General features: G+C 55.8%; 4 protein-coding genes and 1 long non-coding RNA gene across 6 annotated transcripts; 3 read left to right on the top strand and 2 right to left on the bottom strand.

The window, feature by feature from the left end:
• The first annotated feature begins 15,941 nt into the window (after window positions 1-15,941).
• LOC137477521 (maestro heat-like repeat-containing protein family member 7) lies at window positions 15,942-201,675 on the top strand. 2 transcript variants are annotated; one of them, XM_068196735.1, is made up of 8 exons: window positions 15,942-16,111; window positions 16,357-16,544; window positions 16,634-16,771; window positions 17,041-17,155; window positions 17,327-17,464; window positions 17,646-17,822; window positions 201,275-201,430; window positions 201,584-201,675. In XM_068196735.1, the coding sequence occupies exons 1-5, from the start codon at window positions 15,971-15,973 to the stop codon at window positions 17,393-17,395; spliced, it is 651 nt and encodes a 216-aa protein (XP_068052836.1). In that variant the 5' UTR covers window positions 15,942-15,970; the 3' UTR covers window positions 17,396-17,464; window positions 17,646-17,822; window positions 201,275-201,430; window positions 201,584-201,675. The 2 variants fall into 2 exon arrangements, with proteins under 2 accessions (XP_068052836.1, XP_068052835.1); XM_068196734.1 differs by lacking the exons at window positions 201,275-201,430; window positions 201,584-201,675 and adding exons at window positions 17,956-18,108; window positions 18,262-18,356.
• Window positions 118,671-120,061, bottom strand: LOC137477664 (maestro heat-like repeat-containing protein family member 7). The gene is made up of 5 exons (XM_068196820.1): window positions 119,928-120,061; window positions 119,619-119,756; window positions 119,261-119,437; window positions 118,974-119,126; window positions 118,671-118,820 (listed from the first exon to the last, which is right to left on the bottom strand). Exons 1-5 carry the CDS (start codon window positions 120,036-120,038, stop codon window positions 118,671-118,673), a joined length of 729 nt encoding a protein of 242 aa, XP_068052921.1. The 5' UTR covers window positions 120,039-120,061.
• LOC137477665 (AF4/FMR2 family member 1-like) lies at window positions 153,088-156,572 on the top strand. Its single transcript, XM_068196821.1, has 7 exons — window positions 153,088-153,445; window positions 153,659-153,695; window positions 154,067-154,118; window positions 155,071-155,236; window positions 155,628-155,821; window positions 155,855-156,110; window positions 156,468-156,572. Exons 1-7 carry the CDS (start codon window positions 153,374-153,376, stop codon window positions 156,570-156,572), a joined length of 882 nt encoding a protein of 293 aa, XP_068052922.1. The 5' UTR covers window positions 153,088-153,373.
• Window positions 181,316-188,862, bottom strand: LOC137477524 (uncharacterized). Its single transcript, XR_011001046.1, has 2 exons — window positions 188,733-188,862; window positions 181,316-181,735 (listed from the first exon to the last, which is right to left on the bottom strand). It is a non-coding gene; the product is annotated as an uncharacterized lncRNA (long non-coding RNA).
• LOC137477666 (maestro heat-like repeat-containing protein family member 7) lies at window positions 199,222-202,295 on the top strand. Its single transcript, XM_068196823.1, has 8 exons — window positions 199,222-199,391; window positions 199,638-199,825; window positions 199,915-200,052; window positions 200,329-200,443; window positions 200,615-200,755; window positions 200,964-201,140; window positions 201,584-201,685; window positions 202,047-202,295. The coding sequence occupies exons 1-8, from the start codon at window positions 199,251-199,253 to the stop codon at window positions 202,293-202,295; spliced, it is 1,251 nt and encodes a 416-aa protein (XP_068052924.1). The 5' UTR covers window positions 199,222-199,250.
• The last annotated feature ends 21,895 nt before the right edge of the window (window positions 202,296-224,190 follow it).

A 224,190-nucleotide genomic window follows, 5' to 3' on the forward strand; every position in this document is an offset into this window, starting at 1 on the left:
GCCCCGGTCCATGCGGGCGGAGCCAAGATCCCAAACCCGGCCGTGGGGGGCGCGGGGCCCTCCGGCCGGGGGGCTGCACCAATCGGCCCCAGCCCGGCCGGCGAGGCGGGATCTTCATCTTCACAGCCCGCCCCCACCACGCGGCCAGCATCACGGCAATTCCTGCAGCATTTTGTTCATCCCGCACCTCAAACGAGAGCAGGACACAAGAACTGCCCCCGGGCTCAGCAGAGAAGGTGCTTTCCCCAGAGAAATGTTGATTCTCAGGACTTGCGGCACGGCTGGGCCGGCACGCAGCTCCCTGACCCCTGGCAGCAGCACCCCCACGCTCTCCGGGCACAAGACCAGCGGCAGCATTCCCAGAACTCATCCCCCCCGCCCCCCAAACGGGAGCGGGAGGGGCGAGGGGCCTCGAGCTCCCGCGGGAATCCCCCACCCAAGCAAGAATTGGACCAAGAAAAACTCTGTTCCCCAGAAAGGCACTAGACTTCATAACCTCCACTTTCGCGGCAGCTGCAAGGAGCTGCCGAGGAGCGCCAGCACCAGGGAACAGGCCGGGAGGGGACCCCGGGCTGACTGGAGGCGGCGGGGTCCGCTCCAGCGCGGCCCCCGGCTGCTGCTGCTCGCTGCTGCTGCTGCTGGCAGCGCCTGGGGACCCGGCGAAAGCCGCGGGAGGCGACGGGGCAGCCGGGACCGGCGGGGCCGGCGCGGGCGTCAGGGCTGATGTCGGCGGCGGAGCTGACGCGGGGAGGTTCTCGGCCTCGGCTGCCGATGGCTCCATCGCCGGCTGCGGCGCCGGGGGGCTGGCTTCCAGCGCGGGAGGACCGGCTGCCGGTGCGGGGAGCGCGGCCGCCGCCGCGGGAGCGATGACGGGCGGTGCCGGAGGCGCGGCCGCCGACTCCGAGGCAGGGGCGGGCGCGGCGAGCGGCGCCGGCGCGGGAGCCGGCGGGGGAGCCGGCGCGGGCGGTGTCTCCGCCCCTGCCGAAGTGGCTTCAGGCGGGCTCTCAGCGGCGGGTGTGTCTCCCAGCTCCGAATGGGCGGGAGGAGGAGGAGGAGGCACGGCTGCGGGCGGGCGGACCGGCGAGGGAGGCGGTGTCTCCGCGTCCGCCGGGGTCGGGAGCGGGCCCGCCCCCTCCGAGGGGAGGAGCGGGGGCTCACACGCTGCCGGAGCAGGAGGTGGAGGAGGCGGTGAAAAAACCTCCCTCTGCGCAGAAGCAGAAGAAAACTTCCGAGCCACGGACAAAGGCTCTGCCCCCCTCCTTTCGCGGGGGGGCACCTGCCGCAAAGACTGGACTGTCGAAAAAGGGGTCCATTTCTGGACTGTCGGAAGAAGCTCGAAATAAACTCTCATGTATCGAAACGCTCGGAGATCTCGCATGGCGCTTTGCCTGATGAGGAAATACAGGGATCTCCAAGCTTCTGGATTCAGGGAAAAACCCAGATCCCTGAAAAAAACACGAGTGTCTGCATATTCAAGAAACTCCAATAGATCATCCTCAGGGATATAAATTCCATAGACCTTAGCCAAATCTCTCCAGACGGCAAATATACGGCCATGGACACAATACAAACCAGTGTCTATATCTTCAGACATTTCTTCCCAAAGTTAAAGTCCACCCCAGGTCAGGGCAGTATTATAATCAAAAATCAGTACCTTTTCAAAGGCAGGCAGAGGCGTCCGGTTACAGCAACTGCTCGGGGCTGCACCTGGTCCCTTAGAGAGGGTTCCCACGGCGTCTTACTTCCCCTATCCCTCGCAGGGACGTCGGGCATGCCTTTTCAAGAGGGTTCACCTCCTTTCCCGTGTAAAATCACGGTTGTGGACCGATCCAGGGCCTGGTTCTTCATTCAGCGTTCGGGGTCACCACTTGTTGTAGATGTCGGCGAACCCAATGGGAAGAATGATGATGTCTGACTTATTTCAGAAGGCTGAATGATTTCTTTATTATAATTATGCTATGATACATTAATATACTATATAAAAGAGGATACTAAAAGCTACATGCTACTCTCTCTAACTATCATATCTAACTCCCTCACAAGTCGTGACCCTGTTCTCCAGAGTCCAGTCACAGGTGGATCCGATTGGCCATCAGGCCCAAACAATCCACTGTGATCCAACCAGGCATTCGCTCTAGGTAAACAATCTCCAAACGCATTCCACAAGAGAAAAACAAGGAGCAGAAATAGAAATTGTTTTCACTTTCACTTCTCTCTGTGCACCTTTATCAAAATCCTGAGAGAGAGAGAGAAATGTGCTTGCCACAGGGATGTACCAAAATTATGAATATGTATTTGTATTTTGGGTGTTCAATACTTGTATGGATAAAAGGACTCTGTAATCATTTGAAAGGTGCAGTGTGTATTTGGGAGCTATCCCGCACGCTGCCCGGTGTCGCAATAAACATACACTTTCTAACTTTAAACTGTTAGAGAGTTTTTGTCCATCACAGTTGGGTATCGGTACTAGATCAATATCCATATTTCTTTAATAAATCAGGAATAGCATTAAAACCATTGGCAGGTAACTGGACTGGCCAATGTACCATGGGATCCCTTATCCCTTGGCTACACTTACAAATCAGACTCATGAAATGACAGGTATTAATTATTTGAAGACTGTGGATGAACAGACTCACTAAGAGAACACTCAGTAACCCAGTGGTGTGATACAGCAACAGTTTTCACAGTTTTGTTAGGGTGTTGCTCCCAAATTTAGGAATCGCACAACTGCAAAAGGCAATTTCAAACATCTCAGCCGAAAGAGAACTGATTGCTAATTCAACAGCAGATGCCTTAAGAAGACTACAAACTGAAATAGACTCACCAAAAGAAGCAGTCTTTCAAAACCGCGGGGTGTTAGCTATGCTAACAGCCAAATGGGAGGAGTTTTCATTCTAATGAATACCAGTTGTTGCACTTATATAGATCAATCAGGGCAAATAGCAATGGATATCCAGACCATTTGGCAACACGCATGTCCTAAGGTGACGTTATGATGCTTGTATCCCCAGTCGCCTGTCCTGTTTATGCTGGATATTATGTTCTGTGCCCTCAAGGCTGGCTCTGAAAAGTGAAGTTTTGTTTTGTTATCAGCCTGCTCACTCCCCCATGGTCTTCTGGACACAGATGGCGCAGTACATAGTGCTGCTTTTGTTTTTGCTTTTGCTCCTGCTTTTGCTCTTGCTTTTGCTCTTGCTCCTGCTCTTGCTCCTGCTTTTGCTCTTGCTTTTGCTCATCAGTTAGCTTAGCTAGGCAGTCCAAATTTTCCCTGGACTGTTTTTCTTTCCCTTTTCTTGGAACCATTCGAACCTGCTCCAGACTGGGACCTGGAAAACACCGAGAGTTTGCACTTTGTGGCCTGCAGCAGCCATTCCCAGTGTCGGAGGGATTGATAACAGAGTGACCACTCCCAGGAGAAACTTTCTGAATTTGTCATCTCTTCAGAGCAGTGAAAGAGTTTTGTCATCTGGTGGGCAGTTTTTCTTTTTTTTTTTTTTTTTTTTTTTTTTTTTGTGCTGGGGAGTGCATTGCCTGTTAAATAAACAGGGTTTTTTCACTTCTGAGAAAATCCTTCCTGAACCAGGTGGGGGGAGGGGCCATGGGGGTTTGCTTTCTAGGGTGGCTCTTTCTGGAGGTTTTCTCCCAATTTTGCCCTAAACCAGGACAATGCAAAAGTACTCCCTGAAGTAACCGAAGACATTACATCTTGGAGTAAACGTTTGAGGGAAACTCTGACATCTTGGCTACCTAATCTGAACTGGCCTACACAACTTTTTGTAGGAATTTTAGGAATTGGAACACCAATCTTAGGAAGCTGCATGATGAGCCAATGCTTCATATGGTATTGTGAACAAACTGCCACCACATATCAGGAATGGAAGCCAAATAAAATGAGATACAGGATGGAAAGAGGTAAATATTTTGAGACCACAACAAGACTATAGTTGCAAAAACAATTTGCAAAGGATAAAAGAAAGGGCGGACTTGATGCCTAGGTGTCACAGCGCGCCGTTGTATCGTGCTGGGCAGCGACAGCAGGGGCGCGACCTTCCTCCCGTGAGCTCTGCTATGCCCAGTTATCGCTTGGTCCAGCGCAGGAGCAGATAACGATGACACAGGACTTGGGGTAGAACTGGGTAGATTTATTAGGTCCAAGACCTGGGACCCCAAGACAAAACTTAGGGGGTCTGCAGAGGTTTTTATAGGGAGGAGTGGTATAGGGCAACCAACCAAGGAGGGCATGGCAGGGGAGGAATCTAGGGCAGGATTAACATTCTATAAACTTATCAGCGAGAGCTGGGGAGGGGGATAATACAAAGAAACAAATGGGGTGTCAAATACTACAAGATAGACAAGGAACCCTCTGGAAAAAGGGGTAGGGATAGGGAGGATTGACAACTTGGGAGGGAGGAAGTTAGGGAAGGGCTTGGGGAGATTGGCCACTGGGGAGGGGAGGAAATTAGGGAGGAGAATAGTGGGCAAACACAAACTTAAAGCAAAAACCACACCACAACACCTAGGCAATGAGCTAATGCTTGAGCTACACAAAAAGCTGCAGATGTGCAGAAAGAAGTAGTTACTTTGTAACAGGGCATGTGAATGAAGCACCTTTTAGAAATCAGCAAATTTAGCAGAACAAGCTAACTGCAAAAGCTAACCACTGGCTATTTGAGCAGACAATCCTATAGAGCATACACAAGAAGCAGGAGTGGAGAGTTCAAGCCCGAGGAAGACTTATGAGCCTTCATTCAAAACAACCAGCAGGAGGCTGACGACCACCTTGTGCAGAAACTGTGCATGTGCTACAAGGGCTTGCATTATCACGTGATTAGAAAATATGTTGCAATATGAAGGTGGGGAAAGTATAAAGTGCGCATGAAGTAAAAAACATAAAGGCTAGTGCTGCGCAAAGAATGGACGGGTGAGTTTGTGGTTGGAGCAATGGCCCTCACTCCTGGCATTGAATAAACAAATACTTCCTCCATAGGCCTTATACTGTTTTCTTGCCTAGTTTTCGGGCATCAGCACCCTAATCAGAGACACAGAACAGCGTCTCCTCCCAGAGTTATCACTACACGCTGCACATCCCCAAGAGTCTGCCTTGATGTTCGCTGGGGAATCTTGCCATTTGTGACCATCCGTTGCCACACTCAGCAGGGATGCAGTTTTGCTTGGACAAGATCTGCCACAGCCAGAGACACAGTGAATGGAGCCCAGAATATAACAGGCCAGCCAGATTCCTTTTTTCCAGAATACAGGAAAAAGAGTCAGAAAAGCACAGTGTTCTGTTCAAATCCAATTGTCCTTGGAAACTTAGAAACTGATGGTGTTGTGGTGGGACTGCCAAACCCCTCCATGAAAAACATTCATTTCAGGAAGGAGCAATGTCATCTGACAGAGACCAAGTGTTGCCACCACTTGCTCCAGGTGCTCCTGCCAACAGCCCCTGCAGGGAGGAGCACAGCCCCCGATGCACGTGGGCTTTGGCTCCCTCTGGCACAGAAGCCCCCGGGGGCACAGGTCTCTGGGGCAGGAGACGGGCACCAGAGCTGCCAGGGCTAGGGGGGTGGCAGGTCTGCTTGGGTGGGGAGTCTGCCACACCTGCTGGTGTCAGCGCTCCCCAGGCCCCAGGGCTCAGAGCAGCCCAGTTCGTGCCAACCCTTCCCTCCTGCTGCTCTCTCCAGCTGGAAGAGGACAGGAGCCGAGCGGCTGAGATCCTGCTCCGGGCCCTGCCCTACCTGGAGAGCCAACAGGAGCCCCTGCGAGAGGCGGCCGTCAGGTTCATGGGTGAGCTACGAGCCCGGGCTCCCTCCCCGCCCCGCCGCAGCTCGGCCCCAGCCCCGGCTGCTGCCCCGGCAGCGCCATCCGGGCCCGGCGCCGTGGAGCCCCGCCTGGCCTCGGCGCTGCTGCCGCCCTCCGGCAGCCGTGCCCTGGGGCGGCAGCGTGCGGCAAGGGCCCGGGCTGAGCCCTGCCGGGCCACCAGGGCGTGTGGCCACAGGGCTGGCAGTGCCGCTGGCAGGGAGCTGTGCCGCTGGGGCCGTGACAGCCTCTGTGTTCACAGGGATCGCCGGGCGGAGCTTGAGGGGGCAGCAGGCAGAGCTCCAGCTGGTCTACAAAGGTGAGTGAGGGCAGCGGACTGACAGCGGGGGCTAGCGGGAGGAGCTGCCATCCCTGCCCCGGCTGCAGAGGGCTCTGGTCCCAGTGCGGACCAGGGCTGGCCTGGGCAGAGCACACAGAGATTTCAGGGACACATGGGGGATTCTTGGCCCGCAGCTTCGTGCTGACCCCGTTGGTCCATACTCCATCCTGACCATGGCAAGAGCAGGCAGGGATGGCCCTGGCAGGGGCCTCTCCTCGGCTCCCTGCAGATCCAGGATCTAACCGTGGCTCTGATCCTCTCTCTTTCAGGCCTTGAAGAAATGGCAAATGACATCAGCCTCACCGTCGGACGCCTGGCAATTGAAACATTGTGCATTCTCAAGGCAGTAGAGCAGACTCCCATCCCAATGTTCCAGAGGCTGCGGGATCAGCTGCGCAGGGCATGGCAGACACAGCCTCGTCTGTCGCGGCTTGGCTGGCTGAGCTGCTGGAGCTCTGTGGAGGGCTGATCCAGGAGGCTGTCTTTGCTGGGGCCACCTGAGTTAGCAGAGATTTTATTTTTCTTCAAAATTGCTCTTTTCTTCATTTTGTTTTCCTTTAGTATGTAAATATAGAATGTATTATAATAGACAGACTCCCAGGATCTTTCTTTTGCTGCCCAGAGTGTGCAGGGCATAGGGAAGGAGGGGGAAATTTTGCTTGGGCTCAGCCAGGTGCCCAGGCATGCAATGTTGCAGGGAAAATGGCCAGAGGCCCCTTGGCCTTTGGCGGTTCTTCTGAAGCCTTTGTGCCGCCCACAGAGCGGGTGGGCAGGGCCGGAGCTGCGGGGATCCCTGCGGGAGCGGTGCCTGGAGATGGCCACAAGCCCTGTCCCAGGCAGGAAGCGCCATCCGTGTGCTCCTGCCCGTGTGTTGCTGGCTGGATTGCTGAGGGCTCCGAGGTGCCTCTTGATGGGGCTCCTCCGGAGCTCCTGCGGGGCTGTGGCGCTGCTGCCGGGCAGGTTGGCCGGGCTGGGGGAGACCCTGAGAGGCTGGGGCAGTGGGCAGGCCTGAGCAAGTGGGTGTCAGAGGCCACCAGCAGCCCCCAGGCAGCCGCCTTGTTCCCAGCACCCGGCTGCTCTGGCGATTCCCCAGATCGTCTCCCAGGCCTGCGGCAGAAGCCCTCGATGCTGGGACACCACCCCAGCAGGAGGGAGGGGACACCCCAAGGTGCCCAGGCTGAGCTGGCTGGGGACACGGAGGGCAGGGGGCGGTTGCCTGGGCATGGCCACTGGCTGCTGCCAATAAGGGGCAGGCGGCAGAGGCAGGGCTGGCGGCCGGCCCCGGCTCTCGCGGCTGCCCAGGCCACGGTGCTGTGACCGAGGTCCCCCTGACACAGAGCTCTGGGGCCGCAGAGCTGCTGTCACCATGGGGAAGGCGGCCGTGTCTCCTTGAGCAGGGCTGCGGAGGCGCTGCTGCCCCGGCACCTCTGGACCCCACAGGAACAGCACTGGAGCGTGCTCAGGCGCAGCAGCACCCTGAACGCTGGCACCTGCTCAACGAGGCTCCCGCACCCGCCGGGATGCCAGACGGGGGGAGACTGTGGGCGCAATTGCCCGTGCTTTGGCAAAAGGCTCCATCAGCGTTCACCACAATGGCTTTCTCTTGACTTGCCAGCCTCACAGCAACGCTTGGCTTCCATGGCCGTTGTCTTGGTTTGAAAAGACAGGAGTCTGTGAAGGAAGGCAAAAGCCTCCTGTAAAATGGAAAAGGTAAACCCCCTCCTTCCGAATTATCACAATTTCAGAATTAAAAGGGCTCTCAGGCAAAGATATGAGAATGGGAATAACAGGTTTTTTTACTAGGAAGGAAAAAAAAACTAAATAACAATGCAATTTAGCACAAGCAAAAAAAAAACCACTGGCAGATTGAGAAAAACCTGACACCCTGAGAAGTCAGGGTGTTGATAGTAGTCCAGCCAGATGGTGGCTGCTCCTCCTGGAGCGGCAATCTGCAGAAGGGTGTAGGTCCTTTCTGAAGATGCGGCGAACGAGCAGCTGGGCCTGGTTCCTGATTCCTCTGGGAAATCCGGCGAAGAAGGCTTTCTGTTGTCTCAGAAATGCTTGTTTTATGGTGGCAGGGATGCTTGGCTCCTCCCTCTGGGTGGAGCATCTCACAATGGGATGATGTAACTAGTCTTACCAGCCACAGTGAGTAATTCAATAGCCCATTAACAGGAGATTATCTTCATGGCAGTGTCATTGTTCTTGAAAGAGATAAGAAAAACTGCCTAACTCCCAACAGATGGCAAAAATAGAATACATGCTTATTTTACAAGCCAGGATATTATCCACCCCTTATTCTATTTCCATCTGTGTCACAATGAAATCTTATACTCAGTTCTCACTTAAGACCAGGTTTCCCTGTGGTACACAACGGGTTTCCCCATCTTTCTGCATTACCCACCAACTGTAACCAGGTCCTTGAGCAAAAACAATCCCACGGATGGGTTTGTCTCTGCCTGAGGTGGGATTAATCCAAACAGTTTTCCCTAAAATACCCTTCATATGTACCACAGGGACTTTATCTCCATCTACTGTGTGCAAGGGTTCAGGCTGGGCAGGGCCAGCTCGATTGATGGATCCTCGGGTGTTGACCATCCAGGTTGCTTTTGCCAGGTTATTTTCCCAGTTTCTAAATGTTCCCCCACCAAGTGCCTTCAGGGTAGTCTTAAGGAGTCCGTTGCACCGTTCAACTTTGCCGGCAGCTGGAGCATGATAGGGGATATGATATATCCATTCGATACCATGTTCTCTGGCCCAGGTGTTGATAAGGCCGTTCTTGAAATGGGTGCTGTTGTCAGATTCAATTCTCTCAGGTGTGCCATGTCTCCACAGGACTTGCTTTTCCAGTCCTAAGATGGTGTTCTGGGCAGTGGCATGAGGTACAGGGTAGGTCTCTAGCCATCCAGTGGTGGCTTCCACCATGGTCAGCACGTAGCGCTTGCCTTGGCGTGTCTGGGGCAGTGTGATGTAGTCAATCTGCCAGGCCTCCCCATACTTGTACTTGGACCACCGCCCCCCATACCACAGGGGCTTTACCCGCTTGGCCTGTTTGATGGCAGCACATGTCTCACAGTCGTGGATAACCTGAGAAATACTGTCCATGGTTAGATCCACCCCTCGGTCTCGTGCCCACTTGTAGGTGGCATCTCTGCCCTGATGACCCGAGGCATCGTGAGCCCATCGAGCCAGGAACAACTCCCCCTTATGGTGCCAATCTAAGTCTATCTTTGACACTTCTACTCAGGCTGCCTGATCTACCTGCTCGTTGTTTCGGTGTTCCTCATTAGCCCGACTTTTGGGGACATGGGCATCTACATGACGGACTTTCACTGTTAGTTTCTCCACCCGAGAGGCAATGTCTTTCCATATATCAGCAGCCCAGATTGGTTTTCCTTACGTTGCCAGTTGGCTTTCCTCCACCTTCCCAGCCAGCCCCATAGAGCATTGGCTACCATCCATGAATCAGTATAAAGGTAGAGCTTTGGCCACCTCTCCCTTTCCGCAATGTCCAGGGTCAGCTGAACGGCCTTGAGTTCAGCAAGTTGGCTCGATCCACCTTCTCCTTCGGTAGCTTGTGCAACTTGTCGTGTGGGGCTCCATACGGCTGCTTTCCACTTCCGGTTCATCCCTACGATGCGACAAGAACCGTCAGTGAAAAGAGCGTAACGTGTTTCCTCTGCTGGTAGTTGGTTATAGGGTGGAGCTTCTTCAGCTCTTGTCGCTTGTACCTGCTCCTCATCGTCAGTGAGACTAAAGTTTTCACCTTCTGGCCAGTTCGTAATTATCTCTAAAATCCCAGGGCGATTCGGGTTTCCAATACGGGCGCGCTGTGTGATGAGAGCAATCCATTTGTTCCATGTGGCGTTGGTGGCGTGGTGAGTAGTAGGAACCTTTCCTTTGAACATCCACCCCAGCACTGGTAGTCGGGGTGCCAGGAGGAGTTGTGCTTCCGTGCCAATCACCTCCGAGGCGGCTTGAACTCCTTCATAGGCAGCCAAGATTTCCTTCTCTGTTGGGGTGTAGTTGGCTTCGGACCCTTTGAAACTTCGGCTCCAGAATCCAAATGGTCGACCTCGAGTCTCACTAGGCACCTTCTGCCAAAGGCTCCAGGACAGGCCATTGTTCCCGGCTGCAGAGTAGAGCACATTATTGACCTCTGGTCCTGTTCTGACTGGGCCAAGGGCTACAGCATGAGCGATCTCCTGCTTGATCTGGGTGAAGGCTTGTTGCTGCTCAGGGCCCCAGTGGAAATCGTTCTTTTTGCGGGTAACCAGGTAAAGAGGGCTCACAATCTGTCTATACTCGGGAATGTGCATCCTCCAAAAACCTATGGCACCTAGGAAAGCTTGTGTTTCCTTCTTGCTGGTTGGTGGGGACATAGCGGTGATCTTGTTGATGACCTCAGTGTGAATCTGGCGCCGTCCGTCTTGCCATTTCACTCTCAGGAACTGGATTTCTCGGGCAGGTCCCTTGACTTTGCTTTTCTTGATGGCGAAGCCAGCTTCTAGCAGTATCTGGATGATGCTCTTACCTCTCTCAAACACTTCTGCCGCTGTGCTCCCCCACACAATGATATCATCGATGTACTGCAGGTGTTCTGGAGCCTCACCTTTTTCTAGTGCAGTCTGGATCAGTCCATGGCAGATGGTGGGACTGTGTTTCCACCCCTGGGGTAGTCGGTTCCAGGAGTACTGCACGCCCCTCCAGGTGAAAGCAAACTGAGGCCTGCATTCTGCTGTCAGAGGAATGGAAAAAAACGCATTAGCAATATCAGTAGTGGCATACCACTTCGCTGCCTTGGACTCCAGCTCGTACTGGAGTTCCAGCATATCCGGTACAGCGGCGCTCAGCGGTGGAGTCACTTCATTTAAGCCACGATAGTCCACAGTCAATCTCCATTCTCCGTCAGATTTGCGCACAGGCCAGATGGGGCTGTTGAAGGGTGAGTGGGTTTTGCTAACCACCCCCTGGCTCTCCAGCTCACGAATCATCCTGTGGATGGGGATCACGGCATCTCGATCCGTCCGATACTGCCGGCAGTGCACTGTTGAGGTCGCAATTGGCACGAGTTGCTCTTCTACCCTCAGGAGTCCTACTGCAGACGGGTTTTCTGACAGTCCAGGCAAGGTGTTCAATTGCTCGATGTCCTCTGCCTTTACAGCAGCTATGCCAAAAGCCCACCTGAGTCCCTTCGGGTCTTTGTAATAGCCGTTCCGGAGGAAGTCTATGCCCAGAATACACGGGGCCTCTGGGCCAGTCACAATAGGATGTTTCTGCCACTCCTTCCCAGTCAGGCTCACCTCGGCTTCCACCAGGGTCAATTGCTGTGACCCCCCTGTCACACCAGCAATGGAAACAGGCTCTGCCCCCACATGTCCCGATGGTATCAGGGTACACTGTGCACCAGTATCAACTAAGGCATCGTATTTTTGTGGCTCTGATGTGCCAGGCCATCGGATCCACACCGTCCAGAAGATCCGGTTTTCCCGTGCCTCTCCCTGGCTAGAGGCAGGGCCCCTCTAACACTGGTTATTATTCCTCTCCTGGGTATACATACTAGAGGTCCCTTCAAGGGGATCTGACAGATCGTACCCAAAAGCTTGGTCATGGGAGGTTGAGGCTACCTTCACCTTGGTGGAACTCCCCCGGTTAGAGTTTCCCTCCTTGAGTTGACGGACCCGTGCTGCCAGGACAGAAGTGGGTTTCCCATCCCACCTCCCCATGTCTTCCCCGTGGTCACGCAGGAAGAACCACAGATTAGCCCTTGGGGTGTACCCTCTCTCTCTAGCTGGAGAATGTTGGGGTCTGACTTTGGGGCCTGTGACTCGTATGGGTGCTGCATTAACCTTCCTCATTTCCTCCCTCATCTCTTCTTTGAACTCCTTAATCACAGCTGAGATATGAGCCTGCATTGGGCCATTAATCATACTCTCATAATTCCTAAGTTTGTTGGCAACAGAGCCCACTGTCTCTCGGTTAGTGTCAGCATCAATTGTTGCAATGAAAGTGGTGTACTGAAATGGCCCAAGATTTGCCAGACTCCACAGCATTTGCCCTGTGCACCTGACCTTGTCGGGGTCATTATTATGTTGTCCATCCCTCCCAAAGAGTACCTCTAATACTGCCACTTCCCTCAGCTGTTGGATCCCTTCCTCCAGGGTCTTCCAGCGCATTCTATGGTGGTGCTCCTGCATTCTCTCCCTGTGGACAAACCTCTCTCTGACACTCATTAAAAGCCGCTCCCAGAGAGAAAGGGATCCTGGCTCCCTTACAAAAATCTGATTCATACCTGAGTCCTGGGTTAAGGGTCCCAAGTTCCTTGCCTCACCACCGTCCAGCTGCACGCCTGTACCCATAAGGTCCCAGACCCGGAGTAACCAGGTAGTATAAGCCTCACGCCCTCGTCGCACAATGTCTTTGTGCAGATTACGGAGACTTTCGTACGTCAGGGACTCGGTGATGATTGCAACCTCTGGCTCCCCTGTGGGTTGTGAGGGCCCTCCCCTATCTGGGTGCTCTGCTTTCATCTTAGACCTCCTTGTTTCTACCGGGGCAACTGCTGCTGGCTGTGACTGCCTTTGTGGTTCAGCTGGAACCTGGACAGTTGTAACATTTGTGGGTTCCACAGCTGTACTATTAGACTGTCCCTCTTCAAGGCAAAGGGCAGGTTTCTCACCAGCTGGTGAAATGCACTCCTTCAGCATCTCTTGCATCTCCTGCATCTCCTTAACCAGCACCCTCACCCAATCTGGGTGGTTCGTTTCTGAGGCAGGCTCTGGGGCAGGGTCAGGCTCTGGAGCAGCAGCATCTCCAGTCTCTGGGGTAGTGTCAGTCTCTGCAGCAGCATCTTTAGTCTCTGGTGTAGGTGTCAGGGTAGTTATCCAGGTTAATCTTCTCTTATCTCTGAGTGCTAAACATAACAGGCATATCAGCAACACCACCCATTGTATGATATCATTAGCACTTCGAGTGGATCTTAACCCTTCGAAAACTGGTGGAGCAGACCCAAAAAGATGGTTAAAAGGTTGGGAGAAAGTTTCCCCCCGTGTCATTTCCTCACAGTAGGTACCATTATTAAAGTAACTCCAAAAACATGCAGTTAGTGTGCGATAGCTCTGAATCCATGTACCTGCCATCCAGAGGAAATTAAAGATCCATGAATCCTTCACCCAGAGGACAAACTTGATAACAGACACAGTAGCCTTAGTTATAGGACCCATATTTAGATAAGGGCCTGTAAATGGGAAGTATACACTTGCGATCACATGCCACCCAAACCAGGGAAAACTAGACTACATGGTGGTACTTAAAAATTAAATTACCTAAGAACTGTTAATCCCTTTTTTTCTCAATGCCCTCGAGCACCACGTTGGGCGCCAAAATCTGTCTTAGTTTGAAAAGACAGGAGTCTGTGAAGGAAGGCAAAAGCCTCCTGTAAAATGGAAAAGGTAAACCCCCTCCTTCCGAATTATCACAATTTCAGAATTAAAAGGGCTCTCAGGCAAAGATATGAGAATGGGAATAACAGGTTTTTTTACTAGGAAGGAAAAAAAAACTAAATAACAATGCAATTTAGCACAAGCAAAAAAAAAACCACTGGCAGAGTGAGAAAAACCTGACACCCTGAGAAGTCAGGGTGTTGATAGTAGTCCAGCCAGATGGTGGCTGCTCCTCCTGGAGCGGCAATCTGCAGAAGGGTGTAGGTCCTTTCTGAAGATGCGGCGAAGGAGCAGCTGGGCCTAGTTCCTGATTCCTCTGGGAAATCCGGCGAAGAAGGCTTTCTGTTGTCTCAGAAATGCTTGTTTTATGGTGGCAGGGATGCTTGGCTCCTCCCTCTGGGTGGAGCATCTCACAATGGGATGATGTAACTAGTCTTACCAGCCACAGTGAGTAATTCAATAGCCCATTAACAGGAGATTATCTTCCTGGCAGTGTCATTGTTCTTGAAAGAGATAAGAAAAACTGCCTAACTCCCAACAGATGGCAAAAATAGAATACATACTTATTTTACAAGCCAGGACAGCCGTGCTTGAGGGCAGAGTCACCACCTTCCACAGGCGGACGTCCCAAGGCAGCGGCATTGGTGCCATGGTGAGAGAGAGACTCTGATGGGGCACGAGCCCTGCGCTGCAGCTGCCCTCCCTCTCCCTCATGCAGGCACCGTAAAGACACATGTGTCAGCTCTGAAACTAAATCCTGGACGTGCTTGCAACAAAGAACAAAGGAGGTGCCGGAGAAAAGCTGGGTCTTCTATGGCTCAGTTTTGCTCTCCACTTGGGGAATCACAGAATGCCACAGCACTTTGTGCTGCAAAGTATCAGAAAGATCATCCAGTTCCCACCGCCCTGCCATGGCCACAGGTGCTGTGCAGGCGCAGCTGTCACTAGGATTGGAAGAACACTTTTCCATGTTTACCTTTTCTCTCCTGGATTTCAAGCTAACATGAAAAAATCGGCTGGTTACAGCTGAATTTTGTAGCTCACAGGACTTGGAATAGCAGTCTCCAGCGGGCCATGGGATGTCCATTCGGCCTTTGCTAGATCATCCCAATGGACCTCATCTCTCCCTGATAGGTTTATAGAATGTTAATCCTGCCCTAGATTCCTTCCCTGCCATGCCCTCCTTGGTCGGTTGCCCTATACCACTCCCCCCTATAAAAACCTCTGCAGACCCCCGCAGCTTTTCTGAGGCGTTGTTCCTGCAGCTGACCTCGAGGCCAGACCACAGGACTTGGTGACCTGTGGCCTTCCAAGGCTTCGATTCTGCAGGTGCCCCTGAGGGCAGTGTGGCACTTGGTGCCCCAGAGCTTTTCTGAGGCATCTCCCACCCCTGCCTCCAGTGCCCTCGAGGCCAGACCACAATCCCTGACAGGAGTCTCCTGTCATTGTGGCAGGAGCCCTTGAGACCAGAGCGCAGGGCTTGCTGTCCTGTAGCCTTCCTGAGGCTTCTCTCTGGAAGGTGCATTCCAGGACTGCTGCAGGACCTGCTGCTAACTTGGAGATTTTCCAAGGCATCTCTCCTGCAAGTACCCACAAATCCAGTCACTGACATGGAGCAGAGACCCCCGAGAGTGCCCAAGCTGGCCTGGCTGGAGGAGGAGGAAGATGAGACCAGTGCCATCCTGCTGGATTTGCTTTTGGAGAGGGGTGTTTCCAGACCAGAGCAAGTAAGCAGCCTGTGGCCATGTTTCAACTCCCTCATGAGTCACATGGCTTCCCCAGCCACACCTGCTGGTCCCTGTGAGCCTTTGAGGCCATCACAGTGCGGTGGGAAGGGAAGCACTTCTCTGGGGACACTGGGAACATCGCTCCCTCTGGCAGCTTTCCACATCGCCCCGTGCCTTCTCCAGGTGCCCGCCATGGTGAGATACATCCACCAGTGGCTCATGGCCAATGATTCTGCTGAGCACAGGCTGAACAGGACTCTGCTGCATCTCGCCGAAGCACAGCCAAATGACGCAGTAATGACACTGCTGCGTGTGGCCCCGTCCTGTGACAGGTATGGGGCCCACCTGCCCAGAGGGCTCAGGGCTCCCCAGCCCATCGCCCTGTACAGCTTATCCCAGGTGTCTGACCAACAAAGGGTTCCAGGGCCCTCTGGCTGCTCCCTTTCCCAGCCCTGGCATGTCAGCCCCGAGCCTGCTGCCATGCTCCCTCGCTGCTCCTCAGGGGCCTGTCCCCACAGGGCTGGGCTGCCTGGGTGCTGCTGGCGAGGGGCAGTGGGCAGAGGCAGAGCTGGCGGTCAGCCCGGGCCCCTAGAGATACCCAGGCCACGGTGCTGTGCCTGAGACCCCCTGAGACAGAGCTCTAACCCCGCAGAGCTGCCATGGCCATGTGGAAGACCATCATGTCCTCGCCCAGGACCGCGAAGCTGGCGCAGCGGATTCTCCTGGATGTGCTGGGGAGCTGGCCGAAGCACAGCACGTGCACCTCCGATGGGGACAAAACGGGTGTCTTTGCCCTAGCTGTGAGTTTTGGCCAGTGGCCTTTGCTGGCCCCAAAGCCGCCTCTCCTGCAGCTCTCCTTCCTCCTTCCCCCACTGCATCTCCCTGCCTCAGGTGCTGGCCTGAAACCTGGCCTAGGGGCAGCTGCAGGGCCACTGGTCCCGCTGCTGCCCTGTGTTTCTCTGGGCCTCTCCCTGCCACGCTCGGGCCCTGCCACACGGACACCTCGGCACTGAGCGCGGTCTCGGGGGGGCTTTGTCCTTTGCAGGCAACTGTGGTGATGTGGAAGATCCTCCAGGAGCCCTGTGTCTCACACATCGTGAAGGTGCACTCCTCCCGTGTACTTGTGCATCTGCTCTTCCAAGTGTTCTTCAGCACAGAAGAGACGCCAGAGGAGGTTGATACCTTCTGGAAGGGATGCCAGGAGCAACACGGCCTTGCCACCAGCCCCAACAGGTGCTCCATTCCAGTCCTCCTGTCCCTGCCGCATCAACAGGGCAGGAGCCACTGCTCCCAGTGTGACCTGGGCGTTGCTCTGCACACAGGTTTGCCGTGCGGACCCTGAAGTCCCTGCTGTGCCTAGAGCAGTACAAGGATGTGGTGATGGCAATGGAACGCAGGTGTGGCTGGGACATGCTGCTCTGTGCTGACACCCAGCACTATGCCGTGGGTCTGCTGGCCAGGTGAGACCCCCTTCTCCCCGCTGCCTCTGACATTTGTGCTCTGCCCCTGGGGGGCCCCACACAGTCCCTGTGGTCGTGGGCCAGAGGGCCTTGTCACTGAGGGATGGCCAAGCAGACTGGAAAATGCTGGGAGAAGAGAGAGCACAGAAGGAGACACCTCCTAAAGGGGCCAAGTCCCCTTGCAGGGTCGTGGTGGAAGACCAGACCTCTGTGAACCTATCCTCGGAGAGATTTTCTTCAGGGTCCTGGTCCCTTTTTCGCCCTCCTAGGGAGATGCGCCATGCTTGTCTTGAGTTGTGTTGCAGTATTGCACTCCACCTCCTCTGGCTGCTCAGCACACAGGAGCCACGCTGGGATCTGCCCGCCCTGGCATTCCTTGTGGAGGTGAGCCTGTTGGCCAGCGCTGCCTCGCTGAGCTGCCTCCCAGCTCTCTGCCCTCTCGTAGCCACAGCGGCCAGGACGGTGCCCAGGCCCTGTGCTGCTGCCTGGGCCCAGCCCTGTGCGGTTCTGGGCTCCGGCCGGCCGGGTCCCCTGTCACTGCCCCGTGCCTTTCAGGTCCTCAAGTGCCTAGATTCAAGTGAATGTGGTGACAGTGTTGTGGAGGTCTCATCAAGGTACCTGTAGAGCGAGTGCAGGGAGAGGCGTCGCCTGGCGCTCAGGGCCCTTCTCGAGCTCATTGACGATCCCTCGATGGTGAGAAGGGGGCAGTGGCTGAAGCTGTGCTGGGAATGTAGTCACTTGGGCGTGGCTTCAGGCGCTGGGGCAGCTGCTCCCAGCTCTCCCGTTTTGGCTTCCTGAGCGCCTTGGGACAGGCCTTTGGCCTCTAGGCCATGCCGCAGCAGGGTGGTGTTTCAACAACTTGTGTTCCACACAGGCTGAAAAAATGTGGAGCCTGACTGAAAGCCTCATGGACCTACTGTGGGACAGTGATGCAGAGATAGCTGGGATGACACTTATCGCACTCAGCTTTATATTCTTGCACAAATACATGCTAATGTCAACTCCCATTGCCCTGCAGCTGGCTGAGGCACTTGTGCCACTCTTTGACCAGGTAATGCTCTGTGCCCCCAGACACAGTCACTGGGTGCTGCCTGGAGACCTGGTGCCCTGTGGATTTGCAGGCCTGTTCCCAGGCAGGCCTGGAGGAGCCAAAGCGGAGGTATTTTTTCCTTTTTTTCATATAGGATAATAGCCAGGTACAGCTGCTCTCCATAACACTCTTTAGAGACACGATGGGGTTTTTGGAAAAGGAAGAAAAGCCTTTGGAAAGGCCTGTGCACCAGAGCCTGCTGCCACTCTTCTTCCACTGCCATGATGAGAATCGGCGCGTGGCAGAGGTGAGGACTTTGTGGGCTGCTGCTGTCCCCCTGGCAGGGGGCTCGGCTGTCTCCTGCCCTGGCGGGCTGCAGCCTCCTCCAGGCCTCGGCACAGGCACGTGGGTCCTGTGCCCTGGGCTGTGGGGCCATCCCCGTATCTCTGCTGCTCTCCAGGCTTCTCGGGAAACGCTGCTTTGTGTGGCCGAGTTCCTGAAGAGAAGGGATCTTGAGAGACTGGTGAAGAAGGAGAAATACTGGATTTTCACCAACCGCCTAGTAAGGATGGCTGGGAAGCCCCAGGCTCAGCCTGGAGAAGCCCCCTGAGCGCGGTGCTCGGTGTGTGCGCTGGCAGCTGTGCCCCTGCCCGGTGCTGCACCCAGAGGCCGCACTGGCTCTTCTCCAGGCTCCCGTGGGCTCCAGCCGGGTGCCGATGGAGCCCCGGCCCGGCGGGGCTGCGAGGCAGCTCCATGGCTCCCCGGGCAGCAGCCGGCCCTCTGCCCCCTCCAGAGCCCGGTGCCAGTGGCTGCTGGCCGGGCCTCAGGGCTGTGCGGGCAGGGGAGGCCGGGGCAGGGCGCAGGGAGCGCCCGGCCCAGGGGCCGAGCCCGCGCCAACCCTTCCCTCCTGCCGCTCTCTCCAGCTGGAAGAGGACAGGAGCCGAGCGGCCGAGATCCTGCGCCAGGCCCTGCCCTACCTGGAGAGACCACAGGAGCCCCTGCGAGAGACTGCCGTCAGGTTCATGGGCGAGCCACGATCCCGGGATCCCTCCCCGCCCCGTCGCAGCTCAGCCCCAGCCCCGGCTGCTGCCCCGGCAGCGCCATCCGGGCCCGGCGCCGTGGAGCCCCGCCTGGCCTCGGCGCTGCTGCCGCCCTCCGGCAGCCGTGCCCTGGGGCGGCAGCGTGCGGCAAGGGCCCGGGCTGAGCCCTGCCGGGCCACCAGGGCGTGTGGCCACAGGGCTGGCAGCGCCGCTGGCAGGGAGCTGTGCCACTGGGGCCGTGACAGCCTCTGTGTTCACAGGGATCGCCGGGCGGAGCTTGAGGGGGCAGCAGGCAGAGCTCCAGCTGGTCTACAAAGGTGAGTGAGGGCAGCGGGCTGACAGCGGGGGCTGGCGGGAGGAGCTGCCATCCCTGCCCCGGCTGCGGAGGGCTCTGGTCCCTGTGCGGACCAGGGCTGGCCTGGGCAGAGCACACAGAGATTTCAGGGACACATGGGGGATTCGTGGCCCGCAGCTTCGGGCTGACCCCGTTGGTCCCTACCCCCTCCTGACCATGGCAAGAGCAGGCAGGGATGGCCCTGGCAGGGGCCTCTCCTCGGCTCCCCGCAGATCCAGGATCTGACCGTGGCTCTGATCCTCTCTCTTTCAGCCCTTGAAGAAATGGCAAATGACATCAGCCTCACCGTCGGACGCCTGGCAATTGAAACATTGTGCATTCTCAAGGCAGTAGAGCAGGCTCCCATCCCAATGTTCCAGAGGCTGCGGGATCAGCTGCGCAGGGCATGGCAGACACGGCCTCGTCTGTTGCGGCTTGGCTGGCTGAGCTGCTGGAGCTCTGTGGAGGGCTGATCCAGGTGGCTGTCTTTGCTGGGGCCACCTGAGTTAGCAGCGATTTTATTTTTCTTCAAAATTGCTCTTTTCTTCATTTTGTTTTCCTTTAGTATGTAAATATAGAATGTATTATAATAGACAGACTCCCAGGATCTTTCTTTTGCTGCCCAGAGTGTGCAGGGCATAGGGGAGGAGGGGGAAAAGTTTGCTTGGGCTCAGCCAGGTGCCCAGGCATGCAATGTTGCAGGGAAAATGGCCAGAGGCCCCTTGGCCTTTGGCGGTTCTGCTGAAGCCTTTGTGCCGCCCACAGAGCGGGTGGGCAGGGCCGGAGCTGCGGGGATCCCTGCGGGAGCGGTGCCTGGAGATGGCCACAAGCCCTGTCCCAGGCAGGAAGCACCATCCTTGTGCTCCTGCCCATGTGTTGCTGGCTGGATTGCTGAGGGCTCCGAGGTGCCTCTTGATGGGGCTCCTCTGGAGCTCCTGCGGGGCTGTGGCGCTGCTGCCGGGCAGGTTGGCCGGGCTGGGGGAGACCCTGAGAGGCTGGGGCAGTGGGCAGGCCTGAGCAAGTGGGTGTCAGAGGCCACCAGCAGCTCCCAGGCAGCCGCCTTGTTCCCAGCACTCGGCTGCTCTGGCGCTTCCTGAATGGGCAGTTGGAGGGACCCCCTGGAATCAGGCACAGAACCCTGGTCCCGGCCTTTCCGGGGTGTGAGTCCTGGCGTTGGGCTGGGCGTGTGCCCTCCATGTGCTGAGACTGGAGTCCCTGGCCCCTCTGCCTTTGGCATTGAGCTTGACTGCCTGCTTGCTGAGTCTAGTTCCGGTTGCCATGGGGGATGCCGAGCTCTGTGGGTTTAGACATTATTGAGCGAGAAGAGCAGCAGCTTTGAGCCCAAGAGGGGCCACCGAAAGGCCCCCTGGGCAAAGGGCATTCCTGACATTCCCAGGGCAGGCACACAGGAGAGTGCAGCGGGCACCTTCAGGGTGCCACGCTGGCTTTGCACTGGGCCACCTTCCTGTGTGCAGGGCTGGGCCTTTGCTTTGCTGTCGTTGGCCTTTTGCCAACGTTGCTCCTTTGGCTGCCTGCAGAGAGGGGCAGCCCTACAAGGAGGTTGAAAGGCCCTGTCTCTGACACCTCAAGGGGGAACTGGAGCTCTCCCAGCCCTCAGCCCACGCTGTAAGCAGAGCAGAGCCTTTTCCCCAGCCATGGCGTCTTTCTGCCTGCTGCTGGCCCCTGGTCCTCACGACCCACTGCACTCGGTGTGAGTCCCCTAGGGGATGCCTGGTACCTCTTGATTAGAGATTGAGGGTCACTGAGGAGAAGTTGGGTGTCCCAAGTGAAGCTGAGGGGACACATGGGTCACTGAGCAGACATGAGGCTTCCACTGCAGGTTGCAGGTGCCTTATGCGTCACTGAAGGGAAGGCAGACGCCCCGTGTGCCACTGAGGTGTCATGACGGTCTCTGAATGCCAGGTGCCTGCATGCCACTGACAGGATATGAGGGTGACTGAGAGGGAAGGGGGTGACAGCTGCTCTGGATTCCACTGAGGTGACGCGGAGGTCACTGAGGGAGGTGGGTGTCTGTCGCGTCCCTCAGGGTACGTGGGTGTCATTGAGGGAAGGTGAGCGTCACTTGAGGGGGACACGGGCTCGCTGAAGGTACGCCCGGGCCGCTGAGGGGACGTGGGCGCGCCCTGCGGGATACGGGAGGGCCGGGCGGGTCCCCGCCGCAGGCGGCGTTTCCCGCCCAGGCACGGTCGGCCCCGCCCCGCCGGTCCCCTCAGCCGCGGGCGGGAACTCGAACCCGCCGCGTCTGCCCCTCCGGGCGAGGCGCCGCGCGGCCTTCCGTAAGCCGTGTGGGAGGTGCCCTGGGGCTGCGCTGCGCTCACACACACGGAGGAGCACGGGGCAGTATTGTCTCAGGACTAGGGAGTGTTTCATCTTTGTGAGGGGTAAAGCTGGAGTAGCTTAGAGGGAGAGAGCTTCATAGTAGAGGAATTCTGGAATTACCTGGTGTCACCTGTAGGGCACGGATTGAACATTTGGGGGTTAACATGGAGGTAATCACTGGACTGTGAGAATAATAAAATCTGAGGTAGTCTGTGGAAATGTGTAAGGTAGTGGACATTTTGGCAGAACAAGTTGAGGTGATCTCTAGGGGGCAGAATTACTTTTGAGGAAAAGTCTGAGTAATTTCTAGAGGGCACATAGAGATAATTTTCTGACAAAAGCTTTAGTAAATGTTAGGGGAAAGAAAGAACATTTGTGGGGTAAAATCTCAGGTTATATCACTTCCCGCTACCTCGTCCCATGCCCCAGCATGGGAGCTTTGCCCTCCGTGTCCCCAGCCAGCCCAGCCTGGCCACCTCAGGGTTGTCCCCACCCTCGTGCTGAGGCCCGGCCTCGAGGGCTTCTGCCGCAGCCCTGGGAGATGCTCTGGGGAAGCGCTGGAGCAGCCGGCTGTCAGGAACGAGGAGGCTGCCTGCGGGCTGCCTGTGGCCTCTGACACCCAATTCCTCGGGGCTTCCCACCTCAGCAGCCTCCTGTCGTTCTGCCAATTGACAGAGGCAATTTAAAGGACACACCACTGGAAATAATGTTCTTATTTTACTGTGAATATTAAGGAACCACAAAAGTATGATGATACATTCAATGAAACTGTGTGCTTGGTTTTAGTGACAAGCAAAGCAAGCAAAGTAGTGCACCTCAATCAGTACTATACAAGAGAAAGGAGAGCGATTTAGAAAGATGCATCACCAATTGCCTAAATTGTTTATCATCTTGCAGATCCGCAGTTGCTGGGGAGCCCCGTTTTGCACCAGGGGCCTGGAGAACCATTCCCAGCAACTGGGAAAATCCTAGGTTGTCCATTCACCCATAGATGAGGTCTCCAAATTTGCCCTGAAAGTGGGTCCAGCATTTATAGGCCAAAAAGAGCAAGTCAAAGTGACTTGATTATATTTTTTAGCCCAGAAACACCTGGAGCTGATGGCACACTTCACAACCAGCAGGGGACACAGCTAGGCCAAAGCCCAGACCTCTGCTGGGAGGGTTTCTCCAAAAATACCCTTCAAACAAGCCTCTATTCAAGTCAGTTGGGACAGATTCTTAAAATGATACATTTTTGGCACATAACTACACAGGGTTGTGTGAAAGTTTCTAAAGCAGCTGGTTTGCAGTCTGTTATAAACGCCAATCACTTGGTTTTTAAAATTTTAAAAGTTTAATAATAATAAAATAGTTATAAAAATAGTAATACAATTAGAGTAATGAAAATTTAGAGTTAGGACAATTACAAGACAATGAAAAGCAAAGAATTACGGGCGTCCGGATGCTCTCGGGCACTTAAGCCCGATAAGCATGCCTTGTGAACAAAGGAATAATCTTTAAAAGCAACAGCCTGTTGCATATTCATACATCTCATACATGATGCATAAATTCCTTGCAAATTAAGAACTTTTCTGGGTTTGTCAACTTCTTCCCTTTAGTCCTTGCGGTTCCATAAAGACAGAGATTAGGTGGAAGAATGTTTGTCTTTTTCCGATAAGGAGGCAGTAATTCTTTATGGGCCCCCATCACTGGCATCTCTGTGTGAAGAGATTCTTCATTATCTCATCTCTTGCTTGAGCTAGTAAAAAAAAACCCCACCTACATAGGCTCTATTTTAACTACAAAACTACATTTACCATACTAATAAAATGTTAATACAGCACTTCTAATCAATATAACATAATACATATAGTATTCAATTTAATATTTGCGAAAAGCCAATCATAAAATATGCATTTTTCACACAGTCCAACAGCTAGCATTAAGAGTCCTAGTCAACTATTTTTAGCTAAATCACACTTAGGGGGATTTGAAGGAGTTTGGAATGAGTTAGAGACCGAACCTCTGAGTTTTTTAGATGATGCCATTGTTGCAGTGTGATTTCATGGTTTACCCCCAAACCCTGGTTCCTCCCACCGGGGAAGATTTCCTCCCAGGTGTGTCAATCACTCCTCCTTTCCCCACCCTGACCCCTGCTGAGCACTGTCTGTCACTCCGGGCATTCCAGAAGTGCGTCGAGTGATTGGCAGACTCAAAAGATGCCCTCCGCGCCCGGGGGGCATTGGGCCATCCAGGTGTCCTTTGTCCCCTGAGACCACCCCTCCCTTACCTGGTTGGTGGGCTCCCTATCCCTTCCCCCCCTTCCCTGCTCCAGGTAAAAGAGGGACAACCTCGCGGTCCGGACAGTTCTGCTTGGAGCTGTTGCTACATTCAGAGGCCTGCGGGCCAAAATAAAAGCTCTGGATTAAAACCCTCCATCAGAACCGACTCCTTTCATTCACCATAGCCATAAAAGCTTCTCCGGCAGAGGAAATCCTGAGGGAGCAGACCCTCTACAAGAGGAAGCTCCATCCCGCCGCCACCGGAGCTCTGGCATGCCTGGACTTGTCTCCACGTGCCCAGCTGAAATAGCCAGCTAGCCAAAAGTGTCTCTGGGGTGAAACACCACAGTGGCTGCTATTTGGTTCAGCAGCAGGGCCAGAGAAGCCAAGGCATGTCCCCTTCGCGATACTGGTAACACCAATATGCCATTTATTTCTCTTATCTTCTACCTAGACAGGAAGGGTGAGTTTGGCTCACATCTTCACTGCAAGTCTCAGAAGGTCACAAGACTTCTAGTAACAAGACCGTTAAAGGATTTATTGGCCAATAAAACACTGTCAACAAGGCTATTTATGGTTTTGACCCAATCCTTCAATACTTCCTCTTATGGACTCAGGCTACAGTCTAAGCATTCTTAGCCAATCATGTTATGGCACACAAACCTACAGTACTGCACTCTAAACTACTTGTTTACCTTTGTAACTACTTTTATTTTTTCTATATCTTAAAACTCTAAAACTCTAAACTTTGCTCCACCTAGCTTAACGTGTCTCTGCTTTAAACTATAAATCGACTTCTAGCACCTAAGTTCGGAAGGCTTTTCCAAGGCCTCAGAACAAAGCCTGTAATTCTAAGGATTCTAAGCCTTGGCTTACAGGTCCAAAGATCTGAGAATTCCCTGCAATACGGTTTCCAACAACACTCATGGTGTTACAGAGTGCCCAGGATCTGTCTTGTAAGTCAAACCTGGAATGAACAAGGCGGCTGCCTGGGGGCTGCTGGTGGCCTCTGACACCCACTTGCTCAGGCCTGCCCACTGCCCCAGCCTCTCAGGGTCTCCCCCAGCCCGGCCAACCTGCCCGGCAGCAGCGCCACAGCCCCGCAGGAGCTCCGGAGGAGCCCCATCAAGAGGCACCTCGGAGCCCTCAGCAATCCAGCCAGCAACACACGGGCAGGAGCACACGGATGGCGCTTCCTGCCTGGGACAGGGCTTGTGGCCATCTCCAGGCACCGCTCCCGCAGGGATCCCCGCAGCTCCGGCCCTGCCCACCCGCTCTGTGGGCGGCACAAAGGCTTCAGCAGAACCGCCAAAGGCCAAGGGGCCTCTGGCCATTTTCCCTGCAACATTGCATGCCTGGGCACCTGGCTGAGCCCAAGCAAAATTTCCCCCTCCTCCCCTATGCCCTGCACACTCTGGGCAGCAAAAGAAAGATCTGTCTGGGAGTCTGTCTATTATAATACATTCTATATTTACATACTAAAGGAAAACAAAATGAAGAAAAGAGCAATTTTGAAGAAAAATGAAATCTCTACTAACTCAGGTGGCCGCAGCAAAGACAGCCTCCTGGATCAGCCCTCCACAGAGCTCCAGCAGCTCAGCCAGCCAAGCCGCGACACACGAGGCCGTGTCTGCCATGCCCTGCGCAGCTGATCCCGCAGCCTCTGGAACATTGGGATGGGAGCCTGCTCTACTGCCTTGAGAATGCACAATGTTTCAATTGCCAGGCGTCCGACGGTGAGGCTGATGTCATTTGGGCTCTCCAGGTAGGGCAGGGCCCGGCGCAGGATCTCGGCCACTCGGCTCCTGTCCTCTTCCAGCTGGAGAGAGCGGCAGGAGGGAAGGGTTGGCGCGGGCTCGGCCCCTGGGCCGGGCGCTCCCTGCGCCCTGCCCCGGCCTCCCCTGCCCGCACAGCCCCGAGGCCCGGCCAGCAGCCGCTGGCACCGGGCTCTGGAGGGGGCAGAGGGCCGGCTGCTGCCCGGGGAGCCACGGGGCCGCCCCACAGCCCCGCCGGGCCGGGGCTCCATCGGCACCCGGCTGGGGCCCAAGGGGGCCTGGAGAAGAGCCAGTGCGGCCTCTGGGTGCAGCACCGGGCAGGGGCACAGCTGCCAGCCCACACACCGAGCACTGCGCTCAGGGGGCTTCTCCAGGCTGAGCCTGGGGCTTCCCGGCCATCCTTACTAGGCGGTTGGCGAAAATCCAGAGTTTCTCCTTCTTGACTAGTCTCGCAAGGTCCCTTCTCTTCAGGAACTCAGGCACACAAAGCAGCGTTTCCCGAGAAGCCTGGAGAGCAGCAGAGATACGGGGATGGCCCCACAGCCCAGGGCACAGGACCCACGTGCCTGTGCCAAGGCCTGGAGGAGGCTGCAGCCCGCCAGGGCAGGAGACAGCCGAGCCCCCTGCCAGGGGGACAGCAGCAGCCCACAAAGTCCTCACCTCTGCCACGCGCCGATTCTCATCATGGCAGTGGAAGAAGAGTGGCAGCAGGCTGTGGCGCACTTGTAACTTCAGGGCCTTGCTTTCCCCTCCCAGTGGAAGAGTCAGCAATGTTCTGAAGAGACAAATGGAGAGCAGCTGTACCTGGCTATTGTCCTGTATTAAGAGACAAAAAGAAGACCTCAGCATGGGCTGCGAGGGGGCTCAGCTGGGCGCATGCCTGCAAATCCACAGGGCACCAAGTGTCTGGGCAGTACCCAGTGGCCGTGGCTGGGGGCACAGAGCCTTACGAGGTCAAAGAGTAGCACAAGTGCCTCAGCCAGCTGCAGGGCGATGGGGCTGCCTATCCATCTGTCGCTGTCCAAGATTATAAAGCTGAGTACCATGACTGTTACCTTAACAATCTCTCCATCTGCATCCCGCAGGAGCTCCACAAGACTTTCAGTCAGGCTCCACATTGTTTTGGTCTGTGTAGAACACAAGTTTGTGAACGGCCACCCTGCTGCCAGAGGGCCTAGAGGCCAAAGGCCTGTCCCGAAGCACTCGGGCAGCTGAAGTGGGAGGCAGGAGAGCTGGGAGCAGCTGCCCCAGCGCCCAAACTACAGCCAAGCCCAAGCGACGGTGTTCCCCAGCCCCATGCTGCCTGCACGGCTTCGGCCACTGCCCCCTTCTCACCGTCGAGGGATTGTCAGTGAGCTTGAGAAGGCCCTTGAGTGCCAGGCGACGCCTCTCCCTGCACTCGCTCCGCAGGTGCCTTGAGAAGATTTGCAGGACTCTGTCAGCCTCGCGTTCACTCAAGTCCAGGTGCTTGAGGACCTGAAAGGCACGGGGCAGTGACAGGGGACCCGGCCGGCAGGAGCCCAGAACCGCACAGGGCTGGGCCCAGGCAGCAGCACAGGGCGTGGACACCGTCCTGGCCGCTGTGGCTACGAGAGGGCAGAGAGCTGGGAGGCAGCTCAGCGAGGCAGCGCTGGCCAACAAGCTCACCTCCACAAGGAATGCCAGGAAGGGAAGATCCCAGCGTGGCTCCTGTGTGCTGAGCAGCTGGAGCAGATAGCGAAAGATCCGGGAACACGAGCGTCTGGAGATGCAGGACATCTCCCTGTCAGGAGTAAAAGTCCATAAGATTGTGAGCCAGGGGAACAAACCTCTCCCAGGATTGACTCACAGTGGTCTGGTCTTTCCCCAGCATACAGCGAGGGGACCTGGGCCATTTGAGATTTGGCTCTTTGTGGGCACCCTCATTTCCCTGCTTTTTCCAGTCTGCTTGGCCATCCCTCAGTGACAAGGCCCTCTGGCCCACGACCACGGGGACTGTGTGGGGCCCCCCAGGGGCAGAGCACAAATGTCAGAGGCAGTGGGGAGAAGGGGGTCTCACCTGGCCAGCAGACCCACGGCATAGTGCTGGGTGTCAGCACAGAGCAGCGTGTCCCAGCCACAACTGCGTTCCATTGCCATCACCACATCCTTGTACTGCTCTAGGCACAGCAGGGACTTCAGGGTCCGCATGGCAAATCTATGTGCAGAGCAAGGCCCAGGTCACACTGGGAGCAGTGGCTCCTGCCCTGTTGATGCGGCAGGGACAGGAGGACTGGAATGGAGCACCTTTTGGGGCTGGTGGCAAGGCCGTGTTGCTCCTGGCATCCCTTCCAGAAGGTATCAACCTCCTCTGGCGTCTCTTCTGTGCTGAAGAACACTTGGAAGAGCAGATGCACAAGTAGACGGGAGGAGTGCACCTTCACGATGTGTGAGACACAGGGCTCCTGGAGGATCTTCCACATCACCACAGTTGCCTGCAAAGGACAAAGCCCCCCTGAGACCGCGCTCAGTGCCGAGATGTCCATGTGGCAGGGCCCGAGCGTGGCAGGGAGAGGCCCAGAGAAACACAGGGGCAGCAGCGGGACCAGTGGCCCTGCAGCTGCCCCTAGGCCAGGTTTCAGGCCAGCACCTGAGGCAGGGAGATGCAGTGGGAGAAGGAGGAAGGAGAGCTGCAGGAGAGGCGGCTTTGGGGCCAGCAAAGGCCACTGGCCAAAACTCACAGCTAGGGCAAAGACACCCGTTTTGTCCCCATCGGAGGTGCACGTGCTGTGCTTCGGCCAGCTCCCCAGCACATCCAGGAGAATCCGCTGCGCCAGCTTCGCGGTCCTGGGCGAGGACATGATGGTCTTCCACATGGCCATGGCAGCTCTGCGGGGTTAGAGCTCTGTCTCAGGGGGTCTCAGGCACAGCACCGTGGCCTGGGTATCTCTAGGGGCCCGGGCTGACCGCCAGCTCTGCCTCTGCCCACTGCCCCTCGCCAGCAGCACCCAGGCAGCCCAGCCCTGTGGGGACAGGCCCCTGAGGAGCAGCGAGGGAGCATGGCAGCAGGCTCGGGGCTGACATGCCAGGGCTGGGAAAGGGAGCAGCCAGAGGGCCCTGGAACCCTTTGTTGGTCAGACACCCGGGATAAGCTGTACAGGGCGATGGGCTGGGGAGCCCTGAGCCCTCTGGGCAGGTGGGCCCCATACCTGTCACAGGACGGGGCCACACGCAGCAGTGTCATTACTGCGTCATTTGGCTGTGCTTCGGCGAGATGCAGCAGAGTCCTGTTCAGCCTGTGCTCAGCAGAATCATTGGCCATGAGCCACTGGTGGATGTATCTCACCATGGCGGGCACCTGGAGAAGGCACGGGGCGATGTGGAAAGCTGCCAGAGGGAGCGATGTTCCCAGTGTCCCCAGAGAAGTGCTTCCCTTCCCACCGCACTGTGATGGCCTCAAAGGCTCACAGGGACCAGCAGGTGTGGCTGGGGAAGCCATGTGACTCATGAGGGAGTTGAAGCATGGCCACAGGCTGCTTACTTGCTCTGGTCTGGAAACACCCTTCTCCAAAAGCAAATCCAGCAGGGTGGCACTGGTCTCATCTTCCTCCTCCTCCAGCCAGGCCAGCTTGGGCACTCTCGGGGGTCTCTGCTCCATGTCAGTGACTGGATTTGTGGGTACTTGCAGGAGAGATGCCTTGGAAAATCTCCAGGTTAGCAGCAGGTCCTGCAGCTGTGCCTGGAATGCACCTTCCAGAGAGAAGCCTCAGGAAGGCTACAGGACAGCAAGCCCTGCGCTCTGGTCTCAAGGGCTCCTGCCACAATGACAGGAGACTCCTGTCAGGGATTGTGGTCTGGCCTCGAGGGCACTGGAGGCAGGGGTGGGAGATGCCTCAGAAAAGCTCTGGGGCACCAAGTGCCACACTGCCCTCAGGGGCACCTGCAGAATCGAAGCCTTGGAAGGCCACAGGTCACCAAGTCCTGTGGTCTGGCCTCGAGGTCAGCTGCAGGAACAACGCCTCAGAAAAGCTGCGGGGTTCTGCAGAGGTTTTTATAGGGGGGAGTGGTATAGGGCAACCAACCAAGGAGGGCATGGCAGGGGAGGAATCTAGGGCAGGATTAACATTCTATAAACCTATCAGGGAGAGCTGAGGTCCATTGGGATGATCTAGCAAAGGCCGAATGGACATCCCATGGCCCGCTGGAGACTGCTATTCCAAGTCCTGTGAGCTACAAAATTCAGCTGTAACCAGCCGTTTTTTTCATGTTAGCTTGAAATCCAGGAGAGAAAAGGTAAACATGGAAAAGTGTTCTTCCAATCCTAGTGACAGCTGCGCCTGCACAGCACCTGTGGCCGTGGCAGGGCGGTGGGAACTGGATGATCTTTCTGATACTTTGCAGCACAAAGTGCTGTGGCATTCTGTGATTCCCCAAGTGGAGAGCAAAACTGAGCCATAGAAGACCCAGCTTTTTTCCGGCGCCTCCTTTGTTCTTTCTTGCAAGCACGTCCAGGATTTAGTTTCAGAGCTGACACATGTGTCTTTAAGGTGCCTGCATGGAGGAGAGGGAGGGCAGCTGCAGCGCAGGGCTCATGCCCCATCAGAGTCTCTCTCTCACCATGGCACCAATGCCGCTGCCTCGGGACGTCCGCCTGTGGAAGGTGGTGACTCTGCCCTCAAGCACGGCCATGGAAGCCAAGCGTTGCTGTGAGGCTGGCAAGTCAAGAGAAAGCCATTGTGGTGAACGCTGATGGAGCCTTTTGCCAAAGCACGGGCAATTGCGCCCACAGTCTCCCCCCGTCTGGCATCCTGGCGGGTGCGGGAGCCTCGTTGAGCAGGTGCCGGCGTTCAGGGTGCTGCTGTGCCTGAGCACGCTCCGGTGCTGTTCCTGTGGGGTCCAGAGGCGCCGGGGCAGCAGCGCCTCCGCAGCCCTGCTCAAGGAGACACGGCCGCCTTCCCCATGGTGACAGCAGCTCTGCGGCCCCAGAGCTCTGTGTCAAGGGGGCCTCGGTCACAGCACCGTGGCCTGGGCAGCCGCGAGAGCCGGGGCCGGCCGCCAGCCCTGCCTCTGCCGCCTGCCCCTTATTGGATGCAGCCAGTGTCCATGCCCAGGAAACCACCCCCTGCCCTCCGTGTCCCCAGCCAGCCCAGCCTGGGCACCTTGGGGTGTCCCCTCCCTCCTGCTGGGGTGGTGTCCCAGCATCGAGGGCTTCTGCCGCAGGCCTGGGAGACGATCTGGGGAATCGCCAGAGCAGCCGGGTGCTGGGAACAAGGCGGCTGCCTGGGGGCCGCTTGTGGCCTCTGACACCCACTTGCTCAGGCCTGCCCACTGCCCCAGCCTCTCAGGGTCTCCCCCAGCCCGGCCAACCTGCCCGGCAGCAGCGCCACAGCCCCGCAGGAGCTCCGGAGGAGCCCCATCAAGAGGCACCTCGGAGCCCTCAGCAATCCAGCCAGCAACACACGGGCAGGAGCACACGGATGGCGCTTCCTGCCTGGGACAGGGCTTGTGGCCACCTCCAGGCACCGCTCCCGCAGGGATCCCCGCAGCTCCGGCCCTGCCCACCCGCTCTGCGGGCGGCACAAAGGCTTCAGCAGAACCGCCAAAGGCCAAGGGGCCTCTGGCCATTTTCCCTGCAACATTGCACGCCTGGGCACCTGGCTGAGCCCAAGCAAACTTTTCCCCCTCCTCCCCTATGCCCTGCACACTCTGGGCAGCAAAAGAAAGATCCTGGGAGTCTGTCTATTATAATACATTGTATATTTACATACTAAAGGAAAACAAAATGAAGAAAAGAGCAATTTTGAAGAAAAATAAAATCTCTGCTAACTCAGGTGGCCCCAGCAAAGACAGCCTCCTGGATCAGCCCTCCACAGAGCTCCAGCAGCTCAGCCAGCCAAGCCGCGACAGACGAGGCCGTGTCTGCCATGCCCTGCGCAGCTGATCCCGCAGCCTCTGGAACATTGGGATGGGAGCCTGCTCTACTGCCTTGAGGATGCACAATGTTTCAATTGCCAGGCGTCCGACGGTGAGGCTGATGTCATTTGCCATTTCTTCAAGGGCTGAAAGAGAGAGGATCAGAGCCACGGTCAGATCCTGGATCTGCGGGGAGCTGAGGAGAGGCCCCTGCCAGGGCCATCCCTGCCTGCTCTTGCCATGGTCCGGAGGGAGTAGGGACCAACGGGGTCAGCCCGAAGCTGCGGGCCACGAATCCCCCATGTGTCCCTGAAATCTCTGTGTGCTCTGCCCAGGCCAGCGCTGGTCCGCACAGGGACCAGAGCCCTCCGCAGCCGGGGCAGGGATGGCAGCTCCTCCCGCCAGCCCCCGCTGTCAGCCCGCTGCCCTCACTCACCATTGTAGACCAGCTGGAGCTCTGCCTGCTGCCCCCTCAAGCTCCGCCCGGCGATCCCTGTGAACACAGAGGCTGTCACGGCCCCAGCGGCACAGCTCCCTGCCAGCGGCGCTGCCAGCCCTGTGGCCACACGCCCTGGTGGCCCGGCAGGGCTCAGCCCGGGCCCTTGCCGCACGCTGCCGCCCCAGGGCACGGCTGCCGGAGGGCGGCAGCAGCGCCGAGGCCAGGCGGGGCTCCACGGCGCCGGGCCCGGATGGCGCTGCCGGGGCAGCAGCCGGGGCTGGGGCCGAGCTGTGGTGGGGCGGGGAGGGAGCCCGGGCTCGTGGCTCACCCATGAACCTGACGGCCGCCTCTCGCAGGGGCTCCTGTGGGCTGTCCAGGTAGGGCAGGGCCCGGCGCAGGATCTCGGCCACTCGGCTCCTGTCCTCTTCCAGCTGCAGAGAGCGGCAGGAGGGAAGGGTTGGCGCGGGCTCGGCCCCTGGGCCGGGCGCTCCCTGCGCCCTGCCCCGGCCTTCCCTGCCCGCACAGCCCCGAGGCCCGGCCAGCAGCCGCTGGCACCGGGCTCTGGAGGGGGCAGAGGGCCGGCTGCTGCCCGGGGAGCCACGGGGCCGCCCCGCAGCCCCGCCGGGCCGGGGCTCCATCGGCACCCGGCTGGGGCCCACGGGAGCCTGGAGAAGAGCCAGTGCGGCCTCTGGGTGCAGCACCGGGCAGGGGCACAGCTGCCAGCCCACACACCCAGCACCGCGCTCACGGGGCTTCTCCAGGCTGAGCATGGGGCTTCCAGGCCATCCTTACTAGGCGGTTGGCGAAAATCCAGAGTTTCTCCTTCTTCACTAGTCTCGCAAGATCCCTTCTCTTCAGGAACTCGGCCACACAAAGCAGCGTTTCCCGAGAAGCCTGGAGAGCAGCAGAGATACGGGGATGGCCCCACAGCCCAGGGCACAGGACCCACGTGCCTGTGCCAAGGCCTGGAGGAGGCTGCAGCCCGCCATGGCAGGAGACAGCCGAGCCCCCTGCCAGGGGGACAGCAGCAGCCCACAAAGTCCTCACCTTTGCCACGCGCCCATTCTCATCATGGCAGTGGAAGAAGAGTGGCAGCAGGCTGTGGCGCACTTGTAACTTCAGGGCCTTGCTTTCCCTTCCCAGTGGAAGAGTCAGCAATGTTCTGAAGAGACAAATGGAGAGCAGCTGTACCTGGCTATTGTCCTGTATTAAGAGACAAAAAGAAGACCTCAGCATGGGCTGCGAGGGGGCTCAGCTGGGCGCATGCCTGCAAATCCACAGGGCACCAAGTGTCTGGGCAGTACCCAGTGGCCGTGGCTGGGGGCACAGAGCCTTACGAGGTCAAAGAGTAGCACAAGTGCCTCAGCCAGCTGCAGGGCGATGGGGCTGCCTATCCATCTGTCGCTGTCCAAGATTATAAAGCTGAGTACCATGACTGTTATCTTAACAATCTCTCCATCTGCATCCCGCAGGAGCTCCACAAGACTTTCAGTCAGGCTCCACATTGTTTTGGTCTGTGTAGAACACAAGTTTGTGAACGGCCACCCTGCTGCCACAGGGCCAAGAGGCCAAAGGCCTGTCCCGAAGCACTCGGGCAGCTGAAGTGGGAGGCAGGAGAGCTGGGAGCAGCTGCCCCAGCGCCCAAACTACAGCCAAGCCCAAGCGACGGTGTTCCCCAGCCCCATGCTGCCTGCACGGCTTCAGCCACTGCCCCCTTCTCACCGTCGAGGGATTGTCAGTGAGCTTGAGAAGGCCCTTGAGTGCCAGGCGACGCCTCTCCCTGCACTCGCTCCGCAGGTGCCTTGAGAAGATTTGCAGGACTCTGTCAGCCTCGCGTTCACTCAAGTCCAGGTGCTTGAGGACCTGAAAGGCACGGGGCAGTGACAGGGGACCCGGCCGGCAGGAGCCCAGAACCGCACAGGGCTGGGCCCAGGCAGCAGCACAGGGCGTGGGCACCGTCCTGGCCGCTGTGGCTACGAGAGGGCAGAGAGCTGGGAGGCAGCTCAGCGAGGCAGCGCTGGCCAACAGGCTCACCTCCACAAGGAATGCCAGGGCGGGCAGATCCCAGCGTGGCTCCTGTGTGCTGAGCAGCTGGAGCAGATAGCGAAATATCTGGGAACACGAGCGTATGGAGATGCAGGACATCTCCCTGTCAGGAGTAAAAGTCCATAAGATTGTGAGCCAGGGGAACAAACCTCTCCCAGGATTGACTCACAGTGGTCTGGTCTTTCCCCAGCATACAGCAAGGGGACCTGGGCCATTTGAGATTTGGCTCTTTGTGGGCACCCCCATTTCCCTGCTTTTTCCAGTCTGCTTGGCCATCCCTCAGTGACAAGGCCCTCTGGCCCACGACCACGGGGACTGTGTGGGGCACCCCAGGCGCAGAGCACAAATGTCAGAGGCAGCGGGGAGAAGGGGGTCTCACCTGGCCAGCAGACGCATGGCATAGTGCTGGGTGTCAGCCACACCTGCGTTCCATTGCCATCACCACATCCTTGTACTGCTCTCGGCACAGCAGGGACTTCAGGGTCCGCACGGCAAACCTGTGTGCAGAGCAAGGCCCAGGTCACACTGGGAGCAGTGGCTCCTGCCCTGTTGATGCGGCAGGGACAGGAGGACTGGAATGGAGCACCTGTTGGGGCTGGTGGCAAGGCCGTGTTGCTCCTGGCATCCCTTCCAGAAGGTATCAACCTCCTCTGGCGTCTCTTCTGTGCTGAAGAACACTTGGAAGAGCAGATGCACAAGTAGACGGGAGGAGTGCACCTTCACGATGTGTGAGACACAGGGCTCCTGGAGGATCTTCCACATCACCACAGTTGCCTGCAAAGGACAAAGCCCCCCGAGACCACGCTCAGTGCCGTGATGTCCATGTGGCAGGGCCCGAGCGTGGCAGGGAGAGGCCCAGAGAAACACAGGGGCAGCAGCGGGACCGGTGGCCCTGCAGCTGCCCCTAGGCCAGGTTTCAGGCCAGCACCTGAGGCAGGGAGATGCAGTGGGAGAAGGAGGAAGGAGAGCTGCAGGAGAGGCGGCTTTGGGGCCAGCAAAGGCCACTGGCCAAAACTCACAGCTAGGGCAAAGACACCCGTTTTGTCCCCATCGGAGGTGCACGTGCTGTGCTTCGGCCAGCTCCCCAGCACATCCAGGAGAATCCGCTGCGCCAGCTTCGCGGTCCTGGGCGAGGACATGATGGTCTTCCACATGGCCATGGCAGCTCTGCGGGGTTAGAGCTCTGTCTCAGGGGGTCTCAGGCACAGCACCGTGGCCTGGGTATCTCTAGGGGCCCGGGCTGACCGCCAGCTCTGCCTCTGCCCACTGCCCCTCGCCAGCAGCACCCAGGCAGCCCAGCCCTGTGGGGACAGGCCCCTGAGGAGCAGCGAGGGAGCATGGCAGCAGGCTCGGGGCTGACATGCCAGGGCTGGGAAAGGGAGCAGCCAGAGGGCCCTGGAACCCTTTGTTGGTCAGACACCTGGGATAAGCTGTACAGGGCGATGGGCTGGGGAGCCCTGAGCCCTCTGGGCAGGTGGGCCCCATACCTGTCACAGGACGGGGCCACACGCAGCAGTGTCATTACTGCGTCATTTGGCTGTGCTTCGGCGAGATGCAGCAGAGTCCTGTTCAGCCTGTGCTCAGCAGAATCATTGGCCATGAGCCACTGGTGGATGTATCTCACCATGGCGGGCACCTGGAGAAGGCACGGGGCGATGTGGAAAGCTGCCAGAGGGAGCGATGTTCCCAGTGTCCCCAGAGAAGTGCTTCCCTTCCCACCGCACTGTGATGGCCTCAAAGGCTCACAGGGACCAGCAGGTGTGGCTGGGGAAGCCATGTGACTCATGAGGGAGTTGAAGCATGGCCACAGGCTGCTTACTTGCTCTGGTCTGGAAACACCCTTCTCCAAAAGCAAATCCAGCAGAGTGGCACTGGTCTCATCTTCCTCCTCCTCCAGCCAGGCCAGCTTGGGCACTCTCGGGGGTCTCTGCTCCATGTCAGTGACTGGATTTGTGGGTACTTGCAGGAGAGATGCCTTGGAAAATCTCCAGGTTAGCAGCAGGTCCTGCAGCTGTGCCTGGAATGCACCTTCCAGAGAGAAGCCTCAGGAAGGCTACAGGACAGCAAGCCCTGCGCTCTGGTCTCAAGGGCTCCTGCCACAATGACAGGAGACTCCTGTCAGGGATTGTGGTCTGGCCTCGAGGGCACTGGAGGCAGGGGTGGGAGATGCCTCAGAAAAGCTCTGGGGCACCAAGTGCCACACTGCCCTCAGGGGCACCTGCAGAATCGAAGCCTTGGAAGGCCACAGGTCACCAAGTCCTGTGGTCTGGCCTCGAGGTCAGCTGCAGGAACAACGCCTCAGAAAAGCTCCGGGGGGTCTGCAGAGGTTTTTATAGGGGGGAGTGGTATAGGGCAACCAACCAAGGAGGGCATGGCAGGGGAGGAATCTAGGGCAGGATTAACATTCTATAAACCTATCAGGGAGAGCTGAGGTCCATTGGGATGATCTAGCAAAGGCCGAATGGACATCCCATGGCCCGCTGGAGACTGCTATTCCAAGTCCTGTGAGCTACAAAATTCAGCTGTAACCAGCTGATTTTTTCATGTTAGCTTGAAATCCAGGAGAGAAAAGGTAAACATGGAAAAGTGTTCTTCCAATCCTAGTGACAGCTGCGCCTGCACAGCACCTGTGGCCGTGGCAGGGCGGTGGGAACTGGATGATCTTTCTGATACTTTGCAGCACAAAGTGCTGTGGCATTCTGTGATTCCCCAAGTGGAGAGCAAAACTGAGCCATAGAAGACCCAGCTTTTCTCCGGCGCCTCCTTTGTTCTTTGTTGCAAGCACGTCCAGGATTTAGTTTCAGAGCTGACACATGTGTCTTTAAGGTGCCTGCATGGAGGAGAGGGAGGGCAGCTGCAGCGCAGGGCTCGTGCCCCATCAGAGTCTCTCTCTCACCATGGCACCAATGCCGCTGCCTCGGGACGTCCGCCTGTGGAAGGTGGTGACTCTGCCCTCAAGCACGGCCATGGAAGCCAAGCGTTGCTGTGAGGCTGGCAAGTCAAGAGAAAGCCATTGTGGTGAACGCTGATGGAGCCTTTTGCCAAAGCACGGGCAATTGCGCCCACAGTCTCCCCCCGTCTGGCATCCCGGCGGGTGCGGGAGCCTCGTTGAGCAGGTGCCGGCGTTCAGGGTGCTGCTGTGCCTGAGCACGCTCCGGTGCTGTTCCTGTGGGGTCCAGAGGCACCGGGGCAGCAGCGCCTCCGCAGCCCTGCTCAAGGAGACACGGCCGCCTTCCCCATGGTGACAGCAGCTCTGCGGCCCCAGAGCTCTGTGTCAGGGGGGCCTCGGTCACAGCACCGTGGCCTGGGCAGCCGCGAGAGCCGGGGCCGGCCGCCAGCCCTGCCTCTGCCGCCTGCCCCTTATTGGCAGCAGCCAGTGGCCATGCCCAGGCAACCGCCCCCTGCCCTCCGTGTCCCCAGCCAGTCCAGCCTGGGCACCTTGGGGTGTCCCCTCCCTCCTGCTGGGGTGGTGTCCCAGCATCGAGGGCTTCTGCCGCAGGCCTGGGAGACGATCTGGGGAATCGCCAGAGCAGCCGGGTGCTGGGAACAAGGCGGCTGCCTGGGGGCTGCTGGTGGCCTCTGACACCCACTTGCTCAGGCCTGCCCACTGCCCCAGCCTCTCAGGGTCTCCCCCAGCCCGGCCAACCTGCCCGGCAGCAGTGCCACAGCCCCGCAGGAGCTCCGGAGGAGCCCCATCAAGAGGCACCTCGGAGCCCTCAGCAATCCAGCCAGCAACACACGGGCAGGAGCACACGGATGGCGCTTCCTGCCTGGGACAGGGCTTGTGGCCACCTCCAGGCACCGCTTCCGCAGGGATCCCCGCAGCTCCGGCCCTGCCCACCCGCTCTGTGGGCGGCACAAAGGCTTCAGCAGAACCGCCAAAGGCCAAGGGGCCTCTGGCCATTTTCCCTGCAACATTGCACGCCTGGGCACCTGGCTGAGCCCAAGCAAACTTTTCCCCCTCCTCCCCTATGCCCTGCACACTCTGGGCAGCAAAAGAAAGATCCTGGGAGTCTGTCTATTATAATACATTGTATATTTACATACTAAAGGAAAACAAAATGAAGAAAAGAGCAATTTTGAAGAAAAATAAAATCTCTGCTAACTCAGGTGGCCCCAGCAAAGACAGCCTCCTGGATCAGCCCTCCACAGAGCTCCAGCAGCTCAGCCAGCCAAGCCGCGACAGACGAGGCCGTGTCTGCCATGCCCTGCGCAGCTGATCCCGCAGCCTCTGGAACATTGGGATGGGAGCCTGCTCTACTGCCTTGAGGATGCACAATGTTTCAATTGCCAGGCGTCCGACGGTGAGGCTGATGTCATTTGCCATTTCTTCAAGGGCTGAAAGAGAGAGGATCAGAGCCACGGTCAGATCCTGGATCTGCGGGGAGCCGAGGAGAGGCCCCTGCCAGGGCCATCCCTGCCTGCTCTTGCCATGGTCAGGAGGGAGTAGGGACCAACGGGGTCAGCCCGAAGCTGCGGGCCACGAATCCCCCATGTGTCCCTGAAATCTCTGTGTGCTCTGCCCAGGCCAGCCCTGGTCCGCACAGGGACCAGAGCCCTCCGCAGCCGGGGCAGGGATGGCAGCTCCTCCCGCCAGCCCCCGCTGTCAGCCCGCTGCCCTCACTCACCTTTGTAGACCAGCTGGAGCTCTGCCTGCTGCCCCCTCAAGCTCCGCCCGGCGATCCCTGTGAACACAGAGGCTGTCACGGCCCCAGCGGCACAGCTCCCTGCCAGCGGCGCTGCCAGCCCTGTGGCCACACGCCCTGGTGGCCCGGCAGGGCTCAGCCCGGGCCCTTGCCGCACGCTGCCGCCCCAGGGCACGGCTGCCGGAGGGCGGCAGCAGCGCCGAGGCCAGGCGGGGCTCCACGGCGCCGGGCCCGGATGGCGCTGCCGGGGCAGCAGCCGGGGCTGGGGCCGAGCTGTGGTGGGGCGGGGAGGGAGCCCGGGCTCGTGGCTCACCCATGAACCTGACGGCCGCCTCTCGCAGGGGCTCCTGTGGGCTGTCCAGGTAGGGCAGGGCCCGGCGCAGTATCTCGGCCACTCGGCTCCTGTCCTCTTCCAGCTGCAGAGAGCGGCAGGAGGGAAGGGTTGGCGCGGGCTCGGCCCCTGGGCCGGGCGCTCCCTGCGCCCTGCCCCGGCCTTCCCTGCCCGCACAGCCCCGAGGCCCGGCCAGCAGCCGCTGGCACCGGGCTCTGGAGGGGGCAGAGGGCCGGCTGCTGCCCGGGGAGCCACGGGGCCGCCCCGCAGCCCCGCCGGGCCGGGGCTCCATCGGCACCCGGCTGGGGCCCACGGGAGCCTGGAGAAGAGCCAGTGCGGCCTCTGGGTGCAGCACCGGGCAGGGGCACAGCTGCCAGCCCACACACCGAGCACCGCGCTCAGGGGGCTTCTCCAGGCTGAGCATGGGGCTTCCAGGCCATCCTTACTAGGCGGTTGGCGAAAATCCAGAGTTTCTCCTTCTTCACTAGTCTCGCAAGATCCCTTCTCTTCAGGAACTCGGCCACACAAAGCAGCGTTTCCCGAGAAGCCTGGAGAGCAGCAGAGATACGGGGATGGCCCCACAGCCCAGGGCACAGGACCCACGTGCCTGTGCCAAGGCCTGGAGGAGGCTGCAGCCCGCCAGGGCAGGAGACAGCCGAGCCCCCTGCCAGGGGGACAGCAGCAGCCCACAAAGTCCTCACCTCTGCCACGCGCCGATTCTCATCATGGCAGTGGAAGAAGAGTGGCAGCAGGCTGTGGCGCACTTGTAACTTCAGGGCCTTGCTTTCCCTTCCCAGTGGAAGAGTCAGCAATGTTCTGAAGAGACAAATGGAGAGCAGCTGTACCTGGCTATTGTCCTGTATTAAGAGACAAAAAGAAGACCTCAGCATGGGCTGCGAGGGGGCTCAGCTGGGCGCATGCCTGCAAATCCACAGGGCACCAAGTGTCTGGGCAGTACCCAGTGGCCGTGGCTGGGGGCACAGAGCCTTACGAGGTCAAAGAGTAGCACAAGTGCCTCAGCCAGCTGCAGGGCGATGGGGCTGCCTATCCATCTGTCGCTGTCCAAGATTATAAAGCTGAGTACCATGACTGTTATCTTAACAATCTCTCCATCTGCATCCCGCAGGAGCTCCACAAGACTTTCAGTCAGGCTCCACATTGTTTTGGTCTGTGTAGAACACAAGTTTGTGAACGGCCACCCTGCTGCCACAGGGCCAAGAGGCCAAAGGCCTGTCCCGAAGCACTCGGGCAGCTGAAGTGGGAGGCAGGAGAGCTGGGAGCAGCTGCCCCAGCGCCCAAACTACAGCCAAGCCCAAGCGACGGTGTTCCCCAGCCCCATGCTGCCTGCACGGCTTCAGCCACTGCCCCCTTCTCACCGTCGAGGGATTGTCAGTGAGCTTGAGAAGGCCCTTGAGTGCCAGGCGACGCCTCTCCCTGCACTCGCTCCGCAGGTGCCTTGAGAAGATTTGCAGGACTCTGTCAGCCTCGCGTTCACTCAAGTCCAGGTGCTTGAGGACCTGAAAGGCACGGGGCAGTGACAGGGGACCCGGCCGGCAGGAGCCCAGAACCGCACAGGGCTGGGCCCAGGCAGCAGCACAGGGCGTGGGCACCGTCCTGGCCGCTGTGGCTACGAGAGGGCAGAGAGCTGGGAGGCAGCTCAGCGAGGCAGCGCTGGCCAACAGGCTCACCTCCACAAGGAATGCCAGGGCGGGCAGATCCCAGCGTGGCTCCTGTGTGCTGAGCAGCTGGAGCAGATAGCGAAATATCTGGGAACACGAGCGTATGGAGATGCAGGACATCTCCCTGTCAGGAGTAAAAGTCCATAAGATTGTGAGCCAGGGGAACAAACCTCTCCCAGGATTGACTCACAGTGGTCTGGTCTTTCCCCAGCATACAGCAAGGGGACCTGGGCCATTTGAGATTTGGCTCTTTGTGGGCACCCCCATTTCCCTGCTTTTTCCAGTCTGCTTGGCCATCCCTCAGTGACAAGGCCCTCTGGCCCACGACCACGGGGACTGTGTGGGGCACCCCAGGCGCAGAGCACAAATGTCAGAGGCAGCGGGGAGAAGGGGGTCTCACCTGGCCAGCAGACGCATGGCATAGTGCTGGGTGTCAGCCACACCTGCGTTCCATTGCCATCACCACATCCTTGTACTGCTCTCGGCACAGCAGGGACTTCAGGGTCCGCATGGCAAATCTGTGTGCAGAGCAAGGCCCGGGTCACACTGGGAGCAGTGGCTCCTGCCCTGTTGATGCGGCAGGGACAGGAGGACTGGAATGGAGCACCTGTTGGGGCTGGTGGCAAGGCCGTGTTGCTCCTGGCATCCCTTCCAGAAGGTATCAACCTCCTCTGGCGTCTCTTCTGTGCTGTAGAACACTTGGAAGAGCAGATGCACAAGTACACGGGAGGAGTGCACCTTCACGATGTGTGAGACACAGGGCTCCTGGAGGATCTTCCACATCACCACAGTTGCCTGCAAAGGACAAAGCCCCCCGAGACCACGCTCAGTGCCGAGATGTCCGTGTGGCAGGGCCCGAGCGTGGCAGGGAGAGGCCCAGAGAAACACAGGGGCAGCAGCGGGACCGGTGGCCCTGCAGCTGCCCCTAGGCCAGGTTTCAGGCCAGCACCTGAGGCAGGGAGATGCAGTGGGAGAAGGAGGAAGGAGAGCTGCAGGAGAGGCGGCTTTGGGGCCAGCAAAGGCCACTGGCCAAAACTCACAGCTAGGGCAAAGACACCCGTTTTGTCCCCATCGGAGGTGCACGTGCTGTGCTTTGGCCAGCTCCCCAGCACATCCAGGAGAATCCGCTGCGCCAGCTTCGCGGTCCTGGGCGAGGACATGATGGTCTTCCACATGGCCATGGCAGCTCTGCGGGGTTAGAGCTCTGTCTCAGGGGGTCTCAGGCACAGCACCGTGGCCTGGGTATCTCTAGGGGCCCGGGCTGACCGCCAGCTCTGCCTCTGCCCACTGCCCCTCGCCAGCAGCACCCAGGCAGCCCAGCCCTGTGGGGACAGGCCCCTGAGGAGCAGCGAGGGAGCATGGCAGCAGGCTCGGGGCTGACATGCCAGGGCTGGGAAAGGGAGCAGCCAGAGGGCCCTGGAACCCTTTGTTGGTCAGACACCTGGGATAAGCTGTACAGGGCGATGGGCTGGGGAGCCCTGAGCCCTCTGGGCAGGTGGGCCCCATACCTGTCACAGGACGGGGCCACACGCAGGAGTGTCATTACTGCGTCATTTGGCTGTGCTTCGGCGAGATGCAGCAGAGTCCTGTTCAGCCTGTGCTCAGCAGAATCATTGGCCATGAGCCACTGGTGGATGTATCTCACCATGGCGGGCACCTGGAGAAGGCACGGGGCGATGTGGAAAGCTGCCAGAGGGAGCGATGTTCCCAGTGTCCCCAGAGAAGTGCTTCCCTTCCCACCGCACTGTGATGGCCTCAAAGGCTCACAGGGACCAGCAGGTGTGGCTGGGGAAGCCATGTGACTCATGAGGGAGTTGAAGCATGGCCACAGGCTGCTTACTTGCTCTGGTCTGGAAACACCCTTCTCCAAAAGCAAATCCAGCAGAGTGGCACTGGTCTCATCTTCCTCCTCCTCCAGCCAGGCCAGCTTGGGCACTCTCGGGGGTCTCTGCTCCATGTCAGTGACTGGATTTGTGGGTACTTGCAGGAGAGATGCCTTGGAAAATCTCCAGGTTAGCAGCAGGTCCTGCAGCTGTGCCTGGAATGCACCTTCCAGAGAGAAGCCTCAGGAAGGCTACAGGACAGCAAGCCCTGCGCTCTGGTCTCAAGGGCTCCTGCCACAATGACAGGAGACTCCTGTCAGGGATTGTGGTCTGGCCTCGAGGGCACTGGAGGCAGGGGTGGGAGATGCCTCAGAAAAGCTCTGGGGCACCAAGTGCCACACTGCCCTCAGGGGCACCTGCAGAATCGAAGCCTTGGAAGGCCACAGGTCACCAAGTCCTGTGGTCTGGCCTCGAGGTCAGCTGCAGGAACAACGCCTCAGAAAAGCTCCGGGGGGTCTGCAGAGGTTTTTATAGGGGGGAGTGGTATAGGGCAACCAACCAAGGAGGGCATGGCAGGGGAGGAATCTAGGGCAGGATTAACATTCTATAAACCTATCAGGGAGAGCTGAGGTCCATTGGGATGATCTAGCAAAGGCCGAATGGACATCCCATGGCCCGCTGGAGACTGCTATTCCAAGTCCTGTGAGCTACAAAATTCAGCTGTAACCAGCTGATTTTTTCATGTTAGCTTGAAATCCAGGAGAGAAAAGGTAAACATGGAAAAGTGTTCTTCCAATCCTAGTGACAGCTGCGCCTGCACAGCACCTGTGGCCGTGGCAGGGCGGTGGGAACTGGATGATCTTTCTGATACTTTGCAGCACAAAGTGCTGTGGCATTCTGTGATTCCCCAAGTGGAGAGCAAAACTGAGCCATAGAAGACCCAGCTTTTCTCCGGCGCCTCCTTTGTTCTTTGTTGCAAGCACGTCCAGGATTTAGTTTCAGAGCTGACACATGTGTCTTTAAGGTGCCTGCATGGAGGAGAGGGAGGGCAGCTGCAGCGCAGGGCTCGTGCCCCATCAGAGTCTCTCTCTCACCATGGCACCAATGCCACTGCCTCGGGACGTCCGCCTGTGGAAGGTGGTGACTCTGCCCTCAAGCACGGCCATGGAAGCCAAGCGTTGCTGTGAGGCTGGCAAGTCAAGAGAAAGCCATTGTGGTGAAGGCTGATGGAGCCTTTTGCCAAAGCACGGGCAATTGCGCCCACAGTCTCCCCCCGTCTGGCATCCCGGCGGGTGCGGGAGCCTCGTTGAGCAGGTGCCAGCGTTCAGGGTGCTGCTGTGCCTGAGCACGCTCCGGTGCTGTTCCTGTGGGGTCCAGAGGCACCGGGGCAGCAGCGCCTCCGCAGCCCTGCTCAAGGAGACACGGCCGCCTTCCCCATGGTGACAGCAGCTCTGCGGCCCCAGAGCTCTGTGTCAGGGGGGCCTCGGTCACAGCACCGTGGCCTGGGCAGCCGCGAGAGCCGGGGCCGGCCGCCAGCCCTGCCTCTGCCGCCTGCCCCTTATTGGCAGCAGCCAGTGGCCATGCCCAGGCAACCGCCCCCTGCCCTCCGTGTCCCCAGCCAGTCCAGCCTGGGCACCTTGGGGTGTCCCCTCCCTCCTGCTGGGGTGGTGTCCCAGCATCGAGGGCTTCTGCCGCAGGCCTGGGAGACGATCTGGGGAATCGCCAGAGCAGCCGGGTGCTGGGAACAAGGCGGCTGCCTGGGGGCTGCTGGTGGCCTCTGACACCCACTTGCTCAGGCCTGCCCACTGCCCCAGCCTCTCAGGGTCTCCCCCAGCCCGGCCAACCTGCCCGGCAGCAGTGCCACAGCCCCGCAGGAGCTCCGGAGGAGCCCCATCAAGAGGCACCTCGGAGCCCTCAGCAATCCAGCCAGCAACACACGGGCAGGAGCACACGGATGGCGCTTCCTGCCTGGGACAGGGCTTGTGGCCACCTCCAGGCACCGCTTCCGCAGGGATCCCCGCAGCTCCGGCCCTGCCCACCCGCTCTGTGGGCGGCACAAAGGCTTCAGCAGAACCGCCAAAGGCCAAGGGGCCTCTGGCCATTTTCCCTGCAACATTGCACGCCTGGGCACCTGGCTGAGCCCAAGCAAACTTTTCCCCCTCCTCCCCTATGCCCTGCACACTCTGGGCAGCAAAAGAAAGATCCTGGGAGTCTGTCTATTATAATACATTGTATATTTACATACTAAAGGAAAACAAAATGAAGAAAAGAGCAATTTTGAAGAAAAATAAAATCTCTGCTAACTCAGGTGGCCCCAGCAAAGACAGCCTCCTGGATCAGCCCTCCACAGAGCTCCAGCAGCTCAGCCAGCCAAGCCGCGACAGACGAGGCCGTGTCTGCCATGCCCTGCGCAGCTGATCCCGCAGCCTCTGGAACATTGGGATGGGAGCCTGCTCTACTGCCTTGAGGATGCACAATGTTTCAATTGCCAGGCGTCCGACGGTGAGGCTGATGTCATTTGCCATTTCTTCAAGGGCTGAAAGAGAGAGGATCAGAGCCACGGTCAGATCCTGGATCTGCGGGGAGCCGAGGAGAGGCCCCTGCCAGGGCCATCCCTGCCTGCTCTTGCCATAGTCCGGAGGGAGTAGGGACCAACGGGGTCAGCCCGAAGCTGCGGGCCACGAATCCCCCATGTGTCCCTGAAATCTCTGTGTGCTCTGCCCAGGCCAGCCCTGGTCCGCACAGGGACCAGAGCCCTCCGCAGCCGGGGCAGGGATGGCAGCTCCTCCCGCCAGCCCCCGCTGTCAGCCCGCTGCCCTCACTCACCTTTGTAGACCAGCTGGAGCTCTGCCTGCTGCCCCCTCAAGCTCCGCCCGGCGATCCCTGTGAACACAGAGGCTGTCACGGCCCCAGCGGCACAGCTCCCTGCCAGCGGCGCTGCCAGCCCTGTGGCCACACGCCCTGGTGGCCCGGCAGGGCTCAGCCCGGGCCCTTGCCGCACGCTGCCGCCCCAGGGCACGGCTGCCGGAGGGCGGCAGCAGCGCCGAGGCCAGGCGGGGCTCCACGGCGCTGGGCCCGGATGGCGCTGCCGGGGCAGCAGCCGGGGCTGGGGCCGAGCTGCGGCGGGGCGGGGAGGGAGCCCGGGCTCGTGGCTCACCCATGAACCTGACGGCCGCCTCTCGCAGGGGCTCCTGTGGGCTGTCCAGGTAGGGCAGGGCCCGGCGCAGTATCTCGGCCACTCGGCTCCTGTCCTCTTCCAGCTGCAGAGAGCGGCAGGAGGGAAGGGTTGGCGCGGGCTCGGCCCCTGGGCCGGGCGCTCCCTGCGCCCTGCCCCGGCCTCCCCTGCCCGCACAGCCCTGAGGCCCGGCCAGCAGCCGCTGGCGCCGGGCTCTGGAGGGGGCAGAGGGCCGGCTGCTGCCCGGGGAGCCACGGGGCCGCCCCGCAGCCCCGCCGGGCCGGGGCTCCATCGGCACCCGGCTGGGGCCCACGGGAGCCTGGAGAAGAGCCAGTGCGGCCTCTGGGTGCAGCACCGGGCAGGGGCACAGCTGCCAGCCCACACACCGAGCACCGCGCTCACGGGGCTTCTCCAGGCTGAGCATGGGGCTTCCAGGCCATCCTTACTAGGCGGTTGGCGAAAATCCAGAGTTTCTCCTTCTTCACTAGTCTCGCAAGATCCCTTCTCTTCAGGAACTCGGCCACACAAAGCAGCGTTTCCCGAGAAGCCTGGAGAGCAGCAGAGATACGGGGATGGCCCCACAGCCCAGGGCACAGGACCCACGTCCCTGTGCCAAGGCCTGGAGGAGGCTGCAGCCCGCCATGGCAGGAGACAGCCGAGCCCCCTGCCAGGGGGACAGCAGCAGCCCACAAAGTCCTCACCTCTGCCACGCGCCGATTCTCATCATGGCAGTGGAAGAAGAGTGGCAGCAGGCTGTGGCGCACTTGTAACTTCAGGGCCTTGCTTTCCCTTCCCAGTGGAAGAGTCAGCAATGTTCTGAAGAGACAAATGGAGAGCAGCTGTACCTGGCTATTGTCCTGTATTAAGAGACAAAAAGAAGACCTCAGCATGGGCTGCGAGGGGGCTCAGCTGGGCGCATGCCTGCAAATCCACAGGGCACCAAGTGTCTGGGCAGTACCCAGTGGCCGTGGCTGGGGGCACAGAGCCTTACGAGGTCAAAGAGTAGCACAAGTGCCTCAGCCAGCTGCAGGGCGATGGGGCTGCCTATCCATCTGTCGCTGTCCAAGATTATAAAGCTGAGTACCATGACTGTTATCTTAACAATCTCTCCATCTGCATCCCGCAGGAGCTCCACAAGACTTTCAGTCAGGCTCCACATTGTTTTGGTCTGTGTAGAACACAAGTTTGTGAACGGCCACCCTGCTGCCACAGGGCCAAGAGGCCAAAGGCCTGTCCCGAAGCACTCGGGCAGCTGAAGTGGGAGGCAGGAGAGCTGGGAGCAGCTGCCCCAGCGCCCAAACTACAGCCAAGCCCAAGCGACGGTGTTCCCCAGCCCCATGCTGCCTGCACGGCTTCAGCCACTGCCCCCTTCTCACCGTCGAGGGATTGTCAGTGAGCTTGAGAAGGCCCTTGAGTGCCAGGCGACGCCTCTCCCTGCACTCGCTCCGCAGGTGCCTTGAGAAGATTTGCAGGACTCTGTCAGCCTCGCGTTCACTCAAGTCCAGGTGCTTGAGGACCTGAAAGGCACGGGGCAGTGACAGGGGACCCGGCCGGCAGGAGCCCAGAACCGCACAGGGCTGGGCCCAGGCAGCAGCACAGGGCGTGGACACCGTCCTGGCCGCTGTGGCTACGAGAGGGCAGAGAGCTGGGAGGCAGCTCAGCGAGGCAGCGCTGGCCAACAGGCTCACCTCCACAAGGAATGCCAGGGCGGGCAGATCCCAGCGTGGCTCCTGTGTGCTGAGCAGCTGGAGCAGATAGCGAAATATCTGGGAACATGAGCGTATGGAGATGCAGGACATCTCCCTGTCAGGAGTAAAAGTCCATAAGATTGTGAGCCAGGGGAACAAACCTCTCCCAGGATTGACTCACAGTGGTCTGGTCTTTCCCCAGCATACAGCAAGGGGACCTGGGCCATTTGAGATTTGGCTCTTTGTGGGCACCCCCATTTCCCTGCTTTTTCCAGGCTGCTTGGCCATCCCTCAGTGACAAGGCCCTCTGGCCCACGACCACGGGGACTGTGTGGGGCACCCCAGGCGCAGAGCACAAATGTCAGAGGCAGCGGGGAGAAGGGGGTCTCACCTGGCCAGCAGACGCACGGCATAGTGCTGGGTGTCAGCCACACCTGCGTTCCATTGCCATCACCACATCCTTGTACTGCTCTCGGCACAGCAGGGACTTCAGGGTCCGCATGGCAAATCTGTGTGCAGAGCAAGGCCCGGGTCACACTGGGAGCAGTGGCTCCTGCCCTGTTGATGCGGCAGGGACAGGAGGACTGGAATGGAGCACCTGTTGGGGCTGGTGGCAAGGCCGTGTTGCTCCTGGCATCCCTTCCAGAAGGTATCAACCTCCTCTGGCGTCTCTTCTGTGCTGAAGAACACTTGGAAGAGCAGATGCACAAGTAGACGGGAGGAGTGCACCTTCACGATGTGTGAGACACAGGGCTCCTGGAGGATCTTCCACATCACCACAGTTGCCTGCAAAGGACAAAGCCCCCCGAGACCGCGCTCAGTGCCGAGATGTCCGTGTGGCAGGGCCCGAGCGTGGCAGGGAGAGGCCCAGAGAAACACAGGGGCAGCAGCGGGACCGGTGGCCCTGCAGCTGCCCCTAGGCCAGGTTTCAGGCCAGCACCTGAGGCAGGGAGATGCAGTGGGAGAAGGAGGAAGGAGAGCTGCAGGAGAGGCGGCTTTGGGGCCAGCAAAGGCCACTGGCCAAAACTCACAGCTAGGGCAAAGACACCCGTTTTGTCCCCATCGGAGGTGCACGTGCTGTGCTTCGGCCAGCTCCCCAGCACATCCAGGAGAATCCGCTGCGCCAGCTTCGCGGTCCTGGGCGAGGACATGATGGTCTTCCACATGGCCATGGCAGCTCTGCGGGGTTAGAGCTCTGTCTCAGGGGGTCTCAGGCACAGCACCGTGGCCTGGGTATCTCTAGGGGCCCGGGCTGACCGCCAGCTCTGCCTCTGCCCACTGCCCCTCGCCAGCAGCACCCAGGCAGCCCAGCCCTGTGGGGACAGGCCCCTGAGGAGCAGCGAGGGAGCATGGCAGCAGGCTCGGGGCTGACATGCCAGGGCTGGGAAAGGGAGCAGCCAGAGGGCCCTGGAACCCTTTGTTGGTCAGACACCTGGGATAAGCTGTACAGGGCGATGGGCTGGGGAGCCCTGAGCCCTCTGGGCAGGTGGGCCCCATACCTGTCACAGGACGGGGCCACACGCAGGAGTGTCATTACTGCGTCATTTGGCTGTGCTTGGGCGAGATGCAGCAGAGTCCTGTTCAGCCTGTGCTCAGCAGAATCATTGGCCATGAGCCACTGGTGCCATGGCGGGCACCTGGAGAAGGCACGGGGCGATGTGGAAAGCTGCCAGAGGGAGCGATGTTCCCAGTGTCCCCAGAGAAGTGCTTCCCTTCCCACCGCACTGCGATGGCCTCAAAGGCTCACAGGGACCAGCAGGTGTGGCTGGGGAAGCCATGTGACTCATGAGGGAGTTGAAGCATGGCCACAGGCTGCTTACTTGCTCTGGTCTGGAAACACCCTTCTCCAAAAGCAAATCCAGCAGGATGGCACTGGTCTCGTCTTCCTCCTCCCCCACCCAGGCCAGCTTGGGCACTCTCGGGGGTCTCTGCTCCATGTCAGTGACTGGATTTGTGGGTACTTGCAGGAGAGATGCCTTGGAAAATCTCCAGGTTAGCAGCAGGTCCTGCAGCTGTGCCTGGAATGCACCTTCCAGAGAGAAGCCTCAGGAAGGCTACAGGACAGCAAGCCCTGCGCTCTGGTCTCAAGGGCTCCTGCCACAATGACAGGAGACTCCTGTCAGGGATTGTGGTCTGGCCTCGAGGGCACTGGAGGCAGGGGTGGGAGATGCCTCAGAAAAGCTCTGGGGCACCAAGTGCCACACTGCCCTCAGGGGCACCTGCAGAATCGAAGCCTTGGAAGGCCACAGGTCACCAAGTCCTGTGGTCAGGCCTCGAGGTCAGCTGCAGGAACAACGCCTCAGAAAAGCTCCGGGGGGTCTGCAGAGGTTTTTATAGGGGGGAGTGGTATAGGGCAACCAACCAAGGAGGGCATGGCAGGGGAGGAATCTAGGGCAGGATTAACATTCTATAAACCTATCAGGGAGAGCTGAGGTCCATTGGGATGATCTAGCAAAGGCCGAATGGACATCCCATGGCCCGCTGGAGACTGCTATTCCAAGTCCTGTGAGCTACAAAATTCAGCTGTAACCAGCTGATTTTTTCATGTTAGCTTGAAATCCAGGAGAGAAAAGGTAAACATGGAAAAGTGTTCTTCCAATCCTAGTGACAGCTGCGCCTGCACAGCACCTGTGGCCGTGGCAGGGCGGTGGGAACTGGATGATCTTTCTGATACTTTGCAGCACAAAGTGCTGTGGCATTCTGTGATTCCCCAAGTGGAGAGCAAAACTGAGCCATAGAAGACCCAGCTTTTCTCCGGCGCCTCCTTTGTTCTTTGTTGCAAGCACGTCCAGGATTTAGTTTCAGAGCTGACACATGTGTCTTTAAGGTGCCTGCATGGAGGAGAGGGAGGGCAGCTGCAGCGCAGGGCTCGTGCCCCATCAGAGTCTCTCTCTCACCATGGCACCAATGCCGCTGCCTCGGGACGTCCGCCTGTGGAAGGTGGTGACTCTGCCCTCAAGCACGGCCATGGAAGCCAAGCATTGCTGTGAGGCTGGCAAGTCAAGAGAAAGCCATTGTGGTGAACGCTGATGGAGCCTTTTGCCAAAGAACGGGCAATTGCGCCCACAGTCTCCCCCCGTCTGGCATCCCGGCGGGTGCGGGAGCCTCGTTGAGCAGGTGCCGGCGTTCAGGGTGCTGCTGTGCCTGAGCACGCTCCGGTGCTGTTCCTGTGGGGTCCAGAGGCACCGGGGCAGCAGCGCCTCCGCAGCCCTGCTCAAGGAGACACGGCCGCCTTCCCCATGGTGACAGCAGCTCTGCGGCCCCAGAGCTCTGTGTCAGGGGGACCTCGGTCACAGCACCGTGGCCTGGGCAGCCGCGAGAGCCGGGGCCGGCCGCCAGCCCTGCCTCTGCCGCCTGCCCCTCATTGGCAGCAGCCAGTGGCCATGCCCAGGCAACCGCCCCCTGCCCTCCGTGTCCCCAGCCAGTCCAGCCTGGGCACCTTGGGGTGTCCCCTCCCTCCTGCTGGGGTGGTGTCCCAGCATCGAGGGCTTCTGCCGCAGGCCTGGGAGACGATCTGGGGAATCGCCAGAGCAGCCGGGTGCTGGGAACAAGGCGGCTGCCTGGGGGCTGCTGGTGGCCTCTGACACCCACTTGCTCAGGCCTGCCCACTGCCCCAGCCTCTCAGGGTCTCCCCCAGCCCGGCCAACCTGCCCGGCAGCAGTGCCACAGCCCCGCAGGAGCTCCGGAGGAGCCCCATCAAGAGGCACCTCGGAGCCCTCAGCAATCCAGCCAGCAACACACGGGCAGGAGCACACGGATGGCGCTTCCTGCCTGGGACAGGGCTTGTGGCCACCTCCAGGCACCGCTCCCGCAGGGATCCCCGCAGCTCCGGCCCTGCCCACCCGCTCTGTGGGCGGCACAAAGGCTTCAGCAGAACCGCCAAAGGCCAAGGGGCCTCTGGCCATTTTCCCTGCAACATTGCACGCCTGGGCACCTGGCTGAGCCCAAGCAAACTTTTCCCCCTCCTCCCCTATGCCCTGCACACTCTGGGCAGCAAAAGAAAGATCCTGGGAGTCTGTCTATTATAATACATTGTATATTTACATACTAAAGGAAAACAAAATGAAGAAAAGAGCAATTTTGAAGAAAAATAAAATCTCTGCTAACTCAGGTGGCCCCAGCAAAGACAGCCTCCTGGATCAGCCCTCCACAGAGCTCCAGCAGCTCAGCCAGCCAAGCCGCGACAGACGAGGCCGTGTCTGCCATGCCCTGCGCAGCTGATCCCGCAGCCTCTGGAACATTGGGATGGGAGCCTGCTCTACTGCCTTGAGGATGCACAATGTTTCAATTGCCAGGCGTCCGACGGTGAGGCTGATGTCATTTGCCATTTCTTCAAGGGCTGAAAGAGAGAGGATCAGAGCCACGGTCAGATCCTGGATCTGCGGGGAGCCGAGGAGAGGCCCCTGCCAGGGCCATCCCTGCCTGCTCTTGCCATGGTCAGGAGGGAGTAGGGACCAACGGGGTCAGCCCGAAGCTGCGGGCCACGAATCCCCCATGTGTCCCTGAAATCTCTGTGTGCTCTGCCCAGGCCAGCCCTGGTCCGCACAGGGACCAGAGCCCTCCGCAGCCGGGGCAGGGATGGCAGCTCCTCCCGCCAGCCCCCGCTGTCAGCCCGCTGCCCTCACTCACCTTTGTAGACCAGCTGGAGCTCTGCCTGCTGCCCCCTCAAGCTCCGCCCGGCGATCCCTGTGAACACAGAGGCTGTCACGGCCCCAGCGGCACAGCTCCCTGCCAGCGGCGCTGCCAGCCCTGTGGCCACACGCCCTGGTGGCCCGGCAGGGCTCAGCCCGGGCCCTTGCCGCACGCTGCCGCCCCAGGGCACGGCTGCCGGAGGGCGGCAGCAGCGCCGAGGCCAGGCGGGGCTCCACGGCGCCGGGCCCGGATGGCGCTGCCGGGGCAGCAGCCGGGGCTGGGGCCGAGCTGTGGTGGGGCGGGGAGGGAGCCCGGGCTCGTGGCTCACCCATGAACCTGACGGCCGCCTCTCGCAGGGGCTCCTGTGGGCTCTCCAGGTAGGGCAGGGCCCGGCGCAGTATCTCGGCCACTCGGCTCCTGTCCTCTTCCAGCTGCAGAGAGCGGCAGGAGGGAAGGGTTGGCGCGGGCTCAGCCCCTGGGCCGGGCGCTCCCTGCGCCCTGCCCCGGCCTCCCCTGCCCGCACAGCCCCGAGGCCCGGCCAGCAGCCGCTGGCACCGGGCTCTGGAGGGGGCAGAGGGCCGGCTGCTGCCCGGGGAGCCACGGGGCCGCCCCGCAGCCCCGCCGGGCCAGGGCTCCATCGGCACCCGGCTGGGGCCCACGGGAGCCTGGAGAAGAGCCAGTGCGGCCTCTGGGTGCAGCACCGGGCAGGGGCACAGCTGCCAGCCCACACACCGAGCACCGCGCTCACGGGGCTTCTCCAGGCTGAGCATGGGGCTTCCAGGCCATCCTTACTAGGCGGTTGGCGAAAATCCAGAGTTTCTCCTTCTTCACCAGTCTCGCAAGATCCCTTCTCTTCAGGAACTCGGCCACACAAAGCAGCGTTTCCCGAGAAGCCTGGAGAGCAGCAGAGATACGGGGATGGCCCCACAGCCCAGGGCACAGGACCCACGTCCCTGTGCCAAGGCCTGGAGGAGGCTGCAGCCCGCCAGGGCAGGAGACAGCCGAGCCCCCTGCCAGGGGGACAGCAGCAGCCCACGAAGTCCTCACCTCTGCCACGCGCCGATTCTCATCATGGCAGTGGAAGAAGAGTGGCAGCAGGCTGTGGCGCACTTGTAACTTCAGGGCCTTGCTTTCCCTTCCCAGTGGAAGAGTCAGCAATGTTCTGAAGAGACAAATGGAGAGCAGCTGTACCTGGCTATTGTCCTGTATTAAGAGACAAAAAGAAGACCTCAGCATGGGCTGCGAGGGGGCTCAGCTGGGCGCATGCCTGCAAATCCACAGGGCACCAAGTGTCTGGGCAGTACCCAGTGGCCGTGGCTGGGGGCACAGAGCCTTACGAGGTCAAAGAGTAGCACAAGTGCCTCAGCCAGCTGCAGGGCGATGGGGCTGCCTATCCATCTGTCGCTGTCCAAGATTATAAAGCTGAGTACCATGACTGTTATCTTAACAATCTCTCCATCTGCATCCCGCAGGAGCTCCACAAGACTTTCAGTCAGGCTCCACATTGTTTTGGTCTGTGTAGAACACAAGTTTGTGAACGGCCACCCTGCTGCCACAGGGCCAAGAGGCCAAAGGCCTGTCCCGAAGCACTCGGGCAGCTGAAGTGGGAGGCAGGAGAGCTGGGAGCAGCTGCCCCAGCGCCCAAACTACAGCCAAGCCCAAGCGACGGTGTTCCCCAGCCCCATGCTGCCTGCACGGCTTCAGCCACTGCCCCCTTCTCACCGTCGAGGGATTGTCAGTGAGCTTGAGAAGGCCCTTGAGTGCCAGGCGACGCCTCTCCCTGCACTCGCTCCGCAGGTGCCTTGAGAAGATTTGCAGGACTCTGTCAGCCTCGCGTTCACTCAAGTCCAGGTGCTTGAGGACCTGAAAGGCACGGGGCAGTGACAGGGGACCCGGCCGGCAGGAGCCCAGAACCGCACAGGGCTGGGCCCAGGCAGCAGCACAGGGCGTGGGCACCGTCCTGGCCGCTGTGGCTACGAGAGGGCAGAGAGCTGGGAGGCAGCTCAGCGAGGCAGCGCTGGCCAACAGGCTCACCTCCACAAGGAATGCCAGGGCGGGCAGATCCCAGCGTGGCTCCTGTGTGCTGAGCAGCTGGAGCAGATAGCGAAATATCTGGGAACACGAGCGTATGGAGATGCAGGACATCTCCCTGTCAGGAGTAAAAGTCCATAAGATTGTGAGCCAGGGGAACAAACCTCTCCCAGGATTGACTCACAGTGGTCTGGTCTTTCCCCAGCATACAGCAAGGGGACCTGGGCCATTTGAGATTTGGCTCTTTGTGGGCACCCCCATTTCCCTGCTTTTTCCAGTCTGCTTGGCCATCCCTCAGTGACAAGGCCCTCTGGCCCACGACCACGGGGACTGTGTGGGGCACCCCAGGCGCAGAGCACAAATGTCAGAGGCAGCGGGGAGAAGGGGGTCTCACCTGGCCAGCAGACCCACGGCATAGTGCTGGGTGTCAGCCACACCTGCGTTCCATTGCCATCACCACATCCTTGTACTGCTCTCGGCACAGCAGGGACTTCAGGGTCCGCATGGCAAATCTGTGTGCAGAGCAAGGCCCGGGTCACACTGGGAGCAGTGGCTCCTGCCCTGTTGATGCGGCAGGGACAGGAGGCCTGGAATGGAGCACCTGTTGGGGCTGGTGGCAAGGCCGTGTTGCTCCTGGCATCCCTTCCAGAAGGTATCAACCTCCTCTGGCGTCTCTTCTGTGCTGAAGAACACTTGGAAGAGCAGATGCACAAGTACACGGGAGGAGTGCACCTTCACGATGTGTGAGACACAGGGCTCCTGGAGGATCTTCCACATCACCACAGTTGCCTGCAAAGGACAAAGCCCCCCGAGACCACGCTCAGTGCCGAGATGTCCGTGTGGCAGGGCCCGAGCGTGGCAGGGAGAGGCCCAGAGAAACACAGGGGCAGCAGCGGGACCGGTGGCCCTGCAGCTGCCCCTAGGCCAGGTTTCCCGCCAGCACCTGAGGCAGGGAGATGCAGTGGGAGAAGGAGGAAGGAGAGCTGCAGGAGAGGCGGCTTTGGGGCCAGCAAAGGCCACTGGCCAAAACTCACAGCTAGGGCAAAGACACCCGTTTTGTCCCCATCGGAGGTGCACGTGCTGTGCTTTGGCCAGCTCCCCAGCACATCCAGGAGAATCCGCTGCGCCAGCTTCGCGGTCCTGGGCGAGGACATGATGGTCTTCCACATGGCCATGGCAGCTCTGCGGGGTTAGAGCTCTGTCTCAGGGGGTCTCAGGCACAGCACCGTGGCCTGGGTATCTCTAGGGGCCCGGGCTGACCGCCAGCTCTGCCTCTGCCCACTGCCCCTCGCCAGCAGCACCCAGGCAGCCCAGCCCTGTGGGGACAGGGCCCTGAGGAGCAGCGAGGGAGCATGGCAGCAGGCTCGGGGCTGACATGCCAGGGCTGGGAAAGGGAGCAGCCAGAGGGCCCTGGAACCCTTTGTTGGTCAGACACCTGGGATAAGCTGTACAGGGCGATGGGCTGGGGAGCCCTGAGCCCTCTGGGCAGGTGGGCCCCATACCTGTCACAGGACGGGGCCACACGCAGCAGTGTCATTACTGCGTCATTTGGCTGTGCTTCGGCGAGATGCAGCAGAGTCCTGTTCAGCCTGTGCTCAGCAGAATCATTGGCCATGAGCCACTGGTGGATGTATCTCACCATGGCGGGCACCTGGAGAAGGCACGGGGCGATGTGGAAAGCTGCCAGAGGGAGCGATGTTCCCAGTGTCCCCAGAGAAGTGCTTCCCTTCCCACCGCACTGCGATGGCCTCAAAGGCTCACAGGGACCAGCAGGTGTGGCTGGGGAAGCCATGTGACTCATGAGGGAGTTGAAGCATGGCCACAGGCTGCTTACTTGCTCTGGTCTGGAAACACCCTTCTCCAAAAGCAAATCCAGCAGGATGGCACTGGTCTCGTCTTCCTCCTCCCCCACCCAGGCCAGCTTGGGCACTCTCGGGGGTCTCTGCTCCATGTCAGTGACTGGATTTGTGGGTACTTGCAGGAGAGGTGCCTTGGAAAATCTCCAGGTTAGCAGCAGGTCCTGCAGCTGTGCCTGGAATGCACCTTCCAGAGAGAAGCCTCAGGAAGGCTACAGGACAGCAAGCCCTGCTCTCTGGTCTCAAGGGCTCCTGCCACAATGACAGGAGACTCCTGTCAGGGATTGTGGTCTGGCCTCGAGGGCACTGGAGGCAGGGGTGGGAGATGCCTCAGAAAAGCTCTGGGGCACCAAGTGCCACACTGCCCTCAGGGGCACCTGCAGAATCGAAGCCTTGGAAGGCCACAGGTCACCAAGTCCTGTGGTCTGGCCTCGAGGTCAGCTGCAGGAACAACGCCTCAGAAAAGCTCCGGGTCGGACACGAACGAGCGCGCTGTGCGGGGGCTCCTCACGGTGCCGCTCTGTCCCGTCCTGTCCCGTCGCCTGCTCTGAGCACTGTGGCGTGCTCTTGTCACTGCCAGCTCCTATGTCACCACGTGTCACAAAGGACACTTGCTCAGGCCTGCCCACTGTCCCAGCCTCTCAGGGTCTCCCCCAGCCCGGCCAACCTGCCCGGCAGCAGCGCCACAGCCCCGCAGGAGCTCCGGAGGAGCCCCATCAAGAGGCACCTCGGAGCCCTCAGCAATCCAGCCAGCAACACACGGGCAGGAGCACACGGATGGCGCTTCCTGCCTGGGACAGGGCTTGTGGCCACCTCCAGGCACCGCTCCCGCAGGGATCCCCGCAGCTCCGGCCCTGCCCACCCGCTCTGTGGGCGGCACAAAGGCTTCAGCAGAACCGCCAAAGGCCAAGGGGCCTCTGGCCATTTTCCCTGCAACATTGCACGCCTGGGCACCTGGCTGAGCCCAAGCAAAATTTCCCCCTCCTCCCCTATGCCCTGCACGCTCTGGGCAGCAAAAGAAAGATCCTGGGAGTCTGCCTATTATAATACATTCTATATTTACATAGTATAGGAAAAGAAAATGAAGAAAAGAGCAATTCTGAAGAAAAATAAAATCTCTGCTAACTCAGGTGGCCCCAGCAAAGACAGCCTCCTGGATCAGCCCTCCACAGAGCTCCAGCAGCTCAGCCAGCCAAGCCGTGACAGACGAGGCCGTGTCTGCCATGCCCTGCGCAGCTGATCCCGCAGCCTCTGGAACATTGGGATGGGAGCCTGCTCTACTGCCTTGAGGATGCACAATGTTTCAATTGCCAGGTGTCCGACGGTGAGGCTGATGTCATTTGCCATTTCTTCAAGGGCTGAAAGAGAGAGGATCAGAGCCACGGTCAGATCCTGGATCTGCGGGGAGCCGAGGAGAGGCCCCTGCCAGGGCCATCCCTGCCTGCTCTTGCCATGGTCAGGAGGGAGTAGGGACCAACGGGGTCAGCCCGAAGCTGCGGGCCACGAATCCCCCATGTGTCCCTGAAATCTCTGTGTGCTCTGCCCAGGCCAGCCCTGGTCCGCACAGGGACCAGAGCCCTCCGCAGCCGGGGCAGGGATGGCAGCTCCTCCCGCCAGCCCCCGCTGTCAGCCCGCTGCCCTCACTCACCATTGTAGATCAGCTGGAGCTCTGCCTGCTGCCCCCTCAAGCTCCGCCCGGCGATCCCTGTGAACACAGAGGCTGTCACGGCCCCAGCGGCACAGCTCCCTGCCAGCGGCGCTGCCAGCCCTGTGGCCACACGCCCTGGTGGCCCGGCAGGGCTCAGCCCGGGCCCTTGCCGCACGCTGCCGCCCCAGGGCACGGCTGCTGGAGGGCGGCAGCAGCGCCGAGGCCAGGCGGGGCTCCACGGCGCCGGGCCCGGATGGTGCTGCCGGGGCAGCAGCCGGGGCTGGGGCCGAGCTGTGGCGGGGCGGGGAGGGATCCCGGGATCGTGGCTCACCCATGAACCTGACGGCCGCCTCTCGCAGGGGCTCCTGTGGGCTGTCCAGGTAGGGCAGGGCCCGGCGCAGGATCTCGGCCACTCGGCTCCTGTCCTCTTCCAGCTGCAGAGAGCGGCAGGAGGGAAGGGTTGGCGCGGGCTCGGCCCCTGGGCCGGGCGCTCCCTGCGCCCTGCCCCGGCCTCCCCTGCCCGCACAGCCCCGAGGCCCGGCCAGCAGCCGCTGGCACCGGGCTCTGGAGGGGGCAGAGGGCCGGCTGCTGCCCGGGGAGCCGCGGGGCCGCCCTGCAGCCCCTCCGGGCCGGGGCTCCATCGGCACCCGGCTGGGGCCACGGGAGCCTGGAGAAGAGCCAGTGCGGCCTCTGGGTGCAGCACCGGGCAGGGGCACAGCTGCCAGCCCACACACCGAGCACCGCGCTCAGGGGGCTTCTCCAGGCGGAGCATGGGGCTTCCAGGCCATCCTTACTAGGCAGTTGGCGAAGATCCAGAATTTCTCCTTCTTCACCAGTCTCTCAAGATCCCTTCTCTTCAGGAACTCGGCCACACAAAGCAGCGTTTCCCGAGAAGCCTGGAGAGCAGCAGAGATACGGGGATGGCCCCACAGCCCAGGGCACAGGACCCACGTCCCTGTGCCAAGGCCTGGAGGAGGCTGCAGCCCGCCAGGGCAGGAGACAGCCGAGCCCCCTGCCAGGGGGACAGCAGCAGCCCACGAAGTCCTCACCTCTGCCACGCGCCGATTCTCATCATGGCAGTGGAAGAAGAGTGGCAGCAGGCTGTGGCGCACTTGTAACTTCAGGGCCTTGCTTTCCCTTCCCAGTGGAAGAGTCAGCAATGTTCTGAAGAGACAAATGGAGAGCAGCTGTACCTGGCTATTGTCCTGTATTAAGAGACAAAAAGAAGACCTCAGCATGGGCTGCGAGGGGGCTCAGCTGGGCGCATGCCTGCAAATCCACAGGGCACCAAGTGTCTGGGCAGTACCCAGTGGCCGTGGCTGGGGGCACAGAGCCTTACGAGGTCAAAGAGTAGCACAAGTGCCTCAGCCAGCTGCAGGGCGATGGGGCTGCCTATCCATCTGTCGCTGTCCAAGATTATAAAGCTGAGTACCATGACTGTTATCTTAACAATCTCTCCATCTGCATCCCGCAGGAGCTCCACAAGACTTTCAGTCAGGCTCCACATTGTTTTGGTCTGTGTAGAACACAAGTTTGTGAACGGCCACCCTGCTGCCACAGGGCCTAGAGGCCAAAGGCCTGTCCCGAAGCACTCGGGCAGCTGAAGTGGGAGGCAGGAGAGCTGGGAGCAGCTGCCCCAGTGCCCAAACTACAGCCAAGCCCAAGCGACGGTGTTCCCCAGCCCCATGCTGCCTGCACGGCTTCAGCCACTGCCCCCTTCTCACCGTCGAGGGATTGTCAGTGAGCTTGAGAAGGCCCTTGAGTGCCAGGCGACGCCTCTCCCTGCACTCGCTCCGCAGGTGCCTTGAGAAGACTTGCAGGACTCTGTCAGCCTCGCGTTCACTCAAGTCCAGGTGCTTGAGGACCTGAAAGGCACGGGGCAGTGACAGGGGACGCGGCCGGCAGGAGCCCAGAACCGCACAGGGCTGGGCCCAGGCAGCAGCACAGGGCGTGGACACCGTCCTGGCCGCTGTGGCTACGAGAGGGCAGAGAGCTGGGAGGCAGCTCAGCGAGGCAGCGCTGGCCAACAGGCTCACCTCCACAAGGAATGCCAGGGCGGGCAGATCCCAGCGTGGCTCCTGTGTGCTGAGCAGCTGGAGCAGATAGCGAAAGATCCGGGAACACGAGCGTATGGAGATGCAGGACATCTCCCTGTCAGGAGTAAAAGTCCATAAGATTGTGAGCCAGGGGAACAAACCTCTCCCAGGATTGACTCACAGTGGTCTGGTCTTTCCCCAGCATACAGCAAGGGGACCTGGGCCATTTGAGATTTGGCTCTTTGTGGGCACCCCCCTTTCCCTGCTTTTTCCAGGCTGCTTGGCCATCCCTCAGTGACAAGGCCCTCTGGCCCACGACCACGGGGACTGTGTGGGGCCCCCCAGGGGCAGAGCACACATGTCAGAGGCAGCGGGGAGAAGGGGGTCTCACCTGGCCAGCAGACCCACGGCATAGTGCTGGGTGTCAGCACAGAGCAGCGTGTCCCAGCCACACCTGCGTTCCATTGCCATCACCACATCCTTGTACTGCTCTAGGCACAGCAGGGACTTCAGGGTCCGCAAGGCAAACCTGTGTGCAGAGCAAGGCCCGGGTCACACTGGGAGCAGTGGCTCCTGCCCTGTTGATGCGGCAGGGACAGGAGGACTGGAATGGAGCACCTGTTGGGGCTGGTGGCAAGGCCGTGTTGCTCCTGGCATCCCTTCCAGAAGGTATCAACCTCCTCTGGCGTCTCTTCTGTGCTGTAGAACACTTGGAAGAGCAGATGCACAAGTACACGGGAGGAGTGCACCTTCACGATGTGTGAGACACAGGGCTCCTGGAGGATCTTCCACATCACCACAGTTGCCTGCAAAGGACAAAGCCCACCCGAGACCGCACTCAGTGCCGAGGTGTCCGTGTGGCAGGGCCCGAGCGTGGCAGGGAGAGGCCCAGAGAAACACAGGGGCAGCAGCGGGACCGGTGGCCCTGCAGCTGCCCCTAGGCCAGGTTTCAGGCCAGCACCTGAGGCAGGGAGATGCAGTGGGGGAAGGAGGAAGGAGAGCTGCAGGAGAGGCGGCTTTGGGGCCAGCAAAGGCCACTGGCCAAAACTCACAGCTAGGGCAAAGACACCCGTTTTGTCCCCATCGGAGGTGCACATGCTGTGCTTTGGCCAGCTCCCCAGCACATCCAGGAGAATCCGCTGCGCCAGCTTCGCGGTCCTGGGCGAGGACATGATGGTCTTCCACATGGCCATGGCAGCTCTGCGGGGTTAGAGCTCTGTCTCAGGGGGTCTCAGGCACAGCACCGTGGCCTGGGTATCTCTAGGGGCCCGGGCTGACCGCCAGCTCTGCCTCTGCCCACTGCCCCTCGCCAGCAGCACCCAGGCAGCCCAGCCCTGTGGGGACAGGGCCCTGAGGAGCAGCGAGGGAGCATGGCAGCAGGCTCGGGGCTGACATGCCAGGGCTGGGAAAGGGAGCAGCCAGAGGGCCCTGGAACCCTTTGTTGGTCAGACACCTGGGATAAGCTGTACAGGGCGATGGGCTGGGGAGCCCTGAGCCCTCTGGGCAGGTGGGCCCCATACCTGTCACAGGACGGGGCCACACGCAGGAGTGTCATTACTGCGTCATTTGGCTGTGCTTCGGCGAGATGCAGCAGAGTCCTGTTCAGCCTGTGCTCAGCAGAATCATTGGCCATGAGCCACTGGTGGATGTATCTCACCATGGCGGGCACCTGGAGAAGGCACGGGGCGATGTGGAAAGCTGCCAGAGGAAGCGATGTTCCCAGTGTCCCCAGAGAAGTGCTTCCCTTCCCACCGCACTGCGATGGCCTCAAAGGCTCACAGGGACCAGCAGGTGTGGCTGGGGAAGCCATGTGACTCATGAGGGAATTGAAGCATGGCCACAGGCTGCTTACTTGCTCTGGTCTGGAAACACCCTTCTCCAAAAGCAAATCCAGCAGGATGGCACTGGTCTCGTCTTCCTCCTCCCCCACCCAGGCCAGCTTGGGCACTCTCGGGGGTCTCTGCTCCATGTCAGTGACTGGATTTGTGGGTACTCGCAGGAGAGGTGCCTTGGAAAATCTCCAGGTTAGCAGCAGGTCCTGCAGCAGTCCTGGAATGCACCTTCCAGAGAGAAGCCTCAGGAAGGCTACAGGACAGCAAGCCCTGCGCTCTGGTCTCAAGGGCTCCTGCCACAATGACAGGAGACTCCTGTCAGGGATTGTGGTCTGGCCTCGAGGGCACTGGAGGCAGGGGTGGGAGATGCCTCAGAAAAGCTCTGGGGCACCAAGTGCCACACTGCCCTCAGGGGCAACTGCAGAATCGAAGCCTTGGAAGGCCACAGGTCACCAAGTCCTGTGGTCTGGCCTCGAGGTCAGCTGCAGGAACAACGCCTCAGAAAAGCTCCGGGTCGGACACGAACGAGCGCGCTGTGCGGGGGCTCCTCACGGTGCCGCTCTGTCCCGTCCTGTCCCGTCGCCTGCTCTGAGCACTGTGGCGTGCTCTTGTCACTGCCAGCTCCTATGTCACCACGTGTCACAAAGGACACTTGCTCAGGCCTGCCCACTGTCCCAGCCTCTCAGGGTCTCCCCCAGCCCGGCCAACCTGCCCGGCAGCAGCGCCACAGCCCCGCAGGAGCTCCGGAGGAGCCCCATCAAGAGGCACCTCGGAGCCCTCAGCAATCCAGCCAGCAACACACGGGCAGGAGCACACGGATGGCGCTTCCTGCCTGGGACAGGGCTTGTGGCCATCTCCAGGCACCGCTCCCGCAGGGATCCCCGCAGCTCCGGCCCTGCCCACCCGCTCTGTGGGCGGCACAAAGGCTTCAGCAGAACCGCCAAAGGCCAAGGGGCCTCTGGCCATTTTCCCTGCAACATTGCACGCCTGGGCACCTGGCTGAGCCCAAGCAAAATTTCCCCCTCCTCCCCTATGCCCTGCACGCTCTGGGCAGCAAAAGAAAGATCCTGGGAGTCTGCCTATTATAATACATTCTATATTTACATAGTATAGGAAAAGAAAATGAAGAAAAGAGCAATTCTGAAGAAAAATAAAATCTCTGCTAACTCAGGTGGCCCCAGCAAAGACAGCCTCCTGGATCAGCCCTCCACAGAGCTCCAGCAGCTCAGCCAGCCAAGCCGCGACAGACGAGGCCGTGTCTGCCATGCCCTGCGCAGCTGATCCCGCAGCCTCTGGAACATTGGGATGGGAGCCTGCTCTACTGCCTTGAGGATGCACAATGTTTCAATTGCCAGGTGTCCGACGGTGAGGCTGATGTCATTTGCCATTTCTTCAAGGGCTGAAAGAGAGAGGATCAGAGCCACGGTCAGATCCTGGATCTGCGGGGAGCCGAGGAGAGGCCCCTGCCAGGGCCATCCCTGCCTGCTCTTGCCATGGTCAGGAGGGAGTAGGGACCAACGGGGTCAGCCCGAAGCTGCGGGCCACGAATCCCCCATGTGTCCCTGAAATCTCTGTGTGCTCTGCCCAGGCCAGCCCTGGTCCGCACAGGGACCAGAGCCCTCCGCAGCCGGGGCAGGGATGGCAGCTCCTCCCGCCAGCCCCCGCTGTCAGCCCGCTGCCCTCACTCACCATTGTAGACCAGCTGGAGCTCTGCCTGCTGCCCCCTCAAGCTCCGCCCGGCGATCCCTGTGAACACAGAGGCTGTCACGGCCCCAGCGGCACAGCTCCCTGCCAGCGGCGCTGCCAGCCCTGTGGCCACACGCCCTGGTGGCCCGGCAGGGCTCAGCCCGGGCCCTTGCCGCACGCTGCCGCCCCAGGGCACGGCTGCCGGAGGGCGGCAGCAGCGCCGAGGCCAGGCGGGGCTCCACGGCGCCGGGCCCGGATGGCGCTGCCGGGGCAGCAGCCGGGGCTGGGGCCGAGCTGTGGTGGGGCGGGGAGGGAGCCCGGGCTCGTGGCTCACCCATGAACCTGACGGCCGCCTCTCGCAGGGGCTCCTGTGGGCTGTCCAGGTAGGGCAGGGCCCGGCGCAGGATCTCGGCCACTCGGCTCCTGTCCTCTTCCAGCTGCAGAGAGCGGCAGGAGGGAAGGGTTGGCGCGGGCTCGGCCCCTGGGCCGGGCGCTCCCTGCGCCCTGCCCCGGCCTCCCCTGCCCGCACAGCCCCGAGGCCCGGCCAGCAGCCGCTGGCACCGGGCTCTGGAGGGGGCAGAGGGCCGGCTGCTGCCCGGGGAGCCACGGGGCCGCCCCGCAGCCCCGCCGGGCCAGGGCTCCATCGGCACCCGGCTGGGGCACACGGGAGCCTGGAGAAGAGCCAGTGCGGCCTCTGGGTGCAGCACCGGGCAGGGGCACAGCTGCCAGCCCACACACCGAGCACCGCGCTCACGGGGCTTCTCCAGGCTGAGCATGGGGCTTCCAGGCCATCCTTACTAGGCGGTTGGCGAAAATCCAGAGTTTCTCCTTCTTCACCAGTCTCGCAAGATCCCTTCTCTTCAGGAACTCGGCCACACAAAGCAGCGTTTCCCGAGAAGCCTGGAGAGCAGCAGAGATACGGGGATGGCCCCACAGCCCAGGGCACAGGACCCACGTGCCTGTGCCAAGGCCTGGAGGAGGCTGCAGCCCGCCAGGGCAGGAGACAGCCGAGCCCCCTGCCAGGGGGACAGCAGCAGCCCACAAAGTCCTCACCTCTGCCACGCGCCGATTCTCATCATGGCAGTGGAAGAAGAGTGGCAGCAGGCTGTGGCGCACTTGTAACTTCAGGGCCTTGCTTTCCCTTCCCAGTGGAAGAGTCAGCAATGTTCTGAAGAGACAAATGGAGAGCAGCTGTACCTGGCTATTGTCCTGTATTAAGAGACAAAAAGAAGACCTCAGCATGGGCTGCGAGGGGGCTCAGCTGGGCGCATGCCTGCAAATCCACAGGGCACCAAGTGTCTGGGCAGTACCCAGTGGCCGTGGCTGGGGGCACAGAGCCTTACGAGGTCAAAGAGTAGCACAAGTGCCTCAGCCAGCTGCAGGGCGATGGGGCTGCCTATCCATCTGTCGCTGTCCAAGATTATAAAGCTGAGTACCATGACTGTTATCTTAACAATCTCTCCATCTGCATCCCGCAGGAGCTCCACAAGACTTTCAGTCAGGCTCCACATTGTTTTGGTCTGTGTAGAACACAAGTTTGTGAACGGCCACCCTGCTGCCACAGGGCCAAGAGGCCAAAGGCCTGTCCCGAAGCACTCGGGCAGCTGAAGTGGGAGGCAGGAGAGCTGGGAGCAGCTGCCCCAGCGCCCAAACTACAGCCAAGCCCAAGCGACGGTGTTCCCCAGCCCCATGCTGCCTGCACGGCTTCAGCCACTGCCCCCTTCTCACCGTCGAGAAATTGTCAGTGAGCTTGAGAAGGCCCTTGAGTGCCAGGCGACGCCTCTCCCTGCACTCGCTCCGCAGGTGCCTTGAGAAGACTTGCAGGACTCTGTCAGCCTCGCGTTCACTCAAGTCCAGGTGCTTGAGGACCTGAAAGGCACGGGGCAGTGACAGGGGACGCGGCCGGCAGGAGCCCAGAACCGCACAGGGCTGGGCCCAGGCAGCAGCACAGGGCGTGGACACCGTCCTGGCCGCTGTGGCTACGAGAGGGCAGAGAGCTGGGAGGCAGCTCAGCGAGGCAGCGCTGGCCAACAGGCTCACCTCCACAAGGAATGCCAGTGCAGGCAGATCCCAGCGTGGCTCCTGTGTGCTGAGCAGCTGGAGCAGATAGCGAAAGATCCGGGAACACGAGCGTATGGAGATGCAGGACATCTCCCTGTCAGGAGTAAAAGTCCATAAGATTGTGAGCCAGGGGAACAAACCTCTCCCAGGATTGACTCACAGTGGTCTGGTCTTTCCCCAGCATACAGCAAGGGGACCTGGGCCATTTGAGATTTGGCTCTTTGTGGGCACCCCCCTTTCCCTGCTTTTTCCAGGCTGCTTGGCCATCCCTCAGTGACAAGGCCCTCTGGCCCACGACCACGGGGACTGTGTGGGGCCCCCCAGGGGCAGAGCACACATGTCAGAGGCAGCGGGGAGAAGGGGGTCTCACCTGGCCAGCAGACCCACGGCATAGTGCTGGGTGTCAGCACAGAGCAGCGTGTCCCAGCCACACCTGCGTTCCATTGCCATCACCACATCCTTGTACTGCTCTAGGCACAGCAGGGACTTCAGGGTCCGCACGGCAAACCTGTGTGCAGAGCAAGGCCCGGGTCACACTGGGAGCAGTGGCTCCTGCCCTGTTGATGCGGCAGGGACAGGAGGACTGGAATGGAGCACCTGTTGGGGCTGGTGGCAAGGCCGTGTTGCTCCTGGCATCCCTTCCAGAAGGTATCAACCTCCTCTGGCGTCTCTTCTGTGCTGAAGAACACTTGGAAGAGCAGATGCACAAGTAGACGGGAGGAGTGCACCTTCACGATGTGTGAGACACAGGGCTCCTGGAGGATCTTCCACATCACCACAGTTGCCTGCAAAGGACAAAGCCCCCCCGAGACCGCACTCAGTGCCGAGGTGTCCGTGTGGCAGGGCCCGAGCGTGGCAGGGAGAGGCCCAGAGAAACACAGGGGCAGCAGCGGGACCGGTGGCCCTGCAGCTGCCCCTAGGCCAGGTTTCAGGCCAGCACCTGAGGCAGGGAGATGCAGTGGGGGAAGGAGGAAGGAGAGCTGCAGGAGAGGCGGCTTTGGGGCCAGCAAAGGCCACTGGCCAAAACTCACAGCTAGGGCAAAGACACCCGTTTTGTCCCCATCGGAGGTGCACGTGCTGTGCTTCGGCCAGCTCCCCAGCACATCCAGGAGAATCCGCTGCGCCAGCTTCGCGGTCCTGGGCGAGGACATGATGGTCTTCCACATGGCCATGGCAGCTCTGCGGGGTTAGAGCTCTGTCTCAGGGGGTCTCAGGCACAGCACCGTGGCCTGGGTATCTCTAGGGGCCCGGGCTGACCGCCAGCTCTGCCTCTGCCCACTGCCCCTCGCCAGCAGCACCCAGGCAGCCCAGCCCTGTGGGGACAGGGCCCTGAGGAGCAGCGAGGGAGCATGGCAGCAGGCTCGGGGCTGACATGCCAGGGCTGGGAAAGGGAGCAGCCAGAGGGCCCTGGAACCCTTTGTTGGTCAGACACCTGGGATAAGCTGTACAGGGCGATGGGCTGGGGAGCCCTGAGCCCTCTGGGCAGGTGGGCCCCATACCTGTCACAGGACGGGGCCACACGCAGGAGTGTCATTACTGCGTCATTTGGCTGTGCTTCGGCGAGATGCAGCAGAGTCCTGTTCAGCCTGTGCTCAGCAGAATCATTGGCCATGAGCCACTGGTGGATGTATCTCACCATGGCGGGCACCTGGAGAAGGCACGGGGCGATGTGGAAAGCTGCCAGAGGGAGCGATGTTCCCAGTGTCCCCAGAGAAGTGCTTCCCTTCCCACCGCACTGCGATGGCCTCAAAGGCTCACAGGGACCAGCAGGTGTGGCTGGGGAAGCCATGTGACTCATGAGGGAGTTGAAGCATGGCCACAGGCTGCTTACTTGCTCTGGTCTGGAAACACCCTTCTCCAAAAGCAAATCCAGCAGGATGGCACTGGTCTCGTCTTCCTCCTCCCCCACCCAGGCCAGCTTGGGCACTCTCGGGGGTCTCTGCTCCATGTCAGTGACTGGATTTGTGGGTACTCGCAGGAGAGGTGCCTTGGAAAATCTCCAGGTTAGCAGCAGGTCCTGCAGCAGTCCTGGAATGCACCTTCCAGAGAGAAGCCTCAGGAAGGCTACAGGACAGCAAGCCCTGCTCTCTGGTCTCAAGGGCTCCTGCCACAATGACAGGAGACTCCTGTCAGGGATTGTGGTCTGGCCTCGAGGGCACTGGAGGCAGGGGTGGGAGATGCCTCAGAAAAGCTCTGGGGCACCAAGTGCCACACTGCCCTCAGGGGCACCTGCAGAATCGAAGCCTTGGAAGGCCACAGGTCACCAAGTCCTGTGGTCTGGCCTCGAGGTCAGCTGCAGGAACAACGCCTCAGAAAAGCTCCGGGTCGGACACGAACGAGCGCGCTGTGCGGGGGCTCCTCACGGTGCCGCTCTGTCCCGTCCTGTCCCGTCGCCTGCTCTGAGCACTGTGGCGTGCTCTTGTCACTGCCAGCTCCTATGTCACCACGTGTCACAAAGGACACTTGCTCAGGCCTGCCCACTGTCCCAGCCTCTCAGGGTCTCCCCCAGCCCGGCCAACCTGCCCGGCAGCAGCGCCACAGCCCCGCAGGAGCTCCGGAGGAGCCCCATCAAGAGGCACCTCGGAGCCCTCAGCAATCCAGCCAGCAACACACGGGCAGGAGCACACGGATGGCGCTTCCTGCCTGGGACAGGGCTTGTGGCCACCTCCAGGCACCGCTCCCGCAGGGATCCCCGCAGCTCCGGCCCTGCCCACCCGCTCTGTGGGCGGCACAAAGGCTTCAGCAGAACCGCCAAAGGCCAAGGGGCCTCTGGCCATTTTCCCTGCAACATTGCACGCCTGGGCACCTGGCTGAGCCCAAGCAAAATTTCCCCCTCCTCCCCTATGCCCTGCACGCTCTGGGCAGCAAAAGAAAGATCCTGGGAGTCTGCCTATTATAATACATTCTATATTTACATAGTATAGGAAAAGAAAATGAAGAAAAGAGCAATTCTGAAGAAAAATAAAATCTCTGCTAACTCAGGTGGCCCCAGCAAAGACAGCCTCCTGGATCAGCCCTCCACAGAGCTCCAGCAGCTCAGCCAGCCAAGCCGCGACAGACGAGGCCGTGTCTGCCATGCCCTGCGCAGCTGATCCCGCAGCCTCTGGAACATTGGGATGGGAGCCTGCTCTACTGCCTTGAGGATGCACAATGTTTCAATTGCCAGGTGTCCGACGGTGAGGCTGATGTCATTTGCCATTTCTTCAAGGGCTGAAAGAGAGAGGATCAGAGCCACGGTCAGATCCTGGATCTGCGGGGAGCCGAGGAGAGGCCCCTGCCAGGGCCATCCCTGCCTGCTCTTGCCATGGTCAGGAGGGAGTAGGGACCAACGGGGTCAGCCCGAAGCTGCGGGCCACGAATCCCCCATGTGTCCCTGAAATCTCTGTGTGCTCTGCCCAGGCCAGCCCTGGTCCGCACAGGGACCAGAGCCCTCCGCAGCCGGGGCAGGGATGGCAGCTCCTCCCGCCAGCCCCCGCTGTCAGCCCGCTGCCCTCACTCACCATTGTAGACCAGCTGGAGCTCTGCCTGCTGCCCCCTCAAGCTCCGCCCGGCGATCCCTGTGAACACAGAGGCTGTCACGGCCCCAGCGGCACAGCTCCCTGCCAGCGGCGCTGCCAGCCCTGTGGCCACACGCCCTGGTGGCCCGGCAGGGCTCAGCCCGGGCCCTTGCCGCACGCTGCCGCCCCAGGGCACGGCTGCTGGAGGGCGGCAGCAGCGCCGAGGCCAGGCGGGGCTCCACGGCGCCGGGCCCGGATGGCGCTGCCGGGGCAGCAGCCGGGGCTGGGGCCGAGCTGCGGCGGGGCAGGGAGGGATCCCGGGATCGTGGCTCACCCATGAACCTGACGGCCGCCTCTCGCAGGGGCTCCTGTGGGCTGTCCAGGTAGGGCAGGGCCCGGCGCAGGATCTCGGCCACTCGGCTCCTGTCCTCTTCCAGCTGCAGAGAGCGGCAGGAGGGAAGGGTTGGCGCGGGCTCGGCCCCTGGGCCGGGCGCTCCCTGCGCCCTGCCCCGGCCTCCCCTGCCCGCACAGCCCCGAGGCCCGGCCAGCAGCCGCTGGCACCGGGCTCTGGAGGGGGCAGAGGGCCGGCTGCTGCCCGGGGAGCCACGGGGCCGCCCTGCAGCCCCGCCGGGCCGGGGCTCCATCGGCACCCGGCTGGAGCCCACGGGAGCCTGGAGAAGAGCCAGTGCGGCCTCTGGGTGCAGCACCGGGCAGGGGCACAGCTGCCAGCCCACACACCGAGCACCGCGCTCACGGGGCTTCTCCAGGCTGAGCATGGGGCTTCCAGGCCATCCTTACTAGGCGGTTGGCGAAAATCCAGAGTTTCTCCTTCTTCACCAGTCTCGCAAGATCCCTTCTCTTCAGGAACTCGGCCACACAAAGCAGCGTTTCCCGAGAAGCCTGGAGAGCAGCAGAGATACGGGGATGGCCCCACAGCCCAGGGCACAGGACCCACGTGCCTGTGCCAAGGCCTGGAGGAGGCTGCAGCCCGCCAGGGCAGGAGACAGCCGAGCCCCCTGCCAGGGGGACAGCAGCAGCCCACAAAGTCCTCACCTCTGCCACGCGCCGATTCTCATCATGGCAGTGGAAGAAGAGTGGCAGCAGGCTGTGGCGCACTTGTAACTTCAGGGCCTTGCTTTCCCTTCCCAGTGGAAGAGTCAGCAATGTTCTGAAGAGACAAATGGAGAGCAGCTGTACCTGGCTATTGTCCTGTATTAAGAGACAAAAAGAAGACCTCAGCATGGGCTGCGAGGGGGCTCAGCTGGGCGCATGCCTGCAAATCCACAGGGCACCAAGTGTCTGGGCAGTACCCAGTGGCCGTGGCTGGGGGCACAGAGCCTTACGAGGTCAAAGAGTAGCACAAGTGCCTCAGCCAGCTGCAGGGCGATGGGGCTGCCTATCCATCTGTCGCTGTCCAAGATTATAAAGCTGAGTACCATGACTGTTATCTTAACAATCTCTCCATCTGCATCCCGCAGGAGCTCCACAAGACTTTCAGTCAGGCTCCACATTGTTTTGGTCTGTGTAGAACACAAGTTTGTGAACGGCCACCCTGCTGCCACAGGGCCAAGAGGCCAAAGGCCTGTCCCGAAGCACTCGGGCAGCTGAAGTGGGAGGCAGGAGAGCTGGGAGCAGCTGCCCCAGCGCCCAAACTACAGCCAAGCCCAAGCGACGGTGTTCCCCAGCCCCATGCTGCCTGCACGGCTTCAGCCACTGCCCCCTTCTCACCGTCGAGAAATTGTCAGTGAGCTTGAGAAGGCCCTTGAGTGCCAGGCGACGCCTCTCCCTGCACTCGCTCCGCAGGTGCCTTGAGAAGACTTGCAGGACTCTGTCAGCCTCGCGTTCACTCAAGTCCAGGTGCTTGAGGACCTGAAAGGCACGGGGCAGTGACAGGGGACGCGGCCGGCAGGAGCCCAGAACCGCACAGGGCTGGGCCCAGGCAGCAGCACAGGGCGTGGACACCGTCCTGGCCGCTGTGGCTACGAGAGGGCAGAGAGCTGGGAGGCAGCTCAGCGAGGCAGCGCTGGCCAACAGGCTACCTCCACAAGGAATGCCAGTGCAGGCAGATCCCAGCGTGGCTCCTGTGTGCTGAGCAGCTGGAGCAGATAGCGAAAGATCCGGGAACACGAGCGTATGGAGATGCAGGACATCTCCCTGTCAGGAGTAAAAGTCCATAAGATTGTGAGCCAGGGGAACAAACCTCTCCCAGGATTGACTCACAGTGGTCTGGTCTTTCCCCAGCATACAGCAAGGGGACCTGGGCCATTTGAGATTTGGCTCTTTGTGGGCACCCCCCTTTCCCTGCTTTTTCCAGGCTGCTTGGCCATCCCTCAGTGACAAGGCCCTCTGGCCCACGACCACGGGGACTGTGTGGGGCCCCCCAGGGGCAGAGCACAAATGTCAGAGGCAGCGGGGAGAAGGGGGTCTCACCTGGCCAGCAGACCCACGGCATAGTGCTGGGTGTCAGCACAGAGCAGCGTGTCCCAGCCACACCTGCGTTCCATTGCCATCACCACATCCTTGTACTGCTCTAGGCACAGCAGGGACTTCAGGGTCCGCAAGGCAAACCTGTGTGCAGAGCAAGGCCCGGGTCACACTGGGAGCAGTGGCTCCTGCCCTGTTGATGCGGCAGGGACAGGAGGACTGGAATGGAGCACCTGTTGGGGCTGGTGGCAAGGCCGTGTTGCTCCTGGCATCCCTTCCAGAAGGTATCAACCTCCTCTGGCGTCTCTTCTGTGCTGTAGAACACTTGGAAGAGCAGATGCACAAGTACACGGGAGGAGTGCACCTTCACGATGTGTGAGACACAGGGCTCCTGGAGGATCTTCCACATCACCACAGTTGCCTGCAAAGGACAAAGCCCCCCCGAGACCGCACTCAGTGCCGAGGTGTCCGTGTGGCAGGGCCCGAGCGTGGCAGGGAGAGGCCCAGAGAAACACAGGGGCAGCAGCGGGACCGGTGGCCCTGCAGCTGCCCCTAGGCCAGGTTTCAGGCCAGCACCTGAGGCAGGGAGATGCAGTGGGGGAAGGAGGAAGGAGAGCTGCAGGAGAGGCGGCTTTGGGGCCAGCAAAGGCCACTGGCCAAAACTCACAGCTAGGGCAAAGACACCCGTTTTGTCCCCATCGGAGGTGCACATGCTGTGCTTTGGCCAGCTCCCCAGCACATCCAGGAGAATCCGCTGCGCCAGCTTCGCGGTCCTGGGCGAGGACATGATGGTCTTCCACATGGCCATGGCAGCTCTGCGGGGTTAGAGCTCTGTCTCAGGGGGTCTCAGGCACAGCACCGTGGCCTGGGTATCTCTAGGGGCCCGGGCTGACCGCCAGCTCTGCCTCTGCCCACTGCCCCTCGCCAGCAGCACCCAGGCAGCCCAGCCCTGTGGGGACAGGGCCCTGAGGAGCAGCGAGGGAGCATGGCAGCAGGCTCGGGGCTGACATGCCAGGGCTGGGAAAGGGAGCAGCCAGAGGGCCCTGGAACCCTTTGTTGGTCAGACACCTGGGATAAGCTGTACAGGGCGATGGGCTGGGGAGCCCTGAGCCCTCTGGGCAGGTGGGCCCCATACCTGTCACAGGACGGGGCCACACGCAGGAGTGTCATTACTGCGTCATTTGGCTGTGCTTCGGCGAGATGCAGCAGAGTCCTGTTCAGCCTGTGCTCAGCAGAATCATTGGCCATGAGCCACTGGTGGATGTATCTCACCATGGCGGGCACCTGGAGAAGGCACGGGGCGATGTGGAAAGCTGCCAGAGGGAGCGATGTTCCCAGTGTCCCCAGAGAAGTGCTTCCCTTCCCACCGCACTGCGATGGCCTCAAAGGCTCACAGGGACCAGCAGGTGTGGCTGGGGAAGCCATGTGACTCATGAGGGAGTTGAAGCATGGCCACAGGCTGCTTACTTGCTCTGGTCTGGAAACACCCTTCTCCAAAAGCAAATCCAGCAGGATGGCACTGGTCTCGTCTTCCTCCTCCCCCACCCAGGCCAGCTTGGGCACTCTCGGGGGTCTCTGCTCCATGTCAGTGACTGGATTTGTGGGTACTTGCAGGAGAGGTGCCTTGGAAAATCTCCAGGTTAGCAGCAGGTCCTGCAGCAGTCCTGGAATGCACCTTCCAGAGAGAAGCCTCAGGAAGGCTACAGGACAGCAAGCCCTGCTCTCTGGTCTCAAGGGCTCCTGCCACAATGACAGGAGACTCCTGTCAGGGATTGTGGTCTGGCCTCGAGGGCACTGGAGGCAGGGGTGGGAGATGCCTCAGAAAAGCTCTGGGGCACCAAGTGCCACACTGCCCTCAGGGGCACCTGCAGAATCGAAGCCTTGGAAGGCCACAGGTCACCAAGTCCTGTGGTCTGGCCTCGAGGTCAGCTGCAGGAACAACGCCTCAGAAAAGCTCCGGGTCGGACACGAACGAGCGCGCTGTGCGGGGGCTCCTCACGGTGCCGCTCTGTCCCGTCCTGTCCCGTCGCCTGCTCTGAGCACTGTGGCGTGCTCTTGTCACTGCCAGCTCCTATGTCACCACGTGTCACAAAGGACACTTGCTCAGGCCTGCCCACTGTCCCAGCCTCTCAGGGTCTCCCCCAGCCCGGCCAACCTGCCCGGCAGCAGCGCCACAGCCCCGCAGGAGCTCCGGAGGAGCCCCATCAAGAGGCACCTCGGAGCCCTCAGCAATCCAGCCAGCAACACACGGGCAGGAGCACACGGATGGCGCTTCCTGCCTGGGACAGGGCTTGTGGCCACCTCCAGGCACCGCTCCCGCAGGGATCCCCGCAGCTCCGGCCCTGCCCACCCGCTCTGTGGGCGGCACAAAGGCTTCAGCAGAACCGCCAAAGGCCAAGGGGCCTCTGGCCATTTTCCCTGCAACATTGCACGCCTGGGCACCTGGCTGAGCCCAAGCAAAATTTCCCCCTCCTCCCCTATGCCCTGCACGCTCTGGGCAGCAAAAGAAAGATCCTGGGAGTCTGCCTATTATAATACATTCTATATTTACATAGTATAGGAAAAGAAAATGAAGAAAAGAGCAATTCTGAAGAAAAATAAAATCTCTGCTAACTCAGGTGGCCCCAGCAAAGACAGCCTCCTGGATCAGCCCTCCACAGAGCTCCAGCAGCTCAGCCAGCCAAGCCGTGACAGACGAGGCCGTGTCTGCCATGCCCTGCGCAGCTGATCCCGCAGCCTCTGGAACATTGGGATGGGAGCCTGCTCTACTGCCTTGAGGATGCACAATGTTTCAATTGCCAGGTGTCCGACGGTGAGGCTGATGTCATTTGCCATTTCTTCAAGGGCTGAAAGAGAGAGGATCAGAGCCACGGTCAGATCCTGGATCTGCGGGGAGCCGAGGAGAGGCCCCTGCCAGGGCCATCCCTGCCTGCTCTTGCCATGGTCAGGAGGGAGTAGGGACCAACGGGGTCAGCCCGAAGCTGCGGGCCACGAATCCCCCATGTGTCCCTGAAATCTCTGTGTGCTCTGCCCAGGCCAGCCCTGGTCCGCACAGGGACCAGAGCCCTCCGCAGCCGGGGCAGGGATGGCAGCTCCTCCCGCCAGCCCCCGCTGTCAGCCCGCTGCCCTCACTCACCATTGTAGACCAGCTGGAGCTCTGCCTGCTGCCCCCTCAAGCTCCGCCCGGCGATCCCTGTGAACACAGAGGCTGTCACGGCCCCAGCGGCACAGCTCCCTGCCAGCGGCGCTGCCAGCCCTGTGGCCACACGCCCTGGTGGCCCGGCAGGGCTCAGCCCGGGCCCTTGCCGCACGCTGCCGCCCCAGGGCACGGCTGCTGGAGGGCGGCAGCAGCGCCGAGGCCAGGCGGGGCTCCACGGCGCCGGGCCCGGATGGTGCTGCCGGGGCAGCAGCCGGGGCTGGGGCCGAGCTGTGGCGGGGCGGGGAGGGATCCCGGGCTCGTGGCTCACCCATGAACCTGACGGCCGCCTCTCGCAGGGGCTCCTGTGGGCTGTCCAGGTAGGGCAGGGCCCGGCGCAGGATCTCGGCCACTCGGCTCCTGTCCTCTTCCAGCTGCAGAGAGCGGCAGGAGGGAAGGGTTGGCGCGGGCTCGGCCCCTGGGCCGGGCGCTCCCTGCGCCCTGCCCCGGCCTCCCCTGCCCGCACAGCCCCGAGGCCCGGCCAGCAGCCGCTGGCACCGGGCTCTGGAGGGGGCAGAGGGCCGGCTGCTGCCCGGGGAGCCGCGGGGCCGCCCTGCAGCCCCTCCGGGCCGGGGCTCCATCGGCACCCGGCTGGGGCCACGGGAGCCTGGAGAAGAGCCAGTGCGGCCTCTGGGTGCAGCACCGGGCAGGGGCACAGCTGCCAGCCCACACACCGAGCACCGCGCTCAGGGGGCTTCTCCAGGCGGAGCATGGGGCTTCCAGGCCATCCTTACTAGGCAGTTGGCGAAGATCCAGAATTTCTCCTTCTTCACCAGTCTCTCAAGATCCCTTCTCTTCAGGAACTCGGCCACACAAAGCAGCGTTTTCCGAGAAGCCTGGAGAGCAGCAGAGATACGGGGATGGCCCCACAGCCCAGGGCACAGGACCCACGTCCCTGTGCCAAGGCCTGGAGGAGGCTGCAGCCCGCCAGGGCAGGAGACAGCCGAGCCCCCTGCCAGGGGGACAGCAGCAGCCCACGAAGTCCTCACCTCTGCCACGCGCCGATTCTCATCATGGCAGTGGAAGAAGAGTGGCAGCAGGCTGTGGCGCACTTGTAACTTCAGGGCCTTGCTTTCCCTTCCCAGTGGAAGAGTCAGCAATGTTCTGAAGAGACAAATGGAGAGCAGCTGTACCTGGCTATTGTCCTGTATTAAGAGACAAAAAGAAGACCTCAGCATGGGCTGCGAGGGGGCTCAGCTGGGCGCATGCCTGCAAATCCACAGGGCACCAAGTGTCTGGGCAGTACCCAGTGGCCGTGGCTGGGGGCACAGAGCCTTACGAGGTCAAAGAGTAGCACAAGTGCCTCAGCCAGCTGCAGGGCGATGGGGCTGCCTATCCATCTGTCGCTGTCCAAGATTATAAAGCTGAGTACCATGACTGTTATCTTAACAATCTCTCCATCTGCATCCCGCAGGAGCTCCACAAGACTTTCAGTCAGGCTCCACATTGTTTTGGTCTGTGTAGAACACAAGTTTGTGAACGGCCACCCTGCTGCCACAGGGCCTAGAGGCCAAAGGCCTGTCCCGAAGCACTCGGGCAGCTGAAGTGGGAGGCAGGAGAGCTGGGAGCAGCTGCCCCAGTGCCCAAACTACAGCCAAGCCCAAGCGACGGTGTTCCCCAGCCCCATGCTGCCTGCACGGCTTCAGCCACTGCCCCCTTCTCACCGTCGAGGGATTGTCAGTGAGCTTGAGAAGGCCCTTGAGTGCCAGGCGACGCCTCTCCCTGCACTCGCTCCGCAGGTGCCTTGAGAAGACTTGCAGGACTCTGTCAGCCTCGCGTTCACTCAAGTCCAGGTGCTTGAGGACCTGAAAGGCACGGGGCAGTGACAGGGGACGCGGCCGGCAGGAGCCCAGAACCGCACAGGGCTGGGCCCAGGCAGCAGCACAGGGCGTGGACACCGTCCTGGCCGCTGTGGCTACGAGAGGGCAGAGAGCTGGGAGGCAGCTCAGCGAGGCAGCGCTGGCCAACAGGCTCACCTCCACAAGGAATGCCAGGGCGGGCAGATCCCAGCGTGGCTCCTGTGTGCTGAGCAGCTGGAGCAGATAGCGAAAGATCCGGGAACACGAGCGTATGGAGATGCAGGACATCTCCCTGTCAGGAGTAAAAGTCCATAAGATTGTGAGCCAGGGGAACAAACCTCTCCCAGGATTGACTCACAGTGGTCTGGTCTTTCCCCAGCATACAGCAAGGGGACCTGGGCCATTTGAGATTTGGCTCTTTGTGGGCACCCCCCTTTCCCTGCTTTTTCCAGGCTGCTTGGCCATCCCTCAGTGACAAGGCCCTCTGGCCCACGACCACGGGGACTGTGTGGGGCCCCCCAGGGGCAGAGCACAAATGTCAGAGGCAGCGGGGAGAAGGGGGTCTCACCTGGCCAGCAGACCCACGGCATAGTGCTGGGTGTCAGCACAGAGCAGCGTGTCCCAGCCACACCTGCGTTCCATTGCCATCACCACATCCTTGTACTGCTCTAGGCACAGCAGGGACTTCAGGGTCCGCATGGCAAATCTGTGTGCAGAGCAAGGCCCGGGTCACACTGGGAGCAGTGGCTCCTGCCCTGTTGATGCGGCAGGGACAGGAGGACTGGAATGGAGCACCTGTTGGGGCTGGTGGCAAGGCCGTGTTGCTCCTGGCATCCCTTCCAGAAGGTATCAACCTCCTCTGGCGTCTCTTCTGTGCTGTAGAACACTTGGAAGAGCAGATGCACAAGTACACGGGAGGAGTGCACCTTCACGATGTGTGAGACACAGGGCTCCTGGAGGATCTTCCACATCACCACAGTTGCCTGCAAAGGACAAAGCCCCCCCGAGACCGCACTCAGTGCCGAGGTGTCCGTGTGGCAGGGCCCGAGCGTGGCAGGGAGAGGCCCAGAGAAACACAGGGGCAGCAGCGGGACCGGTGGCCCTGCAGCTGCCCCTAGGCCAGGTTTCAGGCCAGCACCTGAGGCAGGGAGATGCAGTGGGGGAAGGAGGAAGGAGAGCTGCAGGAGAGGCGGCTTTGGGGCCAGCAAAGGCCACTGGCCAAAACTCACAGCTAGGGCAAAGACACCCGTTTTGTCCCCATCGGAGGTGCACATGCTGTGCTTTGGCCAGCTCCCCAGCACATCCAGGAGAATCCGCTGCGCCAGCTTCGCGGTCCTGGGCGAGGACATGATGGTCTTCCACATGGCCATGGCAGCTCTGCGGGGTTAGAGCTCTGTCTCAGGGGGTCTCAGGCACAGCACCGTGGCCTGGGTATCTCTAGGGCCCCGGGCTGACCGCCAGCTCTGCCTCTGCCCACTGCCCCTCGCCAGCAGCACCCAGGCAGCCCAGCCCTGTGGGGACAGGGCCCTGAGGAGCAGCGAGGGAGCATGGCAGCAGGCTCGGGGCTGACATGCCAGGGCTGGGAAAGGGAGCAGCCAGAGGGCCCTGGAACCCTTTGTTGGTCAGACACCTGGGATAAGCTGTACAGGGCGATGGGCTGGGGAGCCCTGAGCCCTCTGGGCAGGTGGGCCCCATACCTGTCACAGGACGGGGCCACACGCAGGAGTGTCATTACTGCGTCATTTGGCTGTGCTTCGGCGAGATGCAGCAGAGTCCTGTTCAGCCTGTGCTCAGCAGAATCATTGGCCATGAGCCACTGGTGGATGTATCTCACCATGGCGGGCACCTGGAGAAGGCACGGGGCGATGTGGAAAGCTGCCAGAGGAAGCGATGTTCCCAGTGTCCCCAGAGAAGTGCTTCCCTTCCCACCGCACTGCGATGGCCTCAAAGGCTCACAGGGACCAGCAGGTGTGGCTGGGGAAGCCATGTGACTCATGAGGGAATTGAAGCATGGCCACAGGCTGCTTACTTGCTCTGGTCTGGAAACACCCTTCTCCAAAAGCAAATCCAGCAGGATGGCACTGGTCTCGTCTTCCTCCTCCCCCACCCAGGCCAGCTTGGGCACTCTTGGGGGTCTCTGCTCCATGTCAGTGACTGGATTTGTGGGTACTTGCAGGAGAGGTGCCTTGGAAAATCTCCAGGTTAGCAGCAGGTCCTGCAGCAGTCCTGGAATGCACCTTCCAGAGAGAAGCCTCAGGAAGGCTACAGGACAGCAAGCCCTGCTCTCTGGTCTCAAGGGCTCCTGCCACAATGACAGGAGACTCCTGTCAGGGATTGTGGTCTGGCCTCGAGGGCACTGGAGGCAGGGGTGGGAGATGCCTCAGAAAAGCTCTGGGGCACCAAGTGCCACACTGCCCTCAGGGGCACCTGCAGAATCGAAGCCTTGGAAGGCCACAGGTCACCAAGTCCTGTGGTCTGGCCTCGAGGTCAGCTGCAGGAACAACGCCTCAGAAAAGCTCCGGGTCGGACACGAACGAGCGCGCTGTGCGGGGGCTCCTCACGGTGCCGCTCTGTCCCGTCCTGTCCCGTCGCCTGCTCTGAGCACTGTGGCGTGCTCTTGTCACTGCCAGCTCCTATGTCACCACGTGTCACAAAGGACACTTGCTCAGGCCTGCCCACTGTCCCAGCCTCTCAGGGTCTCCCCCAGCCCGGCCAACCTGCCCGGCAGCAGCGCCACAGCCCCGCAGGAGCTCCGGAGGAGCCCCATCAAGAGGCACCTCGGAGCCCTCAGCAATCCAGCCAGCAACACACGGGCAGGAGCACACGGATGGCGCTTCCTGCCTGGGACAGGGCTTGTGGCCACCTCCAGGCACCGCTCCCGCAGGGATCCCCGCAGCTCCGGCCCTGCCCACCCGCTCTGTGGGCGGCACAAAGGCTTCAGCAGAACCGCCAAAGGCCAAGGGGCCTCTGGCCATTTTCCCTGCAACATTGCACGCCTGGGCACCTGGCTGAGCCCAAGCAAAATTTCCCCCTCCTCCCCTATGCCCTGCACGCTCTGGGCAGCAAAAGAAAGATCCTGGGAGTCTGCCTATTATAATACATTCTATATTTACATAGTATAGGAAAAGAAAATGAAGAAAAGAGCAATTCTGAAGAAAAATAAAATCTCTGCTAACTCAGGTGGCCCCAGCAAAGACAGCCTCCTGGATCAGCCCTCCACAGAGCTCCAGCAGCTCAGCCAGCCAAGCCGTGACAGACGAGGCCGTGTCTGCCATGCCCTGCGCAGCTGATCCCGCAGCCTCTGGAACATTGGGATGGGAGCCTGCTCTACTGCCTTGAGGATGCACAATGTTTCAATTGCCAGGTGTCCGACGGTGAGGCTGATGTCATTTGCCATTTCTTCAAGGGCTGAAAGAGAGAGGATCAGAGCCACGGTCAGATCCTGGATCTGCGGGGAGCCGAGGAGAGGCCCCTGCCAGGGCCATCCCTGCCTGCTCTTGCCATGGTCAGGAGGGAGTAGGGACCAACGGGGTCAGCCCGAAGCTGCGGGCCACGAATCCCCCATGTGTCCCTGAAATCTCTGTGTGCTCTGCCCAGGCCAGCCCTGGTCCGCACAGGGACCAGAGCCCTCCGCAGCCGGGGCAGGGATGGCAGCTCCTCCCGCCAGCCCCCGCTGTCAGCCCGCTGCCCTCACTCACCATTGTAGATCAGCTGGAGCTCTGCCTGCTGCCCCCTCAAGCTCCGCCCGGCGATCCCTGTGAACACAGAGGCTGTCACGGCCCCAGCGGCACAGCTCCCTGCCAGCGGCGCTACCAGCCCTGTGGCCACACGCCCTGGTGGCCCGGCAGGGCTCAGCCCGGGCCCTTGCCGCACGCTGCCGCCCCAGGGCACGGCTGCTGGAGGGCGGCAGCAGCGCCGAGGCCAGGCGGGGCTCCACGGCGCCGGGCCCGGATGGTGCTGCCGGGGCAGCAGCCGGGGCTGGGGCCGAGCTGTGGCGGGGCGGGGAGGGATCCCGGGCTCGTGGCTCACCCATGAACCTGACGGCCGCCTCTCGCAGGGGCTCCTGTGGGCTGTCCAGGTAGGGCAGGGCCCGGCGCAGGATCTCGGCCACTCGGCTCCTGTCCTCTTCCAGCTGCAGAGAGCGGCAGGAGGGAAGGGTTGGCGCGGGCTCGGCCCCTGGGCCGGGCGCTCCCTGCGCCCTGCCCCGGCCTCCCCTGCCCGCACAGCCCTGAGGCCCGGCCAGCAGCCGCTGGCACCGGGCTCTGGAGGGGGCAGAGGGCCGGCTGCTGCCCGGGGAGCCGCGGGGCCGCCCTGCAGCCCCTCCGGGCCGGGGCTCCATCGGCACCCGGCTGGGGCCACGGGAGCCTGGAGAAGAGCCAGTGCGGCCTCTGGGTGCAGCACCGGGCAGGGGCACAGCTGCCAGCCCACACACCGAGCACCGCGCTCAGGGGGCTTCTCCAGGCGGAGCATGGGGCTTCCAGGCCATCCTTACTAGGCAGTTGGCGAAGATCCAGAATTTCTCCTTCTTCACCAGTCTCTCAAGATCCCTTCTCTTCAGGAACTCGGCCACACAAAGCAGCGTTTTCCGAGAAGCCTGGAGAGCAGCAGAGATACGGGGATGGCCCCACAGCCCAGGGCACAGGACCCACGTCCCTGTGCCAAGGCCTGGAGGAGGCTGCAGCCCGCCAGGGCAGGAGACAGCCGAGCCCCCTGCCAGGGGGACAGCAGCAGCCCACGAAGTCCTCACCTCTGCCACGCGCCGATTCTCATCATGGCAGTGGAAGAAGAGTGGCAGCAGGCTGTGGCGCACTTGTAACTTCAGGGCCTTGCTTTCCCTTCCCAGTGGAAGAGTCAGCAATGTTCTGAAGAGACAAATGGAGAGCAGCTGTACCTGGCTATTGTCCTGTATTAAGAGACAAAAAGAAGACCTCAGCATGGGCTGCGAGGGGGCTCAGCTGGGCGCATGCCTGCAAATCCACAGGGCACCAAGTGTCTGGGCAGTACCCAGTGGCCGTGGCTGGGGGCACAGAGCCTTACGAGGTCAAAGAGTAGCACAAGTGCCTCAGCCAGCTGCAGGGCGATGGGGCTGCCTATCCATCTGTCGCTGTCCAAGATTATAAAGCTGAGTACCATGACTGTTATCTTAACAATCTCTCCATCTGCATCCCGCAGGAGCTCCACAAGACTTTCAGTCAGGCTCCACATTGTTTTGGTCTGTGTAGAACACAAGTTTGTGAACGGCCACCCTGCTGCCACAGGGCCTAGAGGCCAAAGGCCTGTCCCGAAGCACTCGGGCAGCTGAAGTGGGAGGCAGGAGAGCTGGGAGCAGCTGCCCCAGTGCCCAAACTACAGCCAAGCCCAAGCGACGGTGTTCCCCAGCCCCATGCTGCCTGCACGGCTTCAGCCACTGCCCCCTTCTCACCGTCGAGGGATTGTCAGTGAGCTTGAGAAGGCCCTTGAGTGCCAGGCGACGCCTCTCCCTGCACTCGCTCCGCAGGTGCCTTGAGAAGACTTGCAGGACTCTGTCAGCCTCGCGTTCACTCAAGTCCAGGTGCTTGAGGACCTGAAAGGCACGGGGCAGTGACAGGGGACGCGGCCGGCAGGAGCCCAGAACCGCACAGGGCTGGGCCCAGGCAGCAGCACAGGGCGTGGGCACCGTCCTGACTGCTGTGGCTACGAGAGGGCAGAGAGCTGGGAGGCAGCTCAGCGAGGCAGCGCTGGCCAACAGGCTCACCTCCACAAGGAATGCCAGGGCGGGCAGATCCCAGCGTGGCTCCTGTGTGCTGAGCAGCTGGAGCAGATAGCGAAAGATCCGGGAACACGAGCGTATGGAGATGCAGGACATCTCCCTGTCAGGAGTAAAAGTCCATAAGATTGTGAGCCAGGGGAACAAACCTCTCCCAGGATTGACTCACAGTGGTCTGGTCTTTCCCCAGCATACAGCAAGGGGACCTGGGCCATTTGAGATTTGGCTCTTTGTGGGCACCCCCCTTTCCCTGCTTTTTCCAGGCTGCTTGGCCATCCCTCAGTGACAAGGCCCTCTGGCCCACGACCACGGGGACTGTGTGGGGCCCCCCAGGGGCAGAGCACACATGTCAGAGGCAGTGGGGAGAAGGGGGTCTCACCTGGCCAGCAGACCCACGGCATAGTGCTGGGTGTCAGCACAGAGCAGCGTGTCCCAGCCACACCTGCGTTCCATTGCCATCACCACATCCTTGTACTGCTCTAGGCACAGCAGGGACTTCAGGGTCCGCAAGGCAAACCTCTGTGCAGAGCAAGGCCCGGGTCACACTGGGAGCAGTGGCTCCTGCCCTGTTGATGCGGCAGGGACAGGAGGACTGGAATGGAGCACCTGTTGGGGCTGGTGGCAAGGCCGTGTTGCTCCTGGCATCCCTTCCAGAAGGTATCAACCTCCTCTGGCGTCTCTTCTGTGCTGTAGAACACTTGGAAGAGCAGATGCACAAGTACACGGGAGGAGTGCACCTTCACGATGTGTGAGACACAGGGCTCCTGGAGGATCTTCCACATCACCACAGTTGCCTGCAAAGGACAAAGCCCCCCGAGACCACGCTCAGTGCCGAGATGTCCGTGTGGCAGGGCCCGAGCGTGGCAGGGAGAGGCCCAGAGAAACACAGGGGCAGCAGCGGGACCGGTGGCCCTGCAGCTGCCCCTAGGCCAGGTTTCAGGCCAGCACCTGAGGCAGGGAGATGCAGTGGGAGAAGGAGGAAGGAGAGCTGCAGGAGAGGCGGCTTTGGGGCCAGCAAAGGCCACTGGCCAAAACTCACAGCTAGGGCAAAGACACCCGTTTTGTCCCCATCGGAGGTGCACGTGCTGTGCTTCGGCCAGCTCCCCAGCACATCCAGGAGAATCCGCTGCGCCAGCTTCGCGGTCCTGGGCGAGGACATGATGGTCTTCCACATGGCCATGGCAGCTCTGCGGGGTTAGAGCTCTGTCTCAGGGGGTCTCAGGCACAGCACCGTGGCCTGGGTATCTCTAGGGGCCCGGGCTGACCGCCAGCTCTGCCTCTGCCCACTGCCCCTCGCCAGCAGCACCCAGGCAGCCCAGCCCTGTGGGGACAGGCCCCTGAGGAGCAGCGAGGGAGCATGGCAGCAGGCTCGGGGCTGACATGCCAGGGCTGGGAAAGGGAGCAGCCAGAGGGCCCTGGAACCCTTTGTTGGTCAGACACCTGGGATAAGCTGTACAGGGCGATGGGCTGGGGAGCCCTGAGCCCTCTGGGCAGGTGGGCCCCATACCTGTCACAGGACGGGGCCACACGCAGCAGTGTCATTACTGCGTCATTTGGCTGTGCTTCGGCGAGATGCAGCAGAGTCCTGTTCAGCCTGTGCTCAGCAGAATCATTGGCCATGAGCCACTGGTGGATGTATCTCACCATGGCGGGCACCTGGAGAAGGCACGGGGCGATGTGGAAAGCTGCCAGAGGGAGCGATGTTCCCAGTGTCCCCAGAGAAGTGCTTCCCTTCCCACCGCACTGTGATGGCCTCAAAGGCTCACAGGGACCAGCAGGTGTGGCTGGGGAAGCCATGTGACTCATGAGGGAGTTGAAGCATGGCCACAGGCTGCTTACTTGCTCTGGTCTGGAAACACCCTTCTCCAAAAGCAAATCCAGCAGGATGGCACTGGTCTCGTCTTCCTCCTCCCCCACCCAGGCCAGCTTGGGCACTCTCGGGGGTCTCTGCTCCATGTCAGTGACTGGATTTGTGGGTACTCGCAGGAGAGGTGCCTTGGAAAATCTCCAGGTTAGCAGCAGGTCCTGCAGCAGTCCTGGAATGCACCTTCCAGAGAGAAGCCTCAGGAAGGCTACAGGACAGCAAGCCCTGCGCTCTGGTCTCAAGGGCTCCTGCCACAATGACAGGAGACTCCTGTCAGGGATTGTGGTCTGGCCTCGAGGGCACTGGAGGCAGGGGTGGGAGATGCCTCAGAAAAGCTCTGGGGCACCAAGTGCCACACTGCCCTCAGGGGCACCTGCAGAATCGAAGCCTTGGAAGGCCACAGGTCACCAAGTCCTGTGGTCTGGCCTCGAGGTCAGCTGCAGGAACAACGCCTCAGAAAAGCTCCGGGTGGTCTGCAGAGGTTTTTATAGGGGGGAGTGGTATAGGGCAACCAACCAAGGAGGGCATGGCAGGGGAGGAATCTAGGGCAGGATTAACATTCTATAAACCTATCAGGGAGAGCTGAGGTCCATTGGGATGATCTAGCAAAGGCCGAATGGACATCCCATGGCCCGCTGGAGACTGCTATTCCAAGTCCTGTGAGCTACAAAATTCAGCTGTAACCAGCTGATTTTTTCATGTTAGCTTGAAATCCAGGAGAGAAAAGGTAAACATGGAAAAGTGTTCTTCCAATCCTAGTGACAGCTGCGCCTGCACAGCACCTGTGGCCGTGGCAGGGCGGTGGGAACTGGATGATCTTTCTGATACTTTGCAGCACAAAGTGCTGTGGCATTCTGTGATTCCCCAAGTGGAGAGCAAAACTGAGCCATAGAAGACCCAGCTTTTCTCCGGCGCCTCCTTTGTTCTTTGTTGCAAGCACGTCCAGGATTTAGTTTCAGAGCTGACACATGTGTCTTTAAGGTGCCTGCATGGAGGAGAGGGAGGGCAGCTGCAGCGCAGGGCTCGTGCCCCATCAGAGTCTCTCTCTCACCATGGCACCAATGCCACTGCCTCGGGACGTCCGCCTGTGGAAGGTGGTGACTCTGCCCTCAAGCACGGCCATGGAAGCCAAGCGTTGCTGTGAGGCTGGCAAGTCAAGAGAAAGCCATTGTGGTGAACGCTGATGGAGCCTTTTGCCAAAGAACGGGCAATTGCGCCCACAGTCTCCCCCCGTCTGGCATCCCGGCGGGTGCGGGAGCCTCGTTGAGCAGGTGCCGGCGTTCAGGGTGCTGCTGTGCCTGAGCACGCTCCGGTGCTGTTCCTGTGGGGTCCAGAGGCACCGGGGCAGCAGCGCCTCCGCAGCCCTGCTCAAGGAGACACGGCCGCCTTCCCCATGGTGACAGCAGCTCTGCGGCCCCAGAGCTCTGTGTCAGGGGGACCTCGGTCACAGCACCGTGGCCTGGGCAGCCGCGAGAGCCGGGGCCGGCCGCCAGCCCTGCCTCTGCCGCCTGCCCCTCATTGGCAGCAGCCAGTGGCCATGCCCAGGCAACCGCCCCCTGCCCTCCGTGTCCCCAGCCAGTCCAGCCTGGGCACCTTGGGGTGTCCCCTCCCTCCTGCTGGGGTGGTGTCCCAGCATCGAGGGCTTCTGCCGCAGGCCTGGGAGACGATCTGGGGAATCGCCAGAGCAGCCGGGTGCTGGGAACAAGGCGGCTGCCTGGGGGCTGCTGGTGGCCTCTGACACCCACTTGCTCAGGCCTGCCCACTGCCCCAGCCTCTCAGGGTCTCCCCCAGCCCGGCCAACCTGCCCGGCAGCAGTGCCACAGCCCCGCAGGAGCTCCGGAGGAGCCCCATCAAGAGGCACCTCGGAGCCCTCAGCAATCCAGCCAGCAACACACGGGCAGGAGCACACGGATGGCGCTTCCTGCCTGGGACAGGGCTTGTGGCCACCTCCAGGCACCGCTCCCGCAGGGATCCCCGCAGCTCCGGCCCTGCCCACCCGCTCTGTGGGCGGCACAAAGGCTTCAGCAGAACCGCCAAAGGCCAAGGGGCCTCTGGCCATTTTCCCTGCAGCATTGCACGCCTGGGCACCTGGCTGAGCCCAAGCAAACTTTTCCCCCTCCTCCCCTATGCCCTGCACACTCTGGGCAGCAAAAGAAAGATCCTGGGAGTCTGTCTATTATAATACATTGTATATTTACATACTAAAGGAAAACAAAATGAAGAAAAGAGCAATTTTGAAGAAAAATAAAATCTCTGCTAACTCAGGTGGCCCCAGCAAAGACAGCCTCCTGGATCAGCCCTCCACAGAGCTCCAGCAGCTCAGCCAGCCAAGCCGCGACAGACGAGGCCGTGTCTGCCATGCCCTGCGCAGCTGATCCCGCAGCCTCTGGAACATTGGGATGGGAGCCTGCTCTACTGCCTTGAGGATGCACAATGTTTCAATTGCCAGGCGTCCGACGGTGAGGCTGATGTCATTTGCCATTTCTTCAAGGGCTGAAAGAGAGAGGATCAGAGCCACGGTCAGATCCTGGATCTGCGGGGAGCCGAGGAGAGGCCCCTGCCAGGGCCATCCCTGCCTGCTCTTGCCATGGTCAGGAGGGAGTAGGGACCAACGGGGTCAGCCCGAAGCTGCGGGCCACGAATCCCCCATGTGTCCCTGAAATCTCTGTGTGCTCTGCCCAGGCCAGCCCTGGTCCGCACAGGGACCAGAGCCCTCCGCAGCCGGGGCAGGGATGGCAGCTCCTCCCGCCAGCCCCCGCTGTCAGCCCGCTGCCCTCACTCAGCATTGTAGACCAGCTGGAGCTCTTCCTGCTGCCCCCTCAAGCTCCGCCCGGCGATCCCTGTGAACACAGAGGCTGTCACGGCCCCAGCGGCACAGCTCCCTGCCAGCGGCGCTGCCAGCCCTGTGGCCACACGCCCTGGTGGCCCGGCAGGGCTCAGCCCGGGCCCTTGCCGCACGCTGCCGCCCCAGGGCACGGCTGCCGGAGGGCGGCAGCAGCGCCGAGGCCAGGCGGGGCTCCACGGCGCCGGGCCCGGATGGCGCTGCCGGGGCAGCAGCCGGGGCTGGGGCCGAGCTGTGGTGGGGCGGGGAGGGAGCCCGGGCTCGTGGCTCACCCATGAACCTGACGGCCGCCTCTCGCAGGGGCTCCTGTGGGCTGTCCAGGTAGGGCAGGGCCCGGCGCAGTATCTCGGCCACTCGGCTCCTGTCCTCTTCCAGCTGCAGAGAGCGGCAGGAGGGAAGGGTTGGCGCGGGCTCGGCCCCTGGGCCGGGCGCTCCCTGCGCCCTGCCCCGGCCTCCCCTGCCCGCACAGCCCCGAGGCCCGGCCAGCAGCCGCTGGCACCGGGCTCTGGAGGGGGCAGAGGGCCGGCTGCTGCCCGGGGAGCCACGGGGCCGCCCCGCAGCCCCGCCGGGCCAGGGCTCCATCGGCACCCGGCTGGGGCACACGGGAGCCTGGAGAAGAGCCAGTGCGGCCTCTGGGTGCAGCACCGGGCAGGGGCACAGCTGCCAGCCCACACACCGAGCACCGCGCTCACGGGGCTTCTCCAGGCTGAGCATGGGGCTTCCAGGCCATCCTTACTAGGCGGTTGGCGAAAATTCAGAGTTTCTCCTTCTTCACCAGTCTCGCAAGATCCCTTCTCTTCAGGAACTCGGCCACACAAAGCAGCGTTTCCCGAGAAGCCTGGAGAGCAGCAGAGATACGGGGATGGCCCCACAGCCCAGGGCACAGGACCCACGTGCCTGTGCCAAGGCCTGGAGGAGGCTGCAGCCCGCCAGGGCAGGAGACAGCCGAGCCCCCTGCCAGGGGGACAGCAGCAGCCCACAAAGTCCTCACCTCTGCCACGCGCCGATTCTCATCATGGCAGTGGAAGAAGAGTGGCAGCAGGCTGTGGCGCACTTGTAACTTCAGGGCCTTGCTTTCCCTTCCCAGTGGAAGAGTCAGCAATGTTCTGAAGAGACAAATGGAGAGCAGCTGTACCTGGCTATTGTCCTGTATTAAGAGACAAAAAGAAGACCTCAGCATGGGCTGCGAGGGGGCTCAGCTGGGCGCATGCCTGCAAATCCACAGGGCACCAAGTGTCTGGGCAGTACCCAGTGGCCGTGGCTGGGGGCACAGAGCCTTACGAGGTCAAAGAGTAGCACAAGTGCCTCAGCCAGCTGCAGGGCGATGGGGCTGCCTATCCATCTGTCGCTGTCCAAGATTATAAAGCTGAGTACCATGACTGTTATCTTAACAATCTCTCCATCTGCATCCCGCAGGAGCTCCACAAGACTTTCAGTCAGGCTCCACATTGTTTTGGTCTGTGTAGAACACAAGTTTGTGAACGGCCACCCTGCTGCCACAGGGCCAAGAGGCCAAAGGCCTGTCCCGAAGCACTCGGGCAGCTGAAGTGGGAGGCAGGAGAGCTGGGAGCAGCTGCCCCAGCGCCCAAACTACAGCCAAGCCCAAGCGACGGTGTTCCCCAGCCCCATGCTGCCTGCACGGCTTCAGCCACTGCCCCCTTCTCACCGTCGAGAAATTGTCAGTGAGCTTGAGAAGGCCCTTGAGTGCCAGGCGACGCCTCTCCCTGCACTCGCTCCGCAGGTGCCTTGAGAAGACTTGCAGGACTCTGTCAGCCTCGCGTTCACTCAAGTCCAGGTGCTTGAGGACCTGAAAGGCACGGGGCAGTGACAGGGGACGCGGCCGGCAGGAGCCCAGAACCGCACAGGGCTGGGCCCAGGCAGCAGCACAGGGCGTGGACACCGTCCTGGCCGCTGTGGCTACGAGAGGGCAGAGAGCTGGGAGGCAGCTCAGCGAGGCAGCGCTGGCCAACAGGCTCACCTCCACAAGGAATGCCAGTGCAGGCAGATCCCAGCGTGGCTCCTGTGTGCTGAGCAGCTGGAGCAGATAGCGAAAGATCCGGGAACACGAGCGTATGGAGATGCAGGACATCTCCCTGTCAGGAGTAAAAGTCCATAAGATTGTGAGCCAGGGGAACAAACCTCTCCCAGGATTGACTCACAGTGGTCTGGTCTTTCCCCAGCATACAGCAAGGGGACCTGGGCCATTTGAGATTTGGCTCTTTGTGGGCACCCCCCTTTCCCTGCTTTTTCCAGGCTGCTTGGCCATCCCTCAGTGACAAGGCCCTCTGGCCCACGACCACGGGGACTGTGTGGGGCCCCCCAGGGGCAGAGCACAAATGTCAGAGGCAGCGGGGAGAAGGGGGTCTCACCTGGCCAGCAGACCCACGGCATAGTGCTGGGTGTCAGCACAGAGCAGCGTGTCCCAGCCACACCTGCGTTCCATTGCCATCACCACATCCTTGTACTGCTCTAGGCACAGCAGGGACTTCAGGGTCCGCAAGGCAAACCTGTGTGCAGAGCAAGGCCCGGGTCACACTGGGAGCAGTGGCTCCTGCCCTGTTGATGCGGCAGGGACAGGAGGACTGGAATGGAGCACCTGTTGGGGCTGGTGGCAAGGCCGTGTTGCTCCTGGCATCCCTTCCAGAAGGTATCAACCTCCTCTGGCGTCTCTTCTGTGCTGTAGAACACTTGGAAGAGCAGATGCACAAGTACACGGGAGGAGTGCACCTTCACGATGTGTGAGACACAGGGCTCCTGGAGGATCTTCCACATCACCACAGTTGCCTGCAAAGGACAAAGCCCCCCCGAGACCGCACTCAGTGCCGAGGTGTCCGTGTGGCAGGGCCCGAGCGTGGCAGGGAGAGGCCCAGAGAAACACAGGGGCAGCAGCGGGACCGGTGGCCCTGCAGCTGCCCCTAGGCCAGGTTTCAGGCCAGCACCTGAGGCAGGGAGATGCAGTGGGGGAAGGAGGAAGGAGAGCTGCAGGAGAGGCGGCTTTGGGGCCAGCAAAGGCCACTGGCCAAAACTCACAGCTAGGGCAAAGACACCCGTTTTGTCCCCATCGGAGGTGCACATGCTGTGCTTCGGCCAGCTCCCCAGCACATCCAGGAGAATCCGCTGCGCCAGCTTCGCGGTCCTGGGCGAGGACATGATGGTCTTCCACATGGCCATGGCAGCTCTGCGGGGTTAGAGCTCTGTCTCAGGGGGTCTCAGGCACAGCACCGTGGCCTGGGTATCTCTAGGGGCCCGGGCTGACCGCCAGCTCTGCCTCTGCCCACTGCCCCTCGCCAGCAGCACCCAGGCAGCCCAGCCCTGTGGGGACAGGGCCCTGAGGAGCAGCGAGGGAGCATGGCAGCAGGCTCGGGGCTGACATGCCAGGGCTGGGAAAGGGAGCAGCCAGAGGGCCCTGGAACCCTTTGTTGGTCAGACACCTGGGATAAGCTGTACAGGGCGATGGGCTGGGGAGCCCTGAGCCCTCTGGGCAGGTGGGCCCCATACCTGTCACAGGACGGGGCCACACGCAGGAGTGTCATTACTGCGTCATTTGGCTGTGCTTCGGTGAGATGCAGCAGAGTCCTGTTCAGCCTGTGCTCAGCAGAATCATTGGCCATGAGCCACTGGTGGATGTATCTCACCATGGCGGGCACCTGGAGAAGGCACGGGGCGATGTGGAAAGCTGCCAGAGGGAGCGATGTTCCCAGTGTCCCCAGAGAAGTGCTTCCCTTCCCACCGCACTGCGATGGCCTCAAAGGCTCACAGGGACCAGCAGGTGTGGCTGGGGAAGCCATGTGACTCATGAGGGAATTGAAGCATGGCCACAGGCTGCTTACTTGCTCTGGTCTGGAAACACCCTTCTCCAAAAGCAAATCCAGCAGGATGGCACTGGTCTCGTCTTCCTCCTCCCCCACCCAGGCCAGCTTGGGCACTCTCGGGGGTCTCTGCTCCATGTCAGTGACTGGATTTGTGGGTACTCGCAGGAGAGGTGCCTTGGAAAATCTCCAGGTTAGCAGCAGGTCCTGCAGCAGTCCTGGAATGCACCTTCCAGAGAGAAGCCTCAGGAAGGCTACAGGACAGCAAGCCCTGCTCTCTGGTCTCAAGGGCTCCTGCCACAATGACAGGAGACTCCTGTCAGGGATTGTGGTCTGGCCTCGAGGGCACTGGAGGCAGGGGTGGGAGATGCCTCAGAAAAGCTCTGGGGCACCAAGTGCCACACTGCCCTCAGGGGCACCTGCAGAATCGAAGCCTTGGAAGGCCACAGGTCACCAAGTCCTGTGGTCTGGCCTCGAGGTCAGCTGCAGGAACAACGCCTCAGAAAAGCTCCGGGTCGGACACGAACGAGCGCGCTGTGCGGGGGCTCCTCACGGTGCCGCTCTGTCCCGTCCTGTCCCGTCGCCTGCTCTGAGCACTGTGGCGTGCTCTTGTCACTGCCAGCTCCTATGTCACCACGTGTCACAAAGGACACTTGCTCAGGCCTGCCCACTGTCCCAGCCTCTCAGGGTCTCCCCCAGCCCGGCCAACCTGCCCGGCAGCAGCGCCACAGCCCCGCAGGAGCTCCGGAGGAGCCCCATCAAGAGGCACCTCGGAGCCCTCAGCAATCCAGCCAGCAACACACGGGCAGGAGCACACGGATGGCGCTTCCTGCCTGGGACAGGGCTTGTGGCCACCTCCAGGCACCGCTCCCGCAGGGATCCCCGCAGCTCCGGCCCTGCCCACCCGCTCTGTGGGCGGCACAAAGGCTTCAGCAGAACCGCCAAAGGCCAAGGGGCCTCTGGCCATTTTCCCTGCAACATTGCACGCCTGGGCACCTGGCTGAGCCCAAGCAAAATTTCCCCCTCCTCCCCTATGCCCTGCACGCTCTGGGCAGCAAAAGAAAGATCCTGGGAGTCTGCCTATTATAATACATTCTATATTTACATAGTATAGGAAAAGAAAATGAAGAAAAGAGCAATTCTGAAGAAAAATAAAATCTCTGCTAACTCAGGTGGCCCCAGCAAAGACAGCCTCCTGGATCAGCCCTCCACAGAGCTCCAGCAGCTCAGCCAGCCAAGCCGCGACAGACGAGGCCGTGTCTGCCATGCCCTGCGCAGCTGATCCCGCAGCCTCTGGAACATTGGGATGGGAGCCTGCTCTACTGCCTTGAGGATGCACAATGTTTCAATTGCCAGGTGTCCGACGGTGAGGCTGATGTCATTTGCCATTTCTTCAAGGGCTGAAAGAGAGAGGATCAGAGCCACGGTCAGATCCTGGATCTGCGGGGAGCCGAGGAGAGGCCCCTGCCAGGGCCATCCCTGCCTGCTCTTGCCATGGTCAGGAGGGAGTAGGGACCAACGGGGTCAGCCCGAAGCTGCGGGCCACGAATCCCCCATGTGTCCCTGAAATCTCTGTGTGCTCTGCCCAGGCCAGCCCTGGTCCGCACAGGGACCAGAGCCCTCCGCAGCCGGGGCAGGGATGGCAGCTCCTCCCGCCAGCCCCCGCTGTCAGCCCGCTGCCCTCACTCACCATTGTAGACCAGCTGGAGCTCTGCCTGCTGCCCCCTCAAGCTCCGCCCGGCGATCCCTGTGAACACAGAGGCTGTCACGGCCCCAGCGGCACAGCTCCCTGCCAGCGGCGCTGCCAGCCCTGTGGCCACACGCCCTGGTGGCCCGGCAGGGCTCAGCCCGGGCCCTTGCCGCACGCTGCCGCCCCAGGGCACGGCTGCCGGAGGGCGGCAGCAGCGCCGAGGCCAGGCGGGGCTCCACGGCGCCGGGCCCGGATGGCGCTGCCGGGGCAGCAGCCGGGGCTGGGGCCGAGCTGTGGTGGGGCGGGGAGGGAGCCCGGGCTCGTGGCTCACCCATGAACCTGACGGCCGCCTCTCGCAGGGGCTCCTGTGGGCTGTCCAGGTAGGGCAGGGCCCGGCGCAGGATCTCGGCCACTCGGCTCCTGTCCTCTTCCAGCTGGAGAGAGCGGCAGGAGGGAAGGGTTGGTGCGGGCTCGGCCCCTGGGCCGGGCGCTCCCTGCGCCCTGCCCTGGCCTCCCCTGCCCGCACAGCCCCGAGGCCCGGCCAGCAGCCGCTGGCACCGGGCTCTGGAGGGGGCAGAGGGCCGGCTGCTGCCCGGGGAGCCGCGGGGCCGCCCTGCAGCCCCTCCGGGCCGGGGCTCCATCGGCACCCGGCTGGGGCCACGGGAGCCTGGAGAAGAGCCAGTGCGGCCTCTGGGTGCAGCACCGGGCAGGGGCACAGCTGCCAGCCCACACACCCAGCACCGCGCTCACGGGGCTTCTCCAGGCTGAGCATGGGGCTTCCAGGCCATCCTTACTAGGCGGTTGGCGAAAATCCAGAGTTTCTCCTTCTTCACTAGTCTCGCAAGATCCCTTCTCTTCAGGAACTCGGCCACACAAAGCAGCGTTTCCCGAGAAGCCTGGAGAGCAGCAGAGATACGGGGATGGCCCCACAGCCCAGGGCACAGGACCCACGTGCCTGTGCCAAGGCCTGGAGGAGGCTGCAGCCCGCCAGGGCAGGAGACAGCCGAGCCCCCTGCCAGGGGGACAGCAGCAGCCCACAAAGTCCTCACCTCTGCCACGCGCCGATTCTCATCATGGCAGTGGAAGAAGAGTGGCAGCAGGCTGTGGCGCACTTGTAACTTCAGGGCCTTGCTTTCCCTTCCCAGTGGAAGAGTCAGCAATGTTCTGAAGAGACAAATGGAGAGCAGCTGTACCTGGCTATTGTCCTGTATTAAGAGACAAAAAGAAGACCTCAGCATGGGCTGCGAGGGGGCTCAGCTGGGCGCATGCCTGCAAATCCACAGGGCACCAAGTGTCTGGGCAGTACCCAGTGGCCGTGGCTGGGGGCACAGAGCCTTACGAGGTCAAAGAGTAGCACAAGTGCCTCAGCCAGCTGCAGGGCGATGGGGCTGCCTATCCATCTGTCGCTGTCCAAGATTATAAAGCTGAGTACCATGACTGTTATCTTAACAATCTCTCCATCTGCATCCCGCAGGAGCTCCACAAGACTTTCAGTCAGGCTCCACATTGTTTTGGTCTGTGTAGAACACAAGTTTGTGAACGGCCACCCTGCTGCCACAGGGCCTAGAGGCCAAAGGCCTGTCCCGAAGCACTCGGGCAGCTGAAGTGGGAGGCAGGAGAGCTGGGAGCAGCTGCCCCAGTGCCCAAACTACAGCCAAGCCCAAGCGACGGTGTTCCCCAGCCCCATGCTGCCTGCACGGCTTCAGCCACTGCCCCCTTCTCACCGTCGAGGGATTGTCAGTGAGCTTGAGAAGGCCCTTGAGTGCCAGGCGACGCCTCTCCCTGCACTCGCTCCGCAGGTGCCTTGAGAAGACTTGCAGGACTCTGTCAGCCTCGCGTTCACTCAAGTCCAGGTGCTTGAGGACCTGAAAGGCACAGGGCAGTGACAGGGGACCCGGCCGGCAGGAGCCCAGAACCGCACAGGGCTGGGCCCAGGCAGCAGCACAGGGCGTGGGCACCGTCCTGGCCGCTGTGGCTACGAGAGGGCAGAGAGCTGGGAGGCAGCTCAGCGAGGCAGCGCTGGCCAACAGGCTCACCTCCACAAGGAATGCCAGGGCGGGCAGATCCCAGCGTGGCTCCTGTGTGCTGAGCAGCTGGAGCAGATAGCGAAATATCTGGGAACACGAGCGTATGGAGATTCAGGACATCTCCCTGTCAGGAGTAAAAGTCCATAAGATTGTGAGCCAGGGGAACAAACCTCTCCCAGGATTGACTCACAGTGGTCTGGTCTTTCCCCAGCATACAGCAAGGGGACCTGGGCCATTTGAGATTTGGCTCTTTGTGGGCACCCCCATTTCCCTGCTTTTTCCAGTCTGCTTGGCCATCCCTCAGTGACAAGGCCCTCTGGCCCACGACCACGGGGACTGTGTGGGGCACCCCAGGCGCAGAGCACAAATGTCAGAGGCAGCGGGGAGAAGGGGGTCTCACCTGGCCAGCAGACGCACGGCATAGTGCTGGGTGTCAGCCACACCTGCGTTCCATTGCCATCACCACATCCTTGTACTGCTCTCGGCACAGCAGGGACTTCAGGGTCCGCATGGCAAATCTGTGTGCAGAGCAAGGCCCGGGTCACACTGGGAGCAGTGGCTCCTGCCCTGTTGATGCAGCAGGGACAGGAGGACTGGAATGGAGCACCTGTTGGGGCTGGTGGCAAGGCCGTGTTGCTCCTGGCATCCCTTCCAGAAGGTATCAACCTCCTCTGGCGTCTCTTCTGTGCTGAAGAACACTTGGAAGAGCAGATGCACAAGTAGACGGGAGGAGTGCACCTTCACGATGTGTGAGACACAGGGCTCCTGGAGGATCTTCCACATCACCACAGTTGCCTGCAAAGGACAAAGCCCCCCCGAGACCGCGCTCAGTGCCGAGATGTCCGTGTGGCAGGGCCCGAGCGTGGCAGGGAGAGGCCCAGAGAAACACAGGGGCAGCAGCGGGACCGGTGGCCCTGCAGCTGCCCCTAGGCCAGGTTTCAGGCCAGCACCTGAGGCAGGGAGATGCAGTGGGGGAAGGAGGAAGGAGAGCTGCAGGAGAGGCAGCTTTGGGGCCAGCAAAGGCCACTGGCCAAAACTCACAGCTAGGGCAAAGACACCCGTTTTGTCCCCATCGGAGGTGCACGTGCTGTGCTTCGGCCAGCTCCCCAGCACATCCAGGAGAATCCGCTGCGCCAGCTTCGCGGTCCTGGGCGAGGACATGATGGTCTTCCACATGGCCATGGCAGCTCTGCGGGGTTAGAGCTCTGTCTCAGGGGGTCTCAGGCACAGCACCGTGGCCTGGGTATCTCTAGGGGCCCGGGCTGACCGCCAGCTCTGCCTCTGCCCACTGCCCCTCGCCAGCAGCACCCAGGCAGCCCAGCCCTGTGGGGACAGGCCCCTGAGGAGCAGCGAGGGAGCATGGCAGCAGGCTCGGGGCTGACATGCCAGGGCTGGGAAAGGGAGCAGCCAGAGGGCCCTGGAACCCTTTGTTGGTCAGACACCTGGGATAAGCTGTACAGGGCGATGGGCTGGGGAGCCCTGAGCCCTCTGGGCAGGTGGGCCCCATACCTGTCACAGGACGGGGCCACACGCAGCAGTGTCATTACTGCGTCATTTGGCTGTGCTTCGGCGAGATGCAGCAGAGTCCTGTTCAGCCTGTGCTCAGCAGAATCATTGGCCATGAGCCACTGGTGGATGTATCTCACCATGGCGGGCACCTGGAGAAGGCACGGGGCGATGTGGAAAGCTGCCAGAGGGAGCGATGTTCCCAGTGTCCCCAGAGAAGTGCTTCCCTTCCCACCGCACTGCGATGGCCTCAAAGGCTCACAGGGACCAGCAGGTGTGGCTGGGGAAGCCATGTGACTCATGAGGGAGTTGAAGCATGGCCACAGGCTGCTTACTTGCTCTGGTCTGGAAACACCCTTCTCCAAAAGCAAATCCAGCAGAGTGGCACTGGTCTCATCTTCCTCCTCCTCCACCCAGGCCAGCTTGGGCACTCTCGGGGGTCTCTGCTCCATGTCAGTGACTGGATTTGTGGGTACTTGCAGGAGAGATGCCTTGGAAAATCTCCAGGTTAGCAGCAGGTCCTGCAGCTGTGCCTGGAATGCACCTTCCAGAGAGAAGCCTCAGGAAGGCTACAGGACAGCAAGCCCTGCGCTCTGGTCTCAAGGGCTCCTGCCACAATGACAGGAGACTCCTGTCAGGGATTGTGGTCTGGCCTCGAGGGCACTGGAGGCAGGGGTGGGAGATGCCTCAGAAAAGCTCTGGGGCACCAAGTGCCACACTGCCCTCAGGGGCACCTGCAGAATCGAAGCCTTGGAAGGCCACAGGTCACCAAGTCCTGTGGTCTGGCCTCGAGGTCAGCTGCAGGAACAACGCCTCAGAAAAGCTCCGGGGGGTCTGCAGAGGTTTTTATAGGGGGGAGTGGTATAGGGCAACCAACCAAGGAGGGCATGGCAGGGGAGGAATCTAGGGCAGGATTAACATTCTATAAACCTATCAGGGAGAGCTGAGGTCCATTGGGATGATCTAGCAAAGGCCGAATGGACATCCCATGGCCCGCTGGAGACTGCTATTCCAAGTCCTGTGAGCTACAAAATTCAGCTGTAACCAGCTGATTTTTTCATGTTAGCTTGAAATCCAGGAGAGAAAAGGTAAACATGGAAAAGTGTTCTTCCAATCCTAGTGACAGCTGCGCCTGCACAGCACCTGTGGCCGTGGCAGGGCGGTGGGAACTGGATGATCTTTCTGATACTTTGCAGCACAAAGTGCTGTGGCATTCTGTGATTCCCCAAGTGGAGAGCAAAACTGAGCCATAGAAGACCCAGCTTTTCTCCGGCGCCTCCTTTGTTCTTTGTTGCAAGCACGTCCAGGATTTAGTTTCAGAGCTGACACATGTGTCTTTAAGGTGCCTGCATGGAGGAGAGGGAGGGCAGCTGCAGCGCAGGGCTCGTGCCCCATCAGAGTCTCTCTCTCACCATGGCACCAATGCCACTGCCTCGGGACGTCCACCTGTGGAAGGTGGTGACTCTGCCCTCAAGCACGGCCATGGAAGCCAAGCGTTGCTGTGAGGCTGGCAAGTCAAGAGAAAGCCATTGTGGTGAACGCTGATGGAGCCTTTTGCCAAAGAACGGGCAATTGCGCCCACAGTCTCCCCCCGTCTGGCATCCCGGCGGGTGCGGGAGCCTCGTTGAGCAGGTGCCGGCGTTCAGGGTGCTGCTGTGCCTGAGCACGCTCCGGTGCTGTTCCTGTGGGGTCCAGAGGCACCGGGGCAGCAGCGCCTCCGCAGCCCTGCTCAAGGAGACACGGCCGCCTTCCCCATGGTGACAGCAGCTCTGCGGCCCCAGAGCTCTGTGTCAGGGGGACCTCGGTCACAGCACCGTGGCCTGGGCAGCCGCGAGAGCCGGGGCCGGCCGCCAGCCCTGCCTCTGCCGCCTGCCCCTCATTGGCAGCAGCCAGTGGCCATGCCCAGGCAACCGCCCCCTGCCCTCCGTGTCCCCAGCCAGTCCAGCCTGGGCACCTTGGGGTGTCCCCTCCCTCCTGCTGGGGTGGTGTCCCAGCATCGAGGGCTTCTGCCGCAGGCCTGGGAGACGATCTGGGGAATCGCCAGAGCAGCCGGGTGCTGGGAACAAGGCGGCTGCCTGGGGGCTGCTGGTGGCCTCTGACACCCACTTGCTCAGGCCTGCCCACTGCCCCAGCCTCTCAGGGTCTCCCCCAGCCCGGCCAACCTGCCCGGCAGCAGCGCCACAGCCCCGCAGGAGCTCCGGAGGAGCCCCATCAAGAGGCACCTCGGAGCCCTCAGCAATCCAGCCAGCAACACACGGGCAGGAGCACACGGATGGCGCTTCCTGCCTGGGACAGGGCTTGTGGCCACCTCCAGGCACCGCTCCCGCAGGGATCCCCGCAGCTCCGGCCCTGCCCACCCGCTCTGTGGGCGGCACAAAGGCTTCAGCAGAACCGCCAAAGGCCAAGGGGCCTCTGGCCATTTTCCCTGCAGCATTGCACGCCTGGGCACCTGGCTGAGCCCAAGCAAACTTTTCCCCCTCCTCCCCTATGCCCTGCACACTCTGGGCAGCAAAAGAAAGATCCTGGGAGTCTGTCTATTATAATACATTGTATATTTACATACTAAAGGAAAACAAAATGAAGAAAAGAGCAATTTTGAAGAAAAATAAAATCTCTGCTAACTCAGGTGGCCCCAGCAAAGACAGCCTCCTGGATCAGCCCTCCACAGAGCTCCAGCAGCTCAGCCAGCCAAGCCGCGACAGACGAGGCCGTGTCTGCCATGCCCTGCGCAGCTGATCCCGCAGCCTCTGGAACATTGGGATGGGAGCCTGCTCTACTGCCTTGAGGATGCACAATGTTTCAATTGCCAGGCGTCCGACGGTGAGGCTGATGTCATTTGCCATTTCTTCAAGGGCTGAAAGAGAGAGGATCAGAGCCACGGTCAGATCCTGGATCTGCGGGGAGCCGAGGAGAGGCCCCTGCCAGGGCCATCCCTGCCTGCTCTTGCCATGGTCAGGAGGGAGTAGGGACCAACGGGGTCAGCCCGAAGCTGCGGGCCACGAATCCCCCATGTGTCCCTGAAATCTCTGTGTGCTCTGCCCAGGCCAGCCCTGGTCCGCACAGGGACCAGAGCCCTCCGCAGCCGGGGCAGGGATGGCAGCTCCTCCCGCCAGCCCCCGCTGTCAGCCCGCTGCCCTCACTCACCATTGTAGACCAGCTGGAGCTCTGCCTGCTGCCCCCTCAAGCTCCGCCCGGCGATCCCTGTGAACACAGAGGCTGTCACGGCCCCAGCGGCACAGCTCCCTGCCAGCGGCGCTGCCAGCCCTGTGGCCACACGCCCTGGTGGCCCGGCAGGGCTCAGCCCGGGCCCTTGCCGCACGCTGCCGCCCCAGGGCACGGCTGCCGGAGGGCGGCAGCAGCGCCGAGGCCAGGCGGGGCTCCACGGCGCCGGGCCCGGATGGCGCTGCCGGGGCAGCAGCCGGGGCTGGGGCCGAGCTGTGGTGGGGCGGGGAGGGAGCCCGGGCTCGTGGCTCACCCATGAACCTGACGGCCGCCTCTCGCAGGGGCTCCTGTGGGCTGTCCAGGTAGGGCAGGGCCCGGCGCAGTATCTCGGCCACTCGGCTCCTGTCCTCTTCCAGCTGCAGAGAGCGGCAGGAGGGAAGGGTTGGCGCGGGCTCGGCCCCTGGGCCGGGCGCTCCCTGCGCCCTGCCCCGGCCTCCCCTGCCCGCACAGCCCCGAGGCCCGGCCAGCAGCCGCTGGCACCGGGCTCTGGAGGGGGCAGAGGGCCGGCTGCTGCCCGGGGAGCCACGGGGCCGCCCCGCAGCCCCGCCGGGCCGGGGCTCCATCGGCACCCGGCTGGGGCACACGGGAGCCTGGAGAAGAGCCAGTGCGGCCTCTGGGTGCAGCACCGGGCAGGGGCACAGCTGCCAGCCCACACACCGAGCACCGCGCTCACGGGGCTTCTCCAGGCTGAGCATGGGGCTTCCAGGCCATCCTTACTAGGCGGTTGGCGAAAATCCAGAGTTTCTCCTTCTTCACCAGTCTCGCAAGATCCCTTCTCTTCAGGAACTCGGCCACACAAAGCAGCGTTTCCCGAGAAGCCTGGAGAGCAGCAGAGATACGGGGATGGCCCCACAGCCCAGGGCACAGGACCCACGTGCCTGTGCCAAGGCCTGGAGGAGGCTGCAGCCCGCCAGGGCAGGAGACAGCCGAGCCCCCTGCCAGGGGGACAGCAGCAGCCCACAAAGTCCTCACCTCTGCCACGCGCCGATTCTCATCATGGCAGTGGAAGAAGAGTGGCAGCAGGCTGTGGCGCACTTGTAACTTCAGGGCCTTGCTTTCCCTTCCCAGTGGAAGAGTCAGCAATGTTCTGAAGAGACAAATGGAGAGCAGCTGTACCTGGCTATTGTCCTGTATTAAGAGACAAAAAGAAGACCTCAGCATGGGCTGCGAGGGGGCTCAGCTGGGCGCATGCCTGCAAATCCACAGGGCACCAAGTGTCTGGGCAGTACCCAGTGGCCGTGGCTGGGGGCACAGAGCCTTACAAGGTCAAAGAGTAGCACAAGTGCCTCAGCCAGCTGCAGGGCGATGGGGCTGCCTATCCATCTGTCGCTGTCCAAGATTATAAAGCTGAGTACCATGACTGTTATCTTAACAATCTCTCCATCTGCATCCCGCAGGAGCTCCACAAGACTTTCAGTCAGGCTCCACATTGTTTTGGTCTGTGTAGAACACAAGTTTGTGAACGGCCACCCTGCTGCCACAGGGCCAAGAGGCCAAAGGCCTGTCCCGAAGCACTCGGGCAGCTGAAGTGGGAGGCAGGAGAGCTGGGAGCAGCTGCCCCAGCGCCCAAACTACAGCCAAGCCCAAGCGACGGTGTTCCCCAGCCCCATGCTGCCTGCACGGCTTCAGCCACTGCCCCCTTCTCACCGTCGAGGGATTGTCAGTGAGCTTGAGAAGGCCCTTGAGTGCCAGGCGACGCCTCTCCCTGCACTCGCTCCGCAGGTGCCTTGAGAAGATTTGCAGGACTCTGTCAGCCTCGCGTTCACTCAAGTCCAGGTGCTTGAGGACCTGAAAGGCACGGGGCAGTGACAGGGGACCCGGCCGGCAGGAGCCCAGAACCGCACAGGGCTGGGCCCAGGCAGCAGCACAGGGCGTGGACACCGTCCTGGCCGCTGTGGCTACGAGAGGGCAGAGAGCTGGGAGGCAGCTCAGCGAGGCAGCGCTGGCCAACAGGCTCACCTCCACAAGGAATGCCAGGGCGGGCAGATCCCAGCGTGGCTCCTGTGTGCTGAGCAGCTGGAGAAGATAGCGAAAGATCCGGGAACATGAGCGTATGGAGATGCAGGACATCTCCCTGTCAGGAGTAAAAGTCCATAAGATTGTGAGCCAGGGGAACAAACCTCTCCCAGGATTGACTCACAGTGGTCTGGTCTTTCCCCAGCATACAGCAAGGGGACCTGGGCCATTTGAGATTTGGCTCTTTGTGGGCACCCCCATTTCCCTGCTTTTTCCAGTCTGCTTGGCCATCCCTCAGTGACAAGGCCCTCTGGCCCACGACCACGGGGACTGTGTGGGGCACCCCAGGCGCAGAGCACAAATGTCAGAGGCAGCGGGGAGAAGGGGGTCTCACCTGGCCAGCAGACGCACGGCATAGTGCTGGGTGTCAGCCACACCTGCGTTCCATTGCCATCACCACATCCTTGTACTGCTCTCGGCACAGCAGGGACTTCAGGGTCCGCATGGCAAATCTGTGTGCAGAGCAAGGCCCGGGTCACACTGGGAGCAGTGGCTCCTGCCCTGTTGATGCGGCAGGGACAGGAGGACTGGAATGGAGCACCTGTTGGGGCTGGTGGCAAGGCCGTGTTGCTCCTGGCATCCCTTCCAGAAGGTATCAACCTCCTCTGGCGTCTCTTCTGTGCTGAAGAACACTTGGAAGAGCAGATGCACAAGTAGACGGGAGGAGTGCACCTTCACGATGTGTGAGACACAGGGCTCCTGGAGGATCTTCCACATCACCACAGTTGCCTGCAAAGGACAAAGCCCCCCGAGACCGCGCTCAGTGCCGAGATGTCCGTGTGGCAGGGCCCGAGCGTGGCAGGGAGAGGCCCAGAGAAACACAGGGGCAGCAGCGGGACCGGTGGCCCTGCAGCTGCCCCTAGGCCAGGTTTCAGGCCAGCACCTGAGGCAGGGAGATGCAGTGGGAGAAGGAGGAAGGAGAGCTGCAGGAGAGGCGGCTTTGGGGCCAGCAAAGGCCACTGGCCAAAACTCACAGCTAGGGCAAAGACACCCGTTTTGTCCCCATCGGAGGTGCACGTGCTGTGCTTCGGCCAGCTCCCCAGCACATCCAGGAGAATCCGCTGCGCCAGCTTCGCGGTCCTGGGCGAGGACATGATGGTCTTCCACATGGCCATGGCAGCTCTGCGGGGTTAGAGCTCTGTCTCAGGGGGTCTCAGGCACAGCACCGTGGCCTGGGTATCTCTAGGGGCCCGGGCTGACCGCCAGCTCTGCCTCTGCCCACTGCCCCTCGCCAGCAGCACCCAGGCAGCCCAGCCCTGTGGGGACAGGCCCCTGAGGAGCAGCGAGGGAGCATGGCAGCAGGCTCGGGGCTGACATGCCAGGGCTGGGAAAGGGAGCAGCCAGAGGGCCCTGGAACCCTTTGTTGGTCAGACACCTGGGATAAGCTGTACAGGGCGATGGGCTGGGGAGCCCTGAGCCCTCTGGGCAGGTGGGCCCCATACCTGTCACAGGACGGGGCCACACGCAGGAGTGTCATTACTGCGTCATTTGGCTGTGCTTCGGCGAGATGCAGCAGAGTCCTGTTCAGCCTGGGCTCAGCAGAATCATTGGCCATGAGCCACTGGTGGATGTATCTCACCATGGCGGGCACCTGGAGAAGGCACGGGGCGATGTGGAAAGCTGCCAGAGGGAGCGATGTTCCCAGTGTCCCCAGAGAAGTGCTTCCCTTCCCACCGCACTGTGATGGCCTCAAAGGCTCACAGGGACCAGCAGGTGTGGCTGGGGAAGCCATGTGACTCATGAGGGAGTTGAAGCATGGCCACAGGCTGCTTACTTGCTCTGGTCTGGAAACACCCTTCTCCAAAAGCAAATCCAGCAGGGTGGCACTGGTCTCATCTTCCTCCTCCTCCACCCAGGCCAGCTTGGGCACTCTCGGGGGTCTCTGCTCCATGTCAGTGACTGGATTTGTGGGTACTTGCAGGAGAGATGCCTTGGAAAATCTCCAGGTTAGCAGCAGGTCCTGCAGCTGTGCCTGGAATGCACCTTCCAGAGAGAAGCCTCAGGAAGGCTACAGGACAGCAAGCCCTGCGCTCTGGTCTCAAGGGCTCCTGCCACAATGACAGGAGACTCCTGTCAGGGATTGTGGTCTGGCCTCGAGGGCACTGGAGGCAGGGGTGGGAGATGCCTCAGAAAAGCTCTGGGGCACCAAGTGCCACACTGCCCTCAGGGGCACCTGCAGAATCGAAGCCTTGGAAGGCCACAGGTCACCAAGTCCTGTGGTCTGGCCTCGAGGTCAGCTGCAGGAACAACGCCTCAGAAAAGCTCCGGGGGGTCTGCAGAGGTTTTTATAGGGGGGAGTGGTATAGGGCAACCAACCAAGGAGGGCATGGCAGGGGAGGAATCTAGGGCAGGATTAACATTCTATAAACCTATCAGGGAGAGCTGAGGTCCATTGGGATGATCTAGCAAAGGCCGAATGGACATCCCATGGCCCGCTGGAGACTGCTATTCCAAGTCCTGTGAGCTACAAAATTCAGCTGTAACCAGCTGATTTTTTCATGTTAGCTTGAAATCCAGGAGAGAAAAGGTAAACATGGAAAAGTGTTCTTCCAATCCTAGTGACAGCTGCGCCTGCACAGCACCTGTGGCCGTGGCAGGGAGGTGGGAACTGGATGATCTTTCTGATACTTTGCAGCACAAAGTGCTGTGGCATTCTGTGATTCCCCAAGTGGAGAGCAAAACTGAGCCATAGAAGACCCAGCTTTTCTCCGGCGCCTCCTTTGTTCTTTGTTGCAAGCACGTCCAGGATTTAGTTTCAGAGCTGACACATGTGTCTTTAAGGTGCCTGCATGGAGGAGAGGGAGGGCAGCTGCAGCGCAGGGCTCGTGCCCCATCAGAGTCTCTCTCTCACCATGGCACCAATGCCACTGCCTCGGGACGTCCGCCTGTGGAAGGTGGTGACTCTGCCCTCAAGCACGGCCATGGAAGCCAAGCGTTGCTGTGAGGCTGGCAAGTCAAGAGAAAGCCATTGTGGTGAACGCTGATGGAGCCTTTTGCCAAAGAACGGGCAATTGCGCCCACAGTCTCCCCCCGTCTGGCATCCCGGCGGGTGCGGGAGCCTCGTTGAGCAGGTGCCGGCGTTCAGGGTGCTGCTGTGCCTGAGCACGCTCCGGTGCTGTTCCTGTGGGGTCCAGAGGCACCGGGGCAGCAGCGCCTCCGCAGCCCTGCTCAAGGAGACACGGCCGCCTTCCCCATGGTGACAGCAGCTCTGCGGCCCCAGAGCTCTGTGTCAGGGGGGCCTCGGTCACAGCACCGTGGCCTGGGCAGCCGCGAGAGCCGGGGCCGGCCGCCAGCCCTGCCTCTGCCGCCTGCCCCTCATTGGCAGCAGCCAGTGGCCATGCCCAGGCAACCGCCCCCTGCCCTCCGTGTCCCCAGCCAGTCCAGCCTGGGCACCTTGGGGTGTCCCCTCCCTCCTGCTGGGGTGGTGTCCCAGCATCGAGGGCTTCTGCCGCAGGCCTGGGAGACGATCTGGGGAATCGCCAGAGCAGCCGGGTGCTGGGAACAAGGCGGCTGCCTGGGGGCTGCTGGTGGCCTCTGACACCCACTTGCTCAGGCCTGCCCACTGCCCCAGCCTCTCAGGGTCTCCCCCAGCCCGGCCAACCTGCCCGGCAGCAGTGCCACAGCCCCGCAGGAGCTCCGGAGGAGCCCCATCAAGAGGCACCTCGGAGCCCTCAGCAATCCAGCCAGCAACACACGGGCAGGAGCACACGGATGGCGCTTCCTGCCTGGGACAGGGCTTGTGGCCACCTCCAGGCACCGCTCCCGCAGGGATCCCCGCAGCTCCGGCCCTGCCCACCCGCTCTGTGGGCGGCACAAAGGCTTCAGCAGAACCGCCAAAGGCCAAGGGGCCTCTGGCCATTTTCCCTGCAGCATTGCACGCCTGGGCACCTGGCTGAGCCCAAGCAAACTTTTCCCCCTCCTCCCCTATGCCCTGCACACTCTGGGCAGCAAAAGAAAGATCCTGGGAGTCTGTCTATTATAATACATTGTATATTTACATACTAAAGGAAAACAAAATGAAGAAAAGAGCAATTTTGAAGAAAAATAAAATCTCTGCTAACTCAGGTGGCCCCAGCAAAGACAGCCTCCTGGATCAGCCCTCCACAGAGCTCCAGCAGCTCAGCCAGCCAAGCCGCGACAGACGAGGCCGTGTCTGCCATGCCCTGCGCAGCTGATCCCGCAGCCTCTGGAACATTGGGATGGGAGCCTGCTCTACTGCCTTGAGGATGCACAATGTTTCAATTGCCAGGCGTCCGACGGTGAGGCTGGTGTCGTTTGCCATTTCTTCAAGGGCTGAAAGAGAGAGGATCAGAGCCACGGTCAGATCCTGGATCTGCGGGGAGCCGAGGAGAGGCCCCTGCCAGGGCCATCCCTGCCTGCTCTTGCCATGGTCAGGAGGGAGTAGGGACCAACGGGGTCAGCCCGAAGCTGCGGGCCACGAATCCCCCATGTGTCCCTGAAATCTCTGTGTGCTCTGCCCAGGCCAGCCCTGGTCCGCACAGGGACCAGAGCCCTCCGCAGCCGGGGCAGGGATGGCAGCTCCTCCCGCCAGCCCCCGCTGTCAGCCCGCTGCCCTCACTCACCATTGTAGACCAGCTGGAGCTCTGCCTGCTGCCCCCTCAAGCTCCGCCCGGCGATCCCTGTGAACACAGAGGCTGTCACGGCCCCAGCGGCACAGCTCCCTGCCAGCGGCGCTGCCAGCCCTGTGGCCACACGCCCTGGTGGCCCGGCAGGGCTCAGCCCGGGCCCTTGCCGCACGCTGCCGCCCCAGGGCACGGCTGCCGGAGGGCGGCAGCAGCGCCAAGGCCAGGCGGGGCTCCACGGCGCCGGGCCCGGATGGCGCTGCCGGGGCAGCAGCCGGGGCTGGGGCCGAGCTGTGGTGGGGCGGGGAGGGAGCCCGGGCTCGTGGCTCACCCATGAACCTGACGGCCGCCTCTCGCAGGGGCTCCTGTGGGCTGTCCAGGTAGGGCAGGGCCCAGCGCAGTATCTCGGCCACTCGGCTCCTGTCCTCTTCCAGCTGCAGAGAGCAGCAGGAGGGAAGGGTTGGCGCGGGCTCGGCCCCTGGGCCGGGCGCTCCCTGCGCCCTGCCCCGGCCTTCCCTGCCCGCACAGCCCCGAGGCCCGGCCAGCAGCCGCTGGCACCGGGCTCTGGAGGGGGCAGAGGGCCGGCTGCTGCCCGGGGAGCCGCGGGGCCGCCCCGCAGCCCCGCTGGGCCGGGGCTCCATCGGCACCCAGCTGGGGCCCACGGGAGCCTGGAGAAGAGCCAGTGCGGCCTCTGGGTGCAGCACCGGGCAGGGGCACAGCTGCCAGCCCACACACCGAGCACCGCGCTCACGGGGCTTCTCCAGGCTGAGCATGGGGCTTCCAGGCCATCCTTACTAGGCGGTTGGCGAAAATCCAGAGTTTCTCCTTCTTCACTAGTCTCGCAAGATCCCTTCTCTTCAGGAACTCGGCCACACAAAGCAGCGTTTCCCGAGAAGCCTGGAGAGCAGCAGAGATACGGGGATGGCCCCACAGCCCAGGGCACAGGACCCACGTGCCTGTGCCAAGGCCTGGAGGAGGCTGCAGCCCGCCAGGGCAGGAGACAGCCGAGCCCCCTGCCAGGGGGACAGCAGCAGCCCACAAAGTCCTCACCTCTGCCACGCGCCCATTCTCATCATGGCAGTGGAAGAAGAGTGGCAGCAGGCTGTGGCGCACTTGTAACTTCAGGGCCTTGCTTTCCCTTCCCAGTAGAAGAGTCAGCAATGTTCTGAAGAGACAAATGGAGAGCAGCTGTACCTGGCTATTGTCCTGTATTAAGAGACAAAAAGAAGACCTCAGCATGGGCTGCGAGGGGGCTCAGCTGGGCGCATGCCTGCAAATCCACAGGGCACCAAGTGTCTGGGCAGTACCCAGTGGCCGTGGCTGGGGGCACAGAGCCTTACGAGGTCAAAGAGTAGCACAAGTGCCTCAGCCAGCTGCAGGGCGATGGGGCTGCCTATCCATCTGTCGCTGTCCAAGATTATAAAGCTGAGTACCATGACTGTTATCTTAACAATCTCTCCATCTGCATCCCGCAGGAGCTCCACAAGACTTTCAGTCAGGCTCCACATTGTTTTGGTCTGTGTAGAACACAAGTTTGTGAACGGCCACCCTGCTGCCACAGGGCCAAGAGGCCAAAGGCCTGTCCCGAAGCACTCGGGCAGCTGAAGTGGGAGGCAGGAGAGCTGGGAGCAGCTGCCCCAGCGCCCAAACTACAGCCAAGCCCAAGCGACGGTGTTCCCCAGCCCCATGCTGCCTGCACGGCTTCAGCCACTGCCCCCTTCTCACCGTCGAGGGATTGTCAGTGAGCTTGAGAAGGCCCTTGAGTGCCAGGCGACGCCTCTCCCTGCACTCGCTCCGCAGGTGCCTTGAGAAGATTTGCAGGACTCTGTCAGCCTCGCGTTCACTCAAGTCCAGGTGCTTGAGGACCTGAAAGGCACGGGGCAGTGACAGGGGACCCGGCCGGCAGGAGCCCAGAACCGCACAGGGCTGGGCCCAGGCAGCAGCACAGGGCGTGGGCACCGTCCTGGCCGCTGTGGCTACGAGAGGGCAGAGAGCTGGGAGGCAGCTCAGCGAGGCAGCGCTGGCCAACAGGCTCACCTCCACAAGGAATGCCAGGGCGGGCAGATCCCAGCGTGGCTCCTGTGTGCTGAGCAGCTGGAGCAGATAGCGAAATATCTGGGAACACGAGCGTATGGAGATGCAGGACATCTCCCTGTCAGGAGTAAAAGTCCATAAGATTGTGAGCCAGGGGAACAAACCTCTCCCAGGATTGACTCACAGTGGTCTGGTCTTTCCCCAGCATACAGCAAGGGGACCTGGGCCATTTGAGATTTGGCTCTTTGTGGGCACCCCCATTTCCCTGCTTTTTCCAGGCTGCTTGGCCATCCCTCAGTGACAAGGCCCTCTGGCCCACGACCACGGGGACTGTGTGGGGCACCCCAGGCGCAGAGCACACATGTCAGAGGCAGCGGGGAGAAGGGGGTCTCACCTGGCCAGCAGACGCACGGCATAGTGCTGGGTGTCAGCCACACCTGCGTTCCATTGCCATCACCACATCCTTGTACTGCTCTCGGCACAGCAGGGACTTCAGGGTCCGCATGGCAAATCTGTGTGCAGAGCAAGGCCCAGGTCACACTGGGAGCAGTGGCTCCTGCCCTGTTGATGCGGCAGGGACAGGAGGACTGGAATGGAGCACCTGTTGGGGCTGGTGGCAAGGCCGTGTTGCTCCTGGCATCCCTTCCAGAAGGTATCAACCTCCTCTGGCGTCTCTTCTGTGCTGAAGAACACTTGGAAGAGCAGATGCACAAGTAGACGGGAGGAGTGCACCTTCACGATGTGTGAGACACAGGGCTCCTGGAGGATCTTCCACATCACCACAGTTGCCTGCAAAGGACAAAGCCCCCCGAGACCGCGCTCAGTGCCGAGATGTCCATGTGGCAGGGCCCGAGCGTGGCAGGGAGAGGCCCAGAGAAACACAGGGGCAGCAGCGGGACCGGTGGCCCTGCAGCTGCCCCTAGGCCAGGTTTCAGGCCAGCACCTGAGGCAGGGAGATGCAGTGGGAGAAGGAGGAAGGAGAGCTGCAGGAGAGGCGGCTTTGGGGCCAGCAAAGGCCACTGGCCAAAACTCACAGCTAGGGCAAAGACACCCGTCTTGTCCCCATCGGAGGTGCACGTGCTGTGCTTCGGCCAGCTCCCCAGCACATCCAGGAGAATCCGCTGCGCCAGCTTCGCGGTCCTGGGCGAGGACATGATGGTCTTCCACATGGCCATGGCAGCTCTGCGGGGTTAGAGCTCTGTCTCAGGGGGTCTCAGGCACAGCACCGTGGCCTGGGTATCTCTAGGGGCCCGGGCTGACCGCCAGCTCTGCCTCTGCCCACTGCCCCTCGCCAGCAGCACCCAGGCAGCCCAGCCCTGTGGGGACAGGCCCCTGAGGAGCAGCGAGGGAGCATGGCAGCAGGCTCGGGGCTGACATGCCAGGGCTGGGAAAGGGAGCAGCCAGAGGGCCCTGGAACCCTTTGTTGGTCAGACACCTGGGATAAGCTGTACAGGGCGATGGGCTGGGGAGCCCTGAGCCCTCTGGGCAGGTGGGCCCCATACCTGTCACAGGACGGGGCCACACGCAGGAGTGTCATTACTGCGTCATTTGGCTGTGCTTGGGCGAGATGCAGCAGAGTCCTGTTCAGCCTGTGCTCAGCAGAATCATTGGCCATGAGCCACTGGTGCCATGGCGGGCACCTGGAGAAGGCACGGGGCGATGTGGAAAGCTGCCAGAGGGAGCGATGTTCCCAGTGTCCCCAGAGAAGTGCTTCCCTTCCCACCGCACTGCGATGGCCTCAAAGGCTCACAGGGACCAGCAGGTGTGGCTGGGGAAGCCATGTGACTCATGAGGGAGTTGAAGCATGGCCACAGGCTGCTTACTTGCTCTGGTCTGGAAACACCCTTCTCCAAAAGCAAATCCAGCAGGATGGCACTGGTCTCGTCTTCCTCCTCCCCCACCCAGGCCAGCTTGGGCACTCTCGGGGGTCTCTGCTCCATGTCAGTGACTGGATTTGTGGGTACTCGCAGGAGAGGTGCCTTGGAAAATCTCCAGGTTAGCAGCAGGTCCTGCAGCAGTCCTGGAATGCACCTTCCAGAGAGAAGCCTCAGGAAGGCTACAGGACAGCAAGCCCTGCGCTCTGGTCTCAAGGGCTCCTGCCACAATGACAGGAGACTCCTGTCAGGGATTGTGGTCTGGCCTCGAGGGCACTGGAGGCAGGGGTGGGAGATGCCTCAGAAAAGCTCTGGGGCACCAAGTGCCACACTGCCCTCAGGGGCACCTGCAGAATCGAAGCCTTGGAAGGCCACAGGTCACCAAGTCCTGTGGTCTGGCCTCGAGGTCAGCTGCAGGAACAACGCCTCAGAAAAGCTCCGGGGGTCTGCAGAGGTTTTTATAGGGGGGAGTGGTATAGGGCAACCAACCAAGGAGGGCATGGCAGGGGAGGAATCTAGGGCAGGATGAACATTCTATAAACCTATCAGGGAGAGCTGAGGTCCATTGGGATGATCTAGCAAAGGCCGAATGGACATCCCATGGCCCGCTGGAGACTGCTATTCCAAGTCCTGTGAGCCACAAAATTCAGCTGTAACCAGCCGATTTTTTCATGTTAGCTTGAAATCCAGGAGAGAAAAGGTAAACATGGAAAAGTGTTCTTCCAATCCTAGTGACAGCTGCGCCTGCACAGCACCTGTGGCCGTGGCAGGGCGGTGGGAACTGGATGATCTTTCTGATACTTTGCAGAACAACGTGCTGTGGCATTCTGTGATTCCCCAAGTGGAGAGCAAAACTGAGCCATAGAAGACCCAGCTTTTCTCCGGCGCCTCCTTTGTTCTTTGTTGCAAGCACGTCCAGGATTTAGTTTCAGAGCTGACACATGTGCCTTTAAGGTGCCCACATGAGGGAGAGGGAGGGCAGCTGCAGCGCAGGGCTCGTGCCCCATCAGAGTCTCTCTCTCACCATGGCACCAATGCCGCTGCCTCGGGACGTCCGCCTGTGGAAGGTGGTGACTCTGCCCTCAAGCACGGCCATGGAAGCCAAGCATTGCTGTGAGGCTGGCAAGTCAAGAGAAAGCCATTGTGGTGAAGGCTGATGGAGCCTTTTGCCAAAGCACGGGCAATTGCGCCCACAGTCTCCCCCCGTCTGGCATCCCGGCGGGTGCGGGAGCCTCGTTGAGCAGGTGCCGGCGTTCAGGGTGCTGCTGTGCCTGAGCACGCTCCGGTGCTGTTCCTGTGGGGTCCAGAGGCACCGGGGCAGCAGCGCCTCCGCAGCCCTGCTCAAGGAGACACAGCCGCCTTCCCCATGGTGACAGCAGCTCTGCGGCCCCAGAGCTCTGTGTCAGGGGGGCCTCGGTCACAGCACCGTGGCCTGGGCAGCCGCGAGAGCCGGGGCCGGCCGCCAGCCCTGCCTCTGCCGCCTGCCCCTCATTGGCAGCAGCCAGTGGCCATGCCCAGGCAACCGCCCCCTGCCCTCCGTGTCCCCAGCTAGCTCAGCCTGGGCACCTTGGGGTGTCTCCACCCTCCTGCTGGGGTGGTGTCCCAGCATCGAGGGCTTCTGCCGCAGGCCTGGGAGACGATCTGGGGAAGCGCCAGAGCAGCCGGGTGCTTGGAACAAGGCGGCTGCCTGGGGGCCGCTGGTGGCCTCTGACACCCACTTGCTCAGGCCTGCCCACTGCCCCAGCCTCTCAGGGTCTCCCCCAGCCCGGCCAACCTGCCCGGCAGCAGCGCCACAGCCCCGCAGGAGCTCCAGAGGAGCCCCATCAAGAGGCACCTCGGAGCCCTCAGCAATCCAGCCAGCAACACACGGGCAGGAGCACACGGATGGCGCTTCCTGCCTGGGACAGGGCTTGTGGCCATCTCCAGGCACCGCTCCCGCAGGGATCCCCGCAGCTCCGGCCCTGCCCACCCGCTCTGTGGGCGGCACAAAGGCTTCAGCAGAACCGCCAAAGGCCAAGGGGCCTCTGGCCATTTTCCCTGCAACATTGCACGCCTGGGCACCTGGCTGAGCCCAAGCAAAATTTCCCCCTCCTCCCCTATGCCCTGCACGCTCTGGGCAGCAAAAGAAAGATCCTGGGAGTCTGTCTATTATAATACATTCTATATTTACATAGTATAGGAAAAGAAAATGAAGAAAAGATCAATTATACAGAAAAATAAAATCGCTGCTGATTCAGGTGGCCCCAGCAAAGACAGCCTCCTGGATCAGCCCTCCACAGAGCTCCAGCAGCTCAGCCAGCCAAGCCGCGACAGACGAGGCCGTGTCTGCCATGCCCTGCGCAGCTGATCCCGCAGCCTCTGGAACATTGGGATGGGAGCCTGCTCTACTGCCTTGAGAATGCACAATGTTTCAATTGCCAGGCTTCCAACGGTTAGGCTGATGTCATTTGGGCTCTCCAGGTAGGGCAGGGCCCGGCGCAGGATCTCGGCCACTCGGCTCCTGTCCTCTTCCAGCTGCAGAGAGCGGCAGGAGGGAAGGGTTGGCGCGGGCTCGGCCCCTGGGCCGGGCGCTCCCTGCGCCCTGCCCCGGCCTCCCCTGCCCGCACAGCCCCGAGGCCCGGCCAGCAGCCGCTGGCACCGGGCTCTGGAGGGGGCAGAGGGCCGGCTGCTGCCCGGGGAGCCACGGGGCGGCCCCGCAGCCCCGCCGGGCCGGGGCTCCATCGGCACCCGGCTGGGGCCCACGGGAGCCTGGAGAAGAGCCAGTGCGGCCTCTGGGTGCAGCACCGGGCAGGGGCACAGCTGCCAGCCCACACACCCAGCACCGCGCTCAGGGGGCTTCTCCAGGCTGAGCCTGGGGCTTCCAGGCCATCCTTACTAGGCAGTTGGCGAAGATCCAGAATTTCTCCTTCTTCACCAGTCTCGCAAGATCCCTTCTCTTCAGGAACTCGGCCACACAAAGCAGCGTTTCCCGAGAAGCCTGGAGAGCAGCAGAGATACGGGGATGGCCCCACAGCCCAGGGCACAGGACCCACGTCCCTGTGCCAAGGCCTGGAGGAGGCTGCAGCCCGCCAGGACAGGAGACAGCCGAGCCCCCTGCCAGGGGGACAGCAGCAGCCCACAAAGTCCTCACCTTTGCCACGCGCCCATTCTCATCATGGCAGTGGAAGAAGAGTGGCAGCAGGCTGTGGCGCACTTGTAACTTCAGGGCCTTGCTTTCCCTTCCCAGTGGAAGAGTCAGCAATGTTCTGAAGAGACAAATGGAGAGCAGCTGTACCTGGCTATTGTCCTGTATTATGAGACAAAAAGAAGACCTCAGCATGGGCTGCGAGGGGGCTCAGCTGGGCGCATGCCTGCAAATCCACAGGGCACCAAGTGTCTGGGCAGTACCCAGTGGCCGTGGCTGGGGGCACAGAGCCTTACGAGGTCAAAGAGTAGCACAAGTGCCTCAGCCAGCTGCAGGGCGATGGGGCTGCCTATCCATCTGTCGCTGTCCAAGATTATAAAGCTGAGTACCATGACTGTTATCTTAACAATCTCTCCATCTGCATCCCGCAGGAGCTCCACAAGACTTTCAGTCAGGCTCCACATTGTTTTGGTCTGTGTAGAACACAAGTTTGTGAATGGCCACCCTGCTGCCACAGGGCCAAGAGGCCAAAGGCCTGTCCCGAAGCACTCGGGCAGCTGAAGTGGGAGGCAGGAGAGCTGGGAGCAGCTGCCCCAGCGCCCAAACTACAGCCAAGCCCAAGCGACGGTGTTCCCCAGCCCCATGCTGCCTGCACGGCTTCAGCCACTGCCCCCTTCTCACCGTCGAGGGATTGTCAGTGAGCTTGAGAAGGCCCTTGAGTGCCAGGTGACGCCTCTCCCTGCACTCGCTGCGCAGGTGCCTTGAGAAGATTTGCAGGACTCTGTCAGCCTCGCGTTCACTCAAGTCCAGGTGCTTGAGGACCTGAAAGGCACGGGGCACTGACAGGGGACCCGGCCGGCCGGAGCCCAGAAACGCACAGGGCTGGGCCCAGGCAGCAGCACAGGGCGTGGACACTGTCCTGGCCGCTCTGGCTACAAGAGGGCAGAGAGCTGGGAGGCAGCTCAGCGAGGCAGCGCTGGCCAACAGGCTCACCTCCACAAGGAATGCCAGGGCGGGCAGATCCCAGCGTGGCTCCTGTGTGCTGAGCAGCTGGAGAAGATAGCGAAAGATCCGGGAACATGAGCGTATGGAGATGCCGGACATCTCCCTGTCAGGAGTAAAAGTCCATAAGATTGTGAGCCGGGGGAACAAACCTCTCCCAGGATTGACTCACAGTGGTCTGGTCTTTCCCCAGCATACAGCAAGGGGACCTGGGCCATTTGAGATTTGGCTCTTTGTGGGCACCCCCCTTTCCCTGCTTTTTCCAGGCTGCTTGGCCATCCCTCAGTGACAAGGCCCTCTGGCCCACGACCACGGGGACTGTGTGGGGCCCCCCAGGGGCAGAGCACAAATGTCAGAGGCAGCGGGGAGAAGGGGGTCTCACCTGGCCAGCAGACCCACGGCATAGTGCTGGGTGTCAGCACAGAGCAGCGTGTCCCAGCCACACCTGCGTTCCATTGCCATCACCACATCCTTGTACTGCTCTAGGCACAGCAGGGACTTCAGGGTCCGCACGGCAAACCTGTGTGCAGAGCAAGGCCCGGGTCACACTGGGAGCAGTGGCTCCTGCCTTGTTGATGCAGCAGGGACAGGAGGACTGGAATGGAGCACCTGTTGGGGCTGGTGGCAAGGCCGTGTTGCTCCTGGCATCCCTTCCAGAAGGTATCAACCTCCTCTGGCGTCTCTTCTGTGCTGAAGAACACTTGGAAGAGCAGATGCACAAGTAGACGGGAGGAGTGCACCTTCACGATGTGTGAGACACAGGGCTCCTGGAGGATCTTCCACATCACCACAGTTGCCTGCAAAGGACAAAGCCCCCGGAGACCACGCTCAGTGCCGAGATGTCCGTGTGGCAGGGCCCGAGTGTGGCAGGGAGAGGCCCAGAGAAACACAGGGGCAGCAGCGGGACCGGTGGCCCTGCAGCTGCCCCTAGGCCATGTTTCAGGCCAGCACCTGAGGCAGGGAGATGCAGTGGGGGAAGGAGGAAGGAGAGCTGCAGGAGAGGCGGCTTTGGGGCCAGCAAAGGCCACTGGCCAAAACTCACAGCTAGGGCAAAGACACCCGTTTTGTCCCCATCGGAGGTGCACGTGCTGTGCTTCGGCCAGCTCCCCAGCACATCCAGGAGAATTCGCTGCGCCAGCTTCGCGGTCCTGGGCAAGGACATGATGGTCTTCCACATGGCCATGACAGCTCTGCGGGGTTAGAGCTCTGTCTCAGGGGGTCTCAGGCACAGCACCGTGGCCTGGGTATCTCTAGGGGCCCGGGCTGACCGCCAGCTCTGCCTCTGCCCACTGCCCCTCGCCAGCAGCACCCAGGCAGCCCAGCCCTGTGGGGACAGGCCCCTGAGGAGCAGCGAGGGAGCATGGCAGCAGGCTCGGGGCTGACATGCCAGGGCTGGGAAAGGGAGCAGCCAGAGGGCCCTGGAACCCTTTGTTGGTCAGACACCTGGGATAAGCTGTACAGGGCGATGGGCTGGGGAGCCCTGAGCCCTCTGGGCAGGTGGGCCCCATACCTGTCACAGGACGGGGCCACACGCAGGAGTGTCATTACTGCGTCATTTGGCTGTGCTTGGGCGAGATGCAGCAGAGTCCTGTTCAGCCTGTGCTCAGCAGAATCATTGGCCATGAGCCACTGGTGCCATGGCGGGCACCTGGAGAAGGCACGGGGCGATGTGGAAAGCTGCCAGAGGGAGCGATGTTCCCAGTGTCCCCAGAGAAGTGCTTCCCTTCCCACCGCACTGCGATGGCCTCAAAGGCTCACAGGGACCAGCAGGTGTGGCTGGGGAAGCCATGTGACTCATGAGGGAGTTGAAGCATGGCCACAGGCTGCTTACTTGCTCTGGTCTGGAAACACCCTTCTCCTAAAGCAAATCCAGCAGGATGGCACTGGTCTCATCTTCCTCCTCCTCCAGCCAGGCCAGCTTGGGCACTCTCGGGGGTCTCTGCTCCATGTCAGTGACTGGATTTGTGGGTACTTGCAGGAGAGGTGCCTTGGAAAATCTCCAGGTTAGCAGCAGGTCCTGCAGCAGTCCTGGAATGCACCTTCCAGAGAGAAGCCTCAGGAAGGCTACAGGACAGCAAGCCCTGCGCTCTGGTCTCAAGGGCTCCTGCCACAATGACAGGAGACTCCTGTCAGGGATTGTGGTCTGGCCTCGAGGGCACTGGAGGCAGGGGTGGGAGATGCCTCAGAAAAGCTCTGGGGCACCAAGTGCCACACTGCCCTCAGGGGCACCTGCAGAATCGAAGCCTTGGAAGGCCACAGGTCACCAAGTCCTGTGGTCTGGCCTCGAGGTCAGCTGCAGGAACAACGCCTCAGAAAAGCTCCGGGGGTCTGCAGAGGTTTTTATAGGGGGGAGTGGTATAGGGCAAGCAACCAAGGAGGGCATGGCAGGGGAGGAATCTAGGGCAGGATGAACATTCTATAAACCTATCAGGGAGAGCTGAGGTCCATTGGGATGATCTAGCAAAGGCCGAATGGACATCCCATGGCCCGCTGGAGACTGCTATTCCAAGTCCTGTGAGCCACAAAATTCAGCTGTAACCAGCCGATTTTTTCATGTTAGCTTGAAATCCAGGAGAGAAAAGGTAAACATGGAAAAGTGTTCTTCCAATCCTAGTGACAGCTGCGCCTGCACAGCACCTGTGGCCGTGGCAGGGCGGTGGGAACTGGATGATCTTTCTGATACTTTGCAGAACAACGTGCTGTGGCATTCTGTGATTCCCCAAGTGGAGAGCAAAACTGAGCCATAGAAGACCCAGCTTTTCTCCGGCGCCTCCTTTGTTCTTTGTTGCAAGCACGTCCAGGATTTAGTTTCAGAGCTGACACATGTGCCTTTAAGGTGCCCACATGAGGGAGAGGGAGGGCAGCTGCAGCGCAGGGCTCGTGCCCCATCAGAGTCTCTCTCTCACCATGGCACCAATGCCGCTGCCTCGGGACGTCCGCCTGTGGAAGGTGGTGACTCTGCCCTCAAGCACGGCCATGGAAGCCAAGCGTTGCTGTGAGGCTGGCAAGTCAAGAGAAAGCCATTGTGGTGAAGGCTGATGGAGCCTTTTGCCAAAGCACGGGCAATTGCGCCCACAGTCTCCCCCCGTCTGGCATCCCGGCGGGTGCGGGAGCCTCGTTGAGCAGGTGCCGGCGTTCAGGGTGCTGCTGTGCCTGAGCACGCTCCGGTGCTGTTCCTGTGGGGTCCAGAGGCACCGGGGCAGCAGCGCCTCCGCAGCCCTGCTCAAGGAGACACAGCCGCCTTCCCCATGGTGACAGCAGCTCTGCGGCCCCAGAGCTCTGTGTCAGGGGGGCCTCGGTCACAGCACCGTGGCCTGGGCAGCCGCGAGAGCCGGGGCCGGCCGCCAGCCCTGCCTCTGCCGCCTGCCCCTCATTGGCAGCAGCCAGTGGCCATGCCCAGGCAACCGCCCCCTGCCCTCCGTGTCCCCAGCTAGCTCAGCCTGGGCACCTTGGGGTGTCCCCTCCCTCCTGCTGGGGTGGTGTCCCAGCATCGAGGGCTTCTGCCGCAGGCCTGGGAGACGATCTGGGGAAGCGCCAGAGCAGCCGGGTGCTTGGAACAAGGCGGCTGCCTGGGGGCCGCTGGTGGCCTCTGACACCCACTTGCTCAGGCCTGCCCACTGCCCCAGCCTCTCAGGGTCTCCCCCAGCCCGGCCAACCTGCCCGGCAGCAGCGCCACAGCCCCGCAGGAGCTCCGGAGGAGCCCCATCAAGAGGCACCTCGGAGCCCTCAGCAATCCAGCCAGCAACACACGGGCAGGAGCACACGGATGGCGCTTCCTGCCTGGGACAGGGCTTGTGGCCATCTCCAGGCACCGCTCCCGCAGGGATCCCCGCAGCTCCGGCCCTGCCCACCCGCTCTGTGGGCGGCACAAAGGCTTCAGCAGAACCGCCAAAGGCCAAGGGGCCTCTGGCCATTTTCCCTGCAACATTGCACGCCTGGGCACCTGGCTGAGCCCAAGCAAACTTTTCCCCCTCCTCCCCTATGCCCTGCACACTCTGGGCAGCAAAAGAAAGATCCTGGGAGTCTGTCTATTATAATACATTGTATATTTACATACTAAAGGAAAACAAAATGAAGAAAAGAGCAATTTTGAAGAAAAATAAAATCTCTGCTAACTCAGGTGGCCCCAGCAAAGACAGCCTCCTGGATCAGCCCTCCACAGAGCTCCAGCAGCTCAGCCAGCCAAGCCGAGACAGACGAGGCCGTGTCTGCCATGCCCTGCGCAGCTGATCCCGCAGCCTCTGGAACATTGGGATGGGAGCCTGCTCTACTGCCTTGAGAATGCACAATGTGTCAATTGCCAGGATTCCAACGGTGAGGCTGGTGTCGTTTGCCATTTCTTCAAGGGCTGAAAGAGAGAGGATCAGAGCCACGGTCAGATCCTGGATCTGCGGGGAGCCGAGGAGAGGCCCCTGCCAGGGCCATCCCTGCCTGCTCTTGCCATGGTCAGGAGGGAGTAGGGACCAACGGGGTCAGCCCGAAGCTGCGGGCCACGAATCCCCCATGTGTCCCTGAAATCTCTGTGTGCTCTGCCCAGGCCAGCCCTGGTCCGCACAGGGACCAGAGTCCTCCGCAGCCGGGGCAGGGATGGCAGCTCCTTCCGCCAGCCCCCGCTGTCAGCCCGCTGCCCTCACTCACCATTGTAGATCAGCTGGAGCTCTGCCTGCTGCCCCCTCAAGCTCCGCCCGGCGATCCCTGTGAACACAGAGGCTGTCACGGCCCCAGCGGCACAGCTCCCTGCCAGCGGTGCTGCCAGCCCTGTGGCCACACGCCCTGGTGGCCCGGCAGGGCTCAGCCCGGGCCCTTGCCGCACGCTGCCGCCCCAGGGCACGGCTGCCGGAGGGCGGCAGCAGCCCCGAGGCCAGTCGGGGCTCCACGGCGCCGGGCCCGGATGGCGCTGCCGGGGCAGCAGCCGGGGCTGGGGACGAGCTGCGGCGGGGTGGGGAGGGAGCCCGGGCTCGTGGCTCACCCATGAACCTGACGGCTGCCTCTCGCAGGGGCTCCTGTGGGCTCTCCAGGTAGCGCAGCGCCCGGCGCAGGATCTCGGCCGCTTGGCTCCGGTCCTCTTCCAGCTGCAGAGAGCGGCAGGAGGGAAGGGTTGGCACGGGCTCGGCCCCTGGGCCGGGCGCTCCCTGCACCCTGCCCCGGCCTCCCCTGCCCGCACAGCCCCGAGGCCCGGCCAGCAGCCGCTGGCACCGGGCTCTGGAGGGGGCAGAGGGCCGGCTGCTGCCCGGGGAGCCACGGGGCCACCCTGCAGCCCCTCCGGGCCGGGGCTCCATCGGCACCCGGCTGGGGCCACGGGAGCCTGGAGAAGAGCCAGTGCGGCCTCTGGGTGCAGCACCTGGCAGGGGCACAGCTGCCAGCCCACACACCCAGCACCGCGCTCAGGGGGCTTCTCCAGGCTGAGCCTGGGGCTTCCAGGCCATCCTTACTAGGCAGTTGGCGAAGATCCAGAATTTGTCCTTCTTCACCAGTCTCGCAAGATCCCTTCTCTTCAGGAACTCGGCCACACAAAGCAGCGTTTCCCGAGAAGCCTGGAGAGCAGCAGAGATACGGGGATGGCCCCACAGCCCAGGGCACAGGACCCACGTCCCTGTGCCAAGGCCTGGAGGAGGCTGCAGCCCGCCAGGGCAGGAGACAGCCAAGCCCCCTGCCAGGGGGACAGCAGCAGCCCACAAAGTCCTCACCTCTGCCACGCGCCGATTCTCATCATGGCAGTGGAAGAAGAGTGGCAGCAGGCTCTGGTGCACAGGCCTTTCCAAAGGCTTTTCTTCCTTTTCCAAAAACCCCATCGTGTCTCTAAAGAGTGTTATGGAGAGCAGCTGTACCTGGCTATTATCCTATATGAAAAAAAGGAAAAAAATACCTCCGCTTTGGCTCCTCCAGGCCTGCCTGGGCACAGGCCTGCAAATCCACAGGGCACCAGGTCTCCAGGCAGCACCCAGTGACTGTGTCTGGGGCCACAGAACCTTACATGGTCAAAGAGTGGCACAAGTGCCTCAGCCAGCTGCAGGGCAATGGGAGTTGACATCAGCATGTATTTGTGCAAGAATATAAAGCTGAGTGTGATAAGTGTCATCCCAGCTATCTCTGCATCACTGTCCCACAGTAGGTCCATGAGGCTTTCAGTCAGGCTCCACATTTTTTCAGCCTGTGTGGAACACAAATTGTTGAAACACCACCCTGCTGCGGCATGGCCTAGAGGCCAAAGGCCTGTCCCAAGGCGCTCAGGAAGCCAAAAGGGGAGAGCTGGGAGCAGCTGCCCCAGCACCTGAAGCCACGCCCAAGTGACTACATTCCCAGCACAGCTTCAGCCACTGCCCCCTTCTCACCATCGAGGGATCGTCAATGAGCTCGAGAAGGGCCCTGAGCGCCAGGCGACGCCTCTCCCTGCACTCGCTCTGCAGGTACCTTGATGAGACCTCCACAACACTGTCACCACATTCACTTGAATCTAGGCACTTGAGGACCTGAAAGGCACGGGGCAGTGACAGGGGACCCGGCCGGCCGGAGCCCAGAACCGCACAGGGCTGGGCCCAGGCAGCAGCACAGGGCGTGTGCACCGTCCTGGCCGCTGTGGCTACGAGAGGGCAGAGAGCTGGGAGGCAGCTCAGCGAGGCAGCGCTGGCCAACAGGCTCACCTCCACAAGGAATGCCAGGGCGGGCAGATCCCAGCGTGGCTCCTGTGTGCTGAGCAGCCAGAGGAGGTGGAGTGCAATACTGCAACACAACTCAAGACAAGCATGGCGCATCTCCCTAGGAGGGCGAAAAAGGGACCAGGACCCTAAAGAAATCTCTCCGAGGATAGGTTCACAGAGGTCTGGTCTTTCACCACGACCCTGTAAGGGGACTTGGGCCCTTTAGGAGGTGTCTCCTTCTGTGCTCTCTCTTCTCCCAGCTTTTTCCAGTCTGCTTGGCCATCCCTCAGTGACAAGGCCCTCTGGCCCACGACCACGGGGACTGTGTGGGACACCCCAGGGACAGAGCACAAATGTCAGAGGCAGCGGGGAGAAGGGGGTCTCACCTGGCCAGCAGACCCATGGCATAGTGCTGGGTGTCAGCCCAGAGCAGCATGTCCCAGCCACACCTGCGTTCCATTGCCATCACCACATCCTTGTACTGCTCTCGGCACAGCAGGGACTTCAGGGTCCGCACGGCAAACCTGTGTGCAGAGCAACGCCCGGGTCACACTGGGAGCAGTGGCTCCTGCCCTGTTGATGCGGCAGGGACAGGAGGACTGGAATGGAGCACCTGTTGGGGCTGGTGGCAAGGCCGTGTTGCTCCTGGCATCCCTTCCAGAAGGTATCAACCTCCTCTGGCGTCTCTTCTGTGCTGAAGAACACTTGGAAGAGCAGATGCACAAGTACACGGGAGGAGCGCACCTTCACGATGTGTGAGACACAGGGCTCCTGGAGGATCTTCCACATCACCACAGTTGCCTGCAAAGGACAAAGCCCCCCGAGACCGCGCTCAGTGCCGAGGTGTCCGTGTGGCAGGGCCCGAGCGTGGCAGGGAGAGGCCCAGAGAAACACAGGGGCAGCAGCGGGACCGGTGGCCCTGCAGCTGCCCCTAGGCCAGGTTTCAGGCCAGCACCTGAGGCAGGGAGATGCAGTGGGGGAAGGAGGAAGGAGAGCTGCAGGAGAGGCGGCTTTGGGGCCAGCAAAGGCCACTGGCCAAAACTCACAGCTAGGGCAAAGACACCCGTTTTGTCCCCATCGGAGGTGCACGTGCTGTGCTTCGGCCAGCTCCCCAGCACATCCAGGAGAATCCGCTGCGCCAGCTTCGCGGTCCTGGGCGAGGACATGATGGTCTTCCACATGGCCATGGCAGCTCTGCGGGGTTAGAGCTCTGTCTCAGGGGGTCTCAGGCACAGCACCGTGGCCTGGGTATCTCTAGGGGCCCGGGCTGACCGCCAGCTCTGCCTCTGCCCACTGCCCCTCGCCAGCAGCACCCAGGCAGCCCAGCCCTGTGGGGACAGGGCCCTGAGGAGCAGCGAGGGAGCATGGCAGCAGGCTCGGGGCTGACATGCCAGGGCTGGGAAAGGGAGCAGCCAGAGGGCCCTGGAACCCTTTGTTGGTCAGACACCTGGGATAAGCGGTACAGGGCGATGGGCTGGGGAGCCCTGAGCCCTCTGGGCAGGTGGGCCCCATACCTGTCACAGGACGGGGCCACACGCAGCAGTGTCATTACTGCGTCATTTGGCTGTGCTTTGGTGAGATGCAGCAGAGTCCTGTTCAGCCTGTGCTCAGCAGAATCATTGGCCATGAGCCACTGGTGGATGTATCTCACCATGGCGGGCACCTGGAGAAGGCACGGGGCGATGTGGAAAGCTGCCAGAGGGAGCGATGTTCCCAGTGTCCCCAGAGAAGTGCTTCCCTTCCCACTGCACTGCGATGGCCTCAAAGGCTCACAGGGACCAGCAGGTGTGGCTTGGGAGGCCAAGCAATTCCTGGGATGATCAAACCCTGGCCACAGGCTGCTTACTTGCTTTGCATTGTAAAAACCTTCCTCTACAAGCATATACAGCAGGGCAGCACTGGTCTTGGTTCGGAAGATGGGCGGGTATGCTCTGAGCCCAGCACCCCTGGAGATGGTCTCTTCCTGCCGAATTCTCTTGATGAATTTGCAAATGAGCTGTTGGGGAATGGCGAGAAGCCAGGGATGTTGCATGGAGTGCTCCACACACGGTGCTGGGCTGAGCAGTGACAGCAGGCCCAGCCCAGGTGGGGATGGCTGCAGGTACCTGCGCTGCTCTGCGGAAGCGGCCACGGGCAGGTTCCTGCTCTTGTGTGCGGTCCAGGGCTGCACCTGGCAAAGATCGGCCACAGCCAGAGCTGAGGGGCCGCGGGCCAGCCCTGCTCCCCAGGCAGGGACAGCCCTGGGATGACCCAGGGGGATGGGGCACAGCCCCTCTTCCGTCCTGTCCATGGGCATGTCCCCAAGGGGATGGGATGGGATGGGATGGGATGGGATGGGATGGGATGAGATGGGATGGGATGGGATGGGATGGGGCCAAGCTGGCCGCAGGCACCAGCCCTGTGGCCCAGCTCTGCCACTCGCCCTCCTGTCGTGGATGGATCAACACCACCTTTCCAGTCTCCTGTGCTGGGGCAGCTCCGGGGCCTTCTTCCTCCTCCTCCACCCAGTCCAGCTTGGGCACTCTTGGGGGTCTCTGCTCCATGTCAGTGACTGGATTTGTGGGTACTTGCAGGAGAGATGCCTTGGAAAATCTCCAAGTTAGCAGCAGGTCCTGCAGCAGTCCTGGAATGCACCTTCCAGAGAGAAGCCTCAGGAAGGCTACAGGACAGCAAGCCCTGCGCTCTGCTCTCAAGGGCTCCTGCCACAATGACAGGAGACTCCTGTCAGGGATTGTGGTCTGGCCTCGAGGGCACTGGAGGCAGGGGTGGGAGATGCCTCAGAAAAGCTCTGGGGCACCAAGTCCCACACTGCCCTCAGGGGCACCTGCAGAATCGAAGCCTTGGAAGGCTACAACTCACCAAGTCCTGTGGTCTGGCCTCGAGGTCAGCTGCAGGAACAACGCCTCAGAAAAGCTCCGGTTCGGGCACGAACGAGCACGCTGTGCGGGGGCTCCTCACGGCGCCGCTCTGTCCCGTCCTGTCCCGTCGCCTGCTCTGAGCACTGTGGCGTGCTCTTGTCACTGCCAGCTCCTGTGTCACCACGTGTCACAAAGGACCCTTGGACAGCCAGTTCCCTTCCAATTCCACGGTGACCATGCTGCAGCGTGTCACAAAGGGCCCTTGGAAACACCGTCACCTGCCCTGGGGCTGCCCCCAGCCCACCCAAAGTGGCCCAGGTTGGAAGGAATCCCTGGCCCCAACGTCTCAGACAGCCCAACAGGATCTTTAGGAATGGCTCAGACCATCAGCAAACCCTGCCCTGCTCTGCAGGCTCAGGGCAGCAGAAGGAGCCCCCAGGGCTGCCGACGCAGCCGCGCTGGGAAGGGCACGGGGCCTTCCACGGAAGCTGCCCCGGCCTCCTTGGGACACGTCCCGGCTGGTGGCCATCCTAAACCCATGGGTGTGACAGGGACGAGGAACGTGTGGGCCAGGGCACGAACTGGGCTGCTCTGAGCCCTGGGGCCTGGGGAGCGCTGACACCAGCAGGTGTGGCAGAGTCCCCGCCCAAGCAGACCTGCCACCCCCCGAGCCCTGGCAGCTCTGGTGCCCGTCTTCTGCCCCAGAGACCTGTGCCCCCGGGAGGCTTCTGTGCCAGAGGGAGCCAAAGCCCACGTGCATCGGGGGCTGTGCTCCTCCCTGCAGGGGCTGTTGGCAGGAGCACCTGGAGCAAGTGGTGGCGACACTTGGTCTCTGTCAGATGACGTTGCTCCTTCCTGAAATGAATGTTTTTCATGGAAGGATTTGGCAGTCCCACCACAACACCATCAGTTTCTGAGTTTCCCAGGATAATTAAATTGCAAGGGAACACTGTGAAATTTACTTGTTCTTTTCTGACTCTCTCCTGCATTCTGAAAGATGTAGAATCTGCCTTACTGGATTCTACCTGGATTCCTCCCTGGAATTCATTAGGAAAGACCTACCTGGATTCACTACACCCCTTCAATCTTCTTGATTCAAAAAATCACAAACTAAACCCTGGACGACCAAACCTGTTGGTGATCATGGGCTGAAATTGAAGTTCACTCATTGGCCATTAAATTCATATTGTATTTCCCTGTATTTTTAATTGGTTATACTGTCACTGCCTTTGACGGTAACACCTGTGTAACACTAATAGGAACCAGAGCTAATTATACAGGACTCAGGGACTGCAGGCTTTGCGGAGAGGTGCAACAATGGAACCTTCCCTTAACAGGGAATTGGCAATTCCCTTAACAGGCAATTGGTCAGGCTTGAACCCCTACAGCTTCCACAATGCTAGTGCTCAATGCAGACAGGCAGGATCTTCTTGGGAAAGCCCCTTTTCCAATCACTACCTATCAAGGAGTCAGTCACATACACAGGGCTGAACAACTGGAACAAATCTCGGCAGCTTTTGCGGTAACACAGCTGGGTGGGTCAATGGCACTCAGCCAACGTGGAAAAACTGTCCTTTTGGTAGACATATGGGAAACAAGTCAGTGAGAATTAACACCAACTGCGATCTTCCTGATACATCTTGGTGCCTTTGCGGGAATGGAATGAAACATCAACTTTAAGGGATTTAGAGATTTTAGAGGAGCTAAGATTTTAGTTAGAGATAAGCCTTACTAGAGTTAATTAAAACAGATGACTAGGCCTCGATGAAGTTAAGAGTTAGTAGTTAACTAATAATTGATTGCTTGTCAACACAACGTTTAGTTAGCTGGGTTTATAATGAAGAATACAGAAACTGACAAATAGCTTTTAGGAACATAAGACAATTGTGGGCCTCCTCTGTTCTGAAACCAATTGAAGACAGGGAATGGGAGTTCTACCAAGGTTCATTTGTCATATTTGCATTGAAAAGGTAGAAAGGTCAGAATGAGGAAGACTTCATTTACTTCCTCATTTTGGGACCCCTCCCCATGAAAGGGACCACCGACCCATTTCAAGGAACAAACTACGCATGCTTAATAGCTTTTGAAATGATTAGCATACGAAGCGAGGAATGGGATGTGTTGTAGATGTCGGCAAACCCAATGGGAAGAATGATGATGTCTGACTTATTTCAGAAGGCTGAATGATTTCTTTATTATAATTATGCTATGATACATTAATATACTATATAAAAGAGGATACTAAAAGCTACATGCTACTCTCTCTAACTATCATATCTAACTCCCCCCACAACTCGTGACCCTGTTCTCCAGAGTCCAGACACAGGTGGATCCGATTGGCCATCAGGCCCAAACAATCCACTGTGATCCAACCAAGCATTCGCTCTAGGTAAACAATCTCCAAACGCATTCCACAAGAGAAAAACAAGGAGCAGAAACAGAAATTGTTTTCACTTTCACTTCTCTCTGTGCACCTTTATAAGAATTCTGAGAGAGAGAGAAATGTGCTTGCCACACCTGCCCACAGCAGGGGGGGGGATAAGATGGGCTTTAAGGTCTCTTCCAACCCAAATCTTTTCAAGACTCTGTGATTCTAAGAAACATCCCTAAAAAACCTTGATGGCACCAACAGGGCTATTTGTAGACATAAAATTAGGCAGAGGCTTTAGCATTTTGCTGAGTCAGGGCTTCACTGCAGGACGTGATAAACTCAATTCTTTTGAAAGGCAAAGGATGCCATAAGGTCCTGCAGAGATAACCATTCAAAGAAAACAGCAGCATAAATTGTAAAGTCGGGCATTTTTGTCAGGGGGAGCCGAGGAGGGAATTGGTTTTGCTTTGTTTTAGTGGCTCAGGTGACAGGAGGGAAAGGGAGGCAAGGTTCAAAGGCTGTAATAAACTGGCTTTCATCTGCTTTTCTCAACGGGCCACAAAACCCAACAAGCACTTGCCATGTCCAAGCACTGCTTTGTCTATGACCAGGACACTTTGGGGCCGTTGTGATGAAGTCAATCAAAAGCCTGACAGCTGGAAGATTTACTGTAATATTTACCTGGAGTATTTTGCAGTTTGCTTTAACACTGCTTCCCCTTTTTCCCAGCCTGCACGAGTGCCATGGTCAAGAGCAGAGCAGAGGCTGCCAAAAGAAGAAAAGCCCTGACCTATTTCCCCCTTGCACTTGCCCAGGCTTAGGCAGAAATACCAGTGGTCCACATTTACCAGATAAAATCTTTTAAACCCAAAGATACCATGACATCTTAAGCATACACTTATAAAGGAAAAGTTCAGAACTCCATTTTAAACCACTCATGAGAGCATTTACCAAGACTCTGCCTAATGTTCAGCTGACGCTTTGTCAGAAACATTTATCACAAAACTTCTGAAGTTTCTTAGCTTCCCCCAAGTTATTAAAACTGGAACTGCAGAGTTTGTCATCAGACTCAGAGCACACACAAAATACATCAGGTATTTTTTCAGTCTGATTTTGAGACTATTATACAAAACACAACACTCCCCATCAGGTTAATGTCTGACAGATAATGCTGAGCAGGCAGAACCCCTGTGCCTGATTGATCCGTGAGACAATTTTCATTTCCTAATTTGCTTTTTATTAAACACTTTGCAATCAAAGGGAATGGTGAGGAGTCTGCCACTCTCTGAGCAGGTTTCGTGTGAAGGCCTGATGTCAGCTTCAACATTTTCAGGCAACTTCTTGAATTTGTGATGCTCTGTCTCAAGAACATCTAAAACGTTGTGTCAACACTGTGCTACTGAAAAAATGCTACTATGAACACAAATTAACCAGCAAAACATCTGGTTCTGCTGCTTGCTGTACTCTTAACCACAGTTCTGCAAAAACAAACATCAGGGGTTGGGGCAGAATTTCCTGCAATGACTTGGAGAACGCCGGAGTTGTGATAAAGCAGATTTATCAATCCCTGTCTGAACGAGGCAATCTTCTGCTGCCCGGGACTTCATTCCCAACCAAGTTTATCACCAAACTGCCACTTTAAGTGGGTGTTCAGATACTTCACACCTGGAGCCTGCGCAGAGGCTCCAGCAGACCCCTGGTGCTCTACAAATGTCTCTTTAAAATGCATTGCTCCTCACAGATACACCAAGACTTGGAAATATAAACTTTTCTTACAGGCCGTACTGAGCCTCTTATTTAGTTTTGCTCTTTGAAAACAGAAATATGAAATATTTCTAATCAATGGGCCAATCTGATTCCCAGTAAGAATGAAAGAAAAGCTATTTATTTTGTGCAATCAAGTGCTCAGTATTGCTGCAATTCTCCCATTACATAAAATAACACACATTTTCTTGCACACAAGGCACACACAAAGAAATCTAACAATGTCTTTTTACCTTTCAAAGTAACCTTAATCAACAAAATTAACTCGCAAGGCAAACCACTGCTTTTTGAACTGAACAAGAGCAAGCTTGACTCAACACATGTGAGATGTGAGAGGCAGCAAAGTAATAGCTGCTAAAATTATGTCTGGAAGCCAAAAATGGGGTGATCCTTGACAGGGGAGGATGCACACTTGGAAACTTGGAAATTCTTTTATTCAAAGTCTTTAATGACCTCCAACTCAATTACATTTGCAACAAGACATGACAATGCAGTTGCTCCTATTTAAAAGTATGAGTGAAAATGGAGTATTTTTTAAGCCTGATTATTATTTTTTTTTTTACTTTTTAATCATGTTGAGATGAAGCTCATTTACTTAAAAAGAAAAAATGAAACAGATCGTCCTCTGCAGCTGGTCAAACAGATTACAAAACTCTAATCTCAGTAGCCTGAGGAAAACCAAAACTGTTTTTCAAGTATCTATTTTATAGAGCACTAGCTTTATACTTTTTAAAAGAGGTATTAACATAACTGATCAGAACATCCCAGAACGTTTCTGATCTAGTTAATCATATGACGTTATGACAGAGATTCTTGCTGTCATAATGCCAATGTTTCTAAACATTTCTAAAATCCTTTAAGGTTTTTTTTTTTTTCCAAATTAGACATGGGGAAGATCTATTTCAGCTTCTTCAGAAGTTTTTCTGTCCATTTTAGAGCTCTACAAAAGTAGTGCAGAATATTTCAGATAGACAGACACATACAGACATAGCATGGAACAATGTCAGGCTCCATGACTTATTTAAATATTTCTGATAGCTTTTTATACAAAACATTTTACTCCAATTCCTGCATAACTCGTTTCTGGAAGTCCTCACCACTGTATTTCCTTAACTCTGTTGTATTCTTTACAGCTGAACTGGAATCATCAATAAAAAAAATCAGAATTTGTCTAGTTTAAATTTACTGGGTTTGTTTCCCTTAAAAGCAATTATTTAAGCATTCAAGCCCATGCTGCAATTTTTGGTGCTAATAGTTTCTCCAGCAGAGGTAAGAATAAGGTGTAATTTATACATAGGCAAGCTAGGAAGAGGATAAGAGGGGAAAAACACTCACCAAAGCTATTGCTGTGCCTCAGATACAGTTTTAGTGGGGTGTCAAGAGCTCTTATCACAGCTGTGACAGTGCAGATTGATTTCCATTGAGAGCTTTTGGGCTTTGTTTGTTTGTTTGTTTTTGTGGGGTTTTTTGTTAAGTCTGTTTCAGCTTAGTTTTGAGCTGAAACTGGTGTTTCAGTGTGAAGATCTTTCTGCAGTGGCAGAAAAGTCTTACATGAAAAGGCACAGGAAGAGAGGAGCTCAGTCCTGCTGAGTTACTTGTGACTCTAACAGGCATCCCCAAGATATCCCCCTGCTTCTGCTTCCCAGGAACACCCACAGGGTCCTGACAAGTCAGCCGAGATACCCCCAAAAGGCACACAAAGCTTTTTTAAAAAAATGTATGTAAATAGTTCCAAACATTCCTATATGGACAACATTTTTAAAATACAACAGGACTAAAAAGAACAGAAAACAGATCAGGTTCTGAAGCACCATGAGGTTCTCATTTGTGCAGCTCCACATTAACGACTCTCAGCCGAACTGCACAGATAACTTCATGCACCTCAAAACCTTCCCCTTATCACAACTGAGACAAAAACTGCAGGAAAAACAAGAAGAACTGTGGCACAATGTGAAAGATCTAAGAATTCCAGTACTGGTTAAGTTCATAAAGCTCAGTCCAGTTCAGGATCTGATAAGGAAGCGCAAATGATCTTAGTCTCTGCTGAGATGGAGAAGGGACGTCAGCTCTTCACACCCACCACAAGGCTGAGTTAGAAACACAAATGAGTGCTCAGCAACACCAGACTTCATCTGCAAACACACATTTCCATACAATGGTTATGAATAGACACAAACATTGAGTAAAAGTGATGTGTTATTCTGGTAGAAGGAAGAAAACAATACATCACGTAGGAATCCCTTGGAGTTCAGAGCAGGGCTGTGGTCAAAGGTGTTTCCAGGCAGACAATTAAAAAATCCACTGATAATATCCAAACTGTTAAATATCTTCAGTAATTGCTGTTCTACATTGCTGAATTACAAGTGCAAAACTGGAAAGGACATGAATGATATTGACAGTAGAAACAAAAGCAAGGGGAATTTAAATACAGCACACAGAGTTGTTTTCTGGAGCCAGAGAGTGTCAATACCCGTGCTGCATTTCTCCTTCCACCTGCCTGCAGAGTCCTGGCTTGGTTCAGTGGTGCAGGTGTTCCTGCTGGTACCTAACATCTGTCATCCTGAATTTTTATTTATACAGCTCCATTCGGCCCCTGCCAGGCTTCTCAGTAAGCAAACAAACTCACTTTTCACGTTCAGTGTTCTTGTTTGTTACTTTACCCTTTCTTACATAACAATGCTGGCAGAGAGCAGAGCAGGGAGAGCACCCGGGGCTCCCGCTGTGGGTGCAGGGGGTTGGACACTCCTTGTGGGCATCATCCCTCCCTGAGCGAGCACATCCTCTTCCTGGGTCTCCTCCAGGTGGGTTCCTGCTGTGGAAAGGTGGGTGCAGGGTGGCAAGGGAATGAAAAAGCCAAGGAGGCACCACAAGTGGGAGCTCATGGCAGTCCCTGGGCACTCACATAAAAAATGGAAAGGAAAACATTACAGCACTTCAGGGTTTAACATATTTTCAACAATTTTAGTTGGAAAGAGAGATAGCACAACCTTCCATTGAAATGAAAATACTGTGCTGCTGAGACATCAACTCTCAGGAGCCGGGATGGACTCAGTGATCTCAGAGGTCTTTTCCAGCCTTAATAATTCTGTGAGTCTGGACCAGCACCACTGCCCATCTGGAAAGTGCACGAATGACGTGTTTTCCTAAACCACAGGATATCTGCATGAAGCTTTAGTGCTGCCATGTCCGAACTGATATTTGCCTAGAAAAGGGACTGACTTGTTTTTCCCCTGATCTGGTTCTAGAAGAACTTGCATCCACTCTTTTTTGTCTTACAAATGATCCGTTTTCAGGACACGAGTGATGCTCTCCTTCCTCCCCACACCAGGCTTTATTCCTTTGGGATGATCTGAACTGTGAGACAGCAAACCCCAGGGCAAAACTGAACTGGGACTTCCTGGCAGATCTCAAGAGGGAAGTGAACAGGGCATTGCATGTTTTGTCTTCTACGGCCAATGTGGCCTGGTTTGAAATCCATGATCTCATGCCATGCTGGGCCAGGAAAATGGCATATCCAGGGCATGGGCTTCCAGCATAAAATACAAGTGAGCTGATCTGATGTGACTCTGTTCACCTGCCAACAGCCCTGGCAGAAAAATAAACAGATTCTGGGGATAAGCTGCTGCTGGAGGCAAAGCAGGAACCATTAGAAGAGCTGCCCTGACCTGCGAGGAACTGGTGTTTTTGCTTTGAACTTCAGCAAATCTTAATGAACTCTTCATAACTGGCAATCTGGGGTTTTCACTGGTGACTTCTTTTCTGGAGGTGCCAAACAAAGGAGACAAATTCAACGCTGGAAATACAAATTTGGGTCTGACAGTTGGTTGTCCAGGCCAGTGAAGTGTGGCATTCACATACCCTCTGAACAGAGAGATTTAGCTTTCTCAGGATTTCTCCCGAGAGAAGCTGGGAGAGAAGCAGAGAAAAGAGAATCAGTGAAGAAGTTCCAACACCACTGCAGGTCACTCTTTGAGGTGTATCAGGAATTAGATTGGTACATGAAGGTGCATCAGTGCTGAAGAATTTGGTTTCATAATTATTAAAATGTGTTGATTTAATTGAAGTGATTGACTTCAGTGCAGTGAAGGCTTAAACTAAAATAAGCAGAGGCAGTTTTAGTAGTAGAAGTTGTTAAAAAGTGATTGTGTCCTCCTCCTTACTCAGAGTAGGAAGGTTTTGGTTGTCCTTGACTCATCCCTGCTTTACTGCTCTTCCACTCCTCTGTTATCTAGCAGTTTTGGAGGGGATGCTGCCAAGAAATTAATTTAAAGTCCTAAATTTTATCCTGTAGGCAACACTTATTTCTGTTTCCTGAGAATAAATTTCATAGACAGACCCCTGAAGAAGAAAATGGGGGAACTCTTTGCCCCATGAGTCAGTCAGGCTTCCTGAAGAGGCCAAAGATACAAAACTACAGATGCCTGCACAGAAGCACTTCAGTAAAAGCTTCAGCCTTGAGGTTCACAGTCTTTTCCATAAGCCTCAAGCCCTCAGTCTTCCTCATGCATATTTTCAAGGGTCAACAAATCAAATATTTAGTGTCTCAGATCCTGTTCATCAGTGAATCAAGACATGATGGTGCAAGAATCAGCAACAATGAACTGTTCCCAGGAAAGGCATCCCACTCTCCAATGCAGGATGGGGGATGGACACAAAAGGCATATCCACATGCAACAGGCTCAAAGAATAAAGTATATTTTTAATACAACTAATCTAGTTTTCCATCTTATTTTATACAGGTGTGCTGTATGAACTCACAGAGGCAAGTTCCTTGGGCTGAAAGGCAACGAGGTGTACAAACAGAAAATATTCACTGCAGAAATTTTAGTGGGAAAAGGAGCAGAGTACAACACACAGAATAGACTTTCTCCTGCTTCTGGACTCCAGTGCTATTTTGGCTGCCAGCAGTACACAAAATTTCCACAGAAGGGCAAATCAAACCAATTTCCCTGAGGATGGAGGCATCCAAAAACTCGCTGAGGTTATTCCGTGGGTGCCTACGCGTTCTCTAAGCAGATGAGCAGCTTCACTTTGAATCCATGTCAAACCGCAAGGACTGGCTGATAGGAACATTCAATTAAAATGATCTCGTTCCTCTAGAAAAAGCTGGCAAACAGCTCCACCTCACCTTTCCTAGCTGGGCACAATGGGGCGATTGATGCTGCAAGGAAATGGGATAGGTTTGTACCGAGGAGCCGATGGGTCAGGTTTGGTGACAGTGTCTGTAGTTTTCACCTCTTACCCAAATCTCTGAGATGAACAAGCCACTTCTGCTGAGCACACAACTGTTGTAGGTGTTGGCGAACCCAATGAGAAGAATGATGATGTCTGACTTATTTCAGAAGGCTGAATGATTTCTTTATTATAATTATGCTATGATACATTAATATACTATATAAAAGAGGACACTAAAAACTACATGCTACTTTCTCTAACTATCCTTTCTAACTAACTCACAACTCGTGACCCTGTTCGCCAGAGTCCAGACACAGGTGGATCCGATTGGCCATCAGGCCCAAACAATCCACCATGATCCAACCAAGCATTTGCTCTAGGTAAACAATTCTCCAAACGCATTCCACAAGAGAAAAACAAGGAGCAGAAATAGAAATTGTTTTCTCTTTTACTTCTCTCTGTGCACCTTTATCAAAATCCTGAGAGAGAGAGAAATCTGCTTGCCACACACAACTGTGAGAAAGTCAGAGCTAGAGCTCTGGCAAACACCGAGCTGAGCTAATTAAACAGGGGTTTTGAAGAACCCCAAACTTTACGCTTTTATTTGGACCTTTTGATGTCGTGCCTGGTGCTGTTTCACACCACTGGGGCTCCAGAGAAAGGCAGGAGCTGCTCCCCTGCTCAGCTCTGAGTTGAGTTTGCCATCTGATCTGCTGAACACACAGATAAAAGTCCCTGCAGACTTTTCTCCCTTTTCAAGTGCAGCACTGTAACTTGGGAAGTTCTTTCATTCTCAACTCTGCTGACGCAAGAAAGTGGCAGGAATATGGCAGCTTTGGCTGCTTTCCTTTTGTAGCTCTTTGTAAATAATCTTTTAATGCTAACAAAACCATAGGTATTTTCATTTTGGATGGAAAATCATTCCTGTTATAGAAAATTAAGGCAACGCCTTTCAAAAAGTGCTACTGACCACTTGATTCTTCTCCTACCCTGCCTTTAAATATTGGTAAATAGTTACCATGCACAGGTATCGGATTCTCCAGGTTTCCCTTGTTACACTCAAGAAAAGCCCAACTAGTATGAAAATGGTGAAGTTTAACAAATATATTTCAATTTCCCTGTGAGGTGCCATTCAAAAGTGCTAGCCAGTCATTTTTTAAAAAACACTCTTGATATTTGATCTTCTTGAGTTTCAGTTACATATGAAGCTGGAGAGCCAGCAGAAAATTCTAAGTGGAATCTGAAGATTTCTTAAGTCAACACTCATTTTGGCAGGAGCATTTTAATGCACAAAGCTGAAATCCTCAGTGACTCTCTCCTGCTGATATCCCTGGAGTAGCCATCACCACGATTAGCACAAAATCAAAAGCAACCTACAGCAGAACATACAGCTCTGCAAAAAAAAGGATGTGGACACAAATGCTGGAAGTGGTGTAGGCACAGTGGCATCAGCCAGGGCAACCTGGTGCTGCTCCAGCTCGCCCCTGGGATGAGCCAGGCCGTAAGAGAGAGATCTCTCAGGGAAAGGAGATGTTGATAACAAAGCAGGTCCACATCCCCAAACCCCTGCTTGCCAAACCCTGCACCTTGCCTTGCTGTGTCAGGCTTTAAACCCTTCAGTGCAGAGCTACAAACGTTTGTGGCCCGCGGCAGCCTCGCTTTGAAGACGTCGCTTTCCCCGGCACCCTTTTGTTGGTGGAATCCGTGGTTCACACAGATTGTGTTTCCACCTCCATGGCTGGAGAAGCCCTGCAGTCAAGGCTGTTCCAGGAGCAGGGAAGGAGGCTGTGTTCCAGGAACTCACTGGAACTGCAACAAAGCACAGCCCTTGGAAAGCCTACACAGCCCTGGGCACAGACTGTTTTACAGATGCCCCGTCTTTGGATGGCAATAGACACTTGTTTTTATCTTTATCTTTTTTTCTTCCCCTCTCCAGTAAAGTCCCAGACCTTGGAGCACAGGCTCTTCCTCCTGGGCATTCTGCCTCCTAACTCCTGGGTATCTCCCCAGCTCTGTCTTTTTTAAGCACCACTTTCTCCTTCTGCTCTCTGGAGAGAAAAACGCCATTGAAATGCAGCAGTAAACTCTGAGCATCACAGCAGCCTTAAAAAAGCTGATTTCCATTTTCTTATAACACACTTCTAAACCTTGTCCGCTCCTCTTTACAAACTGTTTGGGCTTCTATCAGTATTACTTAACACTTACTAATAATAAGAGTGTTTTGTCTGCACCTTTTTAATTACCCAGGACCCTCTCAGTGTTATTACGCTTGTCTTGTCAATTAAAAGCAGTGAATTTTATGGCTGGTTTTGAATTTTTTTCCCTATTTTTCCAGTGCAAATTTAGTGTAGTTCACATTATTACAAGCAAGACAGTTTAGCCGTCTTTATTTTAATATTTTATTCTGCATTTATAGAATCTTTAACTCCATAATGTGGAGACAGGTGGCATCCCTTCTCGGGCTAACAAGGAATAAAAAGGACTTCATGCAGAGCAAAGTGCCTTCTGGAGGGAAAATAAAACATTGAGGACAACAATGATAATAATGTAGGAAAAAGTAAAAATACCAACTTTTAAACCTGTCAGATAAATCTGGACTGCAGTTCAGAAGAAAAGGCTGGCTCTAGCTTTAGTCTTTTATAAAACTTGTAAGTCTGATTTTGTTGTTGGCCATGGTAAGTTCTTCAATGTGTTGAGACATGAAAAGTCAAGAAAAATGCCAGAGTGCAAAGTTTGCTGCAGGAAAAATAAAAAAAAAAGATTACTCAATTCTTTGCCTCACAAAGCATGTCAAAGATATTATAAAGTACTTACAGATGCTCAGCCACTCGGATTGCCTGGCTGGCCAAACATCGGAAACCCTGTAATTTTGAAGAGAAGGTACTATGCTTCAGACAATGAAATAATTTCTGTGGCAGCAGAAAAAGAGAGATGCTTTTGAAAGGAAGAGATTTTAAAATCAGAATTTCAGTTGTGATCAATAGCTATCTAAGCCTAACACGGAAGTCAGCCTATTTTAATTATCATTTATAAGGAATGAGTCAATCCAGGCCTTTAAAGATAACCAGGTAATGGAATCAAGAGACAGAGCTGAAGGAAGAGTTGAAAACCTCAGGGCTAAACCCTCATTTCTCTAACAGACAGAATTTGGGTGAAACTACCATTTACATCAACAAAGACTCTGAAAAACAGGTGCCTCAGAGTTTGGACCCCATGAAACAGAGAAAGCAAAGCCATAAAAGACCTGCAGATTTAATTTGCCTATTCTTTTGGAAGATGTGACTTCCTCTGCTGATCAAACAGAATATAGGAAGTTATGAGCAAGATAAAGTCATTTGCCTGGTAAATTTTAAGGTCTGCCTTCCAATGCTAAAGCACCAGTGCTGGTGCCTTGTAATTCCCTGCTAATAAAAGACACGGCAGAGTTATGGATGTTATTACAGGCTAAAGTCAGTGACAAACAAATCCATGAAAAAGCACTCCATGTATTTAACACCAAGATGGTCCCTTACAAGTCTTTCTTTCACCATGCCAAATGGTTTATCATGGTAATGCTTGGGCACGAAGGCAATTAGGAGGATTAGAAGTGCCTCTGGACAACTTTGTGACACGCACATCTCCGAGGCTCTGCGGTGACTGACAGCATCTGGCACGGCTGTGGCCACAGAGCCACCACCAACAGTGGGGCATGTTCTGACCAGATGTCTTACAAGACATCAGCCAGTGCCAACACTGAAATGCTGACCTCCTTTCTACAGGCACTGCTGGCTAAAAAAAAAAAAAAAAAAAAAAAAAAAAAAAAAAAAAACCACAAAACCCAAAAAAACAAAACAACAACAACAACAACAAATACCCCAAAACATTCAAACAACCAAAAAACTCCTTCATCCAAGTTAAAACAGAAAATGCAACAAAATATCTTTAAAATCTCACCCATAATATGGATCTGTTGACAAAATTTATCCTGAGCTAGTAGTTGAGGTTGTAGCAGTTAATTCTGCCACCTCAGTGTATCCTGGGGAATAAAGCGAGTCAAGACTCCCCTTCCAAAAAGCCCTTGACAAAATATATACCTTTACCCTGAGTTTTAGATTTTCATTTAGAGTTTACACCAAGCTTTCAGGGCTTTTCTCCCCTAATTAATGTCCCCTGTGCTGTCACTTACACAGGACCACAGCCTCCTGAACCACCAGTCACCACAGCCTTCATTTCCACCTTTGCCACAACCCTTGGGTGAAGTCAAGGCTTTGCCCTCCTGTCTCCCTTTTAAACCAGGACTAAAAATGCTTCTTCTCCACATCAGGGCAGCTTAGCTTGGGTGCTCTCAGATGCCTCTCATCCCTTAATAAGCACTAATTAATGGCATTTAAACCACTGAGATTTACCTTTGCTTGGGACTTTTAAACCAATCAACTCGAATTATTTATTTATTACCAACTCCAGCCCTGGCTCTGGCAGAGTGCAATGCTGGTGTTCCAAAAGGTGTTTTGAGGACAAAAAACTGAATACCTCTGCAGGGCTGCAGTTGCTCAGTTAATGTTCCTAGAGACCTAATGTGCTTTTCCTTTTAATAAAGAATATTATTTGTAGTTACCAGTGGAATTTGCTAATAGACATGGCTGATGATGAAATAGAACTACAAGTAAAATTAGCTTGTGCATCAAATTTTTGAAAACACATATTTTTGATAGAAAAATTTGGTAATTTTTACAGTTGCACGGAGGAAATTCACTGTGTTGATAAAACCCTCAGGACTTTGCAGAGGAGAAGAGTCTTTGACTCCAAGATGCAGCAGCATTTAACAAATATAGGACATCAGGAATACTCAATGCCCACAAAGGCCCAGGCAATTTAAACCCCAAAATTTTTCCCTTTGCTCTGCTATGGCTATAAAACACTTTGACTTTTTCCCCCCCTCTCAACATTTTTAAACATAACAAAGAAAAACAACTGTTTCAAAATTTTTCACATAAAGGGGAACATTATTATAGGCCATTCTTTTCTAGAAATCTTTTAAGTCTCATTCATTAACAGAATTAATCTGATCATAAGCTGGCTGACATACAAAGGGTTGAAATATGTCATCTTCCAACCATGCTTTGCTAATGAAATTTTGGTCCTAATTCAGGGATTTAACAGACTCCTAGAATCTGTAACAGGAATCAAACAACAATTGTGGTTCATCTGGAAAAAAAAACAGCAATTTCCCCCTTTTCTGTTGTGGGTTTGTCACTGTATGCTCTCCATCATCCATTTCTTTCCAGAATCTACTTTTTGATGTGGAGTCCCCACTTGGCCATCAATTTCAGCATTAAAATGCTCTGAACATGTTTTGCAGTTCCAATCCCAGGAAATGTTTTGTACTTTCAATCCCAGGATCCAAAAGGATTTAATAAAAAACTGAACAACTAAGCCTAAACAACCAAGGCTGGGATTTCATAAATAACCTCAAGGTATCTTTATGATGCCACCAACTTCTTGTTTTGCCCAGTCCAGTAACCAAAAGCAGCAGAGAAGTTTGGTAAATGCTCTGATTGTTGGAATTATCAAGCTCCAGGCTGCTGTGGGTAGATCACTACAAGGATGCAGGAAACATAATTTTAAAATTTTAAAATAAAATAAAAAAACGAATTAATTTTAAAAAATTAAAAATAACAAAATTATTAAAAATTAAAATATTTTTTCAAAAATAAAAAGCTTACCCCACGCATCAGTGGCCAGGGAAGCTCCTGCCCAGACATTGCCAGTTCAGTGCCAGCCCCTCACTGGGGAGCGGCAATCCCAGCCTGAAGCATCACAAAGGGGTACCAGACATGGCACTTCAGGCAGGTTTTCCAAACATCCGCAGGGTGTTTGGAAAACATCACACAGCTCTGATCCCAGCTGGACCTGGGACTGTGATTCCTGATCTCTGGGGTGAGCGCACCTGAGGCACAGCTCAGTGACCAGGTGAGCTCTGCTCTGTGTCCCCTCTGCCCCAGCTCAGTGTCCTTGGGCTCTGCTCTGAATTGAGCTCCTGGAGAGCCCAAAGCAAGGACATCCATGGCACTGAGGGGGAGCTGGGTTTGGGGTCACACCTCAGCTGCTGTGGGCTCTGCCCCGAGCCATTGCTGCTCTGTGACACCCAGAGGGGTCACCCTGTGAGCCACAAGAGAGGAACGTGAGAGCCAAAGGTCTGTCCTGATCTTAGGAGTGATGACAAGTCTGACTTGCCCTTGGGCCAGACCTAACACAGAGTGCCAAGGCCTTCAAACTTTTGTCTCAAACTGACCCAAACTGAGGCCATCTGAAGGCAAAAAGCCTTGTTCAAATTGCCTTTTTAGGTTGTCAAAAGAAGCAGAACATTCTTGAAAATTTCATTCCTTCTTTTTGACTAAATATTTAAGATACTACCTTAAAAAATATTGAGTTGAAGGAGATGGATGCAATTGTGCAATAATAACAAATCAGAAATCTTTTACTAGCAAAGAGAGTCAGGAACTTGAATTAACATCAAAATCATGTGTTATGGCATCCACATCTGGATATCACTTAACTGCCTAAATTCCAAACTTCTCTTAGAGCCAATTGGTTTCTGTAAAAATGTATTTCTGTCTTTGAAAGGAAATAATAATTGGAAGGTCTTACAGGAAGGCACCCAATACCAATAGAGGAAATTGCAATTCCTCAATGTTGGTTTAAATCAGTGTTATATTTAGCAAAGGCTGTTTTTTAATGATAGTATTTTCAATAGCTTTTACTACACTGAGTCTTCTCAAAGGCTTGCATTATATTAAGAATTGCTTTGTTTGTAAAATGTTTCTTTAATCAAGGTCTTCAGCTTACCCTAGGTTAGATGTTGTTCCCCATCTCCAGGACATCCGGGATTCAGTTTTCACCAAACCCCTTTTTTTTTTTTTTTTTTGCCCCAGGCTAATAAAAAGCAAAGTATTTCTGCATATGCTTGCCTAGAAATATGTGTGGTTCTTAAAAATACAAACTGATCAAATATTAAGCCACCTTTTTCTGTTTCCAGAAGTATACACAGCATTTTAGCTTCCTAGGAATTTTCTGCTTGGGTATCTGAATTTCAGTATATTTCCATTAAATCAGTGGTTTCAAAGGAAGATTTTTTTTTTTAAATACAGTATTAATGATACTAAACAAAATTCAAGAACTCCAAGCAAAACAGCTTCTCCAATTTCTTCTCCAAGCTGACAAAATCTTTTAAAACATACTCCCAACACCAGTGCTAAAAACTCCCTGGGACGATGCTCAGAAATCCTGTGCAGAATTTCCCTGTGGTTTTTATGGATTTCATTACATTGTGAAGTAATACCATCAAAATGAAGTTTATAACAGATTTACATGCAGAAGGGTTTCATACCACCTATAATAATTACTGTTCAAAAACTGGTGTTTAAACAGCTGAATTATTCCACTGCGTGTAACTTAAGAGAATCCAGAAATTCAAGAGTAGAGTTTGCACCAGAAGAAAAATGCTGCTTAAGAGTCTAAACCATGTTTTTCCAGCATGTAACTCAAGAAGGCACATGATAACTTGAATTACAGTGTATTTCTGACTCTGTGGAAGATGATTCCACTGTCACGGGGTTTCTGCAGATCCTGGTGGCCACTGGAAAAATTAACTACAAATAGTCCATGTTCCTAAGTGGTAAAAATTCACCTGCACCTGAAAATAATGTGATTTACCTGTGTCCTCCCTGCAGAGCCTGGTGATAAAATAACATACCTGTGGTGATTCTACCTGCATAACAGATTAGAGCCAGCATTTTATAGTTACACCTTTCACAGAATGATCAGAAAGAAAATTCTTTTCCTCAACAAGCACACAAAGAAAGGCAGACATTTTCCTTAAGAAAAAATAATGACAATTAAAAACTGATGAAAGAAAGGGAAAAGCCACTCTGCAGATGATGAGACAGTAATGACAATGTAATGCAAGTCATTCCAATATAGAGGACCGCATTAATTGCACCATAATCCAATGGATTTCCAACACTTAAAAACTTTCATGGTATCTTCGTAAACTGCAGGAGTTGATTTTTCCATGAGTTTTTACATTTAATAATGTAATTCTTTGGTATGATTGAATGCCTTTACAAAGGAAAAGAAAAGGAATTTCATCCTTCTATGCAACTTCTCATGAGGTGCTTTTGTTGTCAAACACGGCAGATGACAGTTTCAAAATTTTCCCATTGCTCTTTTCTACTCTGAGAAGAAAAAATGTTTAAAAGCCAATTCTGCTCACTTCTACAGGTGCGATTCCCTGCAACCGCTTTGAGTCAAGGTGTCAAAGCAGCAAGAACACAATGTGGCTGTTCAGTCCCTTAGAACAATGAGAAAGGCCAAAGAACGGAATTCTGATGCAAAATATGTCTTAAAAAAGATAATAAAATAGGTATAAAATTACAGAAAACAAATACTTTATTCCTTTAACATTCAGCACAGACTTAGCTTGTATTTTTCAGTGGAAGCTATGCACAAACTGTCCTTCAATGCAGCCTTACACATAAAAGTTGGGAAAGTTTGTGAAAACCAGGCTGCAGCCCAGGCCACGCTGCTGCCTCATTCTCCTAATTTTCACCTTTCCTCTCTTTTAAGCCCTGAAAGCACAGCATAAAGGTGCTGAAAATACACTAGAACATCAGGGCCAGTACAAAAAGAAAGAGAACAGGAAAGATTCAAGTGTTTGATGGACATGGATGGATCAGATTTGCCAAATCCAGGCGTTTTGTGCAGGCATAGGATCAGCTAGAGCAGAGGGAGCCTGACTTGTCAGCTCCATCAAAGGCAAGGTCTGGGGGCGTCTGGGTGAGCTCCGTGTGAGCAGAAACCATCCCTGCATTCAGAACTTTTAATTACCCTCACCCAGGCAGCAGCATCGGCGACTGAAATCCCCAGATTACCTTGATTGCTCTGTCATTATCTGTCATCAGCCGCTGCTCCTCATCTTCCAACTTCTGTGCCACTTCCTGGAGCCGCTGCTCCGCCACGAGCCGCTGCCGGCTGTTCTCCTCTGTCAGGAAGGAAATGGTTGTTTTCAGTTCAGCTATCTCCTGAAAAGAAAGCAGCATGTTGAAGCTCCCCTCAGTAAAAGACACGTATTTTGCATTTTTTTAATATAAACACGGTAACGGCAAGCTCTGCTGTGCGAGCTGGATGATTGAAATCAGCACACTGCACTCTAGCAGGGCATGGAACTCCACGCAGAGAAAAGGAATAGAGCAAGGCTGTCAATGACAAGAATGGCTGAACACAAAATATTTGGAAGTGTTTTCCACTGTGACATTCCAAAATATTTACTCACGAGAACAAAGCACATCTGTGATCTTCAAACTGGAGCCTTTTCCCCGTCTTGCACCGCTCTGAAAGGTGGAGTGTGAGTTTACATTGGGATGGTGCTGCTCCTTTTCCGGGGGGATATTTTACACCTTGATACTGCTGAGAAGAAAAACGCCCACATTCACACACTGGAATGAAATTTAAACCTGACAGTGACATTTCTGAGCTGCTGAAAGGAGCAGATTTTGCTAAGCAATACAGTGAGGGCCTGACTCCACATCCAGGACCTTCATCCAGACCTTTCAGGTGATTCACTTGTCATAGGTTGAATCGTATTTGTTTCACCTTTTTCATCACTGGGGAAAGTCATAAATAACCCTGATCCTTTAGGCACATTTACAGAATTTTATACTGACATGTCATCACCCAGCAAAGCACTTAAACATGTGGGAGAGTCACTGACTTTAATGTATATAGTCAAGCTTAAGGTTAAGCTGCTGTAGGAGCATATTAGAGAATAATTCTAAAAGCATTTTAACACACAGGCAGTTCAGGGAGAGACTACCAGAGTGCTTAGACTCTGCCAGGCCTCCTCACTGGCAGAAAAACATTTATCTATATTAATTACATGGTTTTTTAGGAAAAAAAAAATCAAGTTAAAAACCCCCTAATAATAGGCCAGGCCCGGTGTAAGAAGAACTGTGCTACAAATGAAGGTATTGAAATCATTGAGAAAGGGGGAAAAGCCTGATTAAAACTTTGTAGTAAATTTATTTCTCTTTACCTACCTGAAGAGCCCAGGAAGTAACCCAGATTATGTGTAAAACCTACCTTTGTATTTCTGTATTGCTTTTCTAAAAAGGAAATGCATATTTCAAAAGGTAATACCCATCAAAAAGAAGGGTTTTGGAGACCCATATGCCAAAGTTTAGAGATTATCTGGATAGGCTGCAACTCTTTAGCCAGGATTAAACAGTGTCTCTGGGTTTGCAGTTCAGGTAATTGTTTAGAAGACAGACAATTTGCAGAAGTGTGGTTTTACCAGGTGTATGATGCACAGGAGAAAGCAGAAGAAAGCAATGGATTCTATAAATTATTAAGATAACAACCTGAAGCCATGCAAAACTACAGCATTTTGAGTACGTCCCATTTTGTCATTTTAAGAAGAAAACAAAGCAGCAAACTCCTCAGTATAACACAAACCTGAGATTTAAAGCTTTTACTGGTTTGAGACCCTGGTCTAGCACAGGAGTTCTGAAATCCAAGCAAGGAAATTTCAGCAGGAATTGATGAAGAAAGATCTGCTTGGTGCAGTACTTTTCAGAGCAAAAATTTCTATTTACTTTGTATAAACTTCAGAGGACATTTCCTGAAATATCTTCTCTGTGTGTGTGTTAAAAGTGAATGTTCCAAGAGGCCACAGAGAGAAAGATTGGACAGATGTTGTCAGCAAGGCGACCACAAGAAAAGTTGCAATCGACCAATTATTAACAGTGAGCTACAAAAACACCCCAAACCAAACATGTCCAAGTAACTTGAGGCATTTGATTTAAACCCCTACAAGTAAAGAAATTCAGACATCAGGGTGAAACTGTTTTATTGAGCCAAACAGCCCTGACAGATGAAGGATGTGTTGTGTCTGCCCCAGAAAGTGCTGAGGAACTGGGTCCAGCTCTCACCAGAAAAATGCCCCAGCTACACAGCAAAGTCACCTTAATGCAAAACATATCCCCAAATCTTGAGACTGTTCAGCAGGCCAATAAATATTATATAACATAATAAATTTTGTCAATCTGACAAAATTTATTATGACATTTAGGTTAAAAAGTTCTTACCTTGCCCTACCTACGTGTTCCCGCTGCAACAATTAAAGCAATTTCCCTCGTCCCTTGCTTAAAAATTCAGAAATGCTTCAATTATTCCAGCTGTCTTTAAAAAAGGGACCAAGAACCATTTTTGTATCGACATTGGATTGTGTCTGGCACGGAGAGGCTGCCTTGATTCCACTCACATGTAGGTGACAATGACAAAAGCTAAAATAGAGGCAGCAATGGAAGGGTTCTCTTCCTTCAGGTCTGACATGGATTAAAAGTTTGTAGCGGCACATTCCGGGGGGAACCCCCGGGGGTGTCTCCGGGGGGCCCCCCCAGGCTGTGAGTTGGCTGGTGGCAGCAGGCAGGCAAGGAGACTCCACAGGGCTTCTGAGGGTGCTCATTAGATGAGGGTCTGTTGGGGGTCCTACCCCCGGGAGGCAGCATGGTTTCTGAGGGAGAAGGGGGAAAGGGGAGCGAGGGGGAAAAGGAGAGGAAGAGAGAGGGGCTGAGCAGGCAGCAGCCAGGAGGGCCGGCGAAGAGAGAGAGCGAACCGTCCCCCCGGCACACTGAACAGGGAGATTCAAAGAGGGCGCGGAACAGATTGGGCCAGTGGGATTACAGACACAGGATACTGCAGGGGAGGATCAGAGGCTTGGAATAAGCCATACATTTTCCAGGGGTGAGACAGAGCATACCATTTAACTAAAATATGACACCACAAATGTTACTTTTTGAGCTTTAACCAGTTCCTGCTTTTCAGGTTTGGATGGAAAGATTAAAAAAAATGAGGTTTTTTTGTTGTCTCTTTCTTTCTTTAAAAATCAATAAGGCTCTCAAAAATTGCTAAATTACTAATTTAAAATTACTAAATTATTAATTTAAAATTACTGGAAGGGTATTTTGGAAAGAGAACATTATCTCTCTTTACCACAAAATCGTGGAGTTGGTGAGGGTGGAATGGACCAGTTTAAAGAAGTGTTACCCAGAGCTGGGTGCTCAGGATCAGCCCAGTCAGGTTTTAAGTATCTCCAAGGATGGAGACACTACAACCTCTCTGTATGCAAATATATGTGTAAAACTACGGGTTAGATTTCAGAAATAGAAGACATATTTACCAATGATTCTGATAAAGCAGTGTGAAAAAGTGACAATAAATGTCACCAAAACTGAAGTCACAGTTTTGGACAAGTGTTGCAGAGAATAAGACTCAAAGGAGCTGAAAAGCTGAAATCAAGGGGTTTAAATATTTTGAAGTGTTGGTAAAACAGTAAAGTTGGCAGTTTCTTGTTATTGCCTCACTGATCATTTCTGTCTAGATTAGAGGCTGCAAAACCCTTCTTTGTAGAGCTTTTATTGATTTTAAAAGACTATTATTGGACTAGTGGCTGCAAATTCACTTTGCAGTGCAAGGCAGACATTCTGCTGTGGCTGGGAGCAATGAGGAGAACGACACCTCCAAATAAATCCTGGTGGCAATTTTCTTCTTATTAAAAGCTTAACTCCTGGTTGCACCTCCATCATTTTTCACACTTCACTACTACCTGTCAGTCAAATTGACAGCTGAAGTATGTAAAAATTATCCAGCCTATTTTTAGGCATATTTGTAAATTCAACACTCATTTTCTTCTTTTGAGTTCTCTGAAGACCAAAAACTCAAGTCAAAACCAGTCTGCCTCCAGGGCACTGACATTCCTCAAGGTGCTGTTTTGGGCACGAATGCAGAACTGGTGGGGATCAATGATAAAGGTGAAAAAACCTTGGGTGACACCACCTTTAACATGAAATGCAAGCCCTGGCTGTGCAACGGCTCCTGATTTTGCGAGGTGTGCTAGCTGATGGAGCACCTCACCTTCTTCCCACTGGCTGAAGGAGGACTTGGTCCCCTGGGGTCCTCAGGAGATGACAATGGAGATGAAAAAGATGAAATTCAGAACTCAAAAAACCCACCTCTATTTTCCAGCTTAATGCTGGGCTTTGATCTCGGGCCAACTATTCATCACTTGGAAGAGGGAAGAAATTGTACCTCTGCTGCCAATTATTAGAAAAACATAAAGAGTTCTGCGGATTAAAAAAAGTTTAAAAAAAAGGAGAGAATGAGAGTGTGTGTGTTGGGGGGGGGGGGCAGGGGAAGGAGGCAACACACGTAAACGAATTTATCAGGATGAATTTGTTTCTGAACAGAGTGGGGGAAATGAGGAGAAAGTCTCATGCATTGTGACATGGGGGATGCAGCTACACCTCTCAGTTCTGTGTCTGCAACTGTCCTTTTTGCCACTGCTCATCCCTCCCTAAGGAAAGGTGGGAATAACACTGAAAATCCACCCAAGATGCAGCTGAACCAGCATGGATATACAGCTCTTTCCTTACCCCAGCTTTTTTTTTTCACAACTCAAAGCTAAAGAATAAACCAAACTGAAACAAGGCTGCTTGGTCATATCAGAATCAAACCAGCAAATATTTCTATAATCCCAAGAAAAACAGCTCTTAATGTTTTTCTTTTCCATCAAATAATTTAATTTCAGAAATAATTTGACAATAGTGATATTAATAAAAAAAAATACAATTTCCTTTCAGGAGCGAAACCTGATTTGCATTTTTCTTGCAGAAAGCAGCCCAGCCCCACCACGCTGTCCTCAGGTGAACTGCTCGGCGCTCTCATCTCCTTGGCTCTCAAACCTGAGGACAGGTGTCTAAGGCAAATATTTTCTTAGGGGGGACAGAGTATCTCGCAGCTGAGTTCTGAAGCAAATTTAAGCTGATTAAGTTTCCAAAATCTATCTGACCTCCTGCTCAAACCTTTGATCTGTCGTCCTTAGTTTTACATCACCGCATCCAGCGCCCAGGTGCCACCAGCCCCTCTTTGGAGGGACCAAAAAAACCCACAGGGGCCCCCAAAGCCTCTGAACCCTGCGTGCATCCAGCTCAGGCTCCGTTTCTGCAAACTCCAGGGATTTCAGGCAGGCAAAGAGTCTTGTTGATTTCACCGGGCTATAAATCGAGGAGCTTAGAGCCGCGGATCGTCATGGTAGGGCTGGAATCATCCTTGGCAATCCGGGCAGCTCTGTAAGGTGCAGTTCAGCATGAGAATATTACAGCCAGTTCAAAGTAATCCTAAACTTTACATGAAATTGCCATTTCAGATCCTCAATCCCTTCAAATTCTAAAATTATGAAACATATGGATGTCTCCATCTGTTTGTCGGTACTAAGGAATCTGCTAAAAAAGTTATCAGAACCAATTGTCAAATGTGTGCATCATTTTTGAGATAACATTATGACTTGGTTTTGTTATAAACAGAGATAATGGCAATACACATTGGCTTGAATCAGCATTGGGAAGAATTCTGGAGCACCAGACAAATCAAATTTCACTTTTTCTCCATTTATCACTCAAAGTGGACCACAAACACTGTAAGGGCCCATGGTGGGGGTGCATAAATAAAAGGAGTGGTGACACAGCACCAGTTATCCCAGGGAGCTCTGTCCATGCTCTGTTTCTCCTTGTACTCGGGCTGACCCACGTTAACACTCGTTCCATTGTACTGCAGCCTAGTTTCAGATGATGTTTTACCACCACTGCATGTCATAAAGTGACCGAAACTGCCAGTTTATCTTTAGAGAAAAGAAGCAAAAAAAAAAAAAAATTATTGCAATAGCATAAATGACTGTTAGTCCCAGAAAGGGAGAGGGACTCATCAGCAAGGCACTGCACAGATCACGTTACAGCTGCTCTCGCTCAACTTGCTTGGGGTAAAAGTCCTCATCTTTCACAGATGCTGCTTTATAACCTCCTGAACCCACAGAAGAAATCTCAATAAATAATGAACCACTCATGAGTTCCATAAACAAATTAGAATTTGTTTGTTCACACTGAGTAGAATCAGGCTGACCTCTGAGAGACAGGACAGAGGTGATCCAAAAGAAAGATACTCAGAATTTCATTGTTTTATTCCTAACTCAAGGCAAAGAATGGATATCCTACCAGTTCACTTAAAAGGAATTGCAACATTTTACTTTATAATGGCTTTAACAACTTACAGGTAGCAAAATATTTATAATTTTTGTCTCCCAGTCACCAAAAAACCGTAAATTCTTACATTTTTTCGCAGTCCCAAACATTTGCGGCATCTGAATTGCAGAGGTACTGAGCTCCCAAAGCTTCCCCTGGAAATAGCACAAGCACAGCTTCATGGGCTCTGGTTGTCTAAAACTGGTTATATTGGCCCTGTGGCACTAAAAACTATGGACAGTCCCTGCCAGTACCTTAAAGGGTCTTACAGGAAGACTGGAGAGGGGCTTTTCACAAGGGCATGCAGTGACAGGAAAAGGGGGAATGGCTTCCCACTGATGGAGGGCAGGGTTAGATGGGATAGTGGTAAGGAATTGGTCCCTGCGAGGGGGGTGAGGCTCTGGCACAGGTGCCCAGAGAAGCTGTGGTTGGCCCTGGATCCCTGGCAGTGCCCAAGGCCAGCTTGGATGGAGCTTGGAGCAACCTGGGACAGTGGAAGGTGTCCCTGCCCACAGCAGGAGGTGGAATGAGATGATTTTTAAGATCCCTTCCAACCCAAACCATTCCATAATTCTGTGGCTCCTGCTGACTTCAGCTTTTCCCTGAGGTCTGTAACACCCAGCAGCTCTTGCATCATCACAAACCACACGAGCAGCTCTGATGAAGGCAGAGACCACAATTTGCAGCACTGAAAAGAGCCAACTCGTGGGGCTGCCTGGGCACCCTCTTTTCCACTGCCATCTTTTAACTGCAGAAATATGAAGCTTCTCCTTTCTTAAAACCTGCAACTAAAACTAATTTAGTACCTCTCTATACAGACTGTTGCTTTGCAACCAAGGGAGACATTAACCACCTTCCCCGGGGCAGAGGTAGCACCGCTACACTTTTTACTCTTTTTTGTTTTAAGGAATGAGTAAATACACACAGAGCTGTGTACAGGGAACATCAGCGGGAATTTATATCACATTTATCTTCATAAATGAGAAGGTTCACACTGGCCTGGTGCACATACACAGAGCAGTTTCCTGGGTTCCTTCTTTTTCAACTGGCTGCTGAGTGCACGTGCTGGAGGAAGCACAAGCTGTTTCTGAATTGTTTTAAGGGCATTCCCTCCCTTTCGGGTTAGCTGCTATTTCAGAAACATAATGAATAAGAATCCAAGTGGAAGGTGAACATTTGGAGGGTCAGCCAGTGTTCATTAAAGTCCAGCCCTTTTTATAGCAATGGGCAGCACCACAAATAGAGTTAATGGTCTGGAACCAGATTTCTGTGTGCGAGAAGTGGCTGCTGAAATTCCCACTTGGCAGAAGCTTGCCAGAAATATCAATTGGAATATCCATTTTTATAATGAAAAAGGTTTAAATTGGATAAGCAGCAGAGGAATTCCACTAATTCATAAACAAACTCCTGTTTAGTTTCACACAGTTAATACATATTTTAGCTAAAATTATCTGATTATGATGATTTTACATGCAGTTATTTTATATTACAGGGGACTTTTGCATTAAAAAGATTATATCCTTTTTGCAGTTGATTGGTTTTAAAAACCAACTGTAATTCTTTAACAAGCCTTAAAGCATCATATTGTGGTTGCTGAGCAAAACTGCATCGACTTCAACAAAACATTTCAGATAAAAATTAAAACAGATGATCTGGATAAAACTCCAGATGTGGAGACTGAATTAATGGATGTTCTTCTAACACTGCCCCATTTTCACTTTCTCCTTTCATGGAACAGAACAGCATCAGTAAAAGAGCACAGGATCTATGACAGGACCACATCACAAGAGCACACCGTGTCCTACCCTAATTACCAAGTATTTATAAGCTATTTGAAGGTATGAGGTGCAGCAGAAGGAACTTCCAGTCCCAGTTCCACTCGATGGAGCACATGCCCTGAACACCCCTAAGTCCCTCTTCTCCCTCAGCTGCATGCTGGGGTTGGCAGCCACGTGGACAATTCCATCCTCCAGCAACACCCATGGAAGCATTTGAGACGTCTTGGATATTTCTCAAAAATGAAGCTGTTCAGAAGCCTCGAAACATTACAAATCTGTGCGTTGTGTAAGGTATTGGGGAAAAATCCACCCCTGTGAGGGTGGGCAGGCCCTGGCACAGGGTGCCCAGAGCAGCTGTGGCTGCCCCTGGATCGGTGGCAGTGCCCAAGGCCAGGCTGGACAGGGCCTGGAGCAGCCTGGGACAGTGGAAGGTGTCCGTGCCCATGGCAGGGGTGGCACTGGATGAGTTTTAAGGCCCCTTCCAACCACAACAATCAGGGTTTAGTGATGGGCTTGGCAGTGTTGGGTTTATGATTGGACTCCATGACCCCAGAGATCTTTTCCAATCTGAATAATTCCATGTTTCTCTATCTTCCAGCTATATACACACACTCACACACACACACACACACACACACACCACCACATTCACTGATAAAGAAGCAGCAGATTAAAGAACTTTTCTGTTTAGGGTAGTATGTATGAAAGAATCATTTTTCAAAATGTCTGCAACTAGCTAAAAGTGGCCATCCATAAGCTGATCCTCAATAATTAGTTAGATGAAAGTGTAAGCAGACTTTAAAAAAAAAAAAAGAAGAAAAAAAAAAAAGGAGGGAAAAATCAAAGGGTGGGGGAAGAAGAAGAAAGAAAACTTGCTCCAGGGAAGAAGCAACTGTTCTCTGACGTGCAGCAAGGAATTTAATATCAATGAACTAATGTAAATGGGGCCCATTTACCTCAAAAAACAACACACCACTCCACATTCTGGAATATTTATATTTTAAGTTTGACAGCACTATGCTTTGTACCAAAATTCAAGACTGTGTAATTTGATAGATGTCAGAAGAAAATGACCGTCAGAAGGGCTGATGGTGGTGTTATAAGTTAAGGTAAATAATTTGTCCAATCCTTTAGAGATTGATTAGAAAATTTATTGATTACAGCAAGCAATGACCAGCAAACAGCGCTGGGTGCAGCCGGGGAGTCAGTGCTCCGCCAACGGCTCACCCCGTTTCCCTTTTCCCATGGTCCTTTATTCTCCCCCTTTTTCCGCGTTTGTGGCTTTTCCGGGAGTACTCTGCGCGTGCGCCTCCAGTTGCTAGGGGGTCGCCTTCTGCTCTCTGGTGGTCATCTGGATGAAGGCTCTCCTCCTTTTGCATTGCTGTTTTGAGTTTTGTGGCAAGAACAAGCATTTATTAAGAGAACAATGAGTAGAAAAATATTCTACGTATGCGTAATTTTAAGACAGAATCTTTGCTATTAAATAGAAGAAAAAGTGGGAACAAAGGACAAACTCTGCACCCCTGACTTAACTTGGTATCACCAAATTAACTCAGTATCACAAAGTTAACTCAGTACTTTGAAGCTGCATCATTAGACAAGAGCCCAACAAAAGTTAAGCTTCTACAGTTGGAAAGACAGACACTGAAAACATAACCATATCCCCCAACAAATCTGTGATCTGAAGCCATCCGTGCTCCTTAGCAAGATTATGTTGGATTACTTTTGTATTTTAAATACAACAAAGCTTCCCCAAAAGAGTGACAACTTCCCAGAGCCAGACCGCGTTACCGAGCCGAGGAGAAACTTCCCAAGTCCAGCAAAGGCCCAATTAAAAAGAAAATGGAATATATTGCTCCATCATCAAAGCAATTAAAAACATAAATAAGGCATTGCAAGACTCTTAACAATCCTAATGTTTAATTATTTATCTGTTCTCTGTCCTGCAGCTGTAGGTCAGAATTAACTCCTCTGAACTAAATACAGGAGAACTCTTTTGGGGATTTGTACCTTATTCATTTTCAAGCAAACATTCAAATTCATTTCAAATTCACACAAGAACTGCAACAGTTTCACCTAAATCAGATTTTCTACAAGTTAAACACACCTCCTACACTCAGATGTGATTGCAAAACTACTTTGATCTCTGTTCCCAAATTTATTGCTCTGTGTAATCCATGACAAAATATAATGTGATTTACTGTATCTCTATATGACAGCCCAGCAGCTGACAGAACTTAATAATTTAGCATAAGAAAAAAACCCTTCTGGCACCAAAATATACACATCATAATTGAGGCACTTTAGCGTCACGTTACAATGAAGCACATCTAGACTGATCATAAGAACTTCCAAACAAATAGAATGCTTTCTCACCCATTTAATGAAGGCGGGGTTTACTCCATGACATGTTCTGCAGCTGTAAGCAAGTCATCTTGGAGCACTTTTCTTTCTTCATATTAATGACTCTGAAGGACTAATAACATTGTTTTACCCCTTCCCTATTCCCCAAACACTCCTTCTCCAAAAAGAAGAAGATAAAAGCTACCTGCAGCTTTTCTCTATTATAATGATATGAAGAAAGAGCAAATGAGTGTAAACTATGTCTTCAAATCATGCCAGTATTTAAATACACAATTTTTATGTTTTACATTAGTTTGGTCTTGATCACTGAGCATTTTTTCCTAAGCAAAGCTATTTGGAAATCTGTTTTTTTATTGTGCTGACCTAAGCAGGGACGTGATGGACACGTTCCATGGGGCACCTTCTGCAGTGGCTCGTGCTGACTCTGGGGTTTGGGGGACTTGAGAATGTCTTTGTGCGAAGGATGCGTCATCCCAGAAACTCCCAAGCAAAGTAAGAATGTGGAGCTTTCTTAACCATATTCAATAAAAGTCAGCAATGGAAACGGTGTTTCCTGACTGCCAGGGAAGCCAGACATTGATCTTGCAGGAGGTGACTGGTGGTTTCAGCTCTTGCTCTGCCTGGTCTCTGTTCCTTACTGCCCTTCAGATGGAACTGTTATTCCTTATTAGCATTTCATTATGAATGGACTTGAAAGACATTTCTAGAGCTGTTGGTCAACAAATGTTTGCTGAGCGCATGCTTGTTTGGTATCAAGGAGTAAAATACCCAAACAAACTCACAGTGCTTCCCTCTTTCTTGTTTCAGCCCATCGTGCACATGTATGAGCAGTCCACTGAAGGAATACTGGAGGTGGGTGCTCTTCAATACCAGATCTCCATGGGAAAGCCGGTACAAATCCATGGGGAGGTGGATCCCTCTGACTCTGGGAAGGGTGAAACTGCCTCTGTGTCCATCAGCAAAACTCCTGTGAGCTTCTTCTCTCCTTCTCTTTCCAGGAAATGAGCAGCCCCCTGTCATCTCTCCTGCCACCTTTTCGGACACCTGCTAGAACAGAGACTTCCGAATTTCCATTGCAGGCAAAGGCAACCCTGCCCATTTTGGCCAGGGCTTCTGATAAATTACAAGAGATCTCTCTGCTGAGCAGAACTTCAGTCTTGGCAGAAGGAGCCTGCCTGGAGGCCAGCCTAAGTTCCTTGACGATAAACAGTGTTGAGAGTTAGAAACCAAGCAGAAACTGCACCTTGTGTGGGGTTCCATCATACCCAGGTGTTTTTGGGTTTTTTTTTTTTTTTTACAAGAAAGAGTCTGATTTTATTTGTGTGAATGACAAATATTCTTGTCACTTGTGAACTGTCTTAGGAGAATTGGGAACTCTTATTTCTAACTGTTTTTTTTTTAACTCCTGAGGCTTTATGCACAACTCTTACATGCAGAGGCAGCCTGTGCCTTTGCAGGCAAGGCTCAACTGCTTCAACAGCATCTTAAGGAAAATGCAGTTCCATTAAGGGAGCAGACTACAAGAACATACCTTATTAAAAATAGTGATAATAAGGATATGATAATGATGGTAATAATAATAATAGTGATAATATTAATAATAAATAAAAATAGTAATAGTAACAAAGAGAAGTAGGAGTAGAAATGGAATCAGTGCTCCCTGACTGCCAGATTCTGGGTTCAGCTCTCTCCATGCCTGGTCTCCATTATTAACTCCCCTTTAGATAGGCTTTTCATCCTTACTTTAATTATATTCTTAGTACACTTGCAATGCATTTACAGAGCTGTTGGTAAGCAAAGGTTTGCTGAGTTCTTGCCGATTAGTAAAAAACCCAAACAAACCCCTTCTGTTTCCCTTGTTCTTGTTTCAGGCAAAGAAGCCCTCTGATGTGCCACTGATTGAAGACATTTTGAGGGTAAGTGCTCTTAAATAGAAGATCTCTGTGCTTGCTTATGTTTTGCATACGTTAACGAAATGAGTGGGGACAAAAATACATTTTGAGAGCTGCTTCTCTCCCTCTCTTTCCAGGAAATGAGCAGCTCACTGTCACCTCTTCAGACGCCAGCTAGAGCAGAGACTTCCAAACTTCCATCGGCAACAAAGGTGACCCAGCCCATTTATGCCAGGGCTTCTGATTAAATGCAAGAGATCTTTCTGCTTAGCAGAAATCCAGCTCAGCTGTTTGGCAGCTCTTAGAATGCTTTAGAAATATTTATTCAAAAGTGCACATGCCCGTAACGTGCCGTTAACACAGTCTTGGTGTCAGTAGCTGTGTTGTTTAGCTACATGCTAAGCTACTTTGTCCTTTTATTCTAGGAATCCCAACCTGATGGATCTGCAGCACAGAAGCAGAGTAAGTAGAAATGCAAAGAAAACGCAGTTCTTTGTGTGCTGACAGGTAATTTTTTAATGTTATTTGTGGCAGAGACCATAGAATGCTTACACTGATTCAGCAGCGTGATTTCCTCTGCTTTGCTGAACAGGGATGAATTTAGGAATGGCTTAAGAAACTGTAACCAATCATTACCTAGACCTTAAGGTAGCTGTTCAGCAGAGGACCAGCAGTATTTAGTTAGGAAACTCCCACCTGGAGTGATGAACAATCTTGGTGGCATACCCTTCCCTAGAAAAAAGTGGCTCTCTCATCTGGTGCTGACAGACCACAGGGTAAAATACGCGACAAGGGAGGCATATAAATGCAACTTTTTCATTTTTGCTTTCCAGAGCAGGCTGGCACAGCTTCAGAAACCTTGCCGAGTTCTCAGCCAAGAGCAGCGTAAGTAACCCGACTCTGTCCTCATCTCTGCTGGGCAGGTACTTAAAAGAACCTGGAATGTACAAAAATTTGGCTTATCAGTCAGATTCTTCTCAGAAAACTTCATTGCAGGGAATTTTCACCAACAGAAACATTATTGTTTTATGAAGGTCTCACTAAATTGTTTAGGTCTGAAAAGACCTGGAAGATCATCAAGTCCTATGGTTAACGCAGCAAGGCCGAGTGCACTCAACCATGTCATGGTGACAATGACTGCGATTCAAACCAGAACAGAATAAAAGCGAAGAGAAAAAACCTCAGTCTTTGTGTACCAGACTGAGGTTTTTGTCTTCTTTTAATCTGTGGTGCTTAACATCTTGTCACACTTTGAACTTCTCAACCTACTGACAATAGATTAAGCTGGTAGAAATGCTAAGGGATACCAGCTGAATCTGATCATTCCTGGATATGGTTTTGATGCCAAGCAGGACAAGTAAAGCTACAGCTACCTAAACTGTGTAGATCTACTGATGACATTTTAAAGTTATTTTGTTGTAAAACTTTCTTCCATTGCCCAAGTAGAAGTTTTCAAAAAAGTGTTGGAGGTATTTTATTTAAAAAGAAACACAAAGAAATATAGTATTTCACATGGATGGTCTAAAAACCTCACTTTATATGCTAAGAATATAGCTAGTTGTAGAGTGGGATAAAGGCAACGTTTCTATAACCTATGGGAATTGTGTATGTTTGTCTGAATGGGTGTGAGTGGAAGGTTTGATAATTTCCAAGCTTTTTTTTATTCTGGTGCTTGGTATTTTGAGCACGGCAATGTATTCCTCTGGCCTTCTCCCCTCTGCTCCCAGTGCCCAAACACGGGGCTCAGTTTTAGTTTTGAATGCTGCCATGTCAGTGGAATAAGTAAGTAACCTTCCCCCCTGCTGCTTCCTAATTTTGTCTTCTGGTGGCCTGGCAGAGCTCTCCAGTTCCAGCACAAGAGGATGGCACCAGCACAGCCCAGCAGCTCGGCGTCAGAGAGCACCAGGGACTGCCACAGCTCCTCAGTCTGTGACAGAGAGACCAGCTCCTGTGACAGTGAGCAGGATAACCTTCCAAGGGGGCTGGACCTGCCCGCATGTGAGGTGAATTGAGAGACCATGGAGAGGCTGCTTCCACAGCCCCTTGCCCACTGCAGGGCTGGTGTCTTAGGAAGGACGCAGATGTTGTACTTCTCCTCCGTTACCAAATTCTGCCCGGTTTGTCCTGGAAATACTGATTTGCAAGACCCCTCTCACTCCAGTGAAGGCTCAGGCATTCGCCACTGACTGGTTTATGAATTTTATTCATCACACGTGCATCCATGGTGCTCAAGGAGCAAGTTAGTGCCTGTGGCCTGTTAGTTTAGAGTCAGTTCTTCACAGGCCAAAGGCCAGACTTCTGGGCAAGAGTCTCTGGGCTCTGGGGAGCTGTGCTAGGACAGAAAGAGCCAAAAAGGCATCAGTCTTGAATCCTTCTTTTCTCTTTTGTTGGCAGCCTGAGCCATCAGCTTCTAAAAAGTGGCAGCTTGACAACCTAATGACCCAGATAAAGCGAGGAGCAGTACAAAGAGAGGCTCCCATGGAAATTGCCCATGGGCATGGACGTGAGGAGGGTGTGAAGCAGGAGCAGGGCATCAGCAGCAATTCCTGCCAGCACCAGTCCAAGGCAAGGGAGCCTTCTTACAAGAGCTGTGGCCAAGTGGCCATGGATGTCCACAAGACCTTTGCCCAAGTGGCCGAGGACACTCACAAGACCTCTGGCCAAATGACCGAGCATTTTCACAAGACCTATGGCCAAGTGACAAAGGCTCCTCAGGAATCTCATGGTATGAGCACACCCAGCTCTCTAAAGCCTCTTGTGCACACCAAGGAGGCCTTGCCCAGGAAGATTGTGGGTATCAAAAGGCCCAGCGAGCCCCTGGAGCATGACAAATCCAAGAAAGTCCTGAAGCTGGAGAGTGAGCCTGGTCCGTTGGAGGTCAGAGACCAGTCCTCCAAAGACAAGCTGTAAGTCCAAGAAGCAGAGAAACCAAAACCTGCTTTCCGAAAAGGCCTGAAGCTGGGAGTGCAAAAACCCTCTGAGAACAGGAAGCACGAGGAGCCTGACAAGAGCTTTGCCCATGTGCCCAAGGTTCCTGCCCAGAGTTGTGGCCAAGTGGCCAAGCCTGCCCACGAATCTGATGTTACATCCAAGCCCAGCTTTCTGAAGCCTCCTGTGCACACCAAGGAGGCCTTGCCCAAGAACACTCTAGGTATCAAAAGGCCAAGTATGTCCCAGGTACATGACGAATCCAAGAGAGTCTGGAAGGTAGAGAGTGAGGCTGGTCTTTTGCAGGTCACAGACCAGTCTTGCAAGAACCAGCCCCAAGTCAAGAAAACAGTGAAGCCAAAAGCCACCGACAAAAAAGGCCTGAAGCCAGCACTTCACAAAGGCCTCTGAGAAGAGAAAGGGCTCCCACCAGGTCAACACCAAAGGCTTTTTGGAGCCCAGTCTCCTGAGACATGCTCAGGAGTATGATGCCTTCATGCCCAGTGGCCACAGGCCTGGGGATTTGCACAAAGGGAAGGTGCCCTTGCCTCCTGGGGAGAAGAAGTTGTTCTTGCCTGCAAGGGAGGCAGACGTGAAGAGGAAAGCCATGAGGAGTCCTGAGGAGTCCCCCAAAAAGAAGGTGAGAGGGGCTAGAGGAAGTGGGTTTGGACAATGACCAAGGTGGTGTTTGAAAAACCCGTGTGGAGTTTCCCCTTCATAGTTTGGCAGTAGAGCCGTGATGCTTCTCCTCTAGAGGGAGTTCCAGTGTGCTGTTTTTTTCTGTTTTCAACCAGAATCGATCAAACTGAGCTGTATTGGTCTGTACTTTAGGTGAACTTCCAAGACCTGAGTGAATTTTTTTCCCTGTTTTTATTCTTGCTGCTAGAGGGAAGACAAGGGGGATACTCCCAGGAAGAAAAAGGAATGAGACAAAAAATCCCAACAAAATAATTTCAGCTTTCAGCAAACAAAGGCTCCAATAAAGTGAAGTGAGTATGCAGTGATGGGATGTCAGAAAGATGTGTAAATCTAAGTCTCTCTTCAGAAGGGAAAGATGAAGAACTGTATCTCCTGTCCAGACACTCAAGAGTTGGCTTCTAACATGATGTGCATTCTGCAGCTACAGCTGCTGCAGATTGGCCTTTACATGCTGGAAGCTATTGTTGGTTGGGGGGTTATGTATAAATTATGAATGGGATGGGATTGCTGTGGAACGCGTGTTAAGTTTCTTTTTTAGCATTAGTCTTATGACATGGTTATGACAATGGGAAGACAGTAGTAGTCTACATTTTTGGTAGCATACAAAGAACTTAATGTTACAACTTACTTCAAAAGTTTTTTGACTAATCACAAAAAACAAAAGCATATTGATAGTAGTTGTATCTAACTACTAGAAGTACATGCATTTTTTGTTAAGAGTGTTTCCTTATTTTGAATGTAATACTTGTTTGTAAGCTTTAAAACACAATGCACAGAGCTCCATTGTTAAGCTTGGAACTTCTTAATATCTTGCTAGATGTACTTTTCTGTAGCTGAGGGAGTTATTCTAGACAAGTGTTAATATACAGACTATTGTTCTATTGTCCTTGTTTTTCTACTTCTTATATAATTTTTCTGGTGAAAAATCTTACGGCTATTGCTTAGCTCTAATTGTAGTTTTGTTGTCTCTGAGGTCTGCTTTTTGTAGCTTCCCTAAAACTCTCTGATTTTGACGATTCCCACAGAAGCAACGAGTGCAGAAAGCCACTCTGAAGGTGTAGGTGAGTAAGGGTAGGGAGCCCTTCGCTTCTGACATCCTTTGAAAGCACAGAGGTGTCGGGGCTGATGACTGGCTGGGGGAAGGGATATTCCAATTGCAGTAGGAGTGGAAGAGCTTTAATTCTGGAGTTCCTTCCTTCCTTTTCCTCAGGGAAAATGAGCAGCTGTCTTAGTCATGTGCTGGCTTTTGGAGTGGGAAGGGTAGGAGGTAGTTTAGGGCAGAGAGGAGTCTGGATCGGGTCGAGGATGGTGCTGTGCTCTGTGTCAAATCATCCTTGGTGCAGCATCAGCTGAGCCAAGGCAAAGCAGCTGGAGAGCACGTGTGCAGTGAGTAGGGACCAAAACACGGGAAAAGTGGGTGCTGAAAGAGGTGAGCGGACCGTCCCATGCCCAGCAGAGTTAGGCAAGAAGTGCAGCCTCACCCCTGAGCCTTCTCCCTGGGTTTAACTTCATTTCCTGCTCTTCTGATGCTGCAGTCCATGAGCTGGGATTCACTACTTGGTGTGTTCTTGGAAACCTTGCGAAGCTGGCTAAAAATGATGGAAATGGGCAGTGGTGAAACAAGGCTGAGAGCTATTTGGGGCTGCTTCTTGCTGCCAGAATTCCCAGGTCATCCTGATTTCAGATGATCAGAAATCTGCTAGGCCACTGTTATTGAATGTGAAAGTCTCTGCCAATTCAAACTCCCTCTTATTTGGAGCCGCTCAGCTTTGGCAGTGATGTCTAGTTGAGACGTTGGCATGAATGGCAGGATATAGGCAAGCTTTTAAGAAATGCCTAGGTTATATGTACATCATGATCATGAATTTGCTTCTCTGGTCCAGAGCATCAGAAGATTCATTCCAAACTGAGAGGAAAAATGTGGTGCTGCCAGCACTGCCGGCCATGACTGCTGCACAACGTGCAGCAAATTTGACCATGACGACCCAAAAGAGACCCAGAACTGCGACTGATGACCTGGACCTGCCTGCCGTGGATAACCCTGCCAAGAGCCAGGATCCTTTGTTTGCCAAGCACGGGAAAGTGGAGGAAGACCACAAGGAGCAATCCCAGGGCATCAACATTGGTACCCAGGAGAGCTGGTGGGAGGATTCCTGCAACCCAGGCGTGCTGTGGGATTCACTTCAGAAGCATCCTCTCAGATAAGTGACCATTTCTGACTGTAGGCAACTGCAGTGTGTTTATAAAAAGGAGTGTGTTTATAAAAAGAAATTTTGATTTATTTATAAATAACTGTGGGTGTGGCTGCAACCTGGGCCTCGGGTTTTATAGCATGCTGACAAAATTGTTACATTTATGGGTTTAAAAAATCAGATTTTACTGGCTGTTTTTAAAAATTTGGCTCTTTACTGACAGCTGGAGTTATGGGGTCGAGGATGTTTTGGGGGGGGGGCGGGGGCAGGGCTATATGTTAGGCCAGACTGTGCACACTGATTAGCTGCCTTCTAATTGCTTGCTTTTTCCTGATAATTTTCCTGCTTCCAGTCCTCACTGCACTCTCAGCCATTGAACAAGGAACCTGCTGCTGAATTTTTCTGTGCTTGGGAAAAGTTTAATGGTACAAAGCACTGTGAGCTGCCAGGTGAGAAGCCAAGGTTCCATTTCGATTATTGGAGGGAGTGCTAGGAAAGAAGGCAAGAGTGGAAGAGCCCGTTACATAGACTATGCCTGGGAGAAATGAACATTTTCTCTGGAAATTTAGGAAAGCCTGGCTTTGGAATTGCTTTAGGCATCTCTCTCTGACCAGCTTTCTCTCTGTGGTTTTTCAGGGATCTGCAGGGGATGAGAAGAATTGACTTCTCTGCCACATAAGGACAAGACAAGACGAGAGAAGAAGACCTGAAGTTAGAACAGTAAGTGTTTGTTTTACAGCCCTGCCTGTAGTTACTGAAGACACCAGACAGGGCTGGCCCTGTAGCCACCCCGGCTTCTGCTTCCTCCTGAGCACTTCTTTTGGGAGCAAAGGGAGAGGGAGGGATGGGGGAGAGCTGCCCTGTCAGGGCAGCACCTGCTAAGTAGCTTGGCTACAGCTGAACAGCACTTGAATTTTTGACTCCTTGCTGGGCCTTTGATCAGTATTGGCCAAAAGGATTTCCTAGAGCTGCTGATACGTTTTTGATTGTACAGCTTAATCATTACAATTTTCCGGGTAATTGCCTAAGTGTAGCTGTTTTCCTGCAGTTAATTCCATTTTTCCTTGAAAATGGAGTATTTGTGTGTGGAGACAATTCTTGTCAGAATGGAAAAGCTATTACTATTTAAAGCCGGAAATAATTAAAGGAATATGAGCAGGCATTGTCTTTACTTCCAAGTGTTGCAATAGAAGAGCATTGTTAAGAGTTTATACTCATGTTCATTGTGTTCATCATTATCTTTTATTAAATGTTGAGGGTTGTCTCGTTACAGCCATTGCAATACGATGAAAAAAGCCGCGTCTGTGATTTAAAAACAATGGCAATGTGATGTGGCTGAGGAGTTGGGATATAGTCTTACTCTTTAAAACCGTGTGTGTTTTTTTGGTATGGTGGGTTTTGGTTTGGCTTTTGTTTTTTTTTCTCCTTTAAGAATCAGTGGAAAGCCTAGCAGCTGTTCTCCACTTGGTGCTTGAGCACCTAAAACCTTTTAGAGCAAACCCAGTCAAAGTTTCCAGCGTATTGTAAACACTCCCTAACCCTCGCTCGAGGGGCCACAACATGGAGCATGAACAGAGGGCTCCGAAATATGGTAGCTTTGTTTAATAGTCTCACTTAAAAGCAAAAATGAAGTGTTCTATTAACTATTTACAGCCTTTCGTTTTCTTTCCCCCTCTTTCTCTGGAGACCTACTGGCAATAATGAAATATGTCTTGAAAGGAAGGCTCCAGTTGTAGAAAAAAATGTAACAGTTGATTTTTAATCCTTGGCTCTGGGACTGTTACGTCCCTCAAGATGGTTATATAGATATCACATGACATCTTTTTAGTGATAACAACTGTGAAACTGGTTTGATATGGCACACAGCTTATGAAATTGAAAGTATTGCCTTGTGAGGTAAAGAGCGTTGCTGTGTCATGCTGTAGCACTTCATTAATTGCTGTAAATTGCTATTCTAATAATTCATGTAGTTAAGGACTATCACAATTACATTGACTAAATGAAAATACAAATAAACAACACTAATGGCAGAATTGTTTCCTTGTAACTCCAAAGGCTTCCCTCTCATGTTGGTGTATGTTTCAGATTTCTTATTTCTTTTCTCATTTTGAGGTTATACAATGCCCAAAACATTGATGAAATGAGAAAAGCTTTCAGTTGGCTAAAGAAAGTTGTACAGATGATTGAATTTGATTACTGATTGTTAAAAAGCATGAAATGTTTCAGGCAGTCACCTCCTTTGAGTCACTTAGAAACCATCTACAAAACAGTACAAGGAAAAACTCTGTTCCGTGTTGTTGCGTGATGATTGTGATCTCTCTACTTCAATTACATTTGATATTCTTAATTTTGCTTTTGCTTTTTATGTACTTTGTACAACTTTCCTTCAGCTTCAGCAACAATACAACCAACCTTCATGAAGGAGTTGAATCTGATCATTCAAACAGTACTTTTAAGGAAAAGAAAATTGTGACACAATCCATGTCCTCTTGGAAAGAAGAAACGAATGAGCCAAGTAGACACTCATGGTTCCCCAGAATTAAATATCTTAATTATCTACTACAACATTAATATTACTACTCTGAATCCTGAACTAACCAATTATTTTAACCATCAAATTAGTTACCTTAAGTCAGTAGAATGACAAGATGAATTCTGAGCCCTTGTACCTCCTTAACAGTCTTAATCCTGGCAGCTCATCCTCAGCATCTTTGGTTTGCCAACCACTGTTGGCTCTGCCACTCTTCACACAGCCTGGGCTGTGCTTTGTTAGTGTTAAGTGATTCTCCTTGCCTGGCTCTGTCCCGTGCCTGGTGATTTCTCACATACTTTGTCCTTGGATGGTTTATTTTATCCACCCCCAGCTCTCAGTGCCACAGCGCCGTTCTCTGATCTCCCTCTTTGCCTTCCCTGCTCCTCTTCTTTGGGTACCTCGTGAATCTCTTTGCTGTCTGTGCTGGCTTTCAGGGCCACCTTTTAACTACAGACTTGTCTCCCCTTTTCTAAGCCATTAGCTGCACCTGTCTCTCTAATTCTCCCCTCCGTGTTGTCCTCGCTGAGGTTTAGCCGTGGTCTCAGCATGGGAAAGCCGTGACTGTTTAATCTCTGTTCTAATCCTCCTCCCTTGATAACTGAGGCCCTGTGCTCTCTCCTATATGTGGTGGATCTAAATCTTGGAGACAGTTTCTGCAGTCTGGAGCAAAATTGCCAAGTTTTCCTTTCCAGCCACATGTACAGCACTTGTCCAGCCTTCTAACCCACATCACATTCATCATTTGGCAGTTGCTCTTTCATTCTGTTTGCACAGCACCTAGCACAACAGTGCCCTGTCATTTTTGTAATGAGAAATAGTTATAATAATTATTAGTGTGTTTAACCAATGCCTGCCTAATTTGTGAGCCGTTCATTTTGAATCTAATGCGTTATTCTTATTTCAGTGGGATACTGCACACGTGGAGTATTATTTGCTCCGAACTCATTAATGGCTTTAAGGAGTGATTTAATTTGTTAATGTTTTCTCGTGATTTGTTTAAAACATAAGTTTATAGTTTAAAACAATAACTGTATTGTAAATATCTTCCATTGTTGGAGCTTACTTGAAGGAATGCAGACCAGCTTTTTGATGTTATACATCTCAAATTATGCAAACTGAAAACAGTTTATGAGTGGATTTGTGCTTTTTCTCACAAAGACAAACTCATCTTATTCTTAAAACTGGGGAACACTTTATATTTATTTCTTGCCTTTATATTTTTGGCTTTATTTCTTTGATTTCTTTGAAATGGTTTGAAATGGCGAAACAAGTTAGAATGCTTTCTAACAAGTCCCAGATATTAAAGTGCCCAGGGACAGGATAGGGATGATGTTTTGAAGGCAATAAGTATTTCGGCTTCACATTTCAGTCTTTCTTCTTCGCTCCTTGGAGCTGGCTTTGGTTTAGTTATCATTCCGCTTGAATGACTTTGCAGTGTCTCTCCTCCTCTCCACACCAAAAAGGAGTGTTCTGCACATCTTCCATATGTTTGGGGCTGGCATGGTAGGAGAGCCCTGGTTGTTCCTCGATGTTTGTGGGAATCCCAGCCTGTGCCCAGGGATGCTCCAGCCACAGCTGGGATGGAGTTAGGCCCAAAGCTGAGCTATCACTGTCTGTTAAAAACAGAGCAGAGAAACAAAATAGATTGTTGTGTATTTCACAGATTTGGCATCACTACTGAAGCATTTTTCTGTAACAATTAGCCCATTAACCCCTTCTTTTATAGATACGTGGTGTTCTAGGCCTGAATACATTATTTACGTAGTGGAATAGCTGCATGCTAGAAGTTAGGTCAGAGGGGCTGTGGCAGGGAGTGGATTTTACTGGTTGTGGTACTAAAGGTGGTAGCATGGGTCTTGCATTTGGCTATAAATTTAATGAATTAATTAAACTGCTGCAATTTGGTGGAGTCCTGGCAGTACCAGTGCATCTCCATGTGAGGGACTCTCTGGGAACAGGAGCAGGATCATGGGTCTGCTTGAATTTCCCTATGTACAGTCAAGTGCATGTGTCTGTACACCGGATGGGTCCTCATATCTGTAGACACTGAAGATACTAAGGTGAAATTCCTGAATTTTGGTTTGCATGGGAAATTTGGGTATGTTTTGATGCAGGTTGTGTTTTCAGCTACACAGTTTGCTGTGTATTATATAAGAAATTGTGCTCTCCTTTGGAAATGTGTTTATATAGAGGGTTTTTTTAGGGTTTTTTGAATCTCAATTAATTATATGAATGGTGATAACTGTTTTTTTTTCAGCAGGTATTAGTGAGAGTCAATTTTTTATTTCTTGTGACATTAAATGAAAAGGAAGGCTGTGCAGAACCAACAATATCCTTCTTCAGCTGCCTTCCAGCAAGTGAATAGTTTGCAGTTTGGTGGGGAGCAAAGCAATTTTCCCTCAGAAGCAGCAATATTTAGGAAAGAGAGGAAGGAATGGGCAAAGACTTGTGTGAGTACATCAAATCTGAGTACCTAGGATTAGAGTATGTGTAGTGTGGGAATGGCAGGGCAGCCTGGCCTTTCCCAGCAGATCTCAGCAGCAGCAGAGGGGCTGCAGGCTCAGCCATGACTCTGCTTTTCCCATACCTCAGCCTTCTCTCAGTCATTTGATTTTGTTGTAAGTAGCTCTGTGGGAAGCAGGGAGTTGGACTCAGTGTGGGTCCCTTCCAACTGGAGATATTCTGGGATTCCTGTTTATCTCCAGGCAGAAACCCAGAGTCATAACAACCTGAGAGAGACTTAGACAAGGGATGGAGCCTCTCCCTCTTGTGGAGTCCATCAGAATTTAAATTTCAGAAGCTCGTTCAGTGGCAAAATATATTCCTTGCTCTGCTTCTGTTCTCCAGTACAGCTGGGATTCAGTGGGCTGTGCTGCCAGCAGGTTTTGAAAACCTGGGGGAGAATTTGCCTATTTGTGAATTAAAGCCTGGGGTAAGTTTATAAGAAATCATGAAGAGTTTCACAGCCTACTACCATTTTCCACTGAAAATCTCTCTAAATGACACACAGGGAGCTTGGGTGTGGGTTTACTGCTGGGATGTGAAACTCTGTCCCTGTGCAGCCTTGGGGGTGAGTGTGCTCAGTGTGTGCTGGCACTTCATGTCTCAAGGGTTTTAATTTGTTGACGAGGCTGAGACCCAGCCAGGTGCATCTCCTGCTCCCTGTGCTGTTGGTGAGCCCTTGCTGTTGTTCAGGGCATGGTGGGAGCCCTCCAGGAAGGTGTTGATTCATCCAACATTTGCTGGGACATCCCAAACTCATTAACCTTTCCCGTTAACCCCTGAATTGCCCTGGGTTTTGTTAGTGCAGTGCTATAAAGTCTCACTGCGTTTAGTTGTTACCTCTTGGAAGACATTTTACAGAGCAAGACAAATATTTATGATTAGGCATGAAGAGGAAGCACGTAAGATATTTGTATTTCTCATGAGTGCACTTCAGGGTGTTGATTTCTGAAACTGAAATTCTGGTCTTCACAGCCAACTTTCCCTGAGATGGCTTGTGCTGTAAGACTCCTCATTCCATTGCCATGTCCTTTATACACTGCAACAAGAGGAATTTGCTGCTTTTTAAGTTGGGGGCCAAGAGTAAATTCACCCTGTTTTTATAATCAGACCAGCTCAGCTTTAGGGGATTTGAGTGATGTAATTGTATTGTACTGGGCCCCACAACTAGTCCAACTGAAAAAAAATAATCTTCAAAGTGAATATTTTAGTGCTTCATGCAAGGCACATTGCTCGGTGTCTTGGGGAAAAAAAGTGAAGCTTTTCTTTTATTTGTGAACCGAGGGCCATTGTTGTACAGGTTTTCTAAGCTTCTGTACAAATCTGAACTGCACAAAAAATAGAGTGCTGGCTCCCACATCCTTAAATCCTTAAAAATGAAGGTTTTTTCCTGCTTATAATGAGATGTTGCATTTATTCATGGGATTAAGTCCTTAAAAGAAAGGAAGGTGCATAAAACCACATTCCAAGTAGTTTACATCATAATATTTTGAAATAAAAACATCTTCATGAGGAAGAAGATGCATAAATTTGGAGCCTCACTATGAGCACGAGGCCTGATATCTTGTCCTTTTAAGTTTAGAATTGTTGTGTTTCCATCTGACTGGACCAAAGCTGTTGTCCCAGTGTCCTGTGGCACTTGGCAGTGTGAAAGTGTTTGACTAAGCTTCAATTTTCGGTTTTGCTTCCAGTGTGGAGTGGAATTGTTAGATGTGTTTTGCAGGGAGAGAGATTTCTCCCTATTCCCAGTTATTCCATCAGCTGTGAGTGAGGCACCAATTTTTTTTTTTTTTTCCATGAACAAAACCTCTAGAAGTAAACAGCAATGTACTGACTCAGGGCTTGTGGCATTTTTTTGATCTCTTTGCTAATGGAATTATGTGGCTCTCCTGCACTGCAAACGGCCGCTTTGTGAAGATGTAGGATTATGGTCTTTGTCCTGTTGTCAAAGTCTGGTCTGCAAACCACAGAAGAGGATGTGAGTACTGTAACTTTGGGCTTGGCAGCTTCCTGACCTTTCTGAAAGGCTCACTCAGTGCTGCAGCAGCTCCTCCAGGGCTGGCGAGGTGACAGACGAGATGAATTAACTGGGCTTTTCCGTCTCTTACGTGTCAGATTCTTTGTTTTATATGGAAATAATTTCTGTCAAAATGGGAAATTTATCGTGAGGTACGTCCTCTGCCTGCAAAATGAAAATGTCAGCCCCAGGTCTGTTTGAATGTGTCTTCTGTTACAAGCCATGGGTGGAGTCAGCTTTGTCCCTCGATGCCACCATCGTGTTCTCCAGTGTCTGAACACAAAGTCAGGAAGCTCTGCTGACCTGTGGGAGCAGCAACATGTCACAGAAAGTTAATAACAAAGCCAGTAACAAGTTATTAAAAGTTAGTAATGTTTGAGGACTCACATCAACATTTCTGAAATATTTTATGAGCTACCCGAACTTTTGTCTGTGTTGTGTCAATACAGTGTCAATACAGTGAATGTCTCTGTCTTTTCATGTGTATCTTTTCATATATGTGAATGTACATAAAATATTACAGAAACATTACTTTTGATGTACCATCCAGTCTGAAGAAACCCAGCCTGATTTCTATAGATGTATCAGCTTTAATATGTCAAATAGTGCGGGCTGTTGATATGAAATATCTTTGCACAGAGATTTAACATCTGTCATTACTGTAAAGGCTGACTAGACATCACAGCATTATGGCTTTCTGATTGATTAAGAAGGAACCACGTGTCACGCACTGCCCTGCTTTGCTTTTTGATTTATGACAAGCAGGGAATAATCCTGTCCCTTGTCTGAGCAAAGATGGCACTGGGATACTTTTCATGGTTTTTTTTTGTTTTGTTTTGTTTTGTCTTTTTTTTAATCTGGAAAGGCAATCATGCTAAAAAGAGTTTGTTTAAATATTGGGGGGTGTTAAATCTAATTTAATGAAATCTAATTTGTATTTATTTATTGTTACTATTATTCAATCTTATTAATTAGATGAGATTAATAAAAGGGGTTCTACAGTGGGTAGAGAGCCATTGAAAGGAAGAGAGACTTTGAAGGTGGAGGTTTTGTTGTGAGCTGTGGACGCCGTGTTTGGGTGTGTGAAATTCTATCAGAGAAAGCGAAAATAACTCGGGCCCTCCATCGCCTTCTTCAAAGCCCTGCAAAGGGAGGTTGGGCAGAAGCTGGGACAGGAAATTGAAATCTGAATACTATTTTAAACTGATGGGGTGAAAGGCCTCTCTTTTACACCAGCACACTTGTTCTTCTGTTTGATACTTGAACTCTGAAAATTTTCTGTGACTTTCTAGGGAGAAGGAGGAGCAGCTGAGGCGGGTGACGGAGGTACAGAGGCTGCAGGCCCAGCAGGCAGGCGCTGCCCTGGAGGAGTTGAAGCGGCAGGTGGAGCTGAACGCAGAGAAAGACCCTGCTGAAATGAAACAGCCGGTGAGGAGGTCACAATGCCAGCCTTCCTGAAACTCTGGCGCAGTGGGATAGCGGATTCTGATCTTATAATGCCAGAAACATGCTCCGCTTGAGAGTGCTACGTCAAAATCTTTCACAATGTAGTGTCTTTGCAGCGAGTCAGAAAGGGATGGTGGCGGGTGTTTGATCTTTCTGACAAAGCCAGAATTGTCATTGTTATAAAGATAGCTGCAGTTATGATACCGATTAGGGATTTTTCAGGAGTGAGAGTATAAAGGGTTAGTTTATACACCCTATGGAACAACGCTTGTCATTTCCCACTTACATGTGTCTCTTCCTACTCTTTTCCCAGCGACTCTTGTCTTCCATTAATGAGCTCCTGTAATCAGTTTGAGCCCAAATAGGGGCAGAGCCATGGTGGCTGCTGGCAGTCATGTGCAGAGGATGGAAAAATCCATTTTTCTGTCCCTGAAAATCAGGGAGTTTGGTGGCTTAAATTTATTATGGAGCAAACAGTAGTGAAACCATTCTCCTTGGAGTTTATAAAAGCAGCCCAAGGAGTGAAAGGGAACAAGCAAAAGGTGATCAAAAAGAAGGGGAGAGAAGGGATATTTCCTTACTCCTCCTGTGGTTGAGATCTCCAGGCAGAACTCCAGCTTGTCATTCTGGATTGCAAGTTCCAACCTCACCTACCTTGACCAAACCTCACTGCTGACAGGAGGGTGCTGCAGGCTGGGACTGGAATGGGTGCCTGAGAGTGCTGCCTTAGGGCTGAGGAAACTCCCTTTTTGTTGTTCTCAAAGTTTTTTGAAAATCTTCACTGCTGATATTTTTAAGACCCAGGCAGGCAGCAAATAACAGAATTTGGAAATTTAAAAAAAAAAAAAAAAAGGTAAGAACAAACTTATAAAAACAAGATGTGCAGCAGGCCATACCCACAAGGGCAATACAAGAAATCCCACCACCATTTTAATCTGACATTTTCTGTGCTGTGTGACCCTCCTGAAATTTCTTCATGATGACTTAAAATAATACCCTAGTTCTGCTCTAAAAGGGATGTTGTCTAGTTCTAGAAAGGCTAATAATAGTTTCATTCACTTAAAAAAAACCCAAAAAACACTTCATCAAAGAAAACCAATCAAAAACATAAGAATGTGTAAAAAAAATTGGAAAACATAGTCAACCATAATTTTAAAATGACAGTCAATTTCTTTCAGAATATTGCTGCATTCTGGGAAATTTTGAAAATCAGTTTTGCTGTACTTCATGAATCAGCCAAAATTTACTCCTTCTTTTCTCTTTACTTCTTTCTCTTTACTACTTGGGTGCTAAAATCTAGAAATACTAAATGATATTGTGCAGTTGAGTTATTCTATTCTCCAGGAGCCAAGGTCCAAGGAAATACATCAGAGGAACACTGCTGAAGCTCTCTCTTCATGGCTTTGGCCTTTCTCATTCCTCTGAATCCACCTACCCTTAGATAAATCCCCCAGTACATTGGGACATACTGGAAAATTCTGTGTTTTGTGGTGAGGTGATAGGTATTACTTACAAAACAACTGCAGAAGCCATAGCAACTCTGTCCTTTGATCTGCATGAGGAATACTCGGCTTTAAACCCATTTTTGGTGTGAGATGAAGTTAATTATGGAGATGAGTCGGATGGGGTCATTTTCAGTTGTTGCAATCAATATCTGATTCTTTAGTTTGGCTCTATGATAATATCATTTATTTTGCCATCTGCTTCCTATTTTGTCAAGCTTGTGATTATTAAGAGTCATCTGATGTCCACTGGTGGGTGGGTGGCATGTGTTTAACTGCAAGATCTGCATTTTTTCCAGTAGTAACTAAAACAAAGAGAAATAATACATAGGCTATGTCATGGAACTGTAGATCTGGGGCTTCCTGGGTTTGGCCAACAGTGATCAAGAGCCTTTGTGGCAGTTGTTGGAAACAGATGAACGTGACCTAACGAACAAACTGCAGAAGCCAGTAGATTGAAAGCATCTTTGCACATGTTTTTACTATTTCACTTTTTAGAACATTTTCATTCTCAAAAAAAACCCCAAAAAGACCTCCTTTGGTGCAGCAACAAGATCTGTTATTTTTCTGGGTTTTATGAACCTGAGTAAAATATGGCCATGGACATGCAATTTGAGTAAGTTTGGCGCTGGAAGAAAATGATTCATAAAACATTGATTGCAGTCCCTTTTCTTAAGGGAAGATAGTAGCAGTGAGGTTCAGGAGCTGCTTCCTCGCTGTTCTCTTTTTCCACTTTCTATTTGGCCAACTGCTCCTACTCCAGTCCCTTCCTTTCCTGCTGGAGTACTCTGCAATAAAATGCTTTTCCCACTGCGAGTGCTGCCTTTTCTCCTCCTTCCTGCCTGGGGAGTGATGTCCAGGCCAATTGGCACAGACATCTCTTGAACACTGAGCACTCCCTTAGGCCAAGCAGGATTTTGGCTCGTGGTTCAGAAATCCACGGGTTTCTTCTTTTTTTGGAGCAGATGGGCTTGTGGTCCTTCAAACCCCTCCACCTCTTTTCCCTTTTTAGGGACACAGTTTATTCACTGCTTCTCTTGGGATCTAGATCTGAAAGTCACTGATGAGTGTGCACTGCAGCAGAGTTACATATGTATATTTATATACATTTCCTTGGAAACATGCCTGATGTGCAGCTAACAGTTGTGCTTTTGATACAAAAGCCTTTGTCAATTGAGTTGTGAAATTGCTTCCTTGATGCTGCGTGCTGGAATCTGTGGGACTCATTATTCATAGGCGATGACTATCTTCAGAGGACTTCACTTGCAGCCCGATTAATTCTCTTTTAAGTTATTTAAAGTTATTTTCTGATTTAATGTAAACTTGCTTTAATTGTGTAGTATATGCTCTGACTCACACATGATTTCCCTTGAATTTCCACAGGCAGTATATTTTTAGGAGAAATATATTTCAGTCTTAAATATGTCTAGAGAAAATATTTACTTAATTTTGATGGGATATTCAGCACTCTTAAGTGAAAAATGGAGCCAATCTTTTGTAATTAGGGAGTGGCATGACAGTGATCACTATGACCTTGAGTAACTAATAATCCGGTAGAGACTGAATATTCATTTTCACTACGTACAAATGGTGTTGTTATCATTCCCAACAAGTGATATTCTCCTCTTTGATGGTTTATAAACAACTGTAGAAATGTCAGAACATTTCAAGCTATGCCTTAAAAAAAAAAAAAAAAAATTAAATATTCCCTTTCTTTTCCCATGTAGATGGCAGAGGTTGAAGCAGATCTAAGCAGATCAAAATTGCTCTGGGAAAAGCAAGCCAAAGAATTCTCCTGGCAGTTGGATGAGATGGAGAAAAGATATGAACAACAGGGCAGTTGCTTTGCTCCTGCAGGTGGAGGGGAGAAAACACCCCTTCCTGCAGCTGTAGGTCACGGTGTGCTGCTGTCCTTCCTATAAAAGCACCATTTCTAGATATTATATTTATTTTATGTATAGAATTTTGTGATGGGGACGGAGGGGGGAGAACCTACACAGAAAATGCTTTTTGTTTCCTCCTCACAATCCTTTGTACCTCCGACTCTTTCAAATTGTTCCCCAGGCTTACAGGTGGCAACACCTATTTTCATAATCACCAGGTTCAATTATTTAATGCATTATCTGTTTCTCTTCTTGTCAAGAAACAGCGGTTTATTCTTTTTATCATTTTTGACACGGGGAATGTTCGTATGAATGCTGGATTTGGCCCACTGAAGGTGATTTTCTTCTTTGTAATGTAATTTCAGGGTTGGGAAATACTCAGGAAACGTTTGGGTGGAGACAAGAAAGTTTTGTTCAGTACTGCTGTGAAATGTAAAGGGGGGAAAAGCAGAAGGAGAGAAATTACTGCGTGACACAGACTAGGGAGCTAAGGAGCTGCACCAGACACAGGTGTGAGCTTGGTCATGAAACTCAAGTGGCCTTTGTTGGTGACACCTGCTGAAGGATTGAAAGGGGGTTTTTAGTACTTTGTAGGAATGAGGTGGTTAATCCACGAAAGTTCTCTCTTATCACTGTTCCTGTGTGGATCTAAGCTTGCATTTCCAGCAGGGAAATGTGGTTTCATTTCTGTTTATCTTCTGTGCCGTGAGAGGATGAAACACTGCGGTTGGCTTTGGTGCCAGGCCTGCTCTGGTCCATCTGGAAGGGGCTTTTTCAGGGAATTAAGGAACAAGATCACTTTGGTAGGTGTTGAGAGACCCTGCTCTGTGCTGGGGGGAACAATGGTGTGTTTTGTGTGTGGCTTTTGGAACAGAAGGGAGTCTGTTGGGCCAGATCAAAGCAATGGCACCACTTGTGCTGCCACCTGACAGAGGTGACATGCTGGCCTCTGGAAGGGTGAGGGACATCTCACAGGTGTTCAGCTTTAGAAGGTTTTCTAACCAGGCGAGAGCCTGGGAGACAGTTGGGAAAGAATGTAAATACCTCTCTAATCTATCTTGTTGCTCACATTGTTTATAGATAGGTTCTGCCACCGTGCGTCATTCACTGCACACCAATGGTGTGAGGTGTTTTTACTCTAAGACCAACGAAATCAGTCTGCACGATGATCCCTATAAATAGAGCGGTGCATTTGAAATAAATCAGAGTTCATTCTCTTGCCTTCGACTTGGAGTCATTTCTGTTCCCGTCCTGCTCTACGGTGACAGGAACCTGGAAAAATTTAACTAAATAAGTTAAGTTTTGTTTTCTGTTCAGGGCAAAAAAAGCCTCTGACGCTTAAAAATTGGCCTGGATTTTTATTTTTAATCCCTTTTTCCTCATCTCGGCAGTTATTAATCATAGGCTCTGCTGCTCTTTGGGCAAAATGTGACACTTTGAAGTAGAATAAAAACTGCATTTCTGAACAAAACAGAACTTTGTTTAATTTTATAAAAGAGATGTTCTGGGGTGTACCTGGGGTAAATCCTCTGCTGTTTTTAAGAGCGTTCTATATGGCAAAAGCTTCCCTGTCTGATTCAGAGAAAGATCTGAGGTTCTGGTAGCTTCAGGAATTGCCATCAGCATTCAGGCTCTGGCCACTGCATGTGAGGCTTTTTGACTACAGAGAGAATTTTCAGTGTGATCTTCAAAAAGGTGCATTATTCATGACATCTCTCATGATCCCTCCTAGAAAATTAAAATCACGAGCAACAAACTTGTGTACTTCCAATAGTTATTTTCAGAGTTAATCGCATGCAGGAATCTACAGCAACCATGAGATTTTGATGTTGCTTTTTCATTCTGGCACGGCTTTGATCAAATGCTGAGCTTTTGGTTTTACTTTTTTTGCCATTGTGCTGATACAATATCTGGAGTACTCAAATGAACATTAATTACTCGTGGAATTTATGCAGCACAGGAATAGTCCAAAAAGGGTCCAGTAAAGGTATTTGTGATTGATCCAAGGAATTAGCTGAGTTGTTTTTTGCCATCCCAATACAAAACCTGCCAAGAGCCAGTTATGATGTGATTGGAAAAATCTGGGAGTTCATACAGTCAGTTCTGGTTTGGACAAATGGTGAATGGATAACTGGAAGAGTTGTTAGTTTGCTGTACTTACACGCTATAGTAAAAATACTTTCTTTCTAAATTTAAATTTAGGACATTTTCTGCTGTCCTAATGAAATAAAACATGTGTGCTCCGTGCTGGCAAACACTACCTAGAGTAGGTGAACCTAATAAAGGCTGTGTTATCTGAATTTCCCAAATTTAAAGACTTTCAGATGCATTGCAAACCCTCAGATTTAAAGGAGCCTCTTGTTTTACCCTCTGCAGAAGAAGTTTGTTGTAAATAAGAGATGTAAAAGTGGAGAAGGGAAGGAAGGAGCAGGGCACCACTTCTCTTTGCCACCACGGGGCTGCTGTCCTGTGCATGAACAGTCTGAGATCCAGTTTTGTACTCAGGACCTGCGGATGGGGGTGATAGAAATCTGTTTTCTGGCACAAACTCATTTATATGGACTCACATGTATTTAAACCTTTAAATGTTATCTCTTGGCCAGCTTCCAAGTCCTGTGAAAGGGTCCAACTTGCTCTTGAGCACAAGGGAAGGATGAGTGATGTGTGATGAGGTTTCTTGCCTCCTTATTTTTCAGCATTTGGGCTGGAAAAGCTGATCCTGAAAGAGCAGGAGAAGATGGGTCATACTTTGTAGTTTATCCAAAATGTGCTTCAGGAATGTTCCTGCGAGTCATCCTGGGCTGGTTATGAATGGACACTGTGGGGTTATGGCAGGATCTTTGTTTAGTTAATTGGGTTTTTGGTGATCTTCCTCAAATGTGGAATGACCCTGCTCCTTATTGCATATCTACACTGCTCATTTTAGCTTTTATGTTTGTTTGTGTTTTACCTCACAAGATAGGTGGACAAAAAGCAAACAAAAAGCCTACAGTTCCCATATAATTGCCACATATATTTCATTCTCATAATGCAAATTCCTGGTCCTGCAAGACTTGTTGATTATTGAAGACGGGTTATGCATTCAAAGCCTGGATTTCAACATTTCTCAGCAGCTCTGATAGCATAAAAGTCCCTGGGCAGATTTGAAGTTCATGCTTGGGTCTGGTTGCAATTTTTGGCATCAGAACATGTAACAATCTTACAGCTATAAGACTTTAAAGTTAATGCCTGGCATCACGTCAAAACAGCATGCAAGATCTATCATAAGTAGTCCTCTTATCTTACCTCAATAGCAATTTTAGCCTGTAAATTATTGGAGAGTGCAGGATTTTGGTGCTGTGGAAAAGAGCGAGGCATTTTTGCTGTTAAATCTTTGCACCATGAGGACTTTTAATGATCCTGAGTTGTGCACGGGTACCCTGGGCCGCTGGAAGCAAACATAAACCATATGGCAGGTCCTGCAAAACTCCCTGAGTCCGTGGGGTTCTTGGTCTCTCCTCTCAAGGGAAAGGCAGGGGCAGCAAGGGAGGTTTAGGTTGGGTATTAAGAAAAATTTCTTCATTGAAAGTACGGTCAAGAACTGGAACTGCCCAGGGAAGTGGTGGAGTCACCATCCCTGAAGTGTTCAAAAAACAAGTGAACGTGGCATTTCGTGATACGATTTAGTGACCATTGTAGGGTTGGTCAAAGGTTGGACTCAATGATCTGGGAGGTCTTTTCCAGCCTTAATGATTCTGTAACTCCAGGGTGCTCTGCAGAAGGCCTCTGTGCAGCTCAGCTTTTTTAAAAGCAGCACTGGAGGGCTCCTTCAGTGGCATTTGCAGCACGAGCCCCTTCCCAGGTCCAGCCCCGTGCTGCTTTTCTGATGGGTATCAATGCCCCGATTTCCTGCCATACAAAAGATAACTCAAAATATTCCCTTTCTGCAGCCACAGCCGCTTCTGTGTTGGTGTCAATCCCCCATCCACATTGTGCACTTTGCTTGGAGTCAGCACTTGCAGTTAACAATGCCTTTATTCAAGCTGACAACATCGCTAAGCTTTTAGTAAATGTGTAAGTAAATGTTAAGCGTGTATTCAAACATCCCACAATGAGGAGGAAACAAACAAAAAAAACTTTGTATTGTTTGCTTGGTGTGTATCTGTTAGCAATAACACAGACTATCAGTTCCTTGGGGCACGCTGTTCCTTTCTTAAGCATGTAACAAAAAGATCAAGGCTCTGAGTGACTGCTGGAATAAAAATAAATGTATAAGGAGAACAATCATGGCAAAACAAATTTGTTGATGCATTTTATGAGCTTGGTTTAGGAGTGATTACTTCTGAACTAAATAAGGACTGGGTAGTTGTGGTAAAGTGACAGGATCATATTATTCCTTTTATTTATTGCCATTTATACTTCATTTGTAGATCACGTGCTAGATTTGACTACAGGGCAGGAGGGGAGACCCTCATCTCGGCCAGCATCCCACTTCAGTAATATGGAATAGATTTCCACTCCAAATTCCAGACATTGCTTTCCAGAGAGAGGATTATTCTGGCTTAAAGAAAAAAACCTGTTGGTACACTGCAAAACTGCACCTAAGAAGCTCAGGTGGTGCAGATAGGATGACAACAAAAACCTGGGACATTTGCAAATGCAAATGGTGCAATATTTCCATTTGCCTTCCAACCTTTGAGAGTATTTCTTGCATTTTTAGGATGAATAGTCGGTAAGAAGATATAAAAATAATATATTATTAGGATGAGTAGCCTATAAGAAGATAAGACTTTTAAGCTGTAACTACTCTTGTTCAGCCAACGGTCCCACCTGTGCAAAGTAACTTTTCTGGGTGGCCAAACTGCCTCTGTCATGCCTCAGCACCAAGTCCAGCTGGACTCACAGTGCTCCACGTCCTTCCCGAGCTCGTTGGAGACGTGACCTGGAAGTTTTGCTGCCATCCCATGTTTCTCATGTGTGTTTTGCTGTTGTTGCAGGCCTTGCAGGACAAGGTGGAGAATGACCGTGGGCAGGTTTATGATGCTCAGAGGAAGAGGAGGCTCCAGCGCAACGAGCTGAAGGCCCAGGAGCAGGTGCTACTACGGGGTGCTGTCCTCAGCCCTTGAGCAAGGAGGTGCAATGGTTAAAAATAATCCCTTCCTTCAAAGCAAAAGCACATCCTTTCCTGCAGAATTCTCAGCTAGCTTTCTTTTCTGCTTTGTTGGTAATAAAAGAGAATTAAACTGTCTGAACCCTTCAGGCAAATACTTATGTGCTGCTCTCTATTGCTAGTTGGAATTTCAGCTATTCTAGCTGTTAAATGGTGCATTTATTTGGAACTGACTGTTTGCAGCTGCCTGTAGTGCTTTAATAAATGTTTCTGAGACTATTCAAACCTGTTCTTTAATGGTTTGTATGGAGAGAAGTAAAATTGGACAATAACAGCTAAAAATAATCTTTAGTCCTGATCTTCTGCATCCATTGTCCAAACATGTCTGTAAACAGTTTCAGTTGATTAATAGTGCTAAATTTTTTCTGGACACTTACAGTGAAGTCAGAGATTATTTAGTGTGCTTTGAGCAAAATAGAGTGTGGTGTTTACAGACAGTGTTGGAACAGAAAGTCAATGATCTGCATTCAAACCAGATTACATTGAAATATTCAGAAGAATATGCAGGTGATGAATGTCTGAATCAGATAGGAATTTATGTATTCCTAATACAAACAGGGTTTTGAAGCATTTGAAAACTTTATTTGGGGCTGAGTAAACAGTATCAACAGCATGTATCCTACATAAAGCATTTCTAACTCTATACCTGCAGGAATAATCAGTTGGGGTGGGTATAGAAGATTAATAATCATTAATTTCAGATATTTTTTCCTCAGTTTCGTCATCCTATTGGCACATGGGAATTCTCTGTCACCCTTGGTGTTTAATTAATATATTTCCTCTCTGGAGTGTCAGTGATGAGCTGTTTGTTCCCTTCTGTCCCCACGCTGCCTCCCAAACCCAGGTGTTGGGCCAGGCTCATCCTTAGCTGCAGAGCCTGCAGCACTGGAGGAGTTTGGTGGAGTGAGTGAGCTGGCCTACAAATGTTGCATTTTGGCTTCAGAGTCTCCTGGAAAAGAAGGAGGAAAATCAGCTCTTTAAAGCATGGCTGTCCCTCCCAGGGAACAGCACTGGCTGCATGCTGTGAGGGATGTCCTCTTCCAAATTTTTTTCTTTTTTCATGTTTCTCTTTAGTCTCTGCCACTACCATTTTGCCTTTTTTTTTTTTTTTTTGACCCGTTTTGAGAAGGATCCAGAAGAAGAAATAAAAAGTAACTCATGAAATACAGAGGTAGAAAGCTGCACATGCAGATTCACAGGGTGCCTTCAAGGTTTCCTCCTACATGAGCATCTGCTCCGAACCAACCTTCAGAACTCTCCTGTCCAGACTTAATTAATGAAGGACTAGTTCAGATGGTAACATCTTGTTCCCCAGTATAATGGAACAGGAATGTTATTTAAATCACACTGTGCTGTCCACCTTTGAGCTTGATGTGTTGGCAGATTTGGTAGAGCTCATATCCAAGTTCCTCAATGGTCTTGTCTCTGCCTTCCATCCATTGGGACTTTCTGAAGCAGCCCTAGTTAGATACCTACCCTGTGTCTCATGCTACTGCCCAAAACACCATCCTGAGACTAGAAAAGCAAGTCCTGTAAAGACACAACACCCCTGAGAGAATTGAATTGGACAATGGGACCTATTTCAAGAACGGCCTTATCAACACCTGGGCCAGGCAACATGGTATTGAATGGATATATCATATCCCCTATCATACACCAACTGCCGGGAAAGTTGAACGGTGCAACAGACTACTTAAAACTCCCCTGAAGGCACTTGGCGGAGAAACTTTTAGAAATTGAAAAATAAATTTAACAAAAGCCACCTAGGTAGTCAACACCCAAAGATCCATCAATCAAGCTAGTTCTGCCCAGTCTGAACCCCTGCACACAGTAAACAGCGATAAAGTCCCTGTGGTACATATAGAAAGTATTTTAAGAAAGACTGTTTAGATTAATCCCACCTCAGGCAAAGGCAAACCCATCCGTGAGGTTGTTTTTGCTCAAGAACCTAGTTACACTTAGTAAGTTTTGCAGAAAGATGGAGATGGAGATGGAGAAAGCCATTGTATACCACAGGAAAACCTAGTCTTAAGTAAAAACAGTCTTTAAAGTTGCATTGTAACACAGGTGGAAAATAGAATAAGAAGTAGATAATGGCGGAGATTGAAAAAAGCTGGGACAAGGGCATTCAGAGCTCCCTGGAGCTTGCATTAAACCTGAGACTTTTTCCCCAGCCTTGTGTTGACTCCCTCATGACCTCCTCGGACGCCGCCTCTCCTCCTTAACAGGCAAACAGCGAAGCACTCTGTCTTAGCCGCTCCCCGAAACTCCTCGAGAAACAGGGGAGTATCCCCTGCTGCTGACCGTGCCTCGGCGGGGCAGGGGAACCCAGGGAGCTTCAGGCAGGCACGGCGGAAGGGTACCTCAGCTGGGCTTGCTCCACAACACGCCCCCATTGTAAGGCCTGCTGATGCCCAGCTGCCAGAAATGCCTACCTTGTGCTCTCCAAGATGCACAGGGAGAGCCAATGAGCAGGACACTTTGGGAGGCAAACCTTCCAAGCCTTTCTGAGGCCAGGCATGTGCCAAGATCAGCCAAGACTCTCCACGCTGCCTGGCCCACCCAGCCCAGCTCTGTGCTGGCCCTGGGCCACAGCAGCTCCCACCAAGCAGGAGGCAAATGCATATTGCCAAGAGCTGAAACCCAGCTGTCTTGGTTTGGAAAGACAGGTGTCTGCTAAGGAAGGCAGGAACCTCCCCTGAAATGGAAAAATGTAGACCTCTTCCCTCTGAATTGCTCTAAGTTTGAAATTAAGGGGGGCTCCCAGGCAAAAATATGGGAGCAGGAATACCAGTTCTTTATTAGGGAAGGAAATAACAGATAAAATAAACAATGCAGTGAACTAAAACAACACTGACAGAGTCAGAATACAACCTGACACCCTGGTGGACAGGGTGTTGGTAGCAGTCCAATTGGAATTGTGGCTGCAGTCCTCCCGGAGTGTCAGGTGTGGTTCTGTTGGAGAAGTGATCTTGTGGAAAAGGGTGCAGTCTTCCTCTGAAGAGGCAGTGGAAGAGGCAGCTGTTCCTCTGGGAAAATCCAGCGCAGAAATAGCTGTGCTCCTGGGCCAGAAGTTCAAGACTATACATGCAGGTAGGGATGCTTGGCTCCTCCCTCTGGGCGGAGCATCTCACAATGGCATGTTACAGTTCTTTTCAGTCTTGCAGTGGCCCACTATCAGCAGATGTCTTTCCAGAGGGAGGATTGATTGTGGAAGAGATAAGGAACAACTGCCCACTTCACACAAGACAACTGCCCTACAGATGGCAAATAGAATACATCTTGCTTTTTTCGATCTGGGGCAACAGCAGACAGGGAAGATGTGAAAAGGGTGTGTGTAAAGGCCTTTTCATTCACAGCTCCCACAGAGAGCTTTGGGGCTCACAGCGGGACAGAGACGGTTCTGCTCACACCTCTGTCCAAAGGGGGGTAACACATCCTGCTGCAGGTGCTTGGCTTGGTCTCGGCAGGTCCAGGTGGATGCCAAACCTGCTCTTCACAGCCTTCTTCCTGCCCCTCTGCCAAGTGCAATGGGCCTTCAAGGACTGAAAGGAGCACAGAGAGCCAAAGGGGGATACTCGCACCTACCTCACTGGGAGCTCCCTGGGAAGCACTTTCCTTGAGAAGCAAGCCCCTTTCCTCCAAAGGCGTTTCCCAAAATGTGTAGGTTTTCTGGGGAACACCAACACACCCTCAAGAAACACTGGCAAGGCTGAAAGACTTCAGGTCCTTTCCGGACAGGCACTCCAGCTCTAGCTTGTATTCCCCCAAGTGTGTTTCCAGGTGGAGGCTCAGACGTGCAGCCCCAGGCCTTCTACAAACATGGGCTGCCCGCTGCCTCTTTCTTCCGGATCGGTCCGTGTCTCACAAACGGGACGGGACCCTGACTGGTTGCAGACTTGTGATTTATTATCTGTCTTCATCATACAAGCAAAAAGCAAGAGGCACAGGAAAATGACAACATCCATGCAAACACAGATCAGAGACAAGATGGCAGCCCATGCAAAGCCTTTTTATACACATTCTTTGAACCAATAGCATAAAAGAAAAGGTGTAAAGTCATTATACTCTAAGCAATCAGAAAAGGACCCACGTGGGTTAAACATTGACAAAAGGACTTCTATGAACCTCAAACAATACACAATAATTCGTTCTTTAAGATGGAAACTTGTTCTATCTTTGCAAAGCATATATCTCGGACTCTTCACATCTTGAGCTATCCATACGTTCTTGTTCTTTCTTGTTCCTTATGACAAATATCAATGTATTCACTTGGTTCTTAACTTCCTTTCTCAGGAGAAGGTGTAGAAATTTCCCAGCCTTTCTCAGCTTTGGAAAGTGTCTTTTACCTTTTTATATTCCTACACCTCTTCAGCTGACTCAACTCCTGCCTGCGCTCACGGCACCAAAACCAGGCTGGTCCCGGCCACAGACCAGAGCCCTGTTCCCACGGGACGCTTTTGCCAGCACCTTCCAGGACTCTCCGCTGTGCACGCAGCGCTTTTCATGCCTGCTCCCAACAGGCTTTGGAAGGCAGAGCCCAACCTGGCTGCCTCTGCCACCAGCACACCCCAAACACAGGCGGAGGAAGAAGCAGCAGGGGCTGTTTTGCGGCCATGGCCCAGAGAAACTGGAAGGGCGCCCTCCCTGTGGGCTCACTTGGTTGGCTTTCTGACTGGCTCTGAGCCTGGGGCTGCCATTCCTCACTTGTGGGGACCAGAACCACACCTAGGATCCCGGCACTGCCTGACAGCGCTCCAGGCACTGGCACGGTCGCGCGTCCGAGTCTCGGGCACCGCGCTGCTGCTTCATTTGCCCTCAGGCACACCCAAAGCTCCCTGTTAAGCCCGGATGGTCGCTGGTTCTGCCCTCTTCCTCATCCTGTGCAGGGATGGAGCACCGCTGTGCTTTCAGGAAGCTATTCTTGAAAACCTCCAGCATTCCAAGCTCCTTTGCCCTCTGTGGATGCTTGCCATGGAATCCCTCACAGCTGGGTTCAGAGCATACTCAGGCTGGCTCTTCCAAAGTTCTAGGGGCTCCAAGGTGCTCAGCAAGATCTCTAACTCCACAGTGTTGTGGAATTTCAGCACAGGCACCTTTCCAGCCTGATCTGCCCTCGTTCCTCTGTGTGTGTGCACAAACCATGGCATGGAAGAGGACGGCAGCAGGGGCCTGTGTGCCCCAGGGCTCGGGATTTGCGTCGCTTCATCTCCACAGAGATGGAGGCAAAGTGAAGAAGCCAAACTGTTTATTAATGGAAGATGAAACCAAGGGCTGAGGTGGGAGGGAAAAATTGGGATCGGCAGGATCTGAGGGCTGGAGGGAAAGAGATGTCAACAGGGAGGGAGAGTGGAGGGAAAAAGAGGGGATGGGCAATGTCTGAGGGCTGGAGGGAAGAAGCTATCTATAAGCAGGGAGAGGGCTGGAGCCCTGCAAGTTTCCCACAGGGTCAGGCGTTCCAATCATCCGCTGTGCTTGGAGCTCCAGCTGGTCTCTTCTGGTCTCAAGGTAGTCTCATCTTCCATGGCATTTGGAGGCCTGATGCAGACACTGGTTCTTCTGAGCCAGTTCTGCAGCTCTTTCATTGAATAGATGCTGAAATTCCATGTTTGTCTGGGAAGGTCTGTCATCTCTCCTCAGGGCTTGAAGGGCTGGAAGAGAGAGGAGCAGAGCCCCAGTTAGAGCCAGGAATCCTAGGAGACCTTCCTGTGAGGTCCATCACACCCAGCTCTTGCCATAGCCACAAGAAAAGGGGGTGTCAACTGGATCAGCCTGCCATGAGTCCGCCCCTCCGAGACCCTGAAATCTCTCTGTGCTCTGCCCACGCCACCTGTTATCCACACAAGGAGCAAAGCCCACCCCAGCCGGGACAGGGATTGCAGCACCCTGCCCAGGCATTGCACCTCTCCCGCCAGTCCCCGCTGTCAGCCCGCTGCCCTCACTCACCCTGACTGAGGGCGTGGAGCTCTTCCTGCTGCCCCATCAGAAGCACCCCGGCCATGCCTGTGAACACAGAGGCTGTCACGGCGCTGCCAGCGGCACAGCTCCCTGCCAGCGGCGCTGCCAGCCCTGTGGCCACACGCCCTGGTGGCCCGGCAGGGCTCAGCCCGGGCCCTTGCCGCACGCTGCCGCCCCAGGGCACGGCTGCCGGAGGGCGGCAGCAGCGCCGAGGCCAGGCGGGGCTCCACGGCGCCGGGCCCGGATGGCGCTGCCGGGGCAGCAGCCGGGGCTGGGGCCGAGCTGCGGCGGGGTGGGGAGGGAGCCCGGGCTCGTGGCTCACCCATGAACCTGACGGCCGCCTCTCGCAGGGGCTCCTGTGGGCTGTCCAGGTAGGGCAGGGCCCGGCGCAGGATCTCGGCCACTCGGCTCCTGTCCTCTTCCAGCTGGAGAGAGCGGCAGGAGGGAAGGGTTGGCGCGGGCTCAGCCCCTGGGCCGGGCGCTCCCTGCGCCCTGCCCCGGCCTCCCCTGCCCGCACAGCCCCGAGGCCCGGCCAGCAGCCGCTGGCACCGGGCTCTGGAGGGGGCAGAGGGCCGGCTGCTGCCCGGGGAGCCGCGGGGCCGCCCCGCAGCCCCGCCGGGCCGGGGCTCCATCGGCACCCGGCTGGGGCCCACGGGAGCCTGGAGAAGAGCCAGTGCGGCCTCTGGGTGCAACACCGGGCAGGGGCACAGCTGCCGGCCCACACACCGAGCACCGCGCTCAGGGGGCTTCTCCAGGCTGAGCCTGGGGCTTCCAGGCCATCCTTACCAGGCGCTCTGCAAACTTCCACAGCTGCTCCTTCTTCACCAGCTGCTTGAGCTTCCTTCTCTTCAGGAACTCGGCCACACGAAGCAGTGTTTCCTGAGAGGCCTGGAGAGCAGCAGAGAGCCAGAGATGGCCCCACAGCCCAGGGCACAGGACACGTGTTCCTGTGCCAAGGCCTGGAGGAGGCTGCAGCCCTGCCAGGCGCCAGGGCAGGAGGCAGCTGAGCTCCCTCCCAGGGATCCACCAGCAACACGCAAAACCTCACCTTTGCAATGCGCTGATTCTCATCATGGCAGTAGAAAAAGAGTGGGAGCAGGCTTTGGCTCAAAATCTTCTCAAGGGGCTTTTTTCCCTCATCCACTACCAGGTCCATCACCCTGAAGAAAAGCTCAAGCGAGAGCACCTGCACATAGCTGTTGTCCTGGAGGAAAGGAAGAGGGTGAAGCCTTAAGACCAATTACTCCAGGTTCACGTGGGCAAAGTTTCTGGGGAGCAGTCATGGCCTGCAGATGGGGACACAGAGCCTTACGTGGTCAAAGAGCAGCAGGAGCACCTCAGCCAGCTTTGGGGCAGTGGTGCTGGATACCAGGATGTCTTTGTGCTGGAGCACATTCCTGAACACACGGAGGCTCATGCTGACCACGTCTCCATCTGCATCTCCCAGCAACTCCAGAAGGCTTTGAGATACACTGCACATCCTTCTGGCCTGTGTGGAACACAAGGCTGTGCTGGGAAGCCATGGACGGCTGCACGGCCAACACCGCCCTGGCTCTGCAACCCCACCCTGCTGCTGCAGGGCCCACGGGCCAAAGGCCTGTCCCAAAGCACCGGGGCAGGTGAGGCAGGAGAGCTGGCAGCAGCTGCCTCAGCTCCTGAAGTCCTGCCAACCCAAGGGGCTGCTTTGCCCAGCGCAGCTTCAGCCGCTGCCCCCTTCTCACCGTCGAGGAATCCTTGCTGAGCACCACGAGGCCTCTGAGCACCAGGCAACGCCGCTGCCTGCACTCGCTCTGCAGGTACCTTGACATGATCTTCAGGATGCTGACACCAGATTTAGTCAAATCCAAGAACTTTAGGACCTGAAAGGCACAGGGCAGTGACAGGGGACCCGGCTGGCAGGAGCCCAGAACCGCACAGGGCTGGGCCCAGGCAGCAGCACAGGGCGTGGGCACCGTCCTGGCCGCTGTGGCTACGAGAGGGCAGAGAGCTGGGAGGCAGCTCAGCGAGGCAGCGCTGGCCAACAGGCTCACCTCCACAAGGAATGCCAGGGCGGGCAGATCCCAGCGTGGCTCCTGTGTGCTGAGCAGCTGGAGCAGATAGCGAAAGATCCGGGAACACGAGCGTATGGAGATGCAGGACATCTCCCTGTCAGGAGTAAAAGTCCATAAGATTGTGAGCCAGGGGAACAAACCTCTCCCAGGATTGACTCACAGTGGTTTGGTCTTTCCCCAGCATACAGCAAGGGGACCTGGGCCATTTGAGATTTGGCTCTTTGTGGGCACCCCCCTTTCCCTGCTTTTTCCAGGCTGCTTGGCCATCCCTCAGTGACAAGGCCCTCTGGCCCACGACCACGGGGACTGTGTGGGGCCCCCCAGGGCCAGAGCACAAATGTCAGAGGCAGTGGGGAGAAGGGGGTCTCACCTGGCCAGCAGACCCACGGCATAGTGCTGGGTGTCAGCACAGAGCAGCGTGTCCCAGCCACACCTGCGTTCCATTGCCATCACCACATCCTTGTACTGCTCTAGGCACAGCAGGGACTTCAGGGTCTGCAAGGCAAACCTGTGTGCAGAGCAAGGCCCGGGTCACACTGGGAGCAGTGGCTCCTGCCCTGTTGATGCGGCAGGGACAGGAGGACTGGAATGGAGCACCTGTTGGGGCTGGTGGCATGGCCGTGTTGCTCCTGGCATCCCTTCCAGAAGGTATCAACCTCCTCTGGCGTCTCTTCTGTGCTGAAGAACACTTGGAAGAGCAGATGCACAAGTAGACGGGAGGAGTGCACCTTCACGATGTGTGGGACACAGGGCTCCTGGAGGATCTTCCACATCACCACAGTTGCCTGCAAAGGACAAAGCCCCCCGAGACCGCGCTCAGTGCTGAGATGTCCGTGTGGCAGGGCCCGAGCGTGGCAGGGAGAGGCCCAGAGAAACACAGGGGCAGCAGCGGGACCGGTGGCCCTGCAGCTGCCCCTAGGCCAGGTTTCAGGCCAGCACCTGAGGCAGGGAGATGCAGTGGGAGAAGGAGGAAGGAGAGCTGCAGGAGAGGCGGCTTTGGGGCCAGCAAAGGCCACTGGCCAAAACTCACAGCTAGGGCAAAGACACCCGTTTTGTCCCCATCGGAGGTGCACGTGCTGTGCTTCGGCCAGCTCCCCAGCACATCCAGGAGAATCCGCTGCGCCAGCTTCGCGGTCCTGGGCGAGGACATGATGGTCTTCCACATGGCCATGGCAGCTCTGCGGGGTTAGAGCTCTGTCTCAGGGGGTCTCAGGCACAGCACCGTGGCCTGGGTATCTCTAGGGGCCCGGGCTGACCGCCAGCTCTGCCTCTGCCCACTGCCCCTCGCCAGCAGCACCCAGGCAGCCCAGCCCTGTGGGGACAGGCCCCTGAGGAGCAGCGAGGGAGCATGGCAGCAGGCTCGGGGCTGACATGCCAGGGCTGGGAAAGGGAGCAGCCAGAGGGCCCTGGAACCCTTTGTTGGTCAGACACCCGGGATAAGCTGTACAGGGCGATGGGCTGGGGAGCCCTGAGCCCTCTGGGCAGGTGGGCCCCATACCTGTCACAGGACGGGGCCACACGCAGCAGTGTCATTACTGCGTCATTTGGCTGTGCTTCGGCGAGATGCAGCAGAGTCCTGTTCAGCCTGTGCTCAGCAGAATCATTGGCCATGAGCCACTGGTGGATGTATCTCACCATGGCGGGCACCTGGAGAAGGCACGGGGCGATGTGGAAAGCTGCCAGAGGGAGCGATGTTCCCAGTGTCCCCAGAGAAGTGCTTCCCTTCCCACCGCACTGCGATGGCCTCAAAGGCTCACAGGGACCAGCAGGTGTGGCTGGGGAAGCCATGTGACTCATGAGGGAGTTGAAGCATGGCCACAGGCTGCTTACTTGCTCTGGTCTGGAAACACCCTTCTCCAAAAGCAAATCCAGCAGGATGGCACTGGTCTCATCTTCCTCCTCCCCCACCCAGGCCAGCTTGGGCACTCTCGGGGGTCTCTGCTCCATGTCAGTGACTGGATTTGTGGGTACTTGCAGGAGAGGTGCCTTGGAAAATCTCCAGGTTAGCAGCAGGTCCTGCAGCAGTCCTGGAATGCACCTTCCAGAGAGAAGCCTCAGGAAGGCTACAGGACAGCAAGCCCTGCGCTCTGGTCTCAAGGGCTCCTGCCACAATGACAGGAGACTCCTGTCAGGGATTGTGGTCTGGCCTCGAGGGCACTGGAGGCAGGGGTGGGAGGTGCCTCAGAAAAGCTCTGGGGCACCAAGTGCCACACTGCCCTCAGGGGCACCTGCAGAATCGAAGCCTTGGAAGGCCACAGGTCACCAAGTCCTGTGGTCTGGCCTCGAGGTCAGCTGCAGGAACAACGCCTCAGAAAAGCTGCGGGGGTCTGCAGAGGTTTTTATAGGGGGGAGTGGTATAGGGCAACCAACCAAGGAGGGCATGGCAGGGGAGGAATCTAGGGCAGGATTAACATTCTATAAACCTATCAGGGAGAGCTGAGGTCCATTGGGATGATCTAGCAAAGGCCGAATGGACATCCCATGGCCCGCTGGAGACTGCTATTCCAAGTCCTGTGGGCTACAAAATTCAGCTGTAACCAGCCGATTTTATCATGTTAGCTTGAAATCCAGGAGAGAAAAGGTAAACACGGAAAAGTGTTCTTCCAAACCTAGTGACAGCTGCGCCTGCACAGCACCTGTGGCCATGGCAGGGCGGTGGGAACTGGATGATCTTTCTGATACTTTGCAGCACAACGTGCTGTGGCATTCTGTGATTCCCCAAGTGGAGAGCAAAACTGAGCCATAGAAGACCCAGCTTTTCTCCGGCGCCTCCTTTGTTCTTTGTTGCAAGCACGTCCAGGATTTAGTTTCAGAGCTGACACATGTGTCTTTACGGTGCCTGCATGGAGGAGAGGGAGGGCAGCTGCAGCGCAGGGCTCGTGCCCCATCAGAGTCTCTCTCTCACCATGGCACCAATGCCGCTGCCTCGGGACGTCCGCCTGTGGAAGGTGGTGACTCTGCCCTCAAGCACGGCCATGGAAGCCAAGCGTTGCTGTGAGGCTGGCAAGTCAAGAGAAAGCCATTGTGGTGAACGCTGATGGAGCCTTTTGCCAAAGCACGGGCAATTGCGCCCACAGTCTCCCCCCGTCTGGCATCCCGGCGGGTGCGGGAGCCTCGTTGAGCAGGTGCCGGCATTCAGGGTGCTGCTGTGCCTGAGCACGCTCCGGTGCTGTTCCTGTGGGGTCCAGAGGCGCCGGGGCAGCAGCGCCTCCGCAGCCCTGCTCAGTGAGACACGGCCGACTTCCCCATGGTGACAGCAGCTCTGCGGCCCCAGAGCTCTGTGTCAGGGGGACCTCGGTCACAGCACCGTGGCCTGGGCAGCCGCGAGAGCCGGGGCCGGCCGCCAGCCCTGCCTCTGCCCCCTGCCCCTTATTGGCAGCAGCCAGAGGCCATGCCCAGGCAACCGCCCCCTGCCCTCCGTGTCCCCAGCCAGCCCAGCCTGGGCACCTTGGGGTGTCCCCACCCTCCTGCTGGGGTGGTGTCCCAGCATCGAGGGCTTCTGCCGCAGGCCTGGGAGACGATCTGGGGAAGCGCCAGAGCAGCCGGGTGCTGGGAACAAGGCGGCTGCCTGGGGGCTGCTGGTGGCCTCTGACACCCACTTGCTCAGGCCTGCCCACTGCCCCAGCCTCTCAGGGTCTCCCCCAGCCCGGCCAACCTGCCCGGCAGCAGCGCCACAGCCCCGCAGGAGCTCCGGAGAAGCCCCATCAAGAGGCACCTCGGAGCCCTCAGCAATCCAGCCAGCAACACACGGGCAGGAGCACACGGATGGCGCTTCCTGCCTGGGACAGGGCTTGTGGCCATCTCCAGGCACCGCTCCCGCAGGGATCCCCGCAGCTCCGGCCCTGCCCACCCGCTCTGTGGGCGGCACAAAGGCTTCAGCAGAACCGCCAAAGGCCAAGGGGCCTCTGGCCATTTTCCCTGCCACATTGCATGCCTGGCCACCTGGCTGAGCCCAAGCAAAATTTCCCCCTCCTCCCCTATGCCCTGCACGCTCTGGGCAGCAAAAGAAAGATCTGTCTGGGAGCCTGTCTATTATAATACATTCTACATTTACATACTAAAGGAAAACAAAATGAAGAAAAGAGCAATTTGGAAGAAAAATAAAATCACTGCTAACTCAGGTCGCCCCAGCAAAGACAGCCTCCTGGATCAGCCCTCCACAGAGCTCCAGCAGCTCAGCCAGCCAAGCCGCGACAGACGAGGCCGTGTCTGCCATGCCCTGCGCAGCTGATCCCGCAGCCTCTGGAACATTGGGATGGGAGCCTGCTCTACTGCCTTGAGGATGCACAATGTTTCAATTGCCAGGCGTCCGACGGTGAGGCTGATGTCGTTTGCCATTTCTTCAAGGGCTGAAAGAGAGAGGATCAGAGCCACGGTCAGATCCTGGATCTGCGGGGAGCCGAGGAGAGGCCCCTGCCAGGGCCATCCCTGCCTGCTCTTGCCATGGTCCGGAGGGAGTAGGGACCAACGGGGTCAGCCCGAAGCTGCGGGCCACGAATCCCCCATGTGTCCCTGAAATCTCTGTGTGCTCTGCCCAGGCCAGCCCTGGTCCACACAGGGACCAGAGCCCTCCGCAGCCGGGGCAGGGATGGCAGCTCCTCCCGCCAGCCCCCGCTGTCAGCCCGCTGCCCTCACTCACCATTGTAGATCAGCTGGAGCTCTGCCTGCTGCCCCCTCAAGCTCCGCCCGGCGATCCCTGTGAACACAGAGGCTGTCACGGCCCCAGCGGCACAGCTCCCTGCCAGCGGTGCTGCCAGCCCTGTGGCCACACGCCCTGGTGGCCCGGCAGGGCTCAGCCCGGGCCCTTGCCGCACGCTGCCGCCCCAGGGCACGGCTGCTGGAGGGCGGCAGCAGCGCCGAGGCCAGGCGGGGCTCCACGGCGCCGGGCCCGGATGGCGCTGCCGGGGCAGCAGCCGGGGCTGGGGCCGAGCTGCGGCGGGGCGGGGACGGAGCCCGGGCTCGTAGCTCGCCCATGAACCTGACGGCCGCCTCTCGCAGGGGCTCCTGTTGGCTCTCCAGGTAGGGCAGGGCCTGGTGCAGGATCTCAGCCGCTCGGCTCCTGTCCTGTTCCAGCTGGAGAGAGCGGCAGGAGGGAAGGGTTGGCACGAACTGGGCTGCTCTGAGCCCTGGGGCCTGGGGAGCGCTGACACCAGCAGGTGTGGCAGAGTCCCCGCCCAAGCAGACCTGCCACCCCCCGAGCCCTGGCAGCTCTGGTGCCTGTCTCCTGCCCCAGAGACCTGTGCCCCCGGGGGGCTTCTGTGCCAGAGGGAGCCAAAGCCCACGTGCATCGGGGGCTGTGCTCCTCCCTGCAGGGGCTGTTGGCAGGAGCACCTGGAGCAAGTGGTGGCAACACTTGGTCTCTGTCAGATGACGTTGCTCCTTCCTGAAATGAATGTTTTTCATGGAGGGGTTTGGCAGTCCCACCACAACACCATCAGTTTCTAAGTTTTCAAGGACAATCGGATTTGAACAGAACACTGTGCTTTTCTGACTCTTTTTCCTGTATTCTGGAAAAAAGGAATCTGGCTGGCCTGTTATATTCTGGGCTCCATTCACTGTGTCTCTGGCTGTGGCAGATCTTGTCCAAGCAAAACTGCATCCCTGCTGAGTGTGGCAACGGATGGTCACAAATGGCAAGATTCCCCAGCGAACATCAAGGCAGACTCTTGGGGATGTGCAGCGTGTAGTGATAACTCTGGGAGGAGACGCTGTTCTGTGTCTCTGATTAGGGTGCTGATGCCCAAAAACTAGGCAAGAAAACAGTATAAGGCCTATGGAGGAAGTATTTGTTTATTCAATGCCAGGAGTGAGGGCCATTGCTCCAACCACAAACTCACCCGTCCATTCTTTGCGCAGCACTAGCCTTTATGTTTTTTACTTCATGCGCACTTTATACTTTCCCCACCTTCATATTGCAACATATTTTCTAATCACGTGATAATGCAAGCCCTTGTAGCACATGCACGGTTTCTGCACGAGGTGGTCGTCAGCCTCCTGCTGGTTGTTTTGAATGAAGGCTCATAAGTCTTCCTCGGGCTTGAACTCTCCACTCCTGCTTCTTGTGTATGCTCTATAGGATTGTCTGCTCAAATAGCCAGTGGTTAGCTTTTGCAGTTAGCTTGTTCTGCTAAATTTGCTGATTTCTAAAAGGTGCTTCATTCACATGCCCTGTTACAAAGTAACTACTTCTTTCTGCACATCTGCAGCTTTTTGTGTAGCTCAAGCATTAGCTCATTGCCTAGGTGTTGTGGTGTGGTTTTTGCTTTAAGTTTGTGTTTGCCCACTATTCTCCTCCCTAATTTCCTCCCCTCCCGAGTGGCCAATCTCCCCAAGCCCTTCCCTAACTTCCTCCCTCCCCAGTTGTCAATCCTCCCTATCCCTACCCCTTTTTCCAGAGGGTTCCTTGTCTATCTTGTAGTATTTGATACCCCATTTGTTTCTTTGTATTATCCCCCTCCCCAGCTCTCGCTGATAGGTTTATAGAATGTTAATCCTGCCCTAGATTCCTCCCCTGCCATGCCCTCCTTGGTTGGTTGCCCTATACCACTCCCCCCTATAAAAACCTCTGCAGACGCCCTAAGTTTTGTCTTGGGGTCCCAGGTCTTGGACCTAATAAATCTACCCAGTTCTACCCCAAGTCCCGTGTCATCGTTATCTGCTCCTGCGCTGGACCAAGCGATAACTGGGCATAGCAGAGCTCACGGGAGGAAGGTCGCGCCCCTGCTGTCGCTGCCCAGCACGATACAACGGCGCGCTGTGACACCTAGGCATCAAGTCCGCCCTTTCTTTTATCCTTTGCAAATTTTTTTTGCAACTATAGTCTTGTTGTGGTCTCAAAATATCTACCTCTTTCCATCCTGTATCTCATTTTATTTGGCTTCCATTCCTGATATGTGGTGGCAGTTTGTTCACAATACCATATGAAGCATTGGCTCATCATGCAGCTTCCTAAGATTGGTGTTCCAATTCCTAAAATTCCTACAAAAAGTTGTGTAGGCCAGTTCAGATTAGGTAGCCAAGATGTCAGAGTTTCCCTCAAACGTTTACTCCAAGATGTAATGTCTTCGGTTACTTCAGGGAGTACTTTTGCATTGTCCTGGTTTAGGGCAAAACTGGGAGAAAACCTCCAGAAAGAGCCACCCCAGAAAGCAAACCCCCATGGCCCCTCCCCCCACCTGGTTCAGGAAGGATTTTCTCAGAGAGAAGTGAAAAAAACCCTGTTTATTTAACAGGCAATGCACTCCCCAGCACAAAAAAAAAAAAAAAAAAAAAAAAAAAAAAAAGAAAAACAGCCCACCAGATGACAAAACTCTTTCACTGCTCTGAAGAGATGACAAATTCAGAAAGTTTCTCCTGGGAGTGGTCACTCTGTTATCAATCCCTCCGACATTGGGAATGGCTGCTGCAGGCCACAAAGTGCAAACTCTCGGTGTTTTCCAGGTCCCAGTCTGGAGCAGGTTCGAATGGTTCCAAGAAAAGGGAAAGAAAAACAGTCCAGGGAAAATTTGGACTGCCTAGCTAAGCTAACTGATGAGCAAAAGCAAGAGCAAAAGCAGGAGCAAGAGCAGGAGCAAGAGCAAAAGCAAGAGCAAAAGCAGGAGCAAAAGCAAAAACAAAAGCAGCACTATGTACTGCGCCATCTGTGTCCAGAAGACCATGGGGGAGTGAGCAGGCTGATAACAAAACAAAACTTCACTTTTCAGAGCCAGCCTTGAGGGCACAGAACATAATATCCAGCATAAACAGGACAGGCGACTGGGGATACAAGCATCATAACGTCACCTTAGGACATGCGTGTTGCCAAATGGTCTGGATATCCATTGCTATTTGCCCTGATTGATCTATATAAGTGCAACAACTGGTATTCATTAGAATGAAAACTCCTCCCATTTGGCTGTTAGCATAGCTAACACCCCGCGGTTTTGAAAGACTGCTTCTTTTGGTGAGTCTATTTCAGTTTGTAGTCTTCTTAAGGCATCTGCTGTTGAATTAGCAATCAGTTCTCTTTCGGCTGAGATGTTTGAAATTGCCTTTTGCAGTTGTGCGATTCCTAAATTTGGGAGCAACACCCTAACAAAACTGTGAAAACTGTTGCTGTATCACACCACTGGGTTACTGAGTGTTCTCTTAGTGAGTCTGTTCATCCACAGTCTTCAAATAATTAATACCTGTCATTTCATGAGTCTGATTTGTAAGTGTAGCCAAGGGATAAGGGATCCCATGGTACATTGGCCAGTCCAGTTACCTGCCAATGGTTTTAATGCTATTCCTGATTTATTAAAGAAATATGGATATTGATCTAGTACCGATACCCAACTGTGATGGACAAAACCTCTCTAACAGTTTAAAGTTAGAAAGTGTATGTTTATTGCGACGCCGGGCAGCGTGCGGGATAGCTCCCAAATACACACTGCACCTTTCAAATGATTACAGAGTCCTTTTATCCATACAAGTATTGAACACCCAAAATACAAATACATATTCATAATTTTGGTACATCCCTGTGGCAAGCACATTTCTCTCTCTCTCTCAGGATTTTTATAAAGGTGCACAGAGAGAAGTGAAAGTGAAAACAATTTCTATTTCTGCTCCTTGTTTTTCTCTTGTGGATTGCGTTTGGAGATTGTTTACCTAGAGCGAATGCCTGGTTGGATCACAGTGGATTGTTTGGGCCTGATGGCCAATCGGATCCACCTGTGTCTGGACTCTGGCGAACAGGGTCACGAGTTGTGGGGGGAGTTAGATATGATAGTTAGAGAGAGTAGCATGTAGCTTTTAGTATCCTCTTTTATATAGTATATTAATGTATCATAGCATAATTATAATAAAGAAATCATTCAGCCTTCTGAAATAAGTCAGACATCATCATTCTTCCCATTGGGTTCGCCGACATCTACAACAAGTGGTGACCCCGAACGTTGAATGAAGAACCAGGCCCTGGATCGGTCCACAACCGTGATTTTACACGGGAAAGGAGGTGAACCCTCTTGAAAAGGCATGCCCGACGTCCCTGCGAGGGATAGGGGAAGTAAGACGCCGTGGGAACCCTCTCTATGGGACCAGGTGCAGCCCCGAGCAGTTGCTGTAACCGGACGCCTCTGCCTGCCTTTGAAAAGGTACTGATTTTTGATTATAATACTGCCCTGACCTGGGGTGGACTTTAACTTTGGGAAGAAATGTCTGAAGATATAGACACTGGTTTGTATTGTGTCCATGGCCGTATATTTGCCGTCTGGAGAGATTTGGCTAAGGTCTATGGAATTTATATCCCTGAGGATGATCTATTGGAGTTTCTTGAATATGCAGACACTCGTGTTTTTTTCAGGGATCTGGGTTTTTCCCTGAATCCAGAAGCTTGGAGATCCCTGTATTTCCTCATCAGGCAAAGCGCCATGCGAGATCTCCGAGCGTTTCGATACATGAGAGTTTATTTCGAGCTTCTTCCGACAGTCCAGAAATGGACCCCTTTTTCGACAGTCCAGTCTTTGCGGCAGGTGCCCCCCCGCGAAAGGAGGGGGGCAGAGCCTTTGTCCGTGGCTCGGAAGTTTTCTTCTGCTTCTGCGCAGAGGGAGGTTTTTTCACCGCCTCCTCCACCTCCTGCTCCGGCAGCGTGTGAGCCCCCGCTCCTCCCCTCGGAGGGGGCGGGCCCGCTCCCGACCCCGGCGGACGCGGAGACACCGCCTCCCTCGCCGGTCCGCCCGCCCGCAGCCGTGCCTCCTCCTCCTCCTCCCGCCCATTCGGAGCTGGGAGACACACCCGCCGCTGAGAGCCCGCCTGAAGCCACTTCGGCAGGGGCGGAGACACCGCCCGCGCCGGCTCCCCCGCCGGCTCCCGCGCCGGCCCCGCTCGCCGCGCCCGCCCCTGCCTCGGAGTCGGCGGCCGCGCCTCCGGCACCGCCCGTCATCGCTCCCGCGGCGGCGGCCGCGCTCCCCGCACCGGCAGCCGGTCCTCCCGCGCTGGAAGCCAGCCCCCCGGCGCCGCAGCCGGCGATGGAGCCATCGGCAGCCGAGGCCGAGAACCTCCCCGCGTCAGCTCCGCCGCCGACATCAGCCCTGACGCCCGCGCCGGCCCCGCCGGTCCCGGCTGCCCCGTCGCCTCCCGCGGCTTTCGCCGGGTCCCCAGGCGCTGCCAGCAGCAGCAGCAGCGAGCAGCAGCAGCCGGGGGCCGCGCTGGAGCGGACCCCGCCGCCTCCAGTCAGCCCGGGGTCCCCTCCCGGCCTGTTCCCTGGTGCTGGCGCTCCTCGGCAGCTCCTTGCAGCTGCCGCGAAAGTGGAGGTTATGAAGTCTAGTGCCTTTCTGGGGAACAGAGTTTTTCTTGGTCCAATTCTTGCTTGGGTGGGGGATTCCCGCGGGAGCTCGAGGCCCCTCGCCCCTCCCGCTCGCGTTTGGGGGGCGGGGGGGATGAGTTCTGGGAATGCTGCCGCTGGTCTTGTGCCCGGAGAGCGTGGGGGTGCTGCTGCCAGGGGTCAGGGAGCTGCGTGCCGGCCCAGCCGTGCCGCAAGTCCTGAGAATCAACATTTCTCTGGGGAAAGCACCTTCTCTGCTGAGCCCGGGGGCAGTTCTTGTGTCCTGCTCTCGTTTGAGGTGCGGGATGAACAAAATGCTGCAGGAATTGCCGTGATGCTGGCCGCGTGGTGGGGGCGGGCTGTGAAGATGAAGATCCCGCCTCGCCGGCCGGGCTGGGGCCGATTGGTGCAGCCCCCCGGCCGGAGGGCCCCGCGCCCCCCACGGCCGGGTTTGGGATCTTGGCTCCGCCCGCATGGACCGGGGCCGCCAGCTGCGCAGGGTCTTAAAGCCTGCTACTTGCTGGGCATTCTTCTGATCCCAAGAGTTTGGAAAAAAAAAAAAAAAAAAAATCATTGAAGTTATATTTAAGATTAATTAAATAGAGGTGGTTGACAAGAGAACAAGAAAAAAGTGGTCGATTTAAGAGTTTTGGCCATGGCATTTCAGAGATTTTTCAGGTTTTTTTTCTTTTTTATTTGGTGATGGGTTTTTGCACAAGAAAGGTATGTTTGCATGGTTGATGATCAGCCCAGAGTTGGTTTTATCGGTTGTTGAAGTCTCTGGGATGACATTCGGTGTTTTGGTGTTTGATAATTATATGATGTCGCATTTGGTTTTTCTTTATGGGTTTTTTCATGGTTATTTGGACTTTCTTCAGTTGTTTTGTTTCAGGATTCAGCAGTTCTCTGTTTCAGCAATGAGAAGGACTTTTGAGGATGTCAAGATAAACGTTTCCAGACAATGGACACCTTCTCCTGAGAATCAGCTGTTTGGACTTTGAACTTTGAGCTTTCTTTTCCTTGTTGTTTGGGTTTTTGTATTGTAAGCTTTGTTTTAGAGATTTGATAGATGGTTTGCAGGTAAAGGATCTCTGAACATTCCACATCAGTATGTGATTTGGCTTTTGATTGATAGCTAGCAGATTGATAAGGGGGCCTCTTGAGATGTGTTTGCTCTCTTTTGCAGGGTCCTGCAGAAGACTTGCAGATGCAGTTTTTTATTTTTAATTTTTTTTAAATTTATACTAAAACGGTGATACGTGGCAAGCACATTTCTCTCTCTCTCAGGATTTTGATAAAGGTGCACAGAGAGAAGTTAAAGTGAAAACAATTTCTATTTCTGCTCCTTGTTTTTCTCTTGTGGATTGCGTTTGGAGATTGTTTACCTAGAGCGAATGCCTGGTTGGATCACAGTGGATTGTTTGGGCCTGATGGCCAATCGGATCCACCTGTGTCTGGACTCTGGAGAACAGGGTCACAAGTTGTGGGGGGAGTTAGATATGATAGTTAGAGAGAGTAGCATGTAGTTTTTAGTATCCTCTTTTATATAGTATATTAATGTATCATAGCATGATTATAATAAAGAAATCATTCAGCCTTCTGAAATAAGTCAGACATCATCATTCTTCCCATTGGGTTTGCCGACATCTACAACACATCCCATTCCTTGCTTCGTATGCTAATCCTTTCAAAAGCTATTAAGCATGCGTAGTTTGTTCCTTGAAATGGGTCGGTGGTCCCTTTCATGGGGAGGGGTCCCAAAATGAGGAAGTAAATGAAGTCTTCCTCATTCTGACCTTTCTACCTTTTCAATGCAAATATGACAAATGAACCTTGGTGGAACTCCCATTCCCTGTCTTCAATTGGTTTCAGAACAGAGGAGGCCCACAATTGTCTTATGTTCCTAAAAGCTATTTGTCAGTTTCTATATTCTTCATTATAAACCCAGCTAACTAAACATTGTGTTGACAAGCAATCAATTATTAGTTAACTACTAACTCTTAACTTCATCGAGGCCTAGTCATCTGTTTTAATTAACTCTAGTAAGGCTTATCTCTAACTAAAATCTTAGCTCCTCTAAAATCTCTAAATCCCTTAAAGTTGATGTTTCATTCCATTCCTGCAAAGGCACCAAGATGTATCAGGAAGATCGCAGTTGGTGTTAATTCTCACTGACTTGTTTCCCATATGTCTACCAAAAGGACAGTTTTTCCACGTTGGCTGAGTGCCATTGACCCACCCAGCTGTGTTACCGCAAAAGCTGCCGAGATTTGTTCCAGTTGTTCAGCCCTGTGTATGTGACTGACTCCTTGATAGGTAGTGATTGGAAAAGGGGCTTTCCCAAGAAGATCCTGCCTGTCTGCATTGAGCACTAGCATTGTGGAAGCTGTAGGGGTTCAAGCCTGACCAATTGCCTGTCAAGGGAATTGCCAATTCCCTGTTAAGGGAAGGTTCCATTGTTGCACCTCTCCGCAAAGCCTGCAGTCCCTGAGTCCTGTATAATTAGCTCTGGTTCCTATTAGTGTTACACAGGTGTTACCGTCAAAGGCAGCGACAGTATAACCAATTAAAAATACAGGGAAATACAATATGAATTTAATGGCCTATGAGTGAACTTCAATTTCAGCCCATGATCACCAACAGGTTTGGTCGTCCAGGGTTTAGTTTGTGATTTTTTGAATCAAGAAGATTGAAGGGGTGTAGTGAATCCAGGTAGGTCTTTCCTAATGAATTCCAGGGAGGAATCCAGGTAGAATCCAGTAAGGCAGATTCTACATCTTTCAGAATGCAGGAGAGAGTCAGAAAAGCACAAGGAAATTTCACAGTGTTCCCTTGCGATTTAATTATCCTGGGAAACTCAGAAACTGATGGTGTTGTGGTGGGACTGCCAAACCCTTCCAGGAAAAACATTCACTTCAGGAAGGAGCAACGTCATCTGACAGAGACCAAGTGTCGCCACCACTTGCTCCAGGTGCTCCTGCCAACATCCCCTGCAGGGAGGAGCACAGCCCCCGATGCACGTGGGCTTTGGCTCCCTCTGGCACAGAAGCCCCCCGGGGGCACAGGTCTCTGGGGCAGGAGACGGGCACCAGAGCTGCCAGGGCTCGGGGGGTGGCAGGTCTGCTTGGGCGGGGACTCTGCCACACCTGCTGGTGTCAGCGCTCCCCAGGCCCCAGGGCTCGGAGCAGCCCAGTTCGTGCCCTGGCCCACACGTTCCTTGTCCCTGTCACACCCATGGGTTTAGGATGGCCACCAGCCGGGACGTGTCCCAAGGAGGCCGGGGCAGCTTCCGTGGAAGGCCCCGTGCCCTTCCCAGCGCGGCTGCGTCGGCAGCCCTGGGGGCTCCTTCTGCTGCCCTGAGCCTGCAGAGCAGGGCAGGGTTTGCTGATGGTCTGAGCCATTCCTAAAGATCCTGTTGGGCTGTCTGAGACGTTGGGGCCAGGGATTCCTTCCAACCTGGGCCACTTTGGGTGGGCTGGGGGCAGCCCCAGGGCAGGTGACGGTGTTTCCAAGGGCCCTTTGTGACACGCTGCAGCATGGTCACCGTGGAATTGGAAGGGAACTGGCTGTCCAAGGGTCCTTTGTGACACGTGGTGACACAGGAGCTGGCAGTGACAAGAGCACGCCACAGTGCTCAGAGCAGGCGACGGGACAGGACGGGACAGAGCGGCGCCGTGAGGAGCCCCCGCACAGTGCGCTCGTTCGTGTCCGACCCGGAGCTTTTCTGAGGCGTTGTTCCTGCAGCTGACCTCGAGGCCAGACCACAGGACTTGGTGACCTGTGGCCTTCCAAGGCTTCGATTCTGCAGGTGCCCCTGAGGGCAGTGTGGCACTTGGTGCCCCAGAGCTTTTCTGAGGCATCTCCCACCCCTGCCTCCAGTGCCCTCGAGGCCAGACCACAATCCCTGACAGGAGTCTCCTGTCATTGTGGCAGGAGCCCTTGAGACCAGAGCGCAGGGCTTGCTGTCCTGTAGCCTTCCTGAGGCTTCTCTTTGGAAGGTGCATTCCAGGACTGCTGCAGGACCTGCTGCTAACCTGGAGATTTTCCAAGGCATCTCTCCTGCAAGTACCCACAAATCCAGTCACTGACATGGAGCAGAGACCCCCGAGAGTGCCCAAGCTGGCCTGGGTGGAGGAGGAGGAAGACGAGACCAGTGCCATCCTGCTGGATTTGCTTTTGGAGAAGGGTGTTTCCAGACCAGAGCAAGTAAGCAGCCTGTGGCCATGCTTCAATTCCCTCATGAGTCACATGGCTTCCCCAGCCACACCTGCTGGTCCCTGTGAGCCTTTGAGGCCATCGCAGTGCGGTGGGAAGGGAAGCACTTCTCTGGGGACACTGGGAACATCGCTCCCTCTGGCAGCTTTCCACATCGCCCCGTGCCTTCTCCAGGTGCCCGCCATGGTGAGATACATCCACCAGTGGCTCATGGCCAATGATTCTGCTGAGCACAGGCTGAACAGGACTCTGCTGCATCTCGCCGAAGCACAGCCAAATGACGCAGTAATGACACTGCTGCGTGTGGCCCCGTCCTGTGACAGGTATGGGGCCCACCTGCCCAGAGGGCTCAGGGCTCCCCAGCCCATCGCCCTGTACAGCTTATTCCGGGTGTCTGACCAACAAAGGGTTCCAGGGCCCTCTGGCTGCTCCCTTTCCCAGCCCTGGCATGTCAGCCCCGAGCCTGCTGCCATGCTCCCTCGCTGCTCCTCAGGGGCCTGTCCCCACAGGGCTGGGCTGCCTGGGTGCTGCTGGCAAGGGGCAGTGGGCAGTGGGCAGAGGCAGAGCTGGCGGTCAGCCCGGGCCCCTAGAGATACCCAGGCCACGGTGCTGTGCCTGAGACCCCCTGAGACAGAGCTCTAACCCCGCAGAGCTGCCATGGCCATGTGGAAGACCATCATGTCCTCGCCCAGGACCGCGAAGCTGGCGCAGCGGATTCTCCTGGATGTGCTGGGGAGCTGGCCGAAGCACAGCACGTGCACCTCCGATGGGGACAAAACGGGTGTCTTTGCCCTAGCTGTGAGTTTTGGCCAGTGGCCTTTGCTGGCCCCAAAGCCGCCTCTCCTGCAGCTCTCCTTCCTCCTTCCCCCACTGCATCTCCCTGCCTCAGGTGCTGGCCTGAAACCTGGCCTAGGGGCAGCTGCAGGGCCACCGGTCCCGCTGCTGCCCCTGTGTTTCTCTGGGCCTCTCCCTGCCACGCTCGGGCCCTGCCACACGGACACCTCGGCACTGAGCGCGGTCTAGGGGGGGCTTTGTCCTTTGCAGGCAACTGTGGTGATGTGGAAGATCCTCCAGGAGCCCTGTGTCTCACACATCGTGAAGGTGCACTCCTCCCGTGTACTTGTGCATCTGCTCTTCCAAGTGTTCTTCAGCACAGAAGAGACGCCAGAGGAGGTTGATACCTTCTGGAAGGGATGCCAGGAGCAACACGGCCTTGCCACCAGCCCCAACAGGTGCTCCATTCCAGTCCTCCTGTCCCTGCCGCATCAACAGGGCAGGAGCCACTGCTCCCAGTGTGACCTGGGCCTTGCTCTGCACACAGGTTTGCCGTGCGGACCCTGAAGTCCCTGCTGTGCCGAGAGCAGTACAAGGATGTGGTGATGGCAATGGAACGCAGGTGTGGCTGGGACACGCTGCTCTGTGCTGACACCCAGCACTATGCCGTGGGTCTGCTGGCCAGGTGAGACCCCCTTCTCCCCGCTGCCTCTGACATGTGTGCTCTGCCCCTGGGGTGCCCCACACAGTCCCCGTGGTCGTGGGCCAGAGGGCCTTGTCACTGAGGGATGGCCAAGCAGCCTGGAAAAAGCAGGGAAAGGGGGGTGCCCACAAAGAGCCAAATCTCAAATGGCCCAGGTCCCCTTGCTGTATGCTGGGGAAAGACCAGACCACTGTGAGTCAATCCTGGGAGAGGTTTGTTCCCCTGGCTCACAATCTTATGGACTTTTACTCCTGACAGGGAGATGTCCTACATCTCCATACGCTCGTGTTCCCGGATCTTTCGCTATCTGCTCCAGCTGCTCAGCACACAGGAGCCACGCTGGGGTCTGCCCGCCCTGGCGTTCCTTGTGGAGGTGAGCCTGTTGGCCAGCGCTGCCTCGCTGAGCTGCCTCCCAGCTCTCTGCCCTCTCGTAGCCACAGCGGCCAGGACGGTGTCCACGCCCTGTGCTGCTGCCTGGGCCCAGCCCTGTGCGGTTCTGGGCTCCTGCCGGCCGGGTCCCCTGTCACTGCCCCCTGCCTTTCAGGTCCTCAAGCACCTGGACTTGAGTGAACGCGAGGCTGACAGAGTCCTGCAAATCTTCTCAAAGCACCTGCGGAGCGAGTGCAGGGAGAGGCGTCGCCTGGCACTCAAGGGCCTTCTCAAGCTCACTGACAATCCCTCGACGGTGAGAAGGGGGCAGTGGCCGAAGCCGTGCAGGCAGCATGGGGCTGGGGAACACCGTCGCTTGGGCTTGGCTGTAGTTTGGGCGCTGGGGCAGCTGCTCCCAGCTCTCCTGCCTCCCACTTCAGCTGCCCGAGTGCATCGGGACAGGCCTTTGGCCTCTAGGCCCTGTGGCAGCAGGGTGGCCGTTCACAAACTTGTGTTCTACACAGACCAAAACAATGTGGAGCCTGACTGAAAGTCTTGTGGAGCTCCTGCGGGATGCAGATGGAGAGATTGTTAAGATAACAGTCATGGTACTCAGCTTTATAATCTTGGACAGCGACAGATGGATAGGCAGCCCCATCGCCCTGCAGCTGGCTGAGGCACTTGTGCTACTCTTTGACCTCGTAAGGCTCTGTGCCCCCAGCCACGGCCACTGGGTACTGCCCAGATACTTGGTGCCCTGTGGATTTATAGGCACGCGCCCAGCTGAGCCCCCTCGCAGCCCATGCTGAGGTCTTCTTTTTGTCTCTTAATACAGGACAATAGCCAGGTACAGCTGCTCTCCATTTGTCTCTTCAGAACATTGCTGACTCTTCCACTGGGAAGGGAAAGCAAGGCCCTGAAGTTACAAGTGCGCCACAGCCTGCTGCCACTCTTCTTCCACTGCCATGATGAGAATGGGCGCGTGGCAGAGGTGAGGGCTTTGTGGGCTGCTGCTGTCCCCCTGGCAGGGGGCTCGGCTGTCTCTTGCCCTGGCGGGCTGCAGCCTCCTCCAGGCCTTGGCACAGGCACATGGGTCCTGTGCCCTGGGCTGTGGGGCCATCCCCGTATCTCTGCTGCTCTCCAGGCTTCTCGGGAAACGCTGCTTTGTGTGGCCGAGTTCCTGAAGAGAAGGGATCTTGCGAGACTAGTGAAGAAGGAGAAATTCTGGATTTTCGCCAACCGCCTAGTAAGGACGGCCGGGAAGCCCCATGCTCAGCCTGGAGAAGCCCCGTGAGCGCGGTGCTGGGTGTGTGGGCTGGCAGCTGTGCCCCTGCCCGGTGCTGCACCCAGAGGCCGCACTGGCTCTTCTCCAGGCTCCCGTGGGCCCCAGCCGGGTGCCGATGGAGCCCCGGCCCGGAGGGGCTGCAGGGCGGCCCCGTGGCTCCCCGGGCAGCAGCCGGCCCTCTGCCCCCTCCAGAGCCCGGTGCCAGCGGCTGCTGGCCGGGCCTCGGGGCTGTGCGGGCAGGGAAGGCCGGGGCAGGGCGCAGGGAGCGCCCGGCCCAGGGGCCGAGCCCGCGCCAACCCTTCCCTCCTGCCGCTCTCTGCAGCTGGAAGAGGACAGGAACCGAGTGGCCGAGATCCTGCGCCGGGCCCTGCCCTACCTGGAGAGCCCAAATGACATCAGCCTCACCGTCGGACGCCTGGCAATTGACACATTGTGCATTCTCAAGGCAGTAGAGCAGGCTCCCATCCCAATGTTCCAGAGGCTGCGGGATCAGCTGCGCAGGGCATGGCAGACACGGCCTCGTCTGTCGCGGCTTGGCTGGCTGAGCTGCTGGAGCTCTGTGGAGGGCTGATCCAGGAGGCTGTCTTTGCTGGGGCCACCTGAGTTAGCAGAGATTTTATTTTTCTTCAAAATTGCTCTTTTCTTCATTTTGTTTTCCTTTAGTATGTAAATATAGAATGTATTATAATAGACAGACTCCCAGACAGATCTTTCTTTTGCTGCCCAGAGTGTGCAGGGCATAGGGGAGGAGGGGGAAATTTTGCTTGGGCTCAGCCAAGTGCCCAGGCGTGCAATGTTGCAGGGAAAATGGCCAGAGGCCCCTTGGCCTTTGGCGGTTCTGCTGAAGCCTTTGTGCCGCCCACAGAGCGGGTGGGCAGGGCCGGAGCTGCGGGGATCCCTGCGGGAGCGGTGCCTGGAGATGGCCACAAGCCCTGTCCCAGGCAGGAAGCGCCATCCGTGTGCTCCTGCCCGTGTGTTGCTGGCTGGATTGCTGAGGGCTCCGAGGTGCCTCTTGATGGGGCTCCTCCGGAGCTCCTGCGGGGCTGTGGCGCTGCTGCCGGGCAGGTTGGCCGGGCTGGGGGAGACCCTGAGAGGCTGGGGCAGTGGGCAGGCCTGAGCAAGTGGGTGTCAGAGGCCACCAGCAGCCCCCAGGCAGCCGCCTTGTTCCCAGCACCCGGCTGCTCTGGCGATTTCCCAGATCGTCTCCCAGGCCTGCGGCAGAAGCCCTCGATGCTGGGACACCACCCCAGCAGGAGGGAGGGGACACCCCAAGGTGCCCAGGCTGAGCTGGCTGGGGACACGGAGGGCAGGGGGCGGTTGTCTGGGCATGGCCACTGGCTGCTGCCAATAAGGGGCAGGCGGCAGAGGCAGGGCTGGCGGCCGGCCCCGGCTCTCGCGGCTGCCCAGGCCACGGTGCTGTGACCGAGGCCCCCCTGACACAGAGCTCTGGGGCCGCAGAGCTGCTGTCACCATGGGGAAGGCGGCCGTGTCTCCTTGAGCAGGGCTGCGGAGGCGCTGCTGCCCCGGCGCCTCTGGACCCCACAGGAACAGCACCGGAGCGTGCTCAGGCACAGCAGCACCCTGAACGCCGGCACCTGCTCAACGAGGCTCCCGCACCCGCCGGGATGCCAGACGGGGGGAGACTGTGGGCGCAATTGCCCGTGCTTTGGCAAAAGGCTCCATCAGCGTTCACCACAATGGCTTTCTTTTGACTTGCCAGCCTCACAGCAACGCTTGGCTTCCATGGCCGTGCTTGAGGGCAGAGTCACCACCTTCCACAGGCGGACGTCCCGAGGCAGCGGCATTGGTGCCATGGTGAGAGAGAGACTCTGATGGGGCACGAGCCCTGCGCTGCAGCTGCCCTCCCTCTCTTCCATGCAGGCACCTTAAAGACACATGTGTCAGCTCTGAAACTAAATCCTGGACGTGCTTGCAACAAAGAACAAAGGAGGTGCCGGAGAAAAGCTGGGTCTTCTATGGCTCAGTTTTGCTCTCCACTTGGGGAATCACAGAATGCCACAGCACGTTGTGCTGCAAAGTATCAGAAAGATCATCCAGTTCCCACCGCCCTGCCACGGCCACAGGTGCTGTGCAGGCGCAGCTGTCACTAGGATTGGAAGAACACTTTTCCATGTTTACCTTTTCTCTCCTGGATTTCAAGCTAACATGAAAAAATCGGCTGGTTACAGCTGAATTTTGTGGCTCACAGGACTTGGAATAGCAGTCTCCAGCGGGCCATGGGATGTCCATTCGGCCTTTGCTAGATCATCCCAATGGACCTCAGCTCTCCCTGATAGGTTTATAGAATGTTAATCCTGCCCTAGATTCCTCCCCTGCCATGCCCTCCTTGGTTGGTTGCCCTATACCACTCCCCCCTATAAAAACCTCTGCAGACCCCCCGGAGCTTTTCTGAGGCGTTGTTCCTGCAGCTGACCTCGAGGCCAGACCACAGGACTTGGTGACCTGTGGCCTTCCAAGGCTTCGATTCTGCAGGTGCCCCTGAGGGCAGTGTGGCACTTGGTGCCCCAGAGCTTTTCTGAGGCATCTCCCACCCCTGCCTCCAGTGCCCTCGAGGCCAGACCACAATCCCTGACAGGAGTCTCCTGTCATTGTGGCAGGAGCCCTTGAGACCAGAGCGCAGGGCTTGCTGTCCTGTAGCCTTCCTGAGGCTTCTCTCTGGAAGGTGCATTCCAGGCACAGCTGCAGGACCTGCTGCTAACCTGGAGATTTTCCAAGGCATCTCTCCTGCGAGTACCCACAAATCCAGTCACTGACATGGAGCAGAGACCCCCGAGAGTGCCCAAGCTGGCCTGGGTGGGGGAGGAGGAAGATGAGACCAGTGCCACCCTGCTGGATTTGCTTTTGGAGAGGGGTGTTTCCAGACCAGAGCAAGTAAGCAGCCTGTGGCCATGCTTCAACTCCCTCATGAGTCACATGGCTTCCCCAGCCACACCTGCTGGTCCCTGTGAGCCTTTGAGGCCATCGCAGTGCGGTGGGAAGGGAAGCACTTCTCTGGGGACACTGGGAACATCGCTCCCTCTGGCAGCTTTCCACATCGCCCCGTGCCTTCTCCAGGTGCCCGCCATGGTGAGATACATCCACCAGTGGCTCATGGCCAATGATTCTGCTGAGCACAGGCTGAACAGGACTCTGCTGCATCTCGCCGAAGCACAGCCAAATGACGCAGTAATGACACTGCTGCGTGTGGCCCCGTCCTGTGACAGGTATGGGGCCCACCTGCCCAGAGGGCTCAGGGCTCCCCAGCCCATCGCCCTGTACAGCTTATCCCAGGTGTCTGACCAACAAAGGGTTCCAGGGCCCTCTGGCTGCTCCCTTTCCCAGCCCTGGCATGTCAGCCCCGAGCCTGCTGCCATGCTCCCTCGCTGCTCCTCAGGGGCCTGTCCCCACAGGGCTGGGCTGCCTGGGTGCTGCTGGCGAGGGGCAGTGGGCAGAGGCAGAGCTGGCGGTCAGCCCGGGCCCCTAGAGATACCCAGGCCACGGTGCTGTGCCTGAGACCCCCTGAGACAGAGCTCTAACCCCGCAGAGCTGCCATGGCCATGTGGAAGACCATCATGTCCTCGCCCAGGACCGCGAAGCTGGCGCAGCGGATTCTCCTGGATGTGCTGGGGAGCTGGCCGAAGCACAGCACGTGCACCTCCGATGGGGACAAAACGGGTGTCTTTGCCCTAGCTGTGAGTTTTGGCCAGTGGCCTTTCCTGGCCCCAAAGCTGCCTCTCCTGCAGCTCTCCTTTCTTCTTCTCCCACTGCATCTCCCTGCCTCAGGTGCTGGCCTGAAACCTGGCCTAGGGGCAGCTGCAGGGCCACCGGTCCCGCTGCTGCCCCTGTGTTTCTCTGGGCCTCTCCCTGCCACGCTCGGGCCCTGCCACACGGACATCTCGGCACTGAGCGTGGTCTCGGGGGGCTTTGTCCTTTGCAGGCAACTGTGGTGATGTGGAAGATCCTCCAGGAGCCCTGTGTCCCACACATCATGATGGTGCGTTCCTCCTGTCTACTTGTGCATCTGCTCTTCCAAGTGTTCTTCAGCACAGAAGAGACGCCAGAGGAGGTTGATACCTTCTGGAAGGGATGCCAGGAGCAACACGGCCTTGCCACCAGCCCCAACAGGTGCTCCATTCCAGTCCTCCTGTCCCTGCCGCATCAACAGGGCAGGAGCCACTGCTCCCAGTGTGACCCGGGCCTTGCTCTGCACACAGGTTTGCCGTGCGGACCCTGAAGTCCCTGCTGTGCCTAGAGCAGTACAAGGATGTGGTGATGGCAATGGAACGCAGGTGTGGCTGGGACACGCTGCTCTGTGCTGACACCCAGCACTATGCCGTGGGTCTGCTGGCCAGGTGAGACCCCCTTCTCCCCGCTGCCTCTGACATGTGTGCTCTGCCCCTGGGGGGCCCCACACAGTCCCTGTGGTTGTGGGCCAGAGGGCCTTGTCACTGAGGGATGGCCAAGCAGCCTGGAAAAAGCAGGGAAAGGGGGGTGCCCACAAAGAGCCAAATCTCAAATGGCCCAGGTCCCCTCGCTGTATGCTGGGGAAAGACCAGACCACTGTGAGTCAATCCTGGGAGAGGTTTGTTCCCCTGGCTCACAATCTTATGGACTTTTACTCCTGACAGGGAGATGTCCTACATCTCCATACGCTCGTGTTCCCGGATCTTTCACTATCTGCTCCAGCTGCTCAGCACACAGGAGCCACGCTGGGATCTGCCCGCCCTGGCATTCCTTGTGGAGGTGAGCCTGTTGGCCAGCGCTGCCTCGCTGAGCTGCCTCCCAGCTCTCTGCCCTCTCGTAGCCACAGCAGTCAGGACGGTGTCCACGCCCTGTGCTGCTGCCTGGGCCCAGCCCTGTGCGGTTCTGGGCTCCTGCCGGCCGGGTCCCCTGTCACTGCCCCGTGCCTTTCAGGTCCTTGAGCGCCTGGACTTGAGTGAACGCGAGGCTGACAGAGTCCTGCAAATCTTCTCAAGGCACCTGCGCAGCGAGTGCAGGGAGAGGCGTCGCCTGGCACTCAAGGGCCTTCTCAAGCTCACTGACAATCCCTCGACGGTGAGAAGGGGGCAGTGGCTGAAGCCGTGCAGGCAGCATGGGGCTGGGGAACACCGTCGCTTGGGCTTGGCTGTAGTTTGGGCGCTGGGGCAGCTGCTCCCAGCTCTCCTGCCTCCCACTTCAGCTGCCCGAGTGCATCGGGACAGGCCTTTGGCCTCTAGGCCCTGTGGCAGCAGGGTGGCCGTTCACAAACTTGTGTTCTACACAGACCAAAACAATGTGGAGCCTGACTGAAAGTCTTGTGGAGCTCCTGCGGGATGCAGATGGAGAGATTGTTAAGATAACAGTCATGGTACTCAGCTTTATAATCTTGGACAGCGACAGATGGATAGGCAGCCCCATCGCCCTGCAGCTGGCTGAGGCACTTGTGCTACTCTTTGACCTCGTAAGGCTCTGTGCCCCCAGCCACGGCCACTGGGTACTGCCCAGACACTTGGTGCCCTGTGGATTTGCAGGCATGCGCCCAGCTGAGCCCCCTCGCAGCCCATGCTGAGGTCTTCTTTTTGTCTCTTAATACAGGACAATAGCCAGGTACAGCTGCTCTCCATTTGTCTCTTCAGAACATTGCTGACTCTTCCACTGGGAAGGGAAAGCAAGGCCCTGAAGTTACAAGTGCGCCACAGCCTGCTGCCACTCTTCTTCCACTGCCATGATGAGAATCGGCGAGTGGCAGAGGTGAGGACTTTGTGGGCTGCTGCTGTCCCCCTGGCAGGGGGCTCGGCTGTCTCCTGCCCTGGCGGGCTGCAGCCTCCTCCAGGCCTTGGCACAGGGACGTTGGTCCTGTGCCCTGGGCTGTGGGGCCATCCCCGTATCTCTGCTGCTCTCCAGGCTTCTCGGGAAACGCTGCTTTGTGTGGCCGAGTTCCTGAAGAGAAGGGATCTTGAGAGACTGGTGAAGAAGGACAAATTCTGGATCTTCGCCAACTGCCTAGTAAGGATGGCCTGGAAGCCCCATGCTCAGCCTGGAGAAGCCCCGTGAGCGCGGTGCTGGGTGTGTGGGCTGGCAGCTGTGCCCCTGCCCGGTGCTGCACCCAGAGGCCGCACTGGCTCTTCTCCAGGCTCCCGTGGGCCCCAGCCGGGTGCCGATGGAGCCCCGGCCCGGAGGGGCTGCAGGGCGGCCCCGTGGCTCCCCGGGCAGCAGCCGGCCCTCTGCCCCCTCCAGAGCCCGGTGCCAGCGGCTGCTGGCCGGGCCTCGGGGCTGTGCGGGCAGGGAAGGCCGGGGCAGGGCGCAGGGAGCGCCCGGCCCAGGGGCCGAGCCCGCGCCAACCCTTCCCTCCTGCCGCTCTCTCCAGCTGGAAGAGGACAGGAGCCGAGTGGCCGAGATCCTGCGCCGGGCCCTGCCCTACCTGGACAGCCCACAGGAGCCCCTGCGAGAGGCGGCCGTCAGGTTCATGGGTGAGCCACGAGCCCGGGCTCCCTCCCCGCCCCGCCACAGCTCGGCCCCAGCCCCGGCTGCTGCCCCGGCAGCGCCATCCGGGCCCGGCGCCGTGGAGCCCCGCCTGGCCTCGGCGCTGCTGCCGCCCTCCGGCAGCCGTGCCCTGGGGCGGCAGCGTGCGGCAAGGGCCCGGGCTGAGCCCTGCCGGGCCACCAGGGCGTGTGGCCACAGGGCTGGCAGCGCCGCTGGCAGGGAGCTGTGCCGCTGGGGCCGTGACAGCCTCTGTGTTCACAGGGATCGCCGGGCGGAGCTTGAGGGGGCAGCAGGCAGAGCTCCAGCTGATCTACAAAGGTGAGTGAGGGCAGCGGGCTGACAGCGGGGGCTGGCGGGAGGAGCTGCCATCCCTGCCCCGGCTGCGGAGGGCTCTGGTCCCTGTGCGGACCAGGGCTGGCCTGGGCAGAGCACACAGAGATTTCAGGGACACATGGGGGATTCGTGGCCCGCAGCTTCGGGCTGACCCCGTTGGTCCCTACTCCCTCCGGACCATGGCAAGAGCAGGCAGGGATGGCCCTGGCAGGGGCCTCTCCTCGGCTCCCCGCAGATCCAGGATCTGACCGTGGCTCTGATCCTCTCTCTTTCAGCCCTTGAAGAAATGGCAAATGACATCAGCCTCACCGTCGGACGCCTGGCAATTGAAACATTGTGCATTCTCAAGGCAGTAGAGCAGGCTCCCATCCCAATGTTCCAGAGGCTGCGGGATCAGCTGCGCAGGGCATGGCAGACACGGCCTCGTCTGTCGCGGCTTGGCTGGCTGAGCTGCTGGAGCTCTGTGGAGGGCTGATCCAGGAGGCTGTCTTTGCTGGGGCCACCTGAGTTAGCAGCGATTTTATTTTTCTTCAGAATTGCTCTTTTCTTCATTTTCTTTTCCTATACTATGTAAATATAGAATATATTATAATAGGCAGACTCCCAGGATCTTTCTTTTGCTGCCCAGAGTGTGCAGGGCATAGGGGAGGAGGGGGAAATTTTGCTTGGGCTCAGCCAGGTGCCCAGGCGTGCAATGTTGCAGGGAAAATGGCCAGAGGCCCCTTGGCCTTTGGCGGTTCTGCTGAAGCCTTTGTGCCGCCCACAGAGCGGGTGGGCAGGGCCAGAGCTGCAGGATCCCTGCGGGAGCGGTGCCTGGAGATGGCCACAAGCCCTGCCCAGGCAGGAAGCGCCATCCGTGTGCTCCTGCCCGTGTGTTGCTGGCTGGATTGCTGAGGGCTCCGAGGTGCCTCTTGATGGGGCTCCTCCGGAGCTCCTGCGGGGCTGTGGCACTGCTGCCGGGCAGGTTGGCCGGGCTGGGGGAGACCCTGAGAGGCTGGGGCAGTGGGCAGGCCTGAGCAAGTGGGTGTCAGAGGCCACCAGCAGCCCCCAGGCAGCCGCCTTGTTCCCAGCACCCGGCTGCTCTGGCGATTCCCCAGATCGTCTCCCAGGCCTGCGGCAGAAGCCCTCCATGCTGGGACACCACCCCAGCAGGAGGGTGGAGACACCCCAAGGTGCCCAGGCTGAGCTGGCTGGGGACACGGAGGGCAGGGGGCGGTTGCCTGGGCATGGCCACTGGCTGCTGCCAATGAGGGGCAGGCGGCAGAGGCAGGGCTGGCGGCCGGCCCCGGCTCTCGCGGCTGCCCAGGCCACGGTGCTGTGACCGAGGCCCCCCTGACACAGAGCTCTGGGGCCGCAGAGCTGCTGTCACCATGGGGAAGGCGGCCGTGTCTCACTGAGCAGGGCTGCGGAGGCGCTGCTGCCCCGGTGCCTCTGGACCCCACAGGAACAGCACCGGAGCGTGCTCAGGCACAGCAGCACCCTGAACGCCGGCACCTGCTCAACGAGGCTCCCGCACCCGCCGGGATGCCAGACGGGGGGAGACTGTGGGCGCAATTGCCCGTGCTTTGGCAAAAGGCTCCATCAGCCTTCACCACAATGGCTTTCTCTTGACTTGCCAGCCTCACAGCAACGCTTGGCTTCCATGGCCGTGCTTGAGGGCAGAGTCACCACCTTCCACAGGCGGACGTCCCGAGGCAGCGGCATTGGTGCCATGGTGAGAGAGAGACTCTGATGGGGCACGAGCCCTGCGCTGCAGCTGCCCTCCCTCTCCCTCATGCAGGCACCGTAAAGACACATGTGTCAGCTCTGAAACTAAATCCTGGACGTGCTTGCAACAAAGAACAAAGGAGGCGCCGGAGAAAAGCTGGGTCTTCTATGGCTCAGTTTTGCTCCCCACTTGGGGAATCACAGAATGCCACAGCCCTTTGTGCTGCAAAGTATCAGAAAGATCATCCAGTTCCCACCGCCCTGCCACGGCCACAGGTGCTGTGCAGGCACAGCTGTCACTAGGATTGGAAGAACACTTTTCCATGTTTACCTTTTCTCTTCTGGATTTGAAGCTAACATGAAAAAATCGGCTGGTTACAGCTGAATTTTGTGGCTCACAGGACTTGGAATAGCAGTCTCCAGCGGGCCATGGGATGTCCATTCGGCCTTTGCTAGATCATCCCAATGGAGCTCAGCCATGTGCGGCCCAGGCGCAGGCACCCGGCTGGTCCATTGCAGCATCCCAAGTCTTTGTGGCTTCCTGTGCACCCTGAGGCCCCAGAATCCATTCTTGAATTCCCAGTTAGTGCTGTGCAGGACATGAGAACACAAGAATCACCTGCTTGGCTCATTCTTGGGTTTGCTGTTCCTGCCTAAAGGAATAATCAGGAGTATATGCTGATGTAAAGCTATAGCTAAGCACCAGGGGTTTTTTCTGTTGTGTTTAAAACAAAACCCTTGTGTGACTGTTCAGAGACTCTAAAATGCAGGGTGCAAATGACAGCTTTGGTATTTAAGAATCCCAGAAATTCTGACATGTGATTTTCCTGGTCAAGGATTTGAACACTTATGCAGAAATTACAAAAATGTTAGAAGTTGTTTTCATTGGCAACCCCTTTTAAATGACATCAGCACACTTACGGGGGACAGAGTATGACGCTGGGACAGTACTTGGTGTTGCGGTGTGTTAGTTTATTAAGTCAAATGTTCTGTTATCTTGTGGTATGTTCCAGTGTCCCCCGAGTTATTACAGTTGGTTTCTCCCCTGTGTTATGCCCTCCTACCTAGCTGTCCCTCAAAAAATCCCCTCCCTACTTGCCAGACCCTTCCCTGCCTGGCAAGGCAACCTGGCCCCTTCGCCCTGTCCGTCAGCCCAACCCCTACCCTTTGTTCCAGAAGGTTCCCTGTCCCTCCTGCTCAAATCCAATCCTCGGCCAGATCCTCTCTCCTCCCATGCTCTGATTTGTTTTAGTCCCAGAAACCAGACCCTAGAAGTTCCTCACTGGTTGCTGTATGGTGTCCACCGCCAGTTTTGAAAGATTTAAAATCCAGGGCACAGGTGTGCTCGGGGCTCTTTTTCGCTTGTGCTCCCCTTTGTCATCCCTCCCCTGCATACCTTCCTCTCCCTTCTCCCAGTAAATTTGCTGGACCTTGCACTGCAGAAGAGCGTCCTCTGCCTCCTTTGCCCAGTCCTTGTCACTCCTCCACGGGTCTCTACTGCTGAGCATCTGGCTCAGAGGTCCTGGCCCAGGCAAAACCCCAGCCTGGCCAGTTGCCCACTCTCGCCACTGGCCCAGGGGCATCGCAGAGCTAGCCAGGGCTCTGGAGGACAGTGGCAATTTGGCACTTAATGGCTTCAGATCAGGGAGATACATGTTTTGCCCAGCTTCACCCAGGAGTTCAAGTTCTCCCAGGACTTTGATCAGCTGGTCACTGCAGGTAACTTTCACTAAATGCAAAAGGATGTAACAGCAGAACTTCTGGAGAATATGCCCTAGGGATAGGGAGAAAACCTTGAAAATTATCAGCAGGCTCCAGAAAACTTTAAAAAAAAACAAAACCAGATGTACCCTGTGACTTTTCAGGCTTGACTCTTTGGGTCTGGAGGAAATATTTGTCTTGCATCAGCTACGACACAGACAGACATGCAGCATCTGGAGGACTGAACATCAGAGACTGGGCTAGTGCTTTTCCCAGAAGAACAGAAAGAAGATCACATTGATACATGACAGTGTCTCTCTACAGTCAAATCGTCCAGGGAAATTCAGCAGCTGATGGTGTTGTGGTGCTACTGCTAATCCCTTCCATGAAAAGAAGCATTTCAGGACTGCCTAACAGCTTCTGCCTTCTCCCAGACCCCAAGTGTTGCCAGCACTTGCTGCAGGTGCTCCTGCCAACAGCCCCCGATGCACGTGGGCTTTGGCTCCCTCTGGCACAGAAGCCCCCCGGGGGCACAGGTCTCTGGGGCAGGAGACGGGCACCAGAGCTGCCAGGGCTCGGGGGGTGGCAGGTCTGCTTGGGCGGGGACTCTGCCACACCTGCTGGTGTCAGCGCTCCCCAGGCCCCAGGGCTCAGAGCAGCCCAGTTCGTGCCCTGGCCCACACGTTCCTTGTCCCTGTCACACCCATGGGTTTAGGATGGCCACCAGCCGGGACGTGTCCCAAGGAGGCCGGGGCAGCTTCCGTGGAAGGCCCCGTGCCCTTCCCAGCGCGGCTGCGTCGGCAGCCCTGGGGGCTCCTTCTGCTGCCCTGAGCCTGCAGAGCAGGGCAGGGTTTGCTGATGGTCTGAGCCGTTCCTAAAGATCCTGTTGGGCTGTCTGAGACGTTGGGGCCAGGGATTCCTTCCAAACTGGGCCACTTTGGGTGGGCTGGGGGCAGCCCCAGGGCAGGTGATGGTGTTTCCAAGGGCCCTTTGTGACACGCTGCAGCATGGTCACCGTGGAATTGGAAGGGAACTGGCTGTCCAAGGGTCCTTTGTGACACGTGGTGACATAGGAGCTGGCAGTGACAAGAGCACGCCACAGTGCTCAGAGCAGGCGACGGGACAGGACGGGACAGAGCGGCGCCGTGAGGAGCCCCCGCACAGCGCGCTCGTTCGTGTCCGACCCGGAGCTTTTCTGAGGCGTTGTTCCTGCAGCTGACCTCGAGGCCAGACCACAGGACTTGGTGACCTGTGGCCTTCCAAGGCTTCGATTCTGCAGGTGCCCCTGAGGGCAGTGTGGCACTTGGTGCCCCAGAGCTTTTCTGAGGCATCTCCCACCCCTGCCTCCAGTGCCCTCGAGGCCAGACCACAATCCCTGACAGGAGTCTCCTGTCATTGTGGCAGGAGCCCTTGAGACCAGAGCGCAGGGCTTGCTGTCCTGTAGCCTTCCTGAGGCTTCTCTCTGGAAGGTGCATTCCAGGACTGCTGCAGGACCTGCTGCTAACCTGGAGATTTTCCAAGGCATCTCTCCTGCGAGTACCCACAAATCCAGTCACTGACATGGAGCAGAGACCCCCGAGAGTGCCCAAGCTGGCCTGGGTGGGGGAGGAGGAAGACGAGACCAGTGCCATCCTGCTGGATTTGCTTTTGGAGAAGGGTGTTTCCAGACCAGAGCAAGTAAGCAGCCTGTGGCCATGCTTCAATTCCCTCATGAGTCACATGGCTTCCCCAGCCACACCTGCTGGTCCCTGTGAGCCTTTGAGGCCATCGCAGTGCGGTGGGAAGGGAAGCACTTCTCTGGGGACACTGGGAACATCGCTTCCTCTGGCAGCTTTCCACATCGCCCCGTGCCTTCTCCAGGTGCCCGCCATGGTGAGATACATCCACCAGTGGCTCATGGCCAATGATTCTGCTGAGCACAGGCTGAACAGGACTCTGCTGCATCTCGCCGAAGCACAGCCAAATGACGCAGTAATGACACTGCTGCGTGTGGCCCCGTCCTGTGACAGGTATGGGGCCTACCTGCCCAGAAGGCTCAGGGCTCCCCAGCCCATCGCCCTGTACAGCTTATCCCAGGTGTCTGACCAACAAAGGGTTCCAGGGCCCTCTGGCTGCTCCCTTTCCCAGCCCTGGCATGTCAGCCCCGAGCCTGCTGCCATGCTCCCTCGCTGCTCCTCAGGGGCCTGTCCCCACAGGGCTGGGCTGCCTGGGTGCTGCTGGCGAGGGGCAGTGGGCAGAGGCAGAGCTGGCGGTCAGCCCGGGCCCCTAGAGATACCCAGGCCACGGTGCTGTGCCTGAGACCCCCTGAGACAGAGCTCTAACCCCGCAGAGCTGCCATGGCCATGTGGAAGACCATCATGTCCTCGCCCAGGACCGCGAAGCTGGCGCAGCGGATTCTCCTGGATGTGCTGGGGAGCTGGCCAAAGCACAGCACGTGCACCTCCGATGGGGACAAAACGGGTGTCTTTGCCCTAGCTGTGAGTTTTGGCCAGTGGCCTTTGCTGGCCCCAAAGCCGCCTCTCCTGCAGCTCTCCTTCCTCCTTCTCCCACTGCATCTCCCTGCCTCAGGTGCTGGCCTGAAACCTGGCCTAGGGGCAGCTGCAGGGCCACCGGTCCCGCTGCTGCCCCTGTGTTTCTCTGGGCCTCTCCCTGCCACGCTCGGGCCCTGCCACACGGACACCTCGGCACTGAGCGTGGTCTCGGGGGGCTTTGTCCTTTGCAGGCAACTGTGGTGATGTGGAAGATCCTCCAGGAGCCCTGTGTCTCACACATCGTGAAGGTGCACTCCTCCCGTGTACTTGTGCATCTGCTCTTCCAAGTGTTCTACAGCACAGAAGAGACGCCAGAGGAGGTTGATACCTTCTGGAAGGGATGCCAGGAGCAACACGGCCTTGCCACCAGCCCCAACAGGTGCTCCATTCCAGTCCTCCTGTCCCTGCCGCATCAACAGGGCAGGAGCCACTGCTCCCAGTGTGACCCGGGCCTTGCTCTGCACACAGGTTTGCCTTGCGGACCCTGAAGTCCCTGCTGTGCCTAGAGCAGTACAAGGATGTGGTGATGGCAATGGAACGCAGGTGTGGCTGGGACACGCTGCTCTGTGCTGACACCCAGCACTATGCCGTGGGTCTGCTGGCCAGGTGAGACCCCCTTCTCCCCGCTGCCTCTGACATTTGTGCTCTGCCCCTGGGGTGCCCCACACAGTCCCCGTGGTCGTGGGCCAGAGGGCCTTGTCACTGAGGGATGGCCAAGCAGCCTGGAAAAAGCAGGGAAAGGGGGGTGCCCACAAAGAGCCAAATCTCAAATGGCCCAGGTCCCCTTGCTGTATGCTGGGGAAAGACCAGACCACTGTGAGTCAATCCTGGGAGAGGTTTGTTCCCCTGGCTCACAATCTTATGGACTTTTACTCCTGACAGGGAGATGTCCTGCATCTCCATACGCTCGTGTTCCCGGATCTTTCGCTATCTGCTCCAGCTGCTCAGCACACAGGAGCCACGCTGGGATCTGCCCGCCCTGGCATTCCTTGTGGAGGTGAGCCTGTTGGCCAGCACTGCCTCGCTGAGCTGCCTCCCAGCTCTCTGCCCTCTCGTAGCCACAGCGGCCAGGACGGTGTCCACGCCCTGTGCTGCTGCCTGGGCCCAGCCCTGTGCGGTTCTGGGCTCCTGCCGGCCGGGTCCCCTGTCACTGCCCCGTGCCTTTCAGGTCCTCAAGCACCTGGACTTGAGTGAACGCGAGGCTGACAGAGTCCTGCAAATCTTCTCAAGGCACCTGCGGAGCGAGTGCAGGGAGAGGCGTCGCCTGGCACTCAAGGGCCTTCTCAAGCTCACTGACAATCCCTCGACGGTGAGAAGGGGGCAGTGGCTGAAGCCGTGCAGGCAGCATGGGGCTGGGGAACACCGTCGCTTGGGCTTGGCTGTAGTTTGGGCGCTGGGGCAGCTGCTCCCAGCTCTCCTGCCTCCCACTTCAGCTGCCCGAGTGCTTTGGGACAGGCCTTTGGCCTCTTGGCCCTGTGGCAGCAGGGTGGCCGTTCACAAACTTGTGTTCTACACAGACCAAAACAATGTGGAGCCTGACTGAAAGTCTTGTGGAGCTCCTGCGGGATGCAGATGGAGAGATTGTTAAGATAACAGTCATGGTACTCAGCTTTATAATCTTGGACAGCGACAGATGGATAGGCAGCCCCATCGCCCTGCAGCTGGCTGAGGCACTTGTGCTACTCTTTGACCTCGTAAGGCTCTGTGCCCCCAGCCACGGCCACTGGGTACTGCCCAGACACTTGGTGCCCTGTGGATTTGCAGGCATGCGCCCAGCTGAGCCCCCTCGCAGCCCATGCTGAGGTCTTCTTTTTGTCTCTTAATACAGGACAATAGCCAGGTACAGCTGCTCTCCATTTGTCTCTTCAGAACATTGCTGACTCTTCCACTGGGAAGGGAAAGCAAGGCCCTGAAGTTACAAGTGCGCCACAGCCTGCTGCCACTCTTCTTCCACTGCCATGATGAGAATGGGCGCGTGGCAGAGGTGAGGACTTTGTGGGCTGCTGCTGTCCCCCTGGCAGGGGGCTCGGCTGTCTCCTGCCCTGGCGGGCTGCAGCCTCCTCCAGGCCTTGGCACAGGGACGTGGGTCCTGTGCCCTGGGCTGTGGGGCCATCCCCGTATCTCTGCTGCTCTCCAGGCTTCTCGGGAAACGCTACTTTGTGTGGCCGAGTTCCTGAAGAGAAGGGATCTTGAGAGACTGGTGAAGAAGGACAAATTCTGGATCTTCGCCAACTGCCTAGTAAGGATGGCCTGGAAGCCCCATGCTCAGCCTGGAGAAGCCCCCTGAGCGCGGTGCTCGGTGTGTGGGCTGGCAGCTGTGCCCCTGCCCGGTGCTGCACCCAGAGGCCGCACTGGCTCTTCTCCAGGCTCCCGTGGGCCCCAGCCGGGTGCCGATGGAGCCCCGGCCCGGAGGGGCTGCGGGGCGGCCCCGCGGCTCCCCGGGCAGCAGCCGGCTCTCTGCCCCCTCCAGAGCCCGGCGCCAGCGGCTGCTGGCCGGGCCTCGGGGCTGTGCGGGCAGGGGAGGCCGGGGCAGGGCGCAGGGAGCGCCCGGCCCAGGGGCCGAGCCCGCGCCAACCCTTCCCTCCTGCCGCTCTCTCCAGCTGGAAGAGGACAGGAGCCAAGCGGCTGAGATCCTGCGCCGGGCCCTGCCCTACCTGCAGAGCCCACAGGAGCCCCTGCGAGAGGCGGCCGTCAGGTTCATGGGTGAGCCACGAGCCCGGGCTCCCTCCCCGCCCCGCCGCAGCTCGGCCCCAGCCCCGGCTGCTGCCCCGGCAGCGCCATCCGGGCCCGGCGCCGTGGAGCCCCGCCTGGCCTCGGCGCTGCTGCCGCCCTCCGGCAGCCGTGCCCTGGGGCGGCAGCGTGCGGCAAGGGCCCGGGCTGAGCCCTGCCGGGCCACCAGGGCGTGTGGCCACAGGGCTGGCAGCGCCGCTGGCAGGGAGCTGTGCCGCTGGGGCCGTGACAGCCTCTGTGTTCACAGGGATCGCCGGGCGGAGCTTGAGGGGGCAGCAGGCAGAGCTCCAGCTGATCTGCAATGGTGAGTGAGGGCAGCGGGCTGACAGCGGGGGCTGGCGGGAGGAGCTGCCATCCCTGCCCCGGCTGCGGAGGGCTCTGGTCCCTGTGCGGACCAGGGCTGGCCTGGGCAGAGCACACAGAGATTTCAGGGACACATGGGGGATTCGTGGCCCGCAGCTTCGGGCTGACCCCGTTGGTCCCTACTCCCTCCGGACCATGGCAAGAGCAGGCAGGGATGGCCCTGGCAGGGGCCTCTCCTCGGCTCCCCGCAGATCCAGGATCTGACCGTGGCTCTGATCCTCTCTCTTTCAGCCCTTGAAGAAATGGCAAATGACATCAGCCTCACCGTCGGACACCTGGCAATTGAAACATTGTGCATCCTCAAGGCAGTAGAGCAGGCTCCCATCCCAATGTTCCAGAGGCTGCGGGATCAGCTGCGCAGGGCATGGCAGACACGGCCTCGTCTGTCGCGGCTTGGCTGGCTGAGCTGCTGGAGCTCTGTGGAGGGCTGATCCAGGAGGCTGTCTTTGCTGGGGCCACCTGAGTTAGTAGAGATTTTATTTTTCTTCAGAATTGCTCTTTTCTTCATTTTCTTTTCCTATACTATGTAAATATAGAATGTATTATAATAGGCAGACTCCCAGGATCTTTCTTTTGCTGCCCAGAGCGTGCAGGGCATAGGGGAGGAGGGGGAAATTTTGCTTGGGCTCAGCCAGGTGCCCAGGCGTGCAATGTTGCAGGGAAAATGGCCAGAGGCCCCTTGGCCTTTGGCGGTTCTGCTGAAGCCTTTGTGCCGCCCACAGAGCGGGTGGGCAGGGCCGGAGCTGCGGGGATCCCTGCGGGAGCGGTGCCTGGAGATGGCCACAAGCCCTGTCCCAGGCAGGAAGCGCCATCCGTGTGCTCCTGCCCGTGTGTTGCTGGCTGGATTGCTGAGGGCTCCGAGGTGCCTCTTGATGGGGCTCCTCCGGAGCTCCTGCGGGGCTGTGGCGCTGCTGCCGGGCAGGTTGGCCGGGCTGGGGGAGACCCTGAGAGGCTGGGGCAGTGGGCAGCCCTGAGCAAGTGGGTGTCAGAGGCCACCAGCAGCCCCCAGGCAGCCGCCTTGTTCATTCCGGGTTTGACTTACAAGACAGATCCTGGGCACTCCGTAACACCATGAGTGTTGTTGGAAACCGTAATGCAGGGAATTCTCAGATCTTTGGACCTGTAAGCCAAGGCTTAGAATCCTTAGAATTACAGGCTTTGTTCTGAGGCCTTGGAAAAGCCTTCCAAACTTAGGTGCTAGAAGTCGATTTATAGTTTAAAGCAGAGACACGTTAAGCTAGGTGGAGCAAAGTTTAGAGTTTTAGAGTTTTAAGATATAGAAAAAATAAAAGTAGTTACAAAGGTAAACAAGTAGTTTAGAATGCAGTACTGTAGGTTTGTGTGCCATAACATGATTGGCTAAGAATGCTTAGACTGTAGCATGAGTCCATAAGAGGAAATATTGAAGGATTGGGTCAAAACCATAAATAGCCTTGTTGACAGTGTTTTATTGGCCAATAAATCCTTTAACGGTCTTGTTACTAGAAGTCTTGTGACCTTCTGAGACTTGCGGTGAAGATGTGAGCCAAACTCACCCTTCCTGTCTAGGTAGAAGATGAGAGAAATAAATGGCATATTGGTGTTACCAGTATCGCGAAGGGGACATGCCTTGGCTTCTCTGGCCCTGCTGCTGAACCAAATAGCGGCCACTGTGGTGTTTCACCCCAGAGACACTTTTGGCTAGCTGGATATTTCAGCTGGGCACGTGGAGACAAGTCCAGGCATGCCAGAGCTCCGGTGGCGGTGGGATGGAGCTTCCTCTTGTAGAGGGTCTGCTCCCTCAGGATTTCCTCTGCCGGAGAAGCTTTTAAGGCTATGGTGAAGGAAAGGAGTCGTTTCTGATGGAGGGTTTTAATCCAGAGCTTTTATTTTGGCCCGCAGGCCTCTGAATGTAGCAACAGCTCCAAGCAGAACTGTCCGGACCGCGAGGTTGTCCCTCTTTTACCTGGAGCAGGGGAGGGGGGGAAGGGATAGGGAGCCCACCAACCAGGTAAGGGAGGGGTGGTCTCAGGGGACAAAGGACACCTGGATGGCCCAATGCCCCCCGGGGGCGGAGGGCATCTTTTGAGTCTGCCAATCACTCGACGCACTTCTGGAATGCCCGGAGTGACAGACAGTGCTCAGCAGGGGTCAGGGTGGGGAAAGGAGGAGTGATTGACACACCTGGGAGGAAATCTTCCCCGGTGGGAGGAACCAGGGTTCGGGGGTAAACCATGAAATCACACTGCAACAATGGCATCATCTAAAAAACTCAGAGGTTCAGTCTCTAACTCATTCCAAACTCCTTCAAATCCCCCTAAGTGTGATTTAGCTAAAAATAGTTGACTAGGACTCTTAATGCTAGCTGTTGGACTGTGTGAAAAATGCATATTTTATGATTGGCTTTTCGCAAATATTAAATTGAATACTATATGTATTATGTTATATTGATTAGAAGTGCTGTATTAACATTTTAATAGTATGGTAAATGTAGTTTTGTAGTTAAAATAGAGCCTATGTAGGTGGGGTTTTTTTTTTACTAGCTCAAGCAAGAGATGAGATAATGAAGAATCTCTTCACACAGAGATGCCAGTGATGGGGGCCCATAAAGAATTACTGCCTCCTTATCGGAAAAAGACAAACATTCTTCCACCTAATCTCCGTCTTTATGGAACCGCCAGGACTAAAGGGAAGAAGTTGACAAACCCAGAAAAGTTCTTAATTTGCAAGGAATTTATGCATCATGTATGAGATGTATGAATATGCAACAGGCTATTGCTTTTAAAGATTATTCCTTTGTTCACAAGGCATGCTTATTGGGCTTAAGTGCCCGAGAGCATCCGGACGCCCGTAATTCTTTGCTTTTCATTGTCTTGTAATTGTCCTAACTCTCAATTTTCATTACTCTAATTGTATTACTATTTTTATAACTATTTTATTATTATTAAACTTTTAAAATTTTAAAAACCAAGTGATTGGCGTTTATAACAGACTGCAAACCAGCTGCTTTAGAAACGTTCACACAACCCTGTGTAGTTATGTGCCAAAAATATATCGTTTTAAGAATCTGTCCCAACTGACTTGAATAGAGGCTTGTTTGAAGGGTATTCTTGGAGAAACCCTCCCAGCAGAGGTCTGGGCTTTGGCCTAGCTGTGTCCCCTGCTGGTTGTGAAGTGTGCCATCAGCTCCAGGTGTTTCTGGGCTAAAAATATAATCAAGTCACTTTGACTTGCTCTTTTTGGCCTATAAATGCTGGACCCACTTTCAGGGCAAATTTGGAGACCTCATCTATGGGTGAATGGACAACCTAGGATTTTCCCAGTTGCTGGGAATGGTTCTCCAGGCCCCTGGTGCAAAACGGGGCTCCCCAGCAACTGCGGATCTGCAAGATGATAAACAATTTAGGCAATTGGTGATGCATCTTTCTTAATCGCTCTCCTTTTTCTTGTATAGTACTGATTGAGGTGCACTATTTGCTTGTCACTAAAACCAAGCACACAGTTTCATTGAATGTATCATCATACTTTTGTGGTTCCTTAATATTCACAGTAAAATAAGAACATTATTTCCAGTGGTGTGTCCTTTAAATTGCCTCTGTCAATTGGCAGAACGACAGGAGGCTGCTGAGGTGGGAAGCCCCGAGGAATTGGGTGTCAGAGGCCACAGGCAGCCCGCAGGCAGCCTCCTCGTTCCTGACAGCCGGCTGCTCCAGCGCTTCCCCAGAGCGTCTCCCAGGGCTGCGGCAGAAGCCCTCGAGGCCGGGCCTCAGCACGAGGGTGGGGACAACCCTGAGGTGCCCAGGCTGGGCTGGCTGGGGACACGGAGGGCAAAGCTCCCATGCTGGGGCATGGGACGAGGTAGCGGGAAGTGATATAACCTGAGATTTTACCCCACAAATGTTCTTTCTTTCCCCTAACATTTACTAAAGCTTTTGTCAGAAAATTATCTCTATGTGCCCTCTAGAAATTACTCAGACTTCTCCTCAAAAGTAATTTTGCCCCCTAGAGATCACCTCAACTTGTTCTGCCAAAATGTCCACTACCTTACACATTTCCACAGACTACCTCAGATTTTATTATTCTCACAGTCCAGTGATTACCTCCATGTTAACCCCCAAATGTTCAATCCGTGCCCTACAGGTGACACCAGGTAATTCCAGAATTCCTCTACTATGAAGCTCTCTCCCTCTAAGCTACTCCAGCTTTACCCCTCACAAAGATGAAACACTCCCTAGTCCTGAGACAATACTGCCCCGTGCTCCTCCGTGTGTGTGAGCGCAGCGCAGCCCCAGGGCACCTCCCACACGGCTTACGGAAGGCCGCGCGGCGCCTCGCCCGGAGGGGCGGACGCGGCGGGTTCGAGTTCCCGCCCGCGGCTGAGGGGACCGGCGGGGCGGGGCCGACCGTGCCTGGGCGGGAAACGCCGCCTGCGGCGGGGACCCGCCCGGCCCTCCCGTGTCCCGCAGGGCGCGCCCACGTCCCCTCAGCGGCCCGGGCGTACCTTCAGCGAGCCCGTGTCCCCCTCAAGTGACGCTCACGTTCCCTCAATGACACCCACGCACCCTGAGGGACGCGACAGACACCCACCTCCCTCAGTGACCTCCGCGTCACCTCAGTGGAATCCAGAGCAGCTGTCACCCCCTTCCCTCTCAGTCACCCTCATATCCTGTCAGTGGCATGCAGGCACCTGGCATTCAGAGACCGTCATGACACCTCAGTGGCACACGGGGCGTCTGCCTTCCCTTCAGTGACGCATAAGGCACCTGCAACCTGCAGTGGAAGCCTCATGTCTGCTCAGTGACCCATGTGTCCCCTCAGCTTCACTTGGGACACCCAACTTCCCCTCAGTGACCCTCAATCTCTAATCAAGAGGTACCAGGCATCCCCTAGGGGACTCACACCGAGTGCAGTGGGTCGTGAGGACCAGGGGCCAGCAGCAGGCAGAAAGACGCCATGGCTGGGGAAAAGGCTCTGCTCTGCTTACAGCGTGGGCTGAGGGCTGGGAGAGCTCCAGTTCCCCCTTGAGGTGTCAGAGACAGCGCCTTTCAACCTCCTTGTAGGGCTGCCCCTCTCTGCAGGCAGCCAAAGGAGCAACGTTGGCAAAAGGCCAACGACAGCAAAGCAAAGGCCCAGCCCTGCACACAGGGAGGTGGCCCAGTGCAAAGCCAGCGTGGCACCCTGAAGGTGCCCGCTGCACTCTCCTGTGTGCCTGCCCTGGGAATGTCAGGAATGCCCTTTGCCCAGGGGGCCTTTCGGTGGCCCCTCTTGGGCTCAAAGCTGCTGCTCTTCTCGCTCAATAATGTCTAAACCCACAGAGCTCGGCATCCCCCATGGCAACAGGAACAAGACTCAGCAAGCTCAGGCAGTCAAGCTCGATGCCAAAGGCAGAGGGGCCAGGGACTCCAGTCTCAGCACATGGAGGGCACACGCCCAGCCCAACTCCAGGACTCACAGCCCCGAAAGGCCGGGACCAGGGTTCTGTGCCTGATTCCAGGGGGTCCCTCCAACTGCCCATTCAGGAAGCGCCAGAGCAGCCAGGTGTCAGGGACAAGGCGGCTGCCTGGGGGCTGCTGGTGGCCTCTGACACCCACTTGCTCAGGCCTGCCCACTGCCCCAGCCTCTCAGGGTCTCCCCCAGCCCGGCCAACCTGCCCGGCAGCAGCACCACAGCCCCGCAGGAGCTCTGGAGGAGCCCCATCAAGAGGCACCTCGGAGCCCTCAGCAATCCAGCCAGCAACACACGGGCAGGAGCACACGGATGGCGCTTCCTGCCTGGGACAGGGCTTGTGGCCATCTCCAGGCACCGCTCCCGCAGGGATCCCCGCAGCTCCGGCCCTGCCCACCCGCTCTGTGGGCGGCACAAAGGCTTCAGCAGAACCGCCAAAGGCCAAGGGGCCTCTGGCCATTTTCCCTGCAACATTGCACGCCTGGGCACCTGGCTGAGCCCAAGCAAAATTTCCCCCTCCTCCCCTATGCCCTGCACGCTCTGGGCAGCAAAAGAAAGATCCTGGGAGTCTGCCTATTATAATACATTCTATATTTACACACTAAAAAAAAACAAAATGAAGAAAATAGCAATTTTGAAGAAAAATAAAATCTCTGCTAACTCAGGTGGCCCCAGCAAAGACAGCCTCCTGGATCAGCCCTCCACAGAGCTCCAGCAGCTCAGCCAGCCAAGCCGCGACAGACGAGGCCGTGTCTGCCATGCCCTGCGCAGCTGATCCCGCAGCCTCTGGAACATTGGGATGGGAGCCTGCTCTACTGCCTTGAGAATGCACAATGTTTCAATTGCCAGGCGTCCGACGGTGAGGCTGATGTCATTTGCCATTTCTTCAAGGGCTGAAAGAGAGAGGATCAGAGCCACGGTCAGATCCTGGATCTGCGGGGAGCCGAGGAGAGGCCCCTGCCAGGGCCATCCCTGCCTGCTCTTGCCGTGGTCAGGAGGGAGTAGGGACCAACGGGGTCAGCCCGAAGCTGCGGGCCACGAATCCCCCATGTGTCCCTGAAATCTCTGTGTGCTCTGCCCAGGCCAGCCCTGGTCCGCACAGGGACCAGAGCCCTCCGCAGCCGGGGCAGGGATGGCAGCTCCTCCCGCCAGCCCCCGCTGTCAGCCCGCTGCCCTCACTCACCTTTGTAGACCAGCTGGAGCTCTGCCTGCTGC

Source organism: Anomalospiza imberbis, chromosome 7 (assembly GCF_031753505.1).
Source record: "Anomalospiza imberbis isolate Cuckoo-Finch-1a 21T00152 chromosome 7, ASM3175350v1, whole genome shotgun sequence".
Lineage (NCBI taxonomy): Eukaryota > Metazoa > Chordata > Aves > Passeriformes > Viduidae > Anomalospiza > Anomalospiza imberbis.

Bases quoted from the DNA above. Each gene is read 5' to 3' on its own strand.
- LOC137477521 (XM_068196735.1), top strand. From the start codon at position 15,971: ATGGCCATGTGGAAGACCATCATGTCCTCGCCCAGGACCGCGAAGCTG. The intron at 16,112-16,356 runs GTGAGTTTTGGC...TGTCCTTTGCAG, and splicing joins CGGGTGTCTTTGCCCTAGCT to GCAACTGTGGTGATGTGGAA. The intron at 17,156-17,326 runs GTGAGCCTGTTG...CGTGCCTTTCAG, and splicing joins CCCTGGCATTCCTTGTGGAG to GTCCTCAAGTGCCTAGATTC.
- LOC137477664 (XM_068196820.1), bottom strand. From the start codon at position 120,038: ATGCGCCATGCTTGTCTTGAGTTGTGTTGCAGTATTGCACTCCACCTC. The intron at 119,757-119,927 runs GTGAGCCTGTTG...CGTGCCTTTCAG, and splicing joins CCCTGGCATTCCTTGTGGAG to GTCCTCAAGTGCCTAGATTC. The intron at 118,821-118,973 runs GTGAGGACTTTG...GCTGCTCTCCAG, and splicing joins AGAATCGGCGCGTGGCAGAG to GCTTCTCGGGAAACGCTGCT.
- LOC137477665 (XM_068196821.1), top strand. From the start codon at position 153,374: ATGAGCAGCTCACTGTCACCTCTTCAGACGCCAGCTAGAGCAGAGACT. The intron at 153,446-153,658 runs GTGACCCAGCCC...CTTTTATTCTAG, and splicing joins AACTTCCATCGGCAACAAAG to GAATCCCAACCTGATGGATC. The intron at 155,237-155,627 runs GTGAATTGAGAG...TTTTGTTGGCAG, and splicing joins TGGACCTGCCCGCATGTGAG to CCTGAGCCATCAGCTTCTAA.
- LOC137477666 (XM_068196823.1), top strand. From the start codon at position 199,251: ATGGCCATGTGGAAGACCATCATGTCCTCGCCCAGGACCGCGAAGCTG. The intron at 200,444-200,614 runs GTGAGCCTGTTG...CCTGCCTTTCAG, and splicing joins CCCTGGCGTTCCTTGTGGAG to GTCCTCAAGCACCTGGACTT. The intron at 201,141-201,583 runs GTAAGGCTCTGT...GCTGCTCTCCAG, and splicing joins TTGTGCTACTCTTTGACCTC to GCTTCTCGGGAAACGCTGCT.